Consider the following 249,917-nt stretch of genomic DNA (forward strand, 5'->3'; position numbering starts at 1 on the left):
TATTCCTTCGTATTCCACTTTTTTTTTGAAGAAGGCCTTCAAGAGGACCCTCAAGGCCGCGATACAGCCAAGTATCAATTCTTCGTCTAAGGTAAAGGTGGAGATGAAAGGGTTGGACAAACCTCGTTGGACTCTCGAATGAGGTCCGTGATGTCCACTTTGGGGTGAGGAGTTTTGCTTTCGTTCATCCCAGAGGCCTGCTGAACTGCTGGAGGCAGCGGACTGTCCTTGTTGGTCACACTCTCAAAAAACCTGAATTCGAGGAAAAGGAGCGTGTGAATGTGTTCCCTTGCACGCTTTAACTTCTCCGTGCACACGCATCAGGGGTGAAATTAAGCTGGTACTGTCTGGCTTGGGAGAACTGGTAGCGGCGGCCGCAGGAGGCTCTGCCCACCTGCGCGGACTTCATGACGTCACTTTTTTGCGATGATTTTAAGCCTCTGCGCATGCAGAGTAAGTGAATTTCACCCCTGACACACATATTATGAGCCAGTTTGGACTAGTGGTCAGGGCACTAGGCTACAAAAAAAGGGTGATGGTGAGTTCTAGTCCCACTGTGGGCATCAAAGCCAGCTGGATGACTTTGGGCCAATCACCAGGAGACTGGGAGTTCTAGTCCCGCCTTAGGCATGAAAACCAGTTGGATGACTTTGGGCCAATCACCAGGAGACTGGGAGTTCTAGTTCCACCGTAGGCATGAAAGCCAGCTGGATGACTTTGGGCCAATCACCAGGAGACTGGGAGTTCTAGTCCCGCCTTAGGCATGAAAACCAGTTGGATGACTTTGGGCCAATCACCAGGAGACTGGGAGTTCTAGTTCCACCGTAGGCATGAAAGCCAGCTGGATGATTTTGGGCCAATTATCAGGAGACTGGGAGTTCTAGTCCCGCCTTAAGAATGAAAGCCAGCTGAACAATTTTGGGCCAATCAGCAGGAGACTGAGTGAGTTCTAGTCCCGCCTTAAGAATGAAAGCCAGCTAGGTGATTTTGGGCCAATCACCAGGAGACTGGGAGTTCTAGTCCCGCCTTAAGCATAAAAGTCAGCTGGATAACTTTGAACCAATCACCAGGAGACTGAGAGTTCTAGTCCTGCCTCAGGCATGAAACCCGGCTGGGTGACTTTGGGCCACTCCCTCTCTCCCACCTCACAGGGTTGTTGTTGTGGGGAAAAGTGGAGGAGAAAGGTGTGTGGGATTCGCTGCCTTACTTTTAAAAATAATAAAAGTGGAAAACAAACAGACAAACATGCCCAACCCCTTAGCCCTAAACACAACCACCACAAACCCACAATCACCCGCCAGCACCTGCTAAGCACGGTGACCGCTTCCGCATCGTCTTTACAAGCCACCAGCTTCTCCAGGTTGTAGTCCAGCACGGCCAGGCCCAGCTGCAAGACGGCCTTGATCCCGTCGTAGAAAAAGCAATCGACCGCGTTGACGGCGCTCTCGATGGGCAGCACGCTGACGAAGAGGGTGAGGAACCAGGAGAGCGAGACGGAGGAGAAGAAAGTCATGTCGGTCATGTGGTCCGTCAGCTGAGGTAAGTACTCGCGGATCAGGTCCTCAAACACGGCCTGGTCGACCAAGGCGCCTGAAAGAGACGGTCGGTTTAACCTAGCGGTAGGAACAAAGGCGAACTTATAAACCCACGTTTTACCTCAGACACCTCAGAAGTTGGTCAACGACAGCTAGTCCTCGATTTATGGCCACAATGGAGCCCAAAATTGGCTCCACAAACCAAACAGGACAGACACACCAACTTCTGACGGATAATCCTTACTTCACGACCACTTGTGGGGCGACTGGGGTCCCTTCCAGCTCTATTCTACTCTGTCTCTGCTACCATCCCCTCCCTTCATGAAAGCAACCGTCACAGTGAAATCCAACAAAAACGGTACCGATAATTCGGCGGTTGAAATAATCGGGCAACATCCGTTCGCAGACGGCCACCAGGAGCCAAAATGCTTCCTCTTCTTTGGCGTAAAGGAGCAGCACCGACGTCAATATATTCATGGCCTTGAAACAAACACGGATATTAATTATGATTATGATTATAAATTCGTTTGGCCTGCTGTATTTATTAATTGTTACGTTCAGCAGTAACTCAATACTGTCTATCTTGTATTTGGTTCTCATTGTATGTATCCCTGTTGTCCCCAGTTTTATCATATCCTGTTCTTTCAATAAAGCACCCAGATCTACGCACACGGTCTGTTTTATTGGAGGATCGGTGGTTTTTTTTTTTTGGTTTTTTTTTACATTTATATCCCACCCTTCTCCGAAGACTCAGGGCGGCTTACAGTGTGTAAGGCAATAGTCTCATTCTATTTGTATATTTACAAAGTCAACTTATTGCCCCCCCAACAATCTGGGTCCTCATTTTACCTACCTTATAAAGGATGGAAGGCTGAGTCAACCTTGGGCCGGGCTTGAACCTGCAGTAATTGCAGGCTACTGTGTTCTAATAACAGGCTCCTTACAGCCTTAGCTATTCCGGCCCGGTTTAGCTGCATGTCGAGGTTTAGCTGCATGTCGAGCTGCACACAGACTAACGTTTAGTGGAGGACAGAACAATGGTTGTAAGTCAAGGACCACCTTTATCATGAGACGCATCCACAGTCCCACGCAAATAAAGATGCCAAAAGTGTGGCTTGAATAACGTGAGCCAAGTTGGAGACCAGAGGCGCAGCCTACCTGACAATAGCCGATCTTGGGGTTCCTGTAGGCGTAGGCAGTGAGGACCCTACGGAGGGCTGAAATGCCCGTGTCGCTCTGGAAGGCGGGATGTTCGGGCAGCGAGCGCCGCAGATCCCGCTCGATTTCGTCTGTCTCCAGGGTGCAGGTCCCAAAAGATTTTTCCACCAACTCCGAGTAATAGCCGGGATGGCTTGCCATGTCATTGACAGCGCCTGCCCAGGGGTGTAAGTTGCACAGGAAAAAGACCATTGTAATTGCGTCTCGAATGACAAACCTTTGCATAGATCAGGGGAGGGGGATCTCCGAACTCGGCAAGTTTAAGACTTGTGGAATTCAATCCCGAGAATTCCTCGGCCAGCTATGAGTTGAGCTGGACCTGAAGGAGAATGGACTTCCCCCCCCCCATTCAACGTTGACTGGATACAACCTGCTGGGAAGGATCATCTGGAGATAGCAATAGCATTTAGACTTATATACCACTTCACAGTGCTTTACGGCCGTCTCTAAGTGGTTTACAGAGTCAGCCTCTTGCCCCCAACAATCTGGCTCCTCATTTGACCGGCCTCGGAAGGACAGAAGGCTGAGTCAACCTTGAACCTGGTGAGATTCGATCTGCCAAATTGCTGGCAGACAGCGATCAGCAGAAGTAGCCTGCAGTACTGCCCTCTAACCACTGCGCCACTACGGTTCATAGTGATGTTCCTTTCATGTCTACTTGGGGACTATTTCTTCCAAGGAAGGCGGTATATCATCATCTTTTAACGATCCCATAATGATCTCTTGCAAGGTGAAGTCTGGGCAACTGAATAGAGTTAACAGAGCGTTTACTGGCCGGATGCTTTTCCTGTTGCCAATGTGGAGTTTTGTCCAGCAGATACATTCTCATTGTGCCCGTAGAGAGAAATATCACCAAGGAAGGCAGTATGTAAAGGGAGCGTTATATATACCTCATTATTCCAAACATGGACCATACCTGAGAACAGAAGCCAAAGTTCTCCTCTTAAGACTTCTGGGATTCCTCTGACCACCAGATCCCGGGTTTTCCTCGTCCGAAACATACTCACGCCCCGTCCGCACTCAATGAAAAGGATGTTCCACGATTGCTCTTTCATTTTTTCTTTTAACTAATGGAACAAGGTGATCAAGAAGCCGCCTGAGCACACAATCACAAAACGTCAGGAAGACCATCAATGGGGTTATATTAAGCTTAAAATTCAATGAGAAGGAGAGGGAGGGAGAGAGAGAGGGGCAGAAGAATGCAAAAGGAAGAGGCTCTATCCCAGAATTAAAAAAAAAAAATAAGGTGGTTACAGACAAAAATGCTACTGGCAAGATTTAAACACTGGAGGTCCTCGACTTACGACCATAATCGAGCCTGAAATTTTTGATGCTAAGCGAGACATTTGTTTAAGTGAGAAGGGTATTGAGAGGTGTATGACACGAAATTTCATTTTAATGTATGCTGATTACTGTGCATTCAAGTGACAATACAGTTTCTATTCTATTCTATTCTATTCTATTCTATTCTATTCTATTCTATTCTATTCTATTCTATCCCTTATTCTATCCCCTATCCTATCCTATCCTATCCTATCCTATCCTATCCTATCCTATCCTATCCTATCCTATCCTATCCTATCCCTTATTCTATTTTATTCTATTCTATTCTATTCTATTCTATTCTATTCTATTCTATTCTATCCCTTATTCTATCCCCTCCTATCCTATCCTATCCTATCCTATCCTATCCTATCCTATCCTATCCTATCCTATCCTATCCTATCCTATCCTATCCTATCCTATCCTATCCTATCCCTTATTCTATTCTGTTCTGTTCTGTTCCGTTCCGTTCCATTCCATATTTTCTATTCTATTCTATTCTATTCTATTCTATTCTATTCTATTCTATTCTATTCTATTCTATTCTATCCCTTATTCTATCCCCTCCTATCCTATCCTATCCTATCCTATCCTATCCTATCCTATCCTATCCTATCCTATCCTATCCTATCCTATCCTATCCCTTATTCTATTCTGTTCTGTTCTGTTCCGTTCCGTTCCATTCCATATTTTCTTTTCTATTCTATTCTATTCTATTCTATTCTATTCTATTCTATTCTATTCTATTCTATTCTATCCCTTATTCTATCCCCTCCTATCCTATCCTATCCTATCCTATCCTATCCTATCCTATCCTATCCTATCCTATCCTATCCCTTATTCTGTTCTGTTCTGTTCTGTTCCGTTCCATTCCATATTTTCTATTCTATTCTATTCTATCCTATCCCTTATTCTATTCTACTCTACTCTACTCTACTCTACTCTACTCTACTCTACTCTACTCCACACTATCCTACCCTACCCTTCCATGGGTTTTGCCGTATCTTACGATCTTTCCTGCCACAGTTGTTAAGTGGATCATTGCAGGTGTTAAGTTAGTCACATGGCTGTTAAGTGAATCTGACTTTGCTAAACCAGAGTTCCCAAAAGGGGATCACGTGACCCTAGGACATTGCAACTGTCATAAATAGGAGTCAGTTGCCAAGTGTCTGAATTTCGAACACATCACCATAGGGATGCTACAACGGTCGTAAGGGTGAAAAACGGCCGTGTCGCTTTTTTTCAGCGCCATTATACCTTTGGTCAGTAAATGAATTGTTTTAAGTCAAGGACTAAGGTAAAGGTAAAGATTCCCCTCGCACGTATGTGCTAGTCGTTCCCGACTCTAGGGGGCGGTGCTCATCTCCGTTTCTAAGCCGAAGAGCCAGCGCTGTCCGAAGACGTCTCCGTGGTCATGTGGCCGGCCTGACTCAACGCCGAAGGTGCAAGGAACGCTGTTCCCTTCCCACCAAAGGTGGTCCCTATTTTTCTACTTGCATTTTTTACGTGCTTTCGAACTGCTAGGTTGGCAAAAGCTGGAACAAGTAATGTGTTGTGTCTTGCCCACTCTCATCGCAGCCGGGGTCTGCTTATCTGCTTCCGAAGGCTGAAGAATGTCCTCCCGGCCCCAGCCCTGGCTCCATGCCCAGACAGGCTGAGGAGGGGGCATCTCCCGGCCCCAGCCCTGGCTCCATGCCCAAGCAGGCTGCAGAGGAGGGAGCACCCCCCGGCCCCAGCCCTGGCTCCATGCCCAGGCAAACGGAGCAGCTAGACCCCTCCCCCTCCTTCACAGCATGTGAGCCCGAGGAAAGTTTATTTCCAACAGCTGCTGATTGGTGTGACCCTCGCATCAGAAGACTGGATAGGCGGAGGCAACAGAGGGAAGGGAGGGGCAGGCCTTAATGAGTGCTGAGTCATGGAGCCACACCCCATGGCCTATATAAAGGATCTGCTTTCTGGCAGTCTCTGAGTCAGGCAAAGTCGAACTTATCTTGCTGAAGTCACTTTCTGGTCTCCTGCCTGCTCTGAGGACTTTGCTAGGACTTTGGGCAGAGCTGCAGAGGCAAGCCTGATTCGGATTTCCCTGACCCGGCCGTCAGCGGAGGAGTGGGACACGACATAATGGGAGCTCACCCTGTTATGCAGCACTAGGGATTCGAACCGCTGAGCTGCCGACCTTTCGATCGACAAGCTCACCGTCTTATCCACTGAGCCACCACGTCCCCTAAATCAAGGACTACCTATGCAGTATTTGTCTTTGGGGGTTTGCAAGGGGTCTTCGTGAAATAAGGGAAACTGCAGTGAACCCAGATCAAAATTAACATTCCCCCATCCAGGACATATTTAAGCAGAGGGACAGATTCAGAGGAGGAGAAATCAAAAGGCGAACATCTAAATGACCATGGAGGGAGACCCAATTGGACGTTTCTGGAAGTAGAGAAGATCAAGGAAGGACCTCTTCCAAGAAGACCACTTTAGACCACAGAAATGGCAGAAGCTCCTTATCAAAATGAAAAAAAAGTCAGCACAGCACGGAGAAAGTGAGATATCACAACAGGTCTTGATGTCTGTGGACATTCTCAAGTCATCCAGGTCATGGTTGTCCCAAAGGTGCTTTTTCAAGAGGCAACTGGACTTTCTGGTTTTTTGTTTTTTTTTGTGTGAAGAGGTTTCGCTTCTCATCCAAGAAGCTTCCTCAGCTCTGAGAGAACCTGGAGAAGCTTCTGAGAGAAGCCGAAGAAGCTTCTCGGGGTGAGAAGCGAAACCTCTTCCAAGAAAAACCCAGAAAGTCCAGTTGGCCTCTTGAAAAAAAGCACAACTGATGAGTAACCAGGATCCCTTCTTACCATCTTTGAATCCAGGTTCTCCGCATCCTGAGGGTGAAAGACGGTCATTAGGGCTTCCGTGCTAACCGTGGTGCTGCTGCCTTTGTGGCTGGCTATCGGCTGCCCCTCGTAGTCCTCCCAGGCGGTGGGCTCTGGGCTGAACCTGGCCTGCATTGGAAGAAGCGAAGGCGTAGAACTTTGTTTAGAGAGAGGAAACGTGGGGCGTAAATCAAAACAACTGAGGGTTAAAAACCCTGAAGAAGCGCAGGCGTGGGCGCACGGGGGGGTGGGGGTAGGGCGGGGCTCCCTTTTTGCAGTTTGCAATGCCTCTCCCTCCCCACACTTCTTCATAAGCTGCGGTCAGGCTCTAAGAGAAGTCGCTATACGAGCCATGGTGGCGCAGTGGTTAGAGTGCAGTACTGCAGGTTACTTGTGCTGCCTTCCGGCTGCCTGCAATTTAGCAGTTCGATTCTCACCAGGCTCAAGGTTGACTCAGCCTTCCGAGGTCAGTAAAATGAGGATCTGGATTGTTGGGGGCAATAAGCTGACTCTGTAAACCTCTTAGAGAGCGCTGTAAAGCGGTATATAAGTCTAAGGGCTCTATCTATCTATCTATCTATCTATCTATCTATCTATCTATCTATCTATCTATCAGCTGTAATGCGTAACGGTTAGAATCTAGTATTGCAGGCTAACTCTGCTAACTGCTAGCAGTTCAATCCTGACTGGCTCAAGTTTGACTCAGTCTTCCATCCTTCCAAGGTGGGTAAAATGAGGACCCAGATTGTTGTGGGAGCAAGAGGCTGACTCTGTAAACCGCTTAGAGAGGGCTGTGAGGACTGTGAAGTGGTATATAAGTCTAAGTGCTATTGCTTTTCCTTCCTTCCTTCCTTCCTTCCTTCCTTCCTTCCTTCCTTCCTTCCTTCCTTCCTTCCTTCCTTCTTCCCTTCCCCATCCATCCATCCATCCATCCATCCATCCATCCATCCATCCATGTTAGCTTAAGGTTGACTCAGCCTTCCATCCTTCCGAGGTGGGTAAAATGAGGAGCCAGATTGTTGAGGGCAAGAGGCTGACTCTGTAAACTGCTTAGAGAGGGCTGTAAAAGCACTGTGAAACAGTACATAAGTCTAAGTGCTATTGCTATCTTTCTTCCTTCCTTCCTTCCTTTTTTCCTTCCTTCCTTCCTTCCTTCCTTCCTTCCTTCCTTCCTTCCTTCCTTCCTTCCTTCCTTCCTTCCTTCCTTCCCAGTGGTTAGAATGCAGTATTGCAGACTAACTCTACCCACTGCCAGGAGTTCAATCCTGACCGGCTCAAGGTTAACTCAGACTTCCATCCTTCCTAAGTGGGTAAAATGAGGATCCAGATTGTTGGGGGCAAGAGGCTGACTCTGTAAACTGCTTAGAGAAGACTGTAAAGCACTGTGAAGCGGTATAGAAGTCTAAGTGCTTTTGCTGTTGCTATTTGGTCATCCAACTGACCCGATTTAGTGGATTCACACAACACTCTGACCCCAACAAAGAACGAGACCATCTAAGCCAGGAAAACCAAAGGAAGAAACCATAACTGAAATGTCAGCTAACAGAGATGAATCCGTTGTGTGAATATTGACGCAAAGGTTACTCTAATCCCCAACATGGTTAACTGCGCTGGGCAAACACAGTCCAATTTTTGGTAAGCACAGTAATACTTTTCTCATTTGGAGCTTTTCCCTCCCTGGATGGGCCCTTGAGAAGCCCTTTCTGCAAGTGGATGCCCTCATCTCCGGTGGCGGAGAGTTCCACAGGCCTCCAGGTCAAGGAAAGAGATCTCTGCTCCACGGAGTGCCTTTTCCAGGCACCGCAAACAAGGAACAGGCAGATTCGGCCCTTAACTCTGCACTCAGGCTGCGTTGGGGGCTCAGCTGCTCTCACATCTGGTGGCGGAGAGTTCCACAGGCCTCCAAGCAAAGAAAAGAGATCTCTGCTCCACAGAGTGCCTTTTCCAGGCACCGCCATGAAGAAAGAGGCAGATTTGGCCCTTACCTCTGCACTCGCGCTGTGTTGGGGGCTCGGTGCCGCACTACATCTGGTCCTGAGTTTTACCACCAGAGCTTCGAAATCTCTGACTTCCGAGAAACGGAAAGCTCGGGATCCTTTGGTAGCGATGGTGATGGCCTTGCTGGCGTGGTCGGCGACCTCAACGGAAGTGACCTGCGGGAGTTGAGGAGGAAGAGGCTACGGTCACCCTCTCAGGTGGCCATTAGAGCGAGAACCTACGAGCTTCTATGACGTCAGTCGGATACATCTCAAACGCCCCGATCCTTTGAAGCAGGAGGAGACTCTGTGGGCAGGGTAAAAGGTTCCCCTTGCACATATCTGCTAGTTGTTCCCGACTCTAGGGGGCGGTGCTCATCTCCATTTCAAAGCCGAAGAGCCAGCGCTGTCCGAAGACGTCTCCTTGGTCATGTGGCTGGCATGACTCAAGGCCAAAGGCGCACAGAACGCTGTTACCTTCCCACCAAAGGTGGTCCCTATTTTTAATATTGTTCCATCTACTATCAGGAAGTGTTTCTTGTGAACAGGGCAAGGTTTCTGTCTATGAAAGATTGTTCTCTAAGGAATATAATTTGTGAGGTTTTTACCTCTTTTCTGCAATAATATTTTGGGTACTCTCCCCTCCCTCCCTCCCTCCCTTCCTTCCCTTCTCCCTCCCTCCCTCCCTCCCTCCCTCTCCTTCCCTCCCTCCCTCTCATCGTCCCTGTCTTCATTCTGCCTTCCTTCCTTTTCCTTCCTTCCTGTCCCCTCCCTCTCTCCTTCCATCATCCCTCCCTCCCTTCCTCTCAACATCCCTCCCTTCATTCCACCTCCCTCCCTCTCTCCCTTCCTCCTTTCCTTCCATCCATCATCACTCCCTTCATTCTGCCTTCCTTCCTTTCCTTCTTTCCCTCCCTCTTTCATCACCCCTCCCTCCCTCTTGTCCCTCCCTTCATTCCGCCTCCCTCTCTTCTTCCTTCCCTCCCTCTCATCATCTCTCCCTTCCACCTCCCTCTCTCCCTTCTTCCTTTCCTTTCCTTCCTTCTTTCCTTCCTTTCTTCTTTCCTTCCCTTCCCCTTCCTTCACTCCCCCTCCCTCTTTCGTAGTCCCTTCCTTCTTTCTTCCATCATCCCTCCCTCCTTCCCTTCCTTCCGCCTCCCTCCCTTCCTTCCCTTCCTTCCTTCCCTGCATCCCTCCTTTCATCCTGCCTCCTTTCCTCCTTCCTTCCTTCCATCCATCATCCCTCCCTTCCTTTCCTTTCCCTTCCCTTCCTTCCTTCCACTCTCCCTCCCTTCCCCCTTTTCTCTGCCCTTCCCGTTCCCAAGGAAAGACCAAGTCCTTGCCATCTAAGCTTTGGCCCGGATGTTTGCAGAGACGCATCTGAAGTTGGGCCAAGGCCTTTTTTTCTCCGCTCACCTCTCTCACGGGGACGATGACACAGCACAGGCAGCCATCTTGACTGGCAAAGCAGACGTAGTTCTCCGAAAGGCACATCTTCCCCAGGGTGTTGTAGTGGCTGAACGGCACCCACAGGAAACACTCGTGGACCTCCCGCAGCGTCTCCTCGCTGGGCAGCCTGAAGAAGGCGTTGAACTGCTCGCTGTGGGCCCGGTTCTCCAGTCCCCTACGGGCCAAAAGAGGAGAAGACCTCTCAACAAAGCAAAGTCTCCCTTTACTGCATAGTCTTAATGTCTGATGACTGAAACGACATTTGCCACCGGAGTTCTTTCCAGTGGTGAAATCTGAACCGGTTTGCTACCGGTTCGCTGGCCGTGCAGGCGCGCTGCGTGCCAAACGAGCGCTGCGTGTGTATGTGCAGTACGCACCAAAAGGAGGCGTGGGAAGGTAAGAAGAACAGTGGGGGGGGATCAGCTGTGCCGTGTGATTTAGCTTTGCGAGAAAGCCAGGATTTAGCAAGGCTAAACCGTGAGGCACAGCTGATCGTCGGAAATACTAGTTCAGAGGAACCGGCAGCATTTTTTAACTAGCAGTTCGCCTGAACCGGTAGCTTTTTTTTTTTTTACTACCGGTTTGCCTGAACTGGAGGTTTTTATCACTACTAGTTCACCTGAACTGGAGCGAACCGGTAGCATTTCACACCCTGGTTCTTTCATTCCAGTTTGGAAAATTGAAATTCCCTTTTTGTGTGTGTGTGTGTGTGTGTGTGTGTGTGTGTGTGTATGTGTATATATATATATATATATATATGCTACATCTTCATAGTGCACGATCACAAACACGAAGCCAAACAACAGCGATGCAGCTCACCAGCTCAAATCCCCCTGCAACTCAGACTAATCTGAGCACAACCAAGCCCCCTCCCAAACAGGACACACCCCCAGCCAATCAGAGCACAAAAAAACCCCATCCAATCAGAGCACAGCCAAGCTCCCACCCAATCAGTTCAAACCCCCTCTAGCAGTTAAAAAGGAAGAAACAGCTGCAATCACACATTGCTCCCAGAAGCATGAAGCTGAAGCCTGAAGATGACGAATGAGACTTTGTCGAAACGTCGCCAAGACACTTCCAATTTTACGTGGGAGAAAACCCAAATAACCAAAGACCTACATACAAACACCCGCCAAAACCTCAGAAAACATATATATATATTCATAAACATTTTGAATACTGTGTATTGTCACAGTATTTTCATTTACAAAAGAAACAATATTGAGAGAACAAAAAAAAATATTAACACATATACTGGTAACAATAGTAATAATGAACCAAAATAGTTCTGGTTAATTATATTGCCGTATTTATAATTATAAACCATCTTTACATTTAATTCATAAATAGCAATGATCTTTCTTCATCTAATTTCCATGTCTTATCTCTAACCACTCCTAAAATCTATTTCATATCAAGTCATATTCCCCCTCCCCCCCTCCCTCCCTTCCCCCTTTCCTTCCATCCATTATCCCTCCCTTCATTCTGCCCTCCTTCCTTTCCTTTTCCTTCTTTCCCTCCCTCTTCCATCATCCCTTCCTCCTCCCTTCCTTCCTTTCCATCCATACCTCCCTCCCTCCCTTTCATTGTTCCTCCCTCCTCCCTTCCTTTCCCTCTTCCTCCTCCCTCCCTCCCCTCCTTCGTGTCTTCCTTCCTTCCTTCCCTCCCTCCCTCCCATTATCCCTCCTTTCATTCCCCCTCCCCTTCTTCCCTTCCCCTTTCCTTCCGTCCATTATCCTTCCCTTCATTCTGCCTTCCTTCCTTCCCTCTTCCATCATCCCACCCTCCTCCTTCCTTCCTTCCATCCCTCCCTCCCATTCTTCCTCCTCCTCCCTTCCTTCCCTCTTCCTCCTCCTCCTCCCTCCTTCATGTCTTCCTTCCTTCCTCCTCCCATTATCCCTCCTTTCATTCCCCCTCTCCCCTCCCTCCCTTTCCTTCCGTCCATTATCCCTCCCTTCATTCTGCCTTCCTTCCTTTCCTTTTCCTTCCTTCCCTCCCTCTTCCATCATCCCTCCCTCCTCCCTTCCTTCCCTTCCATCCCTCCCTCCTCCCTCCTTTCATTGTTCCTCCTCCTCCTTCCTTCCCTCTTCCTCCTCCTCCTCCCTCCTTCGTGTCTTCCTTCCTTCCTTCCTCCCTCCTCCCATTATCCCTCCTTCATTCTGCCCTCCTTCCTTCCTTCCTTCCTTCCGTCCATTATCCTTCCCTTCATTCTGCCTTCCTTCCTTCCTCTTCCATCATCCCACCCTCCTCCTTCCTTCCTTCCATCCCTCCCTCCCATTCTTCCTCCCTCCTCCTTCCTTCCCTCTTCCTCCTCCTCCTCCCTCCTTCATGTCTTCCTTCCTTCCTCCTCCCATTATCCTCCTTTCATTCCCCTCTCCCTCCCTCCCTTTCCTTCCGTCCATTATCCCTCCCTTCATTCTGCCTTCCTTCCTTTCCTTTTCCTTCCTTCCCTCCCTCTTCCATCATCCCTCCCTCCTCCCTTCCTTCCCTTCCATCCCTCCCTCCCTCCCTCCCATTGTTCCTCCCTTCCTTTCCCTCTCCCTCCCTCCTCCCTCCTTCCTGTTGTCTCTCTCCTCTGTCCCCTTGCTAGAGAGTAGGTCTTTCTTCCGAGCTTCGTCTCCGAATTACTGACCTCTTAGTGATTTGCAAGGGGTCGCAGAGGACCGGGTCAGCTTCAAAGCCCTCCTTGTCGAAGAGTCTCCGGACAGCATAGAGAGCCAGCTGTTCCATGAGGAGGAAAGTCTCACCCAGGTGCAAAAACATGGAGAAGTAATGGTTCTCTCCATGGGCGCAAACGTGGATGCTTTCCGTCAGGATCACCGTGGAAGTCTTTTCCAGTTTGGAAATCTCATCCCAGGCTATGATGAGTTTGACTGCAGAGGGGAGAACAACAGAATAAAAACATTTGCTAGACCAATTCTTGATTACAGCTCACCTGTCTGGAATCCATACCATATTTCTTCAATACAGTTGAGCGTGTCCAGAAGTATTTTACAAGAAGAGTTCTCCACTCCTCCGCAACCAACAAAATACCTTATGCCACCAGACTTGAAATCCTGGGTTTAGAAAACTTGGAACTCCGTCGCCTTCGACAGGACCTGGTTTTAGCTCATAGAATTATCCGTTGTATCATCCTACCTGCCAGCGACTACTTCAGTTTCAACTACAATAACACAAGAGCTACCAATAGATTTAAACTTAATGTCAACTGCTCCAATTTGGATTGCAGAAAATATGATTTCTGTAACAGAATTATCTGTGCTTGGAATGCATTACCTGACTCTGTGGTCTCTTCTCATAACCCCAAAAGCTTTAAACAAAATCTACCCACTGTTGACCTCACCCCATTCCTAAGAGGACTCTAAGGGGCGTGCATAAGAGCACAAATGTGCCTACCGTTCCTGTCCTTTTGTTTCTTCCATATATATATATATATATATATATATATATATATATATATATATATATATATATATATATATATATATATATATATATATATATCAATATATATATATATATTTGTTTTCTGAGGTTTTCACGGGTGTTTGTATATAGGTCTTTGGTTGTTGGTTTTCTCCGTGTAAAATTGGAAGTGTCTTGGCGGCGTTTTGAAGTCTCATTCGTCATGAAGCTGAAGCCTGAAGATGACGAATGAGACTTCGTCAAAACGTCGCCAAGACACTTCCAATTTTACACGGGAGAAAACCCGAACAACCAAAGACCTATATATATATATATATGCTTATACGTCCTTGTTTCTCCTCATATATTTGTTTATAGATTATATAATCTTTTTGTGTTATGCTTGTATATATTGTCTCGACAAAATAAAATAAATAAAATAAATAAATAAATAAATAAATAAATAGAATAACGGAGGCCCATATCTTTACTGAACGCTGAATACCAAATATATGCTTCAATAATGGCAGTGTGACTAAAAAGGTTTCTAAATGAATTTATACATCCAGGCTAAAAATGGCTTCTTATCCAAGAGACGGATTAAAAACAACACCAGAATGATTTTAAATACCTTGGAATATTATGAAGCACAACCTGGAAAACAAACGGCGTTGATTTTCTTAAGATGCGCAGAAAGCATTTGATAACGTAAATTGGCAATTTTACAACTAAAGTTTATGGACTTTGGTGAGAGATTTATTAACTTGATAAAGGCAGTATACCATAAACAAATGGCAAAGGTGATAGAATAACGGAGTTGTTGGAAGGGACCTTAGAGGTCTTCTAATCCAACCCTTGCTCAAGCAGGAGACCCTGGAAGTATCTAAGGAGATTCTCAAGTCATCCTGGTCATGGTTGTCCCAAAGGTGCTTTTTTTTTTTTCTTCAAGAGGCAACTAGACTTTCTGGTTTTTCTTTGAAGAGGTTTTGCTTCTCATCCAAGAAGCTTCCTCAGCTTCTCTCCAAAGCTTCTTCAGCTTCTCTCAGAACTGAAGAAGCTTCTTAGGTGAGAAGCGAAACGTCTTCAAAGAAACACCAGAAAGTCCACTTGCCTCTTGAAAAACTTCTGCAGGCAAGTCGTTCCACAGATCCACAGATGTTCTGTCGGGAAATTTCAGCTCATTTCTAGGTTGATTTCTCCTTATTTCTAGGTTGCGTTCTAAGAGGAAAGTAGTTCAGTTTCAGGTCTTCTCCTTGTTCAAACCTCAAGAGAACTTTTCCAATGAAAAGTGAAGGTTCTCCATCCAGGTTCAAGGCTCTTCCAAGGTCCATCCCTTTGTGACCTTCACACCATTGTCTATCTCAGTTGGACGTTTCAGGGTTCGCTACCCAGAGACCATACGGGCTTTACCTGAAGTGATCTGGAGGAGATCCAGTGGGGTTCTGGGAGCATTTTGAGCTTTGTGGTTTTCTTGCAGACATTTCATTACCAAAGTAGGTAACATCATCCGGGTTTGCTTTTATTTTTATATACTAGTGGCATCAAACACCGATGATGTAGAGCAGGGGTCTCCAACCTTAGCAACTTTAAGACTTGTGGACTTCATTGAAGATATGTAATTAAGAATTAAAGATATGTAATTAAGAAATAGAAATAATTTGAAATGAAAGCGGGGCTGCTCAGCTGCCATTTCAGAAGGGAATGGAAAGGGAGAGGAGAGAGTGAAGGAAGAAAGTAGGTAGGAAAGAGAGAGGTAGAAAAGGGGGAAAGGAGAGGAAGAAGAAAGGGGAAAGAGAGAGGGTTAGAAAGGGTGGAAGAGAAGAGTAGGGAAGGAGGAGAGGATGTAGAAAAGCGAAGGAGAGAAAGGATGAAGAAAGTAGAAGAAAGTAGAGAAGGGAGGAGGAAAGGTTTGTTAAGGAAGGAAGTGGTAGCTGGGCAGGTCCGAATAAGTAACAAATGAAAGTTAATGACTAATGTTGAATAAGAGACTGTATATTGAATAGGTTGTTGGAAAATGGAAATAAAACATTTTTACTAAAAAAAAAAAACGACTTGTGGACTTCAACTCCCAGAGTTGAATTCTGGGAGTTGAAGTCCACAAGTCTTAAAGTTGCCAAGGTTGGAGACCCCTGATGTAGAGCAATAGGAAGGGAGACAAATCCTTGGCAACTTTAAGACTTGTGGACTTCAACTCCCAGAATTCCCCAACCAGCCATTAAGACTTTAACAGACTTTAAGCCAAGTCTTCAAGTGGCAAGGTTGGACATCCCTGATCTATGGTTTAATTTTCTTCCAATTATGTATTTTTATTTTTGCTTGGTTGTGTTTTTAACGGTCCCTGTGAGGAGACAAGCGGCCAGTAGTGGGTTTCAAATCCCAGCGCTACCGGTTCGCTATTGGGAGTACGTGGGTGTGCGCACAAGCTTTGTGTGCACACGGCATTTCTGTGTATGTGCAGAAGGTTCTGCACATGCGCAAAGCGTTTTTGATGACGTCTGGGCGGGTGGGCAGAGCCTCCCGCCGCCCGCTGCTACAGGTTTGCCTGAACCGGGGCGAATCTGTAGCAACCCACCACTGCAGGCGGCCATATTGCTTGAATAAAATAAATAAATAAAACCGTGCCTCGGTGAATGATCTTACTTACTCTCGGCTCCCAGCAGGAACGAGTAAAAGCTGAGGAAGTTGGTGCTCAGATACAGCCAGCCTTGGCAGGGCACCCGCCCTCTCCAGTAGCTACACGAGTAATAAGTCACAAGTTTCTCTTGTTCAGCCAACCCAAAACACTTCTCAAACTTCAGATGGGCTTCCCGGAACTTCTCTGGATCTTCTTCTCTTACTAAAGACCCTTTACTCTCCTCAGCAATTAAGCCCTGGAAAAAAAAAAGAACAATTCAAGAGGCTAATAAACGTGAGCCAACAGTTTCCAAATGAAATCTAACTGATGAGGGAGTTGAAGTCCCTTTGCCAAAATTCGATCGCCATCACGGTCTCCATTATGAAGCTACGTGGAAGTAGAAACTTCCACCAAATGTTGGAAATGTAATCAAAAACTAGGCACATACCACCATCTGTGGCGAACGTGCCCAAAAGCAAAATAATAATAATAATAATTGGACGAAAATGTACATGTAGTTAGAAAAAAATGTTAACAAAGCACATAGATTTTAAGGCAGAAACTATTTTTGGTAGGCATAGTACCAGAAAAATATGATAAAAGGAATGTATATTTTATATTGCAGGTTTTAATCGCGGCAAGAATTGTATTGGTGCAACATTGGAAAAACGAGGAAATACCTACGGAATATATAATTAGGAAAATATTGCATTTTGCAGAAATGGACAGATTAACAATGAAGGTAGAAGAAAAAGAAGACACTTGGGACTTGTTTTAAAAATGGTTGGACAACAGGGGTAGAAATTAATCACTGGAATTAATTAATCAATGGAACAACTTGCCTCTAGAAGTTGTGAATGCTCCAACACTGGAAGTTTTAAAGAAGAGATTGGACAACCATTTGTCTGAAGTGATGTAGGGTTTCCTGCCTAAGCAGGGGGTTGGACTAGATGACCTACAAGGTCCCTTCCAACTCTGTTATTCTATTCTACTCTTAATGCTATCTGCAGGAACTGAAGAGGGGTGGGAGAACTGGAAAGTAGAGAAACAATGATAATAAAATAGATAATCCCATAGGAAATACAAGAGTGATTTAATGTCAGATCAGGAGTCACTTGGGATGAGAAAAAAGAAATCTTAACTTGCTATCCCAGGTGTGTTTACCTGGGAGAAACCTGAATGGACTCATTGTAAAAGGACAACCTTCTACTGGATTGCACTTGCCAGGCAATTAAGTAATAAAGTAATAAAAACTCTACTGTCCTTTAGCCATCAATGAGGAAGTAAACACCACTGAGGGCAACGAGAACGTTACTCCCAAGGAGGCGCTAAGGATAAAATAAAATGCGAATTGTGTCTGAATGCCCGAGAAATGATTCAGAAACAATCCTGTTTTAGGAGATTTAACTGGTGTCTGTGAGATTCTTCATCATTCAAGTTCAGGATTGTCCCAAAAATTGCTTTTCCAAAAGGCAACTGGACTTTCTTGGGGTTTTTTTTCCTTGAAAATGTTTCGCTTCTCACCCAAGAAGCTTCTTCGGTTCTCAAGAACTGAACAAGAAGAACGGTTGCAAGAACTGGGCATGGCTAGTCTGGTGAAGAGAAGGTCCAGGGGAGAAGGATAGCAGTCTTCCAATATTTGAGGGGCTGCCACAGAGAGGAGGGAGTCAAGCTATTCTCCAAAGCACCTGAAGGCCAGATAAGGAATAACGGATGGAAACTGATCAAGGAGAAATTCAACCTAGACATAAGAAGTGAGAACAATCAAACCAATGGAACAGAAGTTGCCTTCAGAAGTTGTGGGAGCTTCATCCCTGGAAGCTTTCAAGAAGAGACTGGACTGCCATCTGTCAAAAATGCTGTAGGGTCTCCTGCATGAGCAAGGGGTTGGACTAGATGACCTACAAGGTCCTTTCCAACTCTATTAATCTGTTAAAAACCCATCCAGAAGTTACTCACGATGTGCTTTCACGTACTTGAATTTTCCCATGCACAAAGCTTACGATGTCCTCGTTCGAGTCGAAGACGGAGAGCGTGTCCATCACATTACGCTCTAACCATTCCCAGTGCTCCGTTATCTCTTCTCGGCTGGTTCCTGAGCGACAAAAAATAAATAAATTATATTTCAATTACCGTATTTTTTGGACTATAAGACGCACGCCCCCGCCAAAAAAATATATAAATAAATAGTGGGTCAAAATGTCTGTGCATCTTATAGAGCGAATACGGGCCTGTTTTTGGCCTTCCGAACCCTCCAGGTGTCCTATTTTTGCCCTCCCCGGCACCCAGAAGCCTTCTGCAGTGCCCCGGGAGGGCAAAAATGGGACACGCGGAGGCAAAAAATGATTTTTTTCCTTGGTTTCCTCCGCTAAACCTAGGTGTGCCTTTGTTGTGTCTGCGCCCCCCGAGCCGGGCCTCCTGCCAGAAAGTGACTTGGAAAGTGAGGGGGAAGGGCCATCAGGACTTACCTTGGGAGCACCGGCTTCCCTGGCTGAGCTCCAGGAGCCAGAGGCAGGTCAGGTGGAAGAGATAACAAGGCCTCCGTCCCCTGACTCTTCCCCCCCACCCACGCCATGCCTCCAGACCCAGCTGATGGCAATCAGGCCTGGCTGGACCCTAGGTTTCGTAGGCAGGAGAGGAGGGTACTACAGAAGCAGGGGTGGGGCAGGCCTAGGAAGTGCTGAGTCATGGAGCCACACCCCACAGGGTATAAAGGCAGCAAGAGCTGCTGTGCCTCTTTGTAGCAGGCAAATTAGCTGCTTAACTAAGAGCTGAAGTACTGTTTGTTCCTGGGTGACTCATCGGCGTCGAGGGAGGTAACAGAGACACTTGGCAGACGCTGGCTCTTTTGCTGCCAGAGCTGATAGTGCCGGCTAATTAAGCCATCGCTCGGACGGAGGCGAGGGGGGACAGAACAGCCTTATGGTCCGGTGCGTCTTATAGTCCGAAAAATACGGTAAATATAGTTGATGCTCGTTTTTGTTGTTGGGGAAGAAAACAGGAGGGTGAAATACATTTGCCACCTTGAGTTATTTGCAAAAATGTTAAAACTGGGATATCAATACACGTAGCCGTCGAAGTACGACCACAATTGAGCCCAAAATTCATGTCGCTAAATGAGACCTTTGTTAAGGCAGTTTTTTGCCCCATTTCTTGCCACGGTTGTTAAGCAAACCACTGCAAGTGTTAGGAACACAGTTGTTAAGTGAATCCAGCTTTCCCCATTGTGAATAATAATAATAATAATAATAATAATAATAATAATAATAATAATAATAATAATAATAATAATAATAATAATAATAATAATAATTTAATTTTTATACCGCCCTTCTCCCGAAGGACTCAGGGCGGTGAACAGGCAGATAAAATAATACAATACATTTCAATAAAAACACTATTTAAAAAACTTATTCCAAAAGCCTAAATTTAAAATACAATACAAAATATAAAATAAACCGCTCGGACGGAGGCGAGGGGGGACAGACAGTTTGGCGGTCACAAAAGGGGATCACGTGACCCCGGGAAACTGCCACCATCATAAATTGTGAGTCGGTGGCCACGTGTCTGAAATTTGATTGTGCGACGGCAGGGACGCTGCAACGGTCACAAGTGTGAGAAATGGCCACGAGTCACTTTTTTGGGGGGGGGTGTCACTAAACGAAACATCGTAAGTTGAGGGCTACGTGTACATAAATCAGAATACAAAAAAAAAATAAGAATTTATACTGTACTTTACCGCAGGCAATAGACCAGTAAATCTGGGAATCTGGAGTCTGGTGCAGGATACGGAAAGGGGCCACTTTCGATGTGGAATCCAAGACGGCGTCCAACGTCCCAACCAGGAGACCTGCAAGATCGAGGTCAAAGTTCAGGGGAGCCTTCTCAAGGACAGAGTGCCCCCCAGAGGAGGAACAGCTGGGTCCAGTGCCTGATGCGCGGCTGCACAGAAGGTAAAGGAGAGGAGAGCAGTGGAAATCTATGGGCTGGTCCTTGGGACGGAAGAGCCGCTGCTACTAACAAGGCCTCACCCTAGCTCTGGGAATAAAAGGCAGGGGGCGGAGATGAATAGGTATGGCAGACAACTATTCATCTTCTGGCCGGCCGGACTTGTTAGCCTGAGGGAGAAATTTTTTGCTGGGGCTGCCAGCATTCCTAATAAAGGAATCTTTTGAGTTCATGTCAGAAGGTTTGTCGTGTTTGGAGCGCTTGGTCGGAACCAAGTTGTGAGTTGAGGAACACCTGTATACACCTGTACTAGTCAGAAAGGTCACAGAAGCATTAAAAAAAAGGTACTGGCATCGCCAGAAGGCTTCAAAAATGCAAATCAAGACCATTCTGTGGGCATAGTGCCACCTGTTTAGTTGTTTTACTGTTCACCAGTTTCCTCTTTGTCTAAAGATCCAGTTTGACATGTTGGAGCTGTCTCAGATGGTAAGACAACAATGACCGCCATTTAAAAATGGAGAGGCTCCTTTATTTATTATATTACCATTAGTAATGGTAATCATTAGAGACTCTAGAAAGAATGCAGAGAAGAGCAACTAAGAGGATTAGGGGACTGGAGGCTAAAACATATGAAGAACGGTTGGAGGAACTGGGTATGTCTAGTTTAATGAAAAGAAGGACTAGGGGGGACATGATAGCAGTCTTCCAATATCTCAGAGGCTGCCCTAAAGAAGAGGGAGTCGGGCTGTTCTCCAAAGCACTTGAGGGTAGAACAAGAAGCAATGGGTGGAAACTGATCAAAGAAAGAAGCAACTTAGAACTAAGGAGAAATTTCCTGACAGTTAGAACAATTAATAAGTGGAACGACTTGCCTCCAGAAGTTGTGAATGCTCCAACACTGGAAATTTTAAAGAAAATGTTGGATAACCATCTGACTGAGATGGTATAGGGTTTCCTGCCTGGGCAGGGGGTTGGACTAGAAGGCCTCCAAGGTCCCTTTCAATTCTTTTGTTGTTGTTGTTATTATTGTTGCTGTTATTATTATTATAGTATTTAAATTTAGTTGATTTTTTTTGACCACCCATCCTGCAAATACAACTCACTCATGGTTTATAGTAATTTGCAAAATGGGGCAAAATTCACTCAACCAATGTTTCACTTAGCTACAGAAATTGTGGTCGTAACTTCAGGACTATCTATAGAAGCCTAAACTTCCCTCAGCGCTTGGCCAGGAGAAATACAGTGTGTGGGTTTTTTAAAAAATATTTTATTAACCAATAACATTTGAATGTTCTTCATTTATAGTATTCCAAAGAAGGCGGTAATAATGTTATGACACTTTTATTTCTTTAAAATAAATATTTATTGAAAGAGGAAGCCAGCAAAAATAATAGAGACACGGTAACTGTGTCTACAAATCTTTGCTACTTGTCAGGGGTGTTTGTCTGTCTGTCTGTCCACTCTATCTATCTATCTATCCATCCATCCAATCTATCCATCCAATCTATCAATCTATCCATCCAATCTATCAATCTATCCATCCATCATCCATCCATCCATCCATCCATCTTCTCTATCTATCTCATATATCATCTATCCCTCCCTCCCTCCACCTACCTATTCTAAGTATTCTACCTACCTACTTAATCTATCATTGTATTGCCTATTTGGAATTAATCACATTGTTAAAAAGTGACGCCTCTTTCATGCACGGTTGTGAAAAAAAAAATGTATAGAATTGGGCTGGATAAATTAAGAGCCTGATTTAAAGCAAGGGATTGCTAAGAAGAATTCAGGATTTTTTTAAAAATCGGAAACAGACAGACTTGGTGAGTTGCTAATTATTTACCTTCATGCTCCATGGCTCGTCCCTACCCCATTTATTTCGGCATTACAGATAGATTTGTTGATTTAGGCTTAACGGTTCATCAGCGTTTGGAAAGTCGCTGGAAGGTAATGACAGAACCGGTCTTGTAAAAAACCTTTGCAAATACACACCCAGGAGAAAGGAGAGAATCAGCGGTTAAGAAAAGCAAATAGCAATTAAAAAAAAAAAAAAAGACTTTGAAAGTTTTGGAGCCTGGCAGGTATTAGTCTAGTTCAAGGAACCGATGTATGTCATGCTAAAAATATAATCAAGAAATATCATTTTTCTGGCTGACGGAAGAGGCACGTGCCAAAAATTAGCAAGGAGAGTAGACTGTGGCAAAAACCAAATTAAACTATATCCTCAACTTAGTACCTCGCTTAGTGACCGTTTGAACTTATGTATGGGAAACAACATGGGGAAAAAAGTGACTTGTAACTGTTTTTCACAATTTATGACTGTTGATGTATTCCCATGATCACGTGATCAAAACTCAAGACCGCTTGGCGACTGACTCATACTTATGACGGTTGTGGCGTCCCGAGGTCACGTGATACCCTTTTGCGACCTTCTGATAAGCAAAAATCAAGGGGGAAGCCAGATTCACTTAACAACCGGGTTCCTGCAGAGATTCACTTAATGACTGTGGCCAGCAAAGTCGTAAAATCAGACAACTTAACTGTCCTGCTTAGGAACAGAAATTCTGAATTCCTAAGTCAAGGACTATCTATATTTAATTCACAATAAGGCAGGTTTAATTGCTTGTCTCCTTCTGTAAGTATGTGAGGTTTAATTTAGGATCTAGGGTCTCCTGCTGGGTAGGTGGGTGGGTGGGTGGGGGTTGGGCTAGATGACCTACAAGGTCCCTTCCAACTCAGTAACCGGTAAACCTGTTAAATTAACAACAGGGTGGCTGTTGGGTAGGGAAATAAATGGAAGTGTTATATATACACATCGCCTGGAGATGTACAAATAATGTTTTTGGTTAATTCAAGATGGCTCAGGGGCTAAGACGCCAAGCTTGTCGATCAGAAAGGACGGCAGTTCGGCGGTTCGAATCCCTAGTTCAGGGGGTTGGACGAGAGCAAGGGGTTGGACTAAATGACCTCCAAGGTACCTTTTCAACTCTTGCTGCTGCTGTTATTATAAATAAAAGCCAGCTATATGTCCAATGATAAAATAAATTATGGTTCAGGCAGGAAAGGATAGGAAAGCCCTCGGAGAATAAATATCTGATGTCCTGTTTCGACCTTAAGTATCGTCCTTAGTCATAGGTTTTATTGCTGTATCCTCTTGCAATATTAAAAATGACGCTTCGACGGAGGGAGACTCAAGTTACCGAGAAGTAAAACTGTTAAAACGGAGCCTAAAGATTCCTATTTTGGGCCCAGAATAACAGGAGAACCTGTTATCCTCCTCTTTTCCTCTCCTGAGACGCTTCTCAAAAGGAGAACGGAACATAGGAAGGACGAGATGAAATATATGTTACTTAAATAAATAAGTAAATAAAGCCGAAATGAATACTTTTTGCCTTTTTGCAGGACATGAATTATGGAAGAAGTGAATGCGCAGGGAAATATGATCGCCGTTGACTTTTACTGGCTGAAGAGGGGTTTGTAAATCCGCAGTATTAGTCATAAATAAGAAAAACCTGTGACTCAAAACCAGCAACCTTAGCTAAATTATTGTGAGTTTGTTTGTTTTTTTTTCAACTTTGGCGACGTCTCTTCTTGGAATAAGATGAACAGCAAACACTTAGGAAACTGGCTTTGGAAGAGCTAAGACCATTAATATTTCAGAGGCTGGGGAAGGTGCAAAACCTATCACCTCCGAAATAGTGGCGGGGGGGAAAAAACAACCCAGAATATATATATAAAGGCATTAGAAAGATTCACTTCCATCAGGCCAATGCCTTATCTGTCATCTTTATCCAACTGCGTAGAGATTCTCAGTCAGAATAGAATAGAATAGAATAGAATAGAATAGAATTCTTTATTGGCCAAGTGTGATTGGACACACAAGGAATTTGTCTTGGTGCATAGGCTCTCAGTGTACATAAAAGAAAAGATACGTTCATTAAGAATCATAAGGTACAACACTTAATAATAGTCATAGGGTACAAATAAGCAATCATAGAATAGAATAGAATAGAATAGAATAGAATAGAATAGAATAGAAATTGGAATAAATAGAAAATAGAATAGAATAGAATAGAATAGAATAGAATAGAATAGAATAGAATAGAATAGAATAGAATTCTTTATTGGCCAAGTGTGATTGGACACACAAGGAATTTGTCTCTGGTGCAGATGCTCTCAGTGTACATAAAAAGAAAAGATACGTTCATTAAGAATCATAAGGTACAACACTTAATGATAGTCATAGGGTACAAATAAGCAATCATAGAATAGAATAGAATAGAATAGAATAGAATAGAATAGAATAGAATAGAATAGAATAGAATAGAATAGGAAAGTAAAGAATGGAATGGAATAGAATAGAATAGAAATTGGAATAAATAGAAAATAGAATAGAATAGAATAGAAAATAGAATAGAATAGAATAGAATAGAATTCTTTATTGGCCAAGTGTGATTGGACACACAAGGAATTTGTCTTGGTGCATAGGCTCTCAGTGTACATAAAAAGAAAAGATACGTTCATCAAGAATCGTAAGGTACAACACTTAATAATACATAATTCTTTTCCTATTCTATTCTATTCTATTCTATTCTATTCTATTCTATTCTATTCTATTCTATTCCAAGGGACGGGGTGACTAAGTGGCTAAGGCGCTGAGCTTGTCAATCAAAAGGTCGGCAGTGCGGCAGTACGAATTCCTAGTGCTGCTGTGTAACGGGGTGAGCTCCCGTGACTTGTCCCAGCTTCTGCCAACCTAGCAGTTCGAAAGCACATAAAAAATGCAGGTAGAAAAATAGGGACCACCTTTGGTGGGAAGGGAACAGCATTCCGTGTGCCTTTGGCGTTGAGTCATCCCGGCCACATGACCACGGAGACGTCTTTGGAAAGCGCTGGCTCTTCGGATTTGAAACGGAGATGAGCTCTGCCCCCTAGAGTCGGGAACGACTAGCACATACGTGCGAGGGGAACCTTTACCTTTACCTTTACTAAAATGTTCTTAACTGAAGGACTCTCTAGATGCAGACTTCCTTTTCTGTCCTGTTAAAAACTGCAGCAGTTTTGGAGTCCTTGCAGCCACAGGGCACCTCTTGATTTGGGTTTTATGAATGAGAAATAAACCCACAATCTGTAGACCAGAAGTTCAACTGGGAAATTGAAGAACAGCCTGGAAGAAACTAAGACGAAACTATTTATGGATGGCCACCTTGAAAACTACAAAGCATGAAATTCAGCAGGAGCTGAACTGAATTTGTGAAAGTCTTTATTTGTTTTTTTGAAAGGAACAGCAAGCTTGAAGGCTGTGTACCTGTTGATATGTTCTACTATGCTTGTATGCAATCCAGTTCACCGTTCTACATCATCTGCCAACAGGTGGAAGGGAGATATTTGAAACAACCAACACAATCATTCAGGTCATCATTTTGGGCTGCAATACGCAATTTGTGCTGAAACAGACAGGAAGAATTGGTTTGTTCCTATCAAGAATTGGCTGCCTCCTTGGTCATTCGGGGGAATGAGTAACCCACTTCCAGCCCCTGGTGAAAGTGGTATCAACCTTATCCAGCAAAACGTTGCTTTGCAGTCCGGCAGGTAACAAAATAAACAACACACTTTGAACTCTGAATACTGCAAGACCTGGTTTGCAAAACCACAGCAAGAGAGAAGATCAAACAAATATGGCTTGCTTAGAGTAAACAGAGTTGGAAGGGACCTTGGAGGTCTTCTAGTCCAACCCCCTGCTCAGGCAGGAAACCCTACACCACTTCAGACAAACGGTTATCCAATCTCTTCTTTAAAACTTCCAGTGTTGGAGGATTCACAACTTCTGCAGGCAAGTTGTTCCACTGATTAATTGTTCTCACTGTCAGGAAATTTCTCCTTAGTTCTAAGTTGCTTCTCTTTTTAATTAGTTTCCACTCATTGCTTCTTGTCCTGCCCTCAGGTGCTTTGGAGAATAGTTTGACTCCCTCTTCTTTGTGGCAACCCCTGAGATATTGGAAGGCTGCTATCATGTAATCCCTAGTCCTTCTTTTCATTAAAGTAGACATACCCAGTTCCTGCAGTCGTTCTTCAAATGTTTTAGCCTCCAGTCCCCTAATTTTTTTTTTAATTTGCATTTATACCCCGCCCTTCTCCGAAGACTCAGGGCGGCTTACACTGTGTCAAGCAATAGTCTTCATCCATTTGTATATTATATACAAAGTCAACTTATTGCCCCCAACAATCTGGGTCATTTTACCTACCTTATAAAGGATGGAAGGCTGAGTCAACCTTGGGCCTGGTGGGACTAGAACCTGCAGTAATTGCAGGCAGCTGCTGTTAATAACAGACTGCATTAGCAGCCTGAGCCACAGAGGCCCTAATCATCTTTGTTGCTCTTCTCTGCACTCTTTCTAGAGTCTCAAGATCTTTTTTACATCGTGGCGACCAAAATTGAATGCCGTATTCCAAGTGTGGCCTTGAAAAGGCCTTATAAAGTGATATTAAGGCTTCATGTGATCTTGATTCTTGCCTCTACCTAGGATCGAACTCACACAGCCTCCTGATTGTGAGGCGAGAGCTCCACCTCTAGGCCATCGCACCATTCATTTTCAACCCAAACATCTGTAAAAAAAAAAAAATTCCCCCTCTTTGCATGGCAAGAGGTTAAAACTGGTTCAGGTGGAAAGTTGACAGACTTCGGGCAGAGAGCCCAGGTGAGCCGCAAAAGAAACACGAGGAGGTCACGCAGTCCGTAATAGCCTAACGCAATTCATGACCGCACGAAGGTGCCTCTCAGCTTGTGCTCTAAAACAGGGGTCTCCAACCTTGGCAACTTTAAGCCGGGAGGACTTCAACTCCCAGAATTCCCCAACCTTGGCAACTTTAAGCCGGGAGAACTTCAATTCCCAGAATTCCCCAACCTTGGCAACTTTAAGCCGGGAGGACTTCAACTCCCAGAATTCCCCAACCTTGGCAACTTTAAGCCTGGAGCAAAGCTAGCTGGGGAATTCTGGGAGTTGAAGGACCCCCCCCCAGCCGCATGGCCCACCTGGCAGGGCCGGCAGGAGGATGGGGGGAGGGAAGGACAATGCAAAGCCCGACTCCCGGAGTTGAGGAACCCCCCCCCTCATCCTCTTGGCCTACCTGGCAGGGTTGGCAGGAGGATGTGGTGAGGGTGGGGAGAGAGAGAGAGAGAGGGGAGGGAAGGACAATGTAAAGGAGGAGCCCCCACCTCCTGGCCTACCTGGCAGGGCCAGCAAGAGGATGCCATGGGGGGCGGGGGGGAGAGAAGGACAATGCAAAGCCTGACCCCCAAAGTTGAGGATACCCGCCCCCCCAGCCTGCTCTCCTGGCCCACCTGGCAGGGCCGGTCAGAGGATGCCACAGTGGGAGGGGGAGAGATAGAGGAGAGGGAAGGACAATGCAAAGCAGGACACCCGATCTCCTGGCCTACCTGGCAGGGCCGGCAAGAGGATGCCATGGCGTCCAAGGACAATGCAAAGCAGGACCCCCGGAGCTGAGGAACCCCCCCCCGTTGGCCTACCTGGCAGGGCTGGCAGCAGGATGCCACAGGGGGAGGGGAAGGGAAGGCCAATGCAAAGCAGGACCCCCTCCCTCTTAGCCTACCTGGCAGGGCCGGGAGGAGGATGCCACGGGGGGGGGGGGAGAGAGAGAGAGAGGGTGGGGAGAGGGAAGACCAATGCAAAGCAGGACCCCCTCCCTCTTAGCCTACCTGGCAGGGCCGGGAGGAGGATGCCACAGGGGAGAGAGGGGGAGAGGGAAGGCCAATGCAAAGCAGGACCCCCTCCCTCTTAGCCTACCTGGCAGGGCCGGCAGCAGGATGCCACAGGGGGAGGGGAAGGGAAGGCCAATCCAAAGCAGGACCCCCTCCCTCTTAGCCTACCTGGCAGGGGCGGGAGGAGGATGCCACGGGGGGGGGGAGAGAGAGGGGGGGGGGAGAGGGAAGGCCAATGCAAAGCAGGACCCCCTCCCTCTTAGCCTACCTGGCAGGGCCGGCAGCAGGATGCCACGGGGAGAGAGAGGGGGAGAGGAAGGCCAATGCAAGCAGGACCCCTCCTCTTAGCCTGGCAGGGCCGGCAGGAGGATGCCACGGGGAGAGAGAGAGGGGGAGAGGAAGACCAATGCAAAGCAGGACCCCCTCCCTCTTAGCCTACCTGGCAGGGCCGGCAGGAGGATGCCACGGAGGGGGGGGAGAGAGAAAGGGGGGGGAGGGAAGGCCAATGCAAAGCAGGACCCCCTCCCTCTTAGCCTACCTGGCAGGGCCGGCAGAAGGATGCCACGGGGAGAGAGAGGGGGGGGGAGAGGGAAGGCCAATGCAAAGCAGGACCCCCTCCCTCTTAGCCTACCTGGCAGGGCCGGCAGCAGGATGCCACAGGGGAGAGAGAGAGGGGGAGAGGAAGGCCAATGCAAGCAGGACCCCTCCTCTTAGCCTACCTGGCAGGGCCGGCAGGAGGATGCCACAGGGGAGAGAGAGAGGGGGAGAGGAAGGCCAATGCAGCAGGACCCCTCCTCTTAGCCTACCTGGCAGGGCCGGCAGGAGGATGCCACAGGGGAAGAGAGAGAGAGGTGGGGGAGAGGAAGACCAATGCAAAGCAGGACACCTGACTTCCTGGCCTACCTGGCAGGGCCGCCAGAAGGATGCCACGGGGGGAGGGAGGGAGGGAGCGAGGGGGACGACAATGCAAAGGCCGACCCCCGGAGTTGAGGAAGCGCCCCCCGCCCCCTCCCCCCGCCCACGACCTCTTGGCCCACCTGGCAGGGCCGGCCGGAGGACGCCCTGGGGCGGCCGGGGGGGGGGCGGTGTGTGGGAGCCCGAGGCGCGCGCTTACCGGTCAGCCCGCCTCCTCCGCCGCCCTCCTGGCCGTAGCCTCGGCGCCGCTGCAGCACGAAGAAGCGGTTGCATCGCTCCTGCACCCAGAGCCGCAGGGCGCTCTTCAGCAGCACCTCCTCGGGCTTCAGCCACATCGCCGCCTCCGCCGCCCTTGCCCGGGCTCAGCTGGACGGGGCGGGGCCTGGCTCCTCGGACCGCCCCCCTCCCTCTCTCCCGCGAGGCTCGCCGGGAAATGGAGTGCCGGCGCCGCCCGGACGGAGGGACGCACTACAAGCCCCGGCGTGCCCCCCCCCCCCGCGCGGGAGGTGATGGGAGGCGGGGCTTGGGAGAAGATAGACAGGTTAGGGAGGCGGGTGTGGGCGGGGCTGAGTCGAGTCTCGGGCTGGGGAGCAGCTGCTGGTGGCTTTGGGGAGGGGGAGTTGCGTGGTTTTTTTTTTTTTTTTTTTTCCTGTTTTGCCCACCTTGGGCCATGTTCCTTTCTCAGCATTCCCCAGCAGGCAGGCCTCTTTAAAGGTGGGTGGAAGGGGAGACTTCATTTCCCAGAATTCCCCAGCATGCACGGGCCTTTAAAGGTGGGAGGGGGTTTCATTTCCCAGAATTCCCCAGCATGCACGGGCCTTTAAAGGTGGGAGGGGGTTTCATTTCCCAGAATTCCCCAGCATGCACGGGCCTTTAAAGGTGGGAGGGGCCTTCATTTCCCAGAATCCCCCAGCATGCACGCGCCTTTAAAGGTGGGAGGGGGCTTCATTTCCCAGAATTCCCCAGCATGCACGCACCTTTAAAGGTGGGAGGGGGTTTCCTTTCCCAGAATTCCCCAGCATGCACGCGCCTTTAAAGGTGGGAGGGGGCTTCCTTTCCCAGAATTCCCCAGCATGCACGCGCCTTTAAAGGTGGGAGGGGGCTTCCTTTCCCAGAATTCCCCAGCATGCATGTGCCTTTAAAGGTGGGAGGGGGCTTCCTTTCCCAGAATTCCCCAGCATGCACGCGCCTTTAAAGGTGGGAGGGGGCTTCCTTTCCCAGAATTCCCCAGCATGCACGGGCCTTTAAAGGTGGGAGGGGGCTTCATTTCCCAGAATCCCCCAGCATGCACGCACCTTTAAAGGTGGGAGGGGGCTTCCTTTCCCAGAATTCCCCAGCATGCACGCGCCTTTAAAGGTGGGAGGGGGCTTCCTTTCCCAGAATTCCCCAGCATGCACGCGCCTTTAAAGGTGGGAGGGGGCTTCATTTCCCAGAAATCCCCAGCATGCATGCGCCTTTAAAGGTGGGAGGGGGCTTCATTTCCCAGAATTCCCAGCATGCACCTTTAAAGGTGGGAGGGGTTTCCTTTCCCAGAATTCCCAGCATGCACGCCTTTAAAGGTGGGAGGGGGCTTCCTTTCCCAGAATTCCCCAGCATGCACGCGCCTTTAAAGGTGGGAGGGGGCTTCCTTTCCCAGAATTCCCCAGCATGCATGTGCCTTTAAAGGTGGGAGGGGGCTTCCTTTCCCAGAATTCCCCAGCATGCACGCGCCTTTAAAGGTGGGAGGGGGCTTCCTTTCCCAGAATTCCCCAGCATGCACGGGCCTTTAAAGGTGGGAGGGGGCTTCATTTCCCAGAATCCCCCAGCATGCACGCACCTTTAAAGGTGGGAGGGGGCTTCCTTTCCCAGAATTCCCCAGCATGCACGCGCCTTTAAAGGTGGGAGGGGGCTTCCTTTCCCAGAATTCCCCAGCATGCACGCGCCTTTAAAGGTGGGAGGGGGCTTCATTTCCCAGAAATCCCCAGCATGCATGCGCCTTTAAAGGTGGGAGGGGGCTTCATTTCCCAGAATTCCCCAGCATGCACGCACCTTTAAAGGTGGGAGGGGGCTTCATTTCCCAGAATTCCCCAGCATGCACGCACCTTTAAAGGTGGGAGGGGGCTTCATTTCCCAGCATTCCTCAGCATGCACGCACCTTTAAAGGTGGGAGGGGGCTTCATTTCCCAGAATTCCCCAGCATGCATGCGCCTTTAAAGGTGGGAGGGGGCTTCATTTCCCAGAATCCCCCAGCATGCACGCGCCTTTAAAGGTGGGAGGGGGCTTCATTTCCCAGAATCCCCCAGCATGCACGCGCCTTTAAAGGTGGGAGGGGGCTTCATTTCCCAGAATCCCCCAGCATGCACGTGCCTTTAAAGGTGGGAGGGGGCTTCATTTCCCAGAATCCCCCAGCATACTTATGCCTTTTAAGGAGTGTGGGAATGTAGTGGGGGGCGTGTACAATTCCCAGGATTTGCCATCTGTCTTTGGCAATAATCCAGCTCTCTTCTTTTCCAGTGATTCCTTTCACACTGTCGACCACCTCATCTCCTCTACAGGCAGTCCTCAAGTTACGACGACAATCAGCAGCCGAAATCCCGTTGCTAAGCACCATCCGCATCTTAAGGAGTGTTTTGGCCCTTATGGATACATGTTAGTTGCACTTATTCTTTTGTAACGTGGCAAGCCGCTCTCTCGGCGTGAGATGGGCAGCCAACAAATGTAATACCTAATAATAATAATGCGTTAATGACCGCATCACTTAGCAACAGTGATCCCAGGAGTCCCTGATTGCCGTTGTAACTCCAGGACCGTGCGGTTCCTCAGGTGGGAAAAGGCGGAGTCACAGGTGAAGAGCAGGAAAAACGTGCAACCTCCTGGCATCTCAGAAATCACGTTCACCTGACTGTGGCTGCATACAATATTCAAGATTCCTGATAGTCGTACGTCCTTTTCTTCTTATCTTCAGTGTTAGCTGGTCCATTTCTGCACAGTCTATTATTTTTTAAATTATAGCTTCTTCTGTGTTTCCTCGTTCTTCCGGTCTTGTGCAAATATAGTTTTGGCTGCTGTCAAAATATGTAATGTCAAATATACATTCCCTTGATCGTATTTTTTCTGGTATTATGCCTAACAACCGCTACAATTCTGCCTTAATGCACCCAAATCGGCAGCTATTTTGACGAATCTCCCCACAACCTGAAAAAAACCCTATTTTTTTAAAAAAAAAAATAGCTGGAATTACCATCTGTACGATAATCGGTTCCTAAATGACTTCTCTTCGTATCTCGGTGATTAATTTCTCCTGTCTTATCTACTTAAGCGAGCTCTCTTTTGTTTTTTAAGAATGGAAATAATTTTTAAGTTGAGATGCATATTCTCCTACAATCTCCTGAGATGCAATCGGCTCTACGGAGTGGAGAGTTGGGTCTCTGCCAGAAAGGTACTTGAATGACCAGAAGCATCTGAAATGTGGAATTTACAGGCGGCTGTTACGAATAAGCTGGGCTGACAAAATCAGAGAGGAGGAGGGGATAAGCTGCCACGGAAAGCCAAGGGAAATCGTCAAAACCATAAAAAAGCAAAAATTTGAATATTTCAGGCCTGGGATGCGACACTCAGAAAATTACGGCGTCCTTCACTTACTCCTCCAGGGAAAAGATTGAAGGCAAACGAGGTCCAGGCAGAAGAAGAACACCATGGCTTCAAAATCTAAGGGACCGGTTTGGACAAAACTCAACAGCGCTTTTTCATGCGGCTGCTGATAAAAATAGGATTGCCAACATGATCGCCAACTCCCAATGATGGATATGGAAGGAGAGGAAGGAGGAAGAAGAGGAAGAAGATGATGAGGAAGAAGAAGAGGAAGAGGAAGAGGAAGAAGAAGGGGAGGAGGAGGAAGGGGAAGAAAAAGAAGATGAGGAGGAAGGGGAAGAAGAAGATGAGGAAGGGGAAGAGGAAGAAGAAGAAGAAGAAGGGGAGGAAGGGGAAGGGGAAGAAGAAGAGGAGGAGGAGGAGGAAGGAGAAGAGGAAGAAGAAGAAGATGATTGTGGCTTCTTTGGTGCTCTCTGAGCTTAGGTGTTTTCTTGCAGATGTTTTATAACCCAGTTAGGTAGCATCACCAATGCTAGAAGGGAGGAGGAGGAAGAGGAGGAGGATGAGAAGCAGAAGCAGGAGGAGGAGGTGGAGAAGAAGAAGAAGAAGAAGAAGAAGAAGAAGAAGAAGAAGAAGAAGAAGAAGAAGAAGAAGAAGAAGAAGAAGAAGAAGAAGAAGAAGAAGAAGAAGAAGAAGAAGAAGAAGAAGAAGAAGAAGAAGAAGAAGAAGAATTAACTTTCTGGATTTCTGCAATGTTAGGGTTAGACTGTTGAACACACGCCAGCTTATATTCAACTGTTTTTATTTTAATTTTTTTTTTTAAAAAAGGAGAACATCCTAAACAGGCAGTAGTATAGCTTTATTTACATTTTGTATTCAAAGGAATTCAGTAGAAATCAGATATTTACAATTTCATTGAACACTATGCAAAAAGGGAGAAAGGCGTGCTGATTTTTTCCCCTATCGGAATCAACGCGGGAAAAGGTACCATTGCGGTTCCTCGGTCGACCTTATGCTAGACTTGCCATCAGAAACGGAAACACAGACGCGAGATAAAGTGCATTATTAAATATAGGTAAATTCACTTTGGTGGATGAGGTTCTTGGGCTCTATGCAAAAGGCACCCCTGTGTTCCCCTTATTCCCGTCTTACAGGTTAGAAAAATAATTTTAAAAGTTCACCCATTCATTAATTTCCAGTTTAGCCACGTCCATGCATTGCCTATTCTGAATATTTACAGTACTCTTTGGGTCTCTTCACTTAGCTGTTTTCTTTGGAGTAGCAGCAGCAGCAACAACAACAAAATAATCCCCTTTGAGTGAGGCCTATTTAAACCTCTGACAAAGTTAAAAACAGCTAAAATCTGGACCATTCACTGAGCCGTGTGGCAGCTTGTTAAGATTGCAACAACAACACAGGCCAAATTTTATTGCAGCTTCCTCCCCCCCCCCCCCGAAGTACAAAATAAGTTGCATTCTGTTCCCATGAACATTTTTGCAAATGTCCATTTGGTTTCCGAGTGTTAAATTTTGCTCTATAATCAGTGAAGGGGGTGGTGGAAAGAAAATACTCCCAGTGTCTTTTACCGTCAAGACTGAAAGCTGAAATTGCTTGGCGATTTAACGCGGCGAGGGGCGATTCTCAAAAATCAAGGAAAGGAGAAGCCCCTCGATAAATTACAGAAAAGCCAAGTGGATTCGAACCCGTGCTGAAAAGTACACCCGGTGCTTTTGACACCCGAAAAGTTTAAAATTTATTTAAAAAGCGAACCTGATCCGTTCAAACTTAATTTGAAGATCGGCATGTAAAATATATGGTTTTTTGACGGGTTAATGCTTCCCGTAGGACGAACAGGAAAAAACGATAACGCTCGGATGGTCGTGGTTTCCTTTGGATGGTTTTTTTCCTGGGTGGCGTCAAAGAAAAGAATCAATAATACTAAAAAGACTAATTCAGGAAAGAAAGAAAAAAAGTGACGGGCAGGCCACTCCAAAGAACTGCAATCTTAAAATTGTGTATTTTATCTTGGGGGAGTCGGGATGGGGGGGGTGTCTCAAGGGAACATTGCTGCTACATCAGTCTTAGCGGTGTTCTCGTGGTGAGATGCTGGTGTCTCAAGCGAACTGCAGTCTTGCGCCAACAGCACCTAGGATTTCACTGGCTGTCCGGGGGCTTCGTCCCCTTCGAAAGCGGGATTGTCAAGATGGGGCAGCGTGTCCACATCCGGGGTCTGCGAAGCGTTCACAAGACGGAGATGGTCACCTTTGGAGAAAGGAGGAGGAGGAAGAAGAGGAGGAGGAGGAGCTGGCTGGCTATCTTCTCACAGCCCGTCACATTCCTTGTACGAGCTACGGCAGGGGTGTCAAACTCGAGGCCCAGGGGATGTTTAGATCTGGCCCATGGGGCCACCGTGGAAATAGCGAAGGACCGGCCCGCTGTGCCTCTTGTCGCTGAAAACGTGTGGCCCTCCCGAGCTCCGTTTTTGCTGGCAGAGGGTTGCAGGAGGCCATCCCAGCCAAAAATGGAGCTCGGCAGCCCATTTTCGCTGGCAGAGCACTCGGGCCACCACAGGTGCCCCCCCCCCGACACGAGTGATGTCATGCCGGCCATACCCACCCTGCCCCCTGAGTTCAAACACAACTCTGATGCGGCCCTCAAAGAAGTCGAGTTTGACACCCCTGAGCTACAGACTACAACATGGCGGTTGTTTCCATGAGGCTACCGGACAAGCCAAGGACAACCCGCTCTGTTTGGCTTCCGTAATGCAGCCTGCCCAGCGCTGCAGAAGCTTAAACGGCTAGTCCTATGTGGTCGAGGCCTTCCTGTACAAGCATTTTAACAGATTTAGCAGATTACCAGAGTTGGAAGGAACCTTGTAGATCATCTAGTCCAAACCCCCCACCCCTCGCCTGTAAGTAGGAGACCTTACACCATTTCTGACGAATTGCCGGTTCTCCGAACTACTCAAAATTTCTGCTACCGGTTCTCCAGAACCTATCAGAACCTGCTGGATTTCACCCCTGACCCAGTCTATATGTGGGTAGTTTTCAATTTTGATTTTGATTTCTGAATTTTCCATTCAGAGCTTTTATCTGCTAGCAGGACGCAGGGAGAAGAGAAGAAAGTCTTCTACGAACGAGAAGACTGTGGCTGCAGTGACAACTGGTGGGCTTTGGCCAAGCCACTGACCTTCAATACCAAGCGGTTTGAAGGCTTACTGGGGCGTTAATTTGAATTTTAAAAGAAAGGATAGGACTTAATAGGCTTAAAACGCCGTTAAGTTTGTAGATCGGTTTGAACAGTTCCATCGGTTCAAAAAATAGAAACTGAATTTTTCAAGTCGGAAAAGATTATCTGCTGGGGCATGTTTTTGCCAAATAGGCCAATAATCCTTATTAGCCTTCTACAGTTTCTTAATTTTATTAAGGAGGATTTTCATTCAAAAGCCTTCTTTGAAAGATCCATTCTAGGATTTTGCTGGTTTACGAACAAGATCATAACAGCCAAATCCTAAAATGGATCGTGCAAAAGTAAGGCTTTTCATTCAACTTCTATTATTTTTGTTCAACTACTCTTAGGAGGAGTTCGTCTTTTTAAAAGGCTGGCTTTCCCTCAACACTGTCAAACTAGTTACTAAGTCTGCATTACTATTCATTTTCTCATCCTTCCTATCACCCGTCTCCTCCCGCTTATGACTTTATGACTGTAACCTTGTTGCTGGTATCCTTAAGATTTAGATTGACTGTTTCCTAATGTGATTTGATTGCTTATTTGTTCCCTATGACTATTATTAAGTGTTGTAAATGTTGTACCTTATGTTTCTTGATGAATGCATCTTTTGTTTATGTACATCGAGAGCGGATATACCAAGACAAATTCCTTGTGTGTCAATCACACTTGGTCAATAAAGAATTCTATTCTATTCTATTCTATTCTATTCTATTCTATTCTATTCTATTCTAGGCTAGGCTAGGCTAGGCTAGGCTAGGCTAGGCTAGGCAAGTCTACTCTATTATTTTTTTAAAGTTAATTAATTAAATCAGGAGCTACCCCAGGCTTCTCTATCTTGGCAGAATAAATCAGAAATGCAATATGGCAATGGCCCTACTCATTGGAAATTCATGGAGATGGTGTCTTGATAGATCTAAAAAAAATGCTACAAGTATTTAGTAGCTTAAAAAATTTTACAGTGTTTCCCCGAAAATAAGACAGGGTCATATTGATTTTTGTTCCAAAAGAAGCACTATAGCTTATTTTCCGGTTAGGTCTTATTTGGGGGGAAATATAGTACTAAACGCTTCCATCTACTGACGATCTTAACTGGGGCTTATTTTTGGGGTAGGGCTTATATTACGAACATCCTGAAAAAATCACGCTAGGGCTTATTTTCCAGTTGGGTCTTATTTGGGGGAAAATACGGTACTAAATGCATCCATCCGGCTGAGAATCTTAACGGGGGATTATTTTTGGGGTAGGGCTTATATTACAAGCATCCTGAAAAAATCACGCTGGGCCTTATTTTCCAGTTTTTTTCTAGATTTCCAGTGGTTGCTGTATTTCCAACAGCAGCAATAATCTTCACTGATTTTTGGCAGCCAATCACCTGTGTTTATCGGACGGCTGGATTAATAAAGTTGTGGTTAATAAGTCATTAAGGCTGCACATAAAAACAACATCCGGGAGCTTCGGAAAATTCTCCTGGGTTCCTGATGCAGGAATAATTATCTGGAGCTGTAAAACTGAAAGCCTGGGAAATCTAGCTTTTTATTCAGCAAAGGGACTTTAAAAAACAATTCCTAACATTTCTGCTTTCATTGCAACCCCTCAAATCACAGCGCTTAATAAGAGCAGAGAGACAGTTTGGTTTAGTGGTTAAGGTACCAGGCTAGAAAGTGGGAGATGGTGAATTCTAGTCCTGAGATAGGCACAAAAGCCAGCTGGATAACTTCGGGCCAATCACCAGGAGATGGTGAGTTCTAGTCCCACCTTAAGATACGAAAGCCAGCTGGGTGACTTTGTGCCAATTACCAGGAGATTGTGAGTTCTAGTCCCACTTTTGGCATGAAAGCCAGCTAGGTAACTTTGGGCCAATTATAAGGAGATTGTGAGTTCTAGTCCCACATTTGGCATAAAAGCCAGCTGGGTGACTTTGGGTCAATCACTAGGAGACTGAGTTCTAGTCCCACCTTAGACACGAAAGCCACTAAGAGACAGCGAGTTCTACTCCCGCCTTTGGCATGAAAGCCAATTGGGCCAGTCCCTCTCTTTTAGCCCAACCTACCTCACAGGGTTGTTGCTTGGGGAAAACAGGAGGAGGAAATTGTGCTGCATATGTTCACCGCCTTGAGTTATTTGCAAGAATAATGAAGTGGGATACAAGTAAACAAATCAATAAATAAATGCTATGAACAGAGCTCCTTATATGCTGCGCTTCTTTGGGGTATTTTCTATTACTACAGTGTTTCTGTTCAAATCTATTTGTCGCAGCTCAGCCACAGGGAAATGACATACACACACACAAACACACAGACACCGCACACCAGCACAATCCGTTAGTGTCATCCTTACTTTTTTGCAAAAAGGAACCGAGGAATGTAAATTCCCTCTCCTCGTGGTGGTGCCACTGAATCCCCAGCAGGGGGCAGCCGACATCTGCCAATTTTTTAATGCCAAAAGGAAAAAACCAAAGGAATGCTTCCTCCTGAGAAAGAACCGGGCAATTGTAAATTTGCAAAAGCTGTCGGAAACTTACTCTCTGGAGTAACACGCTCCTCCGGAGCCGGTTCGTCGGTTCCCTGCACGGAAGCGTACCCTGATGAGGCGGTCTCGCTATGATTATCTTCTTCGTTAACCGCAGGGACGTTCGAGGCTTCACTGGAGACCGTGGGGGCTTGAGTAGCTTCTCCTCGCTCTTCTATGTCCACCTGCGCCAAGCAGAATTTCAGGGGGAAAAACGTCGTTAGCAAAATAAAAGTTATTTCCGCAAAGCTGAAAGCTATCTTCTCGCCATCTACCACGTTTCTCCAAAAATACGACCTACCCCCAAAATAAGTCCTAGCTTGATTTGTTTTACACGTGCGGTCAATATACCATATTTTTTGGAGTATAAGACGCACATTTTCCCCCCAAAAAAGAGGGTGAAAATCTGGGTGCGTCTTATACTCCGAATGTAGCCCCGCCCAGCTTCTCAAATGGAGGTTTCAGAGGCTGAAAGAAGCTTCAGAAAAGAAGCCCCCAAACAGAGCTTCAGAAAAAAAGCCTCCAAAGAGAGCTTCAGAAAAATGGGCGAAAATGTCTTTCCAAGAGGATTAAGGGCATTGCAGTTGTTTTCTCCCGAGCAAATCCAGTAGTAGCAAAATAAGCAGGTAATGAGTGACTTAACTACAGCTCGCAGGTTTACCTCAATTCCCAAAGCCTTGAGTATGTCACATTTACACATGGGGCAGGTCCTGTGCTCCAGCAGCCAGGGATCAATACAGCCCTTGTGAAACAGATGGCTGGAAAAGATAAAAAAAGAAAATAATTTATTTATTTATTATTTATTTTATTAGATTTTTATACCGCCCTTCTCCCGAAGGACTCAGGGCGGTGTACAGCTAGATAATAAAAACCCACAATATACACAGTAAAACAAAATGTATAGCACCACTCAACAGATCTGAGCAATGTTTTTTGCTGATTTTTTAATATATATATATATATATAATTGACTTGGTTCACACATTATGTTATGTTTTGCTTAGTCATGGTCTGCTAATCAATCACTGCTAGGTTTGCTCACCTATCATGCAGGAATATACCAAATCAGAATGCTGGTGTACTTTGATTTGGTCTTCTTGTCTTTTAAATCCAATTACTGTTTAAAAGGGCACAGAACTTTTATCATCATTCAACAGTTAAAATAGTGAGTCTTGATATGCATATTATAATATAGTCATATAGGTCTACTTGTAGGAATATTGTTTATGCAAATGTTTTTGTTATTTTAGGAACCTAATAAAGTGTGAAGATCTCGAATTAAAGTCTGCAGTTATTTAAAATATAGTCCTTCCTATCTATCTATCATCTATTTATCTATATCTATCTAATTATCTATATCTATCTCTGTATCTCTGTATCATCTATTTATCTGTCTAATTATCTATATCTATCTCTTTATCTGTATCTATCTCTGTAACTCTGTATCTCTGTATCTCTGTATCTATCTACCTACCTACCTGTCTGTCTGTCTGTCTGTCTATCATCATGTCTACCTACCTATCTATATCTATATCTATTCTATATCTATAATCTATATATCTCTATTTCTGTCTCTCTATATATGTAATATATGTCTGTCTGTCTGTCTGTCCGTCCGTCCATCCATCCATCCATCCATCCATCCATCCATCCATCCATCCATCCATCCATCCATCCATCCATCCATGTATATATGTATGTATGTTTAAATGGTACTCCAAACCTAAATGCAATTATAGCATTCTAGACCAGAGATTTCCAACCTTGGCAACTTTTAAGATCGGTGAACTTCAAATCCCAGAATTCCCCTTGCTGGCAGGGAGAATGCTGGGAGTTGAAATCCAGCAGTCTTAAAGCTACCAAGGTTGGGCACCCACCCACCCACCCCCGATCTAGACTGTTCGATTACACCTGAACTCAACTGATCAGTGTCATTTGAGTCAATTACCGGATGGTGAGAAACAAGAGCAGAGCCGTTGAAAACAGCTCCCCAGGAGAACAGAGGAAGCAAGAAGGAGAACGAGCAAGTTAACTTTCAGGGAAGGGAAAGAAAGGAGAAAAAAAAAAAGAACCTACTTGCAGGTTAAAATTCGGACGACATCATTTGGTTTGTACGCTTCAATGCACACTGCACAGCTGTCTGCATCAGGACCGGTTTCCTTTAAAGAAAAGAAGAGAACGAAGACATTTTTTCTTGTGTTCAACTAACCGGAGGACGTACAAACATGGGAGGGACTGGGACTCAGCTGACCTCCCTTCGAAAGGACCGTCCACCAGCTTTGTACACAACGAAAATGATGTTTTACAACACGGAAGCTAACAAAGATGAGATTCCTGAGAAATTATCTAGAGCAGCGCCAGAGACCAGTTAGTTCCGTGAAGTTTTTCGATGGACCAGAACGGGCGTGGTTTCGCAGGCTGCCTGCATCCCACGGATGGGGCCTTTTGCTTATTTGGGTGGCTCAGTTTCTGTCATGCCGTGGCCCGGTCCACGGCTCAGGGGTTGTCGGCCCCCTGATCTAGAGGCAAGGTGTCACAGCAGGGGTGTCAAATTCGATTTCATTGAGGGCCACATCAGGGTTGTGTTTGACCTTTTGTGGCGGGGGGGGGGGCTGGGATGGACGTGGCCAGCTCAACATCACTTGTGTCGGGGGCATCGGTGGTGGCCTGAGTGCTCTGCTAGCAAAAACCGGCTCCCAAGCTCCGTTTCCGGCTGCAATGGCCTCCTGCAACCCTCTGCCAGCGAAAACGCAGCTGGGGAGTAGTTCCGTTTTCGCTAGCAGAAGCACAATGGGTCGGTCCTTCGATGTTTCCAGAGCAGCGCTGCGGGCAAGATCTAAGCACCCTGCAGGCTGGATTCGACCCATGGCAGTGGTAAAATTCAAAATTTTCCCCTACCGGTTCTGTGGGTGTGGCTTGGTGGTCATGTGATGGGGTGGGCATGGTTTAGTCGTATGGCCGAGTGGGCATGGCTTAGTGGTCATGTGACCGGGTGTGCATGGCTTCACAACTGACTCACACACAATGCAAAAACAGCTGGACTTCACACAAAAGGGCGCCTGCAACAAGCAGGAACCTCAAAGACGATCAGGCACAGCAGATTGTCTCACAGCTAATCGGTAGTAAAAAAAAATAATGCTAAAAAAGTTTTTAAAAAAGTTCTGACATTGCACAGCTGATTGTGGGAATTTATTTATTTATTTATTTTACTTTTTTTAGTATTTTTTTACTATCATTTCGGGTGAACAGATAGTAAAAAAAAAATGCTAAAAAAGTAAAAACAAAGTTCCAAGGATCCAGATGCACAGCTGATTGTTGCACTTTTTGAAGCATTCTTTTACTACCGGTTCAGGCGAACCGGCCCAGACCGGTAGCATTTCACCCCTGGCCTATGGGGCCTCGAGTTTGACACCCCTGTGTTAAGAGTCATAGGATCTATAGAAACATACAGGCAACAACTGAACATAGGAACACCTTCTCCAACAAGGGTGTCAAACTTTTGGCCCGTGGGCTGGATACATCATGCGCCGGCCACGCCCACCCCTGGTTTAGCAAAAGGGAAAAAGTCACGATGCGTCATGTGACGAGGTGAGTTTGACACACCCCTGTTCCACAACAACAATCTAGGCGAGACGGGTCACATACGAGTAAAATCAACAAATAAACCCGATGTTTTTATTTATGTATGCCTCCGGAATTTCCCTCCATTTTATTTATTTATTTTTTTGCTCCTGGAAATTAACCGGGTGTAATTTGTTGAACGAGTCACACCTCCTGAACAAACTTCAACAAAACCGTTGTTTAAAATCAACCCTCCGAATTGCGTTCTCTCTCTCTCTCTCTCTCTTTCTCTTTTCATACCGACTTGTGTTCAAACACCTCTCTTTGCTGTAAGGAACTATGGTGGGAGAGTCAAACTGGCCCAGCGTAACAGGCGACCTTGCGACATTATAGGACCGTGACGGCAAACCTATGGCACGCGTGGCCAAAGTGGCAAGCGGAGAGCCATGTCGCCTGGCACGCACGGCGTCACCCGTTCCTCTTTCGGGTTTCTGGCGCACATGTGCATGCGATAATCAGCTGGCCTTTTACCATGTGGCAGTGCCGGACACTAGAAGAGCTGGTCTTCTGTTTTCCTGCGTGAGCATGCGCGTCGGCCAGCTGATTGTTGCGTGTGCATGCGCGCCAGAAACCCGGAAGAGTAGCTGGCTGAAACCGGAAGTTCAGCAGCTGAAACCGGAAGTTCATTTTTGGGCATGCACATGCGCCCTGGGCAGTTTCTCTTCTGTGTTGCGGCCCAGGTGCGCACGTGCACCGTTTTCGGCACTTGGTGCTGAAAAGGTTTGCCATCACTGCTATAGGACGTTTAAGAGAAACAAACAAACTAGGGATATAGTTATTTTCTGGAACAGTAACAAGAAGAGGCTGGGCAGGTGCCTTTTTTAGGCAGGTGCGGCGTGCACGCGAAGAGGGTGAATGTATCTCCTTGTTCTTTTTTGGGTCGTACCTCGTCTCCCTGTTTTAACGTGCGTAGCTGCAGCTGTCCAATTGCTTTTCTGGCGTCTGCTTTCAGCCGTCTCTGTAATAGACAAGCAGTGTGTCAGTGCATAACTGGTTCTCCCGTCCAATGTTTAGATATGCTACACAATTAACAATGGGTGAGGGTGTTTCTTTAGGAGAGATGGCGCAAACCTGCCTAGGAGTATTACCCAGGGCCTAATTATAAGTCAAGAGTCTGCAGGTATGTGGTTTGAAGTGTTTACTTGGCACGTAGAAAAATATTACCTGGTTTATACAGAGGGGTTTGTGGAGCCAAACGGGAAACATTCCAGTGGAAATTCCCACATGCCAGCCGAATTGTTTTCAGGTGACTGGTTAAGGTTAAAAGAAGGTGAAAAAATGGCTCGCCTGAACTTGCTTCACGCTCTCCAAAGCTGCTTCGTATAGAATAACAGAGTTGGAAGGGACTTTGGATAGCTCTAGTCCAACCCCTGCTCAGGCAGGAAACTTTATACCACTTCAGACAAATGGTTATCTAATCTCTTCTTAAAAACTTTCAGTGTTGGAGCATTCACAACGTCTGGAGGCAGGTAGTTCCACTGATTAATTGTCATTGTCAGGGATTTTCTCCTTAGTTCTAGGTTGCTTTTCTCCTTGATTAGTTTCCACCCATTGCTTCTTGTTCTACCCTCAGGTGCTTTGGAGAATAGCTTGACTCCTTCTTCTTTGTGGCACCTCCTGAGATATTGGAACACTGCTATCATGTCTCCCCTAGTCCTTCTTTTCGTCAAATTAGACATACCCAGTTCCTGCAACCGTTCTTTGTATGTTTTAGCTTCCAGTAACCTAATCATCTTTGTTGCTCTTCTCTGCACTCTTTCTAAAAATATGTATATCTATCTATCTATCTATCTATCTATCTATCTATCTATCTATCTATCTATCTATCTATCTATCTATCTAAATCTCTCTCTCTCCCCCTCTCAATATCTATCTATCTATCTATCTATCTATCTATCTATCTATCTATCTATCTATCTATCCATCCATCTCTCTCTCTCTCCCTCTCAATATCTATCTATCTGTCTGTCTGTCTGTCTGTCTATCTATCTATCTATCTATCTATCTATCTATCTATCTATCTATCTATCTATCTATCTAAATCTCTCTCTCTCCCCCTCTCAATATCTATCTATCTATCTATCTATCTATCTATCTATCTATCTATCTATCTATCTATCTATCTATCTATCTAAATCTCTCTCTCTCTCTCCCTCTCAATATCTATCTATCTATCTGTCTATCTGTCTATCTGTCTATCTGTCTATCTATCTATCTATCTATCTATCTATCTATCTATCTATCTATCTATCTACCTACCTACCTACCTACCTACCTACCTACCTACCTACCTACCTACCTACCTACCTACCTACCTACTTACCGATCTATCTATCGATCCATCTAAAAATAACAACCCCTAATCTGGCTAGAAGTAGTTCACTTTTTCTTGCAGGCACGACCGAGATGGGAGTAAAGCTGTATTCTCTGTTTTTAATCTTACTGATGAATGCCAAAGACTGTGGATACGGTTTGAAAAACCTCCTCTGTCTTTGATTGCTTTGACAGCCAACTTCAGTGATATCAGAAGTTTTTCACCGAACAGTCATCCGGTGGCATGCATTAGATTAAACCGTCATAGATATTTAATGATCTCGAAAGATTCACATCCTTTTATGAGGCTGTAAATACAGATGAGCTAGCACGCATTCATTTCGCGCCGAGGCAAACTCATTAAGCCTCGGCAAATTAATTTCAGTTTGGATAGGAGAAGCAAGCGAAAGGTTGTAATTATACACTGGAAGAACTTGAAGTGCCTATAACAAAGGGAGCCTCCAAAGTGCTAAGCCAGCTACGCACGGAAAATCTATAAAGGGGAACACACCAGTTTTGCTTCAAGGGTTTTGGAGGTGATAAGTCTTGGCAGACTCTTAAAAGGATATTGCTTGAGCTATTTAAAAAATCCATAAAAGTATTCCAAGAATTTATTTACCGACCTTGGAAAACAGCTGTTCACTAAAAGCTGAAATTATCCAGAAAAGTATATCTTTTTGAGTTATTTGCTGGCTGGGACAAGACTATTTGCAACTAGAATCCAGTCTGGCCCATTATAAAAAAAAGAATTCAGACACAATAGAAATTCCACAAATTCCTCCCAAATCAAGAAATGTGTTATATTATTAAGTTATGTCCCCGGATGTATGCTAATACTTTGGAGGTCCCTACTTTGCATGGAGGCTCATTCGATTTCATTGCACAGATGTTTGGTGCATTGACAATAAAGGTTTGAACTGAATTTGAATTTGATGAATTTGTCAAGAAGGGTGGCTTAAGGTCTAATAAATTTTTGACGGGCCTTTCATGAAGCATAACTGTTCAAAACTCTTGCCCCACAACTTGAAGTTCGATCCTGACGGGGCTGAAAGTTGGCTGTCCTTCCACGATCAGTAAAATGAGGGACCCAGATTGTTTGGGTGTGTGGGTGTGTGCAATATGCCACCGTTATAAAGCGCTCGGAGAGCAGTGGGGTAGCATGTAAGTCTAAATGCTATTGCTAAATCCCACTGGAGGAAGAATAGGCTTACAAGAGAAGGGAGCCAATCACCGAAGAGAAGACAAAAACAACGAAGCCGGATTGGCAGCAGGTTGTACAGAACAAAGAGGTGGGGGGAAGAAGAAACTCACCTGTCTCCTGTTCTGGGCCCTTGCAACCCGAAGCCTTCTAGCGGAATAAAATATGAAGTATCCCACCGTGGCGGCCGTGACGATGAAGAAGGACACCGAGACGAAGAAAATGGAGTAATTATTCATCCACGACCCGTGTTTTTTGCCTACTTCGATAGCCATGGTGACCTGGTAGCCCTTCTCAATCTTCTGAAGGATTTCTCTGCCTTTGGCGTAGCTGATCATGATGGCCACGGTGTTTCCCGTACCTGCACAACAGAAAAGCTGCTATTGCAAACATGACCGCTGAGGAGTCGGGGTGCTGTTTGTTGGGCCACCGAGCTTGGTGGTTTTCTTGCAGATGTTTCACCATCTTGTGCTAGAACAGACCCCAGTCTCTCCTGGCACTGGAGATGTTACCTAGTGGGGCAGTGAAATGTCTCCAAGAAAACCACCAAGCTCTGATATCACCAGCCCCTCTCCTCCTCTTCTTTCTCCTCTACTCTCCAAACCTCCATTCCCTTCTAGCACTGAGGATGTTACCTAGTTGGGTAGCAAAACCTCTGCAAGAGAACCACCAAGCTTCTCCTCTTCTCCCTCCCTTCTCCTCCACTCCACAACTCCCGTTCTCTTCTAGCACTGAGGATGTTACCTAGTTGGGTAGCAAAACCTCTGCAAGAGAACCACCAAGCTCAGAGAGCACCAAGGACCCCACCGTTCAACCATGAGCTACCAACAGTCTCTTCTATAGACCGCAGGCTATTTATTTATTGGGTTTATATAACTGTTTATCTCCCAAACATTGACTCTACCCGCTCAACAGACCCAAGGAACAGCCATCTATGAAGTCTGCTTGCAGGAGGAACCCAAAGAACGGTCCCAAAGTGAAGGTTTTGGATTTTTGTTTAACTACCACCGCTAAGATGAGGAAGGAAGGAAATCCATCTTCCAGGTATGGGCCTCAACATCGCCCAGCACAACGCTCCGATGGGGACATTCATGCTGGCCAATTAAAACTCTTCCAGGATGGGAAGAGTCCGCAGGAATACAGCGATTGCTTTCATCATCGGAACACTGCTTACATTGGCACTTTGAAAGTTTAGCAGTTATTCTGGTTTGGTTCTTTTGCGTTGCGGTTGTTATTGCTGCTTGTAATTTGCTTCCCGAGAACTCTACAGACTCTGGAGTGGAAAATATAAGTTTGTTGTTGTTAGTTGCAAAGTCGTGTCTGACCCATCGTGACTCCATGGACAACGTTCCTCCAGGCCTTCCTGTCCTCCACCATCCTCTGGAGTCCATTTAACTCACGCCGACTGCTTCAGTGACTCCATCCAGCCACCTCGTTCTCTGTCGTCCTCTTCTTCTTTCGCCCTCAATCTTTCCCAGCATTAGGTTCTTCTCCAGTGAGTCCTTCCTTCTCATTAGGTGGCCAAAGTATTTGAGTTTCCTCTTCAGGATCTGGCTTTCTAAAGAAAAGTCAGGGTTGATCTCCTCTAGGACTGACCGGTTGGATCGCCTTGCGGTCCAAGGGACTCGCAGGAGTCTTCTCCAGCACCAGAGTTCAAAGGCCTCCATTCTTTGGCGCTCAGCCTTCCTTATGGTCCAACTTTCACAGCCATCCATTGCAACTGGGAAAACCAGAGCCTTGACTATACGCACTTTTGTTGGCAGGGTGATGTCTCTCCTTTTTAGTACGCTGTCTAGATTTGCCATAGCTTTCCTCCCCAGGAGCAAGCGTCTTTTCATTTCTTGGCTGGAGTCCCCTTCTGCGGGGATCTTGGAGCCCAGGAAAATAAAATCTGTCACTACCTCCATTTCTTCCCCATCTATCTGCCAGGAATTGAGAGGGCCAGATGCCATGATCTTAGTTGTCTTAAATATAAGTTTAGTTGAATGTAAAAAAAAACACACAGTCAACCAAAAGTTTTGGGTTTCTCACTTCCTGTCCAACCCAAGAAAGGTAAAGGTGTCCTTTGTACCTGGCTGGCCGACAAAGGACATTTTAAGAGAAACAACAGGGTGTGGGCCTGTATGAGGTGCAACTCCTCCCTGTCCGGTCCATCTTGCCAGTGCTACATTTCAGCACAAGACACAACTTGCACGATCTCTCTCTGTTTTGTTTCCGGTCGGTGGACAGGAAGGTGAAGTCCACAAGACATTTTGCACGTTTGCCAGAATTAGAATTTCTAATTACAACATCAAGGATCTGTGGGTTGGCTTTATTGAGCCATAGTATAAAATTACTCAGCGGTTATATGTGGTGGACTTGTAAAAAAATCAAATCATTTTGGATAAGGATATGGTGGGTTATGCAAAATGTTTTGAAAAAGAAGATAAAGTTTACTCCGCAATTGTTTTTATTGGGTGTAACTATGGATTGTACGGCAATAGAGACTAAACTGATCTTAAATTTAATATCAGCAGTCAGACTATTGGTAGCGCAGTACTGGAAGAAGGAACATTTGCCTACGATTGATGAATGGATATTAAAAGTTGCTAACCTGGCGGAAATGGCAAAAATCTCAGCATATTTGAAAGACTGTTCACAAGAGAACTACATAGTGGAACGGAGAAGATGGATTGACTATATTCAAAATAAATATCAGACTAAGAAATATCAAATAGCTTTTGAATGAACAAAGTGTAATGGAAATTAAGGCTCTATGGAGGGATGAGAGTTTATGGACAGTTAGCATAAATTTAATTTATGATTGTTAGAAGTTTACTACACTCTGTATTTTGCTCTGGGAAGTCTTGGGGGGGGTGGAGAGGGGGGGGAGAGGGGGGGGAGGTAAGGGGAGGGGGGAAGGAGTGGGGGATATTTGTTAAAACTTTGTAAAACTTTTTCAATTAAAAAAAAAATACTCAGCGGTTTAAATTAAAGGACTGTCGCTTCCATAGTCCAGGGAGATTTGGATTTTCCAAGGCAATCCTGTCGATTGAGAGAACAAGAGAGTTGGAAAGGGACCTCGGAGGTCTTCTAGTCCAACCCCTTGCTCAGGCAGGAAATCCGATAACAATGTCAGACAAAGGTGGTCCAATCTCTTCTTTAGAGGATAACATGCCACCCGAGTACAACTAGTCCTTGACTTACAACTGTTTCATTGAGTGACCAGCACTGGAAAAAGTCACTCGTTACACCTTTCTCACACTTACGACTTACGATCCCCTCGGTCATGTGATCAAAATTAAGATGCTCGGCAATGGACTCACATTTATGACGGTTATGGGATCCCCTTTTTGTGACCCTCTGACAAAGTCAATGGGGAAGCCAGACTCACCCTCACGTGTTACTAACCTAACAACTGCAGTGACTCGCTTAATGACCGTGGCAAGAAAGGTCGTAAAATGGGGGCAAAACTCACTACTAAATGTCTCACGTAGCAGCAGAAGTTTTGGGCTCCATTTTGGGCGTAAGTCTGGGACTACCTGTAATCGCTATTTTCCATTTTATGCCTCTTGAGGAATTTGGCCTCACTTATAACTAGGGCAGAATAATCCAAATAATAGGAGCAGGAATGACCTGTTTGCTCTGTTAAGGTGTTTCTAGAATATAATTTGTATGCCCGCTGCCAATTTCGCAATCTAGCTTAGCTACACTTAAATTAATGCAATATCTTTCCGGGAACACTTAATCACAAATGTGCCAGTTTGTGCCGTGGCGCAGATTATCACCGCTGGTGCCAGGCTTAAAATAGATTCCAACTCGCCTTATCTAAATAAGGGATGGGCAAATTAATTTCGCACTATCTTGAAAGTGTTCCGTCACAAATAGGCAGGGATTATTCAGTCGATTCTGGCTTCTCCTTTATATTCCGTATCAGATGGGAAGTAAAGGACTCCACAGACAGATGGTTTTAGAAATATGAGGGGCTGCCTGGTGCTCTTGGAGCTTGGCCGCTTTCTTTTTCCCCCATTTTTTAATTGAGTTATAAAGGTAAAAGGCAAAGGTCCCCCTCGCACATACGTGCTAGTCATTCCCGACTCTAGGGAGCGGTGCTCATCTCCATCGCAAAGCCGAAGAGACACTTCTGTCCGAAGACGTCTCCATGGTCATGTGGCCGGCATGACTAAAGGCCAAAGGAGCATGGAATGCCTGTGACCTTCCCACCAAAGGTGGTCCCTATTTTTTCTACTTGCATTTTTTATGTGCTTTCGAACTGCTAGGTTGGCAGAAGTTGGGACAAGTCATGGGAACTCACCCCATTACGCGGCACCAGGGGTTCGACCTGCTGAACTGCCGACCTTCCGATCGACAAGCTCAGCGTCTTAAGCGAGTTAATTTAAAGTAATTTAATATAAAGTAATTTAAAATACAAAAATACCCAGTAAATAGGAAAGCAGTGGGGAGGAAAAGGGGAAGGAGAGGTGAGGAAAGGTAAGGCGGGGGGAAGCAGCATTGATTTCTGACTCTGTTACAGTAAAATACAGTAAAATACAGCCCCTGGTGGCTCAGCAGACTAAGCCTGTCTGTTATTAACACAGCTGCCTGCAATTACTGCAAGTTCAAGCCCCACCAGGCCCAAGGTTGACTCAGCCTTCCATCCTTTATAAGGTAGGCAAAATGAGGACCCAGATTGTTGGGAGCAATAAAAGTTGACTTTGTATATAATATACAAATGGATGAAGACTATTGCTTGACACAGTGTAAGCCGCCCTGAGTCTTCGGAGAAGGGCGGGATATAAATGCAAATAAAATAAATAAAATAAATAAATAAATAAATAAAATAAGGCATTAACATCAAATCACAACTTTTTGCTTTTTCATAATAATATGAACAAGCCATTTTTATATGAGCTTGACTGCTTTCTTGAAGATGTTTCATTACCAAACTTGATAATACCATCAGTGCTAGAAGGGAGTGGGGTTTGTTGAATGGAAGAGGAGGAGGAGGAGGAGGAGGACGATGACTGTGGGGTCCTTGGAACTGTCTGAGCGTGTCTATTTTCTGGCAGACGTCTCACTACCAAGCTAGGTAACATCATCAGTGCCATCATTCGATCAACTACTCATCAAAATTATAAAGCAGCAGCTCTGATCTATTTCAATGGGAACGGATACTTTCGGCAGTATTCTAAAAACATGTTCACCACAAATATCAACTTATCCATCTTTGGGACAGACGGCAGCGATCTCTGTCTCGTTCAAGGAACTGGATTGTTTTCCAAAATCACACAACCGGGGCAGAAGCATCCTCACAACAGCATGTGACCCTGGCAAATGAGGCGGCTGTTTCCCCCACTGAAACCAAAGCATTGTTATTGCCGCGGTAACACAATGGTTGCTTGGTTCAAAGGAAGGATTGTGTTCATTATCCCCATTTATACCCACTAAGTTTCTTCATGACTAATTAAAATGACAGGATATTGCCAATACAGCCCTCCTACGTGGAGAGGAAAAACAAAGATTTGGTCTAATCGCTGCTTTTTATTTCAATTTTTTTCCCCCAACGGCCAAAATTAGTAGATCCTAGAAATAGAATAGAATAAAATATAGAATAGAATAGAAATTGGAATAAAAATAGAATAGAATAGAATAGAATAGAATAGAATAGAATAGAACAGAACAGAATAAACATTGGAATGAAGAATACAATAGAATAAAATAGAATAGAATAGAATAGAATAGAATAGAATAGAATAGAATAGAATTACAATTAAAGAATAGGACTAGGAATAGAATAGGAATAGGAATAGGAATAGAAAAGAAATACGATTAAGGAATAGGAATAGGAATAGGAATAGGAATAGGAATAGGAATAGGAATAGAATAGAATAGAATAGAATAGAATAGAATAGAATAGAATAGAATAGAATAGAACAGGAATAGAATAGAAAATAAAAGAAATACGATTAAGGAATAGGAATAGGAATAGAATAGAATAAATATTGTAATGAAGAATAGAATAGAATAACTTTGTCACTTTTAATGTACACTGATCGGCATACTATAAAGTGAAGTTTTGTTGCATACAGTTCTCAAAAAGTCACTACCTCCAATATACACTGCATAAAATAACAGAATAAATAAATAAACACATACATACAGATAAATACAGAGTCTAGTTCAAATATAAGCATCGTCAAAAACGAGGACGACCGTTAAACTTCTTTGAAAGTAGCAACAACTTCTTCACGAATTTATGGCAGGAAGCTGGGCAAATTTCAGAGAGAGAAGTACTTTTCCCCCCACTTAGATCAGTCAAAAGTCGCCTAGAACAGGATTCTCCAACTTTTGACAACTTTAAAGACTTCAATTCCCAGAATTCCTCAGCCAGCATAGCACTGTATTGCGTAGCAGGCTGAGGAATTCTGGGAATTGAAGTCCAGAAGTCTTTAAAGTTGTCAAAAAGTTGGAGAAACGTGGCCTAGACCAGGGGTCTCCAACCTTTTGGACCTCAGGGACCACTAAATTCCTAATTTTAGATCCCGTGGACCACTAATATGAATTTTTTAGAAAGATAAATAGTATTTAGTGCAATATAAAAAATGCACCAAAATTTTCTCACGGACCACTGGTTGGTGACCACTGGCCTCGACGATATCTCAAGCCTGCTTCAAAAACAGCCATTTCACCTACAATAATGGCCCAATCCCATCTGTACGGTGGAACCTTCCTTCCTGAATAAATCTTGTTATTCTTTATTTAACCATCTTCGTTAAGAAGTTTGGAGGCTTGCAATTATATCCCTCCGCGGCCAAGTTGGAGATATGACAATCACGCGATGCAGAACGATCCCTCTTGCACCTTTGCTCTCTGACATATCACTTGTGCAACTGCGGTGCAATAGTCCAGTGAAGTACTTGGTACCTCCACACCCTAGGACAGCAATGGCTAAGCTTTTTGCCATCGCGTGCCCGGGGGGGTTGGGGGTCACGCGCGTGCGTGCCCACACCCATAATTCTAAGCGACCTCCCCCCGCATATGCGCACGCGAGCCCCCCTCCCCCTGGCACGCGATAGCCCGGTAGGCCTGTTTTTCTCTTCCACCGGGCTCCAGAGCCTCTCTATGAGTCTGGGGAGGGCTAAAATGGCCTTTCCCACCCCCACCCCCACATCCGGAGGCCAGAAACTACCTGTTTGCCAACTTCCGGTTGGACAGGAAGTGACATTTTTTGCTGTCCCCAGCCTCCAGAGACTCCTAGAGATGATCTGGAGCCAGGTGAGAGAGAAAAACGGGCCTTTCCCCCACTCCTCCCCCACAGGCCCTCTGGAGGCAGGAAAATTTCCCTACAGAAGGCCCGAAAATCAGCTGGGAGCTGAGGTCACATGCCCATTGATATGACTACACGTGCCAGCTCTGGTACGCGTGCCATATGTTCGCCATCACAGTATAGATATATAAACTATACACAGTATAGTTTAGTATAAGACAGTTGGAAGGGACCACGGAGGTCTTCTAGTCCAACCCCCTGCTCAATCAGGACCCTATATCATTTCAGACAAATGGTTGTCCAGTCTCTTCTTAAAAACCTCCAGTGTTGGGAGCTCCCACAACTTCTGGTGGCAAGTCGTTCCACTGGTTAATTGTTCTCACTGTCAGGAATTTTCTCCTTAGTTCCAGGTTGCTTCTCTCCTTGATTAGTTTCCACCCATTGCTTCTTGTCCTACCCTCAGGGGCTTTGAAGAATAGCTTGACTCCCTCTTCTTTGGGGCAGCCCCTCAAATACTGGATGACTATTATGTCACCCCTAGTCCTTCTCTTCTGAACTTTTACAGAATAACTTGGAAGGGACCTTGGAGGTCTTCTAGTCCAACCCCCTGCTCAAGCAGGAGACCCTCCGCTATTTCATAAAAGTGGTTGTCCACTCTCTTCTTGAAAACCTCCAGTGTTGAAGCACCCACAACTTCTGGAGGCAGGTCGTTCCACTGGTTAATTGTTCTCACTGTCAGGAAATTTCTCTTTATTTTTAGGTAGGTTCTCTCCTTGATTAGTTTCCATCCATCGCTTCGTTTTCTGCCTTCGGAAGTTTTGGATTGAATCTCACTTTCACTGTTTTTATAAATAACTTAAGGCACAGTGAACATACCTAATACGCCTTCTTCCTTTTCCTATTTTCCCCACGACAACAATTCTATGGGCTGGGAGAGAGTGACTGACTCAAAGTCATCCATCTGGCTTTCATGCCTAAGCCAGGGCTAGAACTCCCAGGCTCCTGATTTCTAGTCTTGCTGTCTTAACCGCCAGACCAAACTTCAAGATGAAATAACTTTGGAAGTTACTCCCCAATTGCCAAGAAATGTTTTATTTTACACCTTAGATAAACAAGAGTATGGTTTTATATCAAATGGGAGTTTCACAGCACTTCCTTGCCACGCTTAGCATTTAGGTCAAAGATGTAAAAAGCTATTACGGCCGTTGACTAAGAGGAAGCTGGAAATAACAACGTGGTACAACTCACGATGGCGAAATCTGCACTGTCAGAACGCTGTCCAGATTACTCAGCGGATGGCCTTTAAATCGCATGATGGCCACACACATCTAGCAAGTTATTTTGTTTATATATTACATGGATACTGCCGCCTATTTCTCCATTGTGAAAAGAATTGAAACGTGAGTTCCTACAACAGATGGGTCAGTAAGCTTAAACATTATCAGTAACATCTATCCATCCATCCATCTATCATCTCTCTCTTATCCATCCATCATATCTATCTCTCTCATCTCTCCATCTCTCCATCCATCCACTCTCTTATCCGCCCATCATGTCTATCTCTCTCTCATCTATCAATCTATCAGTCTCTCTCTCTCTCCATCTCTCCATCCATCCATCCATCCATCTTTCCATCCATCCATCCATCCATCCATCCATCCATCCATCATCTCTCTCTTATCCACCCATCATGTCTGTTTATCTCTCTCTCATCTCTCTCTCTCTCTCTCTCCATCCATCCATCCATCCATCCATCATCTCTCTCTTATCCACCCATCATGTCTATCTCTCTCATCTATCAATCTCTCTCTCTCTCCATCTCTCCATCCATCCATCCATATCTTTCCATCCATCCATCCATCCATCCATCCATCCATCCATCCATCCATCCATCATCTCTCTCTTATCCACCCATCATGTCTATCTATCTCTCATCTCTCTCTCTCTCTCTCCATCCATCCATCCATCATCTCTCTCTTATCCACCCATCATGTCTATCTCTCTCTCATCTATCAATCTATCAATCTCTCTCTCTCTCCATCCATCCATCCATCCATCCATCCATCCATCCATCCATCCATCCATCCATCATCTCTCTCTCAACCATGACCTGGAGGACTGAGAATCTCTGTCGACTTTTAAGCAAGCTGTTGTAAGTTGAGGACTACAAGCTTAACAGGAAAAGTGTGTCCCAGCTCCCGTTTATTCAAACAAAGCCAAGTCGGAGTAGGAACTCGATTCTGCTTTGCTGCTTTGATTCCTTCAGAAGCAAAATACCTGTTTCTCAAGGTCAGTAGAGGTTGGTCAATGCCACTGCCCTGCACTTTGAAATCTGCCCAAGGAAGGGTACCGTAGACTCAAAGGACCAAAGCTGATAAGATCCCCGAACCTGCCAGTTCACAAGATAAATATTTATTCTGCACCTGTTATTACATATCTTGGGCATTCTACCCGTTATAAAAAAAAAAGGTGTGATGAACATAATGGCTTTAATCATGCACACTTGTCTTGTTAATGATTTTTAAGCTCCAAATTGAACGGGATATTTTAACTGTGCTACGGCCAGACACTTTTATTTCATTATTCAGGAAAAAAAACTAGAAGATTGTTCTAAACCGGAGACTGTATTATCTGAAAGAATAATAATATTATCTGGCTTTGAGCAGGCATTATTTCTTCCTTACTATAGAATCCCAAGTCCAACCATCCGTTTAGTGACAGTTCAGAGTTACAAGGGCTCCCTATGCAGGTAAGTCCTTGACTTACAACCTGTAGGTTTAGTGACCGTTCAGAGTTACAGCAGCACTGAAAAAAACGGACTTACGGCTGTTTTTCACACATGACCACTGCAGCCTCCCTATGCCATGTGATCCAATTTCGGCCGCTTGGCAACTGGGGTTGTGTGACCCTCATTTGTGACCTTCTGACAAATGAAGTCAACGGGAAAGCCAGATTCACTTAACAACCGGGTTATTAACTTAACAACTGCAGTGATTCACTTAACGAATGTAGCAAGAAAGGTCATAAAATGGGCACCAGCCACTTAACAACTCGCACAGCAACATAAATTTGGGGCTCAGTTGTGACCATCTACTCCTTTAAGTTTACTTTACTTTATTGTCATTGCACCTCGTACAATGAAATTAAATGCCATCTTCAGTGTACATGATAAGTATAAAAATAAAACACAAACACACATCCTTCACACTCTATACCAGGGGTCTCCAACCTTGGCAACTTTAAGACTTGTGAACTTCAACTCCCAGAATTCCTCAGCCAGCAAAACTCTGGGAGTTGAAGTCCACAAGTCTTAAAATTGCCAAGGTTGGAGACCCCTGTTCTATACAGCTGAATTGAAAACCCGATATTGCCAAAGAGAGTAGAAATAAAAACAGTAGAAACTTATATTCAAATACATTTCACAGTTGAAACAGTCAGAAGGCACCTCAAATGATATCATCCAGGGGTGAAATGCTACCGGTTTGCACCAGTTCGAGCAAACCACTAGCGCTGGTGGCGGGTGGTTGGGAGAACCGGTAGCGGTGGCAGTGCAAGGCTCCGCCCACCCGCCTGGATGATGTTACTTCTTGGTTTTAACCAGGAAGTAACCTGTTTTTGACCCTCTGCGCATGCGCAGAAGGCTTTGCGCATGCGCAGAGTCTAAAATCTCACGTAGCACACGTGCATGGCGCACGCACTTCCGAACCAGTAGGGAAGGTAAGTAGATTTCACCCCTGATATCATCCCCAGAATTTGGTGTTGTAAATACTTCAATGTATTTCTCTTAGTTAAGCATCGACTTTCTAACACAGCAGGTTATTCTGGGTTTACCGTTTCTAAAAGAAAGTACCCAGTTGATTCACAATGCATGGGAACCTTAGCTTTGTTCCTATTTGGCTGCAGAATCCTATCGCACAATTTATAAAGTCTGATTTCGCAACACAACCGAAAGAGAGGCGAGACGGTGGAGCTGCCTAATGAAAGTTGTCACTTTATTTGAACACGAGCTGTCGAGTTTTCTGTTGACGCAGCAGAAATACCTTCGTTTAGCAGAGGAACGAGTTTCAACCTCTATGAGAACATCCCGAGGCTAGTTTTTATGATCGTCCGGCCTTGCAACACCAACTCAACCGACGACTTTAGCTCAACCGACGAGAAAGCCTCTGTAGGCGAAATCCAGCAAGGATCATTTCCATCCTGATACTTATGGGAGCACTGTGACTTCTCATAATTAATTAGGCATTTGATTTATATAGAATAGAATAGAACAGAAAGAATTTTTTATTGGCCAAGTGTGATTGGACACACAAGGAATTTGTCTTGGTGCATATGCTCTCAGTGTACATAAAAGAAAAGATACGTTCATCAAGGTACAACATTTACAACACAATTGATGATCAGTATATCAATATAAATCATGAGGATTGCCAGCAACAAGTTATAGTCATACAGTCATAAGTGGAAAGAGATTGGTGATGGGAACTATGAGAAGATTAATAGTAGTGCAGATTCAGTAAATAGTCTGACAGTGTTGAGGGAATTACTTGTTTAGCAGAGTGATGGCCTTCGGGAAAAAACTGTTCTTGTGTCTAGTTGTTCTGGTGTGCAGTGCTCTATAGCGTCATTTTGAGGGTAGGAGTTGAAACAGTTTATGTCCAGGATGCGAGGGGTCTGCAAATATTTTCACGGCCCTCTTCTTGATTCGTGCAGCATACAGGTCCTCAATGGAAGGCAGGTTGGTAGCAATTATTTTTTCTGCAGTTCTAATTATCCTCTGAAGTCTGTGTTTATCTGCCCGGGCCTGAGTAAAACTGGCCCAGATGTTCTCAGAGAATAAACATTTTATGATCTGAAAGCTTAATACTACATTTATTCTTATTTTTCCTTTATGGTAGAGAGAGAGAGAGAGAGCAGCATTCAAGGTGTCTTAACCTGCAGTTTAACCTATTAATTACAGAATAACCAGGGTTGGAAGAGAACATGGAGGTCATCTAGTCCAACCCCCTGTCCAGTCTCCTCTTAAAAAGTACTAATTTAACAACTGCAAGGATTCACTTAACAAATGTGGCAAGAAAGGCTGTAAAATGGGGCAAAACACACTTCACAAATGTTTCACTTAGCAGCAGAAATTCTGGGCTCAATTGTACGTCATAAGTCGAGGACCACCTGTGCTTGAGAGGACTTCTGGAAGCACCCACAACTTCTGAAGGGGAAGGCAAGCTATTATAAGATCCTGCAACAACCACTCTTAGGGATTGTGTTTACTTTAATTAATTTCTATTGTTGCCTGTCTTCAACCAGTGACTGGGCGCTGTACATCATAAAAACATAAAATAATAAAGCAATTAAAACAATAGATATGGTTGCTAGGTAAAACCTTCTATTTTATTCCCAAGGATGGCAAACAATTAAATAATATTCAGGGGGAAAGAAAAAAACAACCGAGTCTACATTTATGGATAAATAAACTCGGCTGGTTTTTCCAGAGCTGCCATTTAAGCAGCTGATCCTTCTTCAATGTCCCATTTCTGGGCCACACAGTCACAATCTGGTTTATTTTGGCAGTAATTTTGCCAAATGCACACTTTAAAATGCCCTCTAACCATTCTTTCTGCCTGACACAAGACAGGAATATCAACGCAAACACATCTCAACGATTTTAGGCTGTGTAAAAACAATCCAAAATTCAGTTAGGTCATTAGTTCCCACTGAAATCAGGGAAGTTGATGAAGTTTTGACTAAATGGTTTTGACTAATTTTAACCAAGCCCAGTTTTCTTTATGTGTAATATGTTCAGTAGGAAACGCACAGCAAAATTCACCTGCAAAAGTTCTGACTTCACCAGGAGAACAGACACCTAGGGATCTATGTCTCTTTGGCTGCCTAGGCCACTATCTTTAGCTACCTTTCCTGATAAAATAAACCTAATTTTGGTCTGAAGTCCACCAATTTTGGCTTTTCTGTTGGCATCCTTTGGTACATCCTATCCCCATTCCTCCAAACACATGGAGAAGGGGCTAAGGCACTATTTATTTCATGGTGAAATCCAGCAGGTTCTGGAGAACCGGTAGCAGAAATTTTGAGTAGTTTGGAGAACTGGCAAATGCCACCTCTGACTGGCCCCAGAGTAGGGTGGGAATGGAAATTTTGCAATATCCTTCCCCCAGGAGTGGGAAGGGAAGGGGGATTTTGCAGTATCCTTCCCCCAGGAGTAGGGAGGGAAGGGGGATTTTGCAGTATCCTTCCCCCAGGAGTGGGGAGGGAAGGGGGATTTTACAATATCCTTCCCCCAAGAGTGGAGAGGAAATGGGGATTTTGCAATATCCTTCCTTCAGGAGTGGGGAGGGAATGGAGATTTTGCAGTATCCTTCCCCTGCCACCCCCACAGAACTGGTAGTTAAAAAAAATGGATTTCACCACTGATCTGAAGCCTTTGAATTGATTTTCAGACGAGATGTGTTCTTCCCTTTTTAAAGTTCTGTTTAAAACTTTACCTACTAAGCAGCAAAACATTGAAAATACAAAAATGCCAAGAATTGAAACATTATTCCTAAGATTTAAACAGGGAGAATGTCTTATTTTCAATGCAATAAATCTATCTCAAGCTTCATCTTTTATTGGCTCTCTTGAAAGCACATCAACAGAGAAGATCTGTGAAAAGATTATCGCTTCCTTTGCCAATAAAGTCCTACTGACAGTTACGATGGCATATCTTAAATAGTTTGAATTCAGATCTGTTTCCAAGAATTCCTTTCTCATACAGGCAGCCCTTGACTTAACAACTGTGCACAACGTCACGACTTATGCCAGCCCTCGCACTTATGACATCCCTGTGGTCATATGGTCAAAAGTCGGGCACTTGGCAACCAACAGGCATTTACAATGGTTGCAGCTTCCCAGGGTCATGTGATCGACATTTTCAACCTTCCCAGGGGGGCTTTTGACAAGAAAAGTCAAAAAGAAAGAAGTTGGATTTTGCCCCCCAAAAAAGGTCATAAAGTCAGAGACAATTCACTTAGCGACTGTTCCCAATTGTGGTTGCATGCGCAGAAGGTAAAAAAGACATTACTTCCTGGTTAAAACCAGGAAGTAATGATACCCTGGGTGGGTGGGCAGAGCTTTGCTACGCCATCGCTACTGGATCGCCGAATTACCAGCCACAATCGCTACCGGATCGCGCGATCCGGTCTGATCCGGGAGCATTTCACCCCTATTTTACGTGTCTCAGGCAAGGCTTCCCGCCAGGTGAAGATTCCCCAGGGCCTCTGGTGGCTCAACAGACTAATGCAGTCTGTTATTAACAGCAGCTTCTTGCAATTACTGCAGGTTCAAGTCCCACCAGGCCCAAGGTTGACTCAGCCTTCCATCCTTTATAAGGTAGGTAAAATGAGGACCCAGATTGTTGGGGGCAATAAGTTGACTTTGTATATAATATACAAATGGATGAAGACTATTGCTTAACATAGTATAAGCCGCCCTGAGTCTTCGGAGAAGGGCGGGATATAAATGCAAATTAAAAAAAAAAAAAGTTTTAGCCCAGAGGTGGGTAACACTGGCCCTTTAATGACTTGTGGACTTTAACTCCCAGAAATCCTGAGCCAGCGTGGTTCCACAAGTCGTCAAAGGGCCGGTGTTCCCCAACTCTGTTCCAACTGCTGCTCGTAAGGAACAAAATTTGAATACTCTCATTTTTCTCAACTATATTACCGCCTTTTTCAAATGCAAGGACACCAGAAGCACACACCCAAAATTACAAAAGCAATGCCTGCAAATTGCACACCCAATGATATGTATAAATGGGTCATAATAATACTGGCTGTTTTATTTCCAGCTCCTTGTCTAACGATCCCCTTTCGTTTTAGGAAATGTAGCTACAACAGTGATTCCCGCAACTCCCAGTTTCTGTAACCAGCTCTTCCCTCCTCTTCTCAGACGTATCGCTCAAGGACTATTAAACTATTTTAAGACTCATTTCTTTTTATTATGTACCACCAAAAGTTCCAAGTAAGCATCATAAAAATCGACAACGCATAGCCGAGACACTGACCAAAGGAATCTAAGGGCGCGCCTGCCACGCATCTCAGGATAAAGAGCAAGAAATGCAGGAAACCAAGCAAAATTGTTAGAACCGTAACTTGCAAACAAGAGCAAACTAGTCCGTATAACACGGACTGAACATGTAATATGACTCAAGTCCCCTCTGTTCACACCAGTGGTTTTTTCTGCCATTTCAAGCAAACTGGCTTCTAGCAGGATCCCATGGAATTTAGCAGGCTGGGAACAGAACAGAACAAGCAAAAGTTACATCACTTGACTCCCACAAGACTAGACTAACTAGGCCTGTTTGCCCTCATCATTGCCCTGCGTTAATCTGGGATGCACACAGAATACGCCCAACGCATTGCAGTTGGCAACTTGTGCAAAGAAGCGTCTCTTGGCAATAAAGGAGAATATTTGTAGCTCTGGGTTGAAATGAGGGATACTTGGTGCTCTGGGAGGTTGTTTTCTTGCACACTTTTTTCGCTGTGGGGCTCTTGATGCTCTCTGAACTGGGCTGTTTTCTTGCAGATATTTCATTACCCAAACTAGCTAACATCCTCAGTGTTAGTAAGGGGGAGGGGGTTGCTTCAGGGGTGAAATGCTTTCGGTTCAGACCGGATTGACCGAGCTGGTAGCAATGGCAGCGGGTGGTTCAGAGAACTGGTAGCAAAAATCCCGGCCTCTCCCCCGAGCCATGCGATCGTCAGGTTTTTTTTTCTTTTAAAAGCATTTTTTAAAAGGTAAAAAAGCTGAAGCCTGCTAGGCAAAAAATGGGGGGTCGGGGGTTCATTTGAGAGAGAGAGAGAGAGAGAAAGAAAAGAAAAAGAAAGAGAGAGAGAGAGAGAGAGAGAGAGAGACGGAGGGAGGAAAAAGGAAACGAAGGAAGGACTACAAACCTGGCGCTAGATGCAGTTTCAGAGGATAATCCAGGGCTGAAGGGACCTGGCGGTCATCTAGTCCAACCCTGCTCCAGCAGGACATTGTTAGTGAGTCTTTTGATCCACTAACCCACCCAGTCACATGACCCCCCCAAGCCACACCCACAGAACCGGTAGGAAAGAAATTTAGATTTCACCACTGGGTTGTTCCCAGTTTATATTCTAGTGCTGTGATGGTGAACCTATGGCCTCTCTGTGGGCACGTGCGCCGTTGCCAGCTGCTCTTCTGGTTTCCAGCGCACACATGTGTGCTGTCTAGCTGCTCCTCGCATATACCGGAGCCCCGGAAACCCAAACACCAGCTGGCTGGTACGCATGTGCACGCCGGCCTTCCAGTTTGGGCACTCGGTGGCAAAAGAGTTTGCCGTCACTGTTCTAGTGGTTTTGCCTTGCTGGCGTTAGTGGGGGCGGTGAGAGCAAAGCCCACTCCTTACTCAGCACTGATGATGTTACCTAGTTTGGGTAACGAAACGTCTGCAAGAAAACAGCCAAGCTCAGAGAGCACCAAGGACCCCACGGTCGTCTTCCTCTTCCTCCTCTTCCTCCCATTCTCCTTCTCTTCCATTCAAGAAACCCCACTGCCTTCTAGCACTGATGATATCATCTAGTTTGGTACTGAAACGTCTGCCAGAAAACAAGCAAGCTCAGAGAGAGCACCAAGGACCCCACAGTCGTCTTCCTCCTCCTCCACCTCCACCTCTTCCTCTCTGCAAACCTCGCTCCCTTGTAACACTGATGATGTTATCTAGTTTGGTAATGAAACGTCTGCCGGAAAACAAGCAAGCTCAGAGAGCACCAAGGGCCCAACAATCACCTTCCTCCTCCTCCTCCTCCCCCTCCCCACAAACCCCACTCCCTTCCGGCACTGATGGCGTTACCTAGTTTGGGTAATGAAACGTCTGCAAGAAAACCGCCAAGCTCAGAAAGCACCAAGGGCCCCTTGTGTTTCTCTGTCATTATTGACCGTGCTTCCAATTAAAATCTGATAATTACGTAAAGAGTTATTGATCCGTTTTGTACATGTTTCTTCCTAATATCCCCAACTGCGTTCAGTCCTTCAGACCCGCACGCACACCTGGGCAGGGTTAAGGTGACTTTTGGGCATCATTTACTTCCTGTCAGTTAAGTTTCCCTCTCGTAGCAATACTGTCGTGGCTAAAAGCCATGCAGGGGTTACTAAAGGATAAAATTAACTTTCCTTGTACTGTATGCTTGCAGCACTGCCCAAAGCCACTTGCTTTCCTCGCCCGGCGACTTCTTTGTTATTGAAGGACTTGCAGTGGCACAATGGAGGGAAACGTTAATTATTAGCCTCCCATAAAAACTTGTGTTTTCTAATGGGTTGCCCTTACTGCGAAACATCCTGGCACCCTTTGTACGGGAGAGTGGTATAAAATATTTTAAATCACATATTGTATTATGGTCTATCTGTGGAATGATATGTGATTTAAAAGGCTTTATTGCAAGCTGTGTCCTGCATTATGTGGCCGACATGCCGCATCCATCAGCCCTGTGCATTTCACCTTCACCTTAACTGAAGAGCAACAAAGGGGACTGGAGGCTAAAACATATGAAGAACGGTTGCAGGAACTGGGTAGGTCTAGTTTAATGAAAGGAAGGACTAGGGGGAGACATGATAGCAATCTTTCAATATCTCAGGGGCTGCCCCAAATAAGAGGGAGTCAAGCTATTCTCCAAAGCCCCTGAGGGCAGGACAAGAAGCAATGGGTGGAAACTAATAAAGAAGAGAAGCAACTTAGAACTAAGGAGAAATTTCCTGACAGTTAGAACAATTAAGCAGACTTGCCTGCAGAAGTTCTGAATGCTCCAACACTGGAAGTTTTTAAGATGATGTTGGATAACCATTTGTCTGAAGTGGTGTAGGGTTTCCTGCCTAAGCAGGGGGTTGGACTAGAAGACCTCCAAGGTCCCTTCCAACTCTGTTACTCGATTCTATTCTATTCTATTCTATTCTATTCTATTCTATTCTATTCTATTCTATTCTATTCTATTCTATTCTATTCTATTCTATTCTATTCTATTCTATTCTGTTGTTGTTAGATCCTCAAACCACAGAGCTAACTTGCAAAACAAACAAAATGTTGTTTGCTTTGTGAATTCCCATAGAAGGGAAGCATCTAGGCAAGGAGAGCATTTTTGTTCAGGGCCGACAGAGACGTGCAGAGAGGAAAGGAACAGCCAAGCGTTCTTTCTCCCAAGGGGAAACTCCTATTACCCAAAGACAAGCATTACTTAATTACTCCTCATGTTCTTAGAATTCTCAGCTTGGAAATTGTTCATGCATTGCTTTCATTCACATCCACAGTAACCAAGCGAGCAGCAGTTCCCACCTGCAGTTTAAACAGACGATTAAAAAAAAAAACAACTTGAGATAATGCCAACTATTTTATCATGTCCCTAAAAAAAAAGAGAGAGACCCCCACCAACTACGTTTAAGTAGCCAGAAAATTCTCAGTTACGTCACCAGCATCATAAAGAGCCCCTGCCGTTTAATAATAAAGTGCATTCTAGGAAATTTATCTGCATTAAGGGGTGTTGCAGATTTTTGACTAAACTCGTTAAGGCATTGACTTGCTTAATTTCAGCAGCACAATAGCCCATTGTGCCATTATTTCAATCCAAGTAGGCTTTTAAAATTCTCCAGATTCTGAAGTCTTAAAAAGTCTCGAAGAGTGATGAAAACAGAAAAATAAACTTTCCTAAGTAGTTGCTTTGCTGGCTTCCAAGGTCATTAATCTGTTCAGAACATAAAGCGACACTTAAAAAAAAGACCCTAGACTATCTGTCAAATTAACTAATCAAATGTTCAAAGAGGTCAAGAGAAAAGCAACCCCCACCCCCACTTTCTTACAACCCATGTTAGCTTCTCTCATAAATTGCCTGGAAGGACATTTTGGCAATCCCAGGAGACCTGTTGAAGGTAATTTTACAGTCCCCCTGTTAATCATCTGGGAACCTTTTAGCCTAAATATTATAGCAGGGCCATTTGTCTAAACGGGTCTGGACAGGGTCATGAGATAAACAAGCGAGTTTAGAGGAGACTGTATTGCTCAGAAGGTGCATGTAGGTATTTTGAAGAGAGACGGGTGATTGAGACGGGTGATTATTTTGAAAACTTGTAGTCAGGATCAATCATCAGCGGGGCCTCCAGGCTATCTGTAGTAGCTTCTGCTTTGCCAGGACTTGATGGTATTTTCTAAATGTCCTTGATTCCTCTACGAGTCCAAATGTCCATGGATCAGGAAAAGGGCTGCCTGGGATCCAACCACACCTTTGCCCATCCCTGCTCCAGAAGATGTAGAATGTGAATTATGATGTCATCCAATGGGGAGATCCAGAACAGAAAGGCCCTAACCCCTTCCTCCCCCCCCCACCCAACTTATCATTTTTCCTTTTGCAAGCCTTGACAATCTGGGGGGAGGGGGAAGGAGGTGTTCAGGAGGCAACCCTAAAAAACTTGGGTGAAAATACAAAACCACAGTTAGCAGAGATTCTGGGTTATTTTCCAATCCTATCTTGGGGATGATAGTGGCGAATTCATGGTTAAATCGGGACTGTTGATTCTTTTCCTACTGGGTTTTTTTGGCACTTTTGTTTAAGGTTGTTTCGTTAGGGGGGAAAAAACCACCATATTGCAGAAGGGGAAGAAGGTAGAAGTTAGGGAAGGAGAAGGAGGGAAAGAAAGGAAGAAGAAAGAAGGGAAGGAAGGAAGGAGGGATGGAAAGAGAAGTCCTCACAGTGGAGGGAAATGGATAGCGAAAATGAAAGAATTTGCAGAAATGGCAAAAGTGTGATCTGTTTGGTCAGAAATCAAACACCAAAGATTCGGAAACATTTTGGACTTTTCTGGCTGAAAGAAGAATGAATGAATATGATGATTTACAGCTCTGAAGATTAAAACAGATGTGGATGAGAGGGGGATTGTAGTACTTGTGTAAAATCTAAGAGGAAGGAAAGACAGTAAGGTCGTTGGGAAGAAAGTCGGACGTCACTTATATAATCTTTAGAACTTTAGTTTCTTTTTCGTCTTTAGCCATTTCTTTTTTTTTGACTTTTATTTTATGGGAGGAAGAATGAACTTTTAATAAATGTATGTTTTAAAAAAGCAGACCAGAAGGAGCCCATGTCACATCCTGCCTGCCTTTCTGATGGGACAGTCTTCTGTCCTGACTCTCTGAAGCCCCCTGGATGTCCCCAAAATCCCCTGGTCGTCCTGGAGTCCCAAACCCCATCATCCCCAGCAAGAAGGAATCACAAGCAAAGATGAGCTGAGGGTCTTTGGGGAAAGGAAACCTTCTGAAGGGTTGGATGGGAGGAAGGTCCACCTTGCTCCAAACCCTCTAAACTCCACCGGCTCCTCCTGGATCCTTTCTAGGGCCCTTACTGTCTCTGGAGTCCCAAACCCCATCATCCCCAGTAAAACAGCCCCACAGTCAGGAATGAGCTGGACAAAGGTGGAAGAAGCCCCCTCAGGGCTATGGAGAAAGACACCCCACCCAGCTCCCTTGCTGGCCCTGGAGTCCCAAGCCCTATCATCCCCAGCAGAAAAGGAGAGATGAAGATGAGCAGGGCCAAGGTGATGCCGAGACCTTCCTGGCTCCCCCACTCCCAACCCGAACCGAACCTTCCCCCCCCCACACCACTTGGTACCTCTGGAGTCCCAAGCCCCATCATCCCCAGCAGGACCAAGGTAATGCCAAGGGGCTTTGGGGAGAAGGAGAAAGACCCACCCATCCCACTGGCTCCCCTAGAGCCCCATCATCCCCAGCAGGGCCAAGGCGATGCCTAGGGTCTTCAGAGAGAGGAAGCCAGACCTACCTGCCCACCCACCCACTCCACCCAGCTCCCCGTCCCTCAGAGCCCCATCATCCCCAATGGGGCCAAGGCGAAGCTGAAAAGACAGACCCACCCACCCACTCCCCTAGACCCCCATCATCCCCAGCGGGGTGAAAGGGAGACCCACACACACACACCAGCTTCCCCAGAGCCCCATCATCCCCAGCAGGAAAGGAGATAAAAACCAGCGGGACCAAGGGGAGACACCCTCTCCCCCAGCTCCTCCAGAGCCCCATCATCCCCAGCAGGACCAAGGTGATGCCAAGGGGCTTTGGGGAGAAGGAGAAAGACCCACCCATCCCACTGGCTCCCCTAGAGCCCCATCATCCCCAGCGGGGCGAAAGGGAGACACCCCCACACACACACACCGGCTTCCCCAGAGCCCCATCATCCCCAGCGGAGCCAAGGGGAGACCCTGTCCCCCGGCTCCTCTAGAGCCCCATCCTCCACAGCGGGGCCAAGGCGAAGCCGAGAAGACAAACCCACCCGCCCACTCCCTTAGAGCCCCATCCTCCCCAGCGGGGCGAAAGGGAGCCACCCACCCCCCAACCGGCTCCCCCAGAGCCCCATCCTCCCCGGCGGGGCCAAGGCGAGGCCGAGGGTCTTCGGGGAGAGGGAGAGAGGGAGAGCGAGACCCCCTCCTCACTCACCCGGGTGGGTCATGGTCTGCACCTCGGGCCCGGCGGCGCCGTCGTAGTTGAAGACGGCCACGGCCTGGGCTCGGAGCCGGGCGGCGGCGTTGATCTTGACGCTGAACATGCAGCCCCCTCCGCGCTGCACCAGGGCCACCCAGGGCCGGTCGAGGGGCGCCGCCGAGAAGTTGCTGCGGGGGCTGCAGGCGTTCAGCCCCTCGCGGGCGTCCGGGGCCACCACCAGCCCGGCGGCCGGCCTGACCGGCGAGTCCTGCCCGAAGAGGCCGCTCTCGCCCGCGCTCCACGCCGACTGGTTGCTGCCCGGCAGGCGCCACGACACGTTCAGCCACGCCGTCCACACCGACTGAGCCCGCGCCGGAGACGGGCCCCCGCCGGGGCCTAGCGCCAGCAGCAGCAGCCCGGCCAGCAGCGGGGACAACCACGCCGCCCGAGACGACCCCGATCGCCGCATCGCCCGATCCCCTCAGACACCGGCGACCGTCGCCTCAGGCAGCCTCTGCCGCCGCCGCCGCTGCGCGCGCGGGCCGGCGGGAGGAGGGGGCGGCGCCTGCGCGGAGGGGCGGTGCTTGGAGGACACGCCCACTCCCCCCCCACACACACACGCTCCGACCGAGGCCGTCGCCTCAGGCAACCGGACAGAAGGTGCGCTGGATGGGCGGCGCTTGGAGGACACGCCCACTCCCTCCTCGCTCCGACCAAGACCATCGTCTCAGGCAGAAAGGGGGGCGGCGCCCACGCTGCATGGGCGGTGCTTGGAGGACACGCCCACCCACCCCACGCTCCAAGGCCGTCGCCTCAGGCAACCGGACAGAAGGTGCGCTGGATGGGCGGCGCTTGGAGGACACGCCCACTCCCTCACGCACAGACTAATGCCGTCGCCTCAGCAGTCGGGCAGAAGGGGGGGGCGTGCCTGCGTTGGATGGGCGGTGCTTGGAGGACACGCCCACTCCGTCCACGCTCCGACCAAAGCCGTCGTCTCAGGCAGAAAGGGGGGCGGTGCCCACGTTGGATGGGCGGTGCTTGGAGGACACGCCCACCCACCCCACGCTCTAAGGCCGTCGCCTCAGGCAACCGGACAGAAGTGGGGCGGTGCCTCCGTTGGGGGGGCGGTGCTTGGAGGACACGCCCACTCCCTTCCCGGACAGGTGGCTAAGGTAGGCTTCACCTGGCCGCCTGTGGCCTGGCTAAGGATTCTGGGAGTGGTAGTTCCTGCAGCTGCAAGACACAGTTTATGCTGCTTTTGCAGAGAATAGGTAGGACTGCCTGCACCTGGGTTCGCTTGAAGACGTTTCATTACCAGCCTGGGTAAACTCATCAGGGCTGGTGAGGGCGGAGTTTGCTTTTTGTTGGGAAATGAAACGTCTACAAGGAAACAAGCAAGCTCAGAGAGCACCAAGCACCCCACACTCTTCTTCTTCTTCCTCCCCCTCCTCTCCACACACCCCACTTTCTTCCTACACTGATGATATTACCTAGATGGGTCACGAAACGTCTGCAAGAAGACAAGCAAGCTCAGAGAGCACCAAGAACTCCAACTCGTCTTCCTCTTCCTCCTCCTCTCCACTTTTTTCTACCACTGATGATGTTACCTAGATGGGTCGTGAAGGGTCTGCAAGGAAACAAACGAGCTCAAGAGAACACCAAAGGACCCCTCGTTTACAACCCTGAGCTGCACAAATATTCTCCTTTATTGGTAACACATAATCTCTGGCAACCGACAGCCAGATAAGCAAGGATTGACACCAGACAAATAAAGAAGCAGAAAGCCATGCTCTAATTAAGGAACTACAGTATTAAGGAGAAAACCACACCGAGTGTAGCCTGACAAGCAAACAGGGAGCAAACCACTCACTTGCATTAATGATGTTACCTAATCAGGAAATCACGAAAAATCTGCCAGTAAACAACCAAGCTCAGAAAGTGCTGAGGACTGTGGTCCAAACCGGAGCTACGGATATGCCAGAGGTGGGTTTTTTGTTTTTTTTTCCAAGGGGCAACTGGACTGTCTGGTTTTTCTTCGAAGATGTTCTGCTTCTCATCCAAAGAAGTGAAACGTCTTCAAATAAAAGAACCAAACCAAACCAGAAAGTCCAGTTGTTGCCTCTTGGGAAAAAAGATGCACCTTTGAGACAACCATGACCTGGATGACTTGAGAATCTCCATAGACACTGAGCTACGGATATTCTCTATCGAAATTCGTTTCCGTAAGTTTTGGACACACAATGACCAAAACCTCTGGAGAAGGCCCTCACGCTGGGAAAGGTGGTAAGAAAATAAAAGAGCAAGAAATTATTGAAATGTGCAATCGAAAAATAAAAATAAAATCCATCGTTATCGATCCCAAAATGACAATCGTCCTCAATTTTACAACCGCAATTTGGATTGAAACTTCAGCCATGAAGCAGTTACTGAGTGGCACCCAATTGTGTGACCGCTTTTGTTTGTGAATCACAATGACTCCAGGGTATTGCAACCGTCATAAATGCGTGCAAGGTTGCCAAGCTCCCGAATTTTGGATTGTGTAACCATGGAAATAACATAACATAACAACAGAGTTGGAAGGGACCTTGGAGGCCTTCTAGTCCAACCCCCTACCCAGGCAGGAAACCCTACACCATCTCAGTCAGATGGTTATCCAACATTTTCTTAAAAATTTCCAGTGTTGGAGCATTCACAACTTCTGCAGGCAAGTCGTTCCACTGATTAATTGTTCTCACTGTCAGGAAATTTCTCCTTAGTTCTAAGTTGCTTCTTTCTTGGATCAGTTTCCACCCATTGCTTCTTGTTCTACCCTCAGGTGCTTTGGAGAACAGCCCGACTCCTTCTTCTTTGTGGCAACCCCTGAGATATTGGAACACAGCTATCATGTCTCCCCTAGTCCTTCTTTTTATTAAACTAGACATACCCAGTTCCTGCAACCGTTCTTCATATGTTTTAGCCTCCAGTCCCCTAATCATCTTTGTTGCTCTTCTCTGCACTCTTTCTAGAGTCTCAGCATCTTTTGTGAAATGTTGTGATAGATGCAAGTGCGAGAGAACCAGTCGTAAGTCACTTTCTCCAATGCGATCAGAAGTTCAAATGGTTGTTAAACAAATGTCGTAACTCAAAGACTACGCATATGGTGTTTTTATCGGAATACAAAACCTAGAGATTCTGGAAACTTACTGGTGGGGGAAAAAAGAAAAAAGAAAACGCTTCAACTCTTGGAAGCTGGGAATTGTGAGTAATGCAATGGCATTATTAATACGTCTGAAAGAGAGAGTTTTGACTATCTTCGAAAGAAGTAAGAGGACAAGGGTGGAAGGACCTTCACTCTGGAAAAACAAAATATCGAAGAGGAGTTTCATTCACGGTGTTGGAAAAATGGGGCAGGGAAATTCCACCTGATAACATTCAATTCAGCTCCAAATTGTATTTGCAGAAAACCTAATCTAGGCCGTTCTAAGCTCTGTCCATAAAGCTGCCTTTCCTAATTTAGCAGCGCCCCTGGCCTGCAGCCTGGACTGGCCTTTCTTCCTTAATATTACAAGTCATTAAAGCTCCCATTAAAAAATAATTCATAGAAGTCGTCGTCTTCGTCCTCTCCCCCTCCTCCTCCTCCTCTACACAGATTAACAGAGCTGGAAGGGACCTTGGAGGTCATCTAGTCCAGTCCCCCCACCCAAGCAGGAGACCCTACACCATTTCTGACAGATGGCAGTCCAGTTTCTTCTTGAAAGCCTCCAATGATGAAGCTCCCACAACTTCCAAAGGCAACTTCTGTTCCATTGGTTGATTGTTCTCAGTGTCAGAAAATGTCTCCTTATTTCTAGGTTGAATTTCTCCTGGATCAGTTTCCATCCATTATTCCTTGTATGGCCTTTGGGTGCTTTGGAAAATAGCTTGATCCCCTCCTCTCTGTGGCAGCCCCTCAATAGAATAGAATTCTTTATTGGCCAAGTGTGATTGGACACACAAGGAATTTGTCTTGGTGCGAACGCTCTCAGAGTACATAAAAGAAAAGATACATTCGTCAAGAATCATAAGGTATAGCACTTAATGATGGTCATAGGTTAACAGTCAATATAAATTTTAAGGATACCAGCAACAAGGTTACAGTCATACAGTCATAAATGGGAGGAGATGGGTGATAGGAACGATGAGAAGATTAATAGTTATGCAGACTTAGTAACTAGTTTGACAGCGTTGAGGGAATTATACTGGAAGACTGCTATCATGTCTCCCCTGGTCCTTCTCTTCCCTAGACTAGCCATGCCCAGTTCCTGCAACCGTTCATCGTATGTTTTAGTCTCCTTCTCCTCCATCTCTCTTCTTCTTTTCCTTCTCCTTCTTTCTTCTGAGATAGCATTGCTGGTAAAGGACATGGGACATGGGATGTGTCATGGCCTGTCTCATGGTGCTTCAAGCTTTCAAAGAAAACACAGGAGGCTGGTTAAATAGGTCACAGAGATGGCGCTGTTTGATTAAGCAAGCAGATTGGGGCTTTGCTCGGCACTCCAAATTATGAATAATTGGGCCAGGATGTCGACGTTCTGTCACCAAAGGTTCTCAGTTAGGGTTGGAGAAGATAAGAACTTAGGAAAACAAGCTCCACCTTGTTGAAATGGACAAACTTGGACAAGAACCGGATGGTAGACAACTCGTCTGCTGCCATTTAAAACGAGTGCCTCGTTCAATAAAGTACACTGTAATAATAATAATAATAATATCAGAGTTGGAAGGGACCTTGGAGGTCTTCTAGTCCAACCCCCTGCCCAGGCAGGAAACCCTACACCATTTCAGACAAATGGCTATCCAACATTTTCTTAAAAATTTCCAGTGTTGGAGCATTTACAACTTCTGCAGGCAAGTTGTTCCACTGATTAATTGTTCTAACTGTCCTTAGTTCTAAGTTGCTTCTCTCCTTGATTAGTTTCCACCCATTGCTTCTTGTTCTACCCTCAGGTGCTTTGGAGAATAGCTTGACTCCCTCTTCTTTGGGGCAGCCCCTGAGATATTGGAAGACTGCTATCATGTCTCCCCTAGTCCTTCTTTTCATTAAACTAGGCATACCCAGTTCCTGCAACCGTTCTTCATATGTTTTAGCCTCCAGTCCCCTAATCCTCTTGGTTGCTCTTCTCTGTACTCTTTCTGGAGTCTCAACATCCTTTTTACATCGTGGCGACCAAAACTGAATGCAATATTCCAAGTGTGGCCTTACCAAGGCATTACCAAGGCACGTGTTGCTATCTTTCTCACCTATTGTATTATATGCACACAGCTATAGATGTCCAGGCCAGTCTGGATTCTGGGAGTTGAAGTTCACACCTCTTAAAAGTTGCCAAGGTTGAGAAACACTCTCTAGAGCAGGCGTCTCCAACCTTGGCAACTTTAAGACTTGTGGACTTCAACTCCCAGAATTCTGGGATTTGAAGTCCACAAGTCTTAAAGTTGCCAAGGTTAGAGACCCCTGCTCTAGACCAAGATCTCTCAAGATGACCTGCTTCAGATATGTTGAGGTTACTTTACTCAGAAGATTATAACTAATGGGAGATACTAGGAGTTGTAGATTTAGGACAACTGGAAGATGCCAGACTGCGGAAGGTTTGATTCATTCTTTTAACAAATCCGTTCCTTTTCTAGGAAATGGTAACAAGGAAGCTCCTGGCAGTTTATTTCTAGTTTCCATTCATTAATTTATGAGATACAAGAAATTCTGCATCACACAGAAAAGGCTATGCCATCTACAATGCAAGTTAGTGACCTGTAAATTTGGTGCAATCATAACCACCATAACAATATAATAGTAATAATAGTGTTGGGGGGGGAAATGAAAGCTTATTTTTTCCAGGTTCTGAAATGCTGAAAACCAAAATGCCACCTCTGAAAAATGCTGTAAATTCCCCACAAGAATGATTGAAAATCACATCAAATACATTAAATACAAAATGAGAAGCGGTTGTGTGTTTGTTTTTTCCCCCTCACAATAAGCACAAAGTCTCGGTGTCCTAAAAACAGCTCCCTGGGATTTCGTGCCTCAAGAATCCTTGCCTGGGAGAGTTTGCTCTAGATTTGTTTGACTTTTCAAGAAGTTAAATAAAGATTTTGACTTGTGTAATTTTCCTTGGGCAGGATAGAGAGGAACAATGTCGGAACCTTATTAGCTAGGTAATGAAAATGTGCTTTTCAAATAAATGAATTAGCTGGGAGGAAAAATTAGTATTAGGTGACTATTAACGGTTTCAGTCTTTTTCCATCTGCAGACAAGACAGAATTTCTTGAGCTTACAGAAGAAAGATAACGAGAAGGCAGGATAAAAGATGACAAAATCTTTCATCTGTTTCAGACAAAGGGTTTTGAGTTCGTGGAGAGGGGGTTCCCAAGCTGGATTTCAGCCTTGGAAGTAAGAAATAACTTGTCTTTTACTCACAAATGTCAGCTGAGAGCAATCGGTATGGAGCAATATATTAAATGTTTCATGGTGAAAGTCCCAGATTTAAACTTCTTTCTCTCCAGCCCCAAATAAACTGGATGATCTCAAAACATACTACCTCAAATCTATTTGGGATTGAGCTCAAGACTTGGGAAATCACACTTAGGGGTTCAAGTATCATGTCGAAAGGACAAATTTGATGTGTTTGGCTTGCTTTGATCTTATGTCAACCCTATGTCTTCGACGCGTTCCGCAGACTTGATTCAACAAAACACAGCTTAGTGTAATACGGGAAGCTATTCGCGAACGTTGAACGTTGCTCCTTACCTCCCTTCAACCTTTGTTTTATCCTGTTCATCCCCCCACCTTTCTTCTGTTCCTTTCCCAAACTTTGCACTGTCAATCTCCCATTGAAGGAACAAAGAATCAATTCTACCCAGCATGCAAGTTAACCCGCAGCAGCACTGCACACAAATAGGCAATCCTTGTCATCATATTCTTTGTAGACCAGAAGAAAACAAATGTGTATGAATTTCAATGGAAAGGAAAGTGCCCAGACATGTTCAGGCAGAAATATAGCTATATCATTCAGTAGGGTCTTTCCTGGAGTTTGGCTGACTTTCTGTTTGCTGGGAATGAATCAGAAAAAGGCAATTTCCCTTCCTTCTTTAAGGGAGCTGATTACACAAGATTGGAGATCTGGGGTTTTTCATATGACACAGGACACAGCTCAGAAGCATCAAGCTACTGATAAATCTGCAAACAGGGAAAATGTGTCTAGACAGGTCAAACAACGGTTATACAAACAACGAATAGACAGACAAGGCACAACAACTTCAGGTCCAGCCAACAAGAGGCCTTTCAATGAAAATGGAAAACCGCTAGACTGTTCATTAGATCCAAGTAGGAAATTCTTAATATTTATGGCCTTAACTCCAAGGGCTAATGGGTCGCCTTGCTTTTATAGCTAAGTGTTGCATCCTATGACTCTTGATGGGTTTTTTTTTCTTTTTATGTACACTGAGAGTGTATGCACCAAAGACAAATTCCTTGAGGGTCCAATCACACTTGGCCAATAAAGAATTCTATTCTATTCTATTCTAGTCACTGAAGCAGTCGGCATGAGCTTAAATGGACTCCAGAGGATGGTAAAGGACAGGAAGGCCTGGAGGAACGTTGTCCATGGGGTCGCAATGGGTCAGACACGACTTCGCAACTAACAACAACAACAAATTCTATTCTTTACTCATGAGGCAGGCTGGAAGGAGAAGAAATGGCAGAGCTGAGCTCCTACTGACTACACACACTTGAAGATTATCCACAAAGTTTTCTCGGCAATACAAAAATTGTGCGTCATTGCCACCTTCTGATATATATCTGTAACTTCCCAATTTAGTGTGCCATTCTGGAAGTTTCTCAACTAAATACTTAACCAGGTCTCAACCTGCTTAAGATTTGGTCAGTTAGGTACCGGATAAATGTTTTTTTATATGGTATCTTTTCCGATACATTCGATGATGTTACACGAGGGATAGGAAGCCAGGCTGACTCTGACGGACCTGGCTGAAAATGTTTTGTTTACCTGCAATCAAGCTGCACTTTGGAACACGGAATGTGGGAGGTTAGCAGTGTGCAAGGTTAGCACTCCATGACAACTGTCCAGAAGCACCAGGCCAGAGTACATCATTCCGGAAATATCAAACATTAATTTCTATTTGAAAACCTAGAACATGATTAATAGAACGAATTCAGGCGATCCTTCAACTTAAAAAGCACAACTGAGGTGGATATTTCTGTTGCCGAGCGAGGCGGGTGGCGAGGTTAGTTTTTGCTCCGTTTTACGACCTTTCTTGCTGCAGCTGTTCTACGGATAGTCCTCGATTTACAAACGATTCATTTAGTGACCGTTCAGTTACGATGTCACTGGAAAAAAAGGGACTGTTTTAGCATCCCCACGGACACACGATTCACATTCGGAAGCTTGGCAACCGACTCACATTTATGACGGTTGCAATGTCCTGGGGGTTATGTGATCCTTTCTGGTCAATGGGGAAGCCAGATTCACTTAACGACCGTGTTCCTAACTTAACAGCTGCAGTGATATGCTTAAAAAACGTGGCGAGGAAAGTCGTAGAATTTGGCCAGATCCACTTCACTAATTTTTTTTTTAATTTTTTTTTTGCATTTATATCCCACCCTTCTCCGAAGACTCAGGGCGGCTTACACTGTGTCAAGCAATAGTCTTCATCCTATTTGTATATTTATATACAAAGTCAACATTGCCCCCAACAATCTGGGTCCTCATTTTACCTACCTTATAAAGGATGGAAGGCTGAGTCAACCTTGGGCCTGGTGGGGCTTGAACCTGCAGTAATTGCAGGCAGCTGTTAATAACAGACTGTCTTAGTAGTCGGAGCCACCAGAGGCCCTCACAATTTCTCATTTAGCAACATCCATTTGGGGCTCAATTGCGGCCATAAGTTGAGGACTATCCCTATACCTTGATGAACGTATCTTTTCTTTTATGTACACTGAGAGCATATGCACCAAGATAAATTCCTTGTGTGTCCAATCACACTTGGCCAATAAAATTCTATTCTATTTTATTCTATTCTATTGTGAATTTGCTCTAACAGGGGCATAGAAAAAGCCTACATACCGCACTCACAATTCGCTTGTCGTATTCCAGCAATGACATTCGAGCTTTTTGTACCTGACAACTTGGAATGAAAAGCTGGTTGCCGAGCCCTTTTGTACCAGTTGTGTATGTTTTGGTACCACTCAGCTATTTTATTACTCCAGCTTCCACTTCCTCGAATCGGGTAAAATAAACGTTCTTTATTCGTTGTTGCTCTGGTGTGGGATTTGTATGAGCATTACGTTTTCATAATGGCTTGCACTGAAGAAATATTCCTATTCAGGTATAATAACAAGCCAGAGACTGCAAGCCGATGGGTAAGAATGTTAATAGAATAACTAGGAACTGAAAAGGAGAATCGGGAAAAAACAACAACAACCACCACCATGGAGAGAATTGAAAGTGCAAAGAAAGGAAGAAAAACGGGAAGCGAATTGCATCCTCGATTCTGTCTGACCGACCTATGAGATTGAAAAAGAACAATGCAGTTTCTGTAGGGTGCTAATTTGTATGATTATAGGCAGATTTATTGGAATGTGGGCATTTGGCTTGGTGTGCACAATTAAAAGCTGGCCAGCTGGGGGCACTATTGTTCCAGGATAGATAAAAGAACTGTGCCTTGGATTTCTAAGGTTCCATTAAGTTTATTTCTACTATAAACCCAGTAAATTTAGAACAGGCTTCTTTCTGTTCTCCTTTTCATGTCTCTTTCATTTCTGAAGACACGGGACAGATTCTCAGAATGAATTGGTTACAGAATCCCTCCTGATCAAAAACTAGTTTTCTTTTTATGCTTGAAAATGTCTGATTTTCCAGAGCATTCCGGTCACAAGCGTAAGGCAGGCAGTTTACACAGTACTCACAAATGTACTCTGTGATGATTGCCTGTGCTAACCTGGATACATCTCAAATCACATCTTTATTAGAAACAGAGACCGGCATAAACCTGGACACATAAGCAGATGAAAACCAGGAGGAGGTTTAGCAGTGCCTTTTCCAACCAACCAGTTTCAAGTAAAAAGGGCATTCGGTTTTGATGAGTTGCAGCTTGCTCCATCAGAGGCTTGAAATGGCTGAATTGGTATAGGTTTCAAATTGGGATTTATAAACCAGATTATTTTGTCGTTCCAAAACAGCTTTTTAATAATCTGTAATGGGAGTGCCTTGGGAAGATTAGCGTGCTCTGATATTTCTCTCTGCCCCGATTGCTTTGAGACCGAGCTAAAAAAAATTAAACTCCATTTGTTCTTTGCAGGCTTCCTGAATAATGTGGTGTTTGTGTGTCCATTGTGCAGTGTTATCATGACATTGAGGAAATTGACTTGTGCTATGGATAGGAAGGCTCAGGTTGATGGTGGGTGGAAGCGATTTGAGGTCTTGATGGAATCTGATGATTCTTTTCCCATGGATCTCATTGATGAGGTTCACCAGTGAATCCCAATTAAAGGATTTCCAGATTTACGAATTGAGAAAGCATTGTTTGGGCCAGCTATGAAGTTTGGGCCAGCATCCCATGAAATCATGCGTGTGCCCCCATTTACAGATAAAACCCACCTCCTTGGCACCAACTATAACGGACACACAAACAACAACGTTTTACAGAAAACCTACAGATCACCATGGATACCATACGCACGCGCTTCCAAGATTCTGCCCAGAATGCATCACACCAAATCAATTTTCCATAGGTTTTACTCTATAGAGTTTGCTCTGACCCATTTGACAAAAAGATGCTCAACTGATGGAATTAATCCAGGCAGTTCAGGAGACTGGAAAAAAACCCGCCCAACAAGATCAATAGACTGATCAATAAAAGCAAATTGATTCCTAGGGAGAACCTATTAAAAAAAAACAAAAAATCCCAGAACAACAGAACACTTTTGGCTGTTATCTACATCTTAACAGCTCAAACCACTCAAAGGCGTTATTTAATAAACTGCAAACCATGCTGGATATGCACTTTCCTAGGCCCTGGGACTAGATTTGCATACCGAACCCAACTTGAAATTAGATTCTCATAAGCAACCCCAAGAAGAATGAACGATGCTACTAACATGGGAAACAACTTTGGGCTAGCTAAACGAAGGGGGCCTATTTAATTCTCACCTTTACCAACAGCACCATCACAGACCTCTGAAGACTAGAGTTGGGTCCCGTCCCCCCATATTTCTCCCTCCAATGAGATTCACATCATCATCTGCCAGCCGTGGCTCTCTGAATACTTACCTGGCACTAAGGTGTGCAAAGCCAATCGATGGAAAGAGGTTTGACATCGGGACTCAAAACAAGGACCAAAAAACACCAGTGTTGACGCCATGAGAGATTACAAAGTACAGTTTGAAGTTATAAAGGGACTGGGGAAAAAAGTGACTTAGGACCATTTTTCACACCTAAGATCATTTGAAGCATCCCCTTGGTCACGTGATTTACATTCAGTGCTCAACAACTGGCTCATCTTTATGACTATTATTAGTGTCCTGGGGTCACGTGATCTCCTTTTGTGACCTTCCGACAAGCAAAGACAATGGCGGAAGCCGGATTCACTTAACAACCGTGTTATTAATTTAACAAACGTGGCGAGGAAAGCCGTAAAACAGGGCAAAACTCACTTAAGCAATGTCTCACTTAGCGACATCAATCCTGGGCTCCATTGTGGTCCTAGGTCGAGGACTACCTGTGTGAGCAGGTTTGGGACAAAGAAATTTGAGTAGCCCAACTGAGCAAGTGGTTGCTGCAGGTAAAAGATTACAGGCCGTCTCAGAAAGATTTGACCAACACAATGGGCTTTCCACCCACGATTGTTAAATACTTTTCATCTCCTAGGTGATCTACACAACCAGCCTGTCGCTTCCCCTTCTATCCAACTCGTCCCACGTTAGACCAGGTTTCAGTTATTTCACGCATCAGATGAAATGAGATGCCGTTTGCAAAAGCTTAAATCAAATGGGCGAATCTAAAAAGGGGCTACCAGTGTTGTGGTCCGCCAGCAGCCTGCGGAGCTGGCAAAGGAGTTGGACAGCGATGAGGCTGAGGAAGAGCATGGGCCAGTCTTGGAGGCTGGGGAAGGCCCGGATGAGGGCTCTGTGTCAGAGGCAGAGGTGGGGCCAGGGCCATCGGGGAGTGAGGTGCGGACTCCAGAGCCTCCAGAGGCGGACAGTAGTGAGGCAGAGGAACAGCAGGAGCCTGTTCCTAATGCACACATGAGAAGAGCTGCCAGAAGACAAGAGCAGCTCAAGCAAAGAGGACGACTCAGGAGTAGGGCCAAGAGATGATTGGCCCCTCCCATAAGGCTTAACAGACCAGCAACGGTGTTTGGGCTTTGCCGGAAAACAATGTTGATAGCTTCGTCTTGTTGCATTTATTTTGTATCGATGTCTTCGGAACTTTTGCCAAGAAAGGCCTTTGGCAGTTTGGCTAATTGGACCAAGGTTTGCGATAGGACTGAGGAATTTGTTTTGGGAGGAATTTGCTTTAATTTAGTTGGACTGCGCTGAGAATGAAGTAATTCTCAGCTGTTCGAATAAAGTTTGTTTGTTTTTACACTGAGTGAGTTTCCTTCTACCTACTTGGGCCTGGGTCACAACAACCAGACAACAGGGGTGTCAAACTCAAGGCCCGGGGGCCGGATCTGGCCCGCGGGGTGCTTAGATCTGGGCCCACGGGGCCACCCTGGAGACAGCAAAGGACCGGCGATGACAGCCTCCTGCAGCCCTTTTCTACTTTCACTGGCCGAGGGCTGCAGGAGGCTGTTGCGGCCAAAAACGGGGCCTGGGAAGGCCACCTCCCGAGCTCCGTTTTCCCTGGCAGAGGGCTGCAGGAGGCCGTCATGGCCAAAAACGGAGACCAGGAGCCCATTTTCGCTGGCCGAGCGCTCGGGCCACCACAGGCGCCTCCAACATGAGTGACATCAAGCTGGCCATGTACAGCCCTGCCCCCGAGGTCAAACACAACCCTGACGCAGCCCTCAATGAAATGAGTTTGACTTCCCTGCCCTATAAGATAAGATGGGGAAATATCACGCAGGAACCAAAAAATATAGGCCAAAGCACAGGCATTGGATTAAATGTCTTCAAGACTTATTGGGCTCAATCAAAATAGAAGCATCTGACAACAGAACCCCTGAATTCATCTCCACTCAGCAAAGCCACAAGGGGAATTGAAAGCTATTCACGTGTCAATGGTTAATGTCAGGTCACTACGTCAGGCTGAAACTGTGACAAAGGCCCGGCAGGTTATCTACTACTACCACCAAAAGGGGAGGGGGGAAATGGCCCCAAAGCATTCCTTTCTGCCATTTTGGACTTCTGCATTTGATCGCAGAATTTAGCAGAAATATTTGTACAACCTCCCCGTCCCCCAGAAAGACAATCAAGGAAATTCACCGGGTTACCAAAATTCCAGGGGTACTTGCTTCTCTTGGGAGAGAACTGGCGATTTTAATTTTGGGATAACTTTTCACAGCAGATACACTATCGCTGAACTTCTGTTGCAGTGGTGAGTTTCAATTTTTTTTTACTACCGGTTCTGTGGGTGTGGCTTAGTGGGCGTTGCTTGGTGGGTGTGGCAGGGAAAGGATACTGCAAAATCTCCATTCCCTCCCAACCCCAGGGGAAGGATATTGCAAAATCTCCATTCCCACCCCACTCCAGGGGAAGGTTACTGCAAAATCTCCATTCCCTCCCAACTCCAGGGGAAGGATCCGGCAAAATCTCCATTCCCACCCCACTTCAGAGGAAGGATACTGCAAAATCTCCATTCCCTCCCAACTCCAGGGGAAGGATATTGCAAAATCTCCATTCCCTCTCCACTCCAGGGAAAGGTTTCTGCAAAATCTCCATTCCCTCCCAACTCCAGGGGAAGGATATTGCAAAATCTCCATTCCCTCCCAACTCCAGGGGAAGGATATTGCAAAATCTCCATTCCCACCCCACTCCAGGGGAAGGTTACTGCAAAATCTCCATTCCCTCCCCACTCCAGGGAAAAGATATTGCAAAATCTCCATTCCCACCCCACTCCAGGGGAAGGTTACTGCAAAATCTCCATTCCCTCCCAACTCCAGGGGAAGGTTATTGCAAAATCTCCATTTCTTCCCGATCAGCTGGGATTTGGGAGGCAGAGAATAGATGGGGGCCGGGCCAGCCAGAATTTTTACTACCGGTCTTCCGAACTACGCAAAATTTCCACTACCGGTTCTCCAGAACTGGTCAGAACCTGCTGAAACCCACCTCTGGTCTGTTGGCATGCAATGGGTTCCTTCTTTGAGCCACTTCTTTGTGTACCCCAGATGTATGGGCCAGACATTTTAAAAAACAACAACACTGCATCCTTCCGAGCGTACGCTCAAAATAGAAGGCTTCTCATCGTTAGAACAAGGGTCTTGGTCTATTCATCTCAAAGCCCCTTCCTCATTTCATCCTCTTTCCAACTTTTACTCCGCTTCAGCAGTGGAAATGATTAAATTAGGCTTCTGCTAAGCAGCCGCCAAGTCAAAAGCCTCCATCAACGCAATGCACACCAGCCAGAGATACATCAGTGGTGCAGGTTTTCCTTTGGCTTGGCTTATGAAGAAATAAAGGGAGGAAGGGAAGGGAGGGGAGGGGAGGGGAAACTTACGATGTACTTAGGGGAGTTAAGTCGCTGGAAAACAAAGATGGCTGCTGTTAACACTGGATGCAATTCTCGACACACTGGATAAAGAAAGCGCTTAGCTCTGCACTCTGGGCGTTTATAAAGAATATTCAAAAAGCACAAAAGACGATACGAGGAATGTCGGAGAAACCAGATGGCAAACCGCTTATTCTTGCCTTGCTGGTTCTTTGTACGAGTGCACATTTATATGCCATAACCGAGGTCTTTTATTCATCTTGGCATGTTCCTCCTTGGGCATCATCTTCAACCAGACTTTTGAAAGGTAGCAAAGGAAAAGATGCACCTTTATTCGTGTCCTGTCTGTCCCCCGCCCCCCCCACCCCGTTATTTCAGAATGCTGCAACTCTACTAATAAATAAGCCCATCAAGGAGCTTCGTCACTGATTTTTCAAGCCAAGCTTTTTCTATCTTTTTTTTTTTTTAAATTAGATTTCTAACTGCCCGTCTTATCTAAAATCTTCTGGTTTTTTTAATCCCGTTTTTGTTTTTTTTGTTTTTTGGGGTGCAAGTCTCACCGAATGTAAAAAAAAAAACTTTCCCCAATGAACATGGCACTAGCGTTCAGGCTGGCATAATAAAACCAAATGATTTTATTTGCACAGGAAGCCTGTCATTCTTTTCTAGTCTGATAATACGAGAAATTATCCCCAAAGCAGAAGAGGTTAAGGTTACACAAGCCTGTCCCTCTACACAGACACACACACACACACTGTACCACCCAGAAGCTTCAGGCAGAATTTTGCCTCAAAGTCAAGCTTCAAAGGTCAAAATCCACTTGCAAAAGAGGAAAATCCTCACATAGTCTAGGGACTATTAAAAAGTGCCCAGGCCCAATGGTTTAACACTTACCGGGATGTGCCATGTGGATTGTATTGTTGCCATACTTTGCGTAGTTATAGATGACCACGGCCGCCGCGCCCAGTTTAGCCGCCCGCTTGATCTTCTCCGTGAAGGTGCAGTTGCCTCTTGCGATGAGGGCAATCCAGGGCGACACCGCGGGGGCGAAATGCGTGTCCCACGTGCAAGCTTGGAGTTTGGAAGAATTGGAAAACACCACCAGCCCTCGAGCCTCCGCCACGGGAGAATGCACGCCGAACATGCCGCACTCGCACCTGTTGTTGCTCGAGGTCCGGTTGAAAGCGTTAAAGTAAACTAAACTCACGTTGGCTTTGATGGGGAGAGCCTGGACGGCACTGAAGAGGCCGGCGAGGATCAGAAATCGTGCAGGGCTGGGTTTCCGCCCGCCCTTCATCGCTTGCTGGCTTCAAAAATAAGATCCAAAACGCCTTGAAAAGCATTCGATTGCCAAGAGCCTGTGTGTTTAATCTGAAATTACAATCCTTTGGCAGGTAAGCAACACCGCTCCTCCCTGGTCATTAGATCTTGCGTTGCGTCAGCTCAGTTCTCTCACTTTGCTTATCTCAGAGGAATAAAACGACCTGATGCCGGAGCCACAGGGCAGGAACTCAGGCAGCTAATTTTCAACCCCACCACTCCGCAACTCCTGTTGTTTCCACCCAACTGCTTTTAAAGCAGGCATGCCGGCTGAAGGGCTCCGCGCAGGTTTTGAGCGCCCTTCCCTACACACGCAGATACAGGTGAGACGGGCAGCCTTTAGGAAAAAGAATAAGGTGCTTCGTCTGCAAGGTGTTATGTTCCCATCTAAATAAACACAAGGGAATTTGAGGAAAAATAGCCAATCATAATTATTCTGGTAGAATTCATCTAAGCTTATTTGTCTTCTAGTCTTTGTTGACTTCTAGAGATTGCCTGGACTGGTCCTTGCAGTTTTGTTGGCAAGATTTTGGAAGTGGTTTGCCCTGGCCTCCTTCCTAGAGCTGAGGTGGTGTGACTTGGCCCAAGGTCACCCAGCTGGCTTTGTGCCTAAAGCAGGACTAGAATTCCCAGTCTCCCTTTTCTAGCCTGAGGCGACTACACCTCCGACGTTATAGTCTTGCAAACGCTTTGGAGTCACTTTAAATTAAGAAGTCAACAGATTCATCTATATAAAATAAGCCTTTTTTAGAAAGAAAAAATCCAAAACTCTGCTAATGTAGAACATCACTTTTATTTTAAAGGATTTTTTAAAGCGAAACCTCGCTTCAAATGAATGTTATAAAAATACATACAGTTTGAACTTATCACAATGATTTTAGGCAGGTCTAGGGTTCACTACAGTTTTTTTTTAACCCGGGTTTGAACACTGAAATAACATGCTGGCTCTATTAATCTTTTGCAACTTAATTTTCCAATACTGGTCGTAACCAACATCATCTTTGGCAATTCCTCTTCCTCTCCCTCCCCACTACCCATCCATATTGTGAAACAATAGTAGGAATTAGAGGAACTATTTGAACCAAGAAGTTTATATAAATGCATTTATTCCAACTGGAAGCAGTTGGACAACTTCTGGCACTATAGACAATTACACGCTTGATACATTTTTATTCTTTCTTTCAGTATAAAATTTTTCAGACATCATCATCTTAAAATCAATATATTGAAACAGACGCGAACTGCAGAACATTATAATGGTTATATTAAAAAAAATTCAAATCCTAGAAAAAAGGAAAGGATTTTGGCACTAAAAGGACCAAGTAGGGCATTTGTCAAACCTGACATTTCTTGATAGAAAGGGGTAGCTGGAATTACTGGCACGTTGGTTGTTTCAGTCTGGGGAAGGAAAGAGAGCAGCGAGAAAGATGGTTTTCAGGGCAAACCCAGCAGTTTCTCTGTGGCCCTGTCAATAAACAACTACAATATCAAAGCCATAGTGCAATACAATATACAAAAAAAACAAGACCACACGTTTCTTCCAAGTCACGCTAAAAGGCGCACTCACTTCTTCCAAGGCTGAATACAAATACACACGTTCGACTTCCCTTTTCTGGGTGACTGGGCTGCAGCTGTACTATGCCCGTTCTCAAACCACATGATTTTACCCGTCTGCGCTAGACTGGTACTTCTGCACCCAATGCAGTTCTACTTCATTTCCATTCTGCAACAAAACCCAAAATTACGACTTCTGATTGGAGTGTTTCGCCCTCCCCTCAGCTCATCATCTGCGGAAGGGGCCGCAACTGTATAATGATCAGCTGGCAATGTAATCATGATCCAGAGTTGACACAGCAAAGCTTAAGGGGCTTGATTACTGCAATGACACACTCCCTGCTTGCAGCCTTTGTGCAGGCTCCACAAACAAGTTCAAAATACAAACTGGTGGCTTTCCTTCATCCAAGCCTTCTGCAGACTGTCGATGAAAGGCGATTTCGTGAGGCAACTTCTGTGGGAAGCAATTCTACTCCTTAATACACCCCACCTCCATCCTAACTATAGATGCTCACTGCCCGCAACAAACTTTTCATAATCAGACCAAATTCAGTCACCCAGAAAGCAGAGATAAGCAGCAAAAGAGCCACGGTCTTTCCAGTTATCACAGGACAGGATCTGACTAGCGGATGCATTGCTGGCTTATCTTTTGCTACTTTAAACTTAAACAAAGGTTAAGAAAGCAATACGTGTGCAGTACTTGTTGCCAGAAAACACCCTGATTTGAGAGGCAAGTATCTGTCCAAACACTTCTGTAAAATTCAAGTACAAAAGAACCAGAAACTTTCCTTAACCACTGCTAAAATATCCAAATTGCGGATAGCATAGCAGGAGAAAAACATTCTTTTTTGCAAGTTTAATCCTCTTCTCAGTTTTGCAATACATTTATGTCAAACCATGAGCTATGTTTGGTTGACTACATCAATTTCTGTTATCTTATATATTTTCCTAAGTAAGACTTCGGTTTTGTCGTTATCCAGAGGACAAACATCCAGAATACAGATGACACGTTGGTTCTCTAGGGCAGCGGCTTTGAAATCATCTAGTAAGCAAACAGATAATGGACATGTTACACATTCGGGAAAAGCCGTCCCCCGTTCATCAGTTTACCTAAGATTAATTTCAGAATGGTTGTGTGCAAGAACAGGAAAGAAAAATAATCCCACCCCCAATAATGTGGCAAGCCAATTACAATATGCAGAGCAATTGTAGCTCCAGGTTACTTTTCAAACCCTGCGATAGCAAGAGTGTCAGCCGTTTTGATTTTAAACAAAACCCATCGATGACAAGAATTAAAAAGAGGGAAATGCCGTGATTTATAATTCCCAAAGTTAAGCAGTGAGTCACGAAACGACCCACTTCACTGCTTAAATCCACCATTTTTATTTTAAAAGAGCATGGCAACTTCTTCCCTTTTACAGAATTTGGAGGAGTTACTCTCAACATATTTTTTTTTAAATAGCTCCCTGTTTCCCAATATAAAAATCTATAGAAACAAACTGACTGGCCCCATAAAGATCTCTTCCTTGATCTTCCATTATCTGGAAGGCAGAAAATCTTAACATAGCAGAGAGAAAAGTTGGCATTGATAATTTGAAGAGGATAATTTGCAAGCAACCCACACTCGAGTTAGAAATTCAAAGCCACCGAAGGCAAACTACCTGCAATGAAAATATATTTGTTTAAACATGTGGTTGTCTTCTTTAAATTCTTTACAGCTGCCAGGATAAGTATTTTTAAAAACAGAAAAAAAAAAGGGAGTTTTAAAAGTCTCATTACTGGATACTTCTGTATCCCTCTTCAGAAGAAAACAGATCAGTCCATCTAGATTTAAATGATTTTTAAGGCTAGAAGAGCACCACTCAGCAAAACCCTCAATTTGGCTCTCAATAAAATTGCTTGGAAGACAGCTCTACGGTGGAGATTATGATGAATTGAGCTATCAGATTCTTAAGACTTCGTTTGCAATTGCTTATTTTTAGACAAGTGACAACCGCCATGCACAAATCATTGTTATCTGGAAGATTCCTACCTGGAAGTGAAAGTAACTCAAAAGCTCCTCCTTGGTTAATGGTCTCCTGGCAAGGTGTGGTGCCATTTTTGTGAGAAGGTGCTGCATTTTGTGATACCTTTTTGACTTGAAATAAGTAAGAGTCATTCAGGAGGGCAACCTCTACAGCTATATCATGATTGACGCCTGTTCAAGAGATACGTTACTTTTGTTAATGCCAAAAAGGTGGGTTGACGAACTATAAAAACCGTCTTCAAGAATCTGGTCATCAAACAAAGCTTTAAGCCCAAGAGCCAAGTCTCATACTTCATTTCCCAAAGCTGTAGACAATTGCCAGTCCGATCTTTCCTTGAAAGAATTTAGGAAAACATCTGCATTCCTACATTGTTTGTTGCTGGGCTCATTTTTCCAATGTTTAATTCAAAACCAATGACAACATGACCCGCTTTAAGCAGATAGCCAGTCCTGAGTCATGTTTCAAAATATGAGCATAATTCTATTAAATACAGACAATTCACCCACGGGTTTTTTTCTTTCTTTCATTATCTGCCTTCCTTTCAGACTACTGCAGTAGATTCTGAGTTGTTTCTATCATTGGATTTCTAAACTGAACAACATATAGTAAACTGACCAATGCTAAACCGATAATATTCCCTGTTTTCCACATACAGCTTGGGGCAGATCAAGTATGGTGCCACAAATCCAGGAACGTTTTGCTTTTAGCACCTGGAAAGTTTGTGTTTACTCTTGAAATTCCCTACTTTAAAGAATAATGTGCTTTATAGCCTCTTTGGCCCTATGGAAAAAGGTTCTTTGGGTAGACTAGCAATAGCAATCGTGCTTAGACTTATATGTCGCTTTAGAGCCCTTTAAGTGGTTTACAGAGTCAGCCTCTTGCCCCCAACAACCTGGGTCCTCGTTTTACCCACCTCGGAAGGATGGAAGGCTGAGTCAACCTTGAGCCGGTGAGATTTGAACTGCCGAACTGCAGCTAGCAGTCAGCTGAAGTAGCCTGCAGTGCTGCACTCTAACCACTGCGTCACCCCGGCTCTTTTAGCTTACCTTTTCAGTTGTTCGAAAACACAAAAGAAGTCCCATTCCTACAGAGCAGCAAACATGAATCATGTCCCTTGTAGCACAGTGTGGCATTGTCTTTTTGGTTAAGACAAAGCTCCACAAAATGTTCAATTTTCTAAGTGTGTTAGTAGTTACTTACCGAGAATAGCCACTTGATAGTATTCAAGAGGACAGGCATTTTCAAAGTGACTCATTTCTCCACTCGCCAGGCATTTTTCTGGCTGGAATTTGGCTGCCTGAAGATTGTATTGTTTCAACAGGACTTCTTTGTGAGAGTAATTAAATTTACAAGGGAAGCTTTCTGGGAAAATCTTGCTGAAGTTCAAGTGCTTCACTAAGTTCTCTTTTACAGAGGTCCAGAGGACACTTTCCCAGGAATTGGGGCACATCCTTTGTCGATGAACATTTTCAGACCCATCGGCTATTTCTTTGTGACCTGCTAATATAAAGATATAATCTGTAATCCAGATGATTTTAAATCTCACCTCCAAAAGGGCTGTTTGACCAGGAAAGGCATTCAAAACAGCAAATCAGAGGAGCTTCTTCAGCCTATGTAAGGGGAGCTCCTGAAGAATTCTGAAGCTGATGTATATTCTAGAGCTGAGACAAGGATCCTGGCCGACAGAAAAGCGAACTATCCCTAATCTTTCCAGAATTGTGAACTAAAAATCACCAGCTTTCACAAATGAAGGCAAATCTATAGTCATATTTTTCTGACTATAAGACACACTTTTTTGACCCCTGTTTTAAATCACAGCTATACAACCTCCAAGATCTGTCACACAATTATTGTTTGGTTTTTGCGTCTTCCCAAAGGGAAGTCATTATTAACTATATTTTAATTTTTCACTAGATGAATTCAAATTTGGTTTTTGTTCTTACTCCACCCACTACTTTTTAAAAATGCACTCACAGGTGTTCTGAAATTTAACTGGACCCCTCCATTTGCAAAAAGTTGCTCACCCCAATCTAAGAATATTTGCCAATTCAATTTCAATACTGCTTGAGTGAGTAACCTTTCTAGTGTCGTAATAAATTCAGTATTTTTACATTCTATGGCCACTGATATATAGAACAGTGTTAGTCCGAAGACTAAAAAGAGATAAGCACAAATGATAATTATAATAAATATAACCACAAGAAGTACTAATGTAATAGATAAATGCAATACATATTATCTTTTATTTTATGATATAGTCCTTCCATAAACAAGTTGCTTAATAGCTCCTGACAGAAATCTAGTTGCTAATAGGACAGGTCATTATTAAAGACTAAAGTACATTATTAGATATTTTTTATGACTAGGAAAACAATTTAATAGTTAATTGAATGATGGATAGGTCGTCTATTCTGCTTTAGATTATTTTTATACAGCCTCTCATTCATCTTTAATTTGTATAATTTAATTTGTATAATAGAATTAACTCCAAACGGCAAAGGCCATGAGATTATGTGATCCAAAATTCATGAAACGAATGAAAGTGAATAATGCAAAAAGCTACATTAATGATTTCAATGAAAGTTTAAAACAACTGGATTATGCGTCTCTTTCGATGCAATTTGAAGACAGGCATCCGAGCGGAATATTAACCAGCACTGCAGCAAACTTCAACTGTTGGGTAATACCAACTGTCACGGCCTTGGAATTCTCCCCTTGATCCCAAGGAACCATTGGCTTTAAAAAACAAACAAAAAAAAACTCTACAGCTTAATATACCGTTTTCCCGAAAATAAGACCCAACTGGAAAATGAGCCCTAGCATGATTTTTCAGGATGCTCGTAATGTAAGTCCTACCCCAAAAATAAGCCCGTTAAGATCGTCAGCAGATGGAAGCATTTAGTACTGTATTTTCCCCAAAATAAGATCTAACCAGGAAAAATAAGCCATAACATGTCTTTTGGAGCAAAAATTAATATAAGACCCTGTTTTATTTTGGGGAAAACGCGGTAGCTATTTTGCATACTAGATCTGCATACCAGAATAAAATAAAGCAAAATAACCAGTAAGGATCCACAACAGGGGTGTCAGACTCCTGGCCCGTGGGCTGGATGGTGGCCACGCCCAAGCCTGATTTAGTGAAGGGGTAAAAAGTCGCGCTATGTCATGGGATGATGCCGTTTGACACCATTGATCAACAAAATGCATGCTAAATGAGGGGCCCCTAACCTTTCGAGCACCAGGGGAGAGGATATTTCTGCAGACCGGAAGGAACATGGTTTCATGTGCTGCTTGCATCCCGCGGATGGGGCTTTCCTTGTTTGCATGGACTGGTTACTGGCAGGCTGCGGTCCGGGGGTTGTCCCACTGACCGGGGGTTGTGGACCCCCATCCTAAATCACATTGCTACATTCATAAGGAAGCACAACCGTTGCACCTCATAAGAAGGAATCAATCTGAAATTAAAAAGCAAGGCTGACCTATTCCAGGCAATGCCTTTACTACTTCTCCTCCAATTAGCAGCAAGGAGCTAAGCAACACAGAAAAAATAAAACTTCACCTAGGCAACCATGTAAAAACCATACATATTAACATATTAACAATAACATCAGAGACAGAGGAAGCGTATTATTGCTATTTGATTTCCACCCTAGTTTACTGGAAGGTAAAAAGCTGTTACTAATATAACCTTCAGAGGCAAATTACGTACTTTCGTGCGTCTGTGCTGTTTCCATCACTTCTGCATTGTCTTTATTGGCGTCGGAATTATCTTGCAGAAAATTGGGTAACCTTCAAAAATCCAAGCATATCATTACTGAGAGCAGCAAAATATCTGATCGTATTATGCATAATTATGATTTTTAATTCATAGAATCTCGAGGTGACTAATCTTATGAGTCAAAAAGAAAATATGACACAGCTGGTATGTGAGTCTATGTTGATAAACACCCAGGGAAGGGGATTCCCCATGCTTCCCATATAATTTTCCTGCTCTTCCCCCTGCTCCAAAGCTATTGTTAGTAGTCTGGCTGGGGAAAACCAGGTCTCAGGTGAATCCCTAATAGCTATTGAGGAAAGTAGGCGGAAGCACAGCATCTACTGCCAATTAGAACCAGACAAAAATGACAAGTAACATGTGATGACATCACAGAAAACCAACCCTTACATATGTGCATCCTGATATCTGACCCAAGAGTGTTAATTTACAGCAGGGGTGTCAAACTCAATTTCATGGAGGGCCACATCAGGGTTGTGCTTGACCTGGGGGAAGGGGGAGGGGCGTGGCCAACTCAACATCACTCGTGTTGGGGGTGCCTGTGGTGGCCAAGTGGTAAGGCAGGACTTTCCTCACTCTCACTGTAACCTTCCTTCCTTCTTTTTCCTTCCCTCTTCATTCTCCTTTCTTCTCCCTTCCCCTATTTCCTTATTTTTCCTTCCTTGCTCTTTGCTCTTTCCCTTTCTCCTTTCCTGTCTCTTCTTGCACGCTCAAATGCAAAAGGGGAAACATTTCTCCCTTTTTATTTCGTTTTTAGTTTGTTTTGCTAGCCCTCCGCCAGCAAAAACGGAGCCTGATGGGGCTGTACGCTGGCAGAGGCACCGCGGGCCGGTCCTTTGCTGTTTCCAGGGTGGCCCCATGGGCCGGATCGAAGCACCCTGTGGGCCGGATTCGGCTTTGAGATTGACACCCCCGCTTTACAGCATTTATGCTCCCCTTGAAGACAAATTGCTCAGCGACTGAGCAAAATATGTAGAATTCTCTTACTCCTTACAATTTAAAAGCATCCTCATTTTAAAGGAAGCCGACAGAGTAAAAGAGCACGGATAGAAGACTCTCGCATTCCAGTGTTATTTGCCTCAATGGAAAGACTATATTCCTCTCCCCACAACAGGGCTGTCAAACTCACGGCCTGCGGGTCAAATGCATCATGGGCTGGCCACGCCCATGCCCAGTTTTGCGAAGGGGGGGGGAAAGTCATGATACATCACATGACGCCATGAGGTGAGTTTGACACCCCTGATATATTTATTTATTTATTTATTTGATTTTTATACCGCCCTTCTCCCGAAGGACTCAGGGACAGGGACAGGCAAAAATAAAACAGATAATACAATGTACAATTTAAAATGTAATTAAAAAACTTATTTTAAAATTAGCCTGAGAAGTAAAAATATACAATAAACTAAAAACCCCATTTAAAATTAATTAATAAAAATTTAAAATTAATAAAATTCAATTCAAGCCAGCCCCGCGCGAATGAAAAGATGTGTCTTCAGTTCGCGACGGAATGTCCGAAGGTCAGGTATTTGGCGTAAACCCGGGGGAAGTTCGTTCCAGAGTGTGGGAGCCCCCACAGAGAAGGACCTTCCCCTGGGGGCCGCCAGCCGACATTGCTTGGCAGACGGCACCCTGAGAAGTCCCTCTCTGTGAGAGCGTACGGGTCGGTGGGAGGCATGTGGTAACAGCAGGCGGTCCCGTAAGTACCCAGGCCCTAAGCCATGGAGTGCTTTAAAGGTAGTAACCAAAACCTTAAAGTGCACTCGAAAGGCCACAGGTAGCCAGTGCAGTCTGCACTGGGACACAGGTTCAGTTCCTTTCCCACATTGTGAGCTATACAAAAATACACCGCACACATCCTTTGCAAAAAACTGGAACTAAAAAAAACCAAAACAAAATTGCTAGACAGCAAAATGACAGTAAAAGTCACTGCTTTTTTTAAAAAAAATATGCAATGAAATTACAAAGGATTGGCCACTTACGTTCTTCTTTTGCTTGTTGACCTTGTCAAATATGAATGCTGAGAAGACACAGGAGGGTGATCCGTGGTCCTTAAAAATATAGTTAACAAGCGTCAAGTTTCTTTGGAGGCGTCAATTATTTTACAATAAAACAGCTTCTTTTATCATGAGCTCAGATCACATAATTATGTTTCCAAAGAGAATCGAAACGCTTCCATCTATTACCAATTAGTTCTGTTTTGTATTTTTTTGCTCATCTGTGAGGCTGGGTGATATTAAGCAACAAATGTTTAAGTGTACTGTACAATGATATGAGTAAGTGACAGAGTGTAAGATGAAGTGCTAGCTTTCTGTAAGATATTGCTTGGAAATTGGCTCACCCTCCATCCAAGGACCCCTCAATAGGAAGCATTAAAATAGCACTGAATTATAGGTGATCCAGTCCAGCTGAGTGAAGGAACCAATAGAGTAGGGGTATCAAACTCGTGGCCTGGATGCACACTGGCCATGCCCACCTCCGGTTTAGCAAACGGGGGGAAAAGTCACGATACGTCACATGATGATGCGAGTTTGACACCTGTGTGCTACAGCATCTCTGACAGAGGACAATTTGGCTTCCATCCAAGACTTACAGTAAAAGAGAACCCACCACTTCATGCTGCAACCTGTACAGACTAACAGATCATAGGATCAAGCAGTTCCACCGGATACCTAGCCCTGTAATTTCAACCTATCGTTCTGGTCCTGCCCTCTGGGGGAACGGAGACTCAAGTCGTATCTCCCCTTAGCATTCTCTTCTGTGGGCTAAATCTACCCAATTTTTTAAATAACTGCTTGTTTTCCAAAGCCCTTGTCATCTTGCAAGTTCAGCTGTGAACTGGCTCCATCATTGTCATTTTTGAACAATGATACTGAGAACCACACACACTAATTCTGCTCTGACCTGGCTCCCAAACACAACAAACCCTCTGCAGTTAAATAAATGTTCCCTTTATTAGGAGCCCCAGCAGCCCCAGCAAAGTCTCTCTCTCACACAGCAGGCTAACAAGTCCGTCTGGCCGGGAGATGAATAGTTGTCTACCACACCTATTCATCTCTGCCCCCTGCCCTTTATTCACAGAGCTAGGGTGGGGCTTCAATAGCAGCGGTGGCTCTTCCAACCCAAGGATCAGCCCAGGGATTTCCCTATTCTCCTCTCCTCTCCCTTCTGCGCATCCGCGCGTAAGGCACTGGACCCAGCTGTTCCTCCTCTTCCTCATCAGCCACCTCCAGACCCAGGGGCTGTTGACTCTCCATCTGAGGGCTGATAGATGGCTCAGGCACAGACTCCACTTCTGTCTCTCTCTCTCTGCCAGCTCCATTCCCTCTTCCCCCTCGGATCTCTTAAATTGCCTTGATGCTGGTCCTGACTCCCACACTGCCTCCTCGTCTGATTAGGCTGCTGGAGGCCAAATCAACAGGCCAACAGTCCAAAACTAATTCAGGTGGGGTCTGACCAAGGCAGAATAAAAAAGTGTTTGCTTTTTTTAGCAGCTGTATCAGACTGCTATCTCAATGTCTAATTTGTGGTGAACAAGGACATCCAGATGATTTTCATTTGTACCTACTGATAAGGCAAGTCCCCATCTTTTATCTATACCTCTCCTTTTTCCTACCTGGATGCAAATCTTCACATAGACCCAGTGATGGGTTGCTACCGGTTCGGGAGAACCGGTAGCAGCGGCGGCAGGAGGCTCTGCCCACTCGCCCAGACGCTTCTGCGTAGAAGCGTTGTGCACGCCCACGAGCGAACCAGTAGCGACGGGTTTTGAAACTCGCCCCTGCATAGACCCCCGTTAAGTTCCATCCTATTCTTTTCAGTGTGCTTTTCAGGGTGGCTTACTAGATGAAGAGGGGAATAGAAGATTCTCTTTTGTTTGTGGGTCGGATGTGGGTGTGAGACACCTCAACAGACTCAAGGAAGGTGTTTTCCAAATTTTTGACACACCAAGGCCAAAAGGTTTGCCATCACTGGACTGTAACGTAAAATACACAACTGCCAGAGAAACTAGAGGTTCTGTTCCACTTCAAAAGCAAACAGTTCCTTACTCTACAGCTGAAATCTGTCTCTTTGCACAACTCCTGGTTACTACGGTTTGTTGCCTCAGAGATGGCGACTCCTGCTTAGAAGTTGATTCTCTCGCTGGCTGCTGTTCCGACAAAGAAGTACTTACTGATGAGCTTTTCTCGATCTGCAGAAGTAATTTTAAATCAGATTTACACACTGTCTACCAGTTAGTACTTCCCTTTTTAAAAAAAAGCTAGATTCAGTTTCATTATCGCAAATAGCAGGATCAATTCAGCAGGAAAAAAAACAAAACCACACAGGATCTTAACTAAGATATAAAGTTCTATCTCAAACACCCTTCCAATTTATTTCCACTGCTTTAGTCAAACAATGTAGAAAACTATGACATATTTCAAGATCTTTTTTTTTAAAAAGGTCAGGTATCACGAAAGCTTAAACCATAACTTCCTAATTTTACACATGTTCAAAATAAGAGGGGAAAAAATAAGTTAAGAAGTCATCACTACAGGTTCTTTAAATTCAAATAGAGACTATCTCAGTTTTAATCATACTCATACTGTCTTGAGTGCTAGGCTATTAATGTTGAAGTACCATATACCTGCACTGGTGATTCTCCTGAGGCATCCTGGGAGGTACTGCTGCAGCTGACACATCTTATAGCACTAATTATCCCTTGAAAAGCAATGTGCTTCTGTTCCCTGTAGTGCAAACTGTCAATCTCCTTCTCAATTTCACTGATGGATATCAAAACTAATTCTTCTGAAATGCAATTTTTAAGGAAGATAGCACCAAATAAATACAGGTAGGTGAAATTCAGATGGCAAGGAATCTAACATGGTTATTGATTTTTAAACTGGCACAGCACCATTCTGAGTAAGTTTATTTTGCAAACAACTGAGAAAGCCTGGCTTATAGTCTGTCTCAACAACCCATAAGCCTCCTTTAAGTGCACAAAAACATCCTTATAAAGTTACAGGATGTGTCCACTGTTATGGGACGTGTCCAGTGTTACTCTCATTCTCATCCCATTTAGGACACTTTGTGTATCATGGAGTAATCCCCCAACTGTCTCAAACTGACCCGCCACATGAATGAGGAGAAAAAGAAACAATCCTGTTGACAACTATCATGAATAGAATAGAATAGAATTTTTTATTGGCCAAGTGTGATTGGACACACAAGGAATTTGTCTTGGTACATGGTTTATGAACTATAAACCAGAGACCTTCTCTCTTCCTCCATTTGTACCTGATCTTCAATTAGATGACACCATATGGGGTCACTTTAAAATTCAAACACCGTCCAGCTGTTTTGGGGTTGGTTTTTTTTTTTTTGACACAGAGCTCCAGTTAAACTACTGGTCTTACAAAGTTTAAAAGGGGATAACGAATGATGAAGAATGGTTACGCTTTGCTATAACCTTAACTAATGATAAACTCTCAGTACCTATAAATATTTCCAATTGGGCACAGGTGCGCAGAAATATTTTGTCTGCAAATAAGGCTACTCCAAACTGGCCGGCAGAAGGAAATTGGCATACCATTCATATTTTTACAATATTCTGCAAATGTAGGCGGGAGTGGCGGGAAACGATGGTATCCCCCAATGACGACTTTGTCCACGAAAGAGGCTTCCTCTTGGGTTCTCATCCACTGGATGAAGTTTTGCACTTTCGGATCTTTTATATATGGCTGGCCCTTATGCCATCCTATGTTAGAGAAAACAAAGCAAAAAAAAAAAAAAGGCATGGTAGATTAGAATAGAATATAGAATAGAGTAGAGTAGAGTAGAGTAGAATAGAATTACAATTAAATACCTCTGGTGGCTCAGCAGACTAAGTCTGTTATTAACACAGCTGCTTGCAATTACTGCAAGTTCAAGTCCCACCAGGCCCAAGGTTGACTCAGCCTTCCATCCTTTATAAGGTAGGCAAAATGAGGACCCAGATTGTTGGGGGGGGCAATACAAGTTGACTTTGTATATAATATACAAATGGATGAAGACTATTGCTTAACCCAGTGTAAGCCGCCCTGAGTCTTCGGAGATATAAATTCAAATAAAAAAACAACAAAACAACAACAACAACGGAATGGAATGGAATAGAACAGAACAAAAAATAATAGAACAGAACGGGAGAGAATGTAGAATAGAATAGAATAGAGAGTAGAATAGAAACGAAACGAAACGAAACTCTTTAAACGTACACTAATAGGCATCCATTAAAATGAAATGAAATAAGAACCCACGAGGCTGTCACTCTTGAGAAAACATCAGCGGAGTGTCAAATTAGGGGAAGTAATCAAGCCACTTGGAGCTGTCTCATCTGGCAAGGTTCTTATGTAAGGAATAAAAGGGGGCAGCACTTTCAATCCTCACAATTACAGCCCCGCAAACATGAGTAACAGAAACTGATAAAAAGGATACGGAGAAAGACAGCTGACATGGCTTGATAGATTTAAGATTGGAGATGAAGATAGGTGTTTTTATAAAAGAGGTTGCTTTGGGTTTTTTTTACCTGAAATAAACATTTGAGTTTTCATAGATGTTGTTAAGTAGGCTGTACTGGAGCCATTCTCAGAAATATTTTGTTCCACTCTCATCTGGGTACATACCAAGTAGGTCACTAGAGAGGGAGAAGGATCATATTACCTCTTTATTTATTTATTTGGCTTAGAAGTTACTCCAATCGAAGCAGATTCAAACAGCATACCATTCCCCATTTTTTATGTATTTATTATATTTTATTTATTTATTTATAAAATTTATTGGCTACCCATCTTACCCTAGGATAATTCTGAGCGGCTTACAGTTACATCCAAGTTAGAATGTAAAAAGTTAAAAATCAAACCTTAAAACCATTTCTGCAAATCCCAATTAGAACCAAACTAATCGTAACTTTACATACCACATACCAAATCAATTTTTACAAAAAGATGGCTGGTGCCTATCCATAACTGTAATTGATTGATTCTGACACATGTAAGTTTTTAAATGGTAAGTTTTGAAAGAGAAACGATCAAAAGCGAACTAATTATTATAAGCTGTAAACCTAACTCACTTTCTAAGGTTTTTCTGCAGCATTCAAATTATTTTTTTCAGAACACTTCCTGCCTTTGGCCCATTGCTCATACAGTGCAGATTAAGAGATAAGAACAGTATCTCTATCACTGTAAACTACAGAAGACAATCTCGTGTGCAGAGGTTGTGACACTGAAAAACATCCTGTATGTACAGGAAAATAAAATGTTGCCTGATGAAATGTAGACAACTGATCGTCTAGATACTAGACGAAGCATTCTTTGCAGAATGCTTCGTCTAGTATCACTTGCAATCTGAAACTTTTAATATTGCACCAGCTCCTTATGACAAACAGCTCATTTATCACCAAATGGAGAACACTTCCTGGAGAAACAATGTGGAAGAGATGGGGGGACACGTGTGATCATTACATTAATCCTCAAACTGTAAAGTTACCAAAAGCATGCAGCAGATTATTAGATGCTGGATTTAATGAGACCTTAGGTATGATCCAATGTGGTGGTTCTTACTTTTTAGGTTCACCCTAAAAAGGTTTACTTTTACACACCCTCTTTTAATTTGCAATCAATCACAACGCTCTGAACTCTTGATGGTTGTCATTAAACCGCAATGCAATCTTACCTTCTCTCGCGAGATAAAGCTGTGGACTACAATGAAAGCTTATCAGCATTGATAGCTACTTCACATTATCTTATCAGATGGAATACGGAAGTTGGAAACAAGAGGTAGATGCTGTCAACATGGTGTCAGTTTATTTTGCTGTCACTAAACCAGTTCTTGCAGTCTTCTATTGATGTTACTTAGATTGGTAATGAAATGTCTGCAAGAAAACTACCAAGCTTGGGGAGCACCAAGGACCCTCAGTTCAAGCCCAGGCTACAAATATTCTCTTCTACTGGCTAAATATATGGAGCTTAGAATCAGTGAAATCCAAGAATTCTTTACAGTTCATCCTTTCTATGTGATGAAGAAAATATGAGTGGTATCCAATACTCCCAATTCCTCAAATTCCAAACAAATTTGACAGAAAGCAATTAAACAGAGATTTATAGAATACATACTTGGGTAAATTTGTTCAAATATATCTGGCTGAGATGTGGAAAACAATTCTATTATAAAAGGCTGTTCTGAAGTCCCATCAACAACATGTACCCAGCGATACGTCCAAAAGTCATCCACACAACCTATATGGACAAAATAAATGTTAAGCGATGTTCTAAACATGTTTTTACAGTCAAACATATAATCTTTGAAAATACCTTTTTTCTTCTTGCGCTCGACCCGTCCAACGTATTGTACAAGTCCAATGATGTCACAAAACTGATTTTGTGCTAACTTATCAAACTCGGATCTGGGATTCAAAGCATAAAAAAACTTAGGATATCGAATAGATAAAAGCCATCCACTAGATTCCAGAAATTTATTTATCCAAGAAAGTCACTAAATAGAGGTGTTCAAACAATACAAGCTGGGCTATTACTTCACCTGAGAATTCAGTTCTGCCAAACTACCTAACCACAAATGTTTGTGAGACATTTGAAAACTTTATGGTAAAAAAAAATGGTAGCTGTAGGAGCAGGTGAATTTTTGCAGAGTTACATCTCACACACCAATTGTCTCCTTTTTAGAACTGGGAGGGGTCTTCCTTAGTCACTTGTGACTTAATCACTCCTATTTGGATTACTCCAATGACTGTTTTAGAAAGCCTTCAGAGGCTACAGCCGATGCAAAATGAAGTGGTCCAGGCAACAAGGAGTTTAATTTTGATACTCTATTGAATTTATTTTATGAGTGGGTTTACTATTTTTGAGAGGCATTTTGGTAATTTTTCTGATATTTAACTGCCCAGTGCTTTTGGGAAATAGATGGCAGACAAATAAAATTAAAAAGTTCTTTATCATGCAATAGCTCTATTCATTTGGAATAAATGCGCAGAGAATCTATTGCTTCTTTACAGAATTTTACCCTGGCTTCTTCTAAACCGAGAAAGTTATCATGTCATACATGGGCAGTATCTATTACCATATAGCATTTATAAACGTCAGAATTTCATTTCTTTTTTAACCTCCCTCTCAATTTTTTAACGCTAATATTCCAGTCTGGAAAAATAATTAGTAATAATAGTAGTAATAACCTTGTTACAAACTGATATTCAACTTCGGGCAACTTCCATTCTGGTTTAATTTTATGTTCTGGAATGATGTTAATTTTAGCTGGAGGGTCTCGAACGTTCAAAGCAATTTCTAAAAAAGAATTAATCAGATGATGACAATTATGTTTGACTGAATTATCAGCTACATTAGTTTTGTTCTAATTATTTAAACGTATACATTTTTATAAAAGTTGTTTTGATGATCCAATTTTAAACACTTTGGGGAGGGCATGTGGCAAGTCACACAAACATGATGTTAAGAGAAACTTAAAACAGGGCTTCAAACGACAAGAAATTCCCCCCAAAACAGCAGCTGTTTTAAACTGTTGCAGACAGATATTGCATTTGTACTTCTTGGGAATTAAATCTAAAAAAAACTAGTTCTACTACCTCCCTAACCTCGTTCTTTTCTTCCATCCATAACTTCTTCTTTTTTTTAATTTATTAGACTTGTATGCTATTCATCTCGCCTTTTACAAAACTGGTCTCTCCAAGGCCACTTAAATCACGGATAAATTACAAGAAATGTGCTACAGGAAAGAACGTTGATATTGGAGCACCAGAAATCAGCCTGAACACTTAGATATATAGAAGAAACACATAAAACTGCTAGATGGGAATTCTTTTCAAGAAAACTACAGCTCTCCACAAGTTTTCTTCTTTTTTTTTTACCAGCTGGGGAAAGAAAGCATGACTTAGCAAACTGTTTTACATTGAACAATGGTTATCAATATTCATAAGCAACAGGAGAATTTGGTTATAATCTTAAAGGAATGATGATGGGTGTCTTTGAAAGCCAGCATTTATATTTATATAAACTCCCCCTTCCATATTCTTAAATTAATGCATCAAGACATTAAAAATAATAAATCGTTCATAGTGTAATGAGCTGATTAGTTCAATTTAAGCAATCTATTAGAATTGGCCATGCTATTCTTTTACTGTGTACTTCAAATTATTTATTCAATATTCTAACACAAGCAACCAAAAAACAGCCTGCTAAATATATGACAGATAATTAGCTATTTAGGCATCCTATTTATGCCACAGGAGGTCTTGCTTTTCTTGTTAATATTCTGTTTAATGTGCACCTATCCTTTACTTGGACCTTCCTCCTGCCAACATTATTTTTAACTCTCCATTACTAACCATACCCTATCAGCACTTCTAGAACACAAAACAAATAAAATCTGCTTCCACTGACCTATTGAGAAATAGATTTGATGAGCTTGAATCTAATACATTACCAAGACAGTGATTAGAATCACTGTCAAACTGTTTTAAATTCATCAGCAGTTTTTCCTTTATTGCTCTTTCTGACCAACAAAACGTTTCACTTTCTTCACTACAGATTTTATTATATATGCGTACATAAGGATGAAGGATTCTTTAAGGAAGGTTATGGGCTGAAATTGACCATTTGGTGCATTTTGGTAGGTTGACACTTTTTGACTTTCTGGTTTAGATAGGGCTGAGAATAACTGACCAGATCAAAGTCACCCAGCCAATTTCTGTGTCCAAAAGAAAATTAGAATTTTGGAAAATTAGAAGATGCAAGCAAAATCAAAATAATTGGAAACTAATTGTGGCAGGCAGAGCCCTCCTGAGAAGAGATGGATTAGATACAGATCCCACATCGTGTAGCCAAGTAGGGAAATGGCTTCTTGCTATTTGAGAATGATTACTGGAGGAGAGTGATTGGTTATGACAGTCGGTTTCTTCACTGCCTGAAGTAACAAACAAACATATATTCTTTGTCTCAGATAATCATTGTATGCAGGCAAAACGAATGGTCAGATAGACCTTTGTTGGTCAGATAGCTAGAGTGGTCAGATACACCAACTGCAAACTAATGGATTTTCTTTAAAAGCTATACACCCCCACCCCAAAAAAAATTGTATTTGAGATACTTAACCTATTGAACTGAATCTCTTCATGTGCAAATCTTCAGGACTTGACTGTATTTTAGAAGATAAACTTTTTTTAACAGCATATTTTTCAAGCAGCAACACTGTGCCGATTTTCATACTGTGATACCATTCAGGGCATAAAGAGCCCCACAGCACCATTAACACCATGCCAGATTGATCAGCCACATCAAAATAAGCCTGCAAATATAAGAACATTTGCTCTTAAAAGTTAAAGCCCACATTACTGAAATGCTATTTTAAAGGCCTGAGGTTGAAGCATGCTTTTCATTCTATGCACTTTGCTCCTAAATTTATCATCGAAAATTATATGCAACACATTTTACAAAAACAGAAGAGTTCACTGCCCTTATTCAGAAAGCTTTTACATTAAAGGCAACATCCTTATCTATATTTCCCTATGTAAGTTCAGCAGGATTTACTTTAATCAAGGGCATACAATATTAAGCTGTGAAATTCCGATCTTACAAGCAAAAAATTCCACAGGAGCTGAAACTGGGAAGGAACAAGAGGGACTGAAAAAGGTAGGAACAAAGGTACTTAGTGCAACAAAGGAGAATATTTGTAGCTCAGGATTGAAATGAGGGATCCTTGGTGCTCCCTGAACTTGCTTGACTAGCACCGATGATGTTACCTAGTTTGAGTAATGAAACCTCTGCAAGAAAACAAGCAAGCTCAGAAAACAAGTAAGCCCCTCAAAGGACTTAGTTTATGGTTTAGTGCATATTGTGGTTAGATTAATGAATGGAAAGCAAATGGATGAGGTTTTTCTTCTTAAGACATAGGAATCATCATGGGAGATACCATGGGGATGAGCCTACACAAGGTGAAGCTCGTTTAGCAGAGTGTCAAAATAGAACACAATATCTGAAAACAAACAGTACCAAAAGTAACAACATGCTTAAGGGAAATTTTCAGAAGGCTAAACTACTCAAGTCTGCAGAAGGCATGCTATTTCATATAATTGTTACAATGGATGCAGAATCTTACTTGCTTCCCCTCCCTCAACACTGACAAAGCAAAATAAACTCTTCTAAACAAATCCAATAGGTAATTATTTAACTGCATGTTATTGTACTAGAGGCATGTGGTGATCAAATCACTGCACAAACACCACAATTTAAATACTTGCGTCGGGCAACTAGTATATAAAGGTGGCATTTGGACGATGACATCGCTGAGAAGTGTGTCATCATTCTGGCATCATTTTATTTTCCAACAGCCACTGCTGATGTGGTGAGAATGTTTGGGTTTGTGCATATAAACACATACACAAGTATACTGTGCTTGGCTGTATTTTACAAGCTCTTGACTATGTTTACTAAAACAGTAAGTCAGCATAAAAATGATTTTATGGATAACTGAGGTTTATTATTATAACTTTATTATAACTGGGATTCACATATTATTAACACAAGAATGCATTTTAGATACTAGTTTAAAAAAAAAGAAACCTCTGTATCGGAATTATTCCTACCTGATATGGCACATCTAGCTTTGTTTTTGGTTTTCCAAAATATCGTAACCGAGACTTATGGATGATTCTGACACGTAACGGTGGGAAGCTGAGTTTGCTTTCCCAAGTCATGGCCAGAATAGAGATGGATGTTGGTTTGAATTCTACAGGGGGGAAAAGAGTAGAGTAAATATGAACTCAGAACTGGCAACGCTGCAATGAATTCATTGCTTTTGTATACTACTACAAATGCTAACTTCAAAACCCCAGCTAGATAAGTTAGTCATTGCTACAACGTAACTGCTCTGATACAGACTCAAAAGCATGCAAACTTTAGTGGTTCGATTCAGATTCAAAGTCCCAAATCGAAAAGCATTAGAGCGTTATTAAAGACAAAGCTAGTCGACAAATATTGAAAGTGCGGCAATTCAAATGAGACACCAAACCATAGCTTAGTGTTGCATGAAAAAGCAGAAAACTACTTCTGCTTTATGTACTTAGGACACAGGAGAGCAAGTAGCCTAAGCCATTTCAGCGTAAGCCATAAAAACGGAATATCTCTCAAGTCAATAGGGTCTCTGCTGTGGGAGGGAATTGGAAGGAAAGCTAAAGCAAGGCAGGATATAATTCTAATGAATAGAGACTACGATTCTTTAAGTGAAAGCCAGATTAATGTAATGGTTAAAAGCACCAGGTTGGAAGATCCTGAATTCTAATTTGGACTAGACACAAAGCCAGATGGGTATCTTGGATGGGGTGGGAGTGGGGCTCTCTCTCAGCTCCAGGAAGGCAGCAAAGACAAAACACTTCTGAGAATCTTTGCTCATCTTGATTTCAAGGCCTCCTTGAAGCTCTTAGGGAGATGTCCAGGCAGTTGCCCTGAGTGAAGGCCAACTTAAAAGATATATGCGCCCATATGCCCATATTCCTTCCTGATTTTGGCTAGTAGCTTTTGGGCTATTCCGTATCTCAAACCACAGTTTGACCAAGCCTTTTTCCTGAAGGGTAAAGCACGGCTTGCCATCCTGACCAAACCTCTGAACTAGATAACCCCAATTTCTGAATCCAAGAAGAGTTAAAAGAGCTGTTGTGCTACTCTGAATCTCAAATCAGTTTGACCGAGCCTTTCTTCCTGGAGGGCAAACCATGGCTTGCCATCCAGCCCAGACCTGTAAACTAGATAACCCAATAATTTTCTGAGTCGGAGCATCCAAGGACGCCTCTCGCTTCCAATGTCATGTCTTCAAGGCAGTGGTCGGTTTCAAATTTTTTTTACTACCGGTTCTGTGGGTGTGGCAGGGGAAGGATACTGTAAAATCTCCATTCCCACCCCACTCCAGGGGAAGGATACTGTAAAATCTCCATTCCCACCCCACTCCAGGGGAAGATTAAGATCAGCTGGGAATTGGGAGGCAGAGAATAGATGGGGGCGGGGCCAGCCAGAATTTTTACTACCGGTTCTCCGAACTACTCACTTTCTGCTACCTGCTCTCCAAAATAGGTCAGAACCCACCTCTGCTTCAAGGACACCCCACCCTTTCCAATGTCATCTCAATGTCAAGGACACTCCACCCTTCTCAGTGCCGTTCCTGCACTTTTTCCCCATAGCCTCACTGTGGGCCTGGCCCTCCGCCACTTACCCTCCAGACCGACCTCCCTCAAGGGCTTCCTCGCCACCCACATGTCCCCAAAGGGATCGTCATTGTTCCAGAGAGGAAGGTAATGCTTCCTGCTCCCTTTCAAGGGGAGGCTGGTCTTCACGTGGCAGATTCTGAGCTGGGAGGGAAGCCCGGCCAAGACCAAAACCCCTTCTAGGATTTCCAGCTCTTCAATGCACGCGAAGCCCGGGCCGAGGCTCCTTTCGTTGTACATGTAGGAACAGTGGGTGATCTTGATTTGTCGCCCGGCGCCCAGCCCGTTCCGCTGGACCAGGCCGTTCAGCTGAGGGGCCAGGAGGCACTTCTCTTGGTAGGTGCCATCCGTCACAGTCACGTCGTAGTAATAGGCCGGGCAGGGGGCATCGGGCAAGGGTGGCAGCCCCTCGGCCACGTATCTCTGCAGGAGCAGCACCATCACCGGGGTCGCCTCTGGCAGGGAGACCCTCAGGCCAGAGGCTTTGAGGACTAGGCCCAGCATCCTCGGGAGCCAAGAGTCTGCATGGGGGTTGGGGCCATCATTTGGGGGGCCTGGGGCCAGCCCAGGGCCCAGGGCCCCTGACACGGTGCTCACTGCCCTTGATATGGGGCCCTTTTCGGTCAATTGGCTCCCAGGTCCTTCCTGGGGGCCGTTTGGGCGCCTAGAGGGGCCCCCATTGGAGTCTCTCCCCCTCAGGCCTTCCTTCTGCTTGGCAGCGCCCTTCTCCATTCCCTTCCAGGCCCGGCCCTTCTCCTCCCGGTCACCGCGGTAAGCCTAAAAAGCCTGCCTCCCCGGCCTTCCCACACTCTTCGCCCGCCCTGGGCGCCTCCCCGGGCTGAGCGGGGGAAAAAAAAAAAAAAAAGCCTCGGCTTCCCCTCAGAGGAGGCCGCGCTCAATTTCCCCGAGCGCCGCCGCCATTGCTAAAGGGGCGGGGCGAAGGCGGGGCGCAACGACCGCTCGCTTTGAACTGGCCAATAGGGGCGCGAGAAGGTGGGCGGAAGGGCTAGGGCTTCTCCCAAAAAAAAAAAAAAGGGCGGGACGAGGCGGACCAATCAACGCGCGGGAGGCGGGGGATTGTTGGGTGGAATGTTGCGGGGAGGACTGGGAGGGAAAGGGGCGGGGAGGGCTCGCTGAGAAAGGGACCAATGAGCGCGAAGGAGGGCGGGGACAAAGGAGGAAAAAGTTTTCTTAATACTTGAGAAGTTTGTCCATGGCTTTTCCTTCTATCTATCTTAGGGGAAGCCTCGTAGCTTTCCAATGGGGCTTATTTTTAGAATCAAGAGGTTAGAGTTGGAAGGGACCTTGGAGGTCATCTAGTCCAACCCCCTGCTCACGCAGACCTGTACTAGGGATTCGAACCGCCAAACTTACTTACTGTCCAAATTATGTCGATACTTTTACCTGTTACCTTACATACGATTGACTAAATAAATAAATAAAAATAAAACTGCCGACCTTCCTGATCGACAGGCTCTGCGTCTTAGCCACTGAGCCAATTCCCCAAAGCTGCCGGCTTAAAAAGGGCCGTTAAGTTCTGGATTGGGCTGAATGATAAATCACTTTCGAAGGGGACCCAGGGTAGGGGGAAAAAGTGCTTTGAAGAATTGGCAGATATGAACCCCCCCCCTTTTTTTTTAACAACTTAAAAAACAGAAATTTCTGTTTCAAGAGCCACCTTTTGGAATCGGCTTTAAAAGACGCTGTTATTACGATGCATTATCTGGGTTTCAGGAGTCGGTCGGCAGTGGCCCAAAACCAGCAGGGATCGAGTGGGATCTGATCCAACTCACTCATTCCCTGCAGCTCAGGCACAAAAAAAGTCCCTTTTCATAAAAAGGAATGAGTTGGAAAAGATTTCAGATTATGATTTTCTGCTGTTTATGAAATCCCTGCAGTTCCTTTAAAAGCCAGTATAAAATGAAATGTATATAAAAAAAAATACAAGTACCCTATACAAGGTATTCAGACTTTTCCAGTGGTGTTTTTTTTTAACCCCGAAAAGTCAAATCCTTCCAAATTCATGGATTTACTTTCCTTGTTGAGTATGAAAATTTGTTTAGTAACCTGGATGAGAAACTATGGGAAACTTTTGAAGAAAAAAGTGTCACCTGCCCATGGTTAGAGTGTGTTTTTCTTATTTCTAACCAAATGATTGGTTAATTAACAACATAATTATTCTGAAATAGTCAATTCAGTTCAGAATAGAGCTGGAAGGGAGCTTGGAATATATAGAACTACAAGAGTTGGAAGGGACCTTGGAGGTCTTCTAGTCCAACCCCTTGATTAGTTTCCACCCATTGCTTCTTGTCCTGCCTTCAGGTGCTTTGGAGAAAAGCTTAACTCCCTCTTCTTTGTGGCAACCCCTGAGATATTGGAACACTGCTATTATGTCTCCCCTGGTCCTTCTTTTCATCAAACTAGACATATTGACTAGACAAACTAGACAAACTAGACAAACTAGACATATTGACCATCAATTGTATTGTAAATGTTGTACCTTGATGAACGTATCTTTTCTTTTATGTACACTGAGAGCATATGCACCAAGACAAATTCCTTATGTGTCCAATCATACTTGGCCAATAAAATTCTATTCTATACCCCGTTCCTGCAGCCGTTCCTTATATGTTGTTTTAGCCTCCAGTCCCCTAATCATCTTTGTTGCTCTTCTCTGCACTCTTTCTAGAGACTCAACATCTTTTTTTACCTTTTTTTACCTCAACATCTTTTTTTACGCGACCAAAACTGGATGCCGTATTCCAAGTGTGGCCTTACCAAGGTGTTATAAAGTGGTATTAACACTTCACGTGATCTTGATTCTGTCCCTCTGTTTATGCAGCCCAGAACTGTGTTGGCATTTTTGGCAGCTGCTGCACACGGCTGGCTCATATCTAAATGGTTGTCCACTAGGACTCCAAGATCCCTCTCACAGCTACTGGTAGTCAGCGAGGTAGCACCTATACTGTACCTGGGCATTTTGTTTTTCTTGCAGAAATGTAGAACCTTAACTTTTTTCACTATTGATTTTCTTTGTGTTAGATAGCGTCCAATGTTCAAGTCTGTCAATCTTAGAGGTCTTCAACCCCCTGCTCAGGCAGGAGACCCTATACCATTTCAGAAAATTGGCTGTCCAGTCTCACAACCCAAGCCAACGTTTTAAACAGTGGAAGAAATTTCTGAGCCCCATTTCAGTTCCCAATTCAAGTCTCTCATTTTGAGGGAATAATTTCAGGCATTTATTGAAGCATCCAATTCCAAAATCGTTCCGGGAAGAAACCATTATTACAGATATTGACTCTGAAATCAAGTTTAATTTTTTCAGAAGTCAAATTCTTTTGAATTATATCCCTATTACATAAACATGGATGGCTGGACAATGAAAAAGGCTCCACTGCGCCCTTATTACTGAGAAATTATGGGTAGATAACTGATGGGCCCAATTACTCAGCGGATTTTCATTTGCAGTTTACAAACGAGTTGCTTACAGTTACGCATTGACGTTTATTTTTATCCTGCTTTATAAATAACTCAAGGCGATGAACACACATAATACTCCTTCCTCCTTTTATTTTCCCAACAACAATCTTGTGAGATGACAGAGAGAAAAGAGACTGGCCCAATGTCATTCAGCTGGCTTTCATGCCTAAGGCAGGACTAGAACTCACCGTCCGCTGGTGATTGGTCCAAAATCACCTAGCTGGCTTTCGTGGCTAAGGTGGGACTAGAATTCACCATCTCCTGGTGATTGGTCCAAAGTCAGCCAGCTTTTGTACCTAAGATGGGACTAGAACTCACCGTCTCCTGATGATTGGCCCAAAATCACTCAGCTGATTTTTCATCCCTAAGGTGAAACTAGAATTCTCCATCTCCTGGTGATTGGTTCAAACTCACCTACCCAGCTTTCATGTCTAAAGCAGAACTATAATTCACCATCTCCCAGTTTCTAGCCCGGTCTCTAGACCACTAGACCAAAATGCCTCTATAATGAAAAGTGCTCCTATTCATTAAAAATGCACTAAGAAGAATCCCTCACTAGTTTTGGGGGGGTTATTCTTTCCTTTTTCTATTATTTTTCTTTCTGTCCTATTTAATAATATGAAGCTCCCATCCCAATTCCAAGCCCAGTGAAAAAACCTCTAAGAATCTGTTCTCTTCCTACCCTATTCATTTTCACAATATTGAGTATTCAAATGTAGAATAAAGATATTCTCACTTTATAAATATGCTATTTATATGTGAACATCCAATGTACGCGTGCCACTATATAAAATAGAATAACTGTTAGCTAACCAAGAAAAACGGCTTCCGTTTCCAATCATAATAGAGTTTGCTAGTGCCAGTGTGGTTTTTTTTCCCTGTTGTGGCTTTTTAAAAACATGGGTTTCCAAAATAACAAGAAACTAAATAACTGCTAAAATATCATTTTGTGATATTCACTTAGAAAGCCCACCTTTAGTGGCTTTGATAAGCAGTACTGTATCCAGTTAGCATTTTAACAAGATAAGAGATCCAAGGATATATATTACCTGGCTCAGGGTGAACTTTTGATTTATGGCTGAGTTCAGAGAATCCACAAAGAACAGCCTTATTTTTATATAGATGGCAGGCTTGCTCATGTTTCATTTAACTTAAATACAGTTTTGTAAGAAGGCATCTGAGCTTTGTAAACTGAATTGCGCGATATTTCTCGGAGAAGCAATTTCAGTGCCGAGCAATTTTTCTCATTGAAAAAACAGATCCGGTGTCATCCCAACAAACAGGGATATCAAATTAAAATGCCAATTTTCATCTTAGAGCCACAGAAGATAAAGGAATACTTCTAAACACTGTACTTGGTGTCTTTGTTAAAACCACGCAGCTTACAAAATACACACATAAGCTGTTCTTATTTAACATGGCAGGCAGCGGGCTGGCTACGGTATAATTTGGTGGTGTGTTGTTTTTTTTTTTTAAAGAAATGTTAAGTTGTAATCGTACCTGGCTTTAGTATGTTCTTCGCTTCCAAAGGTGTACAGGTAGTCCTCGACTTGCGACCACAAATTTCTGTTGTTAAGTGAGACATTGGCTGAGTTTTGCTCCTATTCATTAAAAATGCACTAAGAAGAATCCCTCGGAGACGACTTCCGGTATCCAGCGGCAACGGACGTCTGGAAGGCTTCTCCTGCCTCCAGCGCCCGAATCCGGCCGCCGCCGAGGCCCTCAGGGGCCAGGTGTTCCGAAAAGGACACCTGCCGCACGGACGGCTCGCCAGGGGTCTCCCAGCCGACATACAGGACTGTGGGGACCGATGCTGGCGCGTCCTAGGCTCGGCGGGGTTCGGAGGCCACAGGCCGCGGCCATTATTTTGGTCGTCGCCTGGGCCGCTGTGCCCGGTGACACCGGGGCATTGGATTTATAACTGCAGCAGCCTGGTGGTGAACAGGGCACGGAGAAGAATTGAGGAGGAGAAGGGAAGGGAATATCGGTAAACGTGAGTGGACTGCTCCGGAGTGCGGGGGGGTTTTTTCTCCCCTGCGGTTGGAAGGAGCACGAGTTATTCTGGAGAGAGGAGAACTTAAAATAAGAAGATTACCGGTTTTGTGGAGCTCTGGAGAGAAGAGGTGATGGAGAAATTTAGGAGGGAAGGTTTGAGGCCCCTCCTCCTGGGGACCAGTGGTGGCGCCCAGCTTCCGCCTTCACTATGAGAATTTTGATGACATCACTTCCCTTCGGCTTCCTGGTTGACTAACTGTACTCTGGACTCGTTGCTCCTGTGAGTGCCCCCTGGTGGATCCGGAGGAAATTACAAGGATACTGTGCCTGCCTGAGGATTTTGTATTTTTTTCCTTAATGGCAAAGGTCAGAGACCAACTGCTGGAGAGATGGAGAGAATTTTGGAAAAGTTATCTAATATGGACAAGAAATTGGATGAAATAAGAGCAGAAATTGTGACTATCCAAAAGGATTTAAAGGATACTCAACAAGTTTCAGCAGAAAACAAGCAGAAAGTGGAAGGTTTGGAGGGTGAGATGCGGGCAGTGCAGAAAAGAGAGGAGACGACAGGCAATGCTGTGCTTGGACTACAGATGGATAAAATGTCTTATTTCCTTAGGTTTCAAAATTTGGAAGAAGTGGACCAAGAAGACTTGAGAGATGTTGTGACTAAATTGTTGGGAGAATTTCTTGGGAGAGGTGTTGATTTCATGAATTGGGATGTGGATCGAGTTTCAATATGCACGCACGCATGCAGTTCCCAGAGAGGTTCATGTCAAATTTGTGAGAAGAGAGACGAGAGATGAAATTCTTAGAAAACATAGGAGTGGGGCACTGATTTACAGGGGCAGGGAGATAGCCATTCTGAGGCAGATTCCCAGACAGGTACGTGAAAAAAGAAAGAAATATTATTTTTTGTCAAGCAAATTGTACCAGAAGGGAGTGGGCTTCAGATGGCTGATGCCAGAGGGATTGATGATTTTCCGGGAGGGCATTACGAAAAAAATCAGTACAATTGCGGAGGCTACGGCCTATGTGGAGGAACACAAAGCCTTCCTGGAATCAGATGACCCAGGAATTGAAGAAGGGGAGGTTATAGATCATGGGGCTGAGCGGCTGCCGCTGTTGCCCTGGAGTTGGGTCAGGCTGAACCCAGAGTTCTGAGATCCAAAACTAGGAAGTGATAAAGATATTTGGGATTGTGTTGGTTTTCCTTATTCTCTTTTGTACGATATTCTGTTTATTCTTGACTCTTCTTTATTACGTATTTAAAATTTGCAAACTTAGCTACTTCGTGTCACCTGCTTGCCTTATGGCTGTTGTATGTGTTAAAAAATTTGAGTAAAATTCTTATTTTAGATAAGAAAAATGAAAATTTACCATACCTGATATGTATTTGTATAAACCTTTTTTGACTAATAAAAACTTTTTGAATAAAAAAAAAAAAAAAGAAGAATCCCTCACTAGTTTTGGGGGGGTTATTCTTTCCTTTTTCTATTATTTTTCTTTCTGTCCTATTTAATAATATGAAGCTCCCATCCCAATTCCAAGCCCAGTGAAAAAACCTCTAAGAATCTATTCTCTTCCTACCCTATTCATTTTCACAATATTGAGTATTCAAATGTAGAATAAAGATATTCTCACTTTATAAATATGCTATTTATATGTGAACATCCAATGTACGCGTGCCACTATATAAAATAGAATAACTGTTAGCTAACCAAGAAAAACGGCTTCCGTTTCCAATCATAATAGAGTTTGCTAGTGCCAGTGTGGTTTTTTTTCCCTGTTGTGGCTTTTTAAAAACATGGGTTTCCAAAATAACAAGAAACTAAATAACTGCTAAAATATCATTTTGTGATATTCACTTAGAAAGCCCACCTTTAGTGGCTTTGATAAGCAGTACTGTATCCAGTTAGCATTTTAACAAGATAAGAGATCCAAGGATATATATTACCTGGCTCAGGGTGAACTTTTGATTTATGGCTGAGTTCAGAGAATCCACAAAGAACAGCCTTATTTTTATATAGATGGCAGGCTTGCTCATGTTTCATTTAACTTAAATACAGTTTTGTAAGAAGGCATCTGAGCTTTGTAAACTGAATTGCGCGATATTTCTCGGAGAAGCAATTTCAGTGCCGAGCAATTTTTCTCATTGAAAAAACAGATCCGGTGTCATCCCAACAAACAGGGATATCAAATTAAAATGCCAAGTTTCATCTTAGAGCCACAGAAGATAAAGGAATACTTCTAAACACTGTACTTGGTGTCTTTGTTAAAACCACGCAGCTTACAGAATACACACATAAACTGTTCTTATTTAACATGGCAGGCAGCGGGCTGGCTACGGTATAATTTGGTGGGGTTTTTTTGGTTTTTTTTAAAGAAATGTTAAGTTGTAATCGTACCTGGCTTTAGTATGTTCTTCGCTTCCAAAGGTGTACAGGTAGTCCTCGACTTGCGACCACAAATTTCTGTTGTTAAGTGAGACATCGGCTGAGTTTTGCCTCATTTTACGATCTGCCTTGCCGCTTTCGTTAAGTGAATCACCGCGGTCGATAAGTCGGTAACCCGGAATCCGGCTTCCCCCATTGACTTCGCTCGTCAAAAGGTCACAAAAGGGGACCACGTCAGAGGTGGGTTTCAGGAGGTTCTGACCAGTTCTGGAGAACCGGTAGCGGAAATTTTGAGTAGTTCGGAGAACCGGTAAATGCCATCTCTGACTGGCCCCACCCGCATCTATTCTCTGCCTCCCGAGTCCCAGCTGATCGGGAAGATCTCCGCAGATTTTGCAATATCCTTTCCCTGGAGTGGGGTGGGAATGGAGCTTTTGCAGTATCCTTCCCCCAGGAGCAGGGAGGGAATGGAGCTTTTGCAGTATCCTTCCCCTGCCACGCCCACCATGCCACGCCCACCAATCCATGCCACGCCCAGCAAGCCACGCCCACAGAACCGGTAGTAAAAAAACTTGAAACCCACCACTGGACCACGTGACCTTGGGACACTGCAACCGTGGTAAGTATGAAGCAGCGGCCAAGCATCTGAATTTTTGATTGCGTGATCACGGGGATCCAAAAGTCGAAAATGTGAAAAACACGGTCGTAGGTCACTTTTTTCAGTGCAGTTGTATCTTTGAATAGTCACTAAATGAACTATTGTTAAGTCGAGGGCTTACCTGTATTTGTATGCATTTTGTGTGTGTGTTCGTGTGTATGGGAGGGCAGGTAATTTTTCGGTCACTTCCTTGAAATCAAAGCGTTTCCTTTCACAACATCGCAAGACTTTTGTGGATACACACTGGAGTTCCCTTTCAAGGACCAACTCAATATATTATTTATCCTATTTACCTTTCATGCTTCAGTCCAAACCTTCCATACAATTTATGGCTTCCAAAATATGCTGATACAAAAGAGAAAAAGCGAGCAAAACAAGGGCGAAGCTCAGTTATTCTGGCCGTTTTATAAAAGAAAAGGGGAAAAAAAAAGCAAAAAAAGCCAGCATAACCGTGTTTGAAAAGATACGCTTCCATTTTTTCTCTCCAGAATATTGCTTTATTTTTATTTATTTTTTCTATTTTCAAATATACAATTTCGACATTACGAAGTTATAGTACACGCACACACAAAAAAATCTCATTTTCTATATAGTGCATAGAGCATAAAAACGTTCTGATGCTTTAAACTCACAAATTTGGGCTAAAACCACTCGCAGACTAAATGCAAGCATACAGGTAGTCCTCGACTTACGATCACAATTGAGCCCAGAATTTCCGTTGCTGAGAGAGGCGGTTGTTAAGTGAGTTTTGCCCCATTTTACGACTTTTCTCGCCCCCGTGATTAAGTGAATCAATGCAATTGTTAAGTTAATCGCACGGTCGGTAAGTGAATCTGGTCACAAAAGGGGATCACGAGACCGCGGAGACACTGCAACCGTCATAAATACGGGTCAGTGGCCAAGCGTCTGAATTTTGATCCTGACCGGAGCGGGGTGTGTGTGTGCTACAACGGTCGTAAGTGTGAAAAACGGTCATAAGTCGCTTTTTTCCAGTGCTGTTTTCATTTGGAATGGTCACTAAATGAACTGTTGTAAGTCAAGGAGTTTGGACACATTAAAGAAATTTCAGGAATTGTTGGGACTTTGGCCGTCCACCCTACAGTAACTTACTGATATTTTTTGCTCTCTCGAGAACCTCATACGAAATAACACCATTGCTTAGTGCAATATATCACCCTTAAAATAGAATAAACAAAATACTAGGAATGAATACATTGAAATCTGGAAAGGCTAAATGTTTATTTAAGTGTTAGCAATCGTTTTGAAATCTTTTCACTCTCCGGGCAATCCCTTCCCCCGCACGATAAGGATTATAATCTAAAACAGGGGTCTCCAACCTTGGCAACTTTAAGCCTGGTGGACTTCAACTCCCAGAATTCTGGGAGTTGAAGTCCACAAGTCTTAAAGTTGCCAAGGTTGGAGACGCCTTCTCTAGAGAGTGTTTCTCAACCTTGGCAACTTTTAAGAGGTGTGAACTTCAACTCCCAGAATCCAGACTGGCCTGGACATCTATAGCTGTGTGCATATAATACAATAGGTGAGAAAGATAGCAACACGTGCCTTGGTAATGCCTTGGTAAGGCCACACTTGGAATATTGCATTCAGTTTTGGTCGCTTGGGAGTTAAAGTCCTCCAGGCTTAAAGTTGCCAAGGTTGGAGAGCCTTGATCTAAAACTTTGCTACGAGTCCTTAAACACCAACCTTCTCAACATCTATCCCACGTACTTTCCACACCTATCTACAATTGCAACAGTCCTTTTTTTCCCTTCATTTGGCTTTCTGCTGACATTCTCTTTCTTTTAATCTGCTAACCTTCCTTTATACTCTCAGCGGCGTTTCATCTGCTTGATTATTTCTTGGAACACTTGTTGGGTTTGTTCGTTTTTTTTCTTTTTATTTTTTTTGGTACTATCTACTATTGATCTCGATTGTTTTTCACAGTGCTGCGTTTTGTAATTAAAGGGAAGCAAAACAGAACTTCTTGTTAATTTAAGGCTTGAATTCGACAAGCTCAGAAGCAATGACACCCTCTTCCTCAGAGAGAGAGAGAGAGGGAGAGAGAGAAGAGGAAGAGAGATGGAGAAAAGAGAGAGAAAGAGAAAGAGAGAAAAGACAGAAGAGAAAGAGAGAAGAGAAAGAGAAAAGAGGGGCCTCTTGTGGCTCAACAGACTAATGCAGTCTGTTATTAACACAGCTGCTTGCAATTACTGCAGGTTCTAGTCCCACCAGGCCCAAGGTTGACTCAGCCTTCCATCCTTTATAAGGTAGGTAAAATGAGAACCCAGATTGTTGGGGGCAATAAGTTGACTTTGTATATAAATATACAAATAGGATGAAGACTATTGCTAACATAGTGTAAGCCGCCCTAAGTCTTCGGAGAAGGGCGGGATATAAATGCAAATAAAAAAAAAAGTGAAAGAGAGAGGAGAGAAAAGAGAGAATGAAAGAGAAAGAAAGAGAAAAAAGAGAGAGAAAAGTGAAAGAGAGAGAGAAAGAAAGAGAAAGAGAGGAAGGGAGAAGAAGGAGGGAGGGAGGGATGATTCTGCTTTTAAAATTATTTCCTCTTTTCCCATGGAAACCTACAATTCAATTTTTAAAAAATAACCAAAAAAAAAAAATCCTCCCCCCTCTTTATTTCCGTACTATCGGAAAATCTAGGAGGACTTTTGTTTTAAAGCTTAAATTATTTGACGGCACTCTTTTCAGGGAAAACATACTCGATTAAATCCCAGCTGCTGGATTGAGTTTCAAACGCTGGGAAATGAACAAGCGGCACATTGCCCCCCCCCCCAGCTTCGGTGTATTTGCTCAGAAACCGGTCCTCCTGCTTGTTCCAAGTCCAGGATGTTGAGGCATGCCGCCAGAACACCGACAGCATCTGTCGAGCCAACCACCTGGGTCCCCGACAGGTGCACACACAAAATTCCTTCTCGCTCGGTTTTAAACGGATCCAGAAAAATCGACCCCCCTCTTCCCATCCTTGCCCAGGATCAAAAGTCCTACCTTACCTAATTATTGACTTGGAGTAAGAAAGGGGCTTCGCTTCGTTAGCGCTAATGGCACCCCGAAAACGAGCCTTGATTTAGCAAAGTAGCAGAGGGAGAAAAAACAAACAAACAAACATTTGGGGCATGTTAAGTTTCAGAATTGTAAGTCACCATTAAATCTCATGTCACTGTAACCTTACAAAATGGGTTTATGGTTGATTTGCATGCAGGACACGTCACTGGGCTTCTGGGCATAGAAGTTTCCTGGGATTTATTCTGGGTTTTGTTTTTGTTTTTTTTTGCAAATGAATGAATTTTCCCCAGCCTGTCCGGGTAGCTAGCAGGAAAACACGCTGCCCTGCTACATCTGGAAGCCATCCGATTGGAGAAGAAGTGTGCAACCGAGCATGAGCAGAAAGGGAAACACATAAGTTGTGCTAAATGGAGCGGCAATTCTCCCAGCTTAATAGATAAACCGATTTGAAAATAAGAAATCGCATCCCTGGGGGGGTTGTTTATTTATTTATTTATTTTGTTTCAATAAACTGGTTAGTTGGGCTGAGCGTTGAAATGTTCCTCGTTGATCTACGACTGGGTTTGTCAACCTTTGAGCACTTTGAGATGGGTGGACTTCATCTCCTAGAATTCCCCAGGCAACCCTTTTAAGATATTTGGACTTCAACTCCCAGAATTCACCAGGCATCTCTTTAAGATATCTGGACTTCAACTCCTAGAATTCCCCAAACAGCCCTTTAAGATATTTGGACTTCAACACCCAGAATTCACCAGGCATCTCTTTAAGATATCTGGACTTCAACTCCTAGAATTCCCCAGGCAATCCTTTTAAGATATCTGGACTTCAACTCCCAGAATTCCCCAAACAGCCCTTTAAGATATTTGGACTTCAACACCCAGAATTCACCAGGCATCTCTTTAAGATATCTGGACTTCAACTCCTAGAATTCTCCAAACAGCCCTTTAAGATATCTGGACTTCAACTCCCAGAATTCCCCAAACAGCCCTTTAAGATATTTGGACTTCAACACCCAGAATTCACCAGGCATCTCTTTAAGATATCTGGACTTCAACTCCCAGAATTCCCAAGGCAACCCTTTTAAGATATCTGGACTTCAATTCCCAGAATTGCCCAGCCAGAGCATAACTTATTTCTATTCTCTCCACAAAGGGATAACAGCCCAGCTACTGTTGCAACCGTTCAGTTAAATATATATTATTCTGTTTTTTATTTTCCTTTTTTTAGTTAGAGGCCTTCTTCATTTGATCCTCTTTCTGTGAAAGTTTATTCTTGGTTTTTGTCCAGATACCTAAGGCAAATATATATATATATAGGACTTATATATATATAGCAGAGAACTGGAAGGCATCAGATTGGAGAAGAGTATATATAAATCCTATATATATATTGGAAACTGGAGAAACATCAAGTTCTGATATTACCTCCGTAGTTATAAAAAAACAGTGACTGAAAGGTTTTTCTCCACCCAATTACTCTGACAAAAGTCTCCAGAGGAAATAAATACTGCAACTTTTCAGTTTCCATTCTCTCCCAATATCTGAGCATTGGGAAAACAAGAAACTCTAAACGGCTTTTTTAAAATTATTATTACTGAGTAAAAAAACGCTAGGAGAATGTTAAGCATGGAGACAAAGACGCCAAATAATTTTGAAGCGATAGATTGCAGCTGTTTCCACCTATTCTCGTTCACTCTTATTATCTCTGACATAGAGATGTGCTTTTGGATTTGGGAAAAAAATCATGGAATGCAGTACAAAAAATCCTAGTTTTCACCCCCTCCTCTTTCCCCCGGTTTTTTCCCGCTTTTTAATAAAGTATTATTCTTCGGGTCTGCTTTCAATTTTGAAACCGAAATGAAACACCCGTTACGAGAACAATCAGCTTTAGAAACCAATGGTATCCCTTTCAAATGAACTAGACTGATGGCCAGAATCAGACAAATCTATTCTACCCCTGCTCACCACACATCCACTTCCTAACTACCTATCACAATTGTGCGACACAAAAGGCATTTGTAAACCATGTCAACCCAGTCTTCCTTCCGTGGAGCACTCATTCCTTAGGACACAATGCAAGTGTCCTAATCTTCCGCCAAATTTCAAATCCAGACAGTCAAGGGGGACGGTAGATGGGTTTGTTGTTATAAAGGTAAAGGTTCCCCTCGCACGTATGTGCTAGTCGTTCCCGACTCTAGGGGGCAGTGCTCATCTCCGTTTCAAAGCCGAAGAGCCAGCGCTGTCCGAAGACGTCTCCGTGGTCATGTGGCCGGCATGACTCAACGCCAAAGGCGCACGGAACACTGTTACCTTCCCACCAAAGGTGGTCCCTGTTTTTCTACTTGCATTTTTTACGTGCTTTCGAACTGCTAGGTTGGCAGAAGCTGGGACATGTCATGGGAGCTGACCCCATTACGCGGCACTAAGGATTTGAACCGCTGAACTGGCGACCTTCCGATCGACAAGCTCAGCATCTTAGCCACTGAGCCACCAGGTCCCTCTTGTTGTTATAGAAATGGCTAATATATATGATTATGAAAAGTGAAAAGTTGAGACTGCCAGTTATTACCGTATTCTACTGTGCCGAAAAAAGCCAAAATGTTTTCCTTTTTCTTCTCTCCTTTACCCTATGCTTTTTCCTCTTCTCCCTTTCCTCCTCTCTTCCCCCCCCCCACCTTATTTTCATTTATCTTTGCATTTCTGTATTTAACGTTCTGATCCACTAATAAAAACACTCGAAAAAGGACATGAGTGAGCAGGGTGAGTGGCAACACCGAAGAAAGAAAAAAATAAATTGCACAATGCCAGCCTTAACCATGTGGGTCTTGGAATGAACCAAAGGTTATCTACTTTTAAGATGAACCCGCCATAAATAACAAAACAAGTTATTATCACCCTTAAAAGATTGTCGGGGTGGGGTGGGGGCTCCTGGCTGCCTTAATGAAAGCTAAGCAAAGTTAAGAGAAGTCTTTCCACAATTTTCATGACAAAAACCCCCGTTTCTCACCCCACCCAGTCTTTGGTTTTGGGATAAACTCAGGGCTAGGCTGCTGGGGGTTCGCAGGGGTTCTGGAGAACCTCTAGCTAAGGTTCTGTGCAGTTTGGAGAACTCCCAAATCCCACTCCTGGCTGGTCAAGCCCAGCCTAGCCCACCCTGCCCCAACACTCCCAGGAGTCCCCACGCGGCATGTACAAGGCAAAAAACGGGCCTACCAGAAAAAAACTGGAGGCCAGAAATGGACCCATTTCTGGCCTCCAGAGCCTGGGGAGGCCGTTTTTGCCCTCCCGGAGGCTCGAGAAAAGCCTCCAGAGCCCGGGGAGGGCATAAACGCCCCTCCCGTCATGGTGCAGGAGGCCGATTAAGCCACGCCCACCATGGCCACGCCCACCCAGCAACTGGGCAGAGAACCCCTTGCTAAAATTTTTGAAGCCCACCTCTGGATAAACTCCCCTGTGCTGGCTAGACACTGGGAACACAACCCGGTTGTAGCAGTGTTGCGTTCCCAATTCCTTTTCCAAAATATTATGTCTTTATAGGAATATAACAACCGGCTCTTCCTCTAACAGCCTTTATTCCATTGAACAATGACTGTTTCTCCAGAGACTTGAAGAGTGACAAGATTCCCAGCCCAGGTCTCGGATATGCCTTTAATTGGAAATCTAGGGAACTCAACCCGCACAACTCATTTAAGCATAACACCCAATTTTTCCTCAGGAATAATAATAATAATAATAATAATAATAATAATAATAATAATAATAATAATTCTGATGGCAATTTCATGCTGGAATTTAACCCAGGGCCTCTTTAAATCCTTCACATGCCCCACCTTCCTACCACAGTCCTCAGGTATTATGCTTCTCCCTTGGATAAAAATAATTTGGCAGAAAGTGTTCATCCTCTTAAAAAAACAAAAAATTGTGCCGTGCGTTTTCCCAACGGGTCGTACAAACTTTAGCGAAGTCTTGCAAACCTGAGAAATCGTACAACCCGAATTGCAAAGCCTGAGAATATAAGATTTTATGGTGGCAAAACACAGCGTGTCATTCGGAGTCGTGAACTGATACAAAATACCTGATTTTTTTTTTTAAGGTAACTTAGCTTCAAGAAAGGATCTCTCGCTTCAGGTAAAGTCCCAGTGAGGTTAAGGGACATTGTGGTCATTCCAGTTAGAAGTCCGTCGTGGCCTGAGACGGACGGTTGTGTCTATCACTGCCATTAGAAACATCATGCTTAAATGAAAGTTCTCCATTGAGATCTAAGAATTAAAAAATTTGGAAAGGCCTGAATCCCAGATGGGTGGGAATCGTCTCTTTCAAACATTAAGGACCGCTCGAGCAAGTCAAGATGAGCGGGGAACTTAGTCAAATTAGCAGAATGGGAAGGGAACCTTGGAGGTCATCTAGTCCAACCCCCTGCCCAAGCAGGAGACCCTACACCATTTCTGACCAATGGCAGTCCAGTCTCTTCTTGAAAGCCTCCAGTGATGAAGGTCCCACACCTTCTGAAGGCAACTTCTGTTCCATGGGTTGATCTCATTGTCAGAAAAGTTCTCTTTATTTCCAGGTTGAATCTCTCCTTGGTCAATTTCCACCCATTGTTTCTTGTCCTGCCTTCAGGTGCTTTGGAAAATAGTTTGACCCCTTCCTCTCTGTGGCAGTCCCTCTAATATTGGAAACTGCTATCATGTCTCCTTCTCTTCACTAGACTAGCCATGCTCAGTTCCTGCAACTGTTCATCGTATGTTTTAGCCCCCAGGCCTTTGATCATCTTAGATAGATTCAGATTAACAGAGTTGGAAGGGACCTTATAGGTTGTCTAGTCCAACCCCCGCCCCACCCAAGCAGTAGCCCCTACACCCTTTCTGACAAATGGCAGTCAAATCTCTTCTTGAAAGCCTCCAATGATGAAGCTCCAACAACTTCCAAAGGCAACTTCTGTTCCATTGGTTGATGGTTCTCACTGTCAGAAAATTCCTCCTCATTTCTAGGTTGAATATCTCCTTGTTCAGTTTCCATCCATTATTCCTTGTCTGGCCTTCGGGTGCTTTGCAAAACAGCTTGACGTCCCCCCCCCCTCTCTGTGGCAGCCCCTCAAATATTGGTAGACTGCTATGATGTCTCCCCTGGTCCTTCTCTTCACTAGACCAGCCAGGCCCAGTTCTTCATATATTTTAGCCTCCAGTCCCCTCATCATCCTGTTTGCTCTTCTCTGCACTCTTTCTAGAGCCTTAACATCTTTTTTTATAGTGTGGTGACCAAAACTGGATGCAGGATTCTAGGTGTGGTCTTACTTTCTTAAGGACTTTCCCCCCCACCCATACGGATTAGAATATCCTTAGAAATCCGATGGAGTCGCACACACGAGATAAGAGACTGTACTTAGGAATAAACAATTGCTAAATCTGCTAGAAACCAGGGTGTTGATGTCCCCGAGGACACTTCTAGTCTCAAACTGCTGAGAACATAGACTTCCTCTGGGAATTTCTCCCCGTAGAGAAATTCATTCTGCCATGAATGAATGCTTCGCAAGGGCTGTGAAATCTCTCGGCAAACAAAGACGTTACTCAGATGTTCAGGAAAGAAGGCAGATCTACCTGAGAAAACAAGCTTTTGGAAAATAGGGAAACCATTGGTGAAATCCTGCTAGTTCTGTCCAGCTCGCGCGAACCGCTAGCGGCCGCGGCATGAGACTCCTCCCATCCGTCCAGACATCATTACTTCCTGGTTTTAACCAGGAAGTAACCCATTTTTGACCCTCCACGCATGCGCAGAAGGCTTTGTGCAAGCGCAGAAGGCTTTGCGCATGCTCAGACGGTCAAAAATCGAATTTGACGATGGCGCACACGCACTTCTGAACCAGTAGAGAAGGTAAACTAGATTTCACCCCTGAGGGAAACCCTACCAAACAAATGGCCTGGCTAGGTGGCTCAGTGGCTAAAACGCTGAGCTTGTTGATCAGAAAGGTTGGCGGTTCAGTGGTTCGAATCCCTAGTATAGGTCTTCCTGAGTGAGCAGGGGGTTGGCCTAGTTGACCTCCAAGATCCCTTCCAACTCTGTTACTGTTTACTGTTAATTTACCCATCCAATCTTTTTTTTTTTTTCATCTCTACCTCGCATGGAAATATGCCTAGCTGGGCGCCCGGTTTCACCCCAAACGGCCCCCCCTCACCCTGCCTGAATGTTGAACGAAACAACATACAACCTTTGTGCAAAAAAATAATAATAATAACCTCCACCCCACCCCGCCCACAAAGAAAAAAATTGCATACTTTGTAAGACGCTTGGCTTCCATAGGGCCATTCTGCTTTGCAAAAAAAGCTTTGTTTAAAGAACAAAAAAAAGAAAAAAGGGTGCTCCGAGATGACAATGTCGTGTCCCACTCCTCCTCTGATGGCCGGGTCGGGGAAGTCCATATCAAGCGTGGCTGCGAAGCCTCTGCAGCTTTGCCAAAGTTCTGTCAGAGTTCTCAGGAGACCAGGATGTGACTTCAGCAATCCAAGTTAGACTGACTCAAAGAATGCCAGAAAGCAGATCCTTTATATAGGCCATCGGGGTGTGGCTCCATGACTCAGCACTTATCCAGGCCTGCCCCTCCCTTCCTTTTGCTGACGTCGCCTCTCCATTCTCCGGAAGCGTGGATCTATCCATTGCATCGTTTCATCCCCAGCTGTCGGTAATCCCAGCTCATGGCTGGCTTCAGGCGCACATGCTATCGGAGGGAGGTTTGTTCGCTCGGTTTGTCCGGGCATGGTGCCAGGGCTGGGGGCTGGAGGCATGCCAGGACATTCTTCTGTACTATCAGTCTCTGGCTGAGATAGCAGGAGATGAGAGGGGCCCGGCTGCGGCGGGGGGGGAGGGTGGCGAGCGAGGCACAACAGACAAATTTTAAACAATACACTTGCAAGAGTGGTGTACCATCCGCAATATATGGATGTTCTATAGAGGATCGCAGGGTTTTCTTTTCCTTTTCGTTGCAGGAACGAGGGGAGGGTGGGCAACTTCTGAAATGGGTTTAAGCTTTAGATGGCTCATAGAAATTGGGAAAGTCAGATCTTCACTTCCTTCATTCCAAAGTCATTTACCAGTTGAACAGGATATTTTGGCCCAGTGTCATAAAGTAAATTTGGCTGCTGCCACCAGACTGAACTGACGCAAAAAATACCTTGAAGGGAGAGAGAGAGAGAGAGAGAGAGAGATAAGAAAAGAGTCACTCTACCTTTTTAAAAAAGAAAATTATTGAGCGTAACCTGATAACAGTGCGTGTACTTCAAAATTTATAAACATGAAGCCTGCTTCATTTAAGCCAAAATGTATAAACAGGAACACTTGGATCCAAAGTGCTAGATCAAAAAAATACAGGCAGTTCTTGAACTACAATCGCAACTGAACCCAGATTTTACACTGCTAAAGTGAGACATTTGTTGTTATGTCCTCCTCGCCTCTGTCCGAACGATGGCTTAATTTGCCAGCTCTTATCAGCTCTGGCAGCAAAAGAGCCAGCGCCTGCCAAGAGCCCTCGTTGGCTGCCAAGACGCTGGTGAGTCACAACCTTCAGCTCTAGTCAATCCGTGGATTTGCCTGATACAAAGAGACACACCAGCTCTTGCTGCCTTTTATATCCTGTGGGGTGTGGCTCCATGACTCAGCACTTCCTAGGCCTGCCCCTCCCCTGCTTCTGTTGTTCCCTTCTCTCCTGCCTACGAAACCTAGGATTCAGCTAAGCCTGATTGCTATCAGCTGGGTCTGCAGGCGTGGCCTGGGGGGGGGAAAGAGTCAGGAGAAGGAGGCCTCGTTATCTCTTTCGCTTGGCCTGCTTCTGGCTCCTGGAGCTGATCCAGGGAGGCCGGTGCTTCCGAGGTAAGTCCTGATGGCCCTTCCCCCTCACTGTCCAAATCACTTTCTGGCAGCAGGCCTGGCTCCGAGTCACTTTCCGGCAGCAGGCCCAGCTCCAAGGCACTTTCGGGCATGGGGCCAGGTTCGGGGGCGGGAGCCACAACATTTGTTAAGGGAGTCTTTCCCCATTTTTACGACCGTTCGTGCCCCGGGTAACAGTAACGAGAGTTGGAAGGGACCTTGCTCATGCAGGAGACTGATACTAGGGATTCAAACCGCCAATTGTCAAGTTCGTAACCCGTTGTTAAGCGAACCTGGTTTAAAGTCCCCGTTGACTTTGCTTGTCAGAAGGTCGCAAAAGGGGATTCCCCTGACCCCGGGACATACCGACCGTCATAAACATGAGTCAGTTGCCAAACATCCGGATTTTGATCACGTGACCACTGGGATGCCGCCACCGTTTTACGTACGAAAAAAGGACATAAGTCGCTTTTTTTCAGTGTCGTCTTTGAATGGTCACTAAGTGAAAAGTTGTAAGTTCAAGGACTACCTGTATTAAAGGTAAAGGTTCCCTTCGCACAGATGTGCTAGTCATTGCCAACTCTAGGGGGCGGTGCTCATCTCCGTTTCAAAGCCGAAGAGCCAGCGCTATCCGAAGACGTCTCCGTGGTCATGTGGCTGGCATGATTCAACGCCAAAGGCGCACGGAACGCTGTTCCCTTCCCACCAAAGGTGGTCCCTATTTTTTTTACTGTATTACGATTGCTGAATACAGCCAGACTTTCAAACAGGATTCTTGGCCGACGTAAGAGATGCTAAACATGGAAACTTCTACATGAAGTCTTCGTCGTATAGACCGGACTGCCAACGTTGTTTATGTACAGTTAGCACGTCTGCGGTTTGCCTTCGCTCAACTTAAATATTTGCAAATAAATCCCAATTTGAAACATTCGGCAGCGTTGAGACCTCTTCATTTTGGCTTGTTCAATATGTTAATCATCATCTGATGGAGTCTTTGCCGTTCTGCTTATGTTGTTGTTTTTTTCCCTTCCCCTTTCTGGAATGACATTGCCTAAGGCAAATAATTACAACTATTTGAAAACCTGAGATAATAAAAAGTTAATGGCTCCTGATCTTTTGGCCTTTGTCTTCCTTATAGGAAACTTAGAGCACTGAACACAAGGGGGGGGGGGAATGCCATTTTTAGGCGTCTCTGCTCAAAGGGAGATTCTGTGAAAAGGCCACCTGAGCTACAATGAAATGAAAGGATGTACCATATTTTTCAGACTATAAGATGCACCAAGATTTCCAAGAGGAAGATCGGAGGAGATGAAGGATCAATGTAAAGGAATGATTGAAGATATGTAATTAAGAAATAGAAATAATTTGAAATGAAATCGGGGCTGCTCAGCTGCCATTTCAGAAGGGAATGGAAAGGGAGAGGAGAGAGTGAAGGAAGAAAGTAGGTAGGAAAGAGAGAGGTAGAAAAGGGGGAAAGGAGAGGAAGAAGAAAGGGGAAAGAGAGAGGGTTAGAAAGGGTGGAAGAGAAGAGTAGGGAAGGAGGAGAGGATGTAGAAAAGCGAAGGAGAGGAAGGATGAAGAAAGTAGAAGAAAGTAGAGAAGGGAGGAGGAAAGGTTTGTTAAGGAAGGAAGTGGTACCTGGGCAGGTCCGAATAAGTAACAAATGAAAGTTAATGACTAATGTTGAATAAGAGACTGTATATTGAATAGGTTGTTGGAAAATGGAAATAAAACTTTTTTACAAAAAAAAAAAAAAGATTTCGAAGAGGAAGACAAGAAAAGAATAAAAAGAAAAGAAAACCTTATTCCACCAGACTCGAAATCCTGGGATTAGAAAACTTAGAACTCCGCCGACTCCGACAAGACCTGTGTTTTAACACACAGAATCATCTATTGCAATATCCTTCCTGTTGAAGACTACTTCAGCTTCAATCGCAATAACACAAGAGCAAACAATAGATTCAAACTTAATGTTAACCGCTTCAATCTTGATTGCAGAAAATATGACTTTTGTAACAGAGTTGTTAACGCTTGGAACGCACTACCTGACTCTGTGGTCTCTTCCCAAGATCCCCAAAGCTTTAACCAAAAACTGTCTACTATTGACCTCACCCCATTCCTAAGAGGACTATAAGGGAGCACAAAAGTGCCTACCGTTCCTGTCCTATTGTTTCCTTTCATTATATATATATACGCTTATATGTTGTATGGTTGTTTCATGCTTATGCTTATATATACTGTTGTGACAAAATAAAATAAAAAAATTAGTTTTTGGCCTCTGCTTTTCTGGTTTTTTCCCTCTCTGGCCACCAGGAGTACTCTGCAAGCCTCCTAAACCCTCTACGTGTCCCGTTTTCGCAAAAAAATGGGCCTGTTTTTGGTGAAAATGGGATGCGCGGGGGTGGGGTGGGGGTGGTTGGGTTTCGGGAGGCCAAAAATGGCTGTATTCAGTGTATAAGACGCACCAACATTTTCACCCTCTTTTAGGGGGGGGGGGAAAGTGTGTCTGATACTACGAAAAGTACGGTATATTTATTCCTTTCGGTCAACAAATGGAGGACATTTTCCAAAGATCTAACAACGCTTGTGGAGTGAGGAACAATCTCCAAGGGTTTTCCTAGCTGGTGTCTTCCAGATATTTTGATCCCAAACTGTCCGCCCTACAAAAACAGTGAGGGTTGAAGTTTCAGCACATTAGGAAACTATCGTAGAGGGACAATTACTATAGTCATGTCGGGAGCCCCAAAGTGCTTCCGGGTTCAAAAGATCAAACGGCGGTATCACCGTTTGTCCGAGAGATACCCAATCAGGCGCTCCTTTCACCACCCCATGAAGTTTCCCACTGAAGTGGTACCCATTTATCTACTTGAGGTCATCCACTTTCAAACTGAGGGGGCAGCAAGAGCTGGAGGGTATGACAGGAGCTCGCCCTAGCTAGCCTGTAGCGGCAACCAGGTCTCGAACACAAGCCTGCCAATTGTCAGCCCAGTGCCCTAACCTCATGAGCCACCTTGCTCCGTAGACGATATGGAGGAAAAACTCCAGATTGTCACTACGTTCTTCAACCGGAAGGCCTTCTGCCTCTCTTCTAGGAGCACAACTAAAAACACCAGACTCCTCTTCTGGAGCAAAGGGTGGATGAATTCCCTACCACCCCTCCCAACGTCTGTATAAACTACAATGTGGGGGAAATCTCATTTTCTATCAAGGTTCTCAGAAGGTTCTTCAACCAGAAGATGTATCCTCTCTCTTCTAGGAGCACAACTAAAAACACCAGACTCCTCTTCTGGAGCAAGAGGTGGATGAATTCCTTACCACCCCTTCCAACGTCTGCATAAACTACAATGTGGGGAAAATCTAGTCTTCTGTCAAGGTTCTCACAAGGTTTTTCAAGTAGAAGACCTTCTGTCTCTTTTCTAGGAGCACAAGTAAAAGCACCAGATTCCTCTTCCGGAGCAAGGGGGTGGATGAGTTCCCTACCACTCTTCCCAATAAACTACAATGTGGGGAAAATCCAGTCTGCTATCAAGGTTCTCAGAAGGTTCTTCAACCAGAAGACCTTCTGCCTCTCTTCTAGGAGCACAACTAAAAACACCACACTCCTCTTTTGGAGCAAGGGGTGGATGGATTCCCTACCACCCCCTCCAACATTGGCGTAAACTACAATGTGGGGGAAATTTCATCTTCTATCAAGGTTCTTAGAAGGTTCTCAGAAGGTTCTTCAACCAGAAGATGTTTCCTCTCTCTTCTAGGAACACAACTAGAAAATACCAGACTCCTCTTTCTGATGCAAGGGGTGGACGAATCTCTCCTCCCACCACCACCACCTCCCAACCTCTGCACCATATATACCTTATCATTTCTTTCGCAGAGAAATTTTAGCTTCTGAGCTTTCTTGTGCATAAACACGCCTTCCAGGCATCCCGTTTCCACAGCACGCAGTTCAATTGCTTTCTCGCCCCAGCCCATCACCTGATTGGATTGAAGATAAGCTTTTAGAAGAGAAAAAGAAAGAAAGAAAGAAACAGTTAATGGAGTTTTTTTCTTCAAAAAGAAAAACCACAGAAACAAAGACAAGTGGCAGAGAAAGGGCTAAATAAATGGCTCTCTTCACGGGGAAGCTCTTGGCAATAGTAATCTCCCCGCCCGCCCCCCGCCCGCCCCAATCCATTTCTGGCATTCGCAGCGAAGGCTCCATCTGATAACAAGAAGAATTACAATCTTGTGCGACTTTGGCTTTAGCCTGGACATATGTCTTACACATTATACCTGGAGCCACATTGTGGGTGTTTTTCAAATTCTGCTCCCAACCCTTTCGCAGATGGGGAAATGTAACCTAGATATATACTTAACTAGATAGAAGAATAATGTTCTTAACACAGAATGAAGAAGGGGTGTGTGTGTGTGTGTGTGTGTGTGTGTGTGTGTGTGTTGTGTGTTTGTTTGTTTCCTCACTATATTGTTAACCGCCCAACTTTTTGGCTCTCGTGTGTACCTCGAATTTGATGTTTTAATGCTTTCTATGGTTTTGAACGCTTTTTACGGTTTTTCTTATTGTTTGTTGTTTTTAAATGTTTTTAAATTTTTATTTTTTTAAAGGGTAGATTTTTTTTGTTTAATTGTAGAGGTTTAAACTGTAGAGTTTTTAATTGTAGATGTTCTGGATTGTAAGCCGCCCAGAATCATTTACTAAGATGGGTGACTACCGAAATCGAATAAACAATCGACTAACCGACTGATCGATCAACCGACCAACAATCAACCAACCCAACCAACCAACCAACCCAACCAACCAACCAACCCAACCAACCAACCAATCCAACCAACCAACCAACCAACCAACCAACCAATCAACCAACCCAACCAAACAAACAAACAAACAACTCACCTACCCACCCACCCATCAACTCAAAGTGAATTACCCTCCGTCTGCGATATACAGACGAAGGGTATTCTTTGCACATCCCTCTTTTCCTCTCTCTAGGAACACAACTAGAAAATACCAGACTCCTCTTTCTGATGCAAGGGGTGGACGAATCTCTCCTCCACCACCACCACCTCCCAACCTCTGCACCATATATACCTTATCATTTCTTTCAGAGAAATTTTAGCTTCTGAGCTTTCTTGTGCATAAACACGCCTTCCAGGCATCCCGTTTCCACAGCACGCAGTTCAATTGCTTTCTCGCCCCAGCCCATCACCTGATTGGATTGAAGATAAGCTTTTAGAAGAGAAAAAGAAAGAAAGAAAGAAACAGTTAATGGAGTTTTTTTCTTCAAAAAGAAAAACCACAGAAACAAAGACAAGTGGCAGAGAAAGGGCTAAATAAATGGCTCTCTTCACGGGGAAGCTCTTGGCAATAGTAATCTCCCCGCCCGCCCCCCGCCCGCCCCAATCCATTTCTGGCATTCGCAGAAGGCTCCATCTGATAACAAGAAGAATTACAATCTTGTGCGACTTTGGCTTTAGCCTGGACATATGTCTTACACATTATACCTGGAGCCACATTGTGGGTGTTTTTCAAATTCTGCTCCCAACCCTTTCGCAGATGGGGAAATGTAACCTAGATATATACTTAACTAGATAGAAGAATAATGTTCTTAACACAGAATGAAGAAGGGGTGTGTGTGTGTGTGTGTGTGTGTGTGTGTGTTGTGTGTTTGTTTGTTTCCTCACTATATTGTTAACCGCCCAACTTTTTGGCTCTCGTGTGTACCTCGAATTTGATGTTTTAATGCTTTCTATGGTTTTGAACGCTTTTTACGGTTTTTCTTATTGTTTGTTGTTTTTAAATGTTTTTAAATTTTTATTTTTTTAAAGGGTAGATTTTTTTTGTTTAATTGTAGAGGTTTAAACTGTAGAGTTTTTAATTGTAGATGTTCTGGATTGTAAGCCGCCCAGAATCATTTACTAAGATGGGTGACTACCGAAATCGAATAAACAATCGACTAACCGACTGATCGATCAACCGACCAACAATCAACCAACCCAACCAACCAACCAACCCAACCAACCAACCAATCCAACCAACCAACCAACCAACCAACCAACCAACCAATCAACCAACCCAACCAAACAAACAAACAAACAACTCACCTACCCACCCACCCATCAACTCAAAGTGAATTACCCTCCGTCTGCGATATACAGACGAAGGGTATTCTTTGCACATCCCTCTTTTCCTCTCTCTCTCTCTATTATCGCCACCTTTTTCAATCCGAAACTCAAGGCCAGGGACCGTGTGGCTCATATGAACCGCACAGGGAAAGCTTTCTAGCTGACATAAGGAGAGAAACGCTTTCATAAATAACTGGTTAGATAACATTTCCAGATGTTGACGGGCATCCAAAAATACGGACTGTTTGTTCCCGCCGAGTCAAGTCTGAGCTTGCCCCTTCTATCGTTCGATCACCAGGCTGCAATCCCAGAGCTGCGGTTTCCTATAAATAGATGATGGCATCTGTTGCTTAGGTCTTCTGATCTCTGCGATATAGCTGGCAGGGGGTGGGGGGAATGAAGCCTATAGTGTGTTTCCCTACCCAGCTGTTTTTTTTTTCCTTGGTCGTACCTAGATCAAGGTATGGTTTTCTGCTGGATTGTTTGCCTGGTGTTAATCCCTGCTTATCTGGAGTTGGTTGCTGGAGAGGATGTGTTCTGGCGTAAACAAAGAGCAAACCCCATTTCCTTCTAGCACTGATGATGTTACCTAGTCAGTAGTGGTGGGATTCAAAATTGTAACCATGCTCTTAATTCCATGGGTAATCTAAATCCAGGTCAAGGTATTGTTTTCCGCTTGATTGTTTGTCTGGCATCAATCCCTGCTTATCCAGGTGTTGGCTACTGGATAGCATGTGTTCTGGTCTTGAACAACACCATCCTAACTAGCTCTGATGAGGTTACCTAGTCAGGTAATGAAATGTCTTCAAGAAAACTACCAAACTGAGAGACCATCAAGGCTTCTGCAATTCAACCCTGAGCTACAGGGTAATCTTCCATTAGAAAAATTGGTGCAACCATGCTCTTAATTCCATGAGTAATCTAAATCCAGGTCAAGGTATTGTTTTCTGCTTGATTGTTTGTTCTGGTGTCCATCCCTGCTTACCTGGGCATTTGCTGCTGGAGTGGATACGTTCTGGTTTTAAACCGAGAGCAAACCCCACCCTCACTAGCCCTGAGGAGGTTACCTAGCCAGGTACTGGAATATCTGCGAGGCAACTACCAAGCTAAGAGACCAGCAAGGCCTCCACAGTTCAACCCCGAGCTACAGAGATTATCTTCCATTAGAAAAATCGGTGCAGCCATGCCGCTAATTCCATGGGTTATCTTGGGGATCGAGAAAAAAAATATACTGCCCCATCCCTAAATTTCAGAGAAGGCACACATGTTATAAAACTCACAGTGTACCGTTACCCAAACTGATTGAATTAAAAAAAAGAGAGAGAGAGAGAGAGGTCAATTTCTAATGATATTCCTAATATTCGTCTTGTTTTCAAAGTATGCTTGTCCCTGCATTTCAGCTCTGCATCTTTTGAAGAGTCAACAATTTAAATACAGCAGCTTCACCACTTTAATTTCCCTTCGGAGTTAACTTTCCTTGTTCCAATTACTAGCACGACTCCACCAGTCTAGCCTGCCTTAAATTCTTAAAGAGCCTCGATATGTTTCATTTCTTGAACTATATTGATCATTTTATTCCTCTCCGCCGGTTAATTTTTTTGCAAATTGCTTTCTTTTATCGGTAGCGTTCATGACGCAGCAGCTGGTCGAAATAAGTCAGAATTAGGGGTGGGGGTGCACTCAACTTATTTTCCAAAGCACCAGAAGGCAAGACAAGAAACAACGGATGGAAACTTAAATCAAGGAGAGAAGCAAGTTGGAATTAAGGAGAAACTTCCTAACAGTGAGGACAATTAACCAGTGGAACGGCTTGCCACCAGAAGTTGTGGGTCGTTCATCATTGGAGGTTTTTAAGAAGGGACTGGGCAGCCGTTTGTCTTCTCTGTTGGAGCATCGACGCTCTGGAATGAACTTCCCCCTGGCCTACGTCAAGTGCCTGATCTTTGGACCTTCCGTCGTGAGCTAAAAACATATTTATTTATTCAAGCGGGACTGGCATAATGGTTTTAATAGTTTTAATTTTAAACTGGGGTTTTTATTGGGTTTTTTAAAATCTTTTATAATTTTAAATTTAAACTTTTAATTATCAGCCTTTTGTAATTTGCTAGGTTTTAATTGTTGGTTTTAATTGTATATGTATTGTGTTTTATCTTTGGCTGTACACCGCCCTGAGTCCTTCGGGAGAAGGGCGGTATAAAAATTTAACAAATAATAATAATAATAAATAATAATAATGATTATAGGCAGTGGTGGGATTCAAGTAATTTAACAACCGGTTCTCTGCCCTAATGATTTCTCCCAACAATCAGTTTGCCAAACTGCTCAGAAAGTTAACAACCGGTTCTCCCGAAGTGGTGCAAACTGGCTGAATCCCACCACTGGTTCTCCTGCTTGAGCAGGGGGCTGGACTAGAAGACCTCCATGGTCCCTTCCAGCTCTATTCTGATTGATTGAATAGCCTCCTGAAACAGTGTGTGGCTTTTACCCTTGTCTGGATATCTGTTCATACTTGAGAAAACATTTCCTCAAAAAAATAACAACAGAGGCCCCCCCTTGAACCGTAAGCAATGTTTAGCGAAAAACAAAGATGGCCCTTTTAGGAGGGGGGGGGGAAAGCTGCTTTTTTCTTTTTTTCTAAAAATGTCTTTTTTCTTTTCGTTCAACATTTATTACAGTTCATCGATCCTGAGTTTTTTTTTTTCCTGCCTCTGTTGCTTCCATCCTTGCTCTTCCTTTCCAAACTCAGACCTGGTTTCTGAAGCAGCTGGGAGGCAATTCTCTACTTTAATAGAAAAAAAAAAATCAAATATTCTGCCTTATCAGCTGCACATATTACCAAAATAGAAAAAAAAAAATCTACAGCATTCCAGGTTCCTTCCAATATTATTATAGCGAGGTGTAACCTAGCCTGCTTCCTCCGGGATATATTTTCAAAATTTACAGACAGGTTTCGATACCAAAACCTAGGATTTTTCTCGTCTAAAATCCACTCGCTAATAGTACTTTTATCTCTGAGAACTTCCCACCTGGCAGCTAATGCTAGATTGTCAGATGCGAGAACTTGACATTATGCAGTGTTAAACGTTAATGTACCAGGGAGGACAATTGCCTTGACGTGTGTTAATTATTCCATGCCGTTCTGATTCTTAATTTTAAAAAGATAAATCATTGGGAAAGTGAAGAAGTATTGTGACAATGGCAACACCGAAGAGGAAGTAACTTGACTTGTAACAAGAAAAAAGAATATTTGTAGCTCAGGGCTGAACTTCGGGGTCCTTGCTGCTTTCTAAGCTTGGCCGTTTTCTTGCAGGGGTTTCAATTACCCAACTAGGTAACACCATCAGTATTAAAGTGTGCGATGTGTGCTCTCTATTTATATACAGTAGCTTGTCCTGCCAGCGTTGGTGGGAATGTGTTTTTCTCCTTGGTAGTTCTGTGATAAGGACTTGTTTTCCGCTTGACTGTTTGTCTGGCCTTAATCCCTGCTTATCTGGATGTTGGCTGCTGGAGAAGCTCTGTTCGGTTCTTTAAACAAAGAGCAAGACCCATTCCTTCTACCCCTGAAGTTGTTACCTAGTTGGGTAATGAAATGTCTGCAAGAATATAAGCACACTAAGAGAGCACCAAGGACCTCACAGTCTTCTTCTCTTCCTTTTTGCAAACCTCACTTCCCTCCAACCGCTGAAGTTGTCAGGATGAAGTTGTCATCCCGATCAAGGAAGGCGCCCCTTCCTTGATCGGGATGCCTTGTGCACGGTCACTCATGCACTCGTTACCTCTCGCCTGGATTATTGTAATGCTCTCTACATGGGGCTCCCCTTGAAGTGCACTCGGAGGCTTCAGTTAGTCCAGAATGCAGCTGCGCGGGTGATAGAGGGAGCTCCGCGTAGCTCCCATATAACACCTCTCCTGCGCAGACTGCACTGGCTGCCTGTGGCCTTTCGAGTGCGCTTTAAGGTGCTGGTTACGACCTTTAAAGCGCTCCATGGCTTAGGGCCTGGGTACTTACGGGACCGCCTGCTGTTACCACATGCCTCCCACCGACCCGTACGCTCTCACAGAGAGGGACTTCTCAGGGTGCCGTCCGCCAAGCAATGCCGGCTGGCGGCCCCCAGGGGAAGGTCCTTCTCTGTGGGGGCTCCCACACTCTGGAACGAACTTCCCCCAGGTTTACGCCAAATACCTGACCTTCGGACATTCCGTCGCGAACTGAAGACGCATCTTTTTATTTGCGCGGGGCTGTCTTAAATTGAATTTTTATCAAATTTTTAAAATTTTTATTAACTAATTTTAAACGGGGTTTTAGCTCACTGTATATTTTAATTTTCAGGCCAATTTTAAAATAAGTTTTTTAATTGCATTTTAAATTATATATTGTACTGTCTGTTTTATTTTTGCCTGTACACCGCCCTGAGTCCTTCGGGAGAAGGGCGGTATAGAAATCAAATAAATAATAAATAATAATAATAATAATTGGCTAATGCCAAAGGTGCTTTCAGAAAATTCATTTTGCCTCTTGAAAAAAACAAAAAACAAATTTGGAATAACATTTAGTTGGGCGATGAAAGGTCTACAAGAAAACAACCATACTCAGAGGCCTACGAGGGCCCCTTCTCCTCCTCTTTGCAAACCCCACTCCCTTCTAGCACTGATGTAATGTACCAGGGCAGCTGGGTAATGAAACATCTGTAAGAAAACAACCAAGAAGCACCAAGGACTTCGAAGGAACAGGAGTCAATGTGATTTGTCCACTCCCATCTGAGGTGGGTTTCAGCAGGTTCTGACCAGTTCTGGAGAACAGGTAGTGGAAATTTTGAGTAGTTCAGAGAACCGGTAAATACCACCTCTGACTGGCCCTACCCTCTTCTATTCTCTGCCTCCCAAGTCCCGGCTGATCAGGAGGGAATGGGGATTTCGCAATAACCTTCCCCTGGAGTGGGGAGGGAATGGAGATTTTGGAGTATCCTTCCCCTGGAGTGGGGAGGGAATGGAGATTTGGCAGTATCCTTCCTCTGAAGTGGGGTGGGAATGGAGATTTTGCAGTATCTTTTCCCTAGGAGTGGGGTGGGAATGGAGATTTTGCAGTATTCTTCCCCCAGGAGTGGGGAGGGGATGAAGATTTTGCAGTATCCTTCCCCTGGAGTGGGGTGGGAATGGAGATTTTGCAGTATCCTTCCCCCAGGAGTGGGGAGGGAATGGAGATTTTGCAATATCCTCCCCCTGGAGTGGGGTAGGAATGGAGATTTTGCAGTATCTTTTCCCCAGGAGTGGGGTGGGAATGGAGATTTTGCAGTATTCTTCCCCCAGGAGTGGGGAGGGAATGGAGATTTTGCAATATCCTTTCCCCAGGAGTGGGGTGGGAATGGAGATTTTGCAGTATTCTTCCCTTGCCACGCCCAAGCCATGCCACGCCCACCAAGCCACACCCCAGAACCGCTAGTAAAAATATTTGCATCCCACCACTCACTCCCATGTATGGTAGGTGCCCAAAACATGTTTAGACGAGGAGCTGCAAACAAACCTGAGCACATTCGCAATCAGTGACACATTCCCACATGCAGGGAAATCTTGGTTCTTGTGGGTCTTCTACTCGCAGTCCGTTCGTACGTACCTACTGATGTGGGCATTTCCCCCCACTGCAAAATGTTTTCTTTGGAGAAGTGCCCGTAGATGTTCAGGTAGACTCCTTCATCTTCATAAGCTAGTAGAAGTTCCATCCCACTGGTGTTCCGGAGAATGATAATGGCATGTGGATGAATATTTCCCTGGATCTGGAATAACATTTGACAAAGATTTACATCACGGGACGAGTTACAACTTCAGTAACTACAGTCCATCAATTTAGGTATCATGACACTGCATTAAAAATCAAGCGGCTTCGAGATCTGAGAAGCGAAACAGATTTATCTCTTTGAAAATGTCCACGTATTTCCTTCCACGTTCAGAGCCGATACAAAGGCGAAGGACATTTCTTTCTTTCTTTCTATTTTTTTTGAATATCAACTTTGAGCTGCTACCTGAGAAAAAAAGGTGTTTCTTTCATCCCTCTTTAAATATCAAAGATCGCCTCGAAGCTTCTGTTCGGTATTTGCCTTTGAATTCGTTGAGTTATCATGTTGTGGAAATAAATAAAAACCCAGGGTAATTTGGATGCAGTAGGACGTGCAATAGCATTGTAAAAATGATTGTAAAGGGCACTTTAGCATAGAAATTATCCTGTTAAAAATTCTTACGAACATTACAGAATTATAGAAAACGGCCTAAAAATAAATGGTGATAAAGCAATAGATTGCATTAAAAAAAACACACAGACCAATGACCGAGATTATTCTAACGATAAAAGATTTTGTTTCTCCGTTCGGTTCTCAATCATTTCCTAACACGGCATACATAACTTATAAGCTTAGGTGGGGAGGGCATTTTGTTCTATAACTTTGCATTAATTCACCAGCAACTGCTAAAACTTCAGTTCTTTCTTAAAATGCGCGGGGGGGGGGGGAACAGAATCCCAAAATTGGTGTACGAGAGAGTTAGAAAGGTGACTCAACTAAATGGCAATACTGAAGCATTTTGTATGCATTTTATTTACCAATATAGGAGGGGAACAATGTAAGCAAGAAATTAATACATTGTGTGTTTTTTAAAAAAATACTCTGCATGACTTCTAGTTCAACGGATCTGTAAACAGTGCAACAATACCAGGAAAGCAATTTGCATTGCTAGAATAACTTATTCCAGCGTTTTTATAGGCCTAAACCTAATCTTGACAGAAAAAGAGAGTCCACTTCATTTTATCATAGGCATATTTTTACTTCATCCTTACTTTTTACCTCTTCAATGTGTGTCTCTGGAATTGCCTGGTTTTCTACCTTTTGCCTCAACCAACCCTGAAGACAACACTCAAGATTGCATGACAGAAAGTTTTGTGACACACAAGAGAAAAATTGTGCCTCAGTCTGGAGGTTTTTTTAGACATTTGATAGACTCAGGAGAACCAAGGGAGAATGGTGTCTGAGGGAGACATTATTACCCAGAGACAGTGCATGGACACTTGTTCCTTGGCTGCCTCATCGCTAGAAGGACACAAGGACACCATCCATGAAATGTCCACCAGAGTCATCTTCTGCATCGAAACAGATGGCAAAACTCAATCTGCTTTCATCCGAGAGAAGGGACATGGGTGAAAACCAAAATGCAGATTTCTTCACTGCATGATATTATCCCAACGTGATCGCCAACTTCCGATGATGGAAATGGAAGGAGGAGGTGGAGGAAGAAGGAAGAAGGAAGAAGGAAGAAGGAAGAAGAAGAAGAGGAGGAGGAGGAGGAGGAGGAAGAGGAAGAAGAAGGACTAGGAGGGGAGGAGGAGGAGGAGGAAGGGGAAGAAGAAGAAGAAGAGAAGGAGGAGGAAGTGGAAGTGGAAGAGGAAGAACAAGAAGAAGAAGAAGAAGAAGGGGGATGAGGAGGAGGAAGGGGAAGAAGAAGAAGAAGAAGAGGAGGAGGAGGAGGAGGAGGAGGAGGAGGAAGAGGAAGAGGAAGAAGAAGAAGGAGACAACAACATTATGGGAGATGATCAAATCAGATGCTAAGGAGAGTCGGCGGATGGATTTCCCCTCTTTTCATCTTTCAAATCAACATCTGGGAAGAAGAAGATTGGGGTTAAACCTGCTCCCCACAGGTTCCTTTGAAGAAAACCTCACCAGGTGAGAGATTGCTTGTGGGGACATGACCTTCTGCATGGTCATGTCCCTACTTCTCCTTTCACCTTCATCAAGTAGCTCCTTTGAGGAGAGCTGGAATTTAAATCAGGATAATGTCAATTCTTTTCTCCTAACATCACATCATCCTCTGATCTGGTTTGATGCAGAGAAAAATCCCTATTTAATATAGCCTAAGTCCCAGTGGTTCTCTGGTTGAATTCCAGCTACACTCCAGGTTTACTCCTCTCTCTCTCTCTTTCAATAAATACACACATTGCTTGAAGGTCATCTAGAGGCTTATATATAAGACATGTTAAAACCCACAGATAAAAACACAACTTGCTGGAGAAACAAGTTGTGTATAAAAACACCAAAACAAAACCCTCTTTGGCACACCTTCCATCCAGATGCAGAAGAACCTTTCAGAGTTTCACGCTATAAAATTTTCAGAGAGCTTTAAGCAATTTAGAATATATAACTTCTCAAATCCTAGCAGGCTTCTCAAGAGAGAGAGAAAGAGAGAGAGAGAGAGAAAGAGAGAGGATTTTCAGCAGCATCCATAAAGTGAGCACCTCGCCATTATAAAAAAACCAGAAGGTAAAATTAATTCTGCAGACAATCCCACCTCTACAATATAAGAGACACAAGCTGCTCAAAATCTAATTAAGTTGGAATGGATGGCTACTATTTATGTTTTTTATATATAAACAATGAACAAGCCCAGGACTGCAAAGCACCCAGGCCTATTAAGGGCCTTCATGCAATTCTTAGACTTGGAATAACTTTATTGTCCCTTTAAATGTACACTAATCGGCATACATTAAAATTAAATTTCATTTCATGCAGCTCTCAAAGGGTCACCCCCTCCAATATACACTACATGAACATGGCAAAATGAATGAATGAATGAATGAATGAATGAATGAATGAATGAATGAATGAATGAATGAAATACAAAATTATGTATATACCCACATATATGACACAGAGAAACAACACAGTCTTGTTCAGATGTATACATGTACATGGCGAGAGAACCAAAACTTGCAAGTTTGCCAGATGGATGACTACAGGGAACAAAGCTGTTACAGAATCTGGAAGTCCTGCTAGAAGTACTTTGAAGCTTCCACCCAGAGGGGAGTAACAGAAATAAACCATGGAGTGGGAGTGTAGGGTCCCTAACAATGCTTTGAGCTCTAAGCACATAACACTTACAAGCAGTATCCTGAATAATGGGATGCGAGTTTCCTATAATCTTCTCCGCTGTCCTCACCACTCTCTGTAGGGACTTTCTATCTGAGGCACTGGGGCCACCAAACCAAACAGGGATGCGGTTTGTTAAAACGCTTCTAATTGCCAAGCAAATCTTGCAAAATAAGGAAAAGCACAAGAAACTCCACTTGCTGGACGTACTTGTTCACTCACGGAGTCTGGGATGACTGCCGCTACTATCCGCAAGACCAAAATAGGGATCCAGAGCCGGAAAGCTATTTTAATATGCTGCCTCGGGTTGAGCTGCATGAGCAATCGAAGCACAGAAGGCGAAAGCAAGAAGGAGAGAGAGAGAGAGAGAGAGAGAGAGAGAGGTTCAGAGTCAACGTCTTCAGTCCGTTGGCTTTCAAAGATGCCGGCTCCAAATGGAGAATTTCAGAAGAGAATTATTCACGTCTCCAATCCCGACAGCTCAGAGCTCAGGAGGAGGAGGAGGACAGTAATCGTTCTTCAATTTTTACCCTCTTGAGAGAAGGTGTATTTTTAGTGTGTTCCATCTTAACGGTGACAAGCGAGCCGAAATCGGAGCCAGAAGTCTCCTAGGGGAGACCCCCTATTGAGGGCAGCCGACAGGGAAAGATTGCTCCTCGCGCAGATAATTGAATTGGGAGTTTGCGGCCAAAGCCAATCTTTTCTTTAAAAACATTATCCCTTTTCATTGGCTGGTTTACTTTTTATTCAGGACACCCGATGACCTCTTTTATCTTCACACCCTGTCCTAAAACCGACTTATTTCACACGGGCTTAAGGGCAGGATTTGAAATGAACCTGGAACTATGCAGTATAAGCCGTCCTCGGACTTACAAACACAATGGAGCCCAAAGTTTCTTGGTCCCAAAGACGTCAGGAGAAACATTTAAAACCAACCAATCTCAACCTGATGCCCTTCAGATGGGTTGACATCCCCAGCAAAAGGAAAGATCCCTGGAGAATTCTGGGAATTGAAGCCCACACATCAGGAGGATACATGAGTGGGGAAAAATTGTTCTATATAATAGTACTAGCAATAGCACTTAGACTTATATACCGCCTTACAGTGCTTTACAGCCCTCTCTAAGCGGTTTACAGAGTCAGCCTCTTGCCCCCAACAATCTGGCTCCTCATTTTACCCACCTAGGAAGGATGGAAGTCTGAGTTAACCTTGAGCCGGTCAGGATTGAACTCCTGGCAGTGGGTAGAGTTAGTCTGCAATACTGCATTCTAACCACTGGGAAGGAAGGAAGGAAGGAAGGAAGGAAGGAAGGAAGGAAGGAAGGAAGGAAGGAAGGAAGGAAGGAAGGAAGGAAGGAAGGAAGGAAGGAAGGAAGGAAGGAAGATAGCAATAGCACTTAGACTTATGTACTGCTTCACAGTGCTTTTACAGCCCTCTCTAAGCAGCTTACGAAGTCAGCCCATTGCCCCCAACAATCTGGGTCCTCATTTTACTCACCTCGGAAGGATGGAAGGCTGAGTCAACCCTGAGCCTGGTGAGATTCAAACTGCCAAACTGCAGTCATCCGGCAGTCAGCAGAAGTCGCCTGCAGTACTGCACTCTAACCACTGCACCACTGTGGCTTATCATCATCATCATCAATCAATCAAGCTGGATATTTAACAGATAAAGTACTACACCATCACCTAGTAGAATCTATACCTAAACTCCATGGTCTGGAAAGTTCACGCAGATCGTTAAAAATGTCTCAAAAGGAGATACTTACATGTGTCGGCAAATATAGGTCATACACTGAGCCAGAGTCCACGTCAATGGCATGAAATCCTACGGCTGACCCGTAGATAACTTTCAGCCGCTGCCCGTTCTCCACAGTCAAATCAACCAAGAGTGGTTTTTGAGGAAGCGAGGTGAAAGACTACAGAAAGACAGATCAACACATTTGGCTTTATTATCGGGATACCAACTTGGGTCTGAGCGGATCCCATGACCATCAATGAGGGACTCAAATGTGCAAGATGATGGGCGTGGCATTGCACGTGTGGTATTGATGCCCATACAAAAGGGGTGGGGTGGGGCACAGATGGTGACCCTACAGCTGCCACCTTGCTGATCTTGACACCACTCCAAGTGACTCAAAATCCCTGCCTATGCATGTGCCAACTTTTTTATGAAGTAGACACAATAAAAACAGAGACAGAGTTGACATACTGGTAGGTAGAAAGGCAGATACAGGCTGAAAAGGATCAGGACAACACAAAAGATTTATTCAAGCCTACTGTTTTGTCTGCGCCCCCCGAGCCGGGGCCTCTGCCAGAAAGTGACTCAGAAAGTGAGGGGGAAGGGCCATCAGGACTTACCTCGGGAGCACCGGCTTCCCTGGCTCAGCTCCAGGAGCCAGAGGCAGGCCAGGTGGAGAAGATAACGAGGCCTCCGTCTCCTGACTCTTCCCCCCACAGGCCATGCCTCCAGACCCAGCTGATGGCAATCAGGCCTGGCTGGACCCTAGGTTTCGTAGGCAGAAGCAAGGGTGGGGCAGGCCTAGGAAGTGCTGAGTCATGGAGCCACACCCCACAGGATATAAAAGCAGCAGGGCTGCTATACCCCTTCGTGGCAAGCAAATCAACTGCTTAACTAGAGCTGAAGTAATGTTTGTTCCTGGTTGACTCATTGGCATCAAGAGAGATAACAGAGAAATTGGCAGACGCTCACTAGTTTGCTGCCAGAAGCTGATAGTTGCCGGCTAATTAAGTCATCGCTCGGACTGAGGCGAGGGGGACAGAACACCTACACACAAGAATCTACCCAATTAATGGTCAGCATTAAATTGGTGCCAAGTAAGGGTCAGCGGAGCAGGGGCACGGTGGCTCAGTGGCTAAGATGCTGAGCTTGTTGATCGAAAGGTCAGCAGTTCAACGGTTCGAATCCCTAGTGCTGCCGCGTAACAGGGTGAGCTCCCGTTCCTTGCCCCAGCTTCTGCCAACCTAGCAGTTCGAAAGCACATAAAAAAGGCAAGTAGAAAAATAGGGGCCACCTTTGGTGGGAAGGTAAGAGGGTTCCGTGCGCCTTTGGCATTGAGTCATGCTGGCCACATGGCCATAGAGACGTCTTCGGACAGCGCTGGCTCTTCAGCTTTGAAATGGAGATGAGCACTGCCCCCTAGAGTCTGGAATGACTAGCATATATGTGCGAGGGGAACCTTTACCTTTACCTTAAGGGTCAACAGAATTCAAGGGAGGCTAGATTTGGAACATTTGCGGCAAAGCCAGGATTCTAAGCTGATGACACATTTAACTCTGCCTCCCCCAGCTCTACATGAAAAGCAAATCAGTTAAGAGTTTGGATAAACCTAAGCATAGATTTAAAACAGATTTACGCCACTTCCCTATCACAACCTCCCTCCACCCCCGCTAGAAATCCCGACAAAATGCAATTGGTGGAAGATCCTTTCGCTTCAATTCCTTAGCCTCCCTCGCAAGCCAAATATTCCCAGGACCCTCAAGAAAAAGGCACTAATTGGATCGATTTAAGTTCTGCCGTTTACCTTAAAAGCCATAAATTTGTGATACGGCTTGGGAGCCCAGGCGTAGACTTCCACCGAATTCTTCACGGCAATCACTAGGAACTTGATCCTCTCGTATTTCACTGGAAGGCAATCATTTCTTTTTTAATTGGCTAGGCATAAAGATTGAGAGAGAATTCTAAATCACTGTTTAAGCAGGCAGAGCGTGTAGCCCGACTGTAACAGGATTTTGATCTACTGTGAACGGCAACGGGATTTGATCTACGATGCCGTAGAGAGTTGAGGGTCACGGAAAGACCTTGGTCGGTTTGTCCCGGGATTCCAGCTCCTGGATCTACTACCGTTCCTGATTTAAATATTCATTCGGGAATAATTCAAAGCTAAAGCTGAACTGAAAGTAATCAAGCCCCCAGCAGAATCATTATGTAATGACTTATGTTAAAAACAGAGCATCAACGATAACATAAATCTTGGTAAGATATTATCTCAATAGCCCCCTTCTCATCCTACAGATTGTGTGCAAATAACTTGTCTCAGCACACTGTATATAGTCCTAAGATATATTCCGGGATCCTGTGTTGAACAAACATGCACGGGGTTGCATTAACCTCCAAATCTAGATTGTGCCAATAAATAAACAGATTGGTTTCTGTCATATATTTCTGTCGTGAAATTGCTTCTGTGTATTTTTTAAATTTTTTTTTTTGCCGCATCTCACATGCCCATAATAGTCTAATCCAGGGGTGTCAAACTCAAGGCCCAGGGGCCAGATTCAGCCCACGGGATGCTTACATCTGGCCCACGGGGCCACCCTGGAAACAGTGAAAGACTGGCCCACAGTGTCGTGTCCCACTCCCACTCCGACGAACGAGTCAAGGAAGTCCGTGACAAACTTGGCAATGAAGCCTCTGCAGTTTGCCAAGTTCCTTCGAGGTTTATCAGGGCAGGCAGGAGTCCAAGTTGTGACTTCAGCGATAGGGTCCAGTATCAGCAAACTTGATAAGACTTTGCTTGACTCAAGGTTGGAATGCCAAAAACAGGTCCTTTATATAGGCTGTGGGGTGTGGCTCCATGACTCAAATGGAGACATGGATAGACATAGATAGACAAATGGATAGACAAAACAGCATTTATCCAGGCCTGCCTCTCCCTTCCTTCTGCTGGCGTCGCCTCTCAGATCTCCGGAAGCAAGGATCCTCCCACTTTGAATTGTCATCTATCTATCTATCTATCTATCTATCTATCTATCTATCTATCTATCTATCTATCTATCTATCTATCTCTATCTATCTCTACATCTCTAGATAGATAGATAGATAGATAGATAGATAGATAGATAGATAGATAGATAGATAGATAGATAGATAGATAGATAGACAAAACAGACAGAGATATAGAGATAAAGATAGAGATAGATAGATAGATAGATAGATAGATAGATAGATAGATAGATAGATAGATAGAAGGGAGATAGATGGATAGATAAATAGATAGACAGACAGACAGATAGATAGATATCTACCTACCTACCTACCTATCTAGAATGACCCTCATTTTGCCTGACCCTTATTTTAACATTATTCAGTGCCCTTCCAAGGAAAGGAAGACCCTCACCAACTTTGTAGTGTACACAGCCTTCTAGGTCGCCCACCGAGACCCAGCCTTGTCGTTTCTCCACGTCGGGATCATTCCGCAAGATCTTGTTTCGTAGCCAAGACAGATAATATACCCGTAGTTTATTCTTTTTGCCTGTGTGGGTTGGAACAGAAAAAAAAGAGAGGAGCATATTAAAATGTACTTCTGCAGACAATTACATCACTGTCATGGTTGTGCAAAGCTGGATTGTAGAATCATAGGGCTGGAAGGGACCTTGGAGATCTTCTAGTCCTACCCTCTGTTCAAGGAAGGAGTCCTTACACCATCCCAGACAAATGGCTATTCAATCTTTTCAGTTCATGTCATGTCATGTCATTTCATTTCATAGAACAGAATAGAACAGAACAGAATATGAAATGAAATGAAATGAAATGAATAGAATAGAATAGAATAGAATAGAATAGAATAGAATAGAATAGAATAGAATAGAATAGAATATGAAAGGAAAGGAAAGGAATGGAATGGAATGGAATGGAATGGAACGGAATGGAACGGAAATAGAAATAGATAGAATAATACAAATTAGAATAGAATAGAATAGAATAGAATAGAATAGAATAGAATAGAATATGAAAGGAATAGAATAGAATAGAATAGAATAGAATAGAATAGAATAGAATAGAATAGAATAGAATATGAAAGGAATGGAATGGAATGGAACGGAACGGAAATAGAAATAGAAAGAATAATACAAATAGAATAGAATAGAATAGAATAGAATAGAATAGAATAGAATTTTTTATTGGCCAAGTGTGATTGGACACACAAGGAATTTGTCTTTGGTGCATATGTTCTCAGTGCACATAAAAGAAAAGGTACGTTCATCAACAATCATAAGGTACCACAATGATAGTCATCGGGTACAAATAAGCAATCAGGAAACAATCAATATCAATATAAATCATAGGAATAAGAGCAAGTTACAGTCATACAGTTAAAAGTGGAAGGATAATTAATTAGGATAAACATACCTACTTCTCTCAACCATTCATTATATGGTTTAGTCTTCAGATCCCTGATCCTCTTCATAAGATTTGGCAAGAGCTGACATTTTATAATCCAGTTTATAGTCTAATCCCTTCCCCCTCTCTCATTACTTGATATTGAATGTTAGGCCAGACGGTTTTAGACAAGCAAACAAACCTGAGATAGTAATTAGCACGTTCAATCCTTCTAACACGTCCATCTGTTGAAACCGTCTCCTGCTAATCAAGGAGTAAACTCGACCTTGTCCACTGCGGTCCAAAAGCCATAATCCATTTTCGGATCCAACCAGTAAATTCACCCCTATTGACATGCAAAGAAGATAGCGCGGATTTACAAACGGGATTTTTGGAATAGCTGAGTTTGCTCACTGTGGGAAATCCTTGTTTTGTTTCAACCCTGGTTTGGATCAAAGCAAAAATCCTGAAAAAATCCAAGAACAGAGTGTACCCCCTAGCAAATTTTTGGACCAAAGAAAATGCGGGTTGATTGATAGAATAGAATAGAATTTTTTTATTGGCCAAGTGTGATTGGACACACAAGGAATTTGTCTCTGGCGCACAGGCTCTCAGCGTACATAAAAGAAAAGATGTTCATCTAAGATACAATACTTAATGATAGTCATAGGGTACAAATAAGCAATCAGGAAACAATCAACATCAATATAAATCGTAAGGAGACAAATCACAAAGTAACAGTCATAAGTGGAAGGAGATGGGTGATGAGAACGATGAGAAGATTAATAGTAGTGCAGATTTAGTAAATAGTTTGACAGTGTTGAGGGAATTATTTGTTTAGCAGAGTGATGGCGTTCAGGAAGAAACTATTCTTGTGTCTAGTTGTTCTGGTGTGCAGTGCTCTGTAGCGTCATTTTGAGGGTAGGAGTTGAAATAGTTTATGTCCAGGATGTGAGGGGTCTGTAAATATTTTCACAGTCCTCTTTTTGACCCGTGATTTATTTATTTATTTGAATTTGTCAAACAAAAACTAGAACAAGAATCAAACAATAAAAATACAGTGACAGGGACAATAGGCATGTTAGTGCACTTATGTACGCCCCTTCTGCTAACCACTTAAGTATGATGTAAGGTCCACGGAAGTCAATTTGTGACTGATGGTGCATGAGTTGCAAATGAACAGAGTCGGAAGGGAACTTAGAGGTCTTCTAATCCAACCCCTGGTCTGGCAGGAAACCGTATACCATTTCAGACAAGTGGTTCTCCAATCTCTTCTTAAAAATCTCCAGTGATGGAGAAGGAAGGAAGGAAGGAAGGAAGGAAGGAAAGAAGGAAGGAAGGAAAACAGCATAACAGAATGACACAGTTGGAAGGGAACTTAGAGGTCTTCTAGTCCAACCCCTTGCTCTGGCAGGAAATCCTACACCATTTTAGACAAAGGTTGTCCAATCTCTTCTTAAAAGCCTCCAGTGTTGTAGCATTCACAACTTCTGGAGGCCAGCTGTTCCACTGATTGAAACAGACATCTGAAGGAGATGAGGTTTCCAATAGGTTGGACCCTGTTGATACGGTTGATAAGGAAAGTCGTGATGGAAAGAACGAAAAAAATATATGGAAGAATTGTGTATCGTGGGGCAGGGTGGGGAGGCCGAGGGAGCTCCAAGCAAGAGGCTGATAAGAAGAGAACGTTCTCCACCTCAGCACACATATCATTACCAGCTTTGCTATGCTGTTCTGTTCTTAATTTAAAAACTTGGCCTCTTCCAAACATACATCAAACCAAACCCAGAGAGCTGTAAACCGTAAATTTACATTTCCTGGGATAATTTTTTTCCTGGAGTTTTCATTCATTCATTTTGTTTCTCATTTAAGACTTAAGTCAAAGCAGAAAGCAAAATACTGTGCCGGCTTTGTGAAGCCTGTCGCTTGATGTCAGAAAGATGAAAAATGAAAGCCCGGTGGAGAACCACAAGAACGTCTGCTGAAATGACCAAGAGTGGAGTCCTGCTTTGGGTATATTGAACTTTGAGGTAGGAACCCATGGGTAACCATCAGCTGATGCCCTCAGTACATGCCAAAACTGAGGGAGGTAGATGTATCTCAATGGACACCTTGGGAGAAGATGCCAGATCTCCTTCACCATTCCTAATGCCTCCACCAGCTGGGGAGAAGACCAGGTTTGTTGTGACCTGTCGGCCGCCGGCCCCTCCAGCTGTCGAATCAGAGGAGGAGGCAATGTGGGAGTCACGGTCACCATCAAGGCAACCTGAGAGATCTGAGGGGGAAGAGGGAATGGAGCTGGCAGAGAGAAAGAGGTGGAGACTGGGCCATCCATCAGCAGACAGAGGCGGAGCCTGGGCCATCCGTCAGCCCTCAGATAGAGAGTCAACAACCCCCAGGTCTGGAGGTAGCTGGTAAGGAAGAGGAGAAACAGCTGGGTCCAGTGCCTGACGCACGGATGCGCAGAAAGCAGAGGAGAGGAGAGCAGTGGAAATCTATGGGCCGGTCCTTGGGACAGAAGAGCCCCTGCCAGCAAAGCCCCACCCTAGGTCTGGGGATAAAAGGCAGGGGGCGGAGATGAATAGATGTGGCAGACAACTATTCATCTTCCGGCCGGCCGAACTTGTTAGTCTGTTGTGAGAAAGAGAGAGAGACTCTCTAGAGCAACATCTTGCTGAGGTTCAAGAAAAATATAATAAAGACATAAATAAGTGAACCATTTTCCTAGTGCAATATCTTCCTCCCCCCAGCTCTTTGTGCTCAAGAATGGTTCCTTGACTGAACATCCATCTCTTCTATCGCCCTAGCGTTCAATGGATATATCCAGATCAGTGGTGAAATCCAATTTTTTTTTTACTACCAGTCCTGTGGACGTGGGGTGGTAGGTGTGGTGTGGCTTGGTGGGCATGGCAGGGGAAGGATATTGCAAAATCCCCATTCCCACCCCACTCTGGGGCCAGCCAGAGGTGATATTTGCCAGTTCTTTGGACTACTCAACATTTCTGCTACTGGTTCTCCAGAATCTGTCAGAACCTGCTGGATTTCACCCCTGATCCAGATACCATGGCTTAGCCATAGCTTGTTAAGTACAGTATCATGCCTGGATCCATCCGCAATCAAACCAGGGATAATTCAACGACTAAGGCCAAACCAAACCAGGTTGAGCAGACATCAGGCGACATGGAGCACATTTGAGCTCTGCATTCAAAAGTGTAAGTCCTACATCAGCTGAAAGCGGCAAAGAATTGGCTCTCTTGGCCGCCATCCGTCTCTGCTGCAAACCAGGTTACTCACCCCACAGCGCTGAACACAAGATCTCGGAATTGAATTTCTTTTTATATTTGCGGATTTCAGGGCTGTCACTCTGCGGCCGGATATTGGTAGGGTTGACGTTGACCACCGAACCTTTTCTTGTATTTTGCCGGCTGGGAGGATCCATTTTCACATGGGACGCTGGGTGGAAAAGCAGAGGAGAAATTAGGAGTGTAACCGTTGGTCCTGAGCATCTGAAGGTCCGTGTCATCCATATTCTACCTTCTAATAAGAGCAGGAGAGGTTACGATGATGGTTGTGACCCATGGAGGAAGGGAAGAGAGACAGACATTAACAATCAAGAGATAGAACATGAATCGGTTGACAACTATCTCCTAAATCAGGGATCTCCAACCTTGGCAACTTTAAGCCTGGAGGACTTCAACTCCCAGAATTCCCCAGCCAGCTGGGAGTTGAAGTCCTCCCGGCTTAAAGTTGCCAAGGTTGGGGAATTCTGGGAGTTGAAGTCTCCCGGCTTAAAGTTGCCAAGGTTGGGGAATTCTGGAAGTTGAAGTCCTCCCGGCTTAAAGTTGCCAAGGTTGGGGAATTCTGGGAGTAGAAGTCCTCCCGGCTTAAAGTTGCCAAGGTTAGGGAATTCTGGGAGTTGAAGTCCTCCAGGCTTAAAATTGCCAAGGTTGGGGACCCCTGTCCTAAATGACACCTGAGTTCAGGTGGCAAGAAATCCAAGAGGAAGAATGTAAAATAATTGAAAGAGACTGTGATTATTTGTAGCTCAGGGTTGAACTGTGCGGTCCTTGGTGCTTTCTGAGTTTGGTTGTTTTCTTGCAGATAAACAGATAACAGATTAACAGAGTTGGAAGGGACCTAATAGGTTTTCCATGTGAGAAATCTCCATTCCCACCCCGTTCCAGGGGAAGGATACCACAAAATCCCCATTCCCACCCCACTCCAGGGGAAGGATACTGAAAAACCCCATTCCCAACCCACTCCAGGGGAAGGATACTGCAAAATCCCCATTCCCTCTGCACTCCTGGGGGAAGGATATTGCAAAATCTTCATTCCCACCCCAGTCTGGGGTCAGCCAGAGGTGGTATTTGCCGATTCTCCAAACTACCAAAAATTTCCGCTACCGGTTCTCCAGAACCTGTCAGAACCTGCTGAATTTCACCCCTGGTTCCACCCACCTGGTAAAAGAGGCAAGGATGACCTTGTCTTATACTTACGGGAACCACCGTTTGGTCCAGTCGGACTACAAGGAGGTGAGATTTGGAGAAGTCTAGGATCAATGAAGGATGTGAAAGACGATGTAGAAGAAGAATTGTTTTTGGAAGGGGTGCCATCAGGGTTCAGTGCCTGGTGTAAAAATAAGAATCAAAAATAAATTAAGGATATTCCTCCGATCGTTTGCTGCAAGGTTCCAAGGGCTGGATATGATGAAGTGATAAGTCACCCTCGTGAGATCTCACATACTTTGTGTTTGATTCCTTGGGGTTGCAGCCCTGAAATGGAACTGCTGTTTTTGCTGGTAGAAGGGAGTTCAGCAACTGGAGTCAGTCAGGGGTGGGGCTGCTGGGGGTTTGCAGGGGTTCCGGAGAACCTCTAGCTAAGATTCTGCGCAGTTCGGAGAATCCCCAAATCCCACTCCAGACTTTTAAGTTTAAACATTTGTTACTGGTTTAGGAGTTTTGACCTGGTTAGCGGGAGGATTGTTCTGAAGTTCCTGAGCAGAAGTTTTCATCGGGTTTGCCGAAATCTGACTCTGTTGGAGGAGGTCGGGCAGCAGGTAGTTTTGGTTGTTCATGTTCCAGAGTTCTTCGCGAGCACCAAAACCGTGTTTTCCTGCAGCATTATCCTGCACCAAATAAGACATTGAACCTCTTAGTATCAACCTGTTGCGTCTTCGGCTCCCGAGCCGGGCCTCTTGGCAGAAAGTGACTCAGAGAGTGAGGGGGAAGAGCCGACAGGGCTTCCCTCTGCAGGACCTTCCTCTCTGGCTCCGCTCCAGGTTCCAGAGGCAGGCCAGGTGGAGGAGATGACGAGGCCTCTTTCTCCCGCACCTTCCCCCTCCCAGGCAACGCCTCAAGCCCCAGCTGCTGATAATCAGTCCTGGTTAAATCCCAGGCATCGCAGAAAGGAGAGGCGGGAACAACAAAAGAAGGGGTGGGGCAGGCCTAGAGAGTGCTGAGTCATGGAGCCACACCCCACAGGGTATAAAAGCAGGAGGGGCTGCTCTATAGCTTCTTGTGACAGACAAAAACTGACTCTTGGAAACTTTGGCTGCAATATTTCGAGACTAAGAACTTGGCTTCTGGATTTCTGTTTATTTCTGAACTCTTGGTTGCTCCAGCAATGAACTGCAGTTACGCTGGCTTCTGAGGAGATAAGAGAACTTGGGCAAGCAATCGCAGGTTCGTTGCCAGAACTGATATCTGTTGTAGGAATAAATTGCTGGCAAATATAGTCAGCTCGCGTGTCTTCTTGGTTGTGGTTGGGGGGGACAGAACACAACCAGGGTTAGGGAAGTGTTCTATGCCCCTCCTTTCTTTCTTCCTATTTGTAGCGACACTTAGGGAAACTTATCCAAATCTGTGTCCTATTTCAAAGCTAATCAAGATCAGATCATGGAAGGAAAGTCAATACTCTGTGGGTCACGGGAATGGAATACAATAATATGGTGGTGAAAATGAGATACCGTTGGACAACTAAATAGGAGCCAGCCTTGTGCAGCAGCTGCCAAAAAAGCCAACACACTTCTAGGCTGCATAAAGAGAGGGATAGAGTCAAGATCATGTGAAGTGTTAATATCACTTTATAAGGCCTTGGTAAGGCCACACTTGGAATTCTGCCTCCAGTTTTGGTCACCACAATGTCAAAAAGATGTGGAGATTCTAGAAAGAGTGCAGAGAAGAGCAACAAAGATGATTAGGGGACTGGAGGCTAAAAGATATGAAGAACAATTGCAGGAACTGGGTATGTCTAGTTTGATGAAAACAAGAACTAGGGGAGACATGATAGCAGTGTTCCGATATCTCAGGGGCTGCCCCAAAGAAGAGAGAATCAAGCTCTTCTCCAAAGCACCTGAGGGCAGGACAAGAAGCAATGGGTGGAAACTCATCAAGGAGAGAAGCAACCTAGAACTAAGGAGAAATTTCCTGACAGTTAGAACAATTAATCAGTGGAACAACTTGCCTGCAGAAGTTGTGAATGCTCCAACACTGGAAGTTTTAAAGAAGAGGTTGGATAACCATTTGTCTGAAGTGGTGTAGGGTTTCCTGCCTGGGCAGGGGGTTGGATAAGAAGACCTCTATACTCTTTCTAGAGTCTCCCCATTTTTTTTACATCGTGGTGTCCAAAACGGGATGCAGTATTCCAAGTGTGGCCTTACCAAGGCCTTATAAAGTGGTATGAACACTTCCCGTGATCTTGATTCTATCCCTCTGTTTATGCAGCCTAGAACTGTGTTGGCTTTTTCGCCTGCAAACATTGCCTTTGATTAGAACGGAGCTGTTTCAGATGGAAGCGGGCTTGCAGAGTTAACCTACAATCAAGCTGGCTCCGGGCCCGACTGTGGTTTGGAACAATGTTTGAATCCTTTCAGCTTTATAATCCTGCAAGAGCTCCGGATTTGAAAGTCTGGCAGTTCCGGAAAGGTTGCAGAGCCAAGTGGGATGCAACAGCAGATAATGGGATGCTGTCTCTTCCTTTCCAAGCAAATTCGAAGCCAGAACTAAAAAAAAAATAAAAAATGGTTTATTGCTGGCAGAACTATCTGCTGTGGAGTTTGCTGGCTGGGATGTAGCTTGAGATGCAGATGCCAGCAGGTCAACTATGAATCCAGTAGTGACAAAGTTTCTGAAAGGCAAATTCACTCACTGGGAAAATACAGAAATGGAGAAGAGCAGGAAGCACGGGTAGACCTCAACGTACGACCAAAATTGAGCCTAAAAGGTCTGTCACTAGGCAAGTCCTTAAGTGAATTTTGCCCCATTTATGACCAGTTATTAAGTGAATCGCTGGTGGTGCGGTGGCCGAAAGGTGGAGCTCTCGCCTCACAGTCAGGAGACTGTGAGTTCGATCCTAGGTAGCGGCAGATATTTCTCTCTCTGGGAATATATATCTGCTGAATAAAACTCCGCATTGGCGACAAGAAGGGCGTCCGGCCAGTAAACACTCCGCTCCATTCAGTTGTCTCGACTCCACCCCTGCAAGGGATTACGGGGTCATTAAAAGAAGATGATAATTAAGTGGATCGCCACGGTCATTAAATCGCTAAGATCGACATCTCGATTATGTGATTTGTTTAAAAAGTGCAAAAAAAGTTCGTAAAAATCAGACGCAACTCGCTGAAGCTGGCCTACCAACGGCCTATTTTTGGTCCTAAGTCAAATACAGCGACAAAGTTCAGAGGAGTTTTTCCTTTAAAAATTTGGGGAGGTTTTCCAACGGGCTAAAAGAAGTTTAAATGAAGCCCTGATCTCCCAAGCATTTAAGCTGACTTCACAACCTTTCATAATTCCCTTGCTTTTAATCTGATTATTCTAATTCCCGTAAGCCAAAGGATCAGATCGGGCTAACGTGGAGATTTAGTGTGCTTGTTCAAAGTGTGAACCCTGAGGGAACCAAATCTTAAAAAAATATATGGATATATGTGCTTGTCCTTTTTCTTAAAGACCTCTATTCCTTCCTTCTTCCCATGTCTTTTAAAAGGAGCTACACTTAGGGAAACTTATCCAAATCTGTGTCCTACTTCAAAGCTAATGGAGATCAGATCATGGAAGGAAAGTCAACACTCTGTGGGTCATGGGAATGGAATACAATAATATGGTGATGAAAATGAGATACCGTTGGACAACTAAATAGGAGCCAGCCTTGTGCAGCAGCTGCCAAAAAAGCCAACACACTTCTAGGCTGCATAAAGAGAGGGATAGAGTCAAGATCATGTGAAGTGTTAATACCACTTTATAAGGCCTTGGTAAGGCCACACTTGGAATTCTGCCTCCAGTTTTGGTCGCCACGATGTCAAAAAGATGTGGAGACTCTAGAAAGAGTGCAGAGAAGAGCAACAAAGATGATTAGGGGACTGGAGGCTAAAACATAGGAAGAACGGTTGCAGGAACTGGGTATGTCTAGTTTGATGAAAACAAGAACTAGGGGAGACATGATAGCAGTGTTCCAATATCTCAGGGGCTGCCCCAAAGAAGAGGGAGTAAAACTATTCTCCAAAGCACCTGAGGGCAGGACAAGAAGCAATGGGTGGAAACTCATCAAGAAGAGAAGCAACCTAGAACTAAGGAGAAAATTCCTGACAGTTAGAACAATTAACTGCCTGCAGAAGTTGTGAATGCTTCAACACTGGAAGTTTTAAAGAAGATGTTGGATAACCATTTGTCTGAAGTGGTGTAGGGTTTCCTGCCTGGGCAGGGGGTTGGATAAGAAGACCTCTATACTCTTTCTAGAGTCTCCCCATTTTTTTTTACATCGTGGTGTCCAAAACTGGATGGAGTATTCCAAGTGTGGCCTTACCAAGGCCTTATAAAGTGGTATGAACACTTCCCGTGATCTTGATTCTATCCCTCTGTTTATGCAGCCTAGAACTGTGTTGGCTTTTTCGCCTGCAAACATTGCCTTTGATTAGAACGGAGCTGTTTCAGATGGAAGCAGGCTTGCAGAGTTAACCTACAATCAAGCTGGCTCCGGGCCCGACTGTGGTTTGGAACAATGTTTGAATCCTTTCAGCTTTATAATCCTGCAAGAGCTCCGGATTTGAAAGTCTGGCAGTTCCGGAAAGGTTGCAGAGCCAAGTGGGATGCAACAGCAGATAATGTGATGCTGTCTCTTCCTTTCCAAGCAAATTCGAAGCCAGAACTAAAAAAAAATAAAATAAATGGTTTATTGCTGGCAGAACTATTTGCTGTGGAGTTTGCTGGCTGGGATGTAGCTTGAGATGCAGATGCCAGCAGGTCAACTATGAATCCAGTAGTGACAAAGTTTCTAAAAGGCAAATTCACTCACTGGGAAAATACGGAAATGGAGAAGAGCAGGAAGCACGGGTAGACCTCAACGTACGACCAAAATTGAGCCTAAAAGGTCTGTCGCTAGGCAAGACAGTCCTTAAGTGAATTTTGCCCGATTTATGACCAGTTATTAAGTGAATCGCTGGTGGTGCGGTGGCCGAAAGGTGGAGCTCTCGCCTCACAGTCAGGAGGCTGTGAGTTCGATCCTAGATATTTCTAGGTATTTCTAGGTATAATAGAAATATCCTAGATAAATATCCTAGATATTTCTCTCTCTGGGTACAATGGGAATATATATCTGCTGAATAAAACTCTGCATTGATGACAGGAAGTGCAGACGGCCAGTAAACACTCGGCTCCATTCACTTGTCCCGACTCCACCCCTGCAAGGGATTACGGGGTCATTAAAAGATGATAATTAAGTGGATCGCCACGGTCATTAAATCGCTAAGATCGACATCTCGATTATGTGATTTGTTTAAAAAGTGCAAAAAAAGTTCGTAAAAATCAGACACAACTCGCTGAAGCTGGCCTATCAACGGCCTACTTTTGGTCCTAAGTCAAATACAGCGACAAAGTTCAGAGGAGTTTTTCCTTTAAAAATTTGGGGAGGTTTTCCAACGGGCTAAAAGAAGTTTAAATGAAGCCCTGATCTCCCAAGCATTTAAGCTGACTTCACAACCTTTCATAATTCCCTTGCTTTTAATCTGATTATTCTAATTCCCGTAAACCAAAGGATCAGATCGGGCTAATGTGGAGATTTAGTGTGCTTGTTCAAAGTGTGAACCCTGAGGGAACCAAATCTTTAAAAAAAATATGGATATATGTGCTTGTCCTTTTTCTTAAAGACCTCTATTCCTTCCTTCTTCCCATGTCTTTTAAAAGGAGCTACAGTCCTTGGCTTACAACCATTCGTTTAATGGCTGAAGTTACAACAGCACTGGAAAAGTGACTTGTTTTTCATACATACAACCGTTGCAACTCTCCCTGTGGTCATGTGTCAGGAACCCACACTTCATTTCGGACATTAATACAATTGACCGTGTCCAGAAATATTTTACAAGAGAAGTTCTCCACTCCTCTGATCACAACAAAATACCTTATGCCACCAGACTTGAAATCCTGAGTTTAGAAAATTTAGAACTCCGCCGCCTTCGACATGACCTAAGTTTAACTCATAGAATCATCTATTACAATGTCCTTCCTGTCAAAGACTACTTCAGCTTCAATCGCAACAATACACAAGCACACAATAGATTTATTGCTATGCTATGCTATGCTATGCTATGCTATGCTATTCTATTCTATTTGTATTATTCTTTCTATTTCTATTTCTGTTCTGTTCTACTCTATTCCTAATTCATATTCATATTCTGTTCTGTTCTACTCTACTCTACTCCTAATTCATATTCTATTCCATTCCATTCCATTCCATTCCATTCCATTCCATTCCATTCCATTCTATTCTATTCTATTCTATTCTATTCTATTCTATTCTACTCAACTCTACTCTACTCCTAATTCATATTCATATTCATATTCTATTCTATTCTATTCTATTCTATTCTATTCTATATTTATTCCAATTTCTATTCTATTCTATATTTATTCCAATTTTTATTCTATTCTATTCTACTCTGCTCTGTTCTGTTCTGTTCTATTCTATATTTATTCCAATTTCTATTCTATTCTATTCTATTCTATTCTATTCTATTCTATTCTATTCTACTCAACTCTAGTCTAGTCTACTCCTAATTCATATTCTATTCTATTCTATTCTATTCTATTCTATTCTATTCTATTCTATTCTATTCTATTCTATTCTACTCCTAATTTATATTCATATTCATATTCTATTCTATTCTATTCTATTCTATTCTATTCTATTCTATTCTACTCAACTCTAGTCTAGTCTACTCCTAATTCATATTCTATTCTATTCTATTCTATTCTATTCTATTCTATTCTATTCTACTCTACTCAACTCTAGTCTAGTCTAGTCTACTCCTAATTCATATTCTGTTCTGTTCTATTCTATTCTATTCTATTCTATTCTATTCTACTCTACTCTACTCTACTCAACTCTAGTCTAGTCTAGTCTACTCCTAATTCATATTCTGTTCTGTTCTGTTCTATTCTATTCTATTCTATTCTATTCTATTCTATTCTATTCTATTCTATTCTATTCTATTCTATTCTATTCTATTCTATTCTATTCTATTCTATTCTATTCTATTCTACTAATTTATATTCATATTTATATTCATATTCTATTCTATTCTATTCTATTCTATTCTACTCTACTCTACTCTACTCTACTCTACTCTAGTCTACTCCTAATTCATATTCTATTCTATTCCTATTTCTTCTCATTCCATTATATTCTATTCTTTCTCAAAGACCAGGAAAGGGAATTTTACAACACAGGGTAATTTTTACCACCAAAGTGTGAGCAGAGGCTTGAGAAAAAGGGAGTGAGGCTAAGTTACAAACTGGGCAGCAGGAAACACGACTTTTCCATCACTGTTGTTGCTGCTGCTGCTGCAGCTGTTGTTTTTCTTCTTATTATTATTATTGACCCTTCCACTGGATTCCTCTCCCCACCCTCGCAAAGAATTACCTGGCGATCTGCTACAAGGCAGGGAGAGTTCAGCTCGATCCCGTCAGCGACTCCTGCCCTTGAAAAGCTGGTCACTCCATTGCCGACCGGTTGCCTAGTAACAAATTCCAATTAGTGCAGGAGAAGGAGAGGAAAATAAATGCATTTTTTAAAGACCCTCCAAGAAGGACGCCAAAGGGAAAAAAAACAACACACACATGCATTAAAAATAAAAACACGAAAAAACCCAGCAGCATCCAAGACCAAACCCATTAATGTCCCAAAGGTAATTTTTTCACAGGAGGCAACTGGACTTTCTGGTTTTTTATCTGAAGACGTTTCGCTTCTCATCCAAGAAGCTTCTTCAGCTCTGGCAGGATGATGGCGGATGGAAGGATTTATATTCCTTGCAGATAGCTGGGGATGCTACAGTGGTCGTTAAGTGTGAAAAACCGATCCTGTTTCAGTGCTGTTGTAACTCCCAACAGTCACTCAACGAACTATATTGTAAGTCAAGAACTAGCTGTACAGGACAGGCATAACATTTCGTATTTAACTTCCCCTTTCAGGTAGAAATCCCCAGGATTTAAATTTGGAAGTTAAGCCCCTGAGGGCAAGACCAGAAGCAACGGATGGAAACCAATCAAGGAGAGAAACAACTTAGAACTAAGGAGGAATTTCCTGACAATGAGTACAATTAACCAGTGGAACAACTTGCCTCCAGAAGTTGTGAGTGCTCCAACCCTGGAAGCTTTTAATTTGCTAGGTTTTAAATGTTTTAACTTGTATATATTTCGTGTTTTAACTTGGCTGTACACCGCCCTGAGTCCTTCGGGAGAAGGGCGGTATAAAAATTTAATAAAATAAATAAATAAAATAAATAAGAAGAGACAAAACTCTGTCCAGAATGGTATAGGGCCCTGATGGTGAACCTATGGCATGCGTGCCACAGGTGGCCCATGGAGCTGTATCTGTGGGCACACAAGCGTTGCCTTAGCTCAGCTCCAGTGCGCATGTGAGTGCCAGCCAGCTGATTTTCGGGCCTACCGGGCCCACTGGAAGTCGGGAAACGGGCCTCTGGGGTGGGGAGGCTGTTTTTGCCCTCCCCAGATGCCAAGAAAGCCTCTGGAGTCTGGGGAAGGTGAAAAATGGACCTTCCAGGACCACCGGAAGTCAGGAAATGGGCCGTTTCTGGCCTCTGGAGGGCCTCTGGGGGCTGGGGGAGGCAGTTTTCGCCCTCTCCAGGCTCCAAGAAAGCCTACCGGGAGGGCAAAAAACGGGCCTACCGGGCCTACCAGTAACCTGCGGGTGGTTGCGTGTGCCTGCGCAGGGGGGCGGGGCATGGGGAGGCATTGAATTACAGGTGTGGGCACACACACGCGTGACCCTTCCACACTCCCCCCGCTTTTGGCCCGCGACAGCAAAAAGGTTAGCCATCGCTGTTATAAAGTCTCCTGCTTGTGCAGGGGGTTGGACTAGAAGACCTCCAAGGTCCCTTTCCAACTCTTATCATTCTGTAAGCAAAGTCTGCGGTCTTCGCTCTTTTCAACTCCCTACACCTTCTGCCGGCATCGAGCTTTTCTCCCCAAAACCTGGCCCACTTCGTTACCCTATCTCTTTCTAATCACACAGGGCAGCCTCCCTTCCGAGCAACGCGTGAACGGGCAGCTTGCAAACGGTTGCTCGAGCGCCTTTAAAAGAAGGCATTCATCGGTATTCAGCGCGGAGGCAGCTATTAAAAAAAAAAAAGAGAGAGAGGAAGGGTCATCACCGACAGCTGGGCTCATTGTAGGGAAACCCATCCGTGGAAAGATGCATCAAAATATACATGTGGCTCTGGATTCAGGACCCTCCGCTCGCAATTAAAAAGGTGTAATATTCATCGCGTCTAATCTTGGACCGATGCCAGCCGGCGTTATGTGTAAAATCTGCTCTCCAGGCCTGCGATACGATGGGGGTGGTGGCGATGAGGGACATGTGGCCCTTTTGTTGGCTGGAGATCATCCCTTTCTCCTTGAACTGAAAGCTGTTTCAATGTTTAATGATGCAGGCATTCGGAAATAATAAACCGTACACAGCAAACCCTCATTCTAGCGTTTGCTAATATTCCCACGATGGAATTTTAAGGGATAAGTGTCCCCCACCCCACCTTTTTTTTTTTTAAACAGATGAAAACTGTCGGGGAAGCCAACAAGAAATAGAATGGAATGGAATGAATGGGCTGGAAGCAGTGGTGGGATTCAGCCAGTTTGCACCACTTCGGGAAGAACCGGTTGTTAACTTTCTGAGCAGTTTGGTGAACTGGTTGTTGGAAGAAATCATTTTGGGCAGAGAACCGGTTGTTAAATTATTTGAATCCCACCACTGGCTGGAAGGGACCTTGGAGGTCTTCTAGTCCAGCCCCCTGCTCAAGCAGGAGATCCTATGCCATTTCAGACAAGTGGCTGTCTAGACTCTTCTTAAAAACCTCCAATGTTGGAGCGCCCACGATTTCTGAAGGCGAGTTATTCCACCGGTTAATTTTCCTCACTGTTAGGACGTTTCTCCTTATATACAGGTTGCTTCTCTCTTTGATTAGTTTCCATCCATTATAATAATAATAATTCATCAGATTTATATGTCCGCCCATATCACAGAAAGTGACTCTGGGCAGCATATAACAATTGAAAGATATGTATTATTATCATTATGAATCATTATTAAAAAAATATAAGACCATTATGAAAAGAACAAAATCAGACAACATAAGGGAAATGAATATCTGCTACACGCAGGGGTGTCAGACTGGCGGCCCGCAGTCCAGATGCGTCATGTGGAGGCCACGCCCATCCCAGCTCCGCGAATGGAAAAACTTCGCGAAACATCACACAACGGCAATGTGTCAGGGCGAGTTTGACACCCGTGTGCTACAGTGTTATAGGTCTTGAGGAACTTCTGGAACAGTGATTTTTTTTTAAATTTGCATTTATATCCCGCCCTTCTCCGAAGACTCAGGGCGACTTACACTATGTTAGCAATAGTCTTCATCCATTTGTATATTATATACAAAGTCAACTTATTGCCCCCCCAACGATCTGGGTCCTCATTTTACCTACCTTATAAAGGATGGAAGGCTGAGTCAACCTTGGGCCTGGTGGGACTAGAACCTGCAGTAATTGCAGGCAGCTGCTGTTAATAACAGACTGTCTTACCAGTCTGAGCCACAGAGGCCCTTGTGTCTTGCCTTCTGGTGCTTTGGAAAATAAGTTGACCCCCCCCCCTCCAATTCTTCTTTGTGGCAGCCCCCCCAAATACTGGAATGCTGCTGTCATGTCACCCCTAATTCTTCTTTTCTTTAGACTAGCCGGACCCAAATCCTGCAGCCGTTCTTCATACGTTTCAGTAATGAAACGCCGGTAGTCCTCAACTTATGACCACTATTGAGCCCCACGTTTATGTTGTTAAGTGAGACATTTGTTAAGTGAGTTGCACCCCCATTTTATGACCTTTCTTACCTCAGCGGTTAAGTGAATCAATGCACTTAATAAGTTAGTAACCTGGTTGTTAAGTGAATCTCGCCTCCCTATTGACTTGCCTTGTTAGAAGGTCGCAAAAGGAAATCATATGACCCCCAGGTCACTTGCAACCGTCTTAAGTACACGCCAGTTGCCAAGTGTCTGAATTTAGAGACATCAGTGTGGAAACTTATGTGTGTGAAAAAGGTGTGAAACGTCACTTTTTTTGTTTTAGTGCCGTTGTTGCTCCAAACAGTCACTAAACAAATGTTTTTGTAAGTCGAAAACTCTGGTAATGCCATTCTATTTTCATTTATTTATTAATCAAATTGGTGTAGCCGCCCAATGTACCAGTGGCACTCTGGAGGATGAACAAAAGATTAAGCATAACAGACCGTCAATCAATTAAAAGAACCGAGTCAAAGTCAGTGTAAGCACCAGTCTGTTTTCCCAAAATCTACCAAGCTTCCCATGGTGGGAAGTCAAACCTACATGTCCTTCAGAAGCTGTGACATGGAACGATTAAGATATACCCTCTGTTGTGCCTCGCCCGCCTCCCTCTCCGCAGCCGGGCCCCTCCCATCTCCTGTTATCTGAGCCAGAGACTGATAGTGAAGAAGAATGGCCTGGCATGCCTCCAACCCCCAGCCCTGGCACCATGCCCAGACAGACTGAGCAAATAAACCTCCCCCCCACAGCGTGTGAGCAAGAAGCCAGCCATGAGCTAGAATTGCCGGCAGCTGAGCAGGAGGACAAAACGTGGACAGATCCCCGCTTCCGGAGAATGGAGAGGCGACGTCAGCAAAAGGAAGGGAGGGGCAGGCCTGGTTAAGTGCTGAGTCATGGAGCCACACCCCATGGCCTATATAAAGGATCTGCTTTCTGGCATTCTTTGAGTCAGGCAAAGTCTAATCTGGTTGCTGAAGTCACACCTTGGATTCCTGCCTGCCCTGAGAACTCTGACAGGAATTTGGCAAAGCTGCAGAGGCTTCGTGGCCATGCTTGATACAGACTTCCCAGACCCGGCCGTCAGAGGAGGAGTGGGACACGACACCCTCCCTGGGCCACCAGATACAAACTAAGCTACTTGTATTCTATTAACTTTGAAGTTAGTCATCTATGGTTGGAGGCTGAAGATTGGGAGAGCCAACCTTATGTGTCCGTCACCCTCATCATCCTCGTCGCTACTGCAGATTTCGTCGCTGGATGAGGAATATTCGAGAGACTTCCGGAGCAGATGGCTGCCAACTTTCTCCTTGTTCCACAAAGCTGGACTCTAAGAATGAGAAGATTTGTAGCTTCAGCACGTACAAGGCCTTGACACAACGGAGCTCTTGATCTAAGCCACCTTTAAGTACGTACCCTTATTATGAATATTTATGTATTGTAGAAAAATAAAATGAAATATGGCAACGTTGGCGAGAACAAGCTGTTTGGCCTGACCGTGAAAGGATTAGGAGTTGAGCTAACCTCGAAGAAGTCTTTACTTTTACCGTCCTTCTGTTCTCTCCTAGCTTCTCCTTTAATCATGATTTATTACAAGTATTTCCGTCTTGGCCTTCAGGATAAAAGATCCTCTCCAAATAGATTGGAATGCAGGCCACCGTAAATAAAAATACAATAAACGTTTGACAACAAATAGAGCCCTTACTAAGGAAGGCCCATTTTTAAGGAAACAGGTAGTCCTTGACGTACGTCTCTAATTAAGCCCACAACTGGAGTTGTAAGCCTTGACAATCATAAAGTGTGTCACCATGAAACTGGGCCTAATTTTATCCATTTTTTTTGCAGCGGTCATGTCTCCCCTAGTCCTTCTCTTCAATAGACTAGCCACACCCAGTTCCTGCTACCGTTCTTCATGTTTTAGTCTCCAGGACTTTGATCATCTTAGATGGAGTCAGATTAACAGAGTTGGGAGGGACCTTGGAGGTCATCTAGTCCAACCCCCGACTAAGGAGGAGACCCTACACCATTTCTGACAGATGGCAGTCCAGTCTCTTCTTGAAAGCTTCCAGTGATGAAGCTCCTACAACGTCCGAAGGCAACTTCTGTTCCATCGGTTGATGGTTCTCTCTATCAGAAAATTCCTCCTCATTTCTAGATTGAATTTCTCCTTGTTCAGTTTCCATCCATTATTCCTTGTCTGGCCTTCAGGTGCTTTGGGAAATAGCTTGACCGCCCCCCAACTCTCTGTGGCAGCCCCTCAAATATTGGAGCAATGCTATCCTGTCTCCCCTAGTCCTTCTTTTCATCAAACTAGCCAGGCCCAGTTCCTGCAACCATTCTTCATATATTTTAGCCTCCAGTCCCCTCATCATCCTGGTTGCTCTTTTCTGCACTCTTTCTAGAGTCTCAGCATCTTTTTTTATAGTGTGGTGACCAAAAGGATTCTAGGTGTGGTCTTACTAAGGCTTTATAGAGTGATATTAGTACCTCCCTTGATCTCGATTGTATCCTTACGATAATGCAATTTAGGATTGCATTAGTTGACTTTATGGACATCCTCATTAGCAGTAAGGAAGTAGTTTGGTAGCACCACTTGATGCATTTACAAGCATGTTAAAGATACATATTTTTAAAGACATCCATTAGGGGTTAGAGTAAAAACCATAAAACAGAAAAAAAATTGAGCTTTACTGAAACTAAAATTAAACGTGAGAACAGAAGAGAACAATAAGGTAGCAGGAACCGTAGAAGAATTAGAAAGTATAAGGGGAAAAAAACTTACTGAAATTTGGCCTGAACGAGATGTATTTTCAGGTTTCTTACACGATTGGAGAGGTCTGTTGTCTATTCTGGAGGAATCTGGATGTTGTAAAGAGAAATATTTACTGATGCATGCATATTATTTAATCATTTAAATAAGAGCACTGCATCTTAAGATGTCTATAGATGGCCCCAGGGAACCGCTTGCCAGCAAATTGTCCAAAGCCATATAATTCAACTGTTCTTCACTTCTAAACAATGCGTTTTGTGTTTCACATATTTGTTGTACTTGAACTAGTAAAGAACACAAAGGAACTTCAGTGGGTTTTTTTCATCCCGAGTGATTGTGTTTTATAAAACGGATTTGAGAATATATATATATTTTTGTTTTGCTATTTTACAACACCTCTGTGCTGCTTCAAGGACATTTTAGAGTGGAAACCCAGGAAAGTTTTAAAAGAGAACACTCTGAACAAATTTAACGTAGGTAAGATAAGCTAAAAACAGGGCTTATCTAGGTTAGGTAAGACAACCTAACCTGGGCTCCATTCAGTGGTGGGATTCAGCCAGTTCGCACCACTTCGGGAGAATCGGTAGTTAACTTTCTGAGCACTTTGGTGAACTGGTTGTTGGAAGAAATCATTAGGGCAGAGAACCGGTTGTTAAATTATTTGAATCCCACCACTGGCTCCATCAACAATTTAAGAAGTTCCCTGAAATTGGATAGAGGAAAAAAAAAATTTCACGAACCACTAACTACAATTTAGTTTTTTATTAAGCAACACAGTAATTTTATTGCCTCTGCACTCCAAAAAAAAAAAAAAACATTTATCAACTCAAATAAATCTCACATTCTAAAATTATTACTACCCTAAAAAGTGTATTATTTTGTCCTTGGTTTAGGGGATTGACGAAGAAGCACCTGGATATTTGTTGTTTTTAGAAAATAATTTGATAAACTACGTTTGAGTATCATTGTTTTCCTCTGTCACACAGTCTGTAGCTTGGTCTCTTACTGAGGCATTTAAGTATATTTTCCTAAGAAGGGGTCTGTAAAGTTTCACCAGACTCTCAAAGGGGTTCGAACAGGGGTGGGATTCAGAAATTTCAGCAACTGGTCTCTGCCCGGTTGCTGGGTGGGTGTGGCCATGGTGGGTGTGGCCTATGTGCCTCCATGGTGGGGGGGCGTTTTCGCCCTCCCCAAGCTCTGGAGGCTTTCCTTGAGCTTCTGGGAGGGCGAAAATGGTCTCCCCTGGGCTCTGGAGGCTCTCTGGAGGCCGGAAATGGGCCCATTTCCAGACATCCGGAACTTCCAGGAGGCCCATTTTTTGCCCTCCCAGACCCTCTGTGGGGGTGTTGCGTTTACCTGCCATCCAAAATGGGCTGCGTGGAGACTCCTGGGAGGGGAGGGGAGGGGAAGGGTGGGCGGGACCAGCCTATCCTTGCAACGACCAGTTCGGCGCACCAGATGTAAAATTAGCATCTGGTTCGCCTGAACCGGTTCGAACCGGCTGAATCCCACCCCTGGGTTCGAGACACAAACATGTAAACAGGGTTGCCGTGGGTTAGGTGGAGAGGTGGGATTATTTGAGGTCCCCCAGTTGACTTCAGAGCCCAGGAGGCCTCAAGATCTCCCCAACCTAACCTTCTGTCTCCACCATCCACTGACTCATTTCCATCCAAGCTCAGAGGATTTCTTTTCACATGAACCTCTGTAAAACATACGGAAGTATTATCCTTCCTGTTTTAAGATAGCCCTCCAGCTCTTCTGACTCAAAAATGTACATATCTTGCTGGGTAAAATAAAAGGCCAAGGCTGAAGAAGAAGAAGAAGAAAAAGAAGAAATATCACCACCATTTAATTCTTTGCAAACGCCAACAGCTCCTCTACAGATTTCAGCGTGCCCTAGATGTTAATGAAAACATCTAGAGTGCAGATGTTCACCCACGCACAGATAAAGTCATATTAAAATGGGGCTAGCAGGAGGAAAGCAGTTAGCAAACAAACATATAGAATGGAACGCCTTTTCTGTTCTACAGCTTTGCTTTCCCACCTAGTCTTTCCTTGGGAAAGGGAAAATTTAAATGCTGATTGGATCACCCAGAGAGTCTAAAGCGGGACTCGAATATTACCTGAGATCAATTGGCTGTTCTGATGGGACTTGAGGTCCTTTGGCTTGTTGCCATTGAAATCCTTGCAGCTGTTATTGGATTTCTCTTTGGGATCCCCCAGGGGTGGCTGATGTGGGCTGTAAAGAATAAGGACAAGAGGAAGGGGAGGAGGAAGAGAATGAAAATAAGGGAAGAAGATGGGAAGGAAAGAGAACAGGAACAAAAACAAAGAGGTGGAGGAAGCAGAAGAAGAGGAGGAGGAGGAGGTGGTGAAGGAGAAAGAGAAGGAGAAGAGGAGGAGAAGAAGAGGAGGAGGAGGAGGAGGAGGAAGAGAAGACGAAGAGGAGGAGGAGGAGGAAGAGAAGACGAAGAGAAAGAGGAGGAAGAGGGGGGGAGGAGGAGGAGGAGAAGGAGGAGGAAGAGGAGGAGGAGAAGGAGAGGAAGAGGAGAAGGAGAAGAGGAGGAGAAGGAGAAGAGGAGGAGGAGGAGGAGGAGATGCAGGTGGAGGAGAAAGAAAGCAAGGAGAAGGAGAAGGAAGAGATTACATTCAGTTGCTAAACATTGAGTCCATGCTCTTAAGACCCCATTATAAAAACTCATTCAATATTACAATCTACTTCAAAGAGATAACCAGTTCCAGACCTAACATGTCTAAAACCACAGTGATAATATTTCCATTAAAAATATCAAAAAGTCCTGGAGAGACCATTGAGGTTTGGAAATACTACTCTTATAAGACTTATAACGCTCATCTCAAATGTCAGGTGAACATTACAATCCTCAAATTCTTTCCCGACCGACTTGGAACAAAATTTAAACCAGAACAGAGTTACCTCCTTTCCCTTCTTCTAGCTAAAAAGTAAAAAATGTCTATGAGTTGAGCTCAGTTCTTGGGAATTACAACAAAGCGGTTTTCTTCGGTTCCAGAAGTAGTCTGCTTTCACCTTTAACTTTTCTCCCTTCCTTTCTCCACTTCTTTCTCTCAGCTTCCTCCATCGCTCTCTTCTCGCCTTTACACTACAGGCTTCTGCAGATGACAATTCGGTCCTTCTGAAATTCTGAATTGCTGGCTCGCAAAGGACTGTTGAAGTCGGACCGAAGCTACACTGTTCTAAAAGACCGCTCAACTGCATGCATACCAGAGGTTCTGACCAGTTCTGGAGAACTGGTAGCGGAAAATTTGAGTAGTTCGGAGAACCGGTAAATACCACCTCTGGGTGGCCTCACTCCCATCTATTCTCTGCCTCCCGAGTCCCAGCTGATCGGGAAGATCCTCATGGATTTTGCAGTATCCTTCCCCTGGAGTGGGATGGGAATGGAGATTTTACAATATCCTTCCCCTGGAATGGGGTGGAAATGGAAATTTTACAGTATCCTTCCTTTGCCATGCCCACCAAGCCACACCCACAGAACCGGTAGTAAAAAATTTTGAATCCTACCACTGATGCATACTGATATGAGAAGAAATTGCACCCACCTGGAAGAGATATTCTGTTGATCTCGGGTGTAAAATGTTGAGGTCGTCCTTTGAGGAACCTTCAAAGATTGAAAGCCCAAAAAAGTCAGAACTGATTACATCTGCAATTTTTATTTGTAGTATTGTCTACATTGGTGTTTCTCAACCTCAGTCAGACATGTGCATTTCAACTCCCAGAATTCCCCTGGCTATTTGATAAAAGTAAGACCTTAGTAAGACCATCCCCAGAATACTGCATCCAGTTTTGGTCACCACACTATAAAAAAAGATGTTGAGACTCTAGAAATAGTGCAGAGAAGAAGAGCCAGGATGATTAGGGGACTGGAAGCTAAAACATACGATGAATGGTTGCAGAAACTGGGCCTGGCTTGTTTAGTGAAGAGAAGGACCAGGGGAGACATGATAGCAGTCTTCCAATATTTGAAGGGCTGCCACAGAGAGGAGCTGGGTGGCTGGGTGTCAAGCTATTTTCCAAAGCATCCGAAGGCCAGACAAGGAATAATGGATGGAAACTGATCAAGGAGAAATTCAACCTAGAAATAAGGAGGAATTTTCTGACACTAGGACAATCAACCAATGGAACAGAAGTTGCTTTCAGAAGTTGTGGGAGCTTTATCACTGGAAGCTTTCAAGAAGAGACTGGACTGCCATCTGTCAGAAATGGTGTAGGGTCTCCTCCTTATTACCAGACACAATTAGTCCTAAACAAACATATTTTGTTAGGACAGCTGAGAATTACTTCGTTCTCAGCTTAGTCCAAATTAATTCTAAAAAAATCCTTCAGAAAAAGTCCTTCGGCCTTATCACAAGCCTTTGTCCTGTTTGGCACTCTGCCAAAGGCTTTTCTTGGCAAAGCCCCAAGAAGTTAAGAAACAAGAGATGACGGCTAGAAACCAATGTAGCAACGTTACTTTCCTACAAAGAGCTCAAAAGCGATTGCTGCTCTTTTAAGCCTTATGGGAGGGGCCAATCATCTCCTGGCCTTACTCCTGAGTCGTCCTTTTTGCTTCAGCTGCTCTTGTCTTCTGGCAGCTCTTTGCATGGTGCACTAGGAACAGGCTCTTCCTGTTCCTCTGCTTTTCTGCTGTCTGCCTCTGGAGGCTTCGGAGTCCTTGCATCGCTCCCAGGTGGCCCTGGCCCCATCTCTGCCTCCAACAAAGAGCCCTCGTCCAGACCTTCCCCAGAGTCCAGGATTGGCCCATTGTCCTCCCCAGCCTCCTCATTGTCTGACTCTGCTGCTAGCTCTGCGGGCTGCTGGCGGACCACAACATAGACATCCTATAATATACCCTTACTTTATATCATGTCTTTTTTCCAAAGGTTCTTCCAAAAGTTTGTTACCTTTGGAGGTTGTTCTTCAGTCTGAGACAGACTCCAAAACACCTCATCCTGGCTGGGACTCAGGGGTGTGACTGCGACATCAGACAACAAACTGCGGTGGCACACATCCCGACTCGTTCGGAGGTTTTCATTCTGGATAAAGAAAACAAGGAGGGAGAAATTTTCCGGTGATGATGGCTGTTATTCTATTTTTATTTTATTTTTTACTCTAAAACACGGTGCTTCAGAAACCGCTGGTGGCACAACTGTGGATTATAAATGAAGAGCCGCGAGATACAAACGACGCCATCATGGAGGCTATTTTGGTAAATCAAACTGGCAGCAGCCAGAAGCACAGCTGTTGGTCTGACCTACAGACTCACGTAGAAGGGACTCTGCCAGAAATACTACTCGGGGCCCAGTTTGTAGGTTTTGTCAGATGCTATCACCTGGAGGAAGTAGAGCCCATTTCCTTCTTGGCATCCCAAATTAATTTGCACCATTAATTTCGCTCTGTTTATACAAAGCTGGGAATCCTAAGCTTTCAGCTATATGCTCGTCAATTTCACAACACAAGACTTGCCCTGTGAATCAAGCCAAGGAGTATTAGAAGGACGGGCACCACCTGTGGGCAGAGTCAAGAGAGTCATTAGCCTGGAGTTGTTATGTTGCCACCAGTGGTCTAATTTCAACCCTTCTTGAATTCTGTTGACTCTTAGCTAAGGACAATTTACTGCTGACTGTTAGTTGGCTAGATTCCTGCGTATTTCATGAGCAATAAATCACCTTAACTAGAATTTAAAAGAGTGATCCCGATTTTTGATCGGGATGGGCCTGACAAGGACCATCTTACTTGTCTCTTAAGCCCCGCCCAGGTGATCAAATCAAGATCAGAAATGATACCGATATTATTATTATTAAGGCTAATCTTTGGTAAATACAGAGGTTTTGGAAACGGTGAGGAATTTCCCAGTCTATTTCGGTTTCTGTGAATTATCCAAATTTGCTTCCCCTCAGCGTCCCTTGGACTGCAAGGCAAACAAACAAGTCAGTCCTAGAGGAGATCAACCCTGACTGCTCTTTAGAAGGCCAGATCCTGAAGATGAAACTGAAATACTTTGGCCACCTAACGAGAAGGAAGGACTCACTGGAGAAGAGCCGAATGCTGGGAAAGATGGAGGGCAAAAGAAGAAGGGGACGACAAAGTACAAGGTAGATGGATGGAGTCACTGAAGCAGTAGGCATGAGTTTAAATGGACTCCAGAGGATGGTAGAGGACAGGAAGGCCTGGAGGAACGTTGTCCATGGGGTCGCGATGGGTTGGACATGACTTTGCAACTAACAACAAAAGTGTTCTTGCCCCCCAGGGTTAAGCTCTGTTAATCAGATCATCCATTGAGTGATTCCCTTTGCAGTCTCTTTATTCAATTTTATATCCACTGTCTTCTCCATTCCCGTACTTTCTCCCTACAGATAGTTCTTGAGTTACAACAGTTCATTTAGAGACCATTCGAAGTTACAACGGCACTGAAAAAAGTGACCTAGGACCGTTTTTCACACTTACGACCATTGTAGCATCCCCAAGACACATGATCAACATTTAGATGCTTGGTAACTGGCTCATATTTATGACGGTTGCAGTGTCCCAGGGGCATGTGATTGCCTTTGGCAACCTTCTGACGAGCGAAGTCAACGGGGAAGGCAGATTCCCTTAAAAACCATGTCATTAACTTAACAACGGTTAAGCAGTGATTCACAAAATAGAATAGAATAGAATAGAATAGAATAGAATAGGAATAAGAATAGAATATAATAGAATAGGAATAGGAATAGGAATAGGAATAGGAATAAGAATAGGAATAAGAAGAGAAGAGAAGAGAAGAGAAGAGAAGAGAAGAGAAGAGAAGAGGAATAAGAATAAGAATAGAATAGAACAGAATAGAATAGAATAGAATAGAATAGAATAGAATAGAATAGAATAGAATAGAATAGAATAGAATAGAATAGAATAGAATGAATAGAATAGAATAGAATAGAACAGAAGAGAAGAATAGAATAGAATAGAATAATAGAACAGAACAGAATAGTATATAATAGAATAGGAATAGAATAGAATAGAATAGAATAGAATAAGAGAAGAGAAGAGAAGAAGAAGAGAATAGAATAGAATAAGAATAGAATAGAATAGAGATAGAATAGAATAGAATAGGAATAAGAATGAACAGAACAGAATAGTATATAATAGAATAGGAATAGAATGGAATAGAATAATAGAATAGAGAAGAGAAGAATAGAGAAGAGAAGAGAACAGAATAGAATAAGAATAGAATAGAATAGATAGAATAGAAGAATAGAACAGAACAGAATAGAATAGAATAGGAATAAGAATAGAACAGAACAGAATAGTATATAATAGAATAGAATAGAATAGAATAGAATAAGAATAGAATAGAATAGAAGAGAAGAATAGAACAGAATAGAATAGAATAAGAATAGAACAGAACAGAACAGAATAGAATAGAATAAGAATAGAACAGAGAATAGAGATAGAATAGAATAGGAATAAGAATAGAATAGAATGAGAATAGAATAAGAGAAGAGAATAGAATAGAATAGAATAGAATGAGAATAGAGAATAGAACAGAACAGAATAGAGAAGAAGAGAATAGAATAGAATAAGAATAGAATAGAATAGAGATAGAATAGAATAGAATAGGAATAAGAATGAACAGAACAGAATAGTATATAATAGAATAGGAATAGAATGGAATAGAATAATAGAATAGAGAAGAGAAGAATAGAGAAGAGAAGAGAACAGAATAGAATAAGAATAGAATAGAATAGATAGAATAGAACAGAATAAGAATAGAATAGAGATAGAATAGAATAGAACAGGAATAAGAATAGAACAGAATAGTATATAATAGAATAGGAATAGGAATAGGAATAAGAATAGGAATAAGAAGAGAAGAGAAGAGAAGAGAAGAGAAGAGGAATAAGAATAAGAATAAGAATAGAATAGAATAGAATAGAACAGAATAGAATAGGAATAAGAATAGAACAGAACAGAATAGTATATAATAGAATAGGAATAAGAATAGAATAGAATAGAATAGAATAGAATAGAATAGAATAGAATAGAATAGAATAGAATAGGAATAAGAATAGAACAGAGAATAGAATAGAGAAGAATAGAATAGGAATAAGAATAGAACAGAATAGTATATAATAGAATAGAATAGAATAGAATAGGAATAAGAATAGAACAGAACAGAATAGTATATAATAGAATACGAATAGAATAGAATAGAATAGAATAGAATAGAATAGAATAGAATAGAATAGAATAGGAATAAGAATAGAATAGAGTAGAGTAGAGTAGAATAGAATAGGAATAAGAATAGAACAGAATAGTATATAATAGAATAGGAATAGGAATAGGAATAGGAATAAGAATAGGAATAAGAAGAGAAGAGAAGAGAAGAGAAGAGAAGAAGAAGAAGAAGAAGAAGAGAAGAGAATAGAATAGAACAGAATAGAACAGAAGAATAAAGAGTAGAATAGAATAGAACAGAACAGAATAGAATAGAATAGAATAGAATAGAATAGAATAGAATAGAATAGAATAGAATAGAATAGAATAGAATAGAATAGAATAGAACAGAACAGAATAGAATAGAATAGGAATAAGAATAGAACAGAACAGAATAGTATATAATAGAATACGAATAGAATAGAATAGAATAGAATAGAATAGAATAGAATAGAATAGAATAGAATAGAATAGGAATAAGAATAGAATAGAATGAATAGAATAGAATAGAACAGAATGGTATATAATAGAATAGGAATAGGAATAGGAATAGGAATAAGAATAGGAATAAGAAGAGAAGAGAGAAGAAGAGAATAAGAATAGAATAGAATAAGAATAGAATAGAATAGAATAGAACAGAATAGAATAGAATAAGAATAGAACAGAACAGAATAGTATATAATAGAATAGGAATAGAATAGAATGAGATAGAATAGAATAGAATGAGATAGAATAGAATGGAATAGAATAGGAATAAGAATAGAATAGATAGAATAGAATAGAATAGAATAGGAATAAGAACAGAACAGAATAGTATATAATAGAATAGAACAGGAATAGAATAGGAATAGAATAGAATAGAAGAGAGAAGAGAAGAGAAGAAGAGAGAGAGAGAAGAAGAAGAAGAATAAGAATAGAATAGAGTAGAGTAGAGTAGAATAGAATAGGAATAAGAATAGAACAGAATAGTATATAATAGATAGGAATAGGAATAGGAATAAGAATAGAATAGAATAGAATAGGAATAAGAATAAGAAGAGAAGAGAATAGAATAGAATAGGAATAAGAATAGAACAAAATAGTATATAATAGATAGGAATAGGAATAGGAAAAGAATAGAATAGAATAGAATAGAATAACAGAGCTGGAAGGGACCTTGGAGGTCTTCTAGTCCAATCCCCTGCTTAGGCAGGAAACCCCACACCATTTCAGACAAAGGGTTATCCAACCTCTTCTTAAAAGCTTCCAGGGTTGGAGCATTCACAACTTCCAGAGGCAAGTTGTTCACAGCTTAAAACTGACAAACCTGGCAAAACTGACTTAACAACTGTCCCTCTTAGCAACAGAAATGTCGGGCTGCGTCGTGGTCGTACGCTGGGGAACGCCAACCAGACTCTTAGACCAGGGGTCAGCAACCTGTAGCAGAACCTCCTGACTTCACAATTGAAACTCTACAGAGTCTTTCCAGAACGCAACCGCAATTCAGCAACACCCCATTATTTCCCAACAACCCGCCGTCTTTGTTTATCTCGAAAGAAAGCTCCTGCTAGGCCCTAATAGACTTATTTGGAGGGGGCGGAGGAAAACAGCCATCCATCCAATTCCAGGCCAAAAAACTTTCAGTGCGTCGGAGACAGTAACGCATCATGGCTGTGGTCTCTCCACGCGGTTCCAAGGCTGACGTTAATCATTTTCCTCATCAGAAGGAAAAGTAGTAGCAGGGCAAGAGTAACAGAAGAGATGGCGAGATGGTGTTGGTGGAGAAGGAGAGAAACGGTCCATCTGTCTTACGCCCGAGAAGAAGTCAAGTCTTGGTCGGGAACCCTACCGTAGATTGATGTCTTCTCCCAACCCTGCTTGCCCGCAATCGCAGCGGATTCACTGGGATTCCGCACATCGTAGATCCTGGCAGAATTACGAGAGAGGAGAGCCCGTAGCTTGAGCCTTTCAATTTGGGTTGTCCATCAGATCGCGCCTGGCGAGAAGGATACGGCCCCCTCAAGAGGGGTATTCTTTATTCACCAGCCGACATTTCTCTCCTCCGAGTCACAACTGATTAAGGGCCATAACATCTTTCTATCTCAGGCGCTGCAAGCCTTGCTCTTTCGGATGAAGAAAAAAAATTGAAATAAAAGGAATAAGATTGCTTTATTTCACGGCGGTGCTTCGGAGCAGGTTGGTACCTACTGGTCTATTGGCATCCGTCCATCCATCTGTCAGCAATAAAAAACTTTCTGAGTTTGTTTTCCACCTTTCCACGAACATTTCACTCCAGCGCAAATCCGAAGGAAGCTGAATTTTGCTTTCTTTCTAGAGCAACATTCCTGTTGGCACCCCTGGGATAAATGAGGGAAGAGGGATAGGGAGGGGTGGGGACAGTGCTGGCATTCAATTTTTTTAACTACCGGTTCTGTGGGTGTGGCTTGGTGGGTGTAGCAGGGGAAGGATTCTGTAAATCACACCCATTACCTCCCCATTCCAGGGGAAGGATATTGCAAAATCTACATTCCTTCCCCACTCTAGGGGAAGAATACTGCAAAATCTACATTCTCACCCCACTCTAAGGGAAGGATACTGCAAATTCTCCATTCCCTCCCCACTCCAGGGGAAGGATACTGCAAATTCTCCATTCCCTCCCCACTCCAGGGGAAGGATACTGCAAAATCCCCATTCCCACCCCACTCCAGGGGAAGGATACTGCAAAATCCCCATTCCCACCCCACTCCAGGGGAAGGATATTGCAAAATACTCCATTCCCACGCCACTCTGGGGCCAGCGAGAGGTGGTATTTGCCAGTTCTCCGAACTACTCAAAATTTCCACTATCGTTCTCCAGAACCTGTCAGAACCTGCTGAATAGCACCTCTGGGTGGGGAGTGGCAGAGGAGCCAGAAAATTTAAGTGACAAACTCGACAACTCTGCATTTTAAAACCAGACAGGATAATGGACAGTTGTGGCATATGTGAGGCCACCAGCAAAAGGAAGTGGGGGAAAAAGAAACCAAGGCAGAAGGCAGAACCTTTTGGGAATCCCATAGACAGAGCTCCAAATTCCTTCCTTCTATCTTTGCAAGGAAAAAAAAATTAAAAGCCGGGATGATGTCGCTTGATATCACATCATCCGTTTGTCTATCTCCACACCACTGGCTGTAAAATTGGGAAGGATGGAGTGGAGTACGAAAGAGCCGAAAACAGTTGGCTGCAACGCAGAAGCCAGGGCTCAACTGCAGCTACTTCCTTCAAGCTAAAATCAACCATCTTCCCCAGGAGATAGGAGACTCCAAAATGGCAATTAGACATTGGCAACGGCATCTCCAGGAAATGTCATTGCTACCAATCTGCCTTCCATTGAGGACCTGTATATTGCATGCGTCAAAAAGAGGGCTGTGAAAATATTTACAGACCTCTCGCATCCTGGACATAAACTGTTTCAACTCCTACCCTCAAAACGACGCTATAGAGCACTGCACACCAGAACAACTAGACACAAGAACAGTTTTTTCCCAAACTCCATCACTCTGCTAAACAAATAATCCCCTCAACACTGTCAAACTATTCACTAAGTCTGCACTACTATTACTACTAATCTTCTCATCGTTCCTACCACCCACCTCCTTCTACTTATGACTGTATGACTATAACTTTGTTGCTTGTATCCTTACGATTGATATTGATATTGATTGTTACCTGATTGCTTATTTTTTTTAATTTTTATTTATTTATTTTGTCACAACAGTATATATAAGCATAAGCATGAAAGTAACTATATAATATATAAGCATATATATATTAGCATAAGCATGTAATAACTATATTAATTGGATATAATGAAAGGAAACAATAGGACAGGAACGGTAAGCACGCTTGTGCTCTTATGCACGCCCCTTATGGACCTCTTAGGAATGGGGTGAGGTCAATAGTAGACAGTTTTTGGTTGAAGCTTTGGGGAGTTTGAGAAGAATCAAGGTTGACTCAGCCTTCCATCCTTTATAAGGTAGGTAAAATGAGGACTCAGATTGTTGGGGGCAATAAGTTGACTTTGTATATAAATATACAAATAGGATGAAGACTATTGCTAACATAGTGTAAGCCGCCCTGAGTCTTTGGAGAAGGGCGGGATATAAATGTAAATAAATTTTAAAAAAAGAGACCACAGAGTCAGGTAGTGTATTCCAAGCACTAATAACTCTGTTACAGAAGTGATATTTTCTGCAATCAATTTGTGCCCTATGACTATCATTAAGGGTTGTACCTTAGAATTCTTGATGAACGTATCTTTTCTTTTATGTACACTGAGAGCATATACACCAAAGACAAATTCCTTGTGTGTCCAATCACACTGGGCCAATAAAAAAATTCTATTCTGTTCTATTATCTATTCTGTTGTTATTGAAACAGCTATGTCCATCTCTTCCATCGTCCGATCTAACAAATGCGGTATTGACCAATCTTGAACGTCTTCATCAAAGGCAGCTCTTGTGGAGGCTGGACTCGGATAGTTTTGTCCGTTGGGAGAGGGTGGGAAAAGGAGAAGAGATATGGTGGTGGGGTGAAGAAGAGAAGTGATTAATTGGTCTGACAATCGCCAAAGCAGGTGGAAAGGACAGGATGTCATGACATAATCTTGATGTTGGGAAGGAAGGAAACAGCCGGTGGGGCTTCTTAGGAGTTCCCAAAGAGTGGATTAAGAAGGAAAACTGAATTGTCCTATTGGAATAGAGCTGTCTTAAACTGTTGAGGAAAGGGTGGCAAATAAAATTCTCTAGGTTTCCCTCCTCCAATTGTAACAAATAATAATAATAATAATAATATCACTCTAAATTGGCAGAGCAATTAAAACAGGTCAGAACTGGAAAGTCGTTGGAATAATGGTAGTAGTGGATTTAAGGATAGACCCATCCTAAAAGAGAGCTTGGGGGGGAAAAAAAACACCTTTGCATCTGTAAATGTTGGATAAAATGTGCTACCTTAAATTCTAACAGGCTTGGTTAGTTATTGGTTAGGTTTCTATATAGCCTTTTGATCAGGATGCAGCTACATGGTGGATACAAGTGATTCCATTCTAATATGTGGGCATACACCATTCAATCTACCTACAGGCAGTTATATTTCCTTCCTTCCTTCCTTCCTTCCTTCCTTCCTTCCTTCCTTCCTTCCTTCCTTCCTTCCTTCCTTCCTCCCTCCCTCCCTCCCTCCCTCCCTCCCATAAAAATCCTTCCTTCCATCTACATTATAATCTTCCTCCCTCCCTTCCTCTCTCCTTCTCTCTCCCTCCCTCCCTCCTTCGCTCCCTCCTTTTTCCTTCCCTCCTTCCTTCCTTCCTTCCTTCCTCCCTTCCTCCCTCCCTCCCTCATAAAAATCCTTCCTTCCATCTACATTATAATCTTCCTCCCTCCCTTCCTCTCTCCTTCTCTCTCCCTCCCTCCCTCCTTCGCTCCCTCCTTTTTCCTTCCTTCCTCCCTTCCTCTCTCATAAAATCCTTCCTTCCATCTACATTATAATCATCCTCCCTCCCTTCCTCTCTCCTTCTCTCTCCCTCCCTCCCTCCTTCCCTCCCTCCTTTTTCCTTCCTTCCTTCCTTCCTTCCTTCCCCCTTCCCTCTCTCCCTCCCTCCCTCCCTCTCTCTCTCTCTCTCTCACAGACACACACAAACACCATCTCGATCAATGACACTGGGTGGCTTACAACTCATATATATATAGTGTTAAATTTACTGACAAAGAAATAAAGGGAAACTAGTATAGATCTATTTCTCTCTCTCTCTCATCAGCTAGCCATACCCTTCTGGGATTCGAACCTGGGCTTCCTTGCATATTAGGCAGATGTATTAACCACTAAGACACAGGTATATACAAACATATACATATACATACATACATATACATAAACGCAAGCACGCATACACACACACAAATAAATATGCACAGCAGCTTAGATACTTGGCCACTCTGGCTGATGGGATCTGCAGCATGCCTATTCTTCTGGATCCAACTGGACAAGTACAGACTCGTGGGAAAAGCAGGTCCTTCAGATAACCTGACCTCAAATCATTTAGGGCTTGGTAGCATCATCTCTGAAATACTTTGGCCACCTAATGAGAAGGAAGGACTCCCTGGGGAAGAGCCGAATGCTGGGAATGATGGAGGGCAAAAGAAGAAGGGGATGGCAGAGAACGAGGTGGCTGGATGGAGTCACTGAAGCATGAGCTTAAATGGACTCCGGGGGATGATAGAGGACAGGAAGGCCTGGAGGAACGTTGTCCATGGGGTCGCGATAGGTCGGACATGACTTTGCAGCTAACAACAACACAGAGAGAGAGAGAGAGAGAGAGAGAGAGAGAGAGAGAGAGGGATCAAAGGGACTCCTGCGAGTCCCTCAGATTGCAAGGCGATCCAACCGGTCAGTCCTAGAGGAGATCAACCCTGATTCCTCTTTAGAAGGCCAGATCCTGAAGAGGAAACTCAAATACTTTGGCCACCTAATGAGAAGGAAGGACTCCCTGGGGAAGAGCCGAATGCTGGGAACGATGGAGGGCAAAAGAAGAAGGGGATGACAGAGAAGGAGGTGGCTGGATGGAATCACTGAAGCATGAGCTTAAATGGACTCCGGGGGATGATAGAGGACAGGAAGGTCTGGAGGAACGTTGTCCATGGGTCGTGATGAGTCAGACACGACTTTACAACTAACAACAACAGATAGAGAGAGAGAGAGAGAGAGAGAGAGAGAGAGGGATCAAAGGGACTCCTGCGAGTCCCTCAGATTGCAAGGCGATCCAACCGGTCAGTCCTAGAGGAGATCAACCCTGACTGCTCTTTAGAAGGCCAGATCCTGAAGAGGAAACTCAGATACTTTGGCCACCTAATGAGAAGGAAGGTCTCACTGGAGAAGAGCCGAATGCTGGGAATGATGGAGGGGAAAAGAAGAAGGGGACGGCAGAGAATGTGGTGGCTGGATGGAGTCACTGAAGCAGTTGGCATGAGTTTAAATGGACTCCAGAGGATGGTAGAGGACAGGAAGGCCTGGAGGAACGTTGTCCATGGGGTCGCAATGGGTCGGACACGACTTCGCAACTAACAACAATAAGCATCATCTCAAAAAAGTTCTCAACTATTCTGTAGACCAGGGGTCCCCAACCCGCAGTCCATGGACCAACATGGGCCCCACGGCGTGCCCAAAACCAAGCCACAGAAACAAAGGAAGCCCCATCTGCGAGATGGAGCAGGCAGCGCACGAAACTGTCCAGTCCTCTCCACGGAACCACTCCCTGGTGCCCCGAAACTTGGAGCCCGCTGGTGTAGACCTTTCTGATCATAGGGATGGTGAGAATGACCAAACTATTCCCTTCCCGCGGTCAGATCATTTCCCACCTGGGCCACCACCGCTCGTTGCAAAGCTGGTGTACACGGCGTGGATGTACTGCCAGAACCCAGCCTTCCGTGAGGAGTGGTCTCCTGGCCGAGGACAGCTGTCCAGTTGAAGTCTGGCTGGACACCGTAGCTTTTCTGAAGCTGGTTTTCCGCCTGCAAAGAAAGCAACCGCAAGTCGGAGTATCGTTAATCCACTGAGGATGTAACTCCATCCCAATTTATCTTGTTCTCTTCGCCCCCAGATCAGATACAGGCGCATCTTCATGTGTTTTCTTGGCTAGCCCTTTGCTCTTTCTTTTTCTTTTCCAAAAGAAAAAACTTAAATCAACAAAATTGAACTTCTTCCATGCAACAGCAAGAGATACATAACTAAAAAGGTTATATATATATATTTGTCTCTCTGTACTGGACAGCCAAATGCTATTGTCCTTGGCGGTGTAGATGACGGATTGTTTTAATACCCAGCCCTCTTCGGTGTATTGCTATTCAGTAGCCCACCGATCAGGTTTTGACTTTAGAATGAGAATAGCCGAGTTGGAAGGGACCTTGAAGGTCTTCTAGTCCAACCCCCTGCTCAGGCAGGACACCCTATACCATTCAGACAATCTCTTCTTTAAAGCTTCCAGTTGGAGCATCCACAACTTCTGGAGGCAACTCATGCTATTTATTAATTGATCTCACTGTCAGGAAATTTCTAAGTTGCTTCTCTCCTTGATGAGTTTCCACCCATTGCTTCTTGTCCTGCCTTCAGGTGCTTTGGAGAATAGCTTGACTCCCTCTTCTTTGGGGCAACCCCTGAGATATTGGAAGACTGCTATCATGTCACCCATGATTTATCACTTATAGCTTTTATGTACAATGAGAGCTTATGCACCGAAGACAAATTCCTTGTGTGTTCAATCACATCTGGCCAGTAAAGAATTCTATTCTATTCTATTCTATTCTATTCTATTCTATTCTATTCTATTCTATTCTATTCTATTCTATTCTATTCTACTCTACTCTACTCTACTCTACTCTACTCTACTCTACTCTACTCTACTCTACCCTACCCTACCCTACCCTACCCTATCCTTTCTTTAAGGGACACGTGGCTCAGTGGCTAAGATGCTGAGCTTGTCGATCAGAAGGTTGGCAGTTCAGCGGTTCGAATCCCTCGTGCCGCGTAACGGGGTGAGTTCCTGTTACTTGTCCCAGCTTCTGCCAACCTAACAGTTTGAAAGCACATAAAAAAATGCAAGTAGAAAAAATAGGGACCACCTTTGGTGGGAAGGTCACAGCATTCCGTGCGCCTTTGGCATTGAGTCATGCCGGCCACATGACCACGGAGACCTTTTCGGACAGCGCTGGCTCTTCGGCTTTGAAACGGAGATGAGCACCGCCCCCTAGAGTCGGGAACGACTAGCACATATGTGCGAGGGGGAACCTTTACTTTACTTCTTCTTTTCATCAAATAGACATACCCAGTTCCAGCAACCGTTCTTCATATGTTTTAGCCTCCTAATGATCTTTCTTGTTCTTTTCTGCATTCTTTCTAGAGTCTCAACATCTTTTTTATATCGTGGTGACCAAAACTGGATGCAGGATTCTAGGTGTGGTCTTACTTTCTTAAGGACTTTCCCCCCCCCACCCTCACGGATTAGAATACCTGATATTCAGGAAAGTCCTCCATTCTTTGGGGGCTTTCACTAGAATAGCTAGCTCAGCACTGCTTTTTTGGGGGTTTCTGGCGAAACAAATTTATTTACAGTTTTTATTGATAGCACAGTCAAATTCTTTGCAGCTTGATTTAAGCTGAAAGAAAAATGATGGTGCGGGTTTTAGACAAGCACTTCGGATAGATTTTTCAAATTAATCCACCATGGGGGGAAAAATAAATAAAGTAACCTTTCTCAACTCCTCTCCCCACACCTAATTTTCTTCTCTAGATATGATGTTAGGCAGGGGTGAAATCCAGCAGGTTCTTGACAGGTTCCGGAGAACCGGTAGCAGAAATTTTGAGTAGTGCGGAGAACCAGCAAATACCACCTCTGGCTGGCCCCAGAGTGGATGGGAATGGAGATTTTACAATATCCTTCCCCCAGGAGTGGGGAGGGAATGGGGATTTTGCAATATCCTTCCCCCAGGAGTGGGGAGGGAATGGGGATTTTGCAATATCCTTCCCCCAGGAGTGGGGAGGGAATGGGGATTTTGCAGTATCCTTCCCCTGGAGTTGGATGGGAATGGTGATTTTGCAGTATCCTTTTCCCCAGGAGAGGGGAGGGAATGGGGATTTTGCAGTATCCTTTCCCCCAGGAGTGGGGAGGGAATGGGGATTTTGCAATATCCTTCCCCCAGGAGTGGGGAGGGAATGGGGATTTTGCAATATCCTTCCCCCAGGAGTGGGGAGGGAATGGGGATTTTGCAGTATCCTATCCCTGCCAAGCCCACCAAGCCACGTCCAAAGAACTGATAGTAAAAAAAAATTGGATTTCACCACTGATGTTAGGGTTCATTTGGGGGGAAACGCCATACATTATTACAGAATACAGAACAATAGAGTTGGAAGGGAGGTCTTTTTTGAAGTCTTAATGACAGAAATTTGGGGCTCCCTTGTGGTCCTAAGTCAAGGACTACCTGTACACTCTGCATGTGTATGTGTGTGTATACACACACAAACGAACAGGACAGATTAAAAACACAAGGCAGAAGCATCGGTGTCCAAAGGAACTGTCAGAGCCTGTTTGTGTCCAATGACTGTGCCGCACTTCCTACGGAGATTCGCTGCCTCCAGCTGCTAATGTCAAAACTCCGCAATAAATAGATCTGGATTAAAATTTAAGCAGAATGGCCTGGGCTGCATTTTACAATGCGTTGTATTCCCTCTACAAAGAGGTCACCCGTGGAATACAAGGCAGAGATGCAAATGGATATAGGAACTGACTTTTCGCAATGCGTTTCTACCCCCTTTCGGCATCCGAGTTCTCGCTCTTCCTTTTGGGGGGGGGGGGGAAGAGAGAGAGAGAATGTGGAAGTGATCAAAAAGAACTTTTTATGGTCTACCTTCTCAAAGGCAGGAAGAGCAAGAGCTCTTCGCTTCTTCTTAAATCCTATATGCAGGTAATCCCCTTTCCTGATTGCTTATTTGTACCTTATGACTATCATTAAGTGTTGTACCTTAGAATTCTAGATGAACGTATCTTTTCTTTTATGTAGACTGAGAGCCTATGCACCAAAGACAAATTCCTTGCGTGTCCAATCACACTTGGCCAATAAAAAATTCTCTTCTCTTCTCTTCTCTTCTCTTCTCTTCTATTTTTATTCTATTCTGTTCTGTTCCGTTCCATTCTGTTCCATCCCATTCCATTCTATTCTCTCCTATATTTATTCTCTTCTCTTCTCTTCTCTTCTCTTCTCTTCTCTTCTCTTCTCTTCTCTTCTCTTCTCTCTTCTCTATTTATTCCAATTTCTATTCTATTCTATTCTATTCTATTCTATTCTATTCTATTCTATTCTATTCCATTCCATTCCATTCTATTCTATTCCATTCCATTCTATTCCATTCTATTCTATTCTATTCTATTCTATTCTATTCTATGATTGCTTATTTGTACCCTATGACTATCATTAAGTGTTGTACCTTAGAATTCCTGATGAAGGTATCTTTCCTTTTATGTACACTGAGAGCCTATGCACCAAGACAAATTCCTTGTGTGTCCAATCACACTTAGCCAATAAAATTCTATCCTATCCTATCCTATCCTATCCTATCCTATCCTATCCTATCCTATCCTATCCTATCCTATCCTTAAGACTACAACCGAACCCCAAATTTCTGTTGCTCAGTGACAAATAGGTTAAGTGAGTTTTGGCCTGTTTTCTTCCCTTTCCTTTGTGTTAAGGGAATCACTGTCAGTCACAATTTGGGATAAAGATCCTTTGAATAGTGTGGGAGTAGGAATGGATTTCCAGAGGGAAAAATTGCAGGCTACAGGAATCAGGAGCGCTACTCAGGTGATCCTGAGGACACAGATAAACCTCCAAATGTCCTCAATGATTCTCTAAAAGGATGCAAAGGACCAGTTGTCTGCAAGGAATATAAATCCTTCCATTCCCCACTAACCTGTCAGAGCGGAAGAAGCTTCTTGGATAAGAAGAGAAACGTCTTCAAAACAAAAACAAACCAAAAAAAACAAATAGAAAGTCCACTTGCCTTCTGAAAAAGCACCTATGGGACAACCATGAGCTGGATGACAGAGAATCTCTACAGACTTTTAGCTGTACAATTTGGGATGGACACCCTTGGAATGGTGTGGGAGTAGGAAAGGGTTTCCAGAGGGAAAAATTGCAGACTACAGGAACCATTTGCACCACTCAGGTGACCCTGAAGACACAGATAAATATCCAAGTGGCTTCAACGACCTTCTAAAAAGTATCCAGATGACCAGCTGTCTGCAAGGAATATAAACCCTTCCATTCCCCACTATCCTGACAGAGCTGAAGAAGCTTCTTGGAGGAGAAGTGAAACGTCTTCAGAAGAAAAAAGAAAGAAGATCCATCTGACTCCTTTGGGACAACCATGGAAATGGTTAAATGCGAAGGGTAGACCATGGTGGAATGTTCTGACCTCAAAACAAGCCCTTCAGAGATCAGAATATTCTTGAACCCTTACAAAGAGCGCATTCTGATAAGGATCACTTGATCCCTTCTATCGCCAAGAAGCCTTCAGGGAGATGTCCCCGAAGCAATCAGGAGTCAAGCCCAGCTCCCAAAAAAGAAGTTACAATCGCCACCATTCAATCCACGGTTGGAGAATAATTTCATTTTAGCTACGCTTAATTTCAGTGATTACGGCATGGGATTCGAATCAAGTTTCCTGGCTTCACCCACAACTTTGAAGAATGAGGCCCTCAGATCAGGAAGAAGTTGGATGGGGAGTCCTTGGTGTTCGCTGAGCTTGGTTGTTGACCTGCAGATGTTTTGCTACCGGACTAGGTAACAGGATGGAAGGCTTGCAGAAAGCCAAACCAGCAAGTTCAGGAGTAGCTAAGACTCAATGATTCTTCTTCCTAAAATGCTACTCGTCTACACGCCGATGTTTCATTGTAGAAACATTTTATGGAAGAGTCCCAGCCTCCTAGGAAGAGGTCTCCAAACTTGAGAACTTTAACACTTGTGAACTTTCAAACTCCCAGAATGGTGGACTTCACCTTTGTGGACTTCAACTCCCACAATTCCCCCACAAGCATGGTCGGCTGAGGAATTCTGGGAGTTGAAGTCTTAAAAGTCTGAGGAGATTCTCAGTCGTCCAGGCCATGGTTGTCCCAATGGTGCTTTTTCAGGAGGCAACTGGACTTCCTTGGTTTTTTTTCTTTTGAAGACGTTTCACTTCTCATCTAAGAAGCTTCTTCAGCTCTGACAGGAATTATGAATAAATCTGAAGGATTTAGATATAGAATAAGAGAGTTGGAAGGGACCTTGGAGGTCTTTTAGCCCAACCCCCTGCTTAGGCAGGAAACCCTGCACCACTTCAGACAAATGGCTATCCAACATCTTCTTAAAAACTTCCAGAGTTGGATCATTCAGAACCTCTGAAGGCAAGTTGTTCCACTGAACAACTTTCCCATTTATATTCCTTGCAAACAGCTGGTCCTTTGCATCCTTTTTAGAGGATCGTTGAAGCACTTGGAGGTTTATCTGTGTCCTCAGGGTCACTTGAAGTGACTCTCCTGGTTCCTGTAGTCTGCAATTTTTCCCTCTGGAAATCCATTCCTACTCCCACATCATTCCAAGGGTGTCCATCTTCTAAAAGGATGCAAATGACCAGCTGTCGGCAAGAAATATAAATCCTTCCCCTCCCCGCTATTCTGTCAGAGCCGAAGGAGCTTCTCGGAGGAGAAGCGAAACATCTTCAAGAGAAAAAACAAGAAAGTCCAGTTGCCTCTTGAAGTCTCAAAGTTGCCAAATTTGGAGAGGGGCCGCGGTGTGGCTCAGGCTGTAAGAAGCCTGTTATTAAACACAGCTGCTTGCAATTACTGCAGGTTCTAGTCCCACCAGGCCCAAGGTTGACTCAGCCTTCCATCCTTTATAAGGTAGGTAAAATGAGGACCCAGATTGTTGGGGGGGCAATAAGTTGACTTTGTATATAAATATACAAATAGAATGAGACTATTGCCTTACACAATGTAAGCCGCCCTGAGTCTTTGGAGAAGGGCGGGATATAAATGTAAAAAAAAAAAAATGAGTTTTCCTCTCTCTCTCTCTCTCCTCTCTCTAAGAATCAAGCTCAGTCTAAGATGTATAATTCCACCCCCTTCTTTTCAAACTCTTCTGGACGTCCTCAACAAGACTGTTATTCTTCGGTTTGCCTTGCTTTGCTATCTCTAGAGACAGTCTTGTGATTTTGGAAAATGTCCCCCTGGGCTGTTTTTAACTCATCGATGAATGAGTCTTTTTCTTAGCTTTCTCTTTCCTTTCCAAAGCATTCTTAGCAAAGAAAGAAAGAAATTCCTCAATTAGGCTTCTATTCAGCCCAAAACAACAACAATCTATCTATCTGCAAGGCTGGAGAGAGAAAGAAATGCTTTCCAGCCATGTGAGTTTTTACAAGAAACAACCAAGCTCGGAGAGCCTCCGAAACAACGAATTAATATAATATAACAACAGAGTTCGAAGGGACCTTGGAGGCCTTCTAGTCCAACCCCCTGCCCAGGCAGGAAACCCTACACCATCTCAGTCAGATGGTTATCCAACATTTTCTTAAAAATTTCCAGTGTTGGAGCATTCACAACTTCTGCAGGCAAGTCGTTCCATTTATTAATTGTTCTAACTGTCAGGAAATTTCTCCTTAGTTCTAAGTTGCTTCTCTCCTTGATGAGTTTCCACCCATTGCTTCTTGTTCTACCCTCAGGTGCTTTGGAGAATAGCTTGACTCCCTCTTCTTTGGGGCAGCCCCTGAGATATTGTTTGAATTGTTTGCTTCTTCTTCTTTTTTCCTTCTAAAGCCTGCTTGGTTGTTGTTGTTATTATTTTTTTTAAAAAATTAAAAACCAGCTGGTAGCTGGCCAAATCCAACATAGACAAAGGTTGGCGTTTAGTAAGCTGGGCTTTACCTGTCATTCCCCCAACCCTTGTCGGAGTCTGAATCTGAGGGGGAAGAAGTGTGGCTCCATTGGCTGTGGAGGAAACTGGGGAAGGGCAAAGTCAGGCTGGGCAGAGCAGGGGAGAGGTAGAACGAGAGAGAGGGGATTCAGATGAAGACCAAGGCTCACCCCCCTCCTCATCCTAGGGCACGCAGGAAAGAACGGAGAAGAGAGCAATGTGGGTTGCATGGCTTACGAGGGAGGAAAGGATCTCGATTCCCTTCACAAGGCACACCTGGGGATGGAGTTTAAAGGAGAGTGCTACTTCACTTTTGGAACTCCTTATCTTGTTTGCCCTGGCAGATTAATTATTTTATCTTGCCTTGTTGGGATTTATATTTGGAAGTTTTCTGTTTATAACGCTTGGACTGGAGTATTTTCAGCTGAAGGCTGTTACAGGTTTGTGGGTGAGTTTTTCTCCAGACTGGAGAGTAAAAGGGACGTTGGGGGCAAAGTTGTAGCTAATAAAGAGAATCATACTTACCATATTTTTTGGAGTATAAGATGCACCTTTTCCCCAAAAAAAGAGGGTGAAAATCTGGGTGCATCTTATACTCTGAATGTAGCCCCACCCAGCTTCTCAAACTGAGGTTTCAAAAGCTGAAAGAAGTTTCAGAAAAGAAGCCTGCAAACAGAGCTTCAGAAAAAAAGCCCCCAAACAGAGCTTCAGAAAAAAAGCCTCCAAACAGAGCTTCAGAAAAAAAGCCCCCAAACAGAGCTACAGAAAAAAGCCCCCAAAAGGAGCTTCAGAAAAAAGCCCCCAAACAGAGCTTCAGAAAAAAAGCCCCAAACAGAGCTTCAGAAAAAAAGCCCCCAAACAGAGCTTCAGAAAAAAAGCCTCCAAACAGAGCTTCAGAAAAAAAGCCCCCAAACAGAGCTACAGAAAAAAAGCCCCCAAACAGAGCTTCAGAAAAAAAGCCTCCAAACAGAGTTTCAGAAAAAAAGCCCCCAAACAGAGCTTCAGAAAAAAAGCCTCCAAACAGAGCTTCAGAAAAAAAGCCCCCAAACAGAGCTTCAGAAAAAAAGCCTCCAAACAGAGCTTCAGAAAAAAAGCCCCCAAACAGAGCTTCAGAGGCTTTTTTTCTGAAGCTCTGTTTCAAAGGCTTTCAGAGGCAGAAAATAAAGCAAAAAAAAAAAAAGCAAGGCACAGAGCTCCCAACCAAGGAACCTGTTGCTAAAATTCACCTCTGGGAACAGCTGATTGGGGGTATTCCGGGAGGCCCATTCACCTGCCAATCGGCTTTCTTCTTATTTTCCTCCCCGAAAACTAAGGTGCGTCTTATACTCCGAAAAAATACGGTATTCTCTGGCTGTGTGTTGCCTTTGTGCCACGCCCTGGGTCCATCACATTACCTCTTTGCTCAAGCAGTTTGATGAAGGGCCCTGTGGAAGATTAAGGATCTTAGGAACCTCCTTGTTCTTCTGCTTGTGGTCATGTTGGAGAGAAAGAAGTTGTGTTTGATCTTTGGGAAGGGTTCGGTGGAACTTCTTTCCCTGGGCTCCTTCGTCTGCTTTTCTCTAGAAGGGGGAAAGAAACAAGAAGGCCCTTGTAATCAAAAGAAGAACCCTTGCGAGATCGGTGGAGTTGGCCCTAGGACAACCGTGTCTTCCATTTGAAGACCAGCAACAGCAGAAGCCATCTTAGATATCTGAAATCACAGGTAACGCTGTGGAATGTGAGCGGGACCCTGGGAGAGGGATCTTGGAGTCTTAGTGGACAACTGATTAAATACGAACCAACCGTGTGTGGCGGTAGCCAAACAAGCCAACGAAAAAATCCTAAATTGCAATAACGGAAGGATACAATCAAGATCAAGTGAGGTACTAATACCACTCTATAAAGCTGGGGTGAAATCCAGCAGGTTCTGGAGAACCGGTCGTGGAAATTTTGGACGGTTTGGAGAACGGGCAAATACCACCTCTGGCTGGCCTCAGAGTGGGGTGGGAATGGAGATTTTGCAATATCCTTCCCCCAGGAGTGGGGAGGGAATGGGGATTTTGCAGTATCCTTCCCCCAGGAGTGGGGAGGGAATGGAGATTTTGCAATATCCTTCCCCCAGGAATGGGGTAGGAATGGGGGTTTTGCAGTATCCTTCCCCTGCCACGCCTACCAAGCCACACCACACCCACCAAACCACGGCCACAGAACCGGTAGTAAAAAAAATTGGATTTCACCACTGCTATAAAGCCTTAGTAAGACCACACCTAGAGTACTGCACCCAGTTTTGGTCACCACATTATAAAAAAGATGTTGAGACTCTAGAAAGAGTGCAGAGAAGAGCAACCAGGATGATGAGGGGACTGGAGGCTAAAACATATGAAGAACAGTTGCTGGAACTGGGTATGTCTAGTTTAAGGAAAAGAAGGACCAGGGGAGACATGATAGCATTGCTCCAATATTTGAGAGTCAAGCTATTTTCCAAGATACATGAAGGCCAGATAAGGAATAATGGATAGACACTGACCAAGGAGAGTTTCAACCTGAAAATAAGGAGGAACTTCATACAGTGAGGACAATTAACCAGTGGAACAGCTTGCCACCAGAAGTTGTAGGTGTTTCATCACTGGAGGCTTCTAAGAAGAGACTGGACAGTCACTTTTCTGAAATGGCATAGATTCTCCTTCTGGAGCAGAGGGTTGGACTAGAAGACCTCCAAGGTCCCTTCCAGCTCTATTCTGATCGGATTAAAAAAATAAAATACCCCAAAGATGTCTTCTCTGTCCAACCACAACCACACCTGTTGCATTCCTGCGTGTTGGACCACATCCCCTTTGCACCACAACTCCTCCGGCTTCTCTCGGTTGCTTTTATCCTTCTGCACATGGCCTGGGGCCCTCTTGCTCTCTGGGTATCTCCTTTCGGGGTCCAGATGTTTCCGAAGCTCTTCCTTTTTCTGATGCTGAACACAGGCCAAGAAATGACATGGCTTTCATTCCATTTCATCTTTATTCGGGGGCGTCTCATACAAGGAGTAAATGATTCGCTCGGAGGTTGCGTCGTGCAACGTCGTTCAGACTCTCCCTCGGATTCTAACCACGGTGGGAACCGTCAACCACCCCGAGAAATGTGTTTCTTCCCCCCACGCCCCCGTCCACTTCTTACTGCATTTGGCTATCATTCAACTGACAAATAAATGGCTATGGAATTGTGCAGGGCAGAATTCACGACAAACCATTTTATACCAAATTTATATTTTGCTGATGAAGAAATAAAGAGAGACTAGTATAGATCTATTTCGAGTGATTTAGCTCTCATCATTAGCCATGCCCTTATTCGTTCTTGTTGGAAGGGTATGGCTAGCTGATGAGAACTAAATAGCTCGATATATAAATATATATTTATTTCTCTCTCTCTCTCTCTCCCTCCCTCTCTCTTCTTCCCTCCCTCCCTCCCTCTCCCTCCCACCCCCTTCTTGCTCCCTCCCTCCCTTCCCCTCTCCCTACCTCCTTCCCCGTCCCCCTACCTCCCTCTCTCTCTCCCTCCCTCCCCCTCCCCTCCCCTCCCCCCTTTTCCTTTCCCTCTGTCCCTCCCTCTCCCTATTTCCCTTTCCCTCTCCCTCCCTCTCTCCCTCCCCTCCTTTTCTCTCCAAAATCTTGACTGAAAAGACTCTACATGGCAGAGGTAGCAAGCTCATGCGCTCTTGATTAGGAGCCTGGAGACTAAGACTTATAAAGAAGGGTTACAGGAATTGGGTAAGGCTAGTCTAGCGAAAAGAAGGACCAGGGGTGACATGATAGCAGTGTTCCAGTATCTGAGGGGCTACCACTAAAAAGACGGGGTCAAGCTATTCTCCAAAGCATCTGAAGGCAGGACAAGGAACAAGGGATGGAAACTCATCAAGGAGAGAAGCGACCTAGAACTAAGGAGAAATTTCCTGACAGTTAAAACAATTAATCAGTGGAACGACCTGCCTCCAGAAGTTGTGAAGGCTCCAACACTGGAAGTTTTTAAGTAGAGTTTGGAGAGTCACTTGTCTGGAATGGTATAAATCTCCTGCTTGAGCAGGGGGTTAGAGTAGAAGACCTCTAAGGTCCCTCCTGTATTCTATATTCTATATTCTATATTGAATGTATCTATATTCTACTCTACTTTATCTCTCTCCTGTCCTATCCTGTCATCCTGTCCTGTTGTCCTGTCCTGTCCTGTCGTCCTGTCCGTCCTGTCCTGTCCTGTTGTCCTGTCCTGTCATCCTGTCCGTCCTGTCCTGCCTTGTCCATCCTGTCCTGTCCATCTTGTTCTGTCTTGTCCGTCTTGTCCTGTCATCCTGTCCGTCCTGTCCTGTCCTGTCCTGTCATCCTGTCCGTCCTGTCCTGTCCTGTCCTGTCATCCTGTCCGTCCTGTCCTGTCCTGTCCATCTTGTCCTGTCATCCTGTTCTGTTGTCATGTCCTGTCCTGTCCTATCTCTATTCTATAAAAAGAAAACCTGCAAAGCGACAGGATGAGGCCAGCCAAATATAATGGAACCTGATCACAGCACCCTTCTCCCCGCCCCAAAAAAACCAGACTGTGTTCCTACATCTTCCAGCTTCTTCCTCTGCAGTTTTTGCTCCACGATGCGCTTCTGCCTCTCTTCCAAAAGCTGCCTTTTGTAGTTTTCCTGGTGTTTCTGTTGCTGGTGTTGCAGGGGCTGCAAGCAGGGGGGATCCGAACGGGATTTGTTCTCCTGCTGAAGTCGGAGGAACTCTCGGCGCAGGGTGGATTCCCCCGGGAGATTCACAATGGAGCTTCATTTGAAAAAACACACATGGGTGCAAGATGAGAGAGAGAGAGAGAGAGAGAGAGAGAGAGAGAGAAGGAAAGAAAGAGAGAGAGAGACACACACAGGAAGAGAAAAGAAGGAGACAATGAGAGAGAGGAGAGAGAGAAAGTGAAAAGAGGGAGAGAAGGAGAGAGAGAGAGAGTGTGTGAGAGAGATACAGGAAAAGAGAGGGGGAGAGAAAGGAGAATAAAAGGAGAGGGTTTGAAAAAGAAAGAGTAAAAGAAAGACAGAGAGAGAGAGAAAAGATAAGAAAGAGGAGAGACAGAAAGAAAAAGACAGAAAGAAAATAGGAAGGAAGGGAAAAAGAAAGAAGGAAAGAAGAAAAGAAAGAGAGAGAGAGAGAGAGAGAGAGAGAGAGAGAGAGAGAGAGAGAGAAAGGACAATATGTTTGACTAATTTTAGTATTAAGATAGCCCAGCAAACCAAAACAAAAAACCAAAAAACTCGCAGCATGAGAACATGCCAAAAAAGAAAAAGAAAAAACCCCTCTGAAGAACCTTTCTGGTTCAGCTCCCAGCCCAGCCTCTGTTCTAGCAACTTTTCTGAATCCCAGCTAAAGCTGATTATCTCGTTCGCTAGAGACCTCACTTCACCGCTGCCTTCCCCAAACCAATTTTAGCATCTGTTCACACTTTGCATTCAACAGCAAAACACTGGAAGAGGAACAAAAGAAGGATTCAGCTATATTTTTTTTTTTTGAATTTGTATGGAAACCCATCTGCTGAGGTTCTGGGTGGTTGAGGGGAGGGGGGCTTGGGGGGGTGGAGGAGAGGACATAAAAGCCCTAGGGAGAAAATAAAGCGTCCCTTCTAAAGCTGAATTTCCTAAAAAAACAACAAAAACAAAAACAAAAACTCCGTGGTTGGAGAAAGGGGCCATGCACAATTTTTATTTTGCTTCGTTTAAAAAAAACAGAAAAGAAAAGAAAAAACCCCTCTGAAGAACCTTTCTGGTTCAGCTCCCAGCCCAGCCTCTGTTCTAGCAACTTTTCTGAATCCCAGCTAAAGCTGATTATCTCGTTCGCTAGAGACCTCACTTCACCGCTGCCTTCCCCAAACCAATTTTAGCATCTGTTCACACTTTGCATTCAACAGCAAAACACTGGAAGAGGAACAAAAGAAGGATTCAGCTATATGTTTTTTTTTGAATTTGTATGGAAACCCATCTGCTGAGGTTCTGGGTGGTTGAGGGGAGGGGGGCTTGGGGGGGTGGAGGAGAGGACATAAAAGCCCTAGGGAGAAAATAAAACATCCCTTCTAAAGCTGAATTTCCTAAAAAAACAACAAAAACAAAAACAAAAACTCCGTGGTTGGAGAAAGGGGCCATGCACAATTTTTATTTTGCTTCGTTTAAAAAAAACAGAAAAGAAAAGAAAGGAAGACGAACGGCGTTTGGAATTCGTGGCTCCTTATTAGCCGACTGGTTCCTTCCTGTTCATATCCAACCCACGCAGACGGCGGCCTGCAATATTTATTTTCCCACCTTTTCTTGCAAGAACACAATTGGCGGCCAGGGTTTCTCTGATCTACCCAGATTGTTTTTCCCGTCACCTTCAGTGGAGTTTTTGTTTTGTTTTGCAAATCGGATCCTACAGGAAACCGTCACTCCTCTTAGGATAAAACGGACGTGGATTTCAACCGGGGGCGGGCTTCAAAAATTTTAGGAAGGGGTTCTCCGCCTGGTTGCTGGGTGGGCGTGGCCATGGTGGGCGTGGCCTAGTCAGCCTCCTGCATCACAGTGGGGTGGGTGTTTTTGCCCTCCCCGGGCTCTGGAGGCTTTTCTTGAGCCTCCGGGATGGCAAAAACGGCCTCCCCAGGCTCTGGAGGCCCTCTGAAGGCTGAATATGGGCCCATTTCCAGCCTTCCCAAACTTCCAGTAGGCCCATTTTTCACCCTCCCTGAGCCTCCGTGCGCGCCCTGCACTTACCTGCATCCAAAATGGGTCGCGTGGGGACTCCTGGGAGGGGATGGATGGGGTGGGCGAGGCGGGGCCAGCCAGGAGTGGAATGTGGGGGTTCTCCAAACTGCACGGAATCATAGCTAGAGGTTCTCCCGAACCCCTGCGAACCCCCAGCAGCCCCACCCCAGATTTCAACCTGAGAAAGTATCTTCTAATGACTGTGAAGGTCACAGGCTTAACTTAAAACAGAGTCACCAACCTTTTGGAACTCAGGGACCACCAAATTCTTAATTTTAAATCCCGAGGACCACTAATATGAATTTTTAAAAAAGATAAATAGTATTTAGTGAAATATAAAAAATGCAAATAATTTTTCTGTGGACCACCAAAAGTTTCTTGCGGATCACCAGTGGTCCACGGACCACCAGTTGGTGACCGCTGACTTAGAAGACACCTGCCTCGTGGCCTCTATAACTGGGGTTGTCCAACTTGGGCAACTTTAAGACCTGTGTGGACGTCCACAGAATGGGGAGATGTTGGGCCCTTAAGGAGACCATCCCGGAACTCTTCCGATTTGACCTGCCAATCCAAAATCAGACCTTGGTTCTCCTTCGTCTTCGTTCAACTCGTCCCCTTCTTCCTCACTTCCACTGTACTCGTATTCTGTTTCATCTAAAAAAAAAAGAAAAGGATGGGAGGCAAAGTTATACAAAAGAAGCATTATTGTTCCAGGCATGGAACAGAAAATCTGTTCCATATGTGTGTGTGTGTGTGTGTGTTTATGAAAGGAGAGGGGAAGGGCACATGGAGGAAAGGAATTGAGCTATCACATTGCTGTCTGTCTGTCTGTCTCTATTTCTATCTATTTCTCTATCATCTATCTATCTATCTATCTATCTATCTATCTATCTATCTATCATCTATCTATCTATCTATCTATCTATCTATCTATCTATCTATCTATCTATCTATCTATCTATCTAATCTATCCTCTAAATCTATCCTCTATATCTATTATCCATCTGTCTTCCATCTCTCTCTCTCATCTATCCATCTCTCTCCCTCTCTCTCTCTAATCTATCCATCTATATCTATCTATCTATCTATCTATCTATCTATCTATCTATCTATCTATCTATCTATCTATCTATCTATCATCTATCTATCTATCATCTATCTCTCTCTCTAAATCTATCCACTATATTTATCATCCATCTGTCTTCCATCTCTCTCTCTCTATCTCTCTCTCTCTAAATCTATCCACTATATTTATCATCCATCTGTCTTCCATCTCTCTCTCTCTCATCTATCCATCTCTCTCTCTCTCTAATCTAAATCTATCATCTATATCTATCATCCATCTATCTTCCATCTCTCTCTCCCTCTGTCTCATTTATCCATATCTATCTATCTATCTATCTATCTATCTATCTATCTATCTATCTATCTATCTATCTATCTATCTATCCATCCATCCATCCATCCATCTATCATCTATCTATCATCTATCTATCACATCTTAAAGGTTTCTATTTGGGGAATTCTGGGAATAGAAACCAACTCATCTTGAAGCATGCCAGCTGTGCATCTTGGGAGTTGAGTCCACACAAAGATTAACCATGTATGGCAAAAAGAGACGAAAAAGTCATTTCAACTGAGTCCCTACGTTCAAAATTTCACCCCCTTTTTATATCCATCACTAGCAGGCAACAAAGAGGTAGAGTTTGGCCATGGTCAACTTCTTTGAGCCTTCCTTTCCTCTCAATCTACGACATGCTTTCCTTCATCATTACTTGAGGTACAAACTTACACACATTTTCAGGCTTTGCCCTTCCATGCAAACAACTCTTTAAAGTCAACAGTGACAGGAATGTAGAAATCACCTTTTTCTCCCTTTTTCTTCCTGGTCCTGTCTAGATGATCTTTTAGCAAGATGCGTACTTGGCGTTCATTTTGCATGTCCCTGATGAAGGAATGTTTGAGCAGAGTCTCCGTCACAGGGCGGTGCGTGTAATTTTTGACCAAGCAATTGTCGACAAAGTTGAGAAACTTTTTTGACCTAAAGGAAAAAGAAAAGAAATCAGGGGAAAATGAAACCAAAAATTTAACTTCTTGGAGAAGTTTTGGTCCTCCTTTCTTTCTTCTAAAACACCAGCAAAATATTTGGTTTCCCATGCCCTACTAAACCAAGGTTTTGCTTTTATGGTGTCTTGTTAAACTAGCCAGAATCAGTCTTATGGATGAGTAAACTAACCATGGCTTGCTTACTTTGACTTTCTTCCTATTTGGAGGGATATTTCTATTAGTTTGTGGGGTCCTTGCTGCTTTCTGAGCTTGGTTGTTTTCTTGCAGATGTTTCATTACCCAACTAGGGAACACCATCAGCGGAAAACATTACTTCCACCAACACTGAAAGGGCAAGTGTGTCATATATATAGCTACCCTGTTTCCCCCGAAATAAGACATTCCCCTGATAATAAGCCCAATCGGGCTTTTGAGTGCACGGCAATAAGGTCAAGCGCTTATTTCAGGGTTCAAAAAATGTAAGACAGGGTCTTATTTTTGGGGAAACACGGTATATAAACAGAGAGCAAACTCCACTCCCTTCTAACCAGTGGTGGGATTCAACCGGTTCGCACCACTTGGGTGGAACCGATTGTTACATTGCTGGCTGGCACCTCCCCACCCTGCCCCTTCTAGGATTCATCCCGCAGCCCGTTTTTGCTCCCAGGAGGCTGCAGGGAGGCTTACTAGGCCCAAAATGGGGCAGAGGGTGGTGGTGTGCCCCCTGTGGCCTATTTTTGCTCCCAGGGGGATGCAGGAGGACAAGTCCTGCCTATCACACCCCCTGGCCACACCCACCATGGCCATGTCCACCCACCCGGTCATTGGGGCAGAGAACCGGTTGTTAAATTATTTGAATCCCACCACTGCTTCTAACACTGATGATGTTCCCTAGCTGGGTGATGAAACGTTTGCAAAAAACAAGCAAACCCAACTGCACTCAAGAGAGCACCTGGACTTCAGACTGAAGGACATGATGGCGAGGCAACCTTTGGGGATCCATAAAGACCTTCCACCCTATCAAGAGACAACTACACATTCCTTGTAATTGAAACCGGTGCGTTACCATTTCCTAGACTTCAGTTTCGGAGAAGGGTTCCGCGGAATCAGGAAGAGGGCTCTCATCGGATGCATGTCACACAACGCTGCAATAAAAAACAAACATCCACACAAACACACACAAAAAAATATATTAAAATAATAATAATACTTTGAGCCGGGTTTACATCCCCACTGCCCATCACTGTTGCTTACAGTAAGTTCTCTAATCCTGCATAGTGAGCGATACTAGAAAGCAGTCTGGAAGCTTCATCTGAACTGGGGGGTGGGGGGAGATGTCCGACTTTGTCCACTTGAAGACTTGTGGACTTCAACTCCCAGAATTCCCCATGCTGGCTGGAGAATGCTGGGAGTTGAAGTCCACAAGTCTCCAAGTCGACAAGGCTGACAACACCCTAGTTCCAAACAGTTTTTGTGATGATCTTCTTGTGTGCACAGAAATCTCCTGCACGAAGTGAGCACCTTTGAAGGTTACATCCACACCAGGCAGTTCAGACAAGCCCCCCTTGTCTACACAATGCAGATCTTCTTGTCATCCCATATTCTAAACCCTCTTATGGCCACCCATTGGCTTCCAGAAAACAACTTGTAATCCATCCCAGGGTTAAAGGCTAAAAACCTGTTTCTTCCCCTTCCCTTATGCTCATCCACCCAAACCAGCTTTGATCCTCACTGCTGGAACCCCATGGGAGATGCTGTTGTGGCCCACCAGCTGCCAGCGGAGTTGGCGGCAGACTCAGATGAGGAGGAGGTTGGGGAGGAACTTGGCCCAGTTCTGGAATCTGAGGAAAGGCTCTGATGGATGCTCTGCGTCGGACACAGAGATAGAGCCAGGGCCGTCCGATATTTCCCAGCCGTCGGAAACTGAGATAAGTGGGGAGGAAGAACAGCTGGGGCCTGTTCCAGGTGCACGTATGCGGAGAGCTATTAGGAGAGGAGAACATTGAAGGACAAAGAGTCGACTCGGGAAACAAAGCATACATGGACGCTGAATGGCCCCTCCCTGGTTGGGGAATCAATAGAAGGAAAGGGGATTGGTGGTTGTAGGAGACAACCGTTCGGATTTCTGAAGATTTTCCTCATCGTGTTTCGTGCCTCAGAGACTGCTTGCCAGAACTTAATTTACTTCCCGGCCTGGCAATTATCTCAAGGAGCTTATAAGGTCTGTTACTGCAGTTAACTCTTTGAAGGATTATCGCCTGGACTTTTCGGTGTGTGAATGCCTTTAATTCATAGGAGATAAAGGAAGAGGGGGTTTTGGGGACAAGGAGTCTTGTTTCTGCTAAGGCTGGGTCAGAACAGATGCTGGTGTTTAAGAGGTAAAGAGATGTCATTGGTTGTTCCTCCGCCAATGAACATCTTCAGAAGGTTCCTCTCCCCATGCATACAGTATTCCTTTCATTGGGCAGACAACACATGACTCATCCAGCTGCAAGTCTCAGCTGGCCTTGGATGACAAGGAGTGTGAGAGCCAAACTCAGCTTTGCAATGGGCTGATACCACAACTCCTCATTCCAACTCAGCCAATCTATCTAGGAAGGTCCTTCGCTTGCTCTGCCAACCACAAGAAAGACGATTCTGAAATGCGAGAAGCGTCTTTCTCGATCCTTCTTGCACTTATTTCTTCTAGTAAGACAAAGGCCTTGCTAATTGCCAGCTGCTAACGCCGCGTTATTTCCATACCAGCTTCTGTTGTCTGACACAGAAAACCACAATTCTTGCAGCTGCGACCCGGCGTGGGAGGTGGGGAGGGTGGGGGGGGGGGTCAGAAGATTTTTGTGGTGGAAAAGCCACACAATGACTTCAAAAGGGTGTGAGAATTGGACACACACCGAGTAGCGGTTCCAGTTTTCCTCCCTTTTAACGACAGCAGAGTTAGCCGTCGGAGGAGGCATCCTTTGATGCAAAGAAAATACAGAATAATAAAGAGTTGGAAGGGACCTTGGAGGTCATCTAGTCGAAACCCCTGCTCAAGCAGGAGGCCCTATACCATTCTAGACAAAGTTTTGTCCAATCGCTTCTTAAAAACCTGAAGTGTTAGACGATTCAAAACTTCTGAAGGCCAGTTACGTCACTGATTGGTTGTTCTCACGGTCAGAAAATTTCCCCTGAGTTCTAAGTTGCTTTTCTCCTTGATTGGTTTCCGTTCGTTGCTTCTTTTCCTGCCCTCAGGTGATTTGGTGAATAGAATGACCCCCTTCTCTGTGTAACAACCCCTCAAATCAGTGGTGGGTTTCAAATATTTTTACTACCAGTTCTGCGGGAGTGGCTTGGTGGGCGTGGCAGGGGAAGGATACTGCAAAATCCCCATTTCCTCCCGATCAGCTGGGACTTGGGAGGCAGAGAATAGATGGGTGACGAGGCCAGTCAGAATTTGTACTACCGCTTCTCCAAACTACTCAAAATGTCCTCTACCAGTTCTCCAGAACTGGTCGGAAGCTGCTGAAACCCACCTCTGCCTCAAATATTGGAACATCGCTCTCATGTCACCCCAGTCCTTTTTCTTCACTAGACTAGCCATGCCCAGTTCTTGCAACTGTTCTTCATATGTTTTAGCGTCCAGGCCCCCTAATCATCTTTGTTGCTCTTCTCTGCACTCTTTCTAGAGTCCTAAGTTATAACATGATTTGAGTTTGGATAAGTAAAAAGTTTCTTCATTTGCACAAACTTGTTAAATCAAACTTGGCTTGTCCAGAGATTTTTTTTAAAAAAATAATTCATTGGGTTGGCCCCTAATCATCTTTGTTGCTCTTCTCTGCATTCTTTCCAGAGTCTCCCCAGCTTTTTTTATAATGTGATGACCAAAATCAAAAAATGAAATTGTGATCATCATTATCATCATTTAACGACCCCATAATCCCTTGCGGAGCGGAGTCTGGGCAACTGAATGGAGCTAGTAGAATATTTACTGGCCGGATGCCCTTCCTGCTGCCAATGCAGAGTTTTTTCCCCAGCAGATAGATTCTCATGGTGCCCAGAGAGAGAAATTCCCGCCTCTACCTAGGATCGAACTCACAGCCTCCTGATTGTGAGGCGAGAGCTACACCTCTAGGACACCCCACCACTCCCAAGCGTGAAATTTGTGATACTGTTGAAAAATCAATTGGTCACGGGGTCAAAACCAGCCTGCTGGATGACACCTCCCACAAGCAACAAAGAATAAGATGCCATCAACTCACGGGGAGCTCCTTCAGCCATTTCAATCGCGGTGATACCCAAAGACCACAAGTCACTCTGGAAAACAAAAGTTGTTGATGAATGAAAAGCAAAAGTCAAATAGGTTTGTTTAGGGCTTTGCGTACCATGTGGAGATAGGGATAGGGATGGGCTGCTGGGGGGTTCGGGAGAACCTCTAGCTAAGATTCTGTGCAGTTCGGAGAACCCCCAAATCCCACTCCTGGATGGCCATGCCCACCCAGCCCCGCCCCACTCAGGAGTCCCCACGTGGCCCGTTTTGGATGCAGGTAGGTGCAGGGCACACACGGAGACTCAGGGAAGGGGAAAAACGGGCCTACCGGAAGTTCGGGAAGGCCAGAAATGGGCCCATTTCCGGCCTCCAGAGGGCCTCCAGAGCCTGGGGAGGCTGTTTTCACCCTCTTGGAGGCTCGAGAAAAGCCTCCAGAGCCTGGGGAGGGCAACCCCCCCGCCATGGTGCAGGAGGCTGACTAGGCCACGCCCACCATGGCCACACCTACCCAGCAACCGGGCAGAGAACCCCTTGCTAAAATTTTTGAAGCCCACCTCTGGGTAGAGAACCCGATTAAGGAAGCCTACATTTAGTTCATTGTTTCTCAACCTTGGCTACTTGAAGTTGTGTGGATTTCAACTTCCAGCATAGGTGGCTAGGGAATTTCGGGAGCTGAAGTCCACACACATCTCCAAGTTGCCACGGTTGATAATCCTGGTTTAGTTAATCGTGGTTATTCATGGCACGTGAACAGAGTCAAATCTGTTACAGGCAACAGCTACAGGGGGGGAAAAAAAAGACACAGATTTGACGCACGTTTGATCTACTTGCTCAAGAAGTGCATTTCCCACAGATTGGGATACACCTTTACAGAACCCACAACATTGCCTAGCTCAGGGGTCTGCAAACTTGGCTCTTTTAAGACTTGTGGACTTCAACTCCCAGAGCAAAGCTGGCTGAGGAACTGGGAGTTGAAGTCCACAAGTCTTAAAAGAGCCAAGTTTGCAGACCCCTGGCCTAGCTAATAATCGACGTGGCCAACATGGAGGAACATCTTCGTTAGCCAGGTGTCACTCCTCCTTCATCCGAAGCAGCAGCGAGCATCAAATCAAGGAGCACTGATAAAGAAAACCTTTTGAGTATCTTCGTCCCTCTTTTTCCTGTGAAATAGTTGCTATTACCACCATGCTTAACTTTAAAGATGATGCTCGCTTTGCAGAAAATTCGAAAGGGTTCTTGGATTCACACGAACGTGTCCTCCTTTTGCTACTCATTAAAGCAGGGGTCTCCAACCTTGAAAACTTTAAGCCTGGAGGACTTAAAACTCCCACAATTGAAGTCCACCAGGCTTAAAGTTGCCACGGTTGGTGACCCCTGCATTAAAACAGCGCCATCTTTCTCCTTGAAAGTGCACAGGGCTCCTTTAATGAGCGGTTGAGAAAGGATGCACCCGTGTAGACTTGGAAATCATCTTTTGAAGCCTCCTTGGCTCTAGTCTCCCATTTCAGGGATAAGTAGCTTCAAACCGGAGCGAAGTGCAGCTGGTATCGATCAAAGAGGGAAGGAAGGAAGGAAAGCAAGAAAGGGCAGAAATCAAGACGAAGCATAGAAGGTGAGACAGAAACGATACTGGCTCGAAAGTTCAGGTGGGCTGCATTTCAAAGAGAATAAAAGGCAATATTTATGACTGAAGGCAGTGCTAAGCCAAGCGGTTCATTTTCAGAAAAAAAGAGGAAATAAAAATATGCTCAGCCATGTGTGCCTGTCTGGGTCTAAAAGAGAATTTGGGAAGTGAGAAGCACTTAAGCTTCTTTCCACTTTCCTGATAATAGATAGATAGATAGATAGATAGATAGATAGATAGATAGATAGATAGATAGATAGATAGAGGGATGGAGGGATGGAGGGATGGAGGGATGGAGGGACAGACAGAATGGATAGAATGGATAGATAGATGATAGGTGGATAGATACATAATAGATGAATAAAAGAGATATTTAGATGGATAGATAGGTGGATGGATGGATAGATGATAGAAGGATGGATAGATAATAGATGAATAAAAGGAGGGACAGATGGAGGTATAGATAGATGATAGGTGGATAGATGGATAGATGGAGAGATAGATAGATAGATAGATAGATAGATAGATAGATAGAGGGTAAGATGCAGATAGAATGGAGAGATAGATGATAGGTGGATAGATAGATGGATAGGTGATAAATTCATAGAAGGATGGATAGATGGACAAAAATAGATGATAGAGGCATAGAGATATTTAGATGGATAGATAGGTGGATGGATGGATAGATGATAGAAGGATGGATAGATAATAGATGAATAAAAGGAGGGACAGATGGAGGTATAGATAGATGAAAGGTGGATAGATGGAGAGATAGATAGATAGATAGATAGATAGATAGATAGATAGATAGATAGATAGATAGAAGATAGGTAGATAGATAGATAGATAGATAGATAGATAGATAGATAGATAGATAGATAGATGCAGATAGAATGGAGAGATAGATGATAGGTGGATAGATAGATGGATAGGTGATAAATTCATAGAAGGATGGATAGATGGACAAAAATAGATGATAGAGGCATAGAGATATTTAGATGGATAGATAGGTGGATGGATGGATGGATAGATGATAGAAGGAGGGATAGATAATAGATGAATAAAAGGAGGGATAGATGGAGGTATAGATAGATGATAGGTGGATAGATGGATAGATGGTATTTGGATATATGGATAGATGGACAGATAGACAGAAAGATATCTTGAGGTTGCCAAGGTTGGATACCCTGATTAATACCATTGCAAAGTTCAATTGGAGGAATTATTTTTTTCCCCCTCCTAATAAGGAGCGAATGTATGATTCCTTTCCATTGACTTGGAGTGGACAGACCTCAATGGGGAAACTTACTCTGTAGTCATAGGTCGATTCTGGGTTTTCATCGCAAGCAATGACTTCAGGCGCCATCCAATAAGGTGTCCCAATAAAAGTGTTTCTCCTGCCAATCGTACGATCCAGCTGAGCGCTGACCCCAAAATCAACTGCAAACAGGGGTGAAAAAAAAAAGAGGGTGATCACAAAGCAATAACTTTGACAACTGTGGCTTAAGAAAAGGAGGAGGAGGAGGAGGAGAAAGAAGGAGAAGGAGAAGGAGAAAGAGAAGGAGAGGAGGAGGAGGAGGAGGAGGAGGAGGAAATGAGGACCCAGATTGTTGGGGGCAAGATGCTGATTCTGTAAATGGTTTAGAGAGGGACATAAAGCATCATGAAGTAATATATCATTGTAAGTGCTATTTTCCTTCCTTCCTTCCTTCCTTCCTTCCTTCCTTCCTTCCTTCCTTCCTTCCTTCCTCCCTCCCTCCTCCTCCTCCTTCCTTCCTTCCTCCCTCCCTCCCTCCTTCCTTCTTTCCTTCCTCCCTCCCTCCCTCCCTCCTTCCTTCCTTCCTTCCTTTCCTCCCAGGGATTAGAATGCAGCATTACAGACTAACTCTGCCTACTGCCAGCAGTTCGATCCTCACGAGCTCAAGTTTGAGTCGGCCTTCCATCCTTCCGAAGTGGGTAAAATGAGGACCCAGATTGCTGGCGGGGCAATATGCTGACTCTGTAAAACTGCTTACAGAGGGGCTGCAAGGCCCTGTGACGCGGTATCTAAGTCTGAGTTGCTATTGGTATTAGCAACAACCATTGTGGTCCCGACTGTGTTCAAAAGTCAAGGACTACCTGTACTCCAGCCTTTTTCACAACAGGCTTGTGACACTGAAGACAATCCAGGCTGCTCGTCATGGAGTAGCCTGTAAGAAGACTCGGCACGAAAACCAGAAGCGTCAGATTACGTACCCAATTTCACCTCAGCGTTTTCCGTTAACAGCACGTTCTGCCCTTTGATATCTCGGTGGATAACATGGTGAGCATGTAAATGGGACAGACCCTAGAAGAAAAATAACCTAGCTTTAGCTTTCTGGCTCATTTCTGCGTCTTTTCAGGCAAAGCAAAGTCAGCAGGGGATCCAGATTCACTTAACAACCATGTTACTAACACAACATCTGCCGGCATTCACTTAACAACTGTGACGAGAAAGGTCGTAAAACGGGGGAAAAGTCCCTTAACCCCTGTCTTGATCAGCAATGGAAATGCGGGGATCAAACCGCAGTCGTAAGTTGAGGATTCCCTGTACGTAGTGTTGTGGTCCGCAAATAGTCTGCGGAGCTGGCAACGGAGTCAGACAGTGATGAGGCTGAGGTGGGGCCAGGGTCAGCGGGGAGTGAGGTGCGGGCTCCAGAGCATCCAGAGAGTAGTGAGGCAGAGGAACAGGAGGAGCCTGTTCCTAGTGCATGCATGAGAAGAGCTGCCAGAAGGCAAGAGCAACTCAAGCAAAAAGGACAACTCGGGAATAGGGCCAAGAGATGATTGGCCCCTCCCATAAGGCTTAAAAGACCAGCAACTGCATTTGGGCTTTGCCAGAAAACAACGTTGGTAGCTGTGTCTTCTTCTTCGTCTACGTCTTGCATTTATTTTTGTATCTGTGACTTCTGAACATTTGCCAAGAAAAACCTTTGGCAGTTTGCCTAATTGGACCAAGGTTTGCGATAGGACTGAGGAATTTGTGTTGAGAGGAATTTGCTTTAATTTAGTTGAACTACGCTGGGAAGGAAGTAATTCTCAGCTGTTCGAATAAAGTTTGCTTGCTTTTTCACAGACTGAGTTTCCTACTACCTACTTGGTCCTGGGTCACAACACGTTGGTCATTTCCAAGCCAGCCTTGAAGAGTTTAATTCAACATTTTCAACCCAAGGATACTTACTCGAAGCACCTCTCTGCAGATGTAGGCAATCCAGTCTTCCTTGAAGCAATTCCCCTTCGTTTTCTTCACCAGATCTGTGACAGATCCGGCCCCACAATACTCCATGACCAACTGAGGAATGGAGAAACAAAAATGGAAAACAAAATGATGGTTTGCTGGTACAGAACGTTTACACACACATCTTCTTTCTGAAGGGACCCGGTGGCTTGGTGGCTAAGAGACGCCGAGCTTGTCGATCGAAAGGTCGGCAGTTCAGCGGTTCGAATCCCTCGTGCCACGTAAACGGGGTGAGCTCCCGTGACTTGTCCCAGCTTCTGCCAACCTAGCAGTTTGAAAGCACGTAAAAAAAAATGCAAGTAGAAAAATAGGGACCACCTTTGGTGGGAAGGGAGCAGCGTTCCGTGCGCCTTTGGCATTGAGTCATGCCGGCCACATGACCACGGAGACGTCTTCGGACAGCGCTGGCTCTTCGGCTTTGAAACGGAGATGAGCACCGCCCCCTAGAGCCAGGAACAGCTAGCACATCTGTGCAAAGGGAACCTTTCTGAGGGGTCTTTGGTGCTCTCTGAACTTGGTTGGTTTGCGGGAAAAAGCAAATGCAAAAAAACCACCCCTAAGCTCAGAGAGCACCAAGGACCCCAGAGCCCTCCTCCTCTTCACTCCAAAACCCCCCACTCCCTTCTAACACTGGTATCGTTACCTAGTTGAGCAATGAAACATCTGCAAGAAAACCACCAAGCTCACAGACCACCAAGGAGCCATTGTTTTTCAACCCTCAGCTACAAATAGTCTCCTTTATTGGCATTTACTTTCTTTCTTTCCAGAGTCCCCTTTTGCCATATGTACAAATCAACTATATCAGAGAGGAGGGGGGGAAGGGAGGGAGAAAGAGAATAGAGAGAGAGAGAGAAGGAGAAATGGAGTGAAGGAGAAAGAGAGAAGGAGAAAGAGAGCGAGTGAAGGAGAAAGAGAGGGAGAGAAGGAGAAATAGAGTGAAGGAGAAAGAGGGGAAGAGAAGGAGAAAGAGACTGGAGAAAGAGAGAGAGAAGGAGAGAGAGAGGGAGAGAAGGAGAAAGAGAAGGAGAGAGACTGAGGGACAGAGAGAAGGAGAAAGAGAGGGAGAGAAGGAGAATGAGAAGAAGAGAGGGAGAAGGAGAGAAGGAGAAAGAGAGTGAAGGAGAAAGAGAGAAGGAGAGAGAGAGTGAGGGAGCAAGAGAGAAGGTGAAAGAGAGAGGAGAGAGAGAGAAGGAGAAAGAGAGTGAAGGAGAAAGAGAGAGAGAAGGAGAAAGAGAGAGTGAGGGAAAGAGAGAGAAGGAGAAAGAGAGAGAGAAGGAGAGAGAGAGAGAGAAGGAGAGAGAGTGGGAGGGAGGGAGAAAGAAGGGGAGGAAAGAAGAACTGGAATTGGAACTGGAACTGGCTCATGAAGTTCAGTGCCCTCATCATACGGTTGAAATATTAGCTTTAAAAACCCAGCATGCCCCCGTAGAGAATTACTTGGGTAAACTCCCCACCCCAATGCAACTCCTTCTGCAATAACTACGGCAAAAACACAATTGACACAATGGCTTCCTTTAGATTCCTCTGCTCCAATCTCGATTCCTAATTACACGGACAACTGTGCAAAGCGGCCATTTAGGGTGGCTATCCGTCAGCTTCCAGATGGTCACTCGTGGTGGCCCATCTCCCAGCGCAACCACAAAATTGTTGAGATTAGCGAAGACCTGAGAAGGCTACGGAGAATGCGGCGTTCTGCATTTTGGGCCTGATTTGCAACGTCTAAACCCACGGATGATAGAAGACTCCAGGCAAAATAGTCCGTGGAAGCTCCTTTGCTCGCACAGATTTTTCTCAACCCTCTTTCAGTATCTGCCTGACCATTCCTAACTCTCCCCTCCTCCTATTTTGGCAGATATCTGGCCTCTTTAAGAGATAATACAGAACAAAGATTCATCTATCTCGGTGTCTTCTTCTAAAAAATAGAACGGCGAAAGCAGAGAGGCGACGTCTGCAAGAAAACAACCAAGCTCAGACCCCACCGTTTGCTCATCTTTCTCCTAAACACGCCCGAGAACTTCTCTTCCTTCACTGAAACCCGGGAAGAATACAATTTTGTCAGATGAGGAACCCCTCCAAGAACCAATTAGTTCCTCCATGGCAGGAATCGGCAACCTTAAACACTCAAAGAGCCATTTGGACCCGTTTCCCAAAGAAAAGAAAACACCGGGAGCCACAAAACCCTTCCGGTGCCTGACTATTTCCTAAGCGGCCACAAAACTAACCTATGTAGTTGAATTAAACGTTCTGTTTTCTTCTGAAACTTTTCTTTTCTTGGATTTATCCATGGTTGGCCTACCGGGAGTCGAAAAGCTCAATAAATTGTGTGCTGGCAGGTGTCGCAAATTGACACATATTTTGAGCGACAGGGAGCTGCAGCAGAGGGATGAAAGAGCCACATGCGGCTCCAGAGCTGCAGGTTGCTGACCCCTGCTCCATGGGAACCGAGAGTTATCTAAAATTCCAAAAGCGTGTATAAGTACGGGGGGGGGGGGGAAGAGAAGAAGACACTCACCCATAACTGGTCATCCTGACCTGCTGGACTTTTCTTGACAAAAGCACCGTAATAGGTCGCGATGTTCCGATGGTGAGAATACTTCTTCAGCATATTAATTTCCAATTTGATTTCTTCCTCCTCATCCTAAAATGAACGAAAAGGCGGGGTGATGAAAAGAGAGGTGACTGTACCCGTGTTTTCCCGAAAATAAGACCCTGTTTTATATTTTTTTTGCCACCAAAAAAAGAAGGCACCAGGTCTTATTTTCGGTAGGAGATGTCGTCCAATGACTCACCTCCAGTGGTGGGAATTCAAATAATTTAACCTCCGGTTCTCTGCCCTAATGACTGGCCAGGTGGGTGTGGCCATGGTGGGTGTGGCCATGGTGGGTGTAGCCAGGGGTGTGTGACAGGCAACACTTTGCCTCCTGCACCATAGGTAGTGGAAATTTTGAGTAGTTCGGAGAACTGGCAAATACCACCTCTGACTGGCCCCGCCCCCATCTATTCTCTGCCTCCCGAGTCCCAGCTGATCAGGAGGAAATGGGGATTTTGCAGTAACCTTCCCTTGGAGTGGGGTGGGAATGGAGATTTTACAGTATCCTTCATTCCCCTGGAGTGGGGAGGGAATGGAGATTTTACAGTATCCTGCCCCTGCCACGCCCACCAAACCACACCCACCAAGCCATGCCATGCTCACCAAGCCACACCCACAGAACCGGTAGTAAAAAAATTTGAAACCCACCACTGCTTGGGAGCTTCTCCAGGATTCTCTGGACTTGAGATCAAGGAAGCCTAGGCCACTATTCTGCCTGACTTTGTGTGTTGTTATTTTGGTGCTACCAAAAACCCTGGGCAGATATTAGTCTGGTTTATTAGGCGACATAAAGACCTCTGACCCACAACGGCTTGATGGGCATAACGCTGTTGAGATCCAATGGTTGGTGTCTACGTTTGTAAATTATTCCCAAAATTCACACATGAATATGCAAAGGATATACTGGCCTACAAAATGGTGGGTTAGCCTTTCTTTTTTTCTTTTCAACCCATAGAAACAGCATGCATGCCAATATACTGAGTCTAAAGAGCTCATTTATCATCAGATGTGAATTGTTCTGTCGCTGAATCGGTACAAATTGGGCATCAGTGTTGCAGAATAGGAAACAGATTGCGGAAAAAAAATAATTCCACACTGTTCACTAGGTAGGAACAGGGGTGGGGCTGCTGGGCGTTTGCAGGAGTTCGGGAGAACCTCTAGCTAAGATTCTGTGCAGTTTGGAGAACTCAAATCCCACTCCTGGCTGGTCCTGCCCACCCCGCCCGTCCCCTCCAAGGAGTCCCCAAGCGGCCCGTTTTGGATGCAGGTAAGTACAGGGCACATGTGGAGGCTTGGGGAGGGCAAAAAAAATGGGCCTACTGGAAGTTCGGGAAGGCCAGAAATGGGCCCATTTCCGGCATCCAGAGGGCCTTCAGAGCCTGGGGAGGCCATTTTTGCCATAAGTGCTCTCCACACCCCTCCCCAGGGGTGAAGTCTACGTACCTTCCCTACCGGTTTGGAAGTGCACAAGCGTCACTTGTGCACGCCGACCCTCTGCGCATGAGCAGAGGGTAGAAAACAGGTTTTAACCGGGAAGTAACAACAGTGGTGTGGGTGGTTGGAGTGGGTGGTTGGAGGCTTGAGCCACCATTGCTACTGGTTCTCCAAACCACTGGCTGTCATTGCTACCGGATTGGGCGAACCGGTCTGAACCAGGAGCATTTTACCCTGCCCCTCCCCGAAATGCACTACCGACAGATTTCTGCCTGGCAGATGGGCTGATTATCCCACGGTGACCAACAGCACATTTTGCTGCCTGAGCAGCTAATGACAGAAGCGGCTCAACGACGAAGACGAAAACGAAAAGGGACTCGAAGCAACAGCTGAAGAAAAATGGCACCAGCCTTCTTGGAGGAACAGAGCTAACACATTTTAGGGCCCGTTGCTTGCCAAAGCAAAAATTTGAAGTGGCTGAATTTAGATCCCCCCTCCCCCACACCAGTTCAGGATGCTTACAAAGCAAGACAGCGGTCGTTAAAATCTATGCCCTTTCTAAAAAATAAAATTAAAAAAAAATGAGGAACGGAAACCACAAAAACAGAAATAGAACCGACAACTTCTCCTTGTCTCAGTATTGCAACACTGTGCTAGATTCCGGAGAGCGAAGAGGCCGGTTGGCGAGAGAGACCAGGATGGTAAGAAAACCCAGCCAGGGCAGAGTAAGCCAAATAGGAAATCTATATCCTATCTCTGGAAACAGATGATCCAAACAGAAACAAGCAGGATGAAACTTTTATTCTGCCGGGTTACAAAGCAGGGGAAAATATTTGAGCATCTTCATCAAGCTATTCCTCAAAGCACCTGAGGGCAGGACAAGAAGCAATGGGTGGAAACTAATCAAACTCTCCCCTTAACTCTCTGGATTCCCAGCCCTTGTGTGAGTCTCAAACGCAACCAGACGAGGGTCTCTTGAGGGAGTGTTTTGAGAAACAGGTTCGTTATTTTTTTCCTGGCCTCTACTCACCTCGGTTACATCCATAACCTTGATTGCAGCCAACTGCCCTGTTTTCACGTGACGACCCTGGGAGGAAAAAAAAGAGAGAGAGAGGGAAAAAAAACCACAATAAAGTCAATAAAAGCATCCCGACTGCCTAATGATAGCCCAGTCAATGGCCTGTACAAGCCAACGCGCCGAATCCATCATTTTGAAATACATCATTATAAAACGGCCCGTTTGAAAGCCGCATCCAGAGCGACTCAAAACAATTTGCACGGCGCCTAAATGGGAAATCGATATTCCGCCGTTTGAAGCCATCTAACGTCGTGATTTAACATTGGAAGCTGCCCAGAGTTCACCACGTGTTGGTGAGCTGGGTGGCAAAGAAATGTAATAAATAAAGTAATAAATAAATAAATAAATAAAATCCGCAGCACGGGGACAGCAAGCAGGATAATCTGTAGGAAAGTAGGAGTTTCTTCTGTGCAAACCACCGGATTTCCAATCAGTGGACTGTTTTGCGAATCTGATTGATTGCACTGGTCTGCCAAGGCTTGGGGTGTGTGTGTGTGTGTGTGTGTGTGTGTGTGTGTGTGTGTTTGGATGTGTGTATTTAGTTTTTTTGTTTTTTAATTTACATTTATATCCCGCCCTTCTCCGAAGACTCAGGGCGGCTTACAGTGTATAAGGCAATAGTCTCATTCTATTTGTATATTTACAAAGTCAACTTATTGGCCCCCCAACAATCTGGGTCCTCATTTTACCTACCTTATAAAGGATGGAAGGCTGAGTCAACCTTGGGCCGGGCTTGAACCTGCAGTAATTGCAGGCTATTGTGTTCTAATAACAGGCTCCTTACAGCCTGAGCTATTCCTGAGCTATTTGCGAGTGAAGCCCTTCAGTACTTAATCTTAAGTTACAACGGTTCATCTAGTGCAGCGGTTCTCAACCTGTGGGTCGGGACCCCATTGGGGGTCGAATGACAATTTACCAGGGGTCGCCTAAGACCATCGGAAATATGGGAAGTATACTTGCGAGTCGAAGAATCGCGTTCCAATGGTTGACTCCACAAGCCAGCTGCAGGCTCTTCAAATCACTAGCCGAATTCGGCTTCAGGCGCGATGAATTAAAAAAGAGAGAAATCTTTGCTCTGATGTTTCCCTCTCAAGCCAGCTGCAATCACTCCCAATCGCTAGCCTCATCTGGCTTCAGGTGCCATAAACTTAATAGGGGAGGAGTCTCCGCTTTAATGCCTCCGTCCTCAAGGCAATCGCAAGCAGTTCAGATCGCTAGCCAATACGGCTTCAGGCGCGATAAATTCAAAACGAAAATAATTTTACGATTGGGGGTCGCCACATTGTGGGGAATTGTATCAAAGGGGTCACCACATCGTGGGGAATTGTATTAAAGGGGTCGCAGCACTATAAAGGTTGAGAACCACTGATCTAGTGACTGCAGCACAGTGGTCCGAGTAGTTAGAAAACTAGGCAGGAGGTTAGCAAGCCCGCATTTGAGACCTGAGAGGTGCCACAGGGAAGGGTTGAATTCCCGTCCTTCGCTCCAGCTCCTGCCCGGGGGGGGAGGGGGGGGTGACATGAAAGGAGATCTGTTCTTAATTCTAGAAACTAAGTTCTTCATTCTAGGAGCTAAAGAAATGACTGCCTCTTAACTGATCAGATAATGTCGGGCTTTCCTTACTGGGATTGAGCAATAAATCATGGCGTTTCCAACGCTTCACAGTTTAGTTTGACTTTTCGCTCGGCAGAAGGCTCAGAGGTGATTTCGCTAGATTGCAATCTTTACTGTAGATCAGAATCCAGCCATATGGCGCAGTAGATTTCTCACTAAAGCAAAGACGCCCTGTGTTTTCAAAAGTTTTAGACTTCTAGCTTCTTTCTTCCAAATTAAGGGATCCTTGGTGGAGCATTTGAAGACTTGACGTCGGGAGGTTACAATCTGTTTACACAATGGCCTGTTTCAAGCCAGGAAACTGTTGGTTCCCACCTCATCAGCCTCAATTCTTCATCCATCAAGTTTTAGGATTGTCTGCTCTTAAGAGAACCAAATAACAGAGCTGGAAGGGACCTTTGAGGTGTTCTAGTCCAATGCCCTACTCAAGCAGGAGATCCTACACCATTTCAGACAAATTTCAGACAAATCCCTTCTTTAAAAAAAAAAACAAGGACAAGAAGCAATGGGTGGAAACTCATCAAGGAGAGAAGCAACTTAGAACTAAGGAGAAATTTCCTGACAGTTAAAACAATTAATCAGTGGGACGACTTGCTTCTAGAACAGGGGTGTCCAAACTTGGCCCCTTGAAGAGTGGTGGACTTCAACTCCCAGAATTCCCCAGCCAGCATGAGCTATAAATATGAGCAAGTTGCTGGCTGGGGAATTCTGGGAGTTGAAGTCCACCACTCTTCAAGGGGCCAAGTTTGGACATCGCTGCTCTAGAAGTTGTGAATGCTCCAAGAAGTTTTATAGAAGAGATTGGGCAACCATTTGTCTGAAATGGTAGAGGAATAGGGTTTCCTGGCTAAGCAGAGGGTCGGATTAGAAGACCTCCAAGGTCCCTTCTATCTATTCTAGTCTATTCTATTATATCCAGTCCAGTCCAGTCCAGTCCAGTCTATATTTCTATTCTCCTCTCCTCTCCTCTCCTCTCCTCTCCTCTCCTCTCCTCTCAAATGTTTTGGGACCCACACAGATCTGTCTCAAAATCTCTCGCTCCCATGCGTAGATCAACATTGTGAAATACAGCTCAGCCTCAGATTTGCCCTCCATGTATACCCAGCTGATGTCACGGTTTGAGTTCCTGTATCGGAAACCATTGTTTTCGACTGTTTCCAGGCATTGAAAATTTCACAGGGCAGCGTGAAACCCTCCCAGACAACCTGGCACCCTAATTTAAATCCCAAACTTTGCCAGGGACGAAATATTCTTCTAACTTCCCTGGTCGATTAAATCAAGAACGATCAGGTCACTGGGAAATCTTTGCCCAAGTTAATTTTATTGAAAGTCCTGGTCAGCTGCTAGTGGCAATAAAAACTGGAATGAAAAAGTATGGGAATTAAGCTTTATCCATTGGCTACTAATGAAGTTACATTAACACTGATAGGAATAATTCTTGGGAAATTACTTTAATGCAGTGCAGAGGTCTATGGCTAATTCTGGTTAATTAATAATACCCAGAGGAAGGGTGGGGAGAAAGAGAAATGCAATCGTCTAATATATACACAGACGTTAAGACCAAAAAAAACACAACAAGCCCAGATTACATTTCAATAAGTGGTTGAATTTCCTCAGGTTTACAAAACTTTACATCGGCAGGTTGATGACAGCTAATCAGGGAAGATTCATCGTTTTCTCCATTTAATGAGTTTGTCTGCCGTGAGGAATGGAAAAATGGGCCCGAGGGGTTTAATTTCGACATTAAAGACCTGTCCCTTTGGGTTTCATCGTTCTGGAGAAAAACTTTTCAAGGAATAAAACTTCAAAAATGAGCTTTCTTGCTTGGTAAGGGGGAAAGGTTTGATCCTGCTGCCTCCTCCTCTGGCGGAGATCCCAACTGAATTTTCTACGTGTGCCCCCAATGTCAGATATTACATCAAAGGTGCGTTAAATCCCCTGGACTGTCCTGCTTATACTTTTGCCTTCTGAGGTAAATTTATAGAGAGAAATCAACCCCAGGAGAGATTTTAAGCCTCTTATTCCCATAAGCGCCCACCAATAGCTAAATGACTGATATATTAGCAGCTGGAGAGGAAGGGACGTAATTCTTGAAGGCCCACTGAGGAAGATCTGCTGGAAGTCACCTAGAAGCATGATATTAATCAAGTGCTATTTAAAGGAAGATTCAGAGGCGGGACGTCCATTGGAAGTTGGAAATGGTCCTCCATATCGATAGAAGAGAGTTGAACCGAGGGCTGAACTCGGGAGGGTCCTTGGTGTTCTCTGAACTTGGTGGGTTTTCTTGTCGACGTTTCATGACCCAACTAGGTAACATCATCAGTGTTAGCAGGACGTGGCATAGGGTCTCCTGCTTGAGAAAGGAGTTGGACTAGAAGCCCCCTTTGCTCTAATCCGCCAGGGTTTGGACTACCTGAATTTCTTTCACACCAAGTGGTTTAGGGAGCCGTGGTGGCGCAGTGGTTAGAATGTAATATTGCAGGCTAATTCTGCTCACTGTCAGGAGTTCGATCCTGACCGGCTCAGGGTTGACTCAGCCTTCCATCCTTCCAAGGTCGGTACAATGAGGACCCAGATTGTTGGTGGGGAGGCAAGATGCTAACTCTGTAAACCGCTTAGAGAGGGCTGTAAAACACTGTGAAGCGGTATATAAGTCTAAGTTCTATTGCTATCTTCCTTCCTTCCTTCCTTCCTTCCTTCCTTCCTTCCTTCCTTCCTTCCTTCCTTCCTTCCTTCCTTCCCAGTGGTTACAATGCAGTATTGCAGACTAACTCTGCCCACTGCCAGGAGTTTGATCCTGACTGGCTCAAAGTTGACTCAGCCTTCCATCCCTCCAAGGTCAGTAAAATGAGGACTCAGATTGTTGGGGGCAAGATGCTGACTCTGTAAACCGCTTTGAGAGGGCTGTAAAGCACTGTGAAGCGGTATATAAATTTAAGTGCTATTGCTCATGCTTATTTAGCAGGCTCCTTGCACACCAGCCAACCTCTGTCACAGAACACTTAGCACCGAGGTGTAGAACAGAATAGAATAGAATAGAATAGAATAGAATAGAATAGAATAGAATAGAATAGAATAGAATATGAATTAGGAATAGAATAGAATATGAATTTAGAATAGAATAGAATAGAATAGAATAGAATAGAATAGAATAGAATAGAATAGAATAGAATAGAATTTTATTGGCCAAATGTGATTGGACACACAAGGAATTTGTCTTGGTGCATACACTCTCAGTGTACATAAAAGAAAAGATACCTTCATCAAGGTACAACACAACACTTAATGATAGTCACAAGATAAATATTTAACACTTGATAATACAACACTTAATGATAGTCATAGGCTACAAATAAGCAATCAGGAAACAATCAATATCAGTATAAATCGTGAGGATACAAGCAACAAAGTTACTGTCATAAATGGGAGGAGATGGGTGGTGGGAACGATGAGAAGATTAATAGTAGTGCAGATTTAGTAAACAGTTTGACAGTGTTGAGGGAATTATTTGTTTAGCAGAGTGATGGCATTTGGGAAAAAACTATTCTTGTGTCTAGTTGTTCTGGTGTGCAGTCTATAGTGTCGTTTTGAGGGTAGGAGTTGAAACAGTTTATGTCTAGGATGTGAGGGATCTGTAAATAGATCCCAAATTTTTAGAGAGGGACAGGAACCGATCAAAAGAAGCCGAAAAGATCGGGCTCAAAAATAATTCAGCGGCTAAAGTTTGACATGATTTCTTCGCTTAAATCCCCAAGCTTAAATTTAGCATGTGCGCGCCCATGGCCGCACGGAAGTTGCTAGAAGACTGTCTTCAAGCCACTCCTGGCCTACTTCTCAACAGCAGAAATGGGTTAGCTCTTTCCCACAATATGCAACCGGGATGTAAATTTCCCCGTGCTTCCGTGTCGAGAGCCTGCAACAATTTGCCATTTTATAGGTCGGTTCGAATCCGTTTAGGTGAGACAGGAATTAGCATGGCCCCACGAAACCTCTGACGAAGCTCAGACAGACATGGAACAAGCGAGTAACTCTGCAAATAAATCGAAGCAGAGGAAGAGACTCCAGTCTAACTTTTAAGGATGCCACATTGATTGTAGGAGAATACAGGAAGGAGTGATTTCCCCTACGCCTTGGGCTTTCCTGCAGCTCTACATCTGAAGCTGGGTCAGTAAAGGGAAGGCTCTTTTTTAAAAACAAAACCAAAAAAAAATATATCAAAGGATTTGTAAGCGGTTGGCAATGCTTATCTAAAGGAAACAGTCAACAGATTGGAAGCTCAGCCCCATAATAGAATTATTATTATTATTATTATTTCTTCCAGCCTGGGTTGGTTAAAACAGCCTTTTTCTCTTTCAGCACTTCCTGATAAGTGGTTCTTAAATTTAGCACGCTAACTCTTCTCCATTTCAACCTTCGAGGTGATGGATAGACTGTTTCCACCGTTCCTAATTTAACAAAGCCAGAATTTAAACAAAGCCAGAAATGATTAGGGGGCTGGAGGCTAAAACATACGACGATCGGTTACAGGAATCGGGTATGTCAAGTCTAATGAAAAGAAGGACTAGGGGAGACATGATAGCACTGTTGCAAAATTTGAGGGGGCTCCTGTGAAGACGAGGGGGGTCAAACTATTTTCCAAAGCACTGAAAGGCGATAAAAAAAATGGAGGGAAGCAACCTAGAACCAAAGAGAAATTTCCTAAGGGTGAGATAAATCAACCAATGGAACAACTTGGCTTCAGAAGTTGTGGATGCTCCATCACAGGAGGCTTTCAAAGAGAGACTGGAGGATCATTTATCTGAAATGGTGTAGGGTCTCCGGCTCGAGCACGGGGTTGGACTAGAAGACCTCCAAGGTTCCTTCCAACTCTAATTATTATTCTTTTCTAAAGTGACTGTGGAGATTCTCAGTCATCCAGGTCATGGTTGTCCCAAAGGTGCTTTTTTCAAGAGGCAACTGGACTTTCTGGTTTTTCTTTGAAGAGGTTTTGCTTTTCCTCCAAGAAGCTTCTTCAGTCCTCCTCCTCCTCCTCCTCCTCCTCCTCCTCCTCCTCCTCCTCCTCCTCCTCCTCCTCCTCTTCTTCTCCATCTCCTCCTCCTCCTAATCCTCCTCCTCCTCCTCCTTCTCCTCCTCTTCTTCTTCTTCTTCTCCACCTTCTCCTCCTCCTCTTCTTCTTCTCCTCCTCTCCTCCTCCTCCTCCTCCTCTTCTTCTTCCTCCTCCTCCTCCTCCTCCTCTTCCTCCTCTTCCTCCTCCTCTTCCTCCTCCTCCTCCTCCTCCTCCTCCTCCTCCTCCCCCTCTTCTCCTTCTCCTTCTCCTTCTCCTTCCTCCTCCTCCTCCTCCTCCTCCTCCTCTTCTTCTTCTTCTTCTTCTTCTTCTTCTTCCTCCTCCTCCTCTTCCTCCCCCACCTCCTTCCCCTCCTCCTCCTCCTCCTCCTCCTCCTCCTCCTCCTCCTCCTCCTCCTCCTCCTCCTCCTCCTCTAAAGAAGCTTCTTGGATGAGAAGCGAAATCTCTTCCAAGAAAAACCAGAAAGCCCAGTTGCCTCTTGAAGAAAAAACACCTTTAGGATTCTATTCTAAGCCATCTGCTCTGGCTTCTAACTTCTTCTCAAACATGAGTTCTCTTTTATGTCGTTCGTTCCTCTGCTGGCTGCCTCCTGGAGGTTAAGTGGGATGCTTTGAGGCGAAACCCAGAAACAGGAAGATGTTACTTCTCCACCCCCAAAAAAACCACCAAATTGCTCCCAGGCTCAAAGGAGTCCCACCATGTGCCAGATCGTTTGCCTGCTTTGGAGCCTTCTGTTCCAAAAAACTGGGCAGGGCATGAAATGGTTCCAGGAGAATCCAACAGGCCTTGAGGAAACCACATGGATGCACAACGCAACCCTTTTTAAAAAGTCTGGCACAAAGAAGTCCTATCGCTCAGCAGTTTTCATTTTTTGAAATTTTTTTAAAAAAAACATTTCTGGAAACGACTCCCTTTTGCATGATTCATCTCTTTTCTCTGCCTTCGAACAACATCTTCAGCCCAGCTTCTCTTACCAGCTGCAGGATTGTGTGCCCTATTCTAACCAACGTTCTAACCAACATTCTAACCAACCAATCCTGGTTTTAAAGTCCACACATTTTAGGAAGGTTGTCCTAAGCTATAAAGAGAGCCCGTTTGGTTTAGTGGTTTAGGTGCCAGGTTAGAAAGCAGAAGATGGTGAATTCAAGTCCTGCCTTGGCTAGGTCACTTCGGGCCAATCACCAGGCAACGATGAGTTCTAGTCCCACCTTAGCCATGAATGCCAGCTGGGTGACTTTGGGCTAATCACTGGGAGAATGTGAATTCTAGTCCCACCTTAGCCATGAATGCCAGCTGGGTGACTTGGGGCTAATCACTGGGAGAATGTGAGTTCTAGTCCCACCTTAGCCATGAATGCCAGCTGGGTGACTTTGGGCTAATCACTGGGAGGATGTGAGTTCTAGTCCCACCTTAGCCATGAATGCCAGCTGGGTGACTTTGGGCCAATCACTGGGAAGGTGTGAGTTCTAGTCCCACCTTAGCCATGAATGCCAGCTGGGTGACTTTGGGCTAATCACTGGGAGGATGTGAGTTCTAGTCCCACCTTAGCCATGGATGATAGCTGGGTGACTTTGGGCTAATCACTGGGAGAATGTGAGTTCTAGTCCCACTTTAGCTATGAATGATAGCTGGGTGACTTTGGGCTAATCACCAGAAGAATGCGAGTTCTAGTCCCACCTTAGTCATGAAAGCCAAGTTGGTGACTTTAGGCCAGTCCCACTCTCTCAGCCCAACCCACCTGACAGGATTGTTGTTGGGCGGAAGATAGGAGGAGGAAGTTGTGTTGGACGTGTCCGGTGCCTTGAGTTATTTGTCAAAATATGAAAGATGGGATATTGTGTAAAGAAATCACCGTACTTTACAAACAAGAGCTGAGGTTCTCCTGCTGCATTAAGGCAGACAGTCTACAACAGGGGTCTCCAACCTTGGTAACTTTAAGGCTGGCGGACTTCAACTCCCAGAATGCCCCAGCCAACAAAGCTGGCTGGGGCATTCTGGGAGTTGAAGTCCGCCAGCCTTAAAGTTACCAAGGTTGGAGACCCCTGGTCTACAGTATATGTTGTGCCTTTGGGATAACCAATAGACCCAACCGATTTCACTCCTGATGGATGAGTGACAGATCAAAGCTCCGAGCTGTATCTCTTGTAAAAAAAAAACCTGCCTTCGAACATCTGTCACCGATAAAAGCCTGATTCCTGCTGTGATATGCACAACCGTTCATTTCGTACCCAAACGGGCCCCAAAGTTGCACAATCACCACAAGAACGCGTTAGGGAGGAAGTGAACGTCAGCTAAAAAAAAACAGTTGGAATGGATGTTCAACCATCAATCAAAGTGGCTCGGAGCTTTATAATCGGATGGAATTAGCTACATGACAGCATCACACATCCCTTCAAGGCTTGGTTGCATTAATCACTGGCCACATTTGATGCGTTGAGGTTTGGCTTAACAAACTAATATAGGAACGTGGCCAAACCATGACTGTTTCCCTTCTCCCTTCTCCACCAGCAGAGAAATCAGCCACCGAGCCCTCGCTGCTATGGTGCCTGACATTAAAATCATGGCTAATGATTTCCAAGTAAACCAAAATATCTATCTAACTTTAATTCACTGTAGAATAGAGTAGAGTAGAGTAGAGTAGAGTAGAGTAGGGTAGGGTAGGGTAGGGTAGGGTAGGGTAGGGTAGGATAGGATAGGATAGAACAGAAAAGAAATTGGAATAAATAGAGAATAGAATAGAATGGAATGGAATGGAATGGAATGGAATGGAATGGAATGGAATAGAATAGAGTAGAGTTGAATAGAGTAGAATAGAATAGAATAGAATAGAATAGAATAGAATAGAATAGAATAGAATAGAATAGAATAGAATAGGAAAGAAAAGAAATTGGAATAAATAGAGAATAGAATAGAAATTGGAATAAATACAGAATAGATTAGGATAGGATAGGATAAAATAGAATAGAACAGAATAGAAATTGGAATAAATAGAGACTAGACTAGACTAAACTAGACTAGAATAGAATAGAATCTCCTGACAGTGAGAACAATTAATCCATGGAACAACTTGTCTCCAGAAATTGTGGGCGCTCCAATATTGGAAGTTTTTAAGAAAAAATTGGATAACTATTTGTCTGAAGTGGTGTAGGGTTTCCTGCCTAAGCGGAGGGTTGGACTAAAAGACCTCCAAGGTCCCTTCCAACTCTTCTATTCTATTCTATTCTATTCTATTCTATTCTATTCTATTCTATTCTATTCTATTCTATTCTATTCTATTCTATTCTATTCTATTCTATTCTTATCTTCAGTGTCAAGCTGAACCAGGTTTAAAACTGAAAACTGCTCTCCTGATTTATTTTGGAAAGCATTACCCATCATTTGTCTGATGGATATAGCAAGAAATGATGGTTAATCGTGGTTTCCTGGTGTCCTTCAACACTTCCTTGAAGGCCACAGGAAGCTGTACAAGTCAGAGGCCGTTGTCTCAGCTGCAGCTGAAGCAGCATCTGTCAGAAACACAGTTAGAAATTCATACCAATGTTTGAATGTACAAACCACAATTTGAAATTTCTGTTACTTTTTTTTTTTCTCCTAGGATATATCGATATGATCCAACTTTCGTTCTCATGATGGTTCAGAAATTCACACCTATGACCGACCCCCAGGCAGAATGTTGTTGTTAGTTGCAAAGTCGTGTCCGACCCATTGCGACCCCATGGACAACGTTCCTCCAGGCCTTCCTGTCCTCTACCATCCTCTGGAGTCCATTTAAGCTCACGTCAACTGCTTCAGTGACTCCATCCAGCCACCTCGTTCTCTGCCGTCCCCTTCTTCTTTTGCCCTCAATCTTTCCCAGCATTAGGCTCTTCTCCAGTGAGTCCTTCCTTCTCATTAGGTGGCCAAAGGATTTGAGTTTTATCTTCAGGATCTGGTCTTCTAAAGAGCAGTCAGGGTTGATCTCCTCTAGGACTGACTTGTGCAGGCAGAATAACATGTAGCTTATAAAACCAAATCATAACTAATTTCCTGGCTTGCTTGCTGGACTGTTTGTAGGCAGAAGAAAATTCAAATCACATTTTTATGCCATGGTCTGGAGCCATATCGTAGGAGGTTATAATAGAATAACAGAGGTGGAAGGGACCTTGGAGGTCTTCTAGTCCAGGTGTCTCCAACCCTGGACACTTTAAGATTTGTGGACTTCAACTCCCAGGTTGACTGGGAGTTGAAGTTCACAAGTCTTAAAGTGACCAAGGTTGGAGACCCTTATTCTAGTCCAACCCACCAAGCCCTCCGCTTAAGCATATCTTTGTTTCCAAAAGGAATTATACCCAGTTGCCATTAAATAGATTCATTTTTTTAATTCATCTATTCTTCAGAAATATTTCGTACCTTATAGACTTGTCCATATGTCCCATTCCCGACGACTTGCACTAGTTCAAATATTCCAGCTGGATCCTGGAAAAGAATTAAATTAAAGGGGGTTAGTTTGCTTCTTAGAAAGACTAACTTCTTGGCTGACTTTTGGAAACTCTTTCTGTGGTTTGTTTTGGCTTAGCGTCTTGGGGTTGATGAACCACAGTTGATGGTTACGCACACTCTATGAACTTAACGATATTCGCCTTTCTCTGTGCCTTGTGGGTCGTGTATACTTTAATTTTAAAAAGTATTTCGATCTTTAGTAACGACCGTCACATAGATTTGTGGTTTTACTTTACTGTACCGCCCAGAGTCAACTTCTTGTGAAATGGGTGGCCGTATCCATTTGATACGTAAACTCTTCAACCATCGCCAGGGAAGACAACATGGGTAAAATGCGGTCTTTGTATGATCTGAATCATACAACACACCCCATAAAATCCTCCCTGGTCTGTTAAAAAACAATAGGTAGATAGTTTCACACACACACACACACACACACACACACGGGGGAAGGGAAGGGAAGGGAAGGGAAGGGAAGGGAAGGAAAGGAAGACCTTTGAGAAGGAAAAGGAAGGGAAGGGTAGGGAAGGAAAAGAAAGGAAAGAAGGAAAGAAAAGGAAAGGAAAGAGGAAAGGAAGGAAGGAAAGGAAAGGAAAGGCTGTGGTTATACAATGGTTAGAATGCCATTTTGCAGACTAACTCTGCCCACTGCCAGCAGTTCGATTCTAAGTGGCTCCAGGTTGACTCAGCCTTCCATTCTTCCAAGGTTGATACAATGAGGACCCAGATTGTCAAGGGGCATGATGTTGACTCCGTAAACCGGTTAGAGAAGATTGCAAAGCACTACGAAGCGGTATATAGATCTAAGTGCAATTGCTATAAACAAACTAACAAACACTTCCTATCTGGACCAAACTCAGACAAAAATACGTTTCTATGTTTCTTGGTGGATAAGAACTTCTGAAATGTTGGAATGATCACGCCACATCTATTCTCGGAGAGCAGATCAACAGAACCCAAAATTAAAGTAGAATCAACCTCCCTCGGGGCCAGGCAATTCTGTTTTCTAAAAACAGCTTGGAAAAAGAGAGGAAGGATGGGACATCCAAAATCATAGTGCAGCTAAGGTCACGCCACCACAGCAAAACTCAAAACTCTTCCATTGACAGGGGCGCAAAAACACTTCACTTCTGCTTCTGCTAAGGATGCAAACAAGGTTTAAAATAAGTTCATTTCCAACCTTTTTTTAAAAAAAATAAATATCCTAAAATGATTTGAATACCGGTATGTAAGCGCTTGTGTTTTGAGAAGTCGTCTGCAATATTCAGGTACCTGCACGTAAAACCTAACATTTGTCTGATCTTAAGAGCGAAACAAAAACGAAAGTCCAGTATTAATGTTATATATGAACGATATTCTTATCAGTATCTGCCTCATAATGTGTTCCACTTCAGAGACGTATTAATGGAGCCTACCTCATTTTAATCATAAATGTGCGGCGGCAGCCAAAAAAGCTAATACAATCCTCGGTTGTATAAACAGAGGCATAGAATCAAAATCATGCAAAGTATTAGTACGGCTTTATAAATCCTTAGGAAGACCACACCCTGGAATAATTGCATCCAGTTGTGGTCACCACATTACAAAAAAGACGTTAAGACTCTGGAAAGTAAGGTGACCAATTGTCCTTCTTTTGTAAGTTCTGTCCTCTCTTAGAAGTGTCCTCTTACATATCCTCCTTTTTGATATTTGAAGACTAATCTGTAAATCTCCGTATTCAATCGATGCCGATCCGATCCGTTGCATGTGATGTGATGTAATTGTATTTGACATGACGGTTCGTCAAGGCTTGGTACAGTACGGCGAGACGTGATTATGAGACGCATGCGCTCCGCACAGGATAATTGTTTTGAGAGAACGCTCCGGGCGCAAGTGGCTTTGTTTACTTCTTACCAAAACACATGACATGATAAAAATAAATATTATTACTGTCCTCCTTCTCATTGTAAAAAAGTCAGTCACTTTATGGAAAGAGTGCAGAGAAGAGCAACTACAGTAGTGGCCACAATTGTGGAAACCTTTTGGGAAAAATGTATTTTTGAGGTTTGATGTCTAATAACACCACTTTTTTGGGGGGGGGGGAGTTTCAAGATAATCCTAATCCACTGCTGGAATGGCCTGGAAATAGCCCACACCTTCTTAACCCAATGGAAAATCTATGGGGACGACTAAAGAAACTGGTTAGTCAGAAGCGACCCAGCAATAAAACCCAGTTAATAGAAGCCATCCTTCAATCTTGGTTTCACATGATAACAGCTGCAGAACTCAAAGACTTGGTTCACTCCACGGGAAGACATCATACGGCTGTAATTCATGCTAAAGTTTACCCAACTAAGTATTAACTGACGTGGTGATAATTTTTGTTTATCTTGTTTTTTCTATGGCAATCATTTTTTGTATATCTCATTTTTTTCTACGTGTTTCACTTTTCTTCTTTATGCTGTCACTGCTATTCTAGTAGCAAATCCTTCATAAAAGTTATTGCATTACATTCTTGATTAAATTATCTTTCCATTGATATATAATTTTATGGTACTACTCCCGAAAAAAGTGGTGTTATTAGCTAGTTTTAGAAATTACACTTTTCCCAAAAGGTTCCCACAATTTTGGCCACTACTGTAAGTCGATTAAGGGCCTGGAGACAAAAACATACATAGAACAGTTGCAGTCTAGAGAAAAGAAGGACTAAGGGGGACATGATCGTACTATTCCAGTATTTGAGGGGCTGCCACAAAGAAGAGGGGGATCGGCTTATTTTCCAAAGCACCAAAAGGCAAGGCAAGAAACAATGGATGGAAACTAATCAAGGAGAGAAGCAACCTGAAATTAAGGAGAAATTTTCCAACGGTGAGGACAATTAACCAACGGAACAACCTGCCACCAGAAGTTGTGGGTGCTCCATCACTGGAGGTTTTTAAAGAAAAGACTACACAGCCACCTCTTCTGAAATGGTATAGGGTCTTCTGTTTGAGCAGGGGGTTGGACTAGAAAACCTCCAAGGTCCCTTCCAGTTCTATTCTGGTGGTCAACAGTGGCTTGCTTAGCCAATCTGAACTACAAAGCAAACCGGTTGAACCGCTGCAGAAAACAAACATCCACTTTGCTAAGTCTTAAATCTCCATCTGGTTTAAACATCAAGGAAGTCCATTATGCTCCGATTTCCTGTGCCGGCAACACCAGAAGTTTGGGAAAGCAGGAAACACACTCGGTGGCCTTCAAGTCCCCCCACCTGCCTCGTTTTTTGTTTTTTGTTTTGTTTCACTCTACTGGCCTCCTGGTCCAATGATAAAGACCAAAGTAGAGGAGAAACCATATGGTGGAGTCCATTAGAGTAATTAACATCCGAGTGAGAAATGTTTGGGTCAAACTGTTGACACCTGTCAAAGGGAAACCCGTAGCTATTTTGGCAGAAGCAGCACATCGAATGGTCCAGGGACACAAACGGATGGTCAAGGAAACGCCCCGGCATCTAAAAAAACGGGGCCCAATTCTGGGCATAATTAAGCATTTGACTGGTCTGGAAGACTGTAATAGATCATGGCCGTGCCAAGTGGTACAAGAGCCGATCCAAGTTGAACACCTCGGCCGGAAGACACATTGCTGCTATTTTCAACACAACACTTAATTTCACTTGTTAGGTTAAAACTCCCCACCTCTCTCTCCTCCCTCCCCCTCTCTCTTTCTCCTCTCTCCTCCCTCCCCTTTTCCTCCCTCTCTCTCCCCCTCTCTTTCTCCTCTCTCTCTCCTCCCTCTCCTCCCTCCTCCTTCGCTTTCCTTCTCTTTCTCCTCTCTCTCTCTCCTCCTCTCTCTCTCTCTCTCCTCCCTCTCCCTCTCTCTCTCTCCTCCTCCTCCTTCGCTCCCCTCTTTCTCCTCTCTCTCCTCTCCTCTCTTTCTCCTCTCTCTCTCCTCTCTCCTCCTCCTCCTTCGCTTTCCTTCTCTTCTCTCTCTCTCTCCTCTCTCCTCTCTCTCCCTCTCTCTGTCTCTCTTCCTCCCTCCCTCCCTCCCTCTCTCTGTCTCTGTCTCTCTCCCTCTTTCTCTCTTCCTCCCTCTCTCTCTCCTCTCTCTCCTCCCTCTCCCCTTTCTCCTCTCTCTCCTCCTCTCCTCCTTCGCTCCCCTCTTTCTCCTCTCTCCTCCCTCCTCCTTCCTTTCCTTCTTTCTCCTCTCTCCTCCCTCTCTCCCTCTCTCCTCTCTCTCTCCTCTCCTCCCTCTCTCTCCCTCTCCTCCCTCTCTTCTCCTCTCTCTCTCCTTCCTCTCTCCTCCTCCTCGCTTTCCTTCTCTCCTCTCTCCTTCCTCTCTCCTCTCCCTCTCCTCTCTCCTCCCTCTCCTCCCTCTCTCTCTCTCTCTCTCTCCCCTTTCTCCTCCCTCTCCCCTCTTTCTCCTCTCTCTCTCCTCCCTCTCCTCTCCTTCCCCTCTTTCTCCTCTCTCTCCTCCCCCCTCCTTCGCTTTCCTTCTCTTTCTCCTGTCTCTCCTCCCTCTCTCCCCCCCTCTTTCTCCTCTCTCTCTCCTCCTCTCTCTCCTCCTCCCTCTCCTCTCTCTCTCCTCCTCTCTCTCCTCCTGCGCTTTCCTTCTCTTCTCCTCTCTCTCTCCTCCCTCTCTCTCCTCTCTCCCTCTCTCTCTCCTCCTTCCTCCCTCCCTCCCTCCCTCTCCCTCTCTTTCTCTCTCTCTCTTCCCTCTCCTCCCTCCTCCTTCTTTCCTTCTCTTTCTCCTCTCTCCTTCCTCTCTCTCCCTCTCCTCTCTCCTCCTTCGCTCCCCTCTCCTCTCTCTCTCTCTCTCTCTCCCCTTTCTCCTCCCTCTCCCTCTCTTCTCTCTCTCCTCCTCTCTCCTCCTTCGCTCCCCTCTTTCTCCTCTCTCTCCTCCCCCCTCCTTCGCTTTCCTTCTCTTTCTCCTGTCTCTCCTCCCTCTCTCCCCCCCTCTTTCTCCTCTCTCTCTCTCCTCCCTCTCTCCTCCGCTTCCCCTCTTTCTCCTCTCTCTCTCCTCCCTCTCTCTCCTCCTGCGCTTTCCTTCTCTTTCTCCTCTCTCTCCTCCCTCTCTCTCCTCCCTCTCCTCTCCCTCTCTTTCTCCTCTCTCTCTCCTCCCTCCCTCTCTCTCCTCTCTCGTCCCCCTTAACATCAGCAGTGCTGGGAGGGAGGGAGGGAGGTTTGCAGGGAGGAGGAGGAGGACTGTGGGATCCTTGGTGCTCTCTAAACTTGGTTGTTTTCTTGCAGATGTTTCATTACCAAAGTAGCTAACATCATCAGTGCTGGAAGGGAGTGAGGTTTGCAGAGCGGAGGAGAAGGAGGAGGAGAACTATGGGCTCCTTGGTGCTCTCTGAACTTGGTTATTTTCTTGCAGACGTTTCATGACCCAAACTAGCTAACTTCACCAGTGATTACCAAGGTTCCTCCGATATCGCTAAGCTGAATTGCAATGAAATGACAGCAAGAGTAATTTCCTTATTTTGCAACCCCACCCCCCACTTCCGAGGACTTCCCGTGGCCGTGAAACACACTTCAAAGGCAAAGCCGGGTTGGTAGCTTGAAACCGACAACCACACATGTCCCTGGCTTCGTAGGGAAAACAAACCCAGCGCTTGTGTGCTTGGAAACTTACTTACTGCCAAGGAAGCATGAAGAAAGCTGTTGGGTTTGCTTGAGCTGAGCAAAGCACTGCATTAGATCAGTGTGGCAGTAAGATAGCAATAACAGGAGTCCCAGTGGAACCACCTAGTGTTCAGAAAAAGGGGGTATAGCTCAGTGGTAGAGCATTTGACTGCAGATCAAGAGGTCCCTGGTTCAAATCCGGGTGCCCCCTGCATGTGCTATGTTTTTAAAAAAAACAACAACAACAACAACAAGAAGGAGAGAAACACACCTAGAACTAAGGAGAAATTTCCTAATGCAGGAACGGCTTGTCTCCAGAAGTTGTGGGTGTTCCATCCCGAAGGACGGATTGGTAAATAGATACCAATGTAAATATAAGCATGTAGAGGATCGATTGAGAGAAGGACAGAGAATGTATATTTATGTCGATAACGGCAAGCTGTAAAATAATATATGATGTAATGTTATGTCTGCTATGTGTTTTTGTTTTTTTTGTTTGTATTTTTCTTTATTTTGTTTCTAAAAGTTAAAAGTTCAATAAAAATTATTTTTTTAAAAAAAGAAGAAGGGGCTGGAGAGCCCTTTATCTGAACTGGTATTATATAGCAGTGATGGTAAACCTTTTCGGCACCAATTGCAGAAACCGGAATGCGTCAGAGGTGGGGTTTTAGCAGGTTCTGACCAGTTCTGGAGAACCGGTAGCAGAAATGTTGAGTAGTTCTGAGAATCGGTAGTAAAAATTCTGACTGGCCCCGCCTCCATCTGTTCTCTGCCTCCCGAGTCCCAGCTGATCGGGAGGAAATGGGGATTTTGCAGTATCCTTCCCCTGGAGTGGGATGGGAATGGAGCTTTTATAGTCTCCTTCCCCTGCCATGCCCACCAAGCCACACCCACAGAACTGGTAGTAAAAAAATGTTGAAACCCACCACTGGAATGAATGTGCATGCGCCAGAATGCTGGAAACCAAAAGACCATGTGGCCAGCATGCGCATGCCTGTTTTTTGGGCGTTTTTGGCCATTTTTCGGGCCATTTCTGGGTCATTTCACACTGTCTTCAGGCCATTTTTCAGGCTGTTTTCAGGCCAATTTTTGGTCTAAAAATGGCCCGAAAAATAAACCAGAAAATGGCCTGAAACAAGCCCTGTTTTTGGTCTGTTTTTCGGGCCGTTTTCAGGCCATTTTCCTGGGGGTTTCTAAGCTGTTTTCAGGTGGTTTGGGGGCCATTTTCAGGCCGTTTTTTGGCCAGTTTTCAGGGCGTTTTTGGTGTGAAGACCAGCTAGTTGGTGCGCCAGAAATGAGAAGAGCAGCTGGAGATGGCATGCATGGCCACAGAGAGGGCTTTGCGGGCCACCTCTGGCACACATGCCATAGGTTTTCCATCACGGGTATATAGGGTCTCCTGCTTGAGCCGGGGGATGGGGGGTGGACTAGAAGACCTCCAAGGCCCCGTCCAACTCTGTCATTCTCTTATTTCTGACTTAAATAAGCAGTTCTACCCCCTCTGGTCGCTGTTTCCTCCAAAATAACTTTCTATTTATTTATTTTTTTCATTCTATAACTTCTGTTAACATGGCCTAAAACGCTTGCAAGATTCCTGTCCTCAAATTGTAAGAACAGCTACAGGGAAAAAAGAAAGGAAAAAAAAAACTATAATTAGTTAAGGGAGTCCATCTTTGCAGCCCCTTCCAATTGTGTTTTCCCACAGCCAAAAAAAATAAAATAAAAATTGCAGGGCCAAAGACATCAGATGTGGTTCCCGACGGATTCTTTATTTCCCCCCCGCCTTCTGTATATATGAAAGAACTCCACCAAAGTTTAAATCAAAGTTGTGGGAGAAATTGCTGTGTACCCTGGGCGCCATTCCTCTTTATTCCAACTGCAGAATTTGCACAGTTCTGGAGAACCAGAAATTTTGACTGGATCGGAGACTGGTAGTAAAAATTCTGACTGACCTCGTCCCCATCTATTATCTGCCTTCCAAGTCCCAGCTGATCGGGAGGAAATGGGGATTTTGCAGTAACCTTCTCCTGGATTGGGGAGGGAATGGAGATTTTACAGTGTCCTTCCCCTGGAGTGGGGAGGGAATGGAGATTTTACATTATCCTTCCCCTGGAGTGGGGAGGGAATGGAGATTTTACATTATCCTTCCCCTGGAGTGGGGAGGGAATGGAAATGTTACAGTGTCCTTCCCCTGGAGTGGGGAGGGAATGGAGATTTTACATTATCCTTCCCCTGGAGTGGGGAGGGAATGGAAATTTTACAGTGTCCTTCCCCTGGAGTGGGGAGGAAATGGAGATTTTACATTATCCTTCCCCTGGAATGGGGAGGGAATGGAGATTTTACAGTGTCCTTCCCCTGGAGTGGGGAGGGAATGGAGATTTTACAGTATCCTTCCCCTGGAGTGGGGAGGAAATGGAGATTTTATAGTATCCTTCCCCTGGAGTGGGGAGGGAATGGAGATTTTACATTATCCTTCCTCTGGAGTGGGGAGGGAATGGAGATTTTACAGCGTCCTTCCCCTGGAGTGGGGAGGGAATGGAGATTTTACAGTATCCTTCCCCTGGAGTGGGGAGGAAATGGAGATTTTATAGTATCCTTCCCCTGGAGTGGGGAGGGAATGGAGATTTTACATTATCCTTCCCCTGGAGTGGGGAGGGAATGGAGATTTTACAGTGTCCTTCCCCTGGAGTGGGGAGGGAATGGAGATTTTGCAGTATCCTTCCCCTGCCACGCCCACCAAGCCACACCCACAGAACTGGTAGTAAACAATTTGAAACCCACTACAGATAGATAGATAGATATAAAATCCAGCTGGGATGTGTGTGGTGATGACTCCACATCTCAGGGGGAATGGCTATGACCATTGGTGGACAGGAAGGCCTAGGGTGGGAGCTGCTGCAGACCCCTCGGAGGCACATTTCTTGGACGTGCCTTCGGATAGAGTCATATCAATGACTCAGCTGATGCGCAGCGGGTGTCGTAGCTTCATTTCAGTGGCTTTTAAAAACTTTGCATATATGCTGGCCAGACAAAGAAGACACAGAAGTTCTCTCGCCAATCCAAGGATTTCCTGAACCCCACCCTCTCCAACTTTTTTCTTCTTCTTTTGGGCAAGGATCAGCTGACCTAATGAAGGGAAGAACAAAACTTTGGATGGCCCTAATCCAGGAATTGCTGGGAAGTCATACAAAAAATAAATTCATTTTTTAAAAGCAAACATAAGATTTGGAGAGAGAGAGAGAGAAAGAATGGGAGAGAAAGAGAGAGACAGAATGGAGAGAGAAAGGGAAAGGGAAAGAGAAAAGAGAGAGCAAGAGAAAAAAGACAGAAAGAAAGAGAGAGAAGAAAGAAGGAGATAGGGAAAGAGAGAGAGGGAGAGGGAGAGAGAAAGAGAAAAGGAGAGAAAAGAGAGAAAGACAGAAATGCGAGAGAAAGAGAGAGAAAGAGAGAAGAGAAAGAGAAGAGAAGAAGGAGAGAGAGAGAAGAAGGAGAGAAAAGAGAGAAAGACAGAAATGCGAGAGAAAGAGAGAGAAAGAGAGAAGAGAAAGAGAAGAGAAAGAGAAAGAAGGAGAGAAGAGAGAGAGAGAGAAACAGAAAGTAGAGAGAAAGAGAAACAGAGAGAGAAAGAGAGAGAGAAAGAGAGAGAAAGAGAGAGAGAAAGAGAGAGAAAAGAGAAAGAAGAGAGGGAAAGAGAAAGAGAGGGAGAGGAGAGAGAGAGAGGAGAGAGGAGAGAGAGAGATCGCGAATGAGAACGAACACACGCTGTTCACTTATCCAAAATATTGGCCAGTGGGGTGGAATCCTATTTATGACAAAGCAGCCATTCAGGCTTATGAATCTTCAAAGGAGCTCGAAGCTGCAAAAGGCACATCTTTAAAATATGAAGTTCAGACGCGCAAATGGAAAAGTTCTGGATGTGGTGACTTCATCTCCTAAAGCTTTTCTGAGTTCCAAGCTTCAGAAGAAGAAGGGAGGTCAAAAAGGGCCCAGGGAAAGCTTTGGATTCCCGTTGCAAAGGCCCGGAGGGGCCCAGATGTGGCCAAATCCATCAGGATGGTTGACCCAAGTCCACCTGACTGACCTCATGACCCAACTCCTCTCAATCGTTGGTTTAACAGCTGGGATTGGAGATCCCGTCAAGGAATACGGCGGTTGGACGCCATCCAAGCTAAGACCAGCCAAAGCATAGAACGACTCAAAGATTGTGCGAGATCGGACGATGTGGAGAGACCCTGGCCCATAGAATAATCACGGGTTGGGCAGCATTGAATGCAATGTAGCATGAACACAACGTGTAGTGGTTGAATGTCTCCTCCTCTTCTCCTTCTCCTCCTCCTCCTCCTCCTTTTCCTTCTCCTTCTCCTTCCTCCTCCTTCTCCTTCTTTCCCCATTTGAACAATGAAGAAGCTTACACGCTTCTTACAAGGGAATACAATGAGGTCTTAAGAGCATGGACACAATGTGTAGTGGTTGAATGTCTCCTCCTCCTCCTCCTCCTCCTCCTCCTCCTCCTTTTCCTCCTCCTTTCTCCTCTTCCTTCTCCTCCTCCTCCTTCTTTCCCCATTTGAACAATGAAGAAGCTTACATGCTTCTTACAAGGGAATACAATGAGGTCTTAAGAGCATGGACACAATGTGTAGTGGTTGAATGTCTCCTCCTCCTCCTCTTTCTCCTCTTCCTCTTCCTCTTCCTCCTCTTCTCCTTCTTCTCCTCCTCCTCCTCCTCCTTTTCCTCCTTTCTCCTCTTCCTTCTTCTCCTCCTCCTTCTTTCCCCATTTGAACAATGAAGAAGCTTACACGCTTCTTACAATGGAATACAATGAGGTCTTAAGAGCATGGACACAATGTGTAGTGGTTGAATGTCTCCGTCTCCTCCTCCTCCCCCTCCCCCTCCTCCTCCTCCTCCTCCTCTCCCCATTTGAACAATGAAGGGAGCTTACAAGCTTATTGTAGACATCAACAATGAAAAGACACACAGTACATCAACTGTACATAAGAGCAAGGGGCGTGCATAAGAGCACAAGCGTGCCTACCGTTCCTGTCCTATTGTTTCCTTTCATTATATCCAATTAATATAGTTATTACATACTTATGCTTATATATATGCCTATATATTGTATAGTTATTTCATGCTTATGCTTATAATATAATATAACAACAGAGTTGGAAGGGACCTTGGAGGCCTTCTAGTCCAACCCGCTGCAGAGGCAGGAAACCCTACACCATCAAACATCCTCTTAAAAATTTCCAGTGTTGGAGCATTCACAACTTCTGCAGGCAAGTCGTTCCATTTATTAATTGTTCTAACTGTCAGGAAATTTCTAATTGTTCTAACTATCAGGAAATTATATATACTGTGTGACAAATAAATAAAATAAATAAAATAAAAATAAAACTGCTGCAGAAACCCAAGAAGCGCATCACACAAATAATCAAATCTGTAACTGTCACTCATTTGAACTTCACATCCCGTGGATTCAAACACCGTTAAGAGGTCCCGCCCGCCACCAAACGAACCATTCTAGATCAGGTGCTAATCAAGTTCTAGAATTAAGCTATTCTTAGCCCCTAAAGACGGAGAGATGGGCATTTTTTAGGGTTCAAAATCTGAATGACTTGCAGCACGCAACAAGGAAGTTCTCCACAGGCACATTTTAATGAGTGAGTTATGGTCACTCTTCTCCAAATCTGGATGGATTCACATTTTCAAGATTTCCATTGGGGCCGATCAAAGAAAAATTCACACTTTCTGCCTCACTTCCTTTCTTTCCTAAATTAGATAATGTAATCTACTCCACCCAGCATATCTTAGAAATAACGTGGCCATCCGTGCGCTGAGTCTTCTTATGAGTCACCAGCGTTGATGTGGCTTCAGAAAAGGCAAATGCAGTTTTAGTTTCTTTGAAGAATAATAATACACATTTTTCCGCCCCCCAGGAAGTAGCATTTCCTCTTTATTCAGCCTTAGATCTGATTCCACCCCAAAGCTGCTGCAATTCCAGTTTATTGTCTTTGCTGAGATTTAAAAGATCTGGGATGGATCGGAAGGATTTATCAATGGATTTCAAAAGAGATCGAGGAACCTGACTGGAAGATTTGCAAAAAAAAAACCCCAAAACAACAACACCGATTATATTTCAGATAGTCCTCGACTTACAATGGTTTGTTTAGTGACTGCTCAACGGTCCGACGGCACTGAAAAATGTGACTTTTGATCGTTTTATGACCTTTGCAGCACCCCCATGGCTTTTGGGATCAAAATTTAGATGCTTGGCAACGGGTCCACATTTATGACGGTTGCAGTGACCTGGGGGGGAATCCCACGAGATCCCCTTTTGCGAACTTTCCCGACCAGCGAAGTCACCGGGGGAAAGCCAGATTCACTTAACAACCGGGTTACTAACTTATCAATGGCGGTGACTCACTTAACGACCGTGGCAAGAAAGGTCGTAACATGGGACGACACACACTTAGCCACGGTATCCCTTCGCAATAGCAATCGCGGCTTAATTGTGGTCATAAGTCGAGGACGACCTGTATTTTAGATTAACAAGAGTTGGAAGGGACCTTGAAGGTCATCTAACCCACCCACCCCCACCCAAGCAGAAGACCCTACGCCATTTCTGACAAATGGCAATCCAATTCCGGTGGGCTTGAAAGGGTAACCCAACCCAGAAAGCTGTGATCCATTCTCTTTACTTCCGATAAATGCATCGGGGATTTATTTAGTAAGTAGCGACAAAATTTATATTCCACCCTATCGCGAGCCTGTAAGATGGTTTATAGCAGGAATAGACGCAATGCAATATCGGGAATAAACATATCGCTTCATTGTGCCTATCCCTGCTGTAAACTATAAAGCACAAAAACACACAATGGTTTTTCAAATGCAAGCCCATTCCAGCTGAATGGTTTTTTTGGGGGGGAGTGGGTGGGTGGAATAGCTACATTTTTCGACATAAACATGCATACATCCGAACCAAACTGTGTTGTTTCTCTGTGTCATAAAATACATATGGTGTATATATACAACATTCTGTATTTATTTATTTACCTTGTCAAGTTTGTGTAGTTGTAAAATTGGAGGGGGTGACCCTTTGAGAGCTGTAGGCACATTAGAAATTTCATTTTTCACGTGCGCCCATTAGTCTACATTTCAAAGTGACAATGAAGTCGTTCGATTCTAAAATAGCTACTTGGAAGAGTTTTGTAGTCCTCCACTTACAACGATTCATTGAGTGACCGTTTGAAATACCACGACACTGAAGAACAAGTGACTTATATGACCATTTTTCACTCTTGCCGCATCCTCGCAGTCATGACGCGATCCAAATTCAGACGCCTGGCAACTAACTCACATTTATGGCGGCCGCATTGTCCCAGGGATGTCATGCAATCCTTTTTTGCAACCCAAGTCAGATTCACTTAACTGGGTTACTATCTCAACGACCACCGTGATACGCTTCACAACCGTGGCAGGAAAGGTCGTAAAACGGGACACAACTCACTTAAGAATCGTTTCGCTCAGCTTTGGAGCGCGTTCAAATTTGCCCAAATTTGTTTCGAATTTCAAATAAATTTCAAACTCCTTCAAATTTGGAACTCAATTGCGGTCGTAAATCACGAGATAAATGCTAAGTGGCTGGATTTAAGCTGCGCTCGGGGGTGGGACCGCCTCCTCCTGCGTTGTGCAAAGAAGTGAAAGAGGACACAACCACACGCGCTCAGCCTTTGCACACTGCCAATTTGTATCGGAGACGTGCAATTGAAAGCAGGGATCACCAGCCTTTCGGACCTCAGGGACCATTAAATTCATAATTTTAAATCCCGTGGACCACTAATATGATCTGCCTAATGACTGGCTGGGTGGGCGTGGCTAGATGGTCATGTGACTGGGTGGGCATGGCCAACTCAATGTCACTCATGTCAAGGGGCGCCTCGCCAGCCTCTACTCGCCCCTCCCCTCCCAGCCACTCCTCGCCTCTCCGTCTGGGCTCCTTAGGGCCCCCTGACAGGAAGCAGTTGTTGGAGCTAAGCAGCCACCACGAGAAAGAATTGGCAAAACAGCTGGCTCAGTTCAAATTGGATCTGGCCAAGAAGGAGGCTCAGCAGAAGCACCTCACCGAGGACTAGGAGCATAGGCTTTCCAAGCAGAGAGAAGACCTGCAGGAGTGCAAGGCCAGGTACCCAACACCTGGAGGCTCAGCAGGCTGAGATGGTCAGCCAGTTCCAGGCCATGATGTAGTCCCACTGGAACAAGGCCTGCCGGCTCTTTGCCACCAGCAGTTCTTCCCTCCAGCCTTCGCCCAAATCCCCGCACCAGGAGGCCGAAGCAGACCCCAAGTCAGAATTTCTGCCCCCCTCCGACCTGCACAAAAAGACCCCAAAGGGGGAGACTCTATGCAGCAACACAAACATTTATTGCATGTATCTGTCTGAGGAGCCATAGTTTGAGGACCCCTCATTTAGTGCAATATAAAAAATGCAAATAATTTTTCTGCGAACCACCAAAATTTTCTTGCGGACCACCAGTGGTCCATGGACCTCCAGTTGGGGACCACTGATTGCTCGGAGAAAGTGGATGTGTGATTTGCAAAGAAAAAAAGGGCCAGCCACAGGAAAAACAGCCGTAGGATTTCCCCTTGCAACTACGGGTGGGGAGGAGATTATTCACACTCTCTGTGCCCCACACACACACCTCACCCCAAGATCCTTTGAAGGGGGGAAGTCAGCAACTGAACCCAGCTTCTGTGCCCCCCCACCCCAAGATCCTTTAAAGCTGGGGTCTCCAACCTTGGTCACCTTAAGCCTGGAGGACTTCAACTCCCAGAATGCCCCAGCCAGCTTTGCAGCTTTGCAGCAAGAGGACAACAGTCAGCGGGTTACAGTAGCCATCAATGAGCCCCAGGTTCAAATCCCGTTTCTGTCCAACCGACCTCTCAGTGTTGTGGGAAGGATAAGTGAGGGAAGGTGGGTCTTTTTTGAGGTGGAAACATGGGAAGGGAATGGATAGGCTCACTGAAGAAGTCAAACTGACACTGACTTCTCTCTCTCTCTCTCCTTTTTCTCTTTCATCCTCTCTCTTTCCCTTTTTCTCTCTCTTTCTCTCCCCTCTCTGTCTCACCCCTCTCTTTCCCTTCATCCCTCCCTCTCTCCTCCCTCTTTCTCTCGTCCTCTCAACTTCTCTCTCTCCCTCTTTCACCCTCTTTCTCTCCCTCCCCTCTCTCCTCCCTCTTTCTCTCGTCCTCTCAACTTCTCTCTCTCCCTCTTTCACCCTCTTTCTCTCCCTCCCCCTCTTTCTTTCCTTCCCTCTCTCTTTCTTTCTCCATCTCAGCTTCTTTCTCCCTCTTGCACCTTCTCTCTTTCACCCTCTCCCTTCCTCCCCCTCCTCCCTCTTTGTCTCTCTCTTTCACCTTCTCTCTTTCTCTTCCTCTCACTCTCCCCCTTTCTCTCTCTCTTTCTCTCTCCACTCTCCCTGTCTCCCTGTCTCCCTCTGCACGTGTCTGTCTGTCTGTCCATCCCTATCTCTCTTTCTCTCTGTGTGTGTGTGTGTGTGTACACGTGTATCATTGTCTCTGTCTCTCGCTGGCTCGTGTTGCGTATCTGGCTGCCCAACCTCCTCAAAAGTTAACCGGGTCACTGACAACTTTGAAGGCCGCGTTCCCACGACCTGCAACCAAACCGGGTCCTGTTCCATCCCTTGGAAAAGCTTAGACGCGCGTTTGCCCAAAGTCCCAGGACTCCAGTTGGGCGCACAGAGGAAAAGGCACAAGCCCAGTTGGGACTGCGGGGGTCGTGGGAATGCAGCAGCCCCGCTTCTCTCTCTCTCTCTTCCCCCTCCATCTCCTCTCCTGTCCCATGCAGGAGCCACTTACCCGGAGCGCTCCGAGATCGGTGTTATCCAAGCTCCGCGCTGCGCAATCGCTGGCCATGGCTTAAAGGATGCTGGCAGCCTCCGGGCTACGCGTTGTTGCAGAGGAGCGGGGCAAGAGGCTGCGGAGGTGGCCGGCCCGGCTAGTTGGCTCTTCGGCGGCTTCTGCTGCCGACGGCTGCCCGGCGGTTCTAGCGGGCTCAGCCGTCGTCCATGGCCGGGGAACGGCCGCCGGGACCCAGCGCAGGAAGCCTGACATGCAGAGCCGGGGAAAGCGGGAGGAGAAAAAGAAAAAGAAGAAAGGAAGGAAGGAAGGAAAGAAAGGAGGAGAAGAAAGAAGAAAAAAAACTTTTCTTCTTCCTCCCACCCACCTCTCTTCCGCCCCGCCCGCAGTCAGAGGGCGAGGACCCAGCGGCTCCGCCGTCCAGATGCTTGCAAGGACAACAACTTTCGCGCAGACATTTCCTAGGGAAAAGTTTGCGAGGAAGTGACGTGGGCTGAGGGGGGGAGGGGTGATGCAACAGCTGGGCTGGGGGGGGCAGGGGGCAGCTGCAGAAGGGAGGGGGGGTCGGCCTCTGGGATGCCCCGGTTGACTCCATTCTCCGTTACCCGTAAGTTGGCTTGTTCACACAACCGCTTTTTTCCTGCTTGCTGCATCAAATCCATTTGCACGTTGCACGCGCTCCGGGTTAACGGGCAAAGTCCCATCCGAAGCCAAGCAGGGTTAACCCTCTCCAAGTTTGCTTTCTTTCTTTCTTTCTTTCTTTCTTTCTTTCTTTCTTTCTTTCTTTCTTTCTTTCTTTCTTTCTCTCTCCCTCCTCCCTCCCTCCTTTCCTTGTCTCTTTTCTTCTTTCTTTTTCCCTTTCTCTCTCTCTCCTCCCTCCCTCCTTCCTTTCCTTCTCTCTCTCTCTCTCTCTCTCTCTCTCTCTTTCTTTCTTTCTTTCTCTTTCCTCCTCCTCCTTTCCTTTTCTCTTTCTTTCTTTCTTTCTTTCTTTCTTTCTTTCTTTCTTTCTTTCTTTCTTCTTTCTTCTTTCTCTTCCCTCCATCCCTCCTTTCCTTGTCTCCTTTCTTCTTTCTTTCTTTCTTTCTTTCTTTCTTTCTTTCTTTCTTTCTTTCTTTATTTTTCTTTCTTTCTTCTCTTTCCCCCCTCCCGCTCTCCTTTCCTTTTAGCTTTTCTTCTTTCTTTCTCTCTCTCTCTCTCTTTCTTTTCTTTCTTTCCAGCAAATATCCCTAATACTCTTCCATCCTCCTACTTTCCCCACAACAACCCTGTGAGGTGGACTGTGTGTGGGGAGAGAAAGAGAGAGAGAGGAAGGGAGGAAGGGAGGAAGGGAGGAAGCTTGGGGCAAGTTAACCCTGCTTGGCTTTTGATGGGGTTTTGCCCGTCTCCCAATTCGCTTTCCTGCGTAAGGCAGAACTACTACTGGGACCCTAATCCCCAGCCAAAGAAAAGCTGGGGATTCTGCGACCTGTAGTCCCAAGGTGGCTGGCTGGTTCCAGGTTAAGCAAAGCTGCTTGTGACCCCAGACCAAGATTGGTGTCGGGGAAAAACTTGCAAAAACTGAATATTTCTGCTCCTATCACTTGGGTGTCTGTTACTCTTCACCCAATATGGGTCAGGGTTTAAAGGCAGACCTATCTCCTTTCTAACTTATGACTATAACCTTGTTGCTTGTATCTTTATGATGTATATTGTTTTATTTAGTTTCCTAGTATGATTTTGATTGCTTAGTTAGTATCCTATGACTGTCATTAAGCGTTGCATCTCATGATTCATGATGAATGTATTTTTATGATAACTATGATCACGTTTTATCATTTACAGCTTTTATGTACACTGAGACCTTCTGCACCGAAGACAAATTCCTTCTGTGTCCAATCACACTTGGCCAATAAATAATTCTATATTCTATATATTTATATCTATCTATATCTATATAGATCTATCTAGATCTATATATCTATATCTATATCTCTATAGCTAGCTAGCTAGCTAGCTATAATCTATCTATCTATCTATCCATCCATCCATCCATCCATCCATCCATCTATCTATTTAAATTGAATGTATGAATGTAGCCATCCATCTCCACCCAGTGATTCTGGGTGGCTTAGAATTCTAAAACACCTTAAACAATTGAAAACAATAAAAGGATTAAAAGCATCCAGAAAATAAATCCACCGCCCAGATTGTGGACCAACTAACTAGGAAAACTGACAAAGTGAATTCTGAAGCCCCTCCTTTCGTGGAGTCCAACTCTTTCCCCCACCCAAAAATCTTCAAAGCCTGTCTGAGACCCCCACCCCACCCCATTGCCGTTGGGAGGGAGGGGGGGAATTTGTGTGTCTTAACCCAGCTTCCTTCTCTGCAGGAAAGCGCGTCCCACAAACCACAAAAAGAACCACCCCCTGCCCACAGTCAGGGTGTGTCCACGTGGGCTAACCTACTTTCTAGAAGTGACACAGAGGTGCAAGTAAGGCTCAAGTTCATTGTACGAATTATAACTCTGAGGTAGATATATATATATATATATATATATATATATATATATATATATATATATATATATATATATATATATATATATATATATATATATCGAGAGAGAGAGAGGAGGATGTAATTGTAGATATAGAGGTAGACACACTCCTTAAAAAAATAACGATGCTAAACAGAGGAGCAAATAGCAGGCTGAAGACTTCCTGACAGAGAAGCTAAAATTAGAGAAGGAAGGTTTTTTTTTTGCATAAAGCAACTCCCTGAGTGTGTTTAACTTTGGCCCGGGCCCTGCTAAAGAGGAGTTTGGAAGAAAGAGGCATGATCTGGCCTAAAGAAAATCTGCCCGCCTGTATTAATTATATTTTTATTAATTTTTTAATCCACTTTGATAGTTGATAAATCACCCACAGGCGACGGATATGCTTAATGCTTCTTTGTTCCTCCTATTTTTCCTCACAACAGCCCTGTGAGGTGGGTGGAAAGAGAGAGGGAGGGAGTGGGCCGAAGTCACCCAGCTGGCTTTCGTGACTAAGACAAGACTAGAACTCACAACTCATAAGGCCTGGTGATTGGCCCAAGGTCACCCAGCCAGCTTTCACGTGTAAGGTGAATTAGAACTAGAATTCATCTCTCCTGGTGATTGGCCCAAAGTCACCCAGGTGGCTTTCATGCTTAAGGCAGCACTAGAATTCACTGTCTCCTGGTGATTGGCCCAAAGTCACTCAGGTGGCTTTCATGCTTAAACCGGCACTAGAATTCACCATCTCCTGGTGATTGGCCCAAAATCATCCGGATGGCTTTCATGCTTAAGGCGGGACTAGAACTCACTGTCTCCCAGTTTTTAAGCCAGCATCTTAACTACACCAAACTGGCTCTTCACTAGACCAAATTAAAGTAAGTAAGTAAGTAAGAAAGAAAGAAATAAATAAAAAGGAAGGAAGGAAGGAAGGAAGGAAGGAAAGAAGGAAGGAAAGAAAGAAAAAGGAAGGAAGGAAGGAAGGGAGGAAGGAAGGAAGGAAGGAAGGGTAGGAAGGACGGAAGGAAAGGAGGAAGGAAGGAAGGAAGAAAGGAAGGAAAAAAGGATAGGAAGGAAGGAAAAGGAAGGAAGGAAAGGATAGGAAGGAAGGAAGGAAGGAAGGGTAGGAAGGACGGAAGGAAAGGAGGAAGGACGGAAGGAAAGGAGGGAGGAAGGAAGGAAGGAAGGGTAGGAAGGAAGGAAGGAAAGGAAGGAAGGAAAAGGAAGGAAGGAAGGGTAGGAAGGACGGAAGGAAAGGAGGGAGGAAGGAAGGAAGGAAGGAAGAAAAGAAAAAAGGATAGGAAGGAAGGAAAAGGAAAGAAAGAAAGGATAGGAAGGAAGGAAGGAAGGAAAGAAAGAAAGAAAGAAAGAAAGAAAGAGAGAAAGAAAGAAGATACGATGCCGGTGTTAAACACTTCAGCATGTCAACTTCAGGAAAGGGAAGTGAGAAAAGGAACTTCACTGACTTCAGCCAAGGGCCTGTTATTTCGCTCAAAGACTGGCTGTTCACTCTGCGTCTCCTGATATTTTCCTTGCTATTAAATCCCCCGGAGCAGGGAGCCCGTTTATTTTTACATAAGCCCGAATATCAAGAGAACCAGAACTGAAAAAGTCCCCCTGGCTTAAAACGAAAGCAGCGTCTTCTGCAAAAAAAAAAGGGCGTGGCTCTCACATCCTGCAAAGCCACAAACTTCTGAGGTTGCCGTAAAGGTGGTAACTTTGAGCAGCTCCTCCTGAGCATTCTCGCTGGATAAGACACACACACCCCTCCCCTCCCGGGAGCCTCCCCCCCCCCCCCCGCAACCAGCCCTGCCTGTAAGGGGGGATGCTAAGAACGCAGATTCCCTCTGCCCCCACTTTCTGTCCCAGCTCGTTCTACAATAGGAGTTGGAAGGGATATAGAAGAGATCATCTATCACATCTCTGACATCAATACAATTGAAAGTGTCCAGAAATATTTTACAAGAAGAGTTCTCCATTCCTCTGAAAACAACAAAATACCTTATCCCACCAGACTTGAAATCCTAGGCTTAGAAAACTTGGAACTCCGTCGCCTTCGACAAGACCTAAGTTTAACTCACAGAACCATCTATTGTAATGTCCTTCCTGTTAAAGACTACTTCAGCTTCAATTGCAATATTACAAGAGCAACCAATAGATTTAAACTTCATGTCAACCGCTTTAATCTAGATTGCAGAAAATATGACTTCTGTAACAGAATCATCAGTGCTTGGAATACTTTACCTAACTCTGTGGTCTCTTCCCATAATCCTAAAAGCTTTAACCAAAAACTCTCTACTATTGACCTCACCCCATTCCTAAGAGGACCATAAGGGGCGTGCATAAGCGCACAAACGTGCCTACCGTTCCTGTCCTATTGTTTTTCTTTTCTTCTTCCTATATATATATGTTTATACCTCCTAATATTTACTCATACATATGTTTATATACTATATAATCTTTTTGTATGATGTTGTGACAAAATAAATAAATAAATAAATAGTTCAACCCCCTGCTCGCGCAGCAGACCTGTGAACTAGGGATTCGAACCCCAGAATTGCCAACCTTTCTGATCTTAGTAGCTTAGCCCCTGAGCTACTTTGTCAGCTCTGTTTGTCTGCATTCTGCAGGCTGAAATGCTTAGCTGCCCCCTAACCTACTTCTTTTGGGGAAACGTATAAGAAACCAGCCAGCCTTCCCCTCTCCTTTAAGGGGGAAGCAAACATGGCCAGATCTCATGTCTTCGCATTTGTTTGTTTGTTTTTCCGACCTCGCCAGACGTCTCGTGACCCACAACTGTTGGAAATGGGGACTGTCGTGGTTTTGAGTCAGCACACACACACACACACACACACACCACCAGACGGGAATGTAAGCCCCGAAAGATGTTTTCTAGAAAGACAAAAGAGTCAACTCTTTTGATGATTCCACGGCTTTCTTTTGTTCGCGGGACGGTCCTTGGCCACAGTACAAAGGAAGCTGGGTTTGGCTTCGGGCTCTGTGACCTTCCCAGCCTTTAACCTCAAACCTCGTAGATGTCCCTCACTCTGTCAAAGACCTAAGAGTGCTCATTTCAAAAGATCTAAGCCAGTGGTGAGTTGCCCCCTGCTTGGACCGGTTCGTAAAACTGGTGGGAGGCTCCTCCCACTGACCCGGACATCATCATAGGTGATTTGCGCATGCGTGCCTGATGCGAACCAGTAGTAAAAGTAAGTAGAACCCACCCCTGATCTAAACTCTAGAGCCCACTGTAACGGCATTGCCAAAAAAGGCATTAAGAGTTGTTAACCTAATTTTGCGACGCTTCTTCTCTCGTAGCATTGTACTGCAAACTAGGACATACAAAACCTTTGCTAGACCAATTCTCAAATACAGCTCGTCTGCCTGGAATCCACACGGTATATCGGACATTAATACAATCGAGCGAGTCCAGAGGTATTTCACGAGAAGAGTCCTCCACTCCTCTGCTCACAATAGAATCCCTTATGCAACCAGGCTTTAAATTTTGGGCTTAGACAAACTAGAACTACGTCGCCTACGGTCTGAACCTAAGCTTCATCCACAAAATTGTCTGCTACAATCTCCTACCTGTCAATGACTACTTCCGCTTCAACCACAATAATACCCGGCAAACAATAGATGCTTACTCATAGTAAACCTCTCCAAACTCGATTGTAGAAAATACGACTTCAGTAACAGAGTGGTCGATGCCTGGAATGCACTACCTGACTCTGTGGTTTCTTCCCCAAATCTGTCTACTGCGGATCTCTCCCCATTCCTAAGAGGTCTCTAAGGGGGTGTGCATCCATGCACCAACGTGCCTACTGTCCCTGTCCTACTGTCCTCATTTATTAGTACTCATTTATTAGGTATATAGTTATACCTGTTTATACTTATATGTTTATATGTTATGTTTATACTTATATTTCAATTATAAATATTCCATTTATGACTGTATGACTGTAACTTTGTTGCTGGTAATCCTTATGATTTATATTGATATTGATTGTTTCCTGATTGCTTATTTGTACCCTATGATTATCTTTAAGTGTTGTATCATTAAGTGTTAAATTTATACCCTATGACTATCATTGTTGTAAATGTTGAACCTTGATGAAGGTATCTTTTCTTTTATGTACACTGAGAGCATATGCACCAAGACAAATTCCTTGTGTGTCTAATACACTTGGCCAATAAAAGAAAATTCTATTCTATTCTATTATTTTTTCGTCCATGCTTGACAAATAATAATAAATAAAATAAAATAAAATAAATAAAACGCATCCGATCTTGATTTAACTTCTGGGGATCAACTAAACTCACTCGTTGTCGTCCCCCCCCCCATGGCGGAGAAAACGAAGTTGAGCTCAGGAGGGGGGGGAAAAACCCATCATGAAGATCATGAAGTGTTTTCCTGAAAATTCTCCACTTTGCCCTAAAAAAAAAAAAAATCTCACGAAGAAAAACACACACACACACACCTTGATTTCAAATTGCTCATTTCCTGGTCAGGGTAACAGGGATTCAGAGGAAGTGTGCGAGGAAATGGATAACTGCAAATTCAGTGTGGGAAGTGGTGGGACACTCCTGGGCCGTGTGTGTGTGTGTCCCTGGAAGCCCTAGGCCTCTCAGACTCAGAGCTGGCTGTTTACATGTCTGCAGAAAGCATGTCTTTTGTTTGTTTGCTTGTTTGCTCCTGGAAAAAGGATCCAAGTGAGAGTTGACTGTTTGCAGTAGAGAGGCTGCTACTTGAGGAAGCGCAGAGGGGAAGTTACAGCACCTCTTCTTCTATTCAAGCAACCCCTCTTTTTTTCTTTTTTTTCCCAGAGTTCTGTTTGAAAGGTGTTGTCGCACAAAAAAGAGTTGACTCATTTAAATTTTAATGCAGCGGCATTCTTTATTCAGGGTCATGCGAGGGAGGGACGAAGGCAGAGAAGAAGGATGAAAGGGAGGGAGAGAGGGAGGGAGGCAGATGAGAAGGAGGGAGGGAGGAAAGAAGGTAGATGGAGGGGAAGGGAGGGAGGAAGGAAGGAAGACAGATGGAGGGATGAAGACGGAGGGAGGGAGGGAGAGATGAGAGGGAGGGCAGGAGGGAGGAAGACAGATGAGAGGGAGGAAGGAAGGAAGACGGAGGGAGGCAGATGAGAAGGAGGGAGGGAGGAAGACATAGGGAGGGATGGAGGAAGACAGATGGAGGGAGGGAGGCAGATGAGAAGGAGGGTTGAAAGGGAGGAAGACAGATAGAGGGAGGGAGGGAGGATGAAGAGAGGGAGGGAGGAAGAAAGACAGAAGGGAGGGAGGGAGGGAGGAAGGAAGGAGGGGAGGGTGGAGGATAGAAAAGGAAACTAGGGAGAGGGAAAAGGAAGATAGGAAAGAATAGAGAGGAGAGGAGAGGAGAGGAAGATGGTCCAGACAGGTGAGGTCTGAAGCATCTCTTCAGAACTATTTATGCACAGCCTAAATATAAATTTATATTTAGCCTAAATATTGTTTTCCGTATAAAAACCCCAGTAGTGGAAATACTGGGGAGGCCTTCAAAAGAGAGAAGGGGAGGCCTTCCTGTACTTATTCACTAGGAAACTGAGGCACAGATTTCCGTGCGTGGGATGGGATGACATGGTTTAAGGAACCGTTCCTTATTTTGGAATAAAATGTGGTATTCCTTTTCAAGGTAATAAAGAACAGAGTTGTTTCTTTCTTATTCTTCCACCACCACCCTTTTGTGGGAGACGTAGCATTAAGTGTGCAAAGCCATTTTAATTTAACTTGCCATCTGTTTAAATTGCTCGAGACTTTATTGTTCTCCTGCTCGGCTTTCTTAAATGCTATATTGTAAAATTACTTTTTTTTTAAAAAAAGGAGCCAGCCTTCAAGACTATATTACTCATGAGAAATGCTAGAGAAACCAATGAGACAAATAACCCGGCAAGCCAATTTAAGACTCATTAATTATTGGTTGCAACTAACTTCAGGCGCCCTGTTCCTTAGGCATTCTCCGAGCGTAGGAAGGCTGCCTATAAATATATTAATTAAATAAATATAACATACCACAGCCCATTCCAATCAAAAAGAGATGGTGTGTGCCGACACCATTTTATTTTCCCAAGCCGTGCAGTGTGAATTCTTGTTCTGGAATTTTTCTAGTGGCAAATCTAGGGAGAAAAAAATAATAATCTTGTGTGTGAAAAACAAACAAACAACATAGCTGTATACAAAATCGTGGGCAGCTGGGTGTGCATATTAATTCACCTCCGGGCAGGGGTGGGCTTCAAAAATTTTAGCAAGGGGTTCTCGGCCCGGTTGCTGGGTGGGCATGGCCATGGTGGGTGTGGCCTTGTCGGCCTCCTGCACCACAGTGGGGCTCGGTGGGTGTTTTTGCCCTCCCTGGGCTACGGAGGCTTTCCCCAAGCCTCTGGGAGGGTGAAAATTGCCTCCCCAGGCTCCGGAGGCTCTCCGGAGGCTGTAAATGGGGCCGTTTCTGGCCTTCCGGTAGGCCCGTTTTTTGCCCTCCCCGAGCCTCTGTGCGCGCCCTGCACTTACCTGCACCCAAAATGGGCCGCGTGGGGACTCCTGGGAGGGGCGGGAGGGGTGGGGCCAGTGAGGAGTGGGATTTGGGGGTTCTCCAAACTGCACAGAATCTTAGCTAGAGGTTCTCCCGAACCCCTGCGAACCCCTAGCAGCTCACCCCTGCCTTCGTGGTACCCAATCTACCACTTAGCACAGAGAAGGCTGCCAGGGGGTTAAAACTCCTGCCCACTGCTGCTCTCAAGTTAATATTCATTGTAGACGCTGTGAATAGGAACCCAGGTTTTCGGAGGGAAAAAATATTTAGATGCTGGGATATATGTCTATACCTACAAAGGTGTCCGGTCAGGCAAGAAGAATCAGGACACCACCTTAAATTCTAGTTAAGGTGATTTATTGTGCAAGCCTTTTCAACAAAAAATCTAGTTCAACTCAGAGTCCGCATTAAATTGGCATTAGATAAGAATCAACCGGAATCCAAGAACTTGGACCGATTGTAGGGAAATAACGACTCCATATTGATTCAAGAATTCCAGCAGAATCAAGAGTTAAAAGATCAAGAATGAGGACACCGTTGTAGAACATCCCAATGGAATAACGGAATAACAGAGTTGGAAGGGACCTTGGAGGTCTTCTAGTCCAACCCCCTGCTCAGGCAGGGAAAAAACCCATATCATTTCAGACAAATGGTTGTCCCGTCTCTTCTTAAAAACTTCCAGTGTTGGAACACCCACAACGTCTGGAGGCAAGTTGTTCCACTGATTGATTGTTCTCACTGACAAGAAATTTCTCCTTAGTTCTAGGTTGCTTCTCTCCTTGATTAGTTTCCATCCATTGCTTCGGGTCTTGCCTTCTGGTGCTTTGGAGCATAGATTGACCACGCCCCTTTTCTTTGTGGCAGCCCCTCAAATATTAGAAGGCTGCTATCAAGTCACCCCTGGTCCTTCTTTTCCTTAAACCAGACATACCCAATTCCTGCCACCGTTCTTGATAAAAAGGGGCCGTGGTGGCTCAGGCTGTAAGATAGCCTGTTATTAAAACACAGCAGCCTGCAATTACTGCAGGCTCAAATCCCACCAGGCCCAAGGTTGACTCAGCCTTCCATCCTTTATAAGGTAGGTAAAATGAGGACCCAGATTGTTGGGGGGCAATAAGTTGACTTTGTAAATATACAAATAGAATGAGACTATTGCCTTACACACCGTAAGCCACCCTGAGTCTTCGAAGAAGGGCGGGATATAAATGTAAATAAAATAAAAAATAAAATAAATAAAATATGTTTTAGCCTCCTAACCGTCTTTGTTGCTCTTCTCTGCGCTCTCAGAATGTTAATTTGCAATGAGCTTAGCTCTGTTTAGTAAGAACCCTCCAAGCTAACTTCTTTCAGAGTCTCTCTCTCTCTCTCTTTGTGCGTGTTTGTGTATTTCCTCTGGCAGATCCTGGCTGTAAGAATACACAGGATATCCAAAAGGAGATGTTGAAAAAGTAACTTCCTTTTAAATCAGTTCCTAACCAGCCAGACAAGGAAATGCAACTGAATACGGTTTTCATGTGTTTTGAAAAATATATATTATTCAAACAATTTGCTGCATTTGTTCCTAAGGTGGTCATTTTCCCCCCTTTCTTTAAAAGAAGACCTACAAATAAGTGTATGCAGGTTGTCCCGGACTTATGACCATAATTGGGAGCAGAATTTACTATGTAATAAGGTGACCAACTTTTTTACAATGAGAAAGACTGGCTCAAGTTTGACTTAGCATTCCATCCTTCCGAGGTGGATAAAATGAGGACCCAGATTGTTGGGGGGCAAGAGGCTGACTCTGTAAACTGCTTAGAGAGGGCTGGAAAGCACTGTGAAGCGGTATATAAGTCTAAGTGCTACTGCTATTTGCTACTATGTGTGGATGGATGATCGATCCATATTGTACGACTCCACTGGCCTTCTGACTCTCTTAAACGTCTCTGAAAACCAAAAATCTTTTCAACTGAATTCCTACAAGCGTCCCAAGTAGTGGCCAGCCAAACACAATTCCTCTTTCTCAAAGGAACACTGGGCCCGATCTAACAAAATGAAATTCAATGTAGAGAAAGGGAAAGTCTTACACTTAGGCAAGAAAAACCAAAAGGACACATATAGACGGGTTGAAACTAGGCTTAATAGCAGGAACTCTTGAGAGGGATCTTGGAGTCTTAGTGGACAACCAGTTAAATATGAGCCAACAGTGTGCAGCAGCAACCAAAAAAGCCAATGCAATCCTAAATTGCATTAACAGAGGGATACAGTCAAGATCAAGGGAGGTACTAATACCACTCGATAAAGCCTTAGTAAGACCACACCTAGAATCCTGCATCCAGTTTTGGTCCCCATGCTATAAAAAAGATGTGGAGACCCTAGAAAGAGTGCAGAAAAGAGCAACCAGGATGATGAGGGGACTGGAGGCTAAAACATACGATGAATGGTTGCAGGAACTGGGCCTGGCTAGTTTAGTGAAGAGAAGGACCAGGGGAGACAGGATAGCATCTTCCAATATTTGAGGGGCTGCCACAGAGAGGAAGGGAGTCAAGCTATTTTCCAAAGCACCCGAAGGCCAGACAAGCAGTGGTGGGATTCGGCCAGTTCGCACCACTTCGGGAGAACCGGTTGTTAACTTTCTGAGGAATTTGGCAAACTGGTTGTTGGAAGAAATCATTAGAGCAGAGAACCGGTTGTTAAATTACTTGAATCCTATCACTGCAGACAAGGAATAATGGATGGAAACGGATCAAGGAGAGATTCAACCTGGAAATAAGGAGAAATTTTCAGACAGTGAAAACAATCAACTGATGGCACAGAAGTTGCCTTCACAAATTGTGGGAGCTTCATCACTGGAGGCTTTCAAGAAGAGACTGGACTGCCATCTGTCAGAAATGGTGTAGGGTCTCCCGCTTGGGCAGGGGGGTTGGACTAGGTGACCTACAAGGTCCCTTCCAACTCTGCTAATCTGTATTTAAAGGCTCTAAACACCAAATTGGAATTTACACCTTCTCTTTTTTTTGACCCAAATGATTATATTGTGATTGTTCCGGGCTCTTGTCCCACGCTGGCAACATAGCAAGAATAATGGAAAGCTCTGATTTGAAACCCTCCCCCCCTCCCAAAAAAGGCAAGTCTGGTTGTTGTTGTTTTTGTTTGTTTTTTGGGTTTTGAAAAAACTCATTCAGGGTAAATTGAGACCAAATTCTCCAACTAGATCAGCTTAATGGAAAAGAAGCTAGCAATTGTGAAGAACGCTGCAGGAGGCTAGTCTAGATTTGTCTTGCTGACCTTTTTCCCGGGAAGTCTTTGTGATTCATTTGTTTTTGTAAAATTAAACTCCATTATAAAATCACTTCCCCTTTCCTTCAGGCCTGTGGCCCTGTTGAACAACAAACTCAAATTCAGCGGTGAATCAATAACTATTTCAGACTATTTGATTAAATGTGTGTGGGGGGTATGTGAAAGTATTTTATCAATGGTTAGAAGGGAAGATACAATAAAAAAGATTTGTTGAGGAACTCTGGGAGTTGAAGTCCACAAGTCTTAAAAGTCTGGGAGTTGAATCCACAAGTCCACAAGTCTTGTGGAGTCCACAAGTGTCCACAAGTCCACAAGTCTTGGGAGTTAAAGTCTGGGAGTTGACTCCACAAGTCTGGGAGTTGAAGTCCACAAGTCTTAAAACAGCCAAGTTTGCAGACCCCTGAGTTAGGGTATCTGTCTGAACCCTGACATACATCCATGGTTGGACCAAACAACAACAACAACAAGGGGCCTTTAAATAAACCCCGTGTAACCTATACTATGAGAAGCTCTTTCATTCCCCCCCCAACTTTTCTTTTTTTATATCAACTCTCCCTGTTGAGTTATATCAACTCTCCCTGTGCCAGCACTCAGACATTCAATTCTTTTCCTGACTTAAGAAACATCTCTGAGTGATGTGATGACTCGGTGTCTTGAAGCCGTTCGGGTCTGGATGGGGACGAACAGGCTCCGATTCAACCCATCCAAGACGGAGTGGCTGTGGATGCCGGCAGCCCGGCACAGTCAGCTTACCCCATTGCTGACTGTGGGGGGCGAATCGTTGGCCCCCAGGGAATCGGTGCGCAATTTAGGCGTTCTCCTGGACGTACGGCTGTCTTTAGAAGATCATTTGACGGCCGTCGCCAGGGAAGCTTTCTATCAGGTTCGCCTGATTTGCCAATTGCGCCCTTTCCTTGACCGGGACTCGTTATGCACAGTCACTCATGCCCTCGTCACTTCCCGCCTGGATTACTGCAATGCTCTCTACATGGGGCTCCCCTTGAAGAGCATCCGGAGGCTCCAACTAGTACAGAATGCAGCCACGCGGGGGATTGAGGGAGCTCCTCGTAGCTCCCATGTAACACCTCTCCTGCGTGGGCTGCATTGGTTGCCGGTGGTCGTCCGGGTGCGCTTCAAGGTGTTGGTTATCACCTTTAAAGCGCTCCATGGCATGGGACCGGGATATTTATGGGACCACCTGCTGCCACCAGTTCCCTCCCATTGTCCGGTGCGTCCATTGCGCTCTCACAGGGAGGGCCTCCTTAGGGTGCCGTCAGCCAACCAATGTCGGCTGGCAGCCCCCAGGGGAAGAGCGTTCTCTGTGGGGCCCCCCGGCTTTGTGGAATGAGCTGCCGGTGGGACTCCGTCTTCTCCCCGATCTCCGGACCTTTAAAAGCGAGCTCAAGGCTTTCTTTTTTCACCAAGCGGGGCTGGCCTGATTGATTGATTTTAATAATTGGGGATTTTAGCGGGTTTCTTAACAGTGTTTTTTTATCTTTTGTATTTTTATCTAATAGTTTTAAGTATAGAGCAGTTTAATTAGATTTTTAACTTTGTTATGGTATTTTAAATGGTTTTTTGTATTATTGTCGTTTTATTTGCTGTACACACCGCCCTGAGTCTTCGGAGAAGGGCGGTATAAAAATGTGAATAATAAATAAATAAATAACAAAAAAATTAGGGCATGAGATTTTAAAACTTAGCGGTGGGCTGAAATGGAAGAGGCATCCGAAAACCAGAGAATCTTTGCCGCAATTCTCTTTCTGGCAGCTGATCTGGCTGACTCTTGCAGTTTTGAGCAATGTTCCCACACACGCTCAGTTGCACCATCGGAGTCTCTGCCCAGTGCCAGGCGGTTGTGCGTCAGGAGACACGGTTGCAACTGTTTTTTTTTTGTTTGTCAAGCTTGGTTTCTATTCCCACATTGCCCGCCTGGTATTCCACAGCCA

The 249,917-nt window shown here is 44.4% G+C and overlaps 4 protein-coding genes, 2 long non-coding RNA genes and 1 other non-coding gene across 18 annotated transcripts in view; 2 read left to right on the forward strand and 5 right to left on the reverse strand.

Annotated features, from left to right (window-relative positions):
* The window catches only part of TBC1D8B (TBC1 domain family member 8B), a 58,785-nt gene extending 29,419 nt beyond the window's left edge, over positions 1-29,366 (reverse strand). For 3 of the 5 annotated variants that reach the window (XM_058196573.1, XM_058196575.1, XM_058196572.1), the window contains exons 1-13: positions 29,173-29,365; positions 20,124-20,234; positions 18,361-18,479; positions 16,415-16,640; positions 12,998-13,238; positions 10,333-10,540; positions 8,926-9,093; positions 6,923-7,069; positions 3,670-3,820; positions 2,694-2,908; positions 1,898-2,015; positions 1,305-1,590; positions 123-252 (exon numbers count right to left, since the gene is read on the reverse strand). In XM_058196573.1, the coding sequence (XP_058052556.1) occupies positions 123-252; positions 1,305-1,590; positions 1,898-2,015; positions 2,694-2,908; positions 3,670-3,820; positions 6,923-7,069; positions 8,926-9,093; positions 10,333-10,540; positions 12,998-13,238; positions 16,415-16,640; positions 18,361-18,479; positions 20,124-20,234; positions 29,173-29,308 (2,256 nt within the window). In that variant the 5' untranslated portion in view covers positions 29,309-29,365. Of the gene's footprint in view, positions 1-122; positions 253-1,304; positions 1,591-1,897; positions 2,016-2,693; positions 2,909-3,669; positions 3,821-6,922; positions 7,070-8,925; positions 9,094-10,332; positions 10,541-12,997; positions 13,239-16,414; positions 16,641-18,360; positions 18,480-20,123; positions 20,235-25,646; positions 25,786-29,172 lie in introns of all 5 variants that reach the window. The other 2 variants (XM_058196576.1, XM_058196577.1) reach the window with 2 other exon arrangements.
* A 3,951-nt stretch (positions 29,367-33,317) lies between these two features.
* On the reverse strand, positions 33,318-83,430 carry RNF128 (ring finger protein 128). Of its 2 annotated transcripts, none has more exons than XM_058196842.1 (7): positions 82,697-83,430; positions 45,528-45,775; positions 42,790-42,861; positions 40,359-40,441; positions 38,944-39,040; positions 38,296-38,467; positions 33,318-34,805 (listed from the first exon to the last, which is right to left on the reverse strand). In XM_058196842.1, the coding sequence occupies exons 1-7, from the start codon at positions 83,097-83,099 to the stop codon at positions 34,690-34,692; spliced, it is 1,191 nt and encodes a 396-aa protein (XP_058052825.1). In that variant the 5' UTR covers positions 83,100-83,430; the 3' UTR covers positions 33,318-34,689. The 2 variants fall into 2 exon arrangements, with proteins under 2 accessions (XP_058052825.1, XP_058052824.1); XM_058196841.1 differs by lacking the exon at positions 82,697-83,430 and adding an exon at positions 67,146-67,692 and having other exon boundaries at positions 33,324-34,805.
* Positions 83,431-83,896: 466 nt separating this feature from the next.
* On the reverse strand, positions 83,897-105,630 carry RADX (RPA1 related single stranded DNA binding protein, X-linked). 2 transcript variants are annotated; one of them, XM_058196839.1, is made up of 15 exons: positions 104,723-105,630; positions 103,104-103,246; positions 101,614-101,806; positions 99,681-99,789; positions 98,806-98,897; positions 98,608-98,730; positions 97,023-97,130; positions 96,048-96,215; positions 95,106-95,266; positions 94,528-94,670; positions 92,461-92,529; positions 90,413-90,492; positions 87,904-88,203; positions 86,709-86,873; positions 83,897-85,718 (listed from the first exon to the last, which is right to left on the reverse strand). In XM_058196839.1, the coding sequence occupies exons 1-15, from the start codon at positions 105,444-105,446 to the stop codon at positions 85,579-85,581; spliced, it is 2,718 nt and encodes a 905-aa protein (XP_058052822.1). In that variant the 5' UTR covers positions 105,447-105,630; the 3' UTR covers positions 83,897-85,578. The 2 variants fall into 2 exon arrangements, with proteins under 2 accessions (XP_058052822.1, XP_058052823.1); XM_058196840.1 differs by having other exon boundaries at positions 87,904-88,200; positions 104,723-105,629.
* An 11,101-nt stretch (positions 105,631-116,731) lies between these two features.
* On the reverse strand, positions 116,732-128,920 carry LOC131204917 (uncharacterized). The gene is made up of 2 exons (XR_009156677.1): positions 127,973-128,920; positions 116,732-123,428 (listed from the first exon to the last, which is right to left on the reverse strand). It is a non-coding gene; the product is annotated as an uncharacterized LOC131204917 (long non-coding RNA).
* Positions 128,921-129,205: 285 nt separating this feature from the next.
* NRK (Nik related kinase) lies at positions 129,206-236,046 on the reverse strand. Of its 6 annotated transcripts, XM_058196548.1 has the most exons (30): positions 235,616-236,044; positions 220,073-220,138; positions 208,957-209,013; positions 206,415-206,540; positions 203,846-203,956; positions 202,882-202,972; positions 201,956-202,086; positions 199,015-199,069; positions 195,843-195,921; positions 194,596-194,771; positions 193,312-193,384; positions 190,571-190,778; positions 188,792-188,953; positions 187,407-187,571; positions 178,933-179,085; positions 168,275-168,406; positions 166,934-166,992; positions 165,478-165,593; positions 163,367-163,443; positions 161,790-161,914; positions 157,166-157,259; positions 150,222-150,383; positions 149,755-149,884; positions 148,553-148,711; positions 145,461-145,604; positions 144,276-144,410; positions 142,683-142,783; positions 140,907-141,056; positions 135,849-136,008; positions 129,206-129,341 (listed from the first exon to the last, which is right to left on the reverse strand). In XM_058196548.1, the coding sequence occupies exons 1-30, from the start codon at positions 235,670-235,672 to the stop codon at positions 129,217-129,219; spliced, it is 3,579 nt and encodes a 1,192-aa protein (XP_058052531.1). In that variant the 5' UTR covers positions 235,673-236,044; the 3' UTR covers positions 129,206-129,216. The 6 variants fall into 6 exon arrangements, 5 of the variants coding, with proteins under 5 accessions (XP_058052531.1, XP_058052532.1, XP_058052533.1 ...); XM_058196549.1 differs by lacking the exon at positions 178,933-179,085 and having other exon boundaries at positions 235,616-236,046; XM_058196550.1 differs by lacking the exon at positions 188,792-188,953 and having other exon boundaries at positions 235,616-236,045.
* Positions 225,881-225,952, forward strand: TRNAC-GCA (transfer RNA cysteine (anticodon GCA)). Its single transcript has one exon. It is a non-coding gene; the product is annotated as a tRNA-Cys (tRNA).
* Positions 236,047-240,482: 4,436 nt separating the features above from the next.
* LOC131205170 (uncharacterized) lies at positions 240,483-242,341 on the forward strand. Its single transcript, XR_009156732.1, has 2 exons — positions 240,483-241,336; positions 241,446-242,341. It is a non-coding gene; the product is annotated as an uncharacterized LOC131205170 (long non-coding RNA).
* The last annotated feature ends 7,576 nt before the right edge of the window (positions 242,342-249,917 follow it).

This window comes from Ahaetulla prasina, chromosome 11 (assembly GCF_028640845.1).
Source record: "Ahaetulla prasina isolate Xishuangbanna chromosome 11, ASM2864084v1, whole genome shotgun sequence".
Taxonomy (NCBI): domain Eukaryota; kingdom Metazoa; phylum Chordata; class Lepidosauria; order Squamata; family Colubridae; genus Ahaetulla; species Ahaetulla prasina.

Excerpts from the sequence above, each read along its gene's own strand:
- NRK (XM_058196548.1), bottom strand. The coding sequence starts at position 235,672 with ATGGCCAGCGATTGCGCAGCGCGGAGCTTGGATAACACCGATCTCGGA. Across the intron at positions 150,384-157,165 it reads GCCTTGTAGCAGATCGCCAG|GATAATGCTGCAGGAAAACA; the intron begins GTAATTCTTTGC and ends TATTTGGTGCAG. Across the intron at positions 149,885-150,221 it reads ACAATCCTCCCGCTAACCAG|GCACTGAACCCTGATGGCAC; the intron begins GTCAAAACTCCT and ends TTTTTACACCAG.
- RADX (XM_058196839.1), bottom strand. The coding sequence starts at position 105,446 with ATGGAGAAGGGCGCTGCCAAGCAGAAGGAAGGCCTGAGGGGGAGAGAC. Across the intron at positions 99,790-101,613 it reads GAAGAGATTCAGTTCAATAG|AAATTGCTTTGAACGTTCGA; the intron begins GTTAAGTATCTC and ends ATTCTTTTTTAG. Across the intron at positions 98,731-98,805 it reads CGAGCGCAAGAAGAAAAAAG|GTTGTGTGGATGACTTTTGG; the intron begins GTATTTTCAAAG and ends TTGTCCATATAG.
- RNF128 (XM_058196841.1), bottom strand. The coding sequence starts at position 67,599 with ATGCGGCGATCGGGGTCGTCTCGGGCGGCGTGGTTGTCCCCGCTGCTG. Across the intron at positions 45,776-67,145 it reads GCAGACCATGACCCACCCGG|GTACGGGAAACACCGTGGCC; the intron begins GTGAGTGAGGAG and ends TCTGTTGTGCAG. Across the intron at positions 39,041-40,358 it reads GTCCGAATTTTAACCTGCAA|CCATCTGTTTCACAAGGGCT; the intron begins GTAGGTTCTTTT and ends TATCTTTTCCAG.